This window comes from Podarcis muralis, chromosome 5 (genome assembly GCF_964188315.1).
Source record: "Podarcis muralis chromosome 5, rPodMur119.hap1.1, whole genome shotgun sequence".
Classification (NCBI taxonomy): domain Eukaryota; kingdom Metazoa; phylum Chordata; class Lepidosauria; order Squamata; family Lacertidae; genus Podarcis; species Podarcis muralis.
Genome location: NC_135659.1, coordinates 86,295,543 through 86,539,955, shown reverse-complemented (window position 1 = coordinate 86,539,955; position 244,413 = coordinate 86,295,543). Strand labels below are relative to the sequence as shown.

At 44.4% G+C, this 244,413-nt stretch overlaps 6 protein-coding genes and 1 long non-coding RNA gene across 21 annotated transcripts; 3 read left to right on the top strand and 4 right to left on the bottom strand.

The window, feature by feature from the left end:
- Nucleotides 1-40,825: 40,825 nt before the first annotated feature.
- RTF2 (replication termination factor 2) lies at nt 40,826-101,528 on the bottom strand. Its single transcript, XM_028735265.2, has 9 exons — nt 101,378-101,528; nt 99,897-99,991; nt 99,699-99,792; nt 98,392-98,531; nt 97,044-97,122; nt 47,917-48,030; nt 45,581-45,635; nt 44,039-44,131; nt 40,826-41,832 (listed from the first exon to the last, which is right to left on the bottom strand). The coding sequence occupies exons 1-9, from the start codon at nt 101,444-101,446 to the stop codon at nt 41,642-41,644; spliced, it is 930 nt and encodes a 309-aa protein (XP_028591098.2). The 5' UTR covers nt 101,447-101,528; the 3' UTR covers nt 40,826-41,641.
- LOC114599665 (putative beta-1,3-galactosyl-O-glycosyl-glycoprotein beta-1,6-N-acetylglucosaminyltransferase 7) lies at nt 52,142-87,029 on the top strand. 6 transcript variants are annotated; one of them, XM_028735261.2, is made up of 6 exons: nt 52,142-52,286; nt 66,311-66,474; nt 66,908-67,041; nt 68,239-69,277; nt 70,667-70,762; nt 71,727-73,144. In XM_028735261.2, exons 4-6 carry the CDS (start codon nt 68,299-68,301, stop codon nt 71,954-71,956), a joined length of 1,305 nt encoding a protein of 434 aa, XP_028591094.2. In that variant the 5' UTR covers nt 52,142-52,286; nt 66,311-66,474; nt 66,908-67,041; nt 68,239-68,298; the 3' UTR covers nt 71,957-73,144. The 6 variants fall into 6 exon arrangements, with proteins under 6 accessions (XP_028591094.2, XP_028591093.2, XP_028591096.2 ...); XM_028735260.2 differs by lacking the exon at nt 52,142-52,286 and adding an exon at nt 60,922-61,242; XM_028735264.2 differs by lacking the exons at nt 52,142-52,286; nt 71,727-73,144 and adding an exon at nt 86,645-87,029 and having other exon boundaries at nt 65,269-66,474.
- A 2,109-nt stretch (nt 101,529-103,637) lies between the features above and the next one.
- CASS4 (Cas scaffold protein family member 4) lies at nt 103,638-148,007 on the bottom strand. 2 transcript variants are annotated; one of them, XM_028735257.2, is made up of 7 exons: nt 147,594-148,007; nt 123,695-124,120; nt 112,088-112,186; nt 109,624-109,773; nt 107,395-108,654; nt 106,592-106,672; nt 103,638-105,120 (listed from the first exon to the last, which is right to left on the bottom strand). In XM_028735257.2, exons 1-7 carry the CDS (start codon nt 147,603-147,605, stop codon nt 104,707-104,709), a joined length of 2,442 nt encoding a protein of 813 aa, XP_028591090.2. In that variant the 5' UTR covers nt 147,606-148,007; the 3' UTR covers nt 103,638-104,706. The 2 variants fall into 2 exon arrangements, with proteins under 2 accessions (XP_028591090.2, XP_028591089.2); XM_028735256.2 differs by having other exon boundaries at nt 107,287-108,654; nt 147,594-148,006.
- A 9,499-nt stretch (nt 148,008-157,506) lies between these two features.
- On the bottom strand, nt 157,507-176,179 carry CSTF1 (cleavage stimulation factor subunit 1). Of its 3 annotated transcripts, XM_028735245.2 has the most exons (7): nt 175,880-176,179; nt 174,299-174,490; nt 173,653-173,848; nt 172,448-172,725; nt 171,144-171,341; nt 169,717-170,107; nt 157,507-158,181 (listed from the first exon to the last, which is right to left on the bottom strand). In XM_028735245.2, exons 1-7 carry the CDS (start codon nt 175,997-175,999, stop codon nt 157,922-157,924), a joined length of 1,635 nt encoding a protein of 544 aa, XP_028591078.2. In that variant the 5' UTR covers nt 176,000-176,179; the 3' UTR covers nt 157,507-157,921. The 3 variants fall into 3 exon arrangements, with proteins under 3 accessions (XP_028591078.2, XP_028591082.1, XP_028591079.1); XM_028735249.2 differs by lacking the exons at nt 174,299-174,490; nt 175,880-176,179 and adding an exon at nt 174,216-174,239; XM_028735246.2 differs by lacking the exons at nt 174,299-174,490; nt 175,880-176,179 and adding an exon at nt 174,065-174,146.
- Nucleotides 176,180-177,552: 1,373 nt separating this feature from the next.
- AURKA (aurora kinase A) lies at nt 177,553-189,493 on the top strand. 7 transcript variants are annotated; one of them, XM_028735254.2, is made up of 9 exons: nt 177,553-177,646; nt 180,018-180,077; nt 180,597-180,861; nt 182,950-183,028; nt 184,893-185,084; nt 185,991-186,129; nt 187,437-187,585; nt 188,129-188,303; nt 188,867-189,493. In XM_028735254.2, exons 2-9 carry the CDS (start codon nt 180,024-180,026, stop codon nt 189,056-189,058), a joined length of 1,245 nt encoding a protein of 414 aa, XP_028591087.1. In that variant the 5' UTR covers nt 177,553-177,646; nt 180,018-180,023; the 3' UTR covers nt 189,059-189,493. The 7 variants fall into 7 exon arrangements, with proteins under 7 accessions (XP_028591087.1, XP_077785429.1, XP_028591086.1 ...); XM_077929303.1 differs by lacking the exon at nt 188,867-189,493 and adding an exon at nt 188,530-188,765 and having other exon boundaries at nt 177,554-177,719; XM_028735253.2 differs by having other exon boundaries at nt 177,557-177,719; nt 180,022-180,077.
- Nucleotides 189,494-192,027: 2,534 nt separating this feature from the next.
- FAM210B (family with sequence similarity 210 member B) lies at nt 192,028-206,744 on the bottom strand. The gene is made up of 3 exons (XM_028735244.2): nt 206,325-206,744; nt 193,218-193,393; nt 192,028-192,423 (listed from the first exon to the last, which is right to left on the bottom strand). Exons 1-3 carry the CDS (start codon nt 206,742-206,744, stop codon nt 192,207-192,209), a joined length of 813 nt encoding a protein of 270 aa, XP_028591077.2. The 3' UTR covers nt 192,028-192,206.
- Nucleotides 206,745-206,928: 184 nt separating this feature from the next.
- LOC114599661 (uncharacterized) lies at nt 206,929-232,161 on the top strand. The gene is made up of 5 exons (XR_003707348.2): nt 206,929-207,117; nt 221,402-221,508; nt 227,090-227,177; nt 228,843-229,018; nt 230,416-232,161. It is a non-coding gene; the product is annotated as an uncharacterized LOC114599661 (long non-coding RNA).
- The last annotated feature ends 12,252 nt before the right edge of the window (nt 232,162-244,413 follow it).

The following is a 244,413-nucleotide window of genomic DNA, read 5'->3' as shown; positions in this document are numbered from 1 at the left end:
TTCTCCAATTGGAGCGCTCGCAGGCCAGTGTTTCCCAGTTGTCGGTGTTTATACTACATTTCTTTAGATATGCCTTGAGAGAGTCTTTAAACCCCTTATTGACCACCAGCATTACGGTTTCCATGTTTAGGTTTGGAATAGAGTAGTTGCTTTGGAAGACGATGAATCAGGCATCTGCACAACATGACCAGTCCAACGAAGTTGATGTTGAAGAATCATTGCTTTGACACTGGTGATTTTTTACTTCTTCCAGTACACTGGCATTAGTTCACCTGTTTTCCCAAGTGACGTGTAAAAATTTTCAGAGACACCATCCCCAAAAGCAATTCCCCCCCCCCACAGGAATACAGATGTGAGAAACCATCATTTGATCAAATGGATGAGGGTTCCCCCCCTTATTTTGTGGGGGGGGGTTGTTTAAGAAAGACTGCCTTCTGTAACACCTGACCCATATTGTACAAATGTCTTGTGTGTCCCTCCCCCCCCAATCTAGAGCTGCCACCTTTAAAAACAAACAAACAAACAAACAAACAAACAAAAACAGTGCATTTAGAGACATCCAGATACACTGGATGATAATCAACCAAGGCATACTCAAACATGCCAAAATTTAGACATTGATTCTGAGTCTACTCTGAATACTGTATATACATTGATATCACCTACAGCAACCTTCATCACCCTCGTGACCTCCCATTAGCCTTGCCAGCACTGCTGATGAGAATTATAGTGCAAAACATCTGAAGGGTGTCATGTTGGCCGAAGCTGACATACAAGTGCCAAGCAGGTAGTGCTACATACCAGGAAAAGTCTTGGCTGCAAAATATCTGTGTGCAAAGAGGTCATTATATGTATGTGTATATATATAAAGTGGAAAGTCTGACTCCAGTTTCAGCCTGTCCCTTGGAACAGCTCTTATCACTCCTTAAAGGGAAAATAGTCCTCAGGTTCCTTGCTTTTGTAGTCATGCCATAATTAAAGCCAGCAGATTCAAAGGATGTGATGCTACTTAGTCATCATCACAGCAGTTTCTGTATTTCCAGAGAGTACTTAATAATAAACTACAACCCGTCACCCATTCTTTCCAGTGGGACTAAAATCCTAGGCATATCTACTCAGAAATAAGCCTCATTGAGTTCCATGGGACCTATTCCCAGGTGTGTTAGGATGGTAGCCTTTTTTTTATGCATACCACGGATTGCGGCCATTCTCAAAGCAGTTTTCATATTAAAACAATTAAAAGCAGCAGGAACCAACTTTCCTCTTAATGCCCCCCCCCCCACTATTCACAAATTGACTTTTTTAAAAAAAGGTATTGCTTAATATGTTGTGTTTGAATTGCTAAAGCATTTGTAAAGCTGTTTTTCATCCCCACATCCTGAAAAAACCATTTGGATACAACATCTTAAGAAATGTTTTCAGTAATCAAAGAACACCAGAACCTAACAAAAAACCCCAATAATTGATCCCCCCCCCAATGTTAAACTACTAGAAAAATCAAATCGTTTTTGATCTGGTAATTAATTGTCAAAAACTCCCAATTTTCTTTATATATTTTATTTTTTTTAAAAAAGGCACGGTGGATATTAGTTTTAATATATACAACACAAAACTACAACCAACAAATTTTCCCCTCCTCCTACACAACTGGTCTCTGGTATTAAGGTGAGAATTTTATTATTCTCTCCCCCCCCCCCCCCTTACAGTAGCTCAGTGTCACATATAAGTAAAAAAACTCATTTTAGCTGGATTTAGCTGGTAAATGTTTCAATTTAACCTATGTTGATGAACATGGGCTTGTAAGCTTAGTAACAGAAAGGCAGAGTCCAAATAATTTAAATAAAATAAACACTACAGTTTTGTGTATGCATAATGGGAATTTCTTGTATTCGATTTTCTAAAAAGAAAGTCCAAAAGTGTGATCCTAACCATGCCTATTAAGAAGGAAGTCATATTGAATTCCATGGGTCTTACTCCTAGGTAAAAGGGATTAGGGTTGCGGTCTCACCTTGACAATTTGCATCACAAAAAAAGATACATTTCAGCTTTCGCCCACACCCTTTCCCCTCTCAAAGGACTAATTAGCATACACTGGGAAAGTATCTCCAGTCCCCATTAAAAATCCAGTGATAAAAACTGGTTGCATCCTCCATATCACTCAATTGACTCACCAGAGACCTATAGATTAGATTGCCCATCAATGCAGCTGAAGGTGGCTATCACATTCAACACTTCCACCCTTTTGAGATGGATGAAACTGGCGGCATTCCAGCAGGCATGAGAACTAAATGCAGTGGTGCTCGATAAATTCACAGATAGCGGCACCTGAAAATTCCCTTCCTGAAAATTCCCTTCCATGGGAATTCTGTAGGAATTCAATGTAGGGAGTCAATCCTATATCAGAATTGAGTAGGTTTACGCAGAAGAAGAGGAGGAAGAAAAAGGATCCTTCCAGGAACAGACTCAAAAGGATGTTTTCGCCACCTAAAATGGAGCATCTTTGGGCGGATCTTAAGAATGCACAAAAATCTTTGGGGCAACAATAGGGGAAGTTCTGGAACCCTAAGACATAGCTGCCAACTTTTCCCTTTTCTTGTGAGGAATCCTATTCGGAATAAGGGAATTTCCCTTAAAAAAAAGGGAAACGTTGACAGCTATGTCCTAAGAGCTTCCAGAAGTTACCTTGAATAAATAAGGACTGAGTTGCCTTGAATGAATAAATAAATACAGAGCAAGGAAAAATGCATAATTGTTATAAAAATCCCTTTCAAGTTGCTCCAAGTGACCTGAAACAGGTAATTTTTAAACCTAGTTTTAGGTCTCCTGTTGTGTTTTAAGCATTGTGTAGAAGATAAGATTATGGCAAGAAAAGCTGCCAACTTTTTTTTTTAGTGGTCCTTCTTTGCTTTAATAGCAGGTAGAAATTAAGCCGCTGACACCCCCCCACACACACTTATCTCAATCTCAGAAAAAAATTCCTGGACTCAATTTCTGCCTGATAGGGCTGCCATTAGTAGCTCAGGAGCAGAGCCAGCAAGTATGCTTCTGGCAGGTGCAACTTTTTCTCTTCAGTGCTGCAGACATGATAAAGACTGGCACCTGCCAAAATTCCCTCTCCTGCTAAACAGCAATTAAAATATAAATCCTGCCCCCCCCACTTTGCATCTGGTCATTTGGGTGATAAGATCTCAGGAGTTGTGGAAATTGAAGCACCAGACCTTTCTCACACTCATTCATGAAGTTCTGCAACATCACCAAGACAATAAAGCAAGAGTCTTATCTGAGCCAGGCCTTTAAGCCTTAGACCTGTCTTGCAGCCAGTGGTGAAACCTGCTGCCAAATTCCTCTGCTGCAGGTTCCATGGACATCTTTCAATCAGACCTCCCTGAGTTATAACCCACCAAACTGAATGCTATCAATTGTAGCCTGCCAGGTACGTGACAAGTCACTCCTAGGAACATGTCAAAATACCTATTTCACAGAGGAGGAGGAGGAGGAGGAGGAGGAGGAGGAGGAGGAGGAGGAGGAGGAGAAGAAGAAGAAGAAGAAGAAGAAGAAGAAGAAGAAGAAGAAGAAGAAGAAGAAGAAGAAACTAAAGATGCTCAGATACCCACTACTGGGGGGGGGGAACCCTACAAAAAGAACACCCCTCACATACACCCAGGAAATTTCTTCAAAATGACAACCACCTCCTTGAAAAAGACAGGCAACCCCCCATGCAAAAGAAGGCAGATAGTACAAACTGTACAACCTGTAAAATATAATGGACTGCGGTGAGATGTATGGATCCTCCAAACCAATACAGTGGTACCTTGGGTTACATATGCTTCAGGTTACATACGCTTCAGGTTACAGACTCCGCTAACCCAGAAATAGTACCTCGGGTTAAGAACTTTGCTTCAGGATGAGAACAGAAATCGTGCTCCGGCGGCGCGGCGGCAGCAGGAGGCCCCATTAGCTAAAGTGGTGCTTCAGGTTAAGAACAGTTTCAGGTTAAGAACGGACCTCCGGAACGAATTAAGTACTTAACCCAAGGTACCACTGTACAACCTGACCCCTATGCAGATAGAATACTCTGCAAACAAAAAGGGATACAGAACACGCCACCATCCAAACATACAAACAGAAATACTCACAAAAATGTACCCAGGAACAAAGATGTACAGGGAATGTACATGAACAGGGAAAATACCTTGTGAGAGTCACTCCTCATCCCCTAATATTTATCAGGCTCCAGCAGGATCCCTTTCCTCAAGAGTTTTAGGCAGAGGCTGCCTCGCTGCCCCTGCCACCAGCTGCTCCATGTCCTTCTTTTGCATTCCCAGGCTCACATGGGGCCCAGAATCATTCTGAGACGGAAAATGGAAAATGGTAGACAGCTGCCTATAGTGCTCTTCTCAGCCAGCCCAACTACCAACCAAATATTAAAAATCTGGAGGTGCTGGGTCTTAGCAACCACTTTGGGATAAGTCTGGGGTGCCTTGGTCCCCTGGGCACTGTGTTGAGGACCCAACAGCAGCAAGACATGGGATTTATTGGGCACCAAGTTTACAAGTGTGTGCGCTAGAATAAAAATGCACCTTGTTCCTGATTTTACTTCTGAAGTGAGGGCAAATCTTTGACCCTCCAGATTTGGTCATTCCTGATCATGCTGGCTAGAACTGATAGGAGTTGTAGTCTAACAATATCTGCAGTGCCACAGTTTCCCTAGCTCCTGAAAAGGTCAAACAGGAACACTATCAACACAGTGTTTTACCAAAGGTATGGTAGGTACCAGAAAATAGGGTCCATCCTTAGCAAATAGGGACAGCTGGGTCATATGAGTCTATATAATCAAATACAGTATTTGAAGGAAGCATGTGATAAATCAAATCCAAAATAACACTCCTTTTCATTACTGTACATGAAAATAATTTGGTGATGATAATATGATACAGAAAATCTCCAAATTGCCAAGGGACCTTCCTTATCTTTATTTATTTGATTCCATTAACATATCACCATAAAAAAAAAATCTCAAAGTCACAATAAAAGCAATTTCATAGATAAAAACAATGCCTAAAAAGAATTAAAATCCAGAACAGATACAGACTGGGGTAAAGTAATTGCAAGATGTAACACTGTCTATTTTGTTTTTGTAATTTTAAAAAATAACACACACACACACACACACACACACACACACACACACACAATGAAGCAGTGAGTGTTGCAACGATTACAAACTTAGCTCAAGCTGCAACCAGTATGATTTATTTGTTTTATTTTTGACACAGCTGCTGCAGCATTGCTAAGATAATGGGCCCATTGTGTCACCTAACAGTACTTGCTGAACAATGGAATTCTGTCACAGAAAAGATTGGGCGAGGTCTCTGCGAGTAATGAATTTGCGTAACCCACTCACAGCCCCACCAACCCATTGATCAATCTCCAACTGTTAAAAGCACTCTGAATTCAATCACCCCATTGAGAAAGTATTTGATGCTTAAGTCTCTGGCTGTTAATAAAAAATAAATAAATCCAGCCAGTAGCTTCTAGGCTCCAGAGAAAGTACTGGCAGAACTGTTGAATAAGAGGGTGCAAATAGTTCGATTCCACAAACTGAAACTCACCAACCAAGAGAGGTGAGATCAAAGTAGTGTGAAAATTAGAGATGGGGAAATGTGTGACTATCTGTCAAGATTCTAGGGCTTTATTCATGGAGGGAGGTGTTAACTTGAGCTGAATGGAGAATGTGCATAATTCACCTGGTTATTATGGACATAATTCACCAGACGGTTATTGTAGAGAATGCTTATGCAGTTGGAAGGCGAACAGGGAATATGCATGACCTTCGAGTGATCTTCCAATTTTTACACCATTCATTAATGGATGCATTTCACACATTTGACTGGTGAACATGCATTGATGTCCAAGTGAAGAATACGCAATGTTTGCAATGCCCTGTTTAATGCTGTCAAGTTGTAGACATTCTTCAATGTCATTTGGAGACTATGCACAGTAACCGGGCAATCTGCGGTTCATATCTGCACATTCCCCACATGGCTGGTGTCTTTTTACATGTTCTTAATGAGAGGGGCAGATTTCAGGCTTGTCAGATCTAGGTTTTCTTTTGTTTTGTTTACTAGAACCCTCAAATCCCTGAAGCGGAGTGATTCAGCACAGACAAAAGGAACTGCATAGGTAAACTTAAAAGTATTTGCTACCAAAAGATATAGTGAGAGTGGCCAACTTGGCTTTAAAAGGTGAGTGGCTTTAAAAGGTGGGTTAAGGCTATCAGTACCTACTAGTCAAGCTTGCTATGTGCTGCCTCCAATGTCAGATGCAGTATGCCCTTGAACTCCAGCTGCCAGGCAGCATAAGCGGGAGATAGCTATGGTGCTCATGTCCTCCTTACAGACTTCCCAATGGCGTCTGCATAGCTGCTGTGAGAATTGAGTAGTGAACTAGGTGGGCTTTCAGTCATAAGAACATAAGAATAGGCCGCTGGATCAGGCCAATGGCCCATCTAGTCCAGCATCCTGTTCTCACAATCGCCAACCAGATACTTGTGGGAAACCTGCAACCAGGATTATTAATAACAACAACAACAACAACAACAACAACAATAATGTTGCCCATTTGATTGGATTGCACCAGCCCCTCTGGGCAACTTCTGGGAGCCAATGTAGATCTTTTAGGACCAGTGTTATATGGTCCTGGCGGCTACTCCCAGTCACCAGTCCAACAGCCGCAGTTTCCAAGACACCTTCAAAGGTAGCCCCACGTAGAGCACATTGCAGTAGTCCAAGCAGGAGATAACCAGAGCATGTACCACCTTGGTGAGACAATGTGCAGGCAGGTAGGGTCTCAGCTGACATACCAGATGGAGCTGGTAGACAGCTGCCTTGGACACAGAATTGACCTGTGCCTCCATGGACAGCTGTGAGTCCAAAATATCTCCCAGGCTTTGCATCTGGTCCTTTCAGTTACCCCAACCAGACCACAGGATTTAAGCAGCAGAGCCCTCTTCCCTCTTGCAATTTCCAGCAACTGGCATTCAGAAGCATCACTGTCTCTGACTGTGGAGGCAGCACATATCCGTCATGCCTGGTAGCCATCCATAGACTTCTCCTTCATTAATTTGTCTAATCCTCTTGCTGAATTTGTCTAAATCCAGCCGGGCTCTTCTTAGAATCATAGGAGGGAGGGACCCCAAGGATCATCTATTCCAACCTATAGTTAGATTTTTTTAAGGGTGCTTTGTAGAACATTCTGAACCTAGGAATTTGTTTTCAATGCTGGGACTGAACTCATAGTCCTTTCCACATAGAGGTCCTTTCTTCATTTCAGCATTCAGGTGGGGAAAGTTGTTTTGTTGTGGCATTTTTGTTGCCACAACAAAATTGCTTCCCATGAAAAATCTGAAGCAATTAACAATAAAAACATCACCAGTACAAACATACAGAAATCATTTCAGATCAAGTATCAGTGCAGCCTGTATCCCACCTGCAAAACACCAAGCATCAAGAACTGCCATTGAAACTGTTAGCTCCTTAATGGCCTTGATTCATTCACAAAGATCCATTCATCACTAATCACAACTGCCCTGTGATAAACCAAAAGTTTTAAAAGACTATGGGGCAATTCAGTTGTACCAGGGGTGGGGGCTCTCAGGTGTCTCTGGCCCTCAGGATTCTTCCTCTGCTTTGTGCCCTCTTATGAGTCCTTTTATCTGGCTGAAATGTGTCCTTGAACTGTTAAGATGGCTCCCCTTTTCAGCAATGGCAGGCGGAGATCTGGGACCTCGCAGTGACCCAGTACTGGGTGGAGGGAGTCATTAGGACTCCCAGTCGTGTCACACCCCCTGCTGACCAATCGGGTTAGCCAGGGGGCATGGCCACATGTCCTTTAAACTGCAACGCAGCTGGGAGGGGGCAGCCTCCATTCATCTCCTCCATCGGATTTCCCAGCCCATCCCCCCTCTTTTCTTGAGTGGTTTGACCATGGCCTTGCTATGACTAATGTTGGTTGCCTGGTTGTTGGGGCTGGGTAGGAATTTTTCCACTTGGCAAACTGGCACCATCCATTTGGTTTTTGCCTACCTAGTAGCAATCATGACAACTTTGTAAGGTTAGGCACTGGGTAAGCCTTGTTATAGGGACGCGGGTGGCGCTGTGGGTAAAACCTCAGCGCCTAGGACTTGCCGATCACATGGTCGGTGGTTCGAATCCCCGCGGCGGGGTGCGCTCCTGTCGTTCGGTCCCAGCGCCTGCCAACCTAGCAGTTCGAAAGCACCTCTGGGTGCAAGTAGATAAATAGGGACCGCTTACCAGCGGGAAGGTAAACGGCGTTCCGTGTGCTGTGCTGGCTCGCCAGATGCAGCTTGTCATGCTAGCCACGTGACCCGGAAGTGTCTGCGGACAGCGCTGGCTCCCGGCCTATAGAGTGAGATGAGCGCACAACCCTAGAGTCTGGCAAGACTGGCCCGTACGGGCGGGGGTACCTTTACCTTTAAGCCTTGTTATGGGAGGGGAGGTTGTTGCCTCTGCCTGCCCCTCCACTCTAAGAGTATCCCCTTAAAGGGATCCGGGGGTGTGGTTCCTGTCCAAAGCCTATGTATATCATAGGACTCCCCTATTGGTGGTTGACCCTTTCAAGACTTCCTGTAGACGTGCAGGAGACAGGATATAGTCTTGCTTCATCCACTTACCTAAGCCAAACGCTCACATCTGTAACCAATAATGTTGTGGCCTAATTTATTCCATTAACCCAACATATTCGTGTCTGTGTGTTTATTTCTGTGGGAACTGCGGGGCCAGGGGCCTCACCACGCAATGCTTCTTGCTTGCCTGGACAGAGGATATAGAGCTGTGAGGCTACTGATAAAAACCTCTGTCCTTTAAGGTACTTAGGTGAGAATTTGCCTGTTGCTCCACTCACTTCTTTCTCTGCCCCCACCCACTGCTGGCAAGCGGCCTCCTGAAGGCTGCCAATGAGGGGAATGTGGCCCTCAGACTGCAAAATGTTCCCCACCCCCTGAGCGATACTTCCTTGTTGAGCAAAGTCCAATGGAGGTGTTCTTCTATCCCTTCCAAGGACTTACGGTCATGACTGATGACACAAAGTGGTCATCACGGCAAGTAGGCCTTTTGGTTTCTGGAGGTGTACTAAACTATTGCGTTTTTAATCAGGTAAATGCACTCCATCAGAGAGGCCTTTGGGATGAAGGAAATTTGTCTGTGTGGTGTTTCTGTTTTAGATATAAACCAGAGAAGATGAAGTTAGACGAAGGTAATAGTAAAACTCCCAAGCAAGAGGAATTTTTTTAATGGTTTCTGAAATATGCTTACATGCAGTCTTTCCACTAACAGGCCACTGTTTGAAATTGCAGTTTATATTTCAATAAGACACAATGCAAAAGGGAGAATGGTTGGAAATGGAACCTTCAGGTTCTGTGGCCTCTGAAGGAGATAATTCTGAGAGGGGAGGAGCCAAATGCCAGGTAGTCTAAGCCAGGCAGATGCTTTAATTTGTTGGAAGCTGCCCAGACTGGGGCAACCAAGTCGGATGGGCAGCATATAAATTACAAATTGTTGTTCTTGTTGTTGGGTGTTGCTGTCTCACCTCTCCTAGCTTGGTGGTGTGGGACCTTAACAGTTCTGGGAGAGGAGGAGCCATGAGTTGGTTAGACCAGGCCAGTGGAGGGCCTCATATCATGGGCTTCCAGATATCCCAAAACATATTGAAAACAGGAGGGACACAGGACACACGGACAAGTCTGACTACCTGTTGATGCCCCACCCTGGCCACCTGGTTGGCCAACATGTGAAGGAGCTCCAGACATATCAAGATGTATATATGTCCGTCTTGCAACAGGAGACCATGATCTGACCAGGGAATTCCATAGTTCAACTTTCCTCGGGTTAAATACAGACTAGTTATGGAGGTATCATGACTCAGCTTCCCCATCTGGGGCAGAATTTGCTGAGTTAGAGGTTGCTTGCATTTACCCAGACAGGGCTCAGGTGGAGCAGGGCAGCACTGAGATGGAGGCTGCAAGGATGCAATGGCAGAAATGGTGGATTGGCTCTGCAGATGCATCCAATCAGGTGCCCTGCCCAAGTGTCATCGAGGTAAGGTGCAGCAACACCAGTTTAGGAAGGCACCTGCGGAAAACAATATTTTCCTACGAGCGTCTCAACAATCATTTTCATGGTGAAGATCTCAACTGGCGGCGCCATCAGGTTACATGGCCCAGGCTTGTTCAACCAGCTTGAAGACCCTGATATTAATTCCATGCCCATTCCACGTAAGACAGGTGTGCTTGCTTTAATTTTTATTGCAGCAGAACTTAACATTTTGAAAATCCACACCTTGACATCATAGATCAAATATTTAAATATACATACCAGAGATCTTAGTATGCCAGAATGTGTGAGACTGTGCTGTAGATAATAAGTGAAGAGTCTTGCAATTGTGGAAATTTCCTTCCCCTACAAAGGGTGGGTGGGGGGCAATGGTCACCAAATCTTCTTGAGAGCTAGACAGGAGAGATAACTTGCCCCAGCAGAAGCCATCAGGTGGACTCCTCCAGAGCTCCTGGTGGCCCTTTCAAATGCAAATGCGGCTGTTTCTTTGTAAAAAAAGCAACGCAAACCACCCATTCAGTGTCATTGAAATTTATTGCGAAATATTTTATGCTGTTAATTAGGTACTAATGATGGATGGGGGAAGAACATTTCCCCGGCTATTAAGTCAAACCTTCTGACCTTTCAGGTCAGTATCGGTCACTGGGAAATTACTGTTTTTAAAAAAGGGGATGAGTTAAAAGGAAAAGAAAGACATTACCTTTTAAGGTTTTTGAACCTTGCCCATGCTTTTAGTTGCAAAATCAGTTGTTCTTTGCAGAAACTGCAGACCTACTGGCTCACCATAAGAAGCCGCCCAGGTTTTTCTTTTTGCATGCCTACTGTTTAGAAAAGCAAGACACAGTGTTCTGCTATGATGACATATAATCCGTTAATCCGTCATTGTTTTCATGGCAGATTCTGTCTGTGGAATAATCAAACTAAGGAATTTTTGCACTGCAGGAGATTGGACTAGATGACCCCTATGGTCCCTTCCAGCTCTACAGTTCTGTGAACCATAGAGAACACCTTTGTTACTTTTTTTGGTTAGACTTAATAAAGGTATTGCCATATTGTGGATTTTGGATTTCTACGATGGATCAATAGAGCTACATCTATCACTGTGTGCAACCTGTCTGAGAAGGCAATTGCACCTCAGTATTTCTCAAGCATGGCATTTGGCTTCCTTTCCTGGGATGGGGTTGGGAGGAGTGGAAAGAACTAGCAAGGGAAGGAGAGAAAAGAATGCAGCTGCCTGGTCTTTCTGCAAATCAGGCTGCAAAGGCAAAATGGGCAGGCCAGTTTAAGATAACTCCCATGGAAGGCAAAGGGAGATCGGGAAATTGTGGCTTAATAGCACTATGATTTCATTCCCTGGACCAGGGTTGAGGTGACTGTCAGGTCACCTCCATACAGTCGTCCTTTTGCAGGAGCGATTTGCCTAAGGTGGTTGTGGTAGCCCAAGCCCAAGTAATAGTGAATAAATAAATGCCATTTGTGAATTTCTTCCCACTGAGCATCCCAAAATGATTTACATAAACATATATAAAATAGATTCCTGCATTGCAGGGGGTGGGACTAGATGACACCCCCCATGGACGTGGGTGGCGCTGTGGTCTAAACCACAGAGCCTAGAGCTTGCCGATCAGAAGGTCGGTGGTTTGAATCCCCGCGACGGAGTGAGCTCCTGTTGTTCGGTCCCCGCTTCTGCCGACCTAACAGTTCAAAAGCACGTCAAAGTGCAAGTAGATAAATAGGTACTGCTCCGGCGGGAAGATAAACGGCATTTCCGTGTGCTGCTCTGGTTTGCCAGAAGTGGCTTAGTCATGCTGGCCACATGACCTGGAAGCTGTCTGTGGACAAACGCCAGCTCCCTTGGCCTATACAGCGAGATGAGCACACAGCCCCAGAGTCAACCGCGACTGGACCTAATGGTCAGGGGTACCTTTACTTTTACCTTTTATGGTCCCTTCCAACTCTCCAATTTCATGATTCTATGAATTTAAGAAAATAATTGTTAATATTGAAAATATTTTTTAAACAATAACACATAAAATCAATTTGAATTCATGACGGATACCCACTGGGATAAAGATTTTAGAAGGCTTGTTGAAAAAGGAATGTTTTTAGCTAGGGAAGGCACTGGTCTGATATGCTTTTGCCAAGGTGATGGCAAAGCAGTTGGCTCCTGGTTGGAGTGAGAGTAGCTCAGTTGGTAGAACATGAGACTCTTAATCTCAGTGTCCTGGGTTCAAGATTCCTGCATTGCCGGGGGCTGGACTAGATGCCCCTTGTGGTCCCTTCCAACTCTACAATTCTATGATTCTCTGATCACTGTGGGAACAGGATGCTGGCCTAAATGGACCACTGGCCTGATCCAGAAGAGTTTTTCCTGTGATGCGGTGACCAATCACTCTTGATTCTTATTCTGCTTTAAGGTGTACATATGAAATTCCTAATGATCTATCAGTGTTGAAAGCTAGTTGAAGCCTCCATGCTCAGGAAGAGTTTACCTGCACCAGTTTCTGAGGACAATCAATAGATGAAGGCAATCGCCTGCATGTGATCTTCCCAGAGGCACTTGGCTGGCCATTGTTGGAAACCATCCTGGATCTGGTGGACCTTTTGCCTAATCCAGCCAAGAAAATGTGCATTAAATCACTTTTGTATTGCCACAGAATAACCAAGCTGTCAACTTGCCGAAAAAAAGAGGTCAGAGGTCCAACCTGTTGACTTACTTGTTTGAAAAAGAACCTTCCCCCACAAATTCTTTGCACATATCTTCAGATTATTTTTTTTACTGTCACTGTAGCAAGCGCCGTCTCCCCAGCTGCAAGTTTTATGATGCGGCTGTTTGGAAGGAAATATTGCAAGAATGAGATCTCTGCGAGATCTGGAGTTGCCGTAAACATTGCTTACAAGTTTTGGATATTGTTTTGTTCTTCTTCTGCTTAGGTAACAATCTGGGGAAAGGTAAGGGAGGTGAGCTGATACCATTTCCAGTTGCCGCAATTTCTGCCGATGACAGTAGATAGAAGTATGCAGGGTTCCACGTCACGCAAAAATCTGGGTTGGAATGGAAAGCAAGGGATCCGCTCACATTTCAGAGTAGGATGCAATTTTTGCTTGTTTCTGAAAAATATATTTTCACTGTTTCTACAATTTTTTCCGTGTGCCTCCCTGGGAGAGGCAAATTAAGTATGAACCCCATAATTTGAATTCCCCTCAAAACCTGTGCCAAAGTTTTGCAGTTGTTTTGCAGCAAAAAAAACCCCACACAGCACCCCACAAACTGAGTCCTTGATACATGAAACACGGGGTCCGCACTTAACATGAACTACGAACCCCAACATTTGGAATCCCCTCCGAACCTGTGCCAAACCTGTGTTTTGCAGCCTTTCACTGAAGGGTGGAATAGACATTTGGGGGCTTCGCATTTATCCTGCAGCATATTTGCTATGGGAAAAGCCATGCGCAAATGGTGACTGAAAGGCACACATCCCAGATATAGGCATGCATGCACACCCAGCCATTCACAGGAACCGCTGATAGGACAGTATCTACCTGAGGAGTGTACATGGGCATTTAAGCATGCCTTATCTTACTATCATATCTTACATGTTTGCTGTGAGGAACTCCTCTCTCTCTTAACCTACCATCTTCATAAAGTTCTTGTCGCTGGGAAGATAAAGTGGCATGAACCAATACACATGGTGACCTTTCCCGTTATAGGATGTGCTAAGAAGCGGATGTAGAAAATTACATATTTTGCTTTAACATATATCTGGACTGCATTGTGGTTTTGTTTTGGTGGTTCCCTCACTGCGAGAAGCCAAGTTACAGGGAACCAGGCAGAGGGCCTTTTCGGTAGTGGCACCCGCCCTGTGGAACGCCCTCCCACCAGATGTCAAGAGAAGAACAACTACCAGACTTTTAGAAGACATCTGAAGGCAGCCCTATTTGGGGAAGCTTTTAATGTTTGATGCATTACTGTATTTTAATATTTTGTTTAAAGCCACCCAGAGTGGCCGGGGAAGCCCAGCCAGATGGGCAGGGTATAAATTTATTATTATTATTATTATTATTATTATTATTATTATTATTATTATTATTAAAAATCTCAAGTTGATTCACAACAGTAAAATAAAAACACAATAAAGCAATAAATATGGCCACCAGGGCAAAGCACAAGAAGCTGCTATGAATGGCTAGCTGATCGGCTTTTTGCAATGTGCAGATATGAGTCTCCAGCCTCTGCCCCTTTGTGGGCTTCTCAGAGGCAGTTGACTTGCCCCTGAGAGAAACAGGAAGCTGGGCTAGATGGGTTTGTGGTCTGATCAAGCATAAGAACATAAGAACAGCTGCTGGATCAAGCCAATGGCCCATCTAATCCAGCCTCCTGTTCTAACAGGGACCAACCAGAGAGCCAGTGTGGTGTAGTGGTTAAGAGCGGTAGACTCGTAATCTGGGGAACCGGGTTCGCATCTCCGCTCCTCCACATGCAGCTGCTGGGTGACCTTGGGCTAGTCACACTTCTCTGAAGTCTCTCAGCCCCACTCACCTCACAGAGTGTTTGTTGTGGGGGAGGAAGGGAAAGGAGAATGTTAGCCACTTTGAGACTCCTTCGGGTAGTGATAAAGCGGGATATCAAATCCAAACTATATACCAGCCAGATGCCTTGTGGGAAACTCGCAAACAGGACCTGAGCAGGAGAGCAACTCTCCCCTCCTATGGTTTCCAGCAACTGATATTCTTGGCTCTTCTTGTGCCCTTATCAGCTCCAATCAATAATGCTTAGCATTTATGCAACACATTTCAAGCATTTCAAGGTGGTTCGCCTATATGATCGCAGCAATTCTCACAACAGACCAGTACGCCATTGTTATGTCTTAACCAAGACTCCAGACAGAGACCTTTAGGAGACAACAGCACCCTTAAATGCCCTCCCTTCCAATCACTCCTACTCTTGTCGTCCATCCATCTCAACTTGCCTGTTGTTGCAAGCAAATATCAAGGTGTGCCATACCATAGGGAGATTGGTGTGTGTGTGTGTGTGTGTGTGTGTGCGCGCGCGCAAACAGGATGAGTATGAGGAGGGACCCTGGCTGCCTCACCTCCCATTACCTCAGAATATTTAAAGGTATCAGAGGTGGCAGCTGCATTTGTGAGTGGCCTTGGACCAGTCGCTCTCAGGCTAGCCCACTTCATAGGGTTGTTGTGCTGATAAAATGGGGAGGACGAACCCTGTGCACTGCCATGAATTCTATGGAGGAATGGCAGAACATGGATTTCATTAAATAGATGCATATATTTTATCCTCATACTACAGGTGTGTTTGGGGGGGGGTGTTATTGGGTTGTTTTTGCTTTGTGTTTTGTGGTATTATATTCTAATTATAAAGAAGGCTGATCGCCGAAGAACTGATGCTTTTGAATTATGGTGTTGGAGGAGACTCTTGAGAGTCCCATGGACTGCAAGAAGATCAAACCTATCCATTCTTTAGGAAATCAGCCCTGAGTGCTCTGGAAGGACAGATCCTGAAGCTGAGGCTCCAATACTTTGGCCACCTCATGAGAAGACTCCCTGGAAAAGACCCTGATGTTGGGAAAGATGGAGGGCACAAGGAGAAGGGGATGACTGAGGACGAGATGGTTGGACAGTGTTCTCAAAGCTACCAGCATGAGTTTGACCAAATTGTGGGAGGCAGTGGAGGCGTGCTCTGGTCCATGGGGTCACAAAGAGCTGGACACGACTAAACAACAACAATTCTAATTTTATCCTATGAACCGCCCTGAGACTTGCAGGTATAGGGTGGTGTCAGGGGTTCAGGAGCAGAGGCGAGGGCAAGGGAGGAAACAGAGAGCGAGGGGGAGGAGTCCAAAGAAAGGATGAGTGATGACGACGACCCGAGATCTCCGAGTCTTTCCAGTGAATCGGAAGATTCACAGAAAGGAGCGCCAGTGGCCAGAGCAAAGGGGGGGCCTAGGGGGACACCCCAGGAGGAAGGGACCAGCGGGGGTTCAGAGGGCAGCAGTTGGAAATCGGGGCCAGCGTCCCCACCAGAGCGCAGTGGAGAGGAAGGACGTCAGGGATCGAGCCCTGGCAGCTCGCAGCAGGGAGGAGGGCATGAGTCAGGAGTGACCACACCCCCATCGGGGAGCGAAGAAACGGTCAAGCGGAAAGTGGAAGGCTGGGCGCGCGCGCCAAGTTCAAATGCACGGGAAGGCGGCGCAGTAAGCAGCCCGGAAAGGGAGCCAGGTCCTAAAGCCCGACGCAAGGAGACAGGAGGGTCCGGGGGGTCAGCGTCAGAGGAGTCCCGGAGGGAGGAGACCACGGGGGGCAGAGGGACCCAGAGAAGGACGGTCAGGCGGAAAAGGTGGAGTAAGGCGAGGATATTAAGTTGGTGTACGAGGGGTGGAGATTCAGACGGAGCTTCGCCGGTCTAGCCATAAGACGTAGAGTTGCACGCAGCAGCTTGGAAATGGAAACTGTAACTCAATAAAGACTTTTATAAAGCGAACGCTGGCTAGCGTGATCCTCTGTGAGCTGGGATCGGGGAGCAGCTCTGACAGTAAGCTCCGTCTCTCATTCCTGTGGGCATCGAAAGCCTAGCGGAGAGGAGAGAAGGCTGGTGCCTACTCGAGAGCTCACGAACGGCAGACAAGATGACGGCCGAACAACAGATAGCGGATCTCAGAGAAGCAGTGACACAACTGAATGCCGAGGTACTTGCATCCAGGAAGAGAGAGGAGGACGCAGCTGCCGCCTACAGAGATCTCCAGGTCAGATTGGAAATGCTTACGAAGCAAGGGCAACTGACACCCAGACCGGAGGGGATTGGGTTGGGGAGACGAGCAGGCGGTCTAGTCTCTCACTTCAATGGGAATTTGCAACAGTACCCCAACTTTAGAGCAGATGTAAAGTGTGCACTGCAACTGCTGGAAAAGGACTTTAGAGATGAGCAAGAGAAGGTGGGGTTTATCATGTCCCATTTGCATGGAGATGCTAAAGCATGGCTGCGCAATTTGTGGAGAGATAAGGATCCGGCGCTCCAAAATGCGGATGCCTTCATTAAAGCGATGGTTGGGTGCTTCTTATCAAGCATAGACGTGGATCTTGCCCGGAAGGAGGTGCATGGACTTAAGCAGGGGAGGGCCAGTGTACGGCAGTATCATGCCCGCTTTTTTGCATTGGTCAGTGCCCTGGAATGGGACAGAGATTCGGCGCCAGTCAGAGACCTGTTTTGGGAAGGCTTGAGCGGCCCGGTTAAGGACGAAATTGCGAGGGGGGAGAGACCCCGGAGCATGCAGGAGATCGTTCAGAGGGCGCTCGCAGTTGGGGTCCGTCTGGAGGAACGTCCTTGGGGCAAGGACGAAGGGCGCGGAGGGCGCGAACCAGCCAGAGGCTACTCCTTCGTTCCCAGAGAAGCAGCGTGTGCGCAATCCACGCCTCCGCCAGGAGGAGGAGCGGAACCTATGGAGGTTGGCGGTGCAAGGGTTCAGTCAGCAACCAGAGCCCTAGCACCGGGAGCAGTGAAAGCAAAGCCTCCTAGAGGGAACCGGAAGTGCTACATCTGCGACAATCCCCAGCACATGGCGAAAGAGTGTCCCCAGAGGCTCCACAAGCACACTGCAGCCTCAGCAATGGTAACTGCAGCGACTCAGCAAGGAGAACCACAGCAGGGAAACGAAGGAGTCTGGCTGGAGACAGAGGCACTGGGCCCCAGCCAGACGTGTCAGTGAAGCAGTCCCCAGAGATGTTGCAACCCACGGACCCCCTCCCACCCAAACCAGTAGTGCGGCTCACCGCATCGCTCCAACTACCCAATGGACTCACCATGGACGTGCCAATCACTATTGACTCAGGAAGCAATGCGGACTTTATAGGGCAAGACTTTGTCGAACAGCACGATATACAGTTGCTGCCTGCCACACTGCCCCTGCAGGTAGTCACGGTGGATGGCAGGGAGCTGCTCGGGGGGCAAGTCGTGAAGCAAACGCCACCAATGGTGATGCGACTTGGGAACCACAGGGAAGTCATCAGCTTCAATGTCACTCAATTATCGGACACGCCCATTGTACTGGGCATGAGTTGGCTGGACAAGCACAGCCCGGCGATGGCGTGGAATCAGAGGCAGCTGACTTTCGGCTCTTCCTATTGTGCTGAACACTGCATCCTGCCCCAGCAGGAGGGAGAGGAAGAGGAGTCACAGCTGCAGCTTGGGACGCTGCAAGCTGTTCCCCACAAGTACGCAGACTTTTTGGAGGTTTTCTGCGAGAAGGAGGCGGACAAGCTACCCCCCCCACAGACCATACGTCTGCAAGATCGAGCTCCTACCAGGGGCGGCGTTGCCAAAGGGGAAACTGTACTCCATGTCTGAGGACGAACTACAGGACCTCAAAGAGTTCATAGATCACAATCTGGAGCGCGGTTTCATCCGAGAGTCCAAGGCAGTGGGGGGCAGTCCGGTATTCTTTGTCAAGAAGAAAAACACGCCCCAAAAAAGGCTCGTGGTGGACTATCGGATTTTGAACGCTGTGACCAAGCCATCGGACTTCCCCATGCCCAGGATCGACGACCTCCTCGCGACGGTGCGCAAAGGACGCGTCTTCACCAAGTTGGACCTCCGAGGGGCGTACAACCTCATTCGTATGCGGGAGGGCGACGAGTGGAAGACGGCCATGTTCACGCCCCTGGGCACCTACGAATACAGAGTTATGCCTTTTGGATTACAAAATGGCTCCCACTGCTTTCAAGCTTTTATGCATCACGTCTTGGCAGGGCTGCTCTACAAGAAGTGTGTCTGTTTCCTGGATGACATACTCATCTTTTCTGAATCGCAGTACGATCACGACAGAGACGTCAAAGAAGTGCTGAGCAGACTACAGCAGCATAGGCTCTACGCCAAGCTGGAAAAATGCCAGTTCGACGTGTCGGAGGTGGACTTCCTGGGCTACAGGTTGTCAGACAAAGGGCTCGCAATGGACAGCGCCAAGGTTCGCGCAGTTTTGGATTGGAAAAGTCCGCGCAACCGGAAGGAGGTCCAGCGGTTTGTGGGCTTTGCGAACTTCTATCGCAAGTTCATCAAGGGGTTCGCGATGCAGACGGCGGCCATCACGGACACGCTCAGCTCCAAGAAGAAGAAATTCATCTGGACGGTGCAAGCAGAGCAGTCCTTTCAGGCACTCAAGCGTCTCTTCGCGTCGGAGGAGCAGCTACTACACGTCAACCCCAGCAGACCAATGAGGGTGGAGACGGACGCTTCAGACAGAGCCGTAGGAGCAGTTCTGTTGCAGCAAGACCCGCAGGGGGCTTGGAGGCCGGGAGCGTTCTACTCCAGGAAGCTCACCAAGTCAGAACAGAACTACACCATCTGGGACAGAGAGTTGTTAGCCATTCATGCAGCCTTCAAGGCGTGGAGGCAGTTCCTGATCGGAGCCAAGCACACAGTGCAGGTCCGCACGGACCACAAGAATCTGGAGCACTGGCGCACGGCGAGGTTCCTGAACCAGAGGCAAATACGTTGGGCAGAGTTCTTTGCGGACTTCGACTTCCGTATAGAGTATGTCCCGGGGGACACCAACATCATGGCGGACGCCCTCTCCCGTAAACCGCAGTACCTCGAAGAGGCGACGCCAGCGGCGGCCATGCATATCTTCGCACCGACAGCGTGGGCGTGCGCTTCGGCGACTGTTGACCTGGAGGCGGTACGACGTGCATTGCGGGACGACTCTTTCGCGCGAGCAAAGATGGCAGAGGCGCACAGGGGCACGGCGGCGACCGACGAGTTCCAGGTTCGCGATGGATTACTCCTCCGTAAAGGGGCCATCTACGTGCCAGGGGACGATCTTCGCGCCAAGGTACTGCAGCAGTTGCACGACGCGCCCACTGCCGGGCACTTTGGCACAGAGAAGACGATAGAATTAGTCGCCAGAGACTTCTGGTGGCCCAGAATGAGAGGGGAAGTCGCGGACTACGTGACGAGGTGCGACACCTGCCAGAGGGCCAAACCAGTACACAGACCGCCGGCGGGACTGCTGGAACCTCTGCAAACCCCGTTCGAACCATGGGAGAGAGTGGCCCTGGACTTTGTCACGGATCTGCCCAGCTTGAGGGGCAAAACGGCAGTGCTAGTGGTGGTGGACTTGTTCTCCAAGATGGCACATTTCATTCCGTGTGCGAAGGTGGCCACGGCGGAACAAACCGCCAAACTGTTCATAGATCACGTGTTCAAGGTTCACGGTCTGCCGCGGTCTATACTGTCTGACAGGGGGCGGCAGTTCATCTCGAACTTCTGGCAGAAACTGATGGGCTTCCTGAACGTCAAGATCAACCTGGCTTCGGCTAGACACCCGCAGACCAACGGGCAAGCGGAGCAGGTCAATGCCATCATGCAGCAGTACCTGAGATGCTACGCAAATCAACAGCCTGCGACGTGGGTGGACTACCTGCCGCTCGCCGAGTTTGCCTACAACAACACGAAACACGTGTCCACAGGGGTGACGCCGTTCTTCGCCAACAACGGAAGGCACCCCAGAACCTTCCCGGGACTGGAAAGAATGGGGGAGGGGGAGCCGCAGACAGCAGACGCGTTCGCGTCAGAGTTGCAAGAGGTCCACGACCAACTTCGGCGGCACCTGGAGCTGGCTAAACACTCATACAAGGTGCAAGCGGACAAACACAGGAGAGTCGGCGAAGAGATCCAGGTGGGAGACTGGGTCTGGTTGGCAGCCCAAGCAGTGCCGGCCAGGTCATTAGCGAAGAAGAAACTAGGGCATAAACAACTAGGGCCCTACCAAGTCGAAGAACAGGTCAACCCGGTGGCTTTCAGGCTGATGCTTCCAGAGGGTTCCAGAATGCATCCGGTGTTCCACAGGTCGGTACTCACTCCCTACAAGACACCTCACAGGTTTCAGGAACCAGGAACGGATCCGAGTCCGCTACGAGAGGGAACCGAACAAGGGGGAGTGACACAAGAGGAGTCCATCAACGAGGTCACAGAGATTTTGGACTCTAGATGGGGAGAAGAGGGAGTAGAATACCTCCTCGCCAAGGAGGGCTTCCTGGCCAGTGCCAACAGCTGGGTGCCAGGCTACGCCTTGGAGGAACCTCTGCTCAAGGACGAGTTTCACGCCCTTTTCCCACACAGGCCCATGCCAGCAGACTTTTTCGACGATTGGCTTTTCACACCGACGCTTTCAGCCAGCACTTTCCACGGGTTCGACTCGGACGAGGAACCGACAATGGACACGCGTTCCCCGGAGGGGTCGCCCTCGGGATCTGCCTCAGAGCCCTCGTATTGGTGGGACGATAGACCAGAGGAGCAGTGGCGCAGGAAGTGGCTGGAGGTTCCAGGTCGAGCGACGGACCCGGGAACGACTGAGGCGGAGACGGACGTGGACATGTTCGGGGAGGACCTGGGCTTCGAGCACGGCGGCACAGAGATGGAAGCGGAGGTGACCGCTGTCAACGAGCGCAGGGAGGAAGAATCGGAAGTCTTCAGTTGGAGGCCCGCCAAGGGAAGCGAACTGTATCCGGCATTCGTCCCCATGACTCGGCAGCACCCAGCTCCCGCACCGGAAGGAGGGGAGGGGGGAAAGGGGGGCTTCGAGGGGGGGATGGATGTCAGGGGTTCAGGAGCAGAGGCGAGGGCAAGGGAGGAAACAGAGAGCGAGGGGGAGGAGTCCGAAGAAAGGATGAGTGATGACGACGACCCGAGATCTCCGAGTCTTTCCAGTGAATCGGAAGATTCACAGAAAGGAGCGCCAGTGGCCAGAGCAAAGGGGGGGGGCCTAGGGGGACACCCCAGGAGGAAGGGACCAGCGGGGGTTCAGAGGGCAGCAGTTGGAAATCGGGGCCAGCGTCCCCACCAGAGCGCAGTGGAGAGGAAGGACGTCAGGGATCGAGCCCTGGCAGCTCGCAGCAGGGAGGAGGGCATGAGTCAGGAGTGACCACACCCCCATCGGGGAGCGAAGAAACGGTCAAGCGGAAAGTGGAAGGCTGGGCGCGCGCGCCAAGTTCAAATGCACGGGAAGGCGGCGCAGTAAGCAGCCCGGAAAGGGAGCCAGGTCCTAAAGCCCGACGCAAGGAGACAGGAAGCTCCGGGGGGTCAGCGTCAGAGGAGTCCCGGAGGGAGGAGACCACGAGGGGCAGAGGGACCCAGAGAAGGACGGTCAGGCGGAAAAGGTGGAGTAAGGCGAGGATATTAAGTTGGTGTACGAGGGGCGGAGATTCAGACGGAGCTTCGCCGGTCTAGCCATAAGACGTAGAGTTGCATGCAGCAGCTTGGAAATGGAAACTGTAACTCAATAAAGACTTTTATAAAGCGAACGCTGGCTAGCGTGATCCTCTGTGAGCTGGGATCGGGGAGCAGCTCTGACAGGTGGTATACAAATTTAATAACTAATAATAATAATAATTACAGGTGAAGGCAGAGGAGATTGAGGTCAGAAGAACAGGGCCTTGTCTAAGGTCACTGCAGAAGCTCAAGTCTGATCAATTCTTACTACACTACAGGAAGGTGTGAAAATTGCTCCTTTATTTTGGGGAAGGGTCATAGTTCCCTGGCAGAGTACATGATTTGCATACAGAAGGTATCAAGTTGAGTCTAAGTAGGACTCGAAAAGATCCTGCCATAAATCCTGAAGAGCTGCTTTCTAGTCAGCAGACATATTGCTGAGCTAGATCACCACAGGCTCACTTGGAATAAAGCAATTTCCTATGCTTTGTACTCCAGAGGAGCAAAAAAACCACACACAAAATGTCACTCAAACGCCTTCTTTTCAGGGCTTCCCGTAATGTTCAAAGCCACCATTAGAACAGGACATGAGTGAGCTTTCTGGTACTAGGAGAAATTTATGTTTCTCAACATGTTGCTGGGAAATTGCCAGAGATGTGCATCTCCATGATGTCCAGATAGTCAGACGCAATACATATGACCAACACACTGGACAGGGAAGGATGACCCCAAGAGTGTATATAATAAACCAACAAAACATTATTTATTTATTGCCAGCATTACGGGAGAATGGGACTCCCAGGTGTTGCCCCATCCAAGCACTGCTCAGGTCCAGACCTCCTTAACATTCATCATGGTTAGTGCATCATGTTCTTTCATATAATGGCCCAGTCCCATGATACATTTATTTACAGGCAACTCCCATGTTCAAAGTGCTAGGATAGCTGTTTTTAACATTTAACGTGTGTGTGTGTGTGTGTGGTTTGATGATTAAGCAATATATAAGTCTTGTAAAATATAATATAATATAATAAAAAAATAAGATAAAATAATAAAAATCTAGTCACAACATTCAGATAGCAGGTGGTGATAAAGACCTGCACCTGTATTCCCAAATGGGTGGGGTATAAATAATAAAATTATTATTATTATTATTACCTGGGGCCCTGAAGAACTCATGCCAGAGTAGAAAATGGTTGCATTCACACTATACAGTGGTACCTCCGGTTACAAACTTAATTCCTTCCGGAGGTCCGTTCTTAACCCAAAACCATTCTTAACATGAGGCACGCTTTCGCTAATGGGGCCTCCTGCTGCCGCCGCACCACCAGCGCGCAACTTCTACTCTCATCCCAGGGCAAAGTTCGCAACCAGGAGCTACCACTTCCGGGTTAGCGGAGCTCATTACCCAAAGCGTTCGTAAGGAGGACGGTATGCAACCCAAGGTTCCACTGCACATTTAAAGCAAGGAATCCTGGGAAAAGTGGCGTGCTAAGGATGCTGGGAATTTTAGCTCTCAGGAGGGTGATCCAGAAACTTTTTACAGCCTGCCCATCATAAGGGCTGATGCTGCATAAGTCTTCTATTCACTTATGTGCCTGGAAAGGTCTTTAAGTTTGGGCCAGTACATATCTGCCTGGTCGTCCATTCCCAACTATCCTTGTTTTTCCTGACCACATTGCGCAATTATCTCACATCACACATTGTCAGACCATTTTTATTTGGCCCTGCTTGAAGCAAAAGCTGCCATTTTCTATTGGGCTTGCCATCAATGCGGTTTCCCATCCCATAAGGCTTCTGCTCCTGACGACGTGTCACAAAACCCTGACGAGATGTGCAAGAAGTGACCCCTGGCAAGAGGTCAAGGCGTTGCATAACCTCCAGAGCTAATTTGGAGCCAGTCGCTGTCACAAGGGGAGCATCCAGCCTAATTCAGATGGGAACAGAAGCCCTTGAGAAGGAGCTGCTCCAAGGGAAGGCTCTAAAAATATGCTGTGATGCCTGCTCACAAAAGAGGAGGATGAAAAATGTACAAATGCTCTAATCCCCTCCAATCCCTCCCATTGTAGAGCTGCGGTGACACAGGTTGTTTTGCAATTATGTGCTTCTAAGTGCTGGTTTAGCTACTTGGGGAAAGATGCCAACTGAATTTTGGTGCATTAAAGAAAACAAAAACAAGAAAGGAAGAGGATGGGAGGGAGGGAGGAATGGGCTGATGCCTACAGGATCTGTTCTGTCTGCTGAAGGAGAGAAGAGAGCTTCATTCAAGGAGCAGATTCACATGCTTAAAGGGCTACAAACACGAGCATGCCCTGCACCCAGGTCCGGCCCTGCAAGGAGGCAAAGTGAGGCAGCAGCCTCAGGTGCCAAATGCAGACAGAACTACATACCATGCACCCTCGAAGGAAGCTTCCTGCCCTCAAGTAGGGTGAAGGATTCTGTCCCATTGCCAGTGTTGACTTCAGATTTAAATGCCAGTCTAGGTCATGAATCCATAGCAGAGGAGAAATGACTACTGGGACTACAGAGAGAAGAAAAGCCATGGTGCATCTGCAGCAGCACAAATGGACACCTTCATCTGCCCCAGCTGCAACAAAACATGTCTCCCCTGCATCAGTCTCTACAACCACAGCAGGCGCAGGAACTCTCCAACCATTTGACTTCACCTCTAAAGACTCACTCCTGAGATGGACGGATGTCAACACTGATGAATCCATGGGGCTTCTCCATCATTTCTAGTTTGGCCCTGAGTGATGCGGCAGTAGTTCTGCCCTATTTGCTTCCTGACAGCACAATAATGAGATATCATTGTGCCTGGGCGCATCCGGACGACTGGCTTATTCATCCAGAGAATAGATGACATTGGTTATTTATTGAGCATTCATTCTGGTTTGTTGACAGGGAGGTTAGACGAGTTGCATGAAAGTCAGCATTATTCCACACTTTCCAGTGCATTTTCCTATCACTTCCATTATCACACACACACACACACACACACACACACACACACACAAACAAACAAACGCTGATGTAGGGTATGGGTTTGTCATCCAAGACCTTACAATAATTGCACAACCTGAAAGTGCAGGTTTGTGGTTTTATTGCAGCAGGTTCTAGCTGAAGCTATACAGATCTGGGTCTGGTCAGCTCCTGGATCAGAGACTACCCCAAATCCTATGGGCTAAAAATATAAATAAAAAAATAATAAACATCTTATGTACGTCTTAATTTTTTAGTATTATTAAGGTTTATAGAGAAAAATACAAAACTTAATATCCTCCCCTTTTTAAAAGCAAACCAAGTCTTTCATCTAGATACAATAAAAACACAAAAAGCTTGGGGGGGGCAGCAGAGAAAGAAATAGAGAAAGAAACAGATATTTTAAAATTAAAAAAAATCAGTAGAAAAGAGGTTAAAAGAGAAAGATAGAAAAGTAAGATTCAGACAGTAAAGAACTTCTGATTCTTCATCAGTCCACTATAAAAAAACAATCTTATGTACAACATTTTGAGTTGCATTGTGGAAGAAATATAGGGTTCATCATTATCATCAATAATTAACCTTGGAAGGTTTTAGCAAGACGGAGACATAGATCAGGGCTAGATCTGTAGTCCTCCAGATGTGTTCCATCAGCCTCTTCCCACCTGTCCAATGGTCAGGGTTGATGGGAGTTGGGGTGCACCAACATCTGGAGGGCCACAACTTTGCCATCCCTGTCCTCGAAGGCGGGTCACTCATGTCTTCTTCCCGGCAATTCAGCCCCAGGACAAATTGGTTTCTCACTGCTCCTTAGTTCTCCCTCTGCTTCTGTGTCTCGAAAAGGAGAAGGATAATAACTTGGGGAGAAAAGAAAACTCCTTAATGATCTCCGAGTGGAAAACCCAACACCGGCGCGAAGTGTTATTATCCCATTTTTTCCTTGATTTGGTGGCGCCCTTAATGAACATTTAATGAAGGTTGTGACATTTCAAATTGTCTGGAGCATTCTGGGATGAGCAAGATAACAGGGGCAGAGCCAAAACTCCTTGCCTGACTCGCTGTGGTCTTTAATTAGAGCTGGCTTTTTTAATTCTTTTAATTTGTACTCTCCTTTTAAATAACCTCTTCCTGGCAAGGGTTGAAAAGGAGTATCCTCCTCCCCCCCCTTTTTTTAATTTGGAGATTTAGGCAGAACCTGGTTAACAGTTGACTTCATCAGAAGAGTCATCCTGGCACAATTTTCCAAGGCACCAAAAGTCCAGACTGGAAAAGTGCAAGGGAAGGGCTGGGTTATTTGGGTCAGAAGAAAACCCCTAGGATATTGACTATGCTGCTACATTGACTAAGTCATTTGCAATGCTGCTATTGGTGAGGGTTGAGCCAGGCCTTGTAGCTCCTTCTGTGGTTCCTTATCCCTGGAGGAGGATCACCTTAACTCGGGGTGAACAAACTTTCTATCCCCAGGGGACTACTCGAGAGGGGTTGAGAATCCCTGAGGCCCACCAGTCACAAAATAGCGGCGGGCAGAGGCAGAGTTTGACATAGGTCAGCTCACAATTTCTGACTTCATTCATTTCCATTGATATGCAATTGGACTTTGGAAGCTGCAAAATGATTTGCTGCAATGATGTATTTGGGCCAGGGAGTTCCTTGGCTTGGCTTTTCTCAAGCTCAGCACTGATATTGGCTCTGATATAGGTAAAGGTAAAGGGACCCCTGACCATTAGGTCCAGTCACGGATGACTTTGGGGTTGTGGCGCTCATCTCGCTTTATTGGCCGAGGGAGCCGGCGTACAGCTTCCAGGTCATGTGGCCAGCATGACTAAGTTGCTTCTGACGAACCAGAGCAGCTCATGGAAACGCCGCTTACCTTCCCGCCAGAGTGGTACCTATTTATCTACTTGCACTTTGACGTGCTTTCGAACTGCTAGGTTGGCAGGAGCAGAGACTGAGCAACGGGAGCTCACCCCATTGCGGGGATTCAAACCGCCAGCCTTCTGATTGGCAAGTCCTAGGCTCTGTGGTTTAACCTACAGCGCCACCCGCATCCCTGCATGCAAATGTAAAAGTGTCTTATTTCTACTTGCATTGTCCTTTCTATCATATTTTGCGGGTGATGCTATGGGGCAGCCTATCCTTGACCCACCTTAAAGGTAAAGGTACCCCTGACTGTAAGGTCCAGTCGCGGGCGACTCTGGGGTTGCAGCGCTCATCTCGCTTTATTGGCCGAGAGAGCCGGCATACAGCTTCCGGGTCATGTGGCCAGCATGACTAAGCCGCTTCTGGCGAACCAGAACAGTGCACGAAAACACCGTTTACTTTCCTGCCGGAGCGGTACCTATTTATCTACTTGCACTTTGACGTGCTTTTGAACTACTAGGTTGGCAGGAGCAGGGACCGAGCAACGGGAGTTCACCCTGTCGCAGGGATTCGAACTGCCAACCTTCTGATTGGCAAGCCCTAGGCTCTGTGGTTTAGACCACAGTGCCACCCGCGTCCACAGCGCTGCCCACTGGATTCCTCCAAGTCAGGGGTGCAGGGAAACATTTGGCCCAGTGGGCCAGATCTTTATCTTCCTCTGCCCTGCAGACCAGTTTTGACTAGTCGGTGGGACCGTCTCCCTGTCAAGCATATGGCATCATAGTCACATCAGGTGATTGACAGGTGGGTAGTCCCACCGACCTGTCAAAGTTGGCCCATGGGGATGTGGGGAAATAGTAACCAAGCAGATTTGAACTTCCTGTGCATCTGGTCATGGGTGAGGAGTTCAATCCTACTTTCTGCACCAATGGTATCTCCACCTGCATCTCTACCCACATATGACATCAGTTGTGGGGCAGGTGAGTGTGGTTTTTGGAAAACAGCCTCGTGGGCCAAATGGAGAAGCCTGCTGGACCAGGTTTGGCCTGGGGACTGGAGGTTCCCTACCCCTGAGTGGAGAAGGTTTTTGATTTCCTGCTTCCCTCCCTCTCACAGTCCTTTCAAAGGTTTTGGTTCTTTGTTACTCATCTCTGCTTCTCCTTCAACGCTTATTATGTTATCCTGTTCAGCTGCTGAGACTCCCAGTTCCTTCCATCCTCCTTCCTGGCTCCTTGTACATTTACTTCTTCCTCCTATAGTAGCTTCCTTCTCTCCCCGCCCCCCCCCCCTTTCCTCTCTATTCCCAGTTTATTCATTTAACAAAATGTATATATTGCTTGATTGCAAAAAAACTTCAAAGCGGTTTGCAAAAAAAAGTTATAAAAGTGTTGGAATAAACTAAAAACAAAGTAAAACCTTTGAGTTGTATCCAGTGCAAGTCCTACACAGAGTAGAAACATTGAATTAATGGATATGACTAACAGCGTTTTATTAATTTCACTGAGTCTATTCGGAGTATGACTTAGGCCATATTCACACATATAAAGCACTGTGATGCCACTTTAAACAGTCATGGCTTCCCCAAAAGAATCCTGGGACCTATAGTTTGTTAGGGGCGGTGAGAGGTGCTAGGAAACCACCATTCCCTTCCCAGAGCTATGATTCCCAGAGTGGTTTAACAGTCAATCCCTCTCCACAACTTGCCCAGGGAGGGGAATAGAGACTGCCTGACCATTCTCTGCCTTTAACAAAACTACAGTTCCCAGAATTCTTAGAGGGAAACCATGACTGTTTATAGAAGTGCTTTAAATGTATGGTGTGAGTATGAACTTAGTTGGCTACATCCCTTTATCTCTACCTTCTTTCAGGGCTCTCTCTGGCCTTTTCCCCTCAGAGGAGGGAGAAGAGACTTTGTAGCTTGGCAGGAGACCAGGTGGGGGTACATGAAGGATGGTGTGTGAAGTTGGCCCTGCCACAAGGCAGAGCAAGGCAGCTGCCTCAGGTGGCAAGATGCTGATGGGCAGGAGGTGACGGCAAGGTGTTGGAGAGCAGGGCTGCCCATTTTGTACTGACTACTGCCCTCAGGTACGGTGAAGGATATTGTCCCATTGCTGGTGCTGAATTGACAGGGATCATGGCATCTGTAGTCCAACGACAATTGGAGAGTTGCAAGTCTCCCCCTCACCAAACCTATCCTTTTCGCATTGGGTTAATGCAGCTCATGGTCACCAACTACCAGCCTTTGGTTCCATGGTCTTAGGCTGTGTCTAAAGGACATTCGAGGGACATTCCTAGGACTTGCCAATCAGAAGGTCGGCGGTTCGAATCCTCTTGACGGGGTGAGCTCCAGTTGCTCAGTCCCTGCTCCTGCCAACCTAGCAGTTCAAAAGCACATCAAAGTGCAAGTAGATAAACAGGTACCGCTCAGGTGGGAAGGTAAACGGCGTTTCCGTGCACTGCTCTGGTTCGCCAGAAGCGGCTTAGTCATGCTGGCCACATGACCCGGATGCTGTACGCCGGCTCCCTTGGCCAGTAAAGCGAGATGAACGCTGCAACCCCAGAGTCGGCCACGACTGGACCTAATGGTCAGCGGTCCCTTTACCTTTTTAAAGGACATTTGAGGGACATTCTTTCCCTCACAGAATTCTGGGTGCTGCAGTTTGTATAGGCTTGTCAGGGATTGTAACTCTGAAGCGTAAATTACAGTGCTTGGAAAAGTTTGAGGGAAAGAATTTCCTTCGAATGCGCTTCAGAAGTCTCGTGCGTACACAGCCACAACCCCTAATGCAGAGCCAGTGTGGGGTTCTGAGGGACCTGTGGTCCTTTAGATGCTGCTGGATTGCATCTCCCCTCTCCCATGGTGATTGGGGCTGATGTGAGGTGGCGTGGGCAACAGAGTCTCATGGTGTCTATAGGGATGCAGGTATCCCACCATTTGGGTTAGGCTTAGGCAAGTGAGATCAGTCTCCGGGTTCATGTTCATTTGCAAATGTTCAGGAGGTGATCTTGGGTCGGCTATTCTCAGCTGAGGCTACTTCGCAGGGTTGTTGTGAGAAGAAAAGGGCTAGAAATCACATCATGTGCTCCTATTTTGAGTTTTTTGGAGTCAGGGTGTATTTGTATTACGAAGGTCACAAATAATAATAGTATCCCAGGAGTGGGCAGCCTTTGCAGGGATGAAGGTGACATTCCCTTGGCAGAGGGGCAGGGGAAGTGGTCAGGGACCCCATACCAGTGGTGAGTGGGGCCTAATCGAATGGGGGTGGAATAAAGCGTTTCTTCTTCTCTCCCTTCGATTATCTCTTTCTTCTCTTCAATTTTCTCTCTCTCTTTATTTCTCTTTCTCTCTCTCCCACCCTATGAACATGCAGAGTCACTACAATATTGTAATTAAGCTTTATTTGGGCTACATTATCTGCCTACTGTGATTTTGAGCCTACATCTTATTTATTTTTTTTACATTTTTATTTCTGGAATAGCGATTTCTGGAATTCCACCATTCACCTCCATGGCCTATCCCACCAGCTGTAGCATGTGCTGCTGGCGCCACCAAATGGGCAAAGCTGACAACTGCAGCTTATCCTCAGTTTGCTGAATATACCTGAATGATTACTGTCATTATAACCTTATTGGGTTTGCGGGCACATTTGCAAACTTGCCATGGGCACTGCACACACCCCTCAACCATGCAACATCACCTATTGGCACTTGGCAACCCCTCCTGTATGCAGACGCTGCTGAATTTACACTTCACATCCATAGTGAGCAGGTGATATGACAACACAGCTTCACCTTGTCCAAACTCTAGTGATGAAATTAATCTGGGCAATAATTCTTCACTTGAATTTCCAGTTTGCATGGGGGAATGTTAAATCATAGTCAGAAATTAGCATTTAGAAGAGACCTTTAGAGAAACATGTGGGAAATGACCAAAGCTTTTTATTTTATTTTAAAAAAATATCTATTTAGATATACTCACTTCACTACATTGGCTGCTCCTTGAGTATTCATTCCAATTAGTTTGTGAGGGTGTTAGACAATGTGGCGTCAAGAAATTCCGCTGTATTTTCCTGTCCCTTTCCTTATCTCAAAAAGTTATTTATTGCCTTTCTCTCCTACCTTCTTCTCCAAGGTACCAACTCCCTGGGGCCCTGGATGCCCGATCACCCACAAAATTCCCCATGAAGTGGCAGGGCACCCACAAATTTCAATGCCAGGGCCATGCATGCTGCATGGCGCCCACAGCCCCAGGCACCCAAGCTGGCACTCCTGCCAAAGAATTCAAGGTGGTGTACAAGATTCTCTCCCTCCTTATTTAATCCCTGCAACAACCCTAGTTCCCAAAGTCCCAGTCCAACTATACCACACTGCTTTTGGGGGAAGTGGGTTTGTTGCACAAATCAGCTGTAATTGCATAAACTGTTTTTGCTGGTGTGGGATTTAATATCACCGAAATTAGTGATAATCTGGAAGCATATAAGGTAGAACTGAGGACCACACTGTCTTCCTGCTACTGCCCCCATGCATTCCCTTGAATGGGAGTCAAGGGAGCAGAGGCAAGATATGACTGCCACCTTGAAGTGTTTGAAGACTAAAAGGGGAACTCAACTGCAGAGACTATCACAAGGTGTTTGCACAGGTACTAGGGGCTGTGAGCTCAGCACATGCACTTCCTGAATGGATGGTTGGGTCAGCAACCAGAGCATGCCATGACCCCAGTGTCCTGTGCTGAGCACTGCTAGTAATGCCTGCAGAATGAATGATCCAGCATCTTCCATGGCTGTCCACACCTGATGGCCGCCTCCTGTATGATTGTTGGAATTCCTCATACCTCAACCACTAGTCAACAGCAGATGCCCATATTGGTAGGAACAAGATTTACCAACTACTGAAGAATGGCAGGTGAAGATGATGGACTATATGGAACTTGCCGAACTGACTGGGAGACTCCAAGACCAGAGAGAAGAGATGGTGGAAGAAGTTTAAGGAATATTTGAAAAATTATGTTAACATTTATATCTTAGAATAGCTTTGGAAGCGGCTATAGGCCGTAGGGTTATAAGTAGAAGTTAGTGTATTTTAAAATAGTATTATTTGTAAGTAATAAAATGCAAAGATTTTTATGGTTAAAGTAAGCGTGCTAAAAAAAATGGTTAGAAATTATGATATATGTAAACGGCTAAAGATGAGGTAGAATGAATATCATACATGGGGGAATTGGGAAAGCCCACCTAATAATGTTTAGGGGAAAAAACAAGGAGAAGACAAGAATTTGTTTGCATTGTTTGTTTTTCTGTTTGTGTTGTTTATTTGTGTTATAAAATGAATAAAAAATTTCCGTAAAAAAACAGAAAAACAAACAAAAAGCAGATGTCCATGAGCTGAACTACACCTTTCTGACAATGCCAAGGCCAGTTCAGATGTCCAGTATTTTCCTGGCATGTTGACGGCTGCAGTTGTTATGTGGTGGAGATCAAGGCTGCCCCAACAATGCAGTGTTGGGCACCTATAGCCAGAAACACTGATTATTGCTCATGTTCATTAGTTAGCCAGTGCTTGGCTAGCAGACGACAGCTCTAATACTGAGGGGACATCATGGCTTCAGCCACAGCTGAGTTCCACCTTTGCAAAAGACCAATGAAAACTGAGGAGAAATGCTTGGCTGTCCAAATCTTCATCTCTTCCTCCTCTGTGGACCTTTGCAGACTGTTGCAGTTTTGTGGGAGGAATTAAAACGCATTCAAAAGCTTTAGATTTGCAACGTTGAAGCAGTGATAGAAACTGGGATGGAAAAGCTAGGAGCCAAATGGCTCCTGGGACCTGGGTTGTGGGTGCCAAAAGAGAGTGTCTAGTTGCCTTTTTATTGGGGGGGGTGTATCGGCAACACTTTTTATTTATTATTTTGATAAGCATGAACTAATATGCAATTCACATAAGAGACACATTGTTAATATCACATTGTTATCAGAAATTGCTAATACATGCTTAATCTGGTGTTTACAATAAAAATATTGGTATAGTCAGTGGCGTAGCGTGGGGGGTGCAAGGGGGGGCCGGCCGCACCGGGCGCAACATCTGGGGTTAGGGCAAATCCACAGGTTAGGGGGCGCAAATCCACGGGTTAGGGGGCGCAAATCCACGGGTTAGGGGGTGCAAATTACTTGCCTTGCCCCAGGTGCTGACAACCCACGCTACGCCACTGGGTATAGTACTTCAGTTTTCAAAACACTCTACTCTTTATTGTTAAACTCCTTAACATATTGCATATCCTTAACATATACTCCAAGGCTTCAAAGCACATTGTTGTTGTTGTTTAGTCGTTTAGTCGTGTCCGACTCTTCGTGACCCCATGGACCAGAGCACGCCAGGCACTCCTATCTTCCACTGCCTCCCGCAGTTTGGTCAAACTCATGCTGGTAGCTTCGAGAACACTGTCCAACCATCTTGTCCTCTGTTGTCCCCTTCTCCTTGTGCCCTCCATATTTACCAACATCAGGGTCTTTTCCAGGGAGTCTTCACTTCTCATGAGGTGGCCAAAGTATTGGAGCCTCAGCTTCAGGATCTGTCCTTCCAGTGAGCACTCAGGGCTGATTTCCTTAAGAATGGATGGGTTTGATCTTCTTGCAGTCCATAGCACATACATTTCAGTAGTCCTTCAGTGTCAGCCAGGCACAAAAAATGTCACCCAGACTTCTTGATGTGCTCACAAATGGAGAATCCTTAGGTGCAAAATGCACCTGGCACCATGCTAATTTCAAACCCTGAAGTGGATTAAAGTGCTCTGCTGCCCTAGTGCAACAAATCTACTTAAATACACACACAAAGGCAGTTTTTTGGTTTGAGGTGAACCAATAACTAATGGGAAGATGTGTCAATGCCCCGCAAGCAAATGAGGATGAATGATGTGTGAGCATTTTCATATAACCACCCTGAGAACAGTAAGAGCAGCACCTGCAGCTGGAACTTTATTGCCTGTTAACTTTCTTTTTGCTCAGTGCTTATGTTTTAAAGTCTAGATTATAGCTTTTTGTAATATTTAATTTATTCTATATTGGCTAATTTGGAAATTTTGCCCTGTCTGAATTTACTGATACGTTTTGTATCTCTTAATAAGCAGATCCCGATTATGCATGGTTCACTGTGGAAAAGCGTTATGTAAATAAACTAAGGGCTCATCCAGACTTCCTGCCCTTTTCTCCTGGGAAAACCTGGTCTTTGCTGCTGAATCGGAGCAAGCGTTGATTGGGTTTTCCATGGATTGACATTTGTTCCGATTCAGCAGTAAAGATCAGATTTTCGAGAGCAAAGCAGTGAGGCAAATGGAAATCTTGGACCCCTGCCTAGAAAGCATGAGACAAAGGGAAGCGTGGATGAACCCCAAATCAAATCAAATCAGAACAAATGATCGAAATGATTGATAAATGATCAACTAGGCAAGAGAACAAAAGAATAATACTCTCTCTACCCCCAACCACATGATGTCTAAGTGTTCTCTCGCTAAATGCAAACGAACTGTGAGAAAGACTATGAATTGGAAGTGGAGATGGTAGATGTACCTTTCCCTGTTTATCTGTTTCAAAAAACACCCCTTAATAAAAACTATTTAAAAAAAAGAAGATAAAGAATGCATGTGGTCTGTATAAGTTTCATGTGAGCAAATCGGGCAGCATGCTGATTGAACAGGTCAAATGGAGGGATGCTGTGGGCACCTTTCAAGTAGGGAAAGGCACTGCCAACTTTAGAAGAATGTGGAAGTCAGCAGAAAGGAGTCTTAAGTGACTTGGCTTCCCCCTCCAGATCTGTGAGCGAGCTGAAAAGATCGCTTACACCCACATCTTTCCGTGCAGCGCTGCGAGAACTCATAACTGCGAGAAGCACTTATCAGATTTAAACCTGCGAAGGGATATTAAAATATAATTATCCCCTTTCTTCCAATTAAGCTTGAGCACTGCTGAGCCTCCTGCTCTGAAAATGTGACACTTGTAATGGAAGTTAAGCTCCAACAGGTGCCTGCTCTGTTTCAAGCTTTATTTAAAAGCACATGAATGTTCACTCCTGAGGCAGTCCAGACACACAGCCTTTGCTCAAGGCAAAACAATATTCCTGGTCGAGATCTTTCCATCCAAGATAATTGCGACCAGGGAGCTGTGCATTTAGTGCATAGTAGCGATCGCACGGCAGTCGGTTTGGTTCCCAGCACAATCTATGCTACATCCATTCCTGGCATTTATTCCTTTTTGGTGTTTCAACTCAAATGGGTTGAGAATAAAGAGTTTTGGAAAGGGAAGGCAGTCTCTTCTAAAGACACGGGACTTTACAGATGTAGTAGGCTGGAAATACATCCCACATTTAAAGTACTCCTTGCAATGAATCTTGAAAATGGTATAGACTGCAATTCCTGGCACCCATAAAAACTACACTTCCCATGGTTCTTTGGAGGGGAACATGTGCTTTTAGCATGCTTTAAATGTAGGAATTCCAAGACCCACCAACTAGGTGGGAAATAGCAGACACAGGCTAAGGAACAGCGTGCTTTTGAGTTTATGCTCAGCTCATAAATTTGTCAACATACCAGGACCAAGCACCTTCGGGTCCCAGAACAAGTCCTCACACCCAAAAATCAACTCCTGGTTTCCCTCCCTCCCTCCTTGCATATTCTTTTCCAGCATCCTAAGAGGATGCGCTTAGCTGTCCTTGAACTACTAGAAGTGACAGAAACCCCTGGAGAGCCAGTGTGGTGTAGTGGTTAAGAGCGGTAGACTCATAATCTGGTGAACTGGGTTTGCTTCCCCGCTCCTCCACATGCAGCTGCTGGGTGACCTTGGGCCAGTCACACTTCTCTGAAGTCTCTCAGCCCCACTCACCTCACAGAGTGTTTGTTGTGGGGGAGGAAGGGAAAGGAGAATGTTAGCCGCTTTGAGACTCCTTCGGGTAGTGATAAAGCAGGATATCAAATCCAAACTCTTCTTCTTCATGATCTGAGACCAACCAGCAGATCCCAATCTACCTTCTGCCTTCCCTGTTGTAAGGAATCTAAACCTGTGCTTTGGAGCAGCATCTCTGGGTGAAGAAAAGCTGGACCTTTTGAACATCTGCCTGTCATGGGACGATTAGAGGTGGCAACCGAATTTGGCCCAGTAGGCAGGTGATGGGAAAGTGTTTTTTTAATGAACTACTCCGTCAGCTCAGTTCCCAGAAAGAGGAAGGCAGAAATGAAAAAACACCCACCCTAATTTTGTTCACTGTAGCACAGGTGAAGTAAAAATCTATGTGTGGTGCAGGGTGGGGAGACGAACAGAAAGCCAGGAAAGATGGGCAGGTAAGACTGTTAAACTGTTACACAGCAAATGTGCCAGAGCAATCTGTTGGTTTCTCTCGGATAATCCACATGTTCCATATTAATTAAGGGTTGCAACTGTCTTGGAGGCACTGTGTCCTCCCACAAGATGCCATCAGGAGTTGCAACATAGGCATTGTTTAATCCCCTTTTGGCAACAGGTCACTAAAGCTGTGTGTGTTTCATGAATCTATGCTCTGGTGACCTCAAGGTTAGATTACCACAATGCGTTATACACAGGGCTGCTTCTGAAGATGGTTCGGAAACTTCACTTAGCGCAGAATTCAGCGGCCAGGTTGCTCACCGGAGCAAGACCGTTTGAGCATATTACACCGATCCTAGTCCGACTGCACAGGCTACTAGTTAGTTTCCGGGCCCAATTCAAAGTGCTGGTTTTGACCTATAAAGCCTTAAACAGCACAAGACCACAATACCTCAAGGTATGTGGTTCACACAATCTGTTTTCTGTGGAGGCTGCAGATCCTGGACTTACAGAGTAGAAGCAGTCCCCTTTTCAAGCAAAGACTGCAACTTAGCTGACCACTTGGGCATGTATATTACAGATCTTCATCAGAAATTAAATTACACCGACAGCAACTGGCGCCTCAATTACAGAGGGACAAAGCCAAGTCGCGTATAAAAGGAACAATGTTGAGCCTATAATCTAGTGAAGAAGATGACAATAACAGAGAAGAAAACACCTGTCTTGCTGCAGTGGGGAATGCAGTTGTGGGAGTCTGCATCATGCTTAGCAAGCAAAAGGCATCTCAATATGACAGGTGGCATTTTCTTCTTCTCCTGTAAAATTGTCCTGACTCACCTGCTAGAGTTCAAACAAATACACACTGCTATTTGAAAGGTGGTGAATTTTCCATTTACACTGGCCGATTAGTTTTTTTCCTCCAGTGGCAGAGGTGGGTCAATTCACAGGTGTCACCTGCAACAGAATGTTGCAGCATGAAGTGCTCCTGCGCTTCATTTGAGTCAGGCTATTGATCCACCTAGTTCAGTAATGCCCGCACTGACGGGCAGCAGCTCTCTGGGGTTTTGGAGAGAGTTCTCCCTTGACCCTAACCTGAAATGAAAAACAGAGCAGGAGAGAGAAATGAACTGGAAAAAATGGTTTGTGAACATCACCCTCACTCTCTAGAAAGAGTCTAGAGGCTTCCCCCTTTCTGATGAGATAATGTATTTGTGTTTGAAAGCATTCTTGGTCTTTTGGATTGCCACTGACTGCAACTCTTGTTGTGTTTGCTTGGTTTATTTGGCAGACTCCTTGCCATTGACGGGGCTTGCTTGGCTGCTGCCTACCAACCTCCAGCTACCGCCTTGCATGTCCAAAGAAGTTCACAGACAGCATCTTAAAAAGCAGAGACATCACCTTGCCAACAAAGGTCCGTATAGTTAAAGCTATGGTTTTCCCAGTAGTGATGTATGGAAGTGAGAGCTGGACCATAAAGAAGGCTGATCGCCAAAGAATTGATGCTTTTGAATTGTGGTGCTGGAGGAGACTATCAAGTGTCCCATGGACTGCAAGAAGATCAAACCTCTCCATTCTTAAGTAAATCAGCCCTGAGTGCTCACTGGAAGGATAGAGCCTGAAGCTGAGGCTCCAATACTTTGGCCACCTCATGAGAAGAGAAGACTTCCTGGAAAAGACCCTGATGTTGGGAAAGATGGAGGGCACAAGGAGAAGGGGAAGACAGAGGATGAGATGGTTGGACAGTGTTCTCAAAGCTACCAGCATGTGTTTGACCAAACTGCAGGAGTCAGTGGAAGATAGGAGTGCCTGGCGTGCTCTGGTCCATGGGGTCACGAAGAGTCGGACACGACTAAACGACTAAACTGGCCCATTCTCTGGGCAAACTATTGCCCAATCTTGAGCACAGAAATAGAAGAGCGAGAAGGAACACGTTCACAATTCTCTGGCCAGCCTCTATCTATATAGAAAGCTGGTGCCACCATGCTTATGAAGTGGAATTTGCTCTCCTTTTAGATTGTGAGCCAAATATATAATAATTAAGCTTCAAATAAGCATTTTTAGCAGTTATTTCCCCAAGGCAAGCCTGCTCCCTTGGAGAAAATTAAAAGTGATGTCAAAACACAGTGACACTATGCTTAGACTTTCGTAGTGTGTGTGCCTCGAACAAGAAGAAGCTTATTGCCTCTGTGCTTAACAAACGAAAGGAGGAAAGAGGAAGAAACATGGGAGAAAATGTCAGGCACAAATTTATAAATAGAAAACATGGCAAAACGCTTCCTTCGGTGCACAGCCAAACTTCACAATGTTTTGATCTGGGGTAGGGGGCGGGGACGAAAGGAGATGGCAAAAAGCTTCCTACTGGTTAACAAGTTGGGGGAAGAGAAGTATTATGCAAATTACATGACAGAACCTTGTGTGGAAAACATGGCTAATTATGCTTGCAAAAGGGCAAACAATTGCAGCCATTACAGTCAGCACTCGCCTATCAGAAATCCTAGCAGAGTATAAATAGAGTCATCTGAATTCCTAATCAACCTTTCCCGATTGCATTTCGGGACATGTTTCAAAATGAGTTAACCGGACTAATTTACCTCTCACTCACTGTGCATAGGAAGAGGTGGTGATGTGACATTGCATGGAAAACCGTTTAAGGATCTCCACTCAAAACAAGTCTAGGTCCTAACGAAGCCTCTAAAAACATGGTGTTGATGTTTCATTTAAATTAGGGATCTGTGACCAATAGGTCTGTAGGTCCAGTGGGTTGTCAACATTTTTCATTAATTGCTCAACATGTGCTAATTGGGGGTTTACACACACACATAAGACAAAAGGTTCCTAATAAGAACCTAAGATGATCCTTCTGGGATCAGGCCGGTGGCCCCTCCAGTCCATCATTCTGTTCTCGCAGTGGCAAACCAGATACCTGTGAGAAACCTGTAAGTAGGACCTGAGCACAGGAGCATTCTCTCCTCCAAAGGTTTCCAGCAACTGATATTCAGAAGCATTACTGTATCCTACCATGGAGGCCTCCTTCATGGATCACTGCCTTGTCGTGGCGAAGGGGCTTGAATAACTCAGAGAAGCTATGAGCTATGCCAGGCAGGGCCACCCAAGATGGACAGGTCATAGTGGAGTTTTGACTAAACGTAATCCATCTGGAGACGCGGGTGGCGCTGTGGGTAAAAGCCTCAGCGCCTAGGGCTTGCCGATCGAAAGGTCGGCGGTTCGAATCCCCGCGGCGGGGTGCGCTCCCGTTGTTCAGTCCCAGTGCCTGCCAACCTAGCAGTTCGAAAGCTAGGTTGCAAGTAGATAAATAGGGACAGCTTCTACTAGCGGGAAGGTAAATGGCGTTTCCGTGTGCGGCTCTGGCTCGCCAGAGCAGCGATGTCACGCTGGCCACGTGACCCGGAAGTGTCTCCGGACAGCGCTGGCCCCCGGCCTCTTGAGTGAGATGGGCGCACAACCCTAGAGTCTGTCAAGACTGGCCCGTATGGGCAGGGGTACCTTTACCTTTAATCCACCTGGAGCAGGAACCAGCAAGCCACTCTAGTATCCCTGCCAAGAAAACTCCATGGAGAAAACCTCCAATACTCTGGCCACCTCATGAGAAGAGAAGACTCCCTGGAAAAGACCCTGATGTTGGGAAACTGCGGGAAGCAGTGGAAGACAGGAGTGCCTGGCATGCGCTGGTTCATGGGGTCACGAAGAGTTGGACACGACTAAACAACAACAACAACCAACACCGTGGAGGCAGAGCATAGCCAGCATAGCTAGTGGTCACCGACAGCCTTCTCCTCCATGAATTTGTCTAATGCCCTCTTAAAGACACCCAACTTGGTGGCCATCAGTGGCTCCTGTGGGAGTGAGTTCCACAGTTTAATTACGTGTTGTGTGAAGAAATGCTTTCTTTTATCTATCCCGAACTGTCCAACATTCAGCGCCATTGGGTAGCCATGAATTCAAGTGTTAGGAGGGAGACCTCCCCCCCCCCCAAATCTACTTTCCCCATGCCATTATTTTATTTATGTCAATCACCTCCTACTTGCCTTTTCTCTAAATTACAAAGTCTCAAATACTACAACCTTCCTTCACGGTTTCAGAGTGGGACGACCAGACTTGGGTTTGCTGTGCATGAGGTCCTGTGCCTGTTTTACGGCAACACCATCTCTGATGAACCGTAGTCTCTTACACGTCTCAGAAGAGTACTAACGCATTTTCTCCTCCCATTCACGTTTCTTCTAATGCAAGATCTCCAAAACCTTTTATGATGAAAGTGGGATGGGCTGGACAGCTTTAAACCATGCAGTCGAGGGACAATATTAGAATACTGTGCTTTTATTTGTAAGTACAAGGTGCACAAGGAAAGTCATAAAGGGCTCTGCTTTATTGCTCTGACAAGTGACAGGAATGGAAACCAAAATTAAATATTCAACAATATCACTTCTATAAAGCTGGCAAGAGCTACATGGGTAAAGATGGACACTCTGGGCTGGCCCCCCCCCCCCCGAAATTGTTTTTTGTGGCTCATCACTCCACAGCCCTCTTGAACATAGGATGCTGACTTCTGCTGTAGCCTCCTTACACTTGGGAAAGATGATGGTGGAACACCTTCCGTTTGCTGAAGCCTGACCCACCTAGACAAAGCTTTAGAAAACCAAGGAGAAGAACAGGACAGGAAGTGGCCATGCTAGTCTCCTATCTAATTACTCTAGCCCCACAATCTACATTTCCATGCCAAAGAAGGTCTGAAAGTTAGGATGCCTGAAAGACAGCAGAAGGTACCCATGAAAGGTAGATGATGTGGGCAGGTCACCTGTTTCTGTTCTACATGCATCCAAATTATTCAAAGCAACCAGGACCTGTTGGGGCGGGGGCAGAAGGTGGAATCAAGAGCACATCATTTGTGATCCTAACAATTAGTACTTGTTCAAATCACACATCCCTTAAAAAACCCACAACTGATTTCTGCTGCTTTTATATTCTACTTTACATAGTTATATATGGATGGTCCTTCTAAATTGACAGCAAATTGCACTCGGTGACTCGGTGCCAAATAACTAAGTCCTCCCTTGTAAGAGGAACTGCAGCAGGGTGGGAAAGGGCAGAGCCTGCTACAAAGTGGAAACTTTTCTGTTTTAGAAATAGTATGCTGTATGTGTGATCCAATTGGAAGACTCTTCCTTGGAGCGTTTGGCAGAGCTGTGTGATGTAAAAATAGACTTGTATGCTTCCGATTTCTCTCCTCTGCTTGCGAAGGATCGCTTGGGGCCCTCGGATGAACTTTTGCTGCTTTTTCCAGATGAAGACGATGGACTTTCGCTGACTGCTACAGAATGAAGCAAACAGAACACGCGTCAACTTCACCCACAAAACTTGCATGTAGACACGCACAAACACCATACTAAAGAAATCTTTGCCAATCTGGTGCCCTTCAGTTGTTTGAGATTGCAACTCCCATAAGCCGCAGTGCACACGGTCAATGGTCAGGGATGATCAATGCCCATATTTCTTTAAGGCTTGTTCAAGCTAAAGCCAAGATTAAGTTGCTTAAACTTCTATTTTACACAGCTGGCACTTGGCACCCTTTGGCAGTTGCCAGGATCCAAGCGCTCCCACAGGTCCACTGCCAGTATCTACGCTGGTTCTCCCTTAAAACAATTTCAAATCAGCACCTGGTGGCTAGGTCTGGAAGCCACCAATTTTCTTCTCAAAAAGTCCAGGGTGATGCTGCACCGTAGGAAATGACAGTGATAGTTCTCGAACGCAGTTGCCTGTCGCAGATCAGAGTCCTGCTACTCCTGCCACCAAATAAGCTTACCAAAGCCCACCAACACAGGAGGGCCAAACAAGAGGGCACTTTGTTTAGGGTCCCCTCAAACTGGAGCCAACCTTGTTGAAATCATGCAACAACTGGAACAGTTGGTTTTGTTAAAAACACGGACACAAAAGGACGGCTCACAAACAGTAGGAAGTCCTGAAATCGGGAGGGGGGGTGTTGTTTTTTTAAGTAGTCAGCACAACTAGACAGGACATGGCTCATGGAAGCTCTTAAAAAGGTAAAGGTAAAGGTACCCCTGCCCGTACAGGCCAGTCGTGTCCGACTCTGGGGTTGCGCGCTCATCTCGCTCAAGAGGCCGGGGGCCAGCGCTGTCCGAGGACACTTCCGGGTCACGTGGCCAGCGTGACGAAGCTGCTCTGGCGAGCCTGCACCAGCACAGCACACGGAAACGCCATTTACCTTCCTACTATAAAGCGGTACCTATTTATCTACTTGCACTTAAGGGTGCTTTGGAACTGCTGGGTGGGCAGGAGCTGGGGCCGAACGACGGGAGCTCATCCCGCCGCGGGGATTCGAACTGCTGACCATACGATCGGCAAGTCCTAGGCGCTGAGGTTTTACCCACAGCGCCACCCGCGTCCCAAAGCTCTTAGGCCTTGCAAGTAAGAGAGCTATGTTGCACCCACAGCTAGTCCACAAAGACCAAGCTTAGGGAAGCACCTCAAGCCAGCTTACCAATTTAGTGGGGTAGGAGAGCTGGGGGGGGGGGGGAATCACATCTAGCAACCAATGCACCCCTTTGGTTTCAGGACAGTTCCCGGGTAGATGAGTCTAAAATGCCTGGAACACACATTTTCACAGCCCTCTAGTGGCTATGGTGGCTCATTTATCAAAGCAATGTATTTAGCATTAACTCTGGAAGTTTATATCCTGCCAACCTAGCAGTTCGAAAGCACGTCAAGTGCAAGTAGATAAATAGGTACCGCTCCGGCGGGAAGGTAAACGGCGTTTCCATGCACTGCTCTGGTTCGCCAGAAGCGGCTTAGTCATGCTGGCCACATGACCTGGAAGCTGTACGCCAGCTCCCTCGGCCAATAAAGTGAGATGAGAGCTGCAACCCCAGATTTGTTCACGACTGGACCTAACGGTCAGGGGTCCCTTTACCTTTACCTGGAAATTTATACTCGATTCTGACTAAACTAAGCCTCCTAGAACAAAAGATGTGAACTGTATTGGCATTATTTTCAGCTCCCTTCCCCCGCTAATTTCAACAACTAAGCTCAGTGTTTGAGCATCTTGCTTTGCATGCAAAAGGTCCCAGGTTTAAGACTCTGCATCTCCAGGAAGGATTGAGACGAGACCCCCGTGTGGAACCCTGGAGAGCCACTGACAGTCAGCGTGGACAATATTGAGCTAGATGCACCAACAGGCTGACTCAGTACAAGGCAGAGTCTAATGTTCCTAGTGTTAACGTTGGTTATGGCTGGCATAGAAACAATTGACCATGGTTAAAGGCAGCAGTGGAAATGCGAGGGAGGGGTAAATTTATTCAACAGGCAAATGACGGAGAGCCTGACATTCCACGGCTCATACGCAGCCCTCATCTTTCCATGAACAGATGGTCCCAGTTATAGCTGCACCAGCTCAAAGTAGAGTTTTAGGTGAACATCTGGCTGAAAATGGCTAATAAAGGATTATCCACAATATTACTGGATGCAATGTCATGAAACTGCATGGAAAATTTTATACTAACCTGTACTCTTGCAGAAGGCAATGCTTCTATTTTCTCCGGATTTCATGTTTGCTGTATCCTTTTCAGTATTTACTTGAGATGATGTAGGCAAATCTTAAAAAGACCAAAATAATAATAAAAACCCCACATAAACAGGAAGAGAGAGAAAGAAATTAAAAAGAAAAGAGGTGGAATATGCATCCTATTAAAATCAATAGCAAAAGATTTGTTCAGCAAGAGAGCAGTGCAACCAAAAGTAATTAAACAATAAAACTTCACTCAAGAGTTGGACCAATTAATGATCAACACAGAGAGAGTTGCCACTGAAAAGGACAGTTGTGTATTTAGTTCCCTTCAGTCTCTTTCTGCATTGCCTTATATGTGTTGTAACACCATGATATCCAATGTTCTCCACCATAAGCCAAGGACATGGAGTAGAACCATAACGATATCAAGGCATAAGTTATACTAAATGTTACACAGATGGGGGAGAGCGTAAAATAAATGGCTCACTGCATCAGCACCTGTGTACTTAATTAACTGCCAGGTTAGCAGAATCTTTGTGGCAGGGAATGGCTAAGTTTTAAGTGCAAACTCTGCCTAGCAGCTTAACAAGCTTGTTTACTGCCAAGAGATGACGCTTTGAAGGCATGGGTTGTTGATGGCTCGTGAACCCTAGTTTGTTTTAACTATGACTTGGCGTTACATGTGAACTCAGCACACTTCCTTAACCATGGTTAGGTCTGGACTCTGTACCTCAGGCGCTTCACAAATTCCAAAGGCATGAGGCAACAGTAGCTGGAAAACAAATCCAACGTTGGAGGAACAAGCCATTGTTTGTTTGATCCTTTGTGGGACAACGTGGTTAACTCATGATTTGTTTCAAAAAACAAAATTGCCCGAACAAACCATGGCTTCATGTTATGTGTGAATCTGGCCAATATCTTCTAAGCACAAGGTCCTGTGAAGTCCATTCCAACTATATTTGCCCCTTTGTGCGATCTACCTACAGGCTCCTTGTTTTATTTTTTTTCCCCTTTAAAAATGGGGGGGGGGGGGCAGAGGGAGAGAATCCCTTAAGTGAGAAAAGCATTACTGCAGGTTAGTTATGTTTATCACTTTTGTTTTTCCTTAAGGGGATATTTAGTTCATAATGTGCGCCCACCTTTCTATTTACTGTTACTCCTTTTTTTTACAGTTTCTAACTTATTTATGTCAAAACAACATGCAAAATGGCCTTTTAAAAGAACACAGTGGCATAGGGATAGGGAAAGGTCATCCATCACTGGAACTAGCCAATAGAGGTGTATCATATTTGCATGGCTACTGCAGATTTCATGAATCAAATTAGAGGTGCTAGCTGCAGGGGTGGGGTGATCCTAGCAACATAATACCGTTGTTTGTGTGCTGGGAAAAGTTGGTTTCTCTGCAAAAGCAGTGCTAACTTGAAGGAAAATGTGTGGGTTCTGGCCAAGAAAGGTAACAGCTGCACAGTTACTGCACTGAAAATAATAGTAATCTGGAATAGCACTTTGTTGCATCAGCACATGGACACAACCTTACCTTCAGCAGCTTCGGGTTTCACAATGGTCTCTGCTGCCTTAGATTTCTTGGATTTCTGGAAGCAATGGAGACAAACATGAGTGACAACAGCCCAAACTGTGTTTGGTAACAAATCCACCAGTTCCATCAGCACAACTTTGCCATAAGGTTACTCAGTGCTTTTTTCATATTACATCGCTAAACAATCCAATCCACTCACACAATTCAGTACCCACTTTGTGCTCCCTTAAAAGTGGGCATATACGGCTTATAAGGTGCAAAGGGAGCAAACTGTATGAGAGACAGAATAATCCCTGAAGAGAAAGGCCATGCTTATCTGCCTGCAGGATCAAGATGTTTTGAAAAATAGCCTGACTCTGATCCTTGAAACTAATCATCCTTGAGAGATGGAGAGATATGTTCTTTCTTCCATTATCCACAGAATTAAAATTAACCCAACACTAGAGCACGGCTTTCTCCATAGGGGCTGCCTGTCTCCTTTGGAAATCTCAGCTGGCTAGCTGTTTGAAGTCCCCTTTTAATATTGTTTAAAATAATCTTATTTGAGATACAGTTAATAGTCTGGGAGCATCTGAGGCTGCAGCATTGCCAAAGCTAAGCAGGTGTGGACCTAAGCAGCCCCTTGAATGGGAAAAGCACAGCGAGTCCTACATAAGAACATGAGAGGGAGAGAGAGAGAGAGAGACATTAATTATACCCACCATTAATTATGGTTAGACAATGAGCCCTTTCACTTGATGAATTGGGTTGTTGACAATAAAAAAAATTGCCACAATAAAAATTAGCGCTGGATGGCCCAGCAATATTACAGGGGATTGAAGTGAAGACACCCCAAACAATGTTAGAATGCATCAGGCCTGCTCAATTTCGGACTCACCAAGCTGGATGCAGACCACTAGCCATGTTGTGGCTTAGGAGGTGGCAGATAACTGCCTTCTTTGTGCAGCCTGAGGCAGGCAGAAAAAGCAGGACACTATGAAGCACTTAGTGGGTTCCATATGCAGCTGATGGTCACCAGTTTGCACAGATCTGCTGCATACATTATTAGCTGCAAGAAAGGCACTGAATCCACTGAGCTATTCCCTTTTCTGCAGATTACCCATGTCTTCCTGGAGGTGGCAGCAATGTATCAGACCTTCCTGCGCAGCAGTTATAGAGGCAACTAAAGTCTTGCAACTAAAGTACACGTGGTAGGAAGATGCTACTAGGGAAGGAGAACGATATATTTTCAAATAATTTTTATCCTCAAAGGCGGCTCTCAGGTAGCTTTAAGATTGCTACAAGTCCCTGCCAAATGTTGCTGGTCTCTCAGCTGTACCTATAAAGGAACCCTGCTTTGCTTTGCTTCTCTTTCCTAATCCCAACACAGATATGCCTAGCAGTGTTATATGCTTATTTGGCATCAAGCCTTCAGCATGAAAAAAAGCTCTGCCCTAATTTTAGTTTGAAACATGAACGCTGCTTGCAGAATGGCATGTTTGATTTACTACAGTATCATGTTGAATAGGAAGCCAGATTCAAAACGGAAAGGAGGCCCTTGCAAGAGGAAGTTCTCGTTGCAAGCTATTTTAGCACACCAGCAACACCCTCAGAAGGTAAAGATAGAACTGTGGTTGTTATATTGATGAGTACAATGAGGAACATTAAGGCCATGAGGGGAGGGATCTAAGTAAATGAAGGGATACTCTGTACATTGCAGAATGTGTGTACGTACTGGTGCATCTACATGCTTGCGAAGTTTAGAATTAGGGGGTTAAATGAACTTCACCCCGGATCAATGGATGCAGTGCAAATGTGTGAGTAGTTATCATGTAGCTTGGACCATGTTGATTGGTTTTACACTTTCCTATCCCTAACAGTGAGAAGTGGATGGGGTAAAATGTAAAACGTAAACTACGTCAAGGAAGAGTGACAGTTCTACTTAAGAGCAGCTGGATAATGGAACAACTGGGTACTGATTTGAAAAGGAAAACCAATGGGTTTATTTATTTTGATGACGGCATTTGTGGAAGGAAGGAAGAACTATTTCCATGTGAAAGAAGAGCTGGATTAAATTAGTGGCAAGGCCAAAGAAATTACTTATCTCTGATCTAATTAAAAATTACTAACGAGGGCTGAAATTGAAAAACAACAAGCTGTACTTGATAAAAATATTTGCTGGGATTCAATGAGCTGCACCTACAGTTTTATGCTGGGGGCTTTGGGCACTTTAACAGGAGACTGACCCCCTGCCACCATGGAGAAGGTTTTGAAAAAGCTGTTTGTAATAAACTCTGTTCCTGAAGTATCCCATAAATGCACATGCAAATACATCAGAAAATGCACAAAGTTCTTACCTTCCCCAATTTACTCTTAAGCCTTCTCTCCTCCATTCTTTTCTTCAGCACTTCTACATCCTCTTTTGTACCGTTAAGTACAATCACGTCATCGTCTTGAAAAGAGGCTCCACACTTTCATGAGGAAAGAGAAAAAAGGTTTAACAAGGCTTTATATTTTTTATGACCACATACGGGCAATGTAATGTGTTGAATGTACATAAAAAAGGGAGGGCACAAGCTACATCATCCACATTAGGAGTGTTTTGTTTCGCTACAAAATTAAATTACAATTCAAACATGCATATTCTGCTTCCTTCCCCCTAGTCAGATTTTTATCCTCTCTGCCATTTTTGCAATAAGCCTGTGTCTTGACTGAGAGGATTGCTTAATTCTTTATTTCATAGAATCATAGAATTGTAGAGTTTGAGGGTACCCCGTGGGCCATCTAGTCCAACCCCCTGAAATGCAGGAATCTCAACTAAAGCATCCATGACAGACGGCCATCCAATCTCTATTTAAAAACCTCCAATGAAGGAGAGCCCATCACCTCCTGAGGGAGTCCATTCCACTGTCTAAGTGATCAGTTTGTAAACAATCAAGGTACTTGCCAAAGTACATACAGGATTGGATCCAGACAGGATTAACCACATTCTGGGCCACAACAAAATCAATCTGAAAAATTAGTCACAATAAACTGAAGCACCATTGATTTCTAGGGCAACTAGCTTAATCTGGACTCAATCCACAGGCCCCACTCCAAAAGCAAGTTAGTAGTTTAGCCAACTGCTGTCACTTTGAAATTAATGAGAAATAAATAAGTTGCAACCAAATTGTGCTACTGATTGCAAAAGGATGCAAATGTGACTGATTTGCTCCCTCTGGATTGGGGCCGTGCGTTCCATGAACTCAGCATGGATTTTATCCTCCCACCCACCCCCACCCCCACCCCCGTGATTTTATACGGCATAAAGCAGGGTGGGCTAACCTCCTGCTCAGGGGCCTGATCTGATCCACTGAGCAATTTTTCTGAGCTCCAAAATCACAGCGCTTTGATGGCAGTAGCAAAAAGGAAATAGAGGAGACACGGGCTAGGGTGGAAAGAGGCTTATATCCCCTCCGTTCAGCTGAGGGTGGTGATGCCTCTGTGTCTGCGAGATACTGCATGGTGACCACACTCCCTGCTGGCATGCAGCCCCTGGAAGGTTGGGCTAAGGGCGATTGTTGCCCTTGGGCAAAAAAGATTAGCTACTCTTGGCTCAAAACTATTTAGTTCATTACATTCTGTCCTACCCTTCCTTTACTGAATTCAGAGTAGTCAAAAGAGGACACCGCGTTCTATCCTGAGAAAACATGGCTGGGGAGGTTAGGAAATAGCCATTTTACTGGTGTATTTAATGATGTCATTATATTTGTTAATATCTCTTTATCTTTACTAGAACCTTAAGAAAAGAAAACATGACTTGGCTGAGACCATCTAGCTGGCCAACCCAGGATTTGAACCCAGGTCTTCCCAGGCCTGATTCTGTCCATGATGCGGTACAGCTTCTCAACTGGAATTCTACACCGTAAGGTCTAGCAATTTTTACAAGGTGAATATTGAAAAGCGGAAAATGGTACTTTGTTCAAGGAGAAGCAAAATGCAATTGCAAAAACACAACAACACAATAATTTAATAGTTCACCTTTCTCCGTAAATTCAGAGCAAAGAAAGAGAAGTATCTAGGTGTAGCGACATTGTGCCGCAAAGGTGGGGAGAATATCAGAATTTTATTGTTTGCATTTTGTTCTAAACATCCACGATAAAAAATGTGTAATTAATATATTTCTAAGGGGGAAAGCCCCCAACAGTCTTGCCTTGTCAGAATCAGAATAAGATCTGTCCAGCCATGAGACATACACATTTGAATACAAGAACTATGCGTATCTAAAAAGAACCAATAAAACAACATACAAGTCAACGGACTGTTATGCTAGTGAAATTGGAATAAAATCGCAGAGAAGCCAGGTGTCCATCCCATAATTAACAGCATCCTCACCCATGAATTTTTCATGGCATTTCATAGCAGCCAGAGCTTAAGGAGCCACAATACCGGATAGAATTATTGTTTGCCAACAGCTAATCTGACTTGTCTGGCAGCTATTTATAGCAAAGTCTACAAGATTACAGATCTATACCAATATATTTTGATCTTGTACACAACAATTCCCCGAGCAGCAGGGAAAGAAAGCAGAGTCTTACTTACAGCAGCAGCAGCATTAAAAAAAGGAAAAGCCTTAGCCCTATGAAAAGTTGCCCCAAACAGCACTGACTCAGGGCTTTAAAACCAAGGAGACATACACTGCTAATAAACAGATATGCATAGGAACCACATCCTGCCCCCCTCTGACCAAAGATGCATTTAGTTCAGCCTTCATCACTCTGGTACTCTTCAGGTGTCTTGAATTACAAGTCCAGTAATTCCTGACCAACAGCTATTCTGCCTGGGGCTGAGAGGCTGAAGGCAGCTGGAACACAACAATAACTTCAAGGTACCAGGTAGGGACAGGCTGATGTTGCTTTGTGTTATAATAATGCATATTTATTTGAAACACACTAGGTAGTTATACAGAATCGACACATTGCAGGCAGCTCAGGTTTTCAATCTTTTCTAATCCTTATGGCTCCGGAATTGAACTGAGAGTCTCCAAGCACTAACGCCTTGCAAAAATCTCAGCAGCTGGGGATGTGGGGCCACTTCCTAGGACTGCTGGTGACTTGAGGACAACGCTTCAGTACAGCTACTTGGAATGCTGCAAAAAAAAGTAGCTTGAATTTTGCAAATTCGCAAAAAAAGGGTTGGGGTTGGTTTTTTTTGGGAAGAATCTATCTTTTGTTATTACATAATTTAAATATTTGGAGGGTGGGAATAGGTGGAGGTAAAGGCTCACGCCTCCTAGGTTTGGAGCTTCATGGGGAAAAGGCGCAGGAACAATGGAAACTGCCTTATTGTCATCCAGACAATTATGACCAGCTAGCGGCTTTAGCCAGTGCTGCCCTATTGGCTGGAAGGGGTTCTACAAAGTCTCTGGCAGAGGCCTTGCCCATTACCCGTTACTTGATCCTTTCCCCTTTACTTTTCTTCTTTCTTAAAAACTGGAGGTGCCAGGGATCAAACCTGGGATCTCCTGCATGCAAGCCGAAGGTCATCTGAGACAAGCACAGGCGCATGATTCATCAGGATGAACTGAGAGTTACAAATGATGGCAACATATTCAATGAACTGAGATGTAAATTAACAGCACACTCTTATGCATATCACCTGAGAAGAAAGTGCAACTGAGTTCAATGGGGGGGGTTCCCCCCTCCTGAAGGTTGCAACTTAAATCACTACTAATTGAAGCTTTTGCATACTCCTGTGTCCCAGCACTAAGGGAAGAGTTACATTTCCAAAACACATGCATCCAGAGCTCTTTTTCCTCCGACTGCCAGTTCTGCTGAATCATTAATAGGATCTCAATTTGTTGTAGCCTTTAGCTCTCCGTTTTGTTGCCCTTTCTCAGTTTCACTAACCTTGGCATACAATTAGTAAGGCAAAACCACACGAATACTGGTCCATACACTACAAACTGGGACAGAGGATGTTGTTGTTGTTGTTAAGCATAAAACATACACAATACGGGACAACTGTTGACAGGCGGAATTGGAAAAATGTTCCAGGCACAAAAACCAGTAGGGAGAAAGCATGGAAGAGACTGTGGGAAGAGTGGAGAACTGGGTAGATAGGAGATGCACAACTGGTGATGCCACTGAGAGGTGAAAGCAGCCCACCTGAAGTCTGGATTTGGATTATATTATAAAATAAAATAACAAAACGCTGGGCTTTCCCTCCAGGAAAGGGAATTTCAAAAGTTGCTGACCTTCTCAGAACTGAAAGGGGATCAACAGCACAGGTTTGCTGCAGGCTTCTTTGCTATTTGCACCTGTCTCTTGCTATCTACTATCTCATTTAGACACAAAATCCTCATAGCATCTGCAAGCATACCCACAAAGAACAGCAATGTTTTTCTCATAATGACAGGAAGCCAGCACACATCCGTGGATAGGTGATGCCAACGGATGAAAAAATGAGAGAGGGAGAGAGGAGAGAGGGAGATCAAGTATCTTTTAATGGTGGGTGCATTCAGCTTTATAGTTTGGTTTTCCAGTTGTTGTTTTCTAGCTTTCCTAGCAATTACGAAACAGGAAGCCATTGAAATACAGTCCTGAAGCTCGAAGGCACTGAAAGCACATTTAAGTCATTTGCATGTTTCCAGAGAGGCAGCAGTTTCAAAGTTAGATTTTAAGTGAGAAGGTCTTGGTGTGGTTGCAGAACAAGCCTGTCTCTGTGCTTTCACTCTACATTTTGCGGGGTAAGTGTACTTGCTTTACTTGATCGGCTGTTACTCTGCTGTCATAATGCATTTTCTGACCCTTCGGAGGTGATGTTCAATGTACAGGGCAGTTACAGGGTCTTCAGATAAATCCTGTGTTACTTGCTTAGAGCGAATAGAGCCTAGGGACACGTTGAGCATGAGATTGTATCTCTTTTAGTAGTCTGGGTGTATACTGCACCAAAATAAATCCACACTCTGCTGTCGGAACAATGTGTTCCAATTTGGTACACTTGTGTATGTATTTTCTTTGTATTATTTGTTCTGCAAATGTTGTGAGTGCACAGGTCAAGAAGGGAAATGTGACCGGGGGGAACAGGGCAAGTAGACTGGACACACACTGGCAGCAGAGGCTGGGAACTGGGGAGGGTCCCCAAGTCTCATGGTCACTGGAAGTTGAGACCAACAGCCACACTTACGCTACGAGCCTTCATCAGAGAGTGCTTTGGTCATGATTTCCTTTAAGATTTCCTTTTTAAAAATTGAGAGCCAAGATGGTTGAAATTCTATGCTTGTGTTGTAAACTCATTGCCAGAATACAAAGATCTGTTAACAGTCACAGAGATCCTATCATACATTTAATTATCTGGAGCAATTTTGTAGCCGCTTCGGCAATATCACTCACCCAGGACCAATGCCTAATAATATGATTTATACAGCACCTTGCACAGACACATCGGCAAAAATAGATAGGTCCCTGCACCTGTCCACTGCATGAGTTTGCTATGTAAAAGAAATATAACAACTAGAGCTGTTAAAAAGTGTGATGTAATTGGACTCTGAACAGAGTGTTCTAGAGTGCCATAATGTCTACTTTTCTATCACTTACTATCAAAAGTATGATCCGTGACTGAACACAGATGAAGTCTTGTCTTTGAGAATGCTCCCAGAAATGTAGAACACCATAAAGATAAAATGAGCAAGATACTCATGGCACCAATGCCAGAAATAATAGTAGTAATAATAGCAGTAGTAGTAGCAGCAGTAGTGATGGTGGTGATGATGATGATGATGTATTGTATTCAATGTAGCACTAAGGCTTACGTTCCATTAGCACATGGGTCTCTCCTTGTGGAACGGGACTTCTCTGTGCTTCTCCCTGCTTGCAACCCTCCTAAAACTATTCTGGGACTTCCTCTGGAACAGATCTGAGGTGATTCAGGGGATGCATGGGGGGAGGAGAGTGAGGAAGACTAATTGTGTGCCAGTACAGCGGTACCTCGGGTTAAGTACTTAATTTGTTCCGGGGGTCCGTCCTTAACCTGAAACTGTTCTTAACCTGAAGCACCACTTTAGCTAATGGGGCCTCCTGCTGCCGCCGCACCGCCGGAGCACGATTTCTGTTCTCATCCTGAAGCAAAGTTCTTAACCCGAGGTACTATTTCTGGGTGAGTGGAGTCTGTAACCTGAAGCGTATGTAACTCGAGGCACCACTGTAACTATTTCACTGAATACCACCCAATGATGCCATGCTTAAAAAGACCCCAAAGGCAGGGGTACCCATGTGCTTCCAGATGTTGTTGGGCTCCAATGCAACAATGCTCTCATCCATCACGGTCAACAGTCAAAGGATGACAGAATCTTGAGGGTGCCTCCTTAGGGACCTATACACCTCAGGATCTTGTATGTAATGCAGGAATATACAGATATGTATGACTAGTAATATACAACAGTGCATCACAGAATGAAACCTGCGATGTGTAAGATTCTGATTTGCTTCTAAGATACGCTTCTAGGACAACTGGCAACAGGAAATGCAATCTGAAAGCACATGGGCAGTTTCAAGAAAAGGCTAGATCGTTGGGCGGGAATTTCCCACACCATTTCCCCAACTCTGCCCCACTGCCCCAATCTATGAGTTTCAGTTCCTGAATTTCAGCCTCTCCCCCAGATTAAGTTAAGAGCTTTGAAACTTTTACTGATTACCATATTTTCATCCTCGTTTCCAAACAGTTCTCATCTCAAAAATCACCACACATAAATTAAAAAAGGAAAAGCTATAAGGCACTGTCACCAAGCTTACAAATACAAACAAGGGAAGGGAAGTGGAGAGGAAGGCTGGAGGAGAAAAATCAGTTATTTAAGTCTAGGGCAGTGGTTCCCAATTAGCTAATTACTGAGGACCCCCTATTTTTCAAAATCCAAGTCACGGAACTCCTACTTTTGAAAATTTTGATTACTCTATGGTAGTTACGTCAAAATTGTTATCACTGTGTGATTTCAAAACCAATTTTGGCCAATATATTGAAAAACCACACAGTGCTAAAACAGACCATAAAATTTGTGGCATTACCATGCAAAAATGACAAAAAATTGGGGGGGGGGGAGGCAAGGGATGGGGCCACAGACCTCCTGAGTGTTTTGCGGACCCCCAGGGGTCCCCAGACCCCTAACTGGGAACCACTGCTCTAGGGGAACAGCTATAAGATAAGTGGGAACTGAAATCCAGTTGGCCCCAAGATGGATCTTCCCTTGCTAATGTTCTTTTTTCCTGAATAGTAGCTGCGGACGCCTGTTCCCTTGGCTGATGGATGGGACTAGAGGGTCCTTCCCCTTGCTTCTTCAGCCTCACAGCAACAGGTTGTTAGATTGGAGCATTCTTTCAGACTGAAAGTGGGGAAGTGAGCCCCCTGCCGTGGCTCCTATTCTAGGTGATAGACAAGCCCAGGTTGGACTCCTCTTGCCTTGATGCTGTTATTCCTAGGAGACGCCTCCCAGGTGCCCTGGTCCCTTGGCCACTGAAAGGGACTCCTGCAGTTCTTGGGATTTTCTGGCTACCGTTTTTGGCATTCTACCCTATGCAGAAACAGGACCCACGTATAGGTACTGTCAGGAGTTTTCTGAGTGTGACGCTAACTACCGTATTTTTCACTCTATAAGACGCACCAGACCACAAGACGCACCTAGCTTTTGGAGGAGGAAAACAAGAAGAAAAAAATTCTGAATCCCAGAAGCCAGAACAGCTGTTTCTGGCTTCTGGTATAGCTCTTGCTGTTCTGGCTTCTGGGATAGCTGCGCAGCCTGCATTCGCTTCATAAGACGCACACACATTTCCCCTTACTTTTTAGGAGTGAAAAGGTGAGTCTTATAGAGCAAAAAATACGGTAAACTGCAGAGTGTCGCAGGAGAGAGGCAATAAAAGCGTTCCAAGGCTGCTGCACTATACATTGCAACAGGTTTTAAGTCACTCTCAGGGCTGACTCACACATCTGCTTATTCCATGATTTCTCAACAGACAACTGCTGCCACTGAAAGAGGTAGTTTGAGGTCACATGTTAACTCCTTTGACGTTTTACACATACAAGAACGCCGTTAATGTTGCAGTCGTCAAGTCAAATTGCACGTGTGATTTCATCCTGTTTTGGCTTCTCTGAGAGAACCTGTGAAGCAGTTCAGTTCTCTTGGAATTACACAGAAGCCTGAGAATCCTGTTTTAAATGATGTAGGTTTCAAATATTGGTGTAACAAAAGACAGGGACAAAGGAAGCTGTAAGGAAAAGCCTGTGAGAAGGAAGGGGGTTGCAGGACAATAATCTGCCTGATCTTGGGGGAACGTTCATTCCTAAATACTATTGTGGAGGTCAGCTACACAAGTGATAACCAATTTGATTTTAGAGACAGCCCAGATGCTCTTATGAAAATTCTGAGAAGTGCAATTTTATTTTATTTTTAAAGTGTATCATTAGTGTTTGTAAAGAGAAAGGTCAATATATAATTGTGGATATTTCTATGTGGCCTGGTACCAGTACACTGTTCAGACTTGAATTAGACCACAGGCATTTAAGCATTTAAAGTTAGAACTTTCTGTATTTGTCGTACTACCCTACAGGAAACCCCACTACATTTCTCATTCTCTTATTTAGGATCCAGCAGGCGGTTCGGGGCAACAGCACCCACGAAACAGGAACAATATTTATTTAACCTTTATTTAGTGAAATAAATAGAGTGAGAAGCATCTGAACAACCAACATCCATTCTTGTTCTGCACCATGCCCAATCATATATATGTTGCAGAGCATCTGGGGTGGGGTCAAGCAAACAATGGTTAAGGAAGGGTATTGGGTTTACACATGACACCAAGCCACAGTTAAAACAAACCAAGGTTCATAAACCAACAACAAACTATGGATTCAGATCATGGTTTGCTGGCAAGAAACAAACCAAACAGTTATGCTGCTGGGCCATGTACACACGCAACACTGAGCAATGATTTAATAAATCACAGTGTCATAAACCATGGTTTAGCATTAGTTTGCATACAGGAATAGTGGTTCATGCTTGGATTGGAAGCACTGGATTATTTCCCCTCCTCCTCACTGTGCATGCCCTAACAGATTTTTCCTAAACATTAAGCCTTTTTCAAGCATTAATGTAGTTAACTGGGACAGGTTGGAGTAATGTAACCATAACTATAAAGAAGGCTTTAAATAATTATTTTTAAGAGCAATAAAGTCTATAGGTTATTACTCCACTATTGAAGACTAATCCTTGGAATAGGCAGCGAAAACCATTGTTGTGCCAACATAAACAAGGATGTTGCAAAAGAATGTTCAGGAAACAAGAGGCTTTTCAACAATTCATGGTTTTTGTGTAGTTGTGCTGTTTCTCCTTCCTGGAGTTGAAGGGAGTTCAGGGCAACTTTCACAGGGAAAGTTTTCTTTGGAAGAAAGAGGACTGGAGAGTTACTGTGTTTTTCTAATTTTTGTTTTCATTTATAAATAAAGAGGCTGACACACTGTGAGTAGCAGACTCACAGAACATGAGTCTAAATTATTTACTTCTTCAAAACAGCTATACCCCGGTCTTTAGCCAGAAAAGCTCTCAGAGTGGCTTACAAACCAATAAAAACAACATAGCCCCTGCCCCCACTCAAAATCTAAAACCTAAGAAGGCATAAAACAAAGGAAAAAAGGGACAGAAAGAGGAAAACAAACTCACTCTGACAACATTTTAGTACCTCTCCTACTTATCCTGTAAGAAATAATATAATCCCTGTATTCTGGAATAAGAAGGTTAATCAACCATATAAATGCGGCTGTTGTTCTATTATGCAATGTAGAAAGGCTGTCCTCCTTCTATTCTTTGGAATGGGCTTGTATTTGATGAATAGTTGGGCTGCACTGTGTGTAAAGCCATTCTAACATATCTGCCTGTAAAGTGGGAAGGGATGAAACTGGTCTGCCCAGTCTGAGGGAGTTGAAAGAAGTGGGATTGTCATTGGTTGTTGTGTGTGTGTGTGTGTGTGTGTGTGTGTGTGTGTGTGTGTGTGTCTGTGTGTCTGTGTGTCTGTGTCTGTGTGTCTGTGTCTGTGTGTGATATTTCATGTGCTAAAAGGTGAGGTTCTTTTGCAGGGGGTGAGGGTAGGTTCCATCTAACCTTGGGGAAGATGCAGCAGACACCATCACTTCCTAGTGCTCTCACCCATCTTCCCTACTCACAGAGGCAATCAGTTTCCACTCTCCTGTGAAGAAGAGTAGAAGTACAGAGTAGCTCTGGAGCGTAATGGTATCAACTGGGCCCCCATGAGCCTTCCTGCTCCAACAGGAATAGCTGTATAAGACAACAGTTTCTAGCTAGTCTCTAGAAGGTCAGTAGTTCACCCTGTAAGGTCAACAACCTCTGGCTGCATTACAGCCAATTTCAGGAAGGTTAGGTCATCACCTGTTTCTGGAATCCTCAGTATCAGGCTGTGATAGAATGATCTTCCATGAATTTGTCCAGATCCCTTTTAAAGCCATCTAAACTGGTGGCTATCACCACATCCTGAGGATGTCAGGATAGATAGACCATGCTGTGCTAGATGGGCAAATTGACTGGCCTTAAATAATGCAACTTCCTATGTGGCAGAAAACGTGCCATACTGTATGTACTTACAGTCCGCCATTCACCAAATGGCTCCAGGATGAGTGATAAAAATATAACCACTAAAACAACTATAAAATAAAAACCAGAAAGCGAACCGAAAACAAAAAGCAGCAGCACAGAACAACGCAGAAAGGAAAGTGCCTGCTCAACCCAAGACCTAGGCAAGAATTGTTTCTTTGACCAGTGGTTCAAAAAACATGCAAAGATGGTGCAAGGTGCATCTCAGAGGGAAGCTCATTCCACCAGTTGAAAAAAGGCTGCCCCACCTGCCCCCTTACCACAGAAGGGAGCCCACTAGCAGACTCAGATATTTGCTATTGCAGCTTTGTTGCAGCTAGGGGATTTTCCTGCTGTTTGAGAGGCACAATGTTATCTAATTCGGTTCTGCAGATGGTGTTGCTATATTCTTTTATTATTTATTAAACCTGTTGGTTGTTTTATGTTGCCCAGGGCAACCCATAGTGACTTGCAGTCAGCCAACCAACCAACCAACCAACCAACTGTTGCAGTTATGGCTCAAATCTCTTCTCTTTAATTGTGCTGCCCTAAAAGTTAATGTCTTGCGTAGCAGGGCCATAAATACAGAATACAATCTATGCAGGCCAGCAACTCTTCAAAGATAGAACAACACATTTAGAACGTAGAACTGTCCAGTTCCAGTCATGATGAAGAAATATCTTTAAAATTAATGGGGAAGGAAAATGGATAACGTCTCATCACACATTCCAGTACTCATCAAAAGAAATGCATCTTAAGACTCAGGAGATGGTATCCAATTCATTCGTTCCATTAGGACAAGGATTTACACTCACAAAACAAAACATCCTCCTCCCTCCCCCTGCACATTTCCTGTGCCCTCCCCAAATCTACTCCAGAGGGTTGGGGAAAACTCTAGAACAGATTTAAGGCGTGCACAGAGGGGGGAGCAAAGTGCTGTGCTAGCAAGAAAGCCTTCCACTGATGGAACATTCACATAGCACTACTTTGGATACAACCCAAATATTTTTCTGAAGTGTTTACAGGTGGGCATAACAAGGGATGTACAGCAAGGAGACAAAAGAAAGCAAATACTTATATATGAATAAGATCACATATTAAGAGCAGGATTTTTTTTAAACACACACACACACACACACACACACACACACTGCAGTTGATAGGGCTTAGGAAAAGCTGGGCAGAAAGTGGCAGTTTCCTGTTTTATTGCCTTAAGCATTTTGACATACGGCATGTCTGCTTGGGCTAAGCCCACAACAGAGAACTTTTTTGTGCACCATCAGGAACGTACACATTTTATTGTACTTATATGGCTATTTAAGCTTCATTTTAAAAAACCAACAACAACAACAACTACTGCAAACAGTCGCCGGTCGTCACCACCCAAAACATTGCCACCTTCTTTGACGGCACTTCCTGGAACTCCTATGGCTCTACAAGCAGCCATATTTGTTTTTAAAGGGGATGGAGGCATAGCTCTGTTCCGTAGATAGTCTGTCACTATGGGTGGAATTGTCATAAAAAATCTTTGCTGGATGCTGCTCTGCCAGCTATGTAATTGTCACACCGGCATTTTGCCAGCCTGCTGACCTCCAGTCATTTTGGCCTACAACTCCCATCAGTCTCGTGTGCTGCATGGGGATGATGGAAGTTGCAGTCTAAAACATCTGGAGGGCAACAGGTTGGTGAAGGCTAGATTATGCACTAAAATGGCTGGTGATGGTTGATGGTGATTTAACTGGTTTATTGTAGCAAAAGCTTCTGTAGGCAAGAGCCTAAACCATACTTTATATCTTTGGAATTCATGATAAATAACTACTTTAGAATGTTAGTTGTTTTTAGCTTTTGTGGAAATAATTCTGCAGTCTCCTTTTTTAAAAAAAAAATATTAATCAAAATTTCAGTGTTACACGTGCACAATAGCACTGCTCTAAAATAACCGAGTATTCCTGAAAGGCTCAATCTCACTGTGTGAATGAAGCACTCTTCCAAAAAATCACAATGATCAAGTGTTTAATGAAGCAGGAATGGTAGGGTATTAAATTGAAACCTTGCTGCCCCCCAGACACTTTATAGGAACAATTTCTGATTTTAGAACAGGGCTCAGTGCATGGCCCTAACAGCTGAACTGGGGAGAATGGGCACCCCTCTCCCACCTAATTGCATATGTGCTTTTCTAGGCAGCTAGGAATATGCACATAGAAACCCATTTCCGTATGTGCATGGCTCCTCCTGGTTGCATCCAAATGTCTACCCATATTAATTATTATTATTATTATTATTATTAGAACAGCTTTAGTTAAAACTGAGAATTAGAACAAAGCTACAGAATTCTGCACAGAGACCATTTAAAATTTCTTTTCCCCCACTCCACGTGTCCCGCAGCTCTCAATTCATTATTTAAGCTTCCAAACCAACCACTTAAATGAAACACAAAAGCCTTCACACATTAAGATGACGAAAGAAGTGAAATTATTTAGATTGGGAGGAAGGCACAAAGCCAGATTCCTCAGCCTGATTCATTATTTCTTCACTCCTCCCTGGTAGGCAAAAAATCCTTACACTCCTCTCACATGCCTGTCATCAAGTGGAAAGTTTCAGCAACCAGAGAGTTAAAAAAAGAAAAGCACAAGATTTTTTCACATTGTTCACTGTACTCTGCTAGCAGCCTAGAGGTTAAAGCCATACCAAGACTATTTATAATCAACAGCAATGCTTTATCTACAGATCTCATTTAAAAAGACTGGTTTCACTGCCTTAAAAGGCTGTCTGAACAACAACAACAACAAAATCCAGAAAAACACAAGCTATTTTTAATTATGTCATCCAGAACATTATTGCTGCTGAATCCAAAAACACGGGACTTAAGTGGTTAAGGAAAACTAACCCTAAAATACAAACATTTCACGTTAATTATTAACTACTTTCATGTGATGGAAGGTCTCCACATGAGAAAGGGAAGGACCGCATGAGAAAGGGAAGTCTGAATCTGCCTGAAGGGCAATGGATCCTGAGAATTTTCTCTCTCATTTCTCAAATTTGGCTCCAAACAGTCTGCCTTTTCCAGCAGAGGGTGAGTTTATTATTTCTAAACTTTATGGTGTTTTTTTTAAAAAAATTAAATTACAACCTGCTTCAAAATCAGGGCCACTTACAGTGCAATCCAATATCTGCTTACTCTTGAACTTAACAGGACTTACTTCTGAGTAGACATATATAGAATTGTACTGGGGGGGAGGGGGAGATTCACACCTGTCTATTACTCATTTATTCCCTGCCAAAGCATTTTCTTGAATAAATGTGCCAATCTCTTTCTTAGTAGGTATTGAGCTAAAACCAAACAACTAAAACTGGAGAACGGGCTCTTTTGGTTCACTTAAAAATCGAAATCCTTGTGAGTCAGCCAATTTCCACCCCTACCATAAACAATCCCATGTCAGTCACCTCCTCTAACTCCTGAGATTAGCATTTTTGGAACACAATTTTAAACAGTTAATTCTTGTTTGCGAATAAACACGTTGAACAAGGCAAAACAGAATAACTATCTAGTGTTACATATATAGCATTACAGCTGTTGGTTTCTAGTTGGCAGTAATATTTCACTGCAGTTCCTGATTTTAAAAAGAGAAAAGATTTCATCTGAAAAACGAAAGGAAGGGACAATAAAAGTGGCCATCACTTGTACTGGTTAAGTGTGTTCAGGTTCTGTTGAATTCCGAGAGCTCACACACTGCTCCTATTCTTAAACATCTTTTAGGCAAGGAGAAGTTGGTGGTCTGTTTTGCTTACACTGCAGGAAGGAGCAATCGAACGATATGCCCCAGGGTTAGGCCATTCAGACCACCACATTACTGTTGCTTTTAACTCCCCCCACCCAACAAACTCCAACCTGAATCTGGCAGCAAGTCTTCCTCTGTGGTGTGCGGCTCTCTCAAGCATGTGGTTTAATTTGTGGAGGAAACTGATGTGTGGAAGATATTGTCTTGGGACAGACAGCTAGACCCGATGCCCTTCTGGTCTATCCAAGCTTTATGATTTATGTTTTGTGGACAAGGCAGTTTATCTTATTCATGAGGCTATACTATGTGTTCTACAAAATATGCAAAGCTAGGATTTTTGAGCACTGGACATTAAAAAGTTGCTCACCCTGAGCTATTCCAGAATCATGGTGCAGTGTTAGTGCCACTTCACATGGAGCAAACAGTATGAAATCTTCAACACATGCCTTTTATTGTGTACACGGATGCTGGGAACTTGCCATAAACCATGGTTTCTCAATGCACCTAACATGGGCTCAGATGAAATGATGAACTATGGTTTGGCAACTTAGGACCACATCTGCGGGCCTGTGATATGGGGGTGGGAAATTTCCTGGGGGGAAATTCATGCTTCATTTTTCTGTGGAAAAATAATCAGTTTTGTATGTTCACTTGTAACAATGAATAGGTACTTAACTGCAAATAAAATAGGAGGGAAGTGCGGCAGTTTCCAAGTTGTAATTAATGCTTTTCAGGTGATTATTTCTAGCAAGTATGTGAGTCTGCACATCAACCACAATTCTTTGGGTTCCTAATTTTGTGTCAACAGTTTTCAATACCTTTACTTTTTTCTTGTTAAATGCAAACTGCACAAGTAAGTAAATGCTGCTATCTTTAAAAGTTTACAAGTATTCCAGTAAAAATTTCTACATACTAGAACATTTGAACCACATTAAGTGCTCCCAAACTATGATTTGCAAACGCAAACTTAAAATTTTATTTTATTTTATTGAAAACTGTGATTTGGAGGTGAGGCACTATCAACGATTTGACATAACACTGGCCAAAGATGTTTTTTTTAAAAAAACAACCTCTGTGAGAGACTGTGCACCAAACCATGGTTTGGCATTATGTCTGAACTGAGCCACTGTGTACATACTGTGAACTATATGCAACATAAGGCAAGTGACAATCTACACATGAAATTTCACACAATGTATTTAGGGAAAACGCAATGTGAGAACTAATCGCGAGACTCATAATGCATACTTTAAGAAGCGGAAAAGGAATCTGGATATGGTGAAGATCTATCATTGACAGAGCTACAGATTGTATGAGTCTCACAACAGCTTCCATCTAGCACAGTAGTGTTTACTTTGAATGACAGTAGCTCTTCAAAAACAGTTGAGGTAGTTATCTGAAACCCTGAAGTGAAGGCGCTGATGAATGAACCAGTGACCGATGGCATACAATGCACAGGCATGACCACTGAGCTTTGGCCCCCTCCTCATTAAACATTAATACACGCATCACCATTACAAAATAACTTTTCTCAAGCTTGCAGCAGTTAGTAAGAAAGGAATGGCTGTACTTTACTCAGAGTCTGTAAAGGTTTACTTCCAAGTACCTCTATCTGCTCCAATTCCGTCAGCAGCTCTGTTGTGTCTTTGCGGTACAAACTGAACACAGGCATCATTCTATTATCCTATGAGATTCGCCCCACGAATCCCTCTAAATAGCTAATAAGGAAACGGAAGTCTCAAAATATGCTTCAATTGTATACTCAAATGTTATTAAAAAAAAGAAAAGGAAAACACTCTTTGATAGCAGTGAAGTTTCTACAGCATGATAATCAGAGATTGAAAAACAGAGTAAAGATGGTGGATATTGCAAAACTCTAGGTTGTGGGTGTCTAACGGGTCAATTACGATCTACCGGTCAATCACGGGGTGTCTCTGGTTGATTCTGGACATTCTTGGGACCCCGATGGCCCCCCAAAAGAAAAGCTCAACAACTTTGGCTCATCCTCCCCCCAAATAGCTCAACAACTTTGATGGGTCACTGCCAGTTTTTTTTTATAGTGAGAGTAGATCTCAGTTTCTTGGAAGTTGGACGTGCCTGCTCTAGGTGAAATCTGATAGATAATCCCTCCACCACCTTACATCTATTGTTGGTGAAATGTTGTCTCTATTTTTCAAGGGGTAGGTATGATTTCAGGGATACCTTTAATTTTGTATGCATTGTTTCATTAAGTTTCTAGAAGTTAAATAACTAGCCAGAACCATCCTGTTTCTGTTGCCCCTCCTCTTTGGATCCAACACAGGAATCATCCTCTTTATCAATTAGACGGTTTAAAATTCTGTGTTATCTGTGTTAAGAGCATTACAGCAAAAACAAGAGCTTCAGGACGACGACGACTGAGGAGGAGGCGGAGCTGCAGCCGCAGCATTAAGCTGCTAAACACGCCCCCCGGAGACACCTGGTTGGCTGCCTCTGGTGGGCGTGGGCGCCAGCCAGGTGAGGAGGGGCGGGGGCTAAGGCCCCCGGCCAGGGGCGGAGCTCGGGCTCCCGCCCACAACCACTCCCCTCTCTTCCAGGGAGGAGAGTCTTTGTAATAAATTTGGTGCACTTTAAGGTGCACTGAAATCACTTGTAAAGAAAAACTAAATGGCATTATTAATTGCCTTTATATCCTCCCTAAAGAGTCCAGGGTGGCAAACACACAAGTGACAAAACAACTAAAATATCTGAAAACAATTCAATACTAGAAAAGGTCTCTACTAAAAAGACTGGTTGAAAGAGGAGGGTCTTCTGTAGGTACTGAAAAGATAACAGTGAGGGCACCTAATATTTAACCGGAGGGAATTCCAAAGGGTTGGTACCACCATACTAAAGGCCTGATTCCTATATTGTGTGGAGACCACCTGATAAGATGGTACTTGCAGGAAGCCTTCACCTGCAATGATCAACGACTGGATATATAATGGGTGTGAGACAATTAGGAAAAGCCACTCAAAGGGGAACATAAAAAGAAGGAGGAGCTTATGAGGAGGGCCAGGAAAACTACATTTAAAGTCACACCATGGCAGGATACACAACATGCAGCCTCAGAAAAAATTCTAGTGCAAATGCACATCAACCCAAATGTACTGACACTAAAGCATCAGTGCTGCTAGGGCCGTTTTCTCTTTCGCTTCTTTCTGAATTGCAGACGACATATTATTAGGACAATGTTGTTTTCCTAGCATCTCTACTCAAAAGAACAAAACCTTTACTTTGAAATATCTGCAGAACAGAGACACCGGCAGGTGGAGAAGAGTCTTTAGCAATCTGTTTTTGATGCTGTTGCTTGGGCAGTAATACTTTGTGTTCGAAACAGTGGCATGGCAAGCAGGGAAGAACAATACGATACGATATCTTTATTGTCATTGTCCCATACAGAACAATGAAATTGAAAAATCTATATAAGACATTCAAAACCCCCTAAAAACTCTGAAACCCTGTTTTAAAATACAATATACTCCTATAGAGACTCCTTATACTGCGTTTAACATCCCTATTTCCATCTGTGAAATGCTGCAGCGTGATGTCCTGGTGACACTTCCTGTCAAACGTGTCTGGAGTCACATTTTGTGTGTCCTGCCACAGCCTGACCTTGAATACAGCCGGTGCTGGCTCTCCTCCTACCTAGCCTCTTATAGCAGGGAAATGTCAGTTCCAAATGCAAGTGGCTTCAGTCTGTCTCGGTAGGCAGGGTGGATTTTACGGATGCAAACTGCTTTTCAGTAATGTTTACATGTGCAGAGGCTTTTAAAGCCTTTAGTGAACTGTAGGGACTTGCTGACCCCCAATGCTCTGCTCACGCACTTCCCGGTGGCAGTGTTGTTACAACATCAGCCGTAGGTCTGCCTAATCCAGAGCGATTTTCAACTCCCTTTTTTAAAAAATCGCTCATCCACCGTAGCACAGCCTTTCTGGCTTTGTGACACAGCCAGAGCTTCCCTACTGTAACACCCCTTAAACACACTCATAACCCTCACAACAGGGTACATAATGTCCATTATGCTAATCTATTCTTGGCTCTGTTAGTCACTTGGCAGCAGACTGCAACCTCAGAGCAAGCGTGATTCTGTTTTGCTGAGAAAACTTTGCGCCCACCTTTCAAAGACTCCCTCCTCCTCCCCCTTCTTCCCCCTCCTTCCTCACATCATCCAAAACCTGATGCGAGAACTGAACCTTTGCAGATTCAGTGGACGCATGAGGCTTGCATTAAGAATACGCCGGACTGCTTCCATGTGTATGTTTACACAGTAAGCCAATCCCCTCTGAGCCTCCAAGCAAACGCTATTCTGCTGGGACTACTATTCCTGATGTTTTTCTTAGGCCCGCACAGGCAGCACCGCAGAAGAGCAGTGTGACTAAGGCAGAGACAGGAGTAAGCAGCAAAATGGATGCATCTTCCATCTAGCACTACACAGAAAGGATTTCATCAGCACAATGAATCGGGGGAAAGGACACTCTTCTGACTTGAAGACCAGGATAGACGGGTAAGGGAAATGAGCTGCATTTCTTCTGCGAGTGCCTTCAGAATGTGTTTCGTTTTTGTTTTGCATGTTGTCCCTTGAAAGCTTGCAGTCAGAATATGTATGCAGGTTGAATAAGTGTAACTGATTAAAACTAAAGCTTAGATATTACAAAAAACAACAACAACAACACAACACCAGCTAAATAAAAAAATATAATCTAAAGATTTTGCTGTGCTGGCTGTTGATCAGATAGGAGGAATTCAAATTATCATCAGTGCTGGACAAAATAGCAATCACATGATATTTTTGATTCCACATATTGGCATTATTTCTACTGAATAAAGTTTTCAAACCTGGAAAAACATGGTGAAATCCATAATGCCTGACCGCCTATTTAGGGTCACAAAGCATTTCAATGGACTGCTCCTTCTGCTAAATATTTTTTCCCCTCTAGTACTGCATATATCCAGCATCTAAGAGTTCAAGGACAGAGACTTGACTTCTGAGCTGCAAGAAAACATACCACTGTGCTGAGAGGCATAGGATGTGACAACGAAGTCAAGTTTGTGTAAGACCACATTCAGAAAGGTAAACATGTGAAATAGTAAACAATTTTGCCAAAATAGGTCTGGAAGCATCAAATTTACATAGTACAGCAAGGCAAAACAATGTTGCTACGGTTAGAATGTTTTACCTAGGAGAACATTGAAGTATGTTAAACACACTGATTTTCATTTTATAAACTGCATTCAAAAGCACGGTTAGTGCTAATAAAATGTAAATAATAAAAGTGTTTTAATTTAAACTTTGTTACAACAGTGGCAACAGTGTGGCCTTTTCTGCAGTGACAAATTGCTGTAAAAGTGGTAATGTATTGGTTGTATTACTAGAACAGAAGATCCCTACTCTTCTTGGAGAAAAACCCATTTAAGTAAAGGGATAGTGAATCATACATATCAGGCACGTCCAACTTTCAAGAGACTGCGATCTACTCCCAGTATAAAAAAACCTGGCAGTGATATACCCATTGTTATTGCCAAGGGTTTTCGAGCTCTTTTGGGGTACTAACCAAAGTTGTTGAGCTTTTTTGGGGGGGGGGGTTAATTAGTCCCGCGATCGACCAGGAACACCCCTGCGATCGAAGGGTTGGACATGCCTGATATATATGATAGCATGCATGCTAAAAAAATTTATAAATCACTGCCAGGATCCAGACAATTGTTCATCTAGACCCACATAAGCAACAGGACTTTGCATTGTGTCTCTCAAGCCAGCAACTATGCTCCCACCCCTCAAAATACTGAACGGTAAACCCAGGGAAGTTGCAAAAGCAATTGCACAAAGGGCAGGCGGGGAGGGGGTGTGGATACAAAAAAATAATAATTAACAAATTAAAAGAGCTAGATGCAACTAAATAGCTCTTTGGATCCTGGTTTTAAAAGATTAGACATTGCATTTTTTCTCAGACTTAAACCCTGTCTCCACCCTTCCAGGAACAAGGTATATTCAGCCTAAAGAAACTGCAGAATTGCTGAACTGATATCAATAGAACGGATTTGGTAAAAACCACACCTGCCACCATCATGTCTGGTTTTACCAGGAACAAAAACTGAAAATTGCTTCAACAAAAACCTACAGCCAACTGCAGAAGCTTAAGCCACAATTAAGCCTGTCTTTCAGGAAACAAAATTTTTCAAAAGTTCAATCCTGGTTGCCTCTAACAGAATGAACACGTCATCAGGGTGAAGGTAACGAAACACTAATTTTCCTTTCTCCCCCTCACAGGTACAACTGAACGCTGTTTCACTGAACAATGGTAAGAACAAAACAACTGGAGTGCAAAAGATGAACCTACTTGAGACAGCAAAATCAGGCTTTTTTATATGCATCGTGGGTTGCATTATCATCTGTGCTTTCGTCTACGTAAGGAATACAATCCCCAAGGAAGGCGATGAGCAAAAATTCCTCCCAGAATTAGCAGAGTGTGGCGATTACCCCGATGAGCTTTGCTCGGCCCTCTTTGATGGGAAAGATGCTGCTCCTCAAATTGGCCACTTGTGCCAGCAGGTTATCCGCAGGCAAGAAATGTCTACCTGCATACAGACGCCTTGCAACTGCTCGACACTTCAGAAGAGACTTCACTTCATTACAAGTCCTCTGTCAGAAGAAGAAGGCAACTTCTCCTTTGCGTACATCATCACCATTCACAAGGAGCTGGACATGTTTATAAAATTACTCAGAGCCATTTATGTGCCTCAGAATGTTTACTGTATACACATTGACAAAAAATCATCAAAGGATTACAAGTCGGCTGTGCAAACCCTGGTTAACTGCTTTGAAAATATTTTTATCGCTTCGAGGACAGAGAATGTTGTCTATGCAGGATTTTCCAGATTACAAGCCGATATCAACTGTATGAAGGACTTGATTCATTCAAAAAATCAATGGAATTATGTTATTAATCTTTGTGGCCAGGATTATCCCATCAAAACTAATAAGGAACTTATGCAGTACATCAAAAGCAAATGGAATGGTAAAAATATGACCCCAGGAATTGTTCAACCGCCTCATATGAAATACCGGACACATGTGAGTTACAAAGAATATGTGCATTCAGAAAAATCTTATGTGTATCCAACGAAGAATGTGAAAAGTGAACCTCCCCATAATTTGACTATTTATTTTGGGGGTGCCTACTATGTACTCACAAGAGAATTTGTAGAGTTTATACTGACTGATACACGTGCAAGAGATTTGCTTGAATGGTCAAGGGATACCTATAGTCCGGATGAGCACTACTGGGTCACCCTCAACCGCCTACCAGGTAAGCAGCTATTTATACTGAACACTGTTTCCAAGTCTTGAATATTCAAGTACGAAATGCCAGGTGCGAAATGAAAAAAATAATCCTGATTTTTAAGGGGCTTTTCCTGACTCCGCACAACCCATTGGTTGTTGTTCTTGTGTTTTTTGTTTTTATAAAAAACTATAGGCAGGAAAAGCAGATTTTTTTTTCAATCCTTAGGACCTATCTGAATGTATATTTTAAGAATAGAAATCAGGCCTCTTCTACCTTTAAAGAGAAAAACAACACCGTAAAACCACTCGGTATTGATATAGGGTCTACCAATTCCACAAACTGTTACGATACTAGGTGTTCTAGGCAATGTTTATAACAGGAATAAGGAGGAACTAGATCCAGATGATAGGCCAAGTTTCAGCACAATGGTGGCAGGCAACCAATTTTTTGCCCATGTGGTTTGAAAATAAATTCTGTCTCCAAAGGCTTATCAACTGAGTGTTGAGGCTTGCAAAGCACCACACCCAGCACTATGCAAGTACTGGGTGTCAGCTGACTGGTGGTGTCCATAAACCCTCTGTCAATCTAGTTGCATTATTTACCTGCTACACATCTGGTGTCACATAGGCCAACGGGTGTAGAACGTATGGGCATGGCCTTTGACAAAACTGCTCACAGGCTAAATGGGGAGGCCCAAACCTTGGTTAAGTGGGACACCCCCTTTCTAGGTTGGTGGAATTGTCCCATATGAGGGTCCGCAGTCGTAGATTTAGAAGTATGAGCATGAGACTGGAGACTGGAATTAAAGGTCTCACTCATGCAAGCTCTCTCAACAGCATCTCCTATCTGCCTGCCAGGAATAGCAGAGTCAGTAGAATTCATTCTAGTAGTATCTACAGCCTTCTAAGCTCTCTTTCCTTCTTTTCCTTAGAGAGCTCCTGGCAGGCTGCTCCTTGCAAGCAATGGGGAATTATAAAGGGTGTTATGCCACAGTCCTATGCTGAAGCAGTTTCCCTACATCAGGCACGATCACATCTTTCTGGAACGTGTGGTGCTCTAATGGAGAATAATTGGCACCCCTGAACCATGCAAGTTCATATTGGGCAGAATTTTTCAGAGGCCTCTCCAGATGTTGGGACTTGCATCACTGAATTTTGACATAGCGATGAAGGACTCCTGCACTACCACCACCTTTCAGAACAAAACGCAGTGCTTTTCTAAAGAGAGCTATGATTGCTGAATATTTAGTGTATCTCATGGGATGAGGAAATATTGGAACTGCAAATAGAAGAGGAACCCCCAGTCCAGAAAAGCTCGGGATTGCTAGCCACCCCTTGGGAGTAACAATACTGAGAGGTGGCCTATGAATTCAAACAAAATAACAGCTAATGTTGCTTTCAATTTGGTTGTTAGATGCTCCAGGTGCAACACCAGATGCACAGTGGGAAGGAAACATACGTGCTATCAAGTGGAGAGATCAAGAAGGAAAAAGCCACAACGGTTGCAAAGGTAAATATAATAAACTGCACACAGCACACATCCCCGGGGACAGCCATCTGCCAAACACAAAGAAAGCACAACTTCCATGCATTTGGAAACCTGCAAGTTGTACAGCAACAGAGCTGATAAAACTACAGCCGGTGAAGGGATGAGTTGCTTCTACTGGATAACTGTAACTCCTTTCCTGTAATTGGTTTCCAATACGTACCTCAATATTCATTCACAAAGCATTTTTTAAAAAGCAACATGCACTGACATATGTAGGAACAGATATAATGGGCTGAGAATCCAGTAGCAATTTTACAGCAATGTGTTTATTTATACCCCCCAGCTTTCAGTGATGGCGCTCAGGGTAGCATACACGATCATCACCCCCTCAGTTTATCATCACAACTCACCTCAAGTGAGCTTCATGGCTGGGTGGGGATTTTAACCTGGGTCCCATTCCTAATCTGACAAACTAACCTTAATACAGTACCAAACTTATTTAGCTTGCACCTAAGAAACACATGGTTTGTGAATAAGAAAAAGGGTTCATTTATTCCTTAAAGATCTGCATTAATTTTGAAACAGATCTGGATGCATTTATGATGGATACTGCACGTCTAAGAAGTCCCATCCTTTGTTGAACATGTTCAGAGAGATAGTATTTGTGCAGGATCAAAAGCAAATGTGGTTAAAAAAAAAAGGAATCCTAGGGTTTAGTGCAGGCATAAGGCAAACTCGGCCCTCCAGAGGTTTTGGCATTACAACTCCCATCATCCATAGCTAACAGGACCAGTGGTCAGGGATGATGGGAATTGTAGTCCCAAAACATCTGGAGGGCCGAGTTTGCCTATGCCTGGTTTAGTGGGACCTTGCTTAAACAACAGAACTGCCTTTCCCCACCTCTAATGTAAAATGTCCACCACATATTTCCCTTTCTGTGTTGCATGCAATCTGGGGTTGTCAATTTGCTATTTCGCTTTTGCAGGCCATTATGTCAGAGACATTTGTGTGTATGGTCTTGGGGACTTAAAGTGGATCCATGAATCTCCCTACTTGTTCGCCAACAAATTTGAGCCGGCAACCTATCCACTTGTGATGGAATGCATGGAGAGGCATTATAGGCGTAAGGTACTCCAGCAAGCTGAAGTCCCACTGGAAGCACACTGGTATTTGCAAGAAGATACATTTCAACGTGAAGCAGAACAACTGAAATAACCATTGCAAATATTTGGAGGACAAAGAAGAACAAAAGGGAAAAAAAGAGGAAAAAGTATACATTCCAAAGCACATATCAGTTATGGAATCTGTGCAATACAGTAGCGTGTTCTATCTCTGAGGGCGTAAAAACGGAAAACATCTTTTAACAGAAAGAAGAGACAATGTGTTCTGAATCCAGTGACTTTACCAATACTGATTTCTCCAGACTACTATCACCATCCCGAAATAGGGCAGCAATGTTAATCAACACTGTGTTCAGTTAAATATTCCTTTGATGAAAATCAAGGAACAAAAATTTTAAATGTTCAGCAGTATTTCAATACAAGCACCACCACCAGCGGTAGCTTCTGGAAGGCACACAGCAGGGACCTCCACAGCAGCAGAGGCTCTCCCTGACAAATTTGCACCCCATCCAGCAGTGCTGCTCAAGGGATTAGGACTGCCCTGAATCTGCCCCCACTCCTCAAAAAATCAAGTTGCACATTAACTAGAGAAGCAACCAGTCTATATACAGTCTACCACCATCCTGCAACTAAGTGAAGAATCTGTGGTAAAAGCTGGAATTCAGTGCACCATATGCCTTGATTCAGGCGGAAGGAAGAATTAAGCCCGTTTACTGAAAAGAAAGCGGCAGTGAAGGAACAGATGGCACTGAACAAAGACATTCAATTATTTCAATTGAATGCCAGACATTATATATGTTTTGAACTGAAAGTTTACAAGAAGGCTTACAGGGAGAAGGTAATTTTATAAACTATTAAATTAATTATTGCCTAAGATTTTGAAACCAAATTTAATTATAACTGTGTGGTGGCTGCAAGTTTTCTAATGTCAGGTAAAAAAAACCCCCTGTACTAAATGCATGGATCTGTTTTTGTTTGCGTGTGTGCTTGTGGTTTTCAGGACAGAGATTTGTATCTGAATGCTTGTTGTTGTTGTTTTAATTTAAGATGAACATGTTAGAACAGGGATGGTCAACAGAAGGCCCAAAGGTCAGATACAAGGCCCAAAGGTCACAAAACGTTTTTGTTTTTTTACTGTTAATAAAAGTGTGTGAAAAGTGACCTATTGTTTCACTTGTAAGAGAAAGGGAGATTATTTTTGAAGCACTGAAAAACAGTTTATTTCCACACTTTAATGTTTTACCTCTCTGAATTTTATATAATAAAATGCTCTAGCAATGCAGCTGGTGCATGTGCTCCATAACTGACTGCTCACAAGCCACTGAGTAAAGCCTTACCAGCTATGAACGAATCCCATCAAGTCACAATATATTGTTGCAAAGGTTGTGTGCCATCCCCAGAATCTGCTGAGCAGCAGCGAGATTCTAGGGGGTTGTGGCTGCTTACCCAGGGTCATGTTTCCGCTGGGAATCAACACACAGCAGAGACTGTCATGTCTTTAATAAATATGGTTTATCAACGCATATTTACACCTGGCTCTACTTTGGAGAGAGGTCAGAGCGATACATCTCAAGAAGGAACTCCTCCCCACAGCAGTGCCGCATCTGATTCCAAGACATCTCTATGCCTCTGTGCCAGCCTGCCAAAGCACCCACATTGAGTTCTCCCTACTTCCTCCTCCTTGTTCCCCGAACACCTTTTGCCAAGCAATTCCTCCCCTTCTGCCTGTTTGTCAAGCCTAGTTTTAAAAGGTGACATTTTCCCTGTAACCCACACCCTTGCTCAGCGTAACCTTGGGAACCTTTGGATTTCTCGGTGATGAGCCATCAACACCTTTTGTCATGCTTATGGCCTCTATTCTGTGAACTGCCCTGAGATTTTTTAATGGAGGCGGTGTATAAATTTAACAGATAAAAATAAATAAATATCCGAGGTGAGGCCCTGGCCTGGAAAGGAAGCTCAGCCTATATTTTCCCCCGCTGGCCCGGCATCTTCCCTTCAATACTCCAAATATTATCTAAATTCTACCACTTTACTAATTTTTAACATTCCCTAATTCTAAATCTGTAACAATGTATTTCTAACCACCACCACCCGGCTTTTCCCCCTTCGGCCCACTGTTTAAGCATGCTTAACTCTGTGCTGGATATAGGCCTGTGTTCAAAAATTGTTAAACCCTCTGTCACCTGCAATCTCAAATGTTGCAAGTCTATTCTACCATCTCATTCCGCTGAAGCTAGCTGACTGCTAGTTTTATTGTCCTTATATTTTAAGCAGAAGATGAAAAGTTTGGAAATGAGCCTAAAAAGACATTATTTAACAAAGAAGGCTCAGAAAAAGATTACTCAAAAATTTTAACCCCATTATAGCTATAAGTGTTTCACAAAAACTTGCTTATAAGTGAAAAAAAATCCTATGATGAGGCCTGCTTTCACAGAGACAGGCTTCATTTTAGGTATGAACCAAGTCTTGTGTCAATGGAAGCAAACACTTGTCCCTTTTAGATCTACCTTCCTATCCACCTCAGCCCTAATTCAGACTTACAAGCTGAACATGCAAATTATATTTATTGGGAACTGCTGAAAGCTGAACTGCAAAGCCGTTTTATGCACAAGGTGTAGGATGAGAGAAAGGAATCTGGATGTGACTCAGAAGCCAGATAATTTCTACTAACGCTGCACATGATCACTGCCGTAATGACGGGCAAAAAGGAATATATGCCAGACAAACATTTTGCTTTCAGCCACTTAACAGAGTGCTCATAAACAGGATCTAGAAAAATAAAAAGCAGCCACAGGAAGGATGCGCCTCACCCAACATCTCTATGCAATCATAAAACACTGACTTTGGGAATAGAGCTTTTTGTTTGCAGGACTCCACTGCTAGTCCTAGTTTGCAGTGAAAACCCTTGTTCCCTGAAAGCTACAGAGCAAAGCCAACAGAGCCCAATTCCTACCTCTGCTCAACAAGCTGATAAGGTTGTTGGGTAGTTTTTCTCAGACATGCTCCCTTTCCCCTCACCATCCCAGAAACAACTGCTACATTCACCATAGGGATCCAGGTCAACGGCCTAGATTAGCTGTTAGTTACAACAGAACATATATATTCAGCAGCCAAAATAGCATAAAAGGGAAAGTGTCTTATGCTCTACCTCCACAAGGAAACCAGAGACCGAGAAATCCCATTGCAGTGAATTCCGAGGTTTCTTAGAAGCATGCCATCATTTTGCGCTTTGACAAATGCTCCTTTCCAGTTGAACACGGAAGGCTTTAGGAGTTATGAATGCCTTCAGCTATGTATACAATAGCGAGGCTTGTTCCTCATTTATAGGTAGAGAATCTAAGCCACAGAAAAGCAGACCGTAGAAACATACTGTTCTACTGGGTTTCTTTCATGGCTTCAAAAAGATCTCACTGTTACCAGCCAGCTAGTGGAGGTGACACCAAGTCTACTGTGCCAAATGAAGGTCCCACCACCACAGTGAAAAAGTAGCCAGGCCTCCTACTGCTTTGACCAGCAGCTTAAGCAGAAAGTCATCAGAACAAGCCATTAAACATTTTCCCACAACCACGAGAATTTTCTTTGGCACTGGAGTTTATTTTAAATAACCTCTAACCTCAGGACAAGTCATCTGCTCCGCTATTTATTTGGGAAACTAACCCCCATGTCCCTTGCTCTCTCAAGTATTTTTTTTTTTAAGATAACATTAAAAAACCCCCACACACATCAGGATATGAATCTTATATGCTTCATACCTTGTAGAGAATCACTGACGTACCACACTTACTTCAAGGTGGGGGGTGGAATTGATATTTTGACTAGATTTAAGCTATAGAAACTGGCAGAAAGCTGTGACTGCTGGTGGGGATTTTTCTCACGCACATCAGTAATTTGAAATTAGCTTTTTAAAAAAACCACCGTAATGCTTCAGTTATGTTTCTCTTTTCAAAAGGGTGTTCAAGCAAGGGACCATAATGCTGGCTTTCTTGTGGGAGCCAGCACGGGATCATAGATCATAGAATTGTAGAGTTGAAAGGGACCCCATGAGTCATCTAGCCCAACCCCCTGCAATGCAGGAATCTCAACATGACAGATGACCACCCAACCTGCTTAAAAAGCTCCAAGGAAGGAGAGTCCAACACCTCTTGTGGGAGTCTGTTCCACTGTCAAACAGCTCCACAATGCTAAGTTTTAGAATCAAGGTCGAGAACAGAGAAAAATCAAAGGAAAGCCACTGAAACACTAGTTAGGACACTAGCAAAGTGTCCATCATTGTGATGGGCTGTATTTATTTTCTGGATTTAGTGACTGGATGTGCTGTAAATAATAACAGTAGTAACAGTAGTAGTAGTAGTAATAATAATAATAATAATAATAATAATAATAATAATAATAATAATATATTTATACCCTGCCCATCTGGATGGGTTTCCCCAGCCACTCTTCCAACCAAGTATTAAAATACAGTGGTCTGTTAAACATTAAAAGCTTCCCTAAACAGGGCTGCCTTCAGATGTCTTCTAAAAGTCTGGTAGTTGTTCTTCTCTTTTACATCTGGTGGGAGGGCGTTCCACAGGGCAGGTGCCACTACCGAGAAGGCCCTCTGCCTGGTTCCCTGTAGCTTAGCTTCTCGCAGTGAGGGAACCGCCAGAAGGCCCTCAGCGCTGGACCTCAGTGTCCGGGCAGAACGATGGGGGTGGAGACGCTCCTTCAGGTATACTGGACCGAGGCCGTTTACTGGTAATCTGGGGCAGGATCCCAGCTTTTCATGATTCCACCCCCTTATAAAAATGAATGCCTCTTCTGTAGGAAAGAACAAAGGAGCTGCAACTGAGAAGTAGTGAGTGAAATTACCAAGTAGTGAGTGGAGAGAGGTTACAGGCATAGGTGGAAAATTGAGTGGGACCTGTCCAATGTCAGGGGAAAGGGAGCACATTTTACCTTTATGTTTTCCCCAACAGTAGCCCCCAAAACTTTATCAGTGGGAGCCACTAACTTATGTGGAAGAAGGCAACAGAGTGCTATGAAGGATCCCCCCTACCAAGAGCTTTTTAATGGTGGAAACCCATGTATGGATGCATCCCTTCCAAAGGAACCAAGCACCAGAAACCCAGTGCAACTAAGACACACATCAGTGAACCAGATATTGTACTGTACATACATATGATATTCAACACCATTGGCAAGAATGTGGTGAGCAGTAGGCCAGCAATTCCAATTACCTTTTGCCACTTTTTGCTGGTGCTGTCGCGACTGTGAAACCCAGTTACAGAATAAAATAAGAAATGCAGCAAGGAATAAACGCTTTCACCTTCAATTACTGAGCCTTTTGAGCATATTGCCTTCATGAAGGCAACTGAGAAAGCTAAAGAAGCATAACATGAAAGCAAAGATTCTCACCACAGCCACAAGAAACAGCAGCACTCACAACAGCTTCTAAGGAGATCGTGTGACCCATGCCTATTACGGCCCTCTTGTTAAAATTCAAAAATTCTGTAAATTGTTATCTAAATCAAGAGAAACAAATGTGGATCCCAGTGGCACGCAAGTGTATGAATAAAAATCTCCCATTCACAAAAGTTTGATTTAAGAACTGATTTAAAAAATCAGAACAGACCACATTTAGCTTGGGCCAATTGCTCTGTTAAGAAGAGAATATACTTGAACTAAACACTGAACTTAATTACTTCAAAGTAGACATGTATTGGATAGCACTGCTAGTGTTGTGAATATTTTTTTTAAAGAACAAATCTTTAATGAGATTTAAAATAGTTGATGTCATAAATGTGTGATCAGCTTTACTGTATACACCTTATCGATTCCAGACGGACTACTATACAGAATGCAAGCAACTTATCATATCCATTGCTGTTTACTAGGGTTGTGCTGGTCACTTAATTATCCTAGCTGCCTGTTACAGCTATATGATTATGTGGAAGGAAACAGCATGCTGCACGGCAGCCAACAAATTCCATGTATAACAAAAGACTTTGCACAATTTCTTTTTAAAGTCATAGCACGTATGTAATAGCTGTTATCACCAAGTTCAGTATATCTGTATAGAGATTCAAATATTGCACCATCTCAAATGAGGAAAAATTTCTTGTCTGAACATCTTGTATTTGTTTTTTTTTTAACCTAGGCATTTTTGGTTAAATGTGACATTTTAATTTTTGCTGTTGTTTTGCTGCTTGTCTACTTTGTGACAGAACTGTTAACTTGTTTACTGGACTTTTTAATATGATTTTGTGATTTTTTTGTGTATTATTTTTATTATTCTGTTCCCTACTCCTAGATTCAAAACATTCAATGAAGAGCAGGCTATAAATACTGTAAATAAATAATAAAGAGACAGAAACCTGCGCAAAAGTGTGCATTGTGATAAGATGAAATGAATCTTCCTTTCAAAACAAAATGCTTAAGATTACATTCAAACCTGCTGCATCAGTCTTTGTGATTTCATTTCATTAGATGTACCTGCAACTAATTAATTAAGTACATTTATTAATTGTATTTCTATTCCACCTTTTTCACCAAGGAGCTCAAGGTGGCAAACATGGTTGTCCCAACTCTTCATTTGATCCCCACACCACCACTCTAGGCGTAGGTTAGGCTGAAAGGCAGTGACTGGCTCAATGCTACCCAGTGCTCTCTCAGGTACAACAATCTAACCACTACATCAGCAACGATAAATCTAAAGATGCTCACAGGTGAACTCTGCTCTGCAGAAGCCTTAACTGGATCTTCATTTGTTTCCAATGTACATATCATTTTGTAACACATTGATCTTTAGGCTGAAACTAAGGGAGACACTGGAAATAGTACAGAAGCACACTACATATGGTTCCATCAGACGTGTTTTGTTTTGCTCCCTCGAAATAGTTAAGTGTGTTGTGCTTCCTCAATACACTAGCATTTTACTCAGGTTCATAAACAAGTTACTTGGCTGGTGACCACTGGCAAGAAATGGCTTGTTTTGACTTTATATTCACAACGGCCTGGTGCACACATCCCATTAAACCATCACATTAAATCATAGTTTATTTTAACTATGGTTCATTGTGACATGCAGACCAGGCCAATATGGGAATTGCTACGAAGTGGTTCCATCCCACATCACAAAGAAAGTGTTTGCAAGTTGAAAAAACAGTTGGTTCTTCTCTCTCTTTCAAAATACTAATGGAGGGAGATGTTTCAACCATAGCCTAGTTACAGTGAGATAAAGGCTGTGTTTGTGTGTGCGCGCGTGTGTGTGTTCAGCAAACTGGGGGGAGGGGGAAATGGAAAATTGTTAAGAGGGTGAGTCACTACATCCCTTCAGAGAGCCTAGCAACTGGTACAGCTTCTGAGCAAAGTACAATAATTAGATTAGATAGGACAAGCACTGTCCTCATCCAGAGCTTCCTTCCTTCCACTGATATGCATCAATGCTACTCATGCTTCAGTTGTTTTTCTGAACGTGCATTTACAAAATGAATCCAAAGTCTGCCCCAGCCCTTGCCCTCAGCTTGCAGCCTAGCAACAACATTCATGTTTGGTAAATCACAGTGAGGTAGTGGCGCAAATAAGCAACAGAATATGTAGTTACAACGAACCAATTTAATAAACTTCTGCTTCTCAAATTATTTTGATATATCAATAGGAACACATTGATCTGGGTTTTGGACAGGCACTGCCAATGAGTTGTAGTGGCTTGGTGGGAGAGCACCTACTTTACATGGAGAAAGTTCCAGGTTCAATCATCAACAAGGTTCACTATAAGGCTGAGTGTATGGGGTGTTAGGGGAGGGGTACTACCTCTGCTGGGGGACATGCTGTGCTCTTTCTGGGGTAGCTTGTCCACCTTTGGTCCCCACCCTGCACTCAGCTCTCACCTGTGGCTCCTAGAAGCTGTCAGCATGTGACAGTGGCCACACCCTGGAAACGGCTTTAACCGGCTGGCTAAACCAGGTGAGGGTAGCTGATGAGCCTCAAACCCTCAGTGGTGAGTTAGAGGCTTGCCCTGTGTGCAGAGACAGGCTCTGGCAAATTGAGCAGATAAGACTAGTAGTGGATTCAACTATCAAGAAGGCGGTTTTTGCACGTGCTGTAGATGGAAGTAGATGATAGATGGGGCTCATCAACCTGGGATGGTAGCCCATCTAGGAGAAGGAGAACTCTGATCCTAAACACCTGCTGCCTTGTGGGACATCTTTGGGAGAAGAAAAGGCTAAGGGTTGTATGGGGGGGGGGTTCACTCTGTTACTGTGTTCTGTTGCATACCATATCGAGGACCAATCCATCAGAAGGTGGGTGCAAACCTTCAAAAATATAAATAATTACAATGTACAAGAACTGGAGCAGTCATTGAGGCTGAAGTGGTACTTGCGAAGATCTCATACGTGATAAAATGTTGTTCAACCACATCAAGAACGCGACCCAGCTGCCTGAAGGTGATGGAGGAAAAAAGCATTCCGACAGGCAGTTCTGGTAAAGCAGGCTTAATACAGGTGATGGCTGCAGGCAATTTTTAGGGGCTGGAAAATAGGCCTTGCAGCTCCAGTAAGAATGCAAGAACACCCAGCATCCAATGTGACGTGGACTCCAGAGCATAGGGAGTCCATAGCATGGGCTCCTAACATAGGGAATGATTGGGTTCAAGAGGCACATCAACAGCTAGCTGGGGAATCTTAATCTTATGAGGTTGTAGTGATGAACACCAGCATGCCATAAGGATGATGGATGGAACCCAGGGACTGCAGAATAGCAGAGCAGGGTGTTCCTCATGCAGTAGGGGAGAGAGAGAGAGAGAGAGAGAGAGAGAGAGAGAGAGAGAGAGAGAGAATATAAAGAAAGAATGTTGATACTAACATTTAGCTGCTGAAACTATTCATCCTTTGTGGGAAAGGTAATCTTTTCCACAATATTTCTGAAAGCTACTTTATACCAACAGACTAGTCATCCATGTAACCCAGTATTATCTATGCTGACTATTAGTGGCTCTTTGTTTTTTTCAGTCTTGCTGCCAGATATCCCATTAAGCTAGACATGTTGAGGATAGAGCACAAGACCTTCTGCATACAAAACATCTGCTTCAACCATTAAGCTATCGCTCTTCCCCATCATACCATTCACAACTATCTCATACACAAGCATTTTTAAAATACAATTCTACCATACAAACAGGAGACTAGAAAGGAGAATAAGGCTTCTGAAAACCATGGCAGCAAGGAAGAATCTGTTTGAAATGGTTTATCCCACCACTGTCTTATTCATCCCTGCTTAATACCGCAATCTCCCCTTTGTTCTTCAACACTGTCCTTGCAATTTCAACCTTCTTTTGTAAAAAAAATTCTCCAAATTAAATTACCTTGGTTCTTTGAAATCTGCATTTACAGTTGTCTAAAACAAATGAGCAACAGATCAGGAAAAAGAGAGAAGGGAGGAAGGAAAAGATATAGTATCTGATATAGTATCTTTTGGGCACACTACACATCTTCACACAAAATTCCCATAGCTATTCATCTCAGAGGTAGTCAACTAGGTTGTCCTCCAGATCTGTTATACTACAACGCTCGTCATTCCTGACCACTGGTCCAGCTAGCTAGGGCTAATTGAAGTCCACAACATCTGGAGCCCAAAACATTGGCCACCCCTCATCTATACCTACACATATTTCTAAAATAATGCAACTTCCTGGTTGCCACAGCTCCAGGCTTCTGCACACTTCTGTGAGAGTTCTAAAGAACCCAGAACTTACCTCCAAATAAGTATGTATATGATCAGATTGCTGCCTGGACAAGAATTTTGTGGCAATGCTCTTTATTATTTATATTTTAACATCATGGAACCCAATGTAGTGTACACATGGTTCTCAGGCAGCTGGCTAGACAGGCACTGGCTAGACCCAGAGCTGCTTGCTCCAGTGAAGTGGTATTCTCATGTGTCTTCAGACTGTTCCCCATCTTTGTACACCCAGATGGAGAGCTGTATTTTGGAACTCACTACAGCCAGAGACTATGTAGGGATTCTGTTTGTGGTTAAAAAGAAAGCCATCAAATTCAATCCATTATCCTGCTCCTGAAATAATGCTTAAAATCTTTCAGTTTATTTCTCAGCAAGAGGACAACGGGTGCAGAACAGCTATCTGAACAAATAAAAGTTAAGTAACATGGACCTTCCTTCTCTTATTCAAGACAGGACACATTTTTGCCTTCACAGAAATCTTTATGTCATCTACCACTTCTCACAGCACTGTAGACTTAGTGACATTTTGAAAAATGCTTATTACTCTGCACAACAAGCAGCTATAGGTACAGAATCCCTTCAGGCTATCCTGGGAACATTCACCTCAAGGGACTTTTTTCTGCATTATGCACTTTCCATGACTTTATAATTTCCATGAGACTGCACACTCACTGCTCCCATAAGCTGGATCTGCCATTGTACATTATAAAGCTGATACGTCATACACCATGCCTGAAATTTTTCACATGTCAACAGTCCCAGCTGTAATGCTGTTAAGATTGCTTGTTTATTAGCCTGGGCCTTACTACATTTTGTTACAGTGCTTAATAAGAAGCTCAGAATAAACAGAATTTCTAAGGAAGAAGCTTGTTTCACTATGGGCAGATAATAATATATACTAACCACTTCTTGGATAGCGAAGTTAAGGTTGCTTGAGAATGTAATAGCCAACCAAGACAAAAGCTCATGATTGAGTGAACTGGCTGCCTAGCAAAAGACTTATCTTCCAAGGCAGTTATTAAGCATGCATAGGATTGTTGGCAAGAATGGCACCCAATTAAAATTAATTGATCATGCCAGTCGTAATAAATTAATCTATCCATTAAATCCACAAAATTCTGTAGATATATAAACATTATTTTTAAGCGAAAAAACATATGTTGTGGTAGATTGTTCCCATCCCAAAAAATAAACGCCAATTTCTTTTTGATCTGTTTTTTTGCTTAAGCTAGTCAAGAAAAGGTCATGATCTTAACTATAGCAGATTCTCACAACCCACACACTATCCCAATCATTTGAAATCATCTGCTCTACCTCTGACAGCTGAAGTTTCACCCCCCCACCCACTTTTGAAGTTAGTCTTCTTAGCCATAAAGATAGAAATTTACTTTAAAAAAGAAAAAGTGGAGATTCTCAGGATGCCAATTTTCACATCATGCCCTGCTCAGATTCTACACTTGGATAGAATCATGGAATGCAGACAGCACTACATTCAGATTTAGGATTTCAAATTATAATTGGAATTGGATGGGATCAAAAAGCCATCCAATAATACACCTACACAAAACCCACTGAGTCAGGACCATTTATCGTTCAGGGCTCTGCCACAGACTACTTTGTTTACACAATCCAGTCTACATGGGGAGCATAGCTCAGTCGGTAAAGCATGAGTCTTAATCTCAATGTCATGCGTTCAAGCCCTACATTGGGCAATGGATTCCTGCATTGCAGAGGGTTGGACTAAATGACCCTTGTGGTCCCTTCCAGCTTTATGATTCTATGATTATTTCTATGAAGAGAACAGGCACTCCAGAGAAAAACCATTGCAAAACAAAAGCTCTGCAGGGTGAAGGTGAATATTAGATCCCTTCTCAGATTTCTTCTGATTTCTAAATTTTCAGAGAACTTTAAAAAAAAAATATAATTTGTCTCTTCATAGTATGAATGACTTAAAGGTAAAGGTAAAGGTACCCCTGCCCGTACGGGCCAGTCTTGACCGACTCTGGGGTTGTGTGCCCATCTCACTCAAGAGGCCGTGGGCAAGCGCTGTCCGCAGACACTTCCAGGTCACGTGGCCAACGTGACAAGCTGCATCTGGCGAGCCAGCGCAGCACACGGAACGCTGTTTACCTTCCCGCTGGTAAGCGGTCCCTATTTATCTACTTGCACCCGGGGGTGCTTTCGAACTGCTAGGTTGGCAGGCGCTGGAACCGAGCAGCGGGAGCGCACCCCGCCGCGGGGATTCGAACCGCCGACCTTTCAATCAGCAAGCCCTAGGCGCTGAGGCTTTTACCCACAGCGCCACCCGCGTCCCTTACATGTCTCTAAATGTTGAAATATGCTATATGTTGCTTATGCAGCGCTCTTTGGGCTGTCCACCACTCCTATATTTACACTGCATCCATAAAAAGAGCCCTGGGTCTGCAGAGCTGACGACAGCATACTTTAACCCCTGTCATCAACCAGGAAATTCAGGACCACTGGGAGGTTGTGCCCCTTGCCTCCTAGAAATAGCATCTTGGCAAACGGGCGGACAACATGGTCCCCATTCACAAATCAAAGGAGCTGTCGTCCCCCACCCCCACCCCCGTTCCTTGTCTGAAATAACATTTGGCATGAACTGCCAGTTGCCTAGGAATGAAGAAACAAAATGGGAAGGACATTCTGGCACCTTTCTATCAACTAATGAAAAAAGAAACATCAATTTGTTTTTCAAGGGGAAGGTCACCCTGGCCCAAACTGGATAAAAATGCTCACCACTTTGTTCTGGCCCCGAAGAACTGTTCTGCCTCCTCTACCTTTTATCTCCACTCACTTTCCCTAGCATGCTTTGCCTTTTTAGTTTATACATCTAGTGGCAGGACCTTGTTTCTCTCTCTCAATATGAGCTGCTTTGGGAGACAATACCTGTTTTTAAAAATGGATAAAACTACAACTTGAATAAGAAAGTGAAGGGGTTCTGGGAGATGATATATAATGAGTTAAAGAAGACGTTGAAATATACTTTTGTAAAGAAACCAGAAACCTTCCTTCTAGGAATAACAAGAAATGAAATAAATAAAAAGGACTGTAAACTTTTTCAGTATGCAATAACAGCAGTGAGAATATTAATGGCCCAAAAATGGAAGCAGGAAGAACTACCGACTCTGGAGGAATGGAGAATGAAGTTAACGGACTATGCAGAACTGGACAAGTTAAGCGGGAAAATTAGATATCAACGAGATCACAAGTTCATTGAGGACTGGGAAAATTTTTCAGAGTATTTGAAGAGTGTATGTGATGAGCAAACAATGCTAGTGGGTTTTAAAGAAGCTTTGTGAAAAAATAAGGAATATTGCAAGAATGCAAATATGTTTATAAAGGTACCCTAAAAGGCGATACTAAATTTGAGGAATGTGTAGATAAAAATTTAAACACGGATGATTGTCAGAGAAGCTGAGGGAAGTCCAAAAGATGAAAATATGTTATTTGGGAAATTGTTTGATTGGAGATATTTGTGTAAAACTTAATAAAAATTTATTTTAAAAAAAACAACAACTACAACTTGAATGAAGATTGTTCATTAAGATCTACATTGTGGGGCTATGATTGCCTATTACAGTGTTGTTAAGAGTTTCCTGCCAAAGAAGCCTTGTGTGTGGCAGAACATTCTGGGAAGTGTTCAGTGATACACACTCCATTCACAGGGCAGTAGCAAGACTTGTTGGATCGCATCGTCACTTCACATAAACAGGGCATGCCCTAAGGCTGCACATTTTAAGGTATGACTGATAGCAGCGAGCAAGCTGTCATGTGGAAAAACCTCTTTCCACTCTTAATTCTTGTTAAGATTCTGAGAAACCCCAGGATTTCTTGGGAAATGGTGTGAAACTCCCTGGGTTATAGACCTAATATTCCGACTAACCTTTAGAATACAGGTTTAGACAGCTTCAAAAATACTACCAACTTTTTAAGCCAATGCTGTAGATCAGGCGTGGGAAGACTTTCGTCCTCCAGGTATTACTAAACTACAACTCCCATCCATACTTGCTAATGCTGTTGGGAGTTGTAGCAACTTTTGGATAGTCCCTACCATCTAGGTGATGGAGATTCTATAAAGGAAAAGTCACAGGAAATGAAGTACTGAAACGGCACAAGCTGGGTCAAGTGACTTAATCTAAGTGAGGAATGGAGTGCTGAGTGATCACAACAATGAACTTTAATCTAAATCCTGGTGTGTGCAAAGGAGGCAATGAATAAAACAAGAACACTCAATTATCCTCTGTTGTATTAAGTAATGAAGTCTGTGGTGGAGCTTATGATCCGCAGTCACAACACCCACACTTAGCTGTCAAAAAAAGCCCATTTGTAGCTAGAATGTTGAGGGCAATGCAAAAGGTTGCTGCACATAAATTACATATGCCATATCAAAGAAATGTAGAATAATATATGTATTATTATTATTTCTTGCTTTGAACAAGTCTGTATTGGGTCTAAGTCACCACTCAGTATATACTTAAAGGAGGAGGAACACCTGGGGAATAAAGCTAATTGTTGCTTTAAATAAAAAACAAAACATTAACTACCAGAACTTAGCAACCAACTCCCTCTGGCCTCATTTGTTATACCTCATCTTGCTTCTGTGGGTAATCTGTGGTCTGTTTTCAGTTTTAACAATAGAGCAGAAGAAACCGAGAAGGAATTTCAGATACTTTGGTGTATTGATGTCTGAATATGATACTGCTGTCCACATTCTTTCGGACCAAATGTGCAGGTTGTTCTTTAAGGCCAATCAGGGGTGCGGGAACTACAAATATTAAAGCCTTGAAAACAAAGGTACTGTATTTATTTGAAAATAAGAACTGGTTTTCAGTTGTTTCAAACAGGTATCACTGGGATATAGAATTTAAGTACAAATATGTTTATTTGGACTCTATGTTTTGATTCATGGTGCAGCCCTAAACACAATTGACAGGCAATTATTATCTCTGCTGTAGATGTGACTACTGAAGGTTAAGCAGTTTGTGGATTAGCAATTAACTTTCTACAACATTCCTTAATTGTTCTTTTATTTCAGTGTTTTCAGAGAAGATTGGCAGATGAAATTGAGGAGACTCGTTCATCCAACTATTACATGACTAGGCTTCTTGGATTGCTTTCAAAATTTCAGCCTCTACATTTAAGCAAAAATTCATTCTAATCATGTCTATTTACAAGGAGCAAACACGTGCACAACACCTCCTTGATTATACACTTATGAGAAACCAAAACTATCATTGCAATGAAATGTCAGAAACAAAGTGAAGGATGCTATTATATACAAAACTTGGCTGCACAGGGCAGGGTAGATTATTAGCTAACACTGGATTAAAAATGTACTGGTTTTAAAGGCCATAACTGTTGGACAGTAATACAAACCGACAAACCCACCATTGCATTAAACCTTATCATTTGAACCTAAATATGGGACAATTACTCTTAAGCCTGATTGACAACACTCCTGTATCCCTCAGGACTACGTTGATGCCCTCCCATTGCAATTCCCATTTCCCAGTAGGTCTGGACCACGAAATCCAGTTGTGTGCAGGCAACAGCAATACCTACTAGTCCCAATGCTCAATAGGGATCTGTAAGTCTGTCACAGCCTATCCTGTGGCCGGAGCTGTAGGAACTATTCTAATCAGTTTTGGTGGTGGTAGGGAATCCTACAGAGCAACCACTCTATGTAACCTCCTGACCTCCAGTTTGTCTAGAATGTTTGTCTAGAGAATACCCATCTGCCGACACAAGGGGAGAGAGAGGCGGCTATGCCAGTCCACCTGGGACAGCGGTGGTTCAGATACTTCATTTTGGCCAGTTTCAGCAAGCTTTTCGACAGGTAGGATTAAGCACAGCATCACAAAAAGGCTCCAGTGGGCAGGACGGCTGCCTCAACCTGCCTCACTGGCCTGCCTGGAAAAAGTTTAGAGGCACTGAGCAAAGCAGGAAGATATGAAGCATGCCAAAGTATTAGATTACACTGGAATTCCCTACTTTACATCATGATTCACTGCTTACTGTAAGCTGCTGTAAGTCGGAAAGAAAAGCTGAGTTTTTAAGAGTTTCTTAAAATAAAAAACAAACCAACCTAAAGCCAATTATATGCTGCTGCTAACTTCCGTGAGGTTATACTGGCTTCAATTCAACCTTCTCAACTCAGCAAGGTCATAGACGGGCCTGGAAGTATACACTTGGAAACTTTTTGGCACAGAAGTCTATGAGAGCTTGACTGCATGAGGGCTTCTTTCTTCTTTGGCGATCACTCGTAGCCGAGTAAGATTGTTTTCCATAAACAGTTTTAACAATGAGTACATAAGTGACTGTGGAGGCCAATTCTGGAACCACACGTCCTTCCTCAGTGGGGACATTGGTTTCTGGGCTGGAGTTGATCAAAGGGGGAATTTGCGAAGCGTGCCTTCCTCTTAGCACGTTTCCCCCTTGAATCCTGAGTTTGAGTGTCTTCAAAGCCCATGACACCTTTGGTAAAGGCTGTTCTCCACTGATCAGAAAGAAAATGGCCTGAACTAGACCTTCAGAAATCTAGATCCCTGAGGTTGAGTTGATACTACCATGCTATTACTCAGCACAAAAGGGCTTATCATTCCCATATCATTTGAAGGTTATATTGTGACCTCCTTAATGCTATTTGTTCTTTTGCCTTATCTCCTCCTGGCTTTATGGAGGTACAGTAAGTTACAAAAGGAACTAGGAGATAATCATTATCTAGCAGCAGACCTCAGTCTATCAGGCGGCCTTGAGGAAATTCTATTTTCTCAGCCTCCTTGCTATACTCTTTCCATCCCCAGCCCACATTCATCTGCAAAGTGGGAATAATGCCACTCTCCTTTACCAAGCTGTAGGAAAGACTGCTGCAACAACAGTCCCCTCATGAGCGGTAACAAGCCTCAGTTAACACCTCAATTTTAAAAGCCTTCACTTGCCAGTGCTGGGAGAGGAACGTAGTCAATTGCCAATGAATCAGCCCAAGTCTACATAAAATTCAAGTTCCACAGAGCACCCTCAGTGACCAACCAACTGCTCAACCTTGGGTGGTTTGCACCATGGTTGAAAGGTGAATATGCAGCATGCTGGTGTATGGGTGGGGCTAAAATTGTAGCTGCTTTGCTCCTCCTCCAGCTGTGCTGCTGGGAACTAAGCAACCATTTGGCCTAGCACAGGAGTGATGCACCAGCACACTGCTTGGTCATAGTTAAGCTTAAACTTAACTGGTTTAAAGTGAGGTGCAAACCAGACAGTTCTAAAAAAAACTTGTCAATTTTAAGAATTCTTGAACACCGGTGCGTTAATATAACCTATGTAGGTACATAACCTATGTAGCTCTGAAAATCCCAATTCAGAGAGAACTTACATATATCTAGTCCATTTTATATCCCACATTTCTTACAAGTAGCTCAAGATGTTTAGGTTTTCCCTCCTCCTCCTCATGTTATGCTTGTAATAACTTTGGGGAAGTAGGCAAGAGGTGGACCATTTTGACTGGTGAGATACTAATCTTGCAAATTTAATAAATAAAATTTAAGATTGTGCTCTATTGTAACTGATGGCCACCTGTCATGTTTGATCTAGTTGAGATCCCTGCATTGCAGGCGGTTGGACTAGATGACTCTTGGGGTCCCTTCCAACTCTACAATTCTATGATCCTGAGATATTGTTTTTATGATTTTTGTGATCCACCATAGGAGGCCCTGTAAACATTGTCAGCAGGAAAATGTTTTCAAACTCACACTGGGACTTTGTGTCATGTGCATTAAGGAATTTTGGGAGGAACCTTCCCACACACAAAAATTTAGCAGAAAATCCAAGAACCATTTTGATTGTGCTACATTTGATAAGATCTTGAAGAGGAGATGAATCAACACATCTGGCCCTTGGGTGTAGGGCACCAGATCTTGACTTTCCAGGAAAAGGCGTAGTCTTCAGATGAACTGACATGAAGATAAGAATGGCTAGAAGCACACACATGTAAATGCACACTGGTGTCCGATAAGAGAGACTGATTCCATCACAGACTGAGACTGAGAAGCTTTGGCAGACCTTCCCTTACTAATTAGCGCAACTACTCTCTCCCATACGCAAAACCTAAGATAAAAGGATGTACTAATGTTTCCAGGACCAAATTGCAAACATGCGCTGGATTATGGAGAAAGCTAGAGAGTTCCAGAAAGACATCTACTTCTGCTTCATTGACTATGCAAAAGCCTTTGACTGTGTCGACCACAGCAAACTATGGCAAGTTCTTAAAGAAATGGGAGTGCCTGATCACCTCATCTGTCTCCTGAGAAATCCCTATGTGGGACAAGAAGCTACAGTTAGAACTGGATATGGAACAACTGATTGGTTCAAAATTGGGAAAGGAGTACGACAAGGCTGTATTTTGTCTCCCTGCTTATTTAATTTATATGCAGAATACATCATGCGAAAGGCTGGGCTGGATGAATCCCAAACTGGAATTAAGATTGCCGGAAGAAATATCAACAACCTCAGATATGCAGATGACATAACCTTGATGGCAGAAAGTGAGGAGGAATTAAAGAACCTTTTAATGAGGGTGAAAGAGGAGAGCGCAAAATATGGTCTGAAGCTCAACATCAAAAAAACGAAGATCATGGCCACTGGTCCCATCACCTCCTGGCAAATAGAAGGGGAAGAAATGGAGGCAGTGAGAGATTTTACTTTCTTGGGCTCCATGATCACTGCAGATGGTGACAGCAGCCACGAAATTAAAAGACGCCTGCTTCTTGGGAGAAGGGCAATGACAGGCCTAGACAGCATCTTGAGAAGTAGAGACGTCACCTTGCCAACAAAGGTCCGTATAGTTAAAGCCATGGTTTTCCCAATAGTGATGTATGGAAGTGAGAGCTGGACCATAAAGAAGGCTGATCGCCGAAGAATTGATGCTTTTGAATTATGGTGCTGGAGAAGACTCTTGAGAGTCCCATGGACTGCAAGAAGATCAAACGCATCCATTCTTAAGGAAATCAGCCCTGAGTGCTCACTGGAAGGACAGATCGTGAAGCTGAGGCTCCAGTACTTTGGCCACCTCATGAGAAGAGAAAACTCCCTGGAGAAAACACTGATGCTGGGAAAGATGGAGGGCACAAGGAGAAGGGGGCGACAGAGGACGAGATGGTTGGATAGTGTTTTCGAGGTTACCAGCATGAGTTTGACCAAACTGCGGGAGGTAGTGGAGGACAGAGGTGCCTGGCGTGCTCTGGTCCATGGGGTCACGAAGAGTCGGACACGACTAAACGACTAAACAACAAAAATGTTTCCAGAGGGTTTTGTTGTTGCCGCTGGTCACACTGGAAGAGAGTCAATTAAAAAACTCTTTGTATGGGTCACAGCTCATGTGCAGGAGTCATTGGGCAGAGCTAACTTTGTTGACCCCACAGTCCTTGCTCATTTGAAAATATGCCTATCAGGGTTTAATGCGCAGGGGAAAGGTGAGAAGAAATCTTTGGCATCTTTAACCCCACATATGTGCACGCCTAGCTTCTATCCTGCAAACAAAACAATAAAATACACAAGTGGGATCTGCATTAAAACAGTGTAGTGTAAGGGTAGTCAACCTTCTTATACCTACCGCCCACTAATGCATCTTTCTTGATGGTAAAATTTCCTCACCGCCCACCAGTGCTCGATGGAAGGAGGATTCAGATTGTGCCGTAGAACCCCCTACCGCCCTCCTAGAATCCTGAAACGCCCACTAGTGGGCGGTAGGGGCCAGGTTGACAACCCCTGGTGTAGTGCACCAGCCAGCCATTCCCCCAATAATAAGTCAGTATTCCATGACTACTGAGTATGCTCAGTTCTAACAGGGATGTGTTTCCTCAGCTTAGGGGTCTTTCTACACCAACACGATTTTGTACTTCTGCAAACCTTGAGATCCTCCTGAACCCGCTGAACCTCTTGGACATAAATGGTGCCATTTGGGTTACATAAAGATCAGCACTTTAAGAAAGAGTTACCGTATTTTTCACCCTATAGGACGCATTTCCCCCCTCCAAAAATGAAGGGGAAATGTGTGTGCGTCCTATGGGGCGAATGCAGGCTTTCGCTGAAGCCTGGAGAGCGAGAGGGGTCGGTGCGCACCCACCCCTCTCGCTCTCAGGCTTCAGGAAGCTCTCCGCAAGCCGTGGGAGAGCTGCGCGACTTCGCACAGCTCTCCCACGGCTTGTGGAGAACTGCCTGTTCTGGGGGCTGGGGTCAGGGGAAGCTCAGGCTTCCCCCGCCCCAGCCCCGCGCCTGGGGGGGGGATAATTTTTTTCCCTTTATTTCCCCCCCAAAAAAACTAGGTGCGCCCTATGGGCCGAATCAGCATGTTTTTACATGAGTGGAATGTGCCCTTTTATTTAAAATGCATCTCTGGGTTATTTGTGGGGCATAGGAATTTGCTCATTTCCCCCTCCCCCCAAAAAATATAGTCCGGCCCCCCAGAAGGTCTGAGGGACAGTGGACTAGCCCCCTGCTGAAAAGGTTTGCTGACCCCTGGTATATAGGATGTGAATAAATCTAGTTAATCTGAATTTCCCCTGAATTCCAAAATGGGTAAGGACTTGTAGACACTGGACTTATCTGCAGAGGACGAAGAATGAAACGCTTGTTTTCAGAATTTATATCGCATCTTATCAGTGGCTATGAACAATAATATGGCACAATAAAACCATTATCCATGAAACAATAAAAATGCAGCAGAAAACAGCAGAAAAAGGAGGCCAACAGTAAAACAAGTGATAAAAAACTATGCTCAAGAGGGAGAACAAAGTAATTAAGTGCCATTAAAAGCTCAAAGGGAAAAGATAGCATTTGCCTGGCAACTACAAGGTACTAACCATGACACCAAGCGAACACGTTTTGGAAGAAAGCCTCACATTTTGCCCACAAAGGCTGTTAGTTGTCCACCTAGCCCAGGGGTCTGCAACCTTTAAGACAAAAAGAGTCACTTGGACCCGTTTCCGAAGAAAAAAAAACTGGGAGCCGCAAAACTCGTCATTATAAAAATAACTTTTTTGTCACTTTTTTATTATTTCTTTGTTTGACCCCTCAGAATTACTCCTCCTCCTAGAAATAAACGTTAAATTAACAAGTTACCTTTGTGTGTGTGTGTGTGTTCTTCACTCCCCTTCAAAACAGTGACCAGCGTACATGCCCCCTTTCAATGCAGTGACCAGCGTACATGCCCCTTACAATGTAGTGGGCAGGCGGGCGGGAAGGTGACGTCGGGACAGTGCGTGACTAACGCACGCACCGCCCCCATGCGACGTCACAGCCAGTACAGCGCCCACCACAGTGGGGAGTGTCGGGGCGCACAATGCACCTCCTCCCCTCGCTAGTATCCGCCCCGGAGCCGCGGCAAAGGTGTAAAAGAGCCACATGCGGCTCCGGGGCCGCAGGCTGCAGACCCCTGACCTAGCCTGAGGAGGGTGGGCTCCAGAGAAAAGCCACCGAGAGATCTTTATCTAGTGCTGTGTAGCAGTGGGCAGGTAGGTTTGAAAGGCTGGACTTGAAAGATTTGCAGGGTGAAGACATTAAACACACACATTTGCCATTTTTGGAAACTTTTTCAGGCACAATTTACATTCTTTTATCCTCAGTCATGGGGCTCATATATATAACTGTGTTAAATATGACTCTTGCAAATCCAGTTTTCATTTAAAACAAACACTTATCAGGATTCGCAGTAGAAAGCTGAACTTCTACGAGTTATAAGATAATCACTGCACAAAGATTTATTGTTATGGGCAATATGCCCATTGTTATATAATACAACTATTGATGTTCCAACAGTCTTTGCAGCTCATATTTCCTTTTCGATATCACTTAATAGTCAAGTGGGCTCCAACAGAAAGTAGCATAGCAAACTTGTTTACGCCCGTTTTAATGTTATTTGGCTGCCATGAACAAGGAAGGGAACCAGCACAACTGGAACAGCCAGCTCTAAAAAGAATCAATACATCAATAGATCCGTTTCTATTGACTTTTCAACGTAGCAAGCCAAGAAAGCATCATTATACCAAAGTCCACAGTATTCTCTGTGGTAGGACTGAATCGGTCACTGCTGCCTTCATTTCGACATGCATAACAATGACTTTTTCACATTACTTTACAAAATCACAAAGTTGCAAGGAACAAAAGGTCATTAAATTGAACCTATGACTGCCATAAAACAAACACAACAGACCTCACCCTAGACCCACCTTCTCACTGACTGATCAAATAAGCTAGGGAAGTGGTGCTCAGTTAGGGGTCCGGGGACACCAGGGGATTTGCCAGGGACTCACTTAACTTGTTAATTGCACAGTGAAAGCCACAATGATGATCCACAGATCACCCAGCCTCTGCTCATGACCAGGGCCTGCTTGCTAGCAGCGGGGAAAACTTGTGAAAGAGTTGCTGGATTGCAAGTGAATTAGGACTGGGCAAAAACCTCTGTCACATTTTATTAGGGCTCTTGCAATTGGAGTGGCAGGGGCAGTGAGAGGGGTGGAGAGAGAAAGCAAATGGCTTGCTCCACGGGTAGGGTTCACATGTTTATCATTTAAAAAAGGTAAGGGATCCCTTCCACCTGCTCTCTACTTTTTAACTGAAAAGAACTTCTAATTGCTTTCAATGACTACCAAGTTTAGAGGACTCTCCCACTGCTTGTAGTAGGGCTTTCAGTGAATCTTGCTTTTGAGTTTGAGATTCATGTCTCATCCTGGAAGTCCAACAGCGGAAATAGCTAAGCAAATTGCCACTATGATTAGCACAACAGCTCACCCTTTGATGATTTAGTTTAGTGCTAGGGCACTGTCTGGAAATAGGCAATTTGTGATAGTATCACAAATTTTATAGTCTGCTTTTAAGTATACCTAAAATCCTTTGCTTATTAGGGGCCACCCCACATTTTCTTCAAAAAATTGCTTTGCACAGGTAACTACCATAGAGTTATCAAAATTTTCAAAAGCAGGGGGTACATGGCTTGGCTTTTGAAAAATAGTGGATACTCAGTAATAAGCTAATTGGGAACCACTGAGCTAGGGACACCCTAGCACAGCAGTACCCAAGTGCAGCCACCAGGGGCTAAATACCGTATTTTTCTGTGTATAAGACTAAGTTTTTCCCCTAAAAAATAATGTCAAAAATTAGGGGGCGTCTTATACACGGATACATCTCCACCCATTTTCTTAAATCTGAGTCCCCCAAAATAGGAGGCATCTTATAGACGGAAAAATACGGTAGCTTATACAGGCATTTAAGCTATGAAAGCACCTGCACACTGTTTACTGTTGTCATCATAAAAAGAGTCAACTTACAAAATGGTGCCCATCCCACATGTTATGTAGCTGGCCAGCACTTGGTACATTTCTCCACTGGAGAAACTCAAAATGTGTCCACAGAGTACATAGCTCTACAAGCCTTGGGAAAGTGAGCCGTGCCACAAACCACATGCATGGGCAAACTCTCTAAGTACCACTAGCCAATCTTCTGCCCTGGGGAAAATTCATTCCAACTTGAAACATACTTATCTCATTTCGACTTTAGTCATGATTAAGTCAGAGACCGCTGCTTTATACAAAGTGAAATCACTGGTGCATCTAGCACCATACTGGTCTCTCTGATTTTTTCTTTACTTAATGGCCTGCAGCTGAATTCCTATTTTAAAATACATAATCAATCATAGATGCATTTATGAAGAATATCTTACCTGAAACTAGTGATTTGTGCATTTTTGTTACCACAATCTCTGCTGAAAGACTACTCTTAATCTCACTACAGCTTCTTCAACTTTCAGTTTACTTTGAATCGTTAACTCACATTATCACAAGTATTACCACTGCAGTACATCTGTTTATAAAACTAAATTCTGACTTAAACCACAGTAGATGGCATAGTGGAGAATGCATAGTGGAGAATGCACACACAAGAAAAGGAGAAAGTGGAGAAAGGAAACACATGGAAAGCCTGCAGAAAATAAAAGACAAAAGTGTTCCACAGCAACCAACTAAATCAGTGTTCCTCAAGCTGTGGGTAGTGAGGGCGCAGTTCCTTAGGAGAGCATGGAAGATTTGTAAAGAACTGCACATGTCTTATTAGTAATCTGTCCACGAACAATAAGAATTTAGGGTTGCCAGTGTTGTTGGCCCTGGAATAACTGAGAGGAAGGAGTGGGGGCCACATGTTATCTTAAGCTAGAGAAAAGATGCACTGCAAGAAGATGCAACGTGTGTATAGGAGATGGACAAGATGGGCTCCAAGGGCCACAGGATTCAACTGGCAACAGCAGTCTATGTTAAGTAGTATGGAAACCACATAGGAAACAGCCAACAAAACAACTAGCTTTAGGGAAATTCAAGGACCGTTGGAATGAAGGAGGAAGCAAGTTCACAAATAGTCTTTCTTAAAGAATGGCCTATTTAGATTCCTGCATTGGAGGGAGTTGGACCAAATGAAGAAGAAGAAGAAGAAGAAGAAGAAGAAGAAGAAGAAGAAGAAGAGGAGGAGGAGGAGGAGGAGGAGTTTGGATTTGATATCCTGCTTTATCCCTACCCGAAAGTGTCTCAAAGCGGCTAACATTCTCCTTTCCCTCCCACCCCCACAACAAACACTCTGTCAGGTGAGTATGACTAGCCCAAGGTCACCCAGCAGCTGCATGTGGAGGAGCGGAGACGCGAACCCGGTTCACCAGATTACGAGTCTACTGCTCTTAACCACTACACCACACTGGCTCAGGGTCCCTTCTAACCCCACAATTCTTATGATAAACATAATCCTAAGAGACAAAAAGAAAAGACCAATTCTTAGCTCTGAGGAGACGGAGAAAATGAGATGTCAGTCTGGTGCACAGTAAAAGGATACACACTTGAATGACTTTCACCAGTGTACTGTAAACAGGACCCCAAAGTCTCCCTGGGTTAAACAAATTGTGTCCTCTCTTTGAATGCACATGTGCATGGAAGAGAAAACCAAGAGCTGCAAAGTAGACTCTAGTTATGTATGTTTATAACACTGCTTAAGTCAGCACTGGGAAGTATCAGGTTGTGGGGCTGATTAAGCCCACCAGGCCTTCTCAATTCACCCACCAGGTTATTTAGGCAAAATCATACCCATCTGTCAGCTGCCTGATGTCATATGACATCAGGTAAAGCACAGGTATAGCTATGGTTTCAAACAGTGCTAAATTCAATGTTTCTTTGCAGCTGCAGGTTGTATTCTGCACTGTTTGAATGTAACACATACCCTGTTGCATTGCTTTCAGCAGGGATCAGATACACTCCCTACCCACCTGCCAAACTGGCACCCGGAGAGCAGGGCACTTCTAGATCTGGCCTTCTGGACACAACCCTGGCTCAATTCAAAGTAATTTTGGGCTGGGATGCAGCACAAACATATACTAGAAAGGTGCGGAGGGGAGGAGAGAAAGGGACAAAGCTTACCTTGTGGCAAACTTCAGTTTTAATTTCTTTGAGAGCGCGTTCAGAGAAGACACATCCACAGTTGCGTAGAAAGCAAAATCTTTGGCGAAGCAGAGAGAAAATGATGTTCAGAGGTTAAATACACAGGCAACAATGAAGCTACAGACAGCTCTAACTAAGACTGCAATCCTATGTACACTTAACTGGGAGTAATTTCTGAGTAAGCATGTATAGATTTGCTGTAAGCAATGGGGTGTAAGATAATTGTGGCTAACTTGTATTGTTTTAATGGGACCCAGGCTGCAGTCATATGCACACTTAGTCTTATCACACTCAGTGGAACGTAACATTTCGAGCGTATATAGAATGAGCTGCACATCCGAACTAAATTTAGCTGGATCAAGGCCAGAATTTATAAGCAAAAATTTTCAAGTCATACAAGAATGCAAAAGAAAGGTGATAAGAATAAGAATAATCCATTTGTTACTGCCATTTGTCCCCAGCACACAATTTAGCCTGTGTATCCCAAAACACCCCCATGTGGTTAACACAGGAAGTGCATATTAAGAAAAGGCCTCTGCAAAATCCTCATTCATTAATATAGTAACAACTATCCCATTTCAGTAAGCATGCAATAAAAGCCAAGCATGTGCTATCACAGTACACTGGTACCTCCGGTTAAGGACTTAATTCGTTCTGGAGGTCCGTTCTTAACCTGAAACTGTTCTTAACCTGAAGCACCACTTTAGCTAATGGGGCCTCCTGCTGCTGCCGTGCCGCCGGAGCACGATTTCTGTTCTCATCCTGAAGCAAAGTTCTTAACCCGAGGTACTATTTCTGGGTTAGCGGAGTCTGTATCCGGAACCGTATGTAACCCGAGGTACCACTGTACATATTTAGTTTTACAGATACTAAAATTTCATAGACTTTTCCATATTCTTCAATGATATTAACGCTGATAAAACTTACAATATGCAGGCCTTTAGACGCTTCCCAACTTGACCTGAATAGGTTGTCCCTTGATCCTCAAATAAGATTTGATTTTTTCTCATAGCAAACTATTTAATGTGTCTAGATTTTGGTCATTAATCCTGAAGGCTTATGTATATGCACTAGGAAGTAATTCCTAATGAGCACAGGGAGAGAGATACCTCAGAGTAAGCATGCACAATACTGGGGTGCATGTGACATATCTGCACATCATGCTCCTGTTCAGAGCCCCACAGGACAGCAGCAGACTGTGATTCCACTCCCACCTTCCTAAGTAGCATGCCCCACTGAAATCAGTGGCATTTAGTTTCTTTGAAAACTTGCTTAACCATCTAAGAACAGTAATTTTTCTCCACCACACAGGCTATTAAATACTTACCGATGCCTTCCGTTCATTTCCAACCCAACTATAGGGCAAATGAAACGTGCACTCTGGATGTCATCATATTTATCCCCTTTTGTATTCCCCTTGTCACCAGTCCAAGCAGGATTGTCTGAGAGATTTAATTCTATGACGTTCTGAAAGGAAATAAAAGTCTCTTACACAAGTTTTTAAATGGAAGCAAGTTTAAATGGAAGTGACCTCCTGAAATAATGCAGTTCTTCCCTTTATCATTCTATATTAATAAAACCATTTGCAAAACATTCAAGGTTAAATTCCCACTCCTGACTAAAGGTTTCTTAAAAAAAAAAAAAAGCAATGGAAATGAATTGCTTTTCTAGCCACAGATCTACTCAACTATTACAAGCCTGGTTAATTTCTAAAATAGCAACTCACCTGATAGAGACAACAAGACATAGCAAGCAATTTTAAACTGTTGGTGCTTAGGCACTGCATACTGAGCTTTAATTGCCATTAATCCGTTATTACTTTTTAACAATTTAATAGAACTATGTTAAGCATCAGAGACGCCACAAAAGTGGGGCTCTCTCGCTCTCGCTCTGCCCAAATACATTTTAATGTAAGAGGGGAGGAAAGCAAAGAAGGGACTACAGGAGAAAACAAGGTCAAGTCTTGGGGTAATGCAGAAAGAATGAGGCTGAGAGTTGTTCTTAAACGACAGTAAAAACTAGGAATCTACAATTCCATTTGTCACAGCAAGTTCCCAATCCCCTTATGGTGAATATCATGAGCCTTAGGTCTTCCTTCTCTCCCAGGAGCAGTACTATGCTTCTGAGCTGCTTGGAGGGGCTCTGAAGCACAGTACAACTTGCAATGAACTCCAAGAAAGATGCAGGGGGCACTTCAGAAGCATAATGCAAGGTTCGGACAAGCACCATAACATGGGAAGGGGCATGGTTCTGTGACCAGTATTTATCAAGGCCAAGCAAAATTTGTGGATACTTGACAATAATCAAAAGGTTTTGAATATAATTTTAAGAAAGAAGAGGGAATTGGCTTGATAGACAAGGTCATTTTGAGTGCAAGGAATACTATGACAGAAGCAAGAGCAGACCAATAGCCAGCATGCAAAAAAGGCATCAGAAGATGCAGCATATAAAGATTGCACCATGGTTTTTTAAAATAGAAGCCTGCTAGAGAAAGTAGGAGCTCCAATGTTTCATTAAAATAAATAGGATTTGTGTTAAGGAATTATACAAAATAAACTTTCTCTGAATTATGCCTAATAGTTGTAGGCTCTGGTATCTAGAAGGTTCAGGCAGATTACAAACATGTGAATTTACCTTAATACTCTTGATGTGGGATGCTGCTTCGACAAGGACTTTATCAGAAGATTTATCCAGCAAAAATTCAATGATTGCATCTTTGTTATATAGTCTGTAATAGAAAATATACTGTAAAACTCTTTAAACTTCATGATTGCAATTTATTCAGAAATTAATATTGTTTCACTGAAAAGGAGTTTAAAAATCTAATCCTACCTGCCAAGTTCACAAGCGACTATAGGCCTGCTCAACTTTTCTTGACTCAGAGTGCAGTAGTACCACTGGGCCACCAATTCTGCATTTTTGTCAACCTGAGGAATACATAAAATTATTAACATTTTGTGAAAGAAATTCTTAAAGAAAAAAACTTTACAGACATCTTCGTTTATGCTTTCCCCTTCTATGTGAAACCTACTTTCCCCCAAACACCAGTTTGAAATGAGTTGAAAGGGAGTTGGCAACGACAAAAATGATCAGAACTTTCTAGGGGGTTTTGACCCAACATAAGCAACTGGAGAAATGCTTTGGGGCAATTTCATTTAAGAAAGAAAAGAAAAAGAAAACCCACTGGGAATGGAAGAAAATAACCCCAAATTATTTTCTTTGTTTAGTCAAAGGTTGCTACTCAGACAAAACAATTTCTGAATCTTCATTGTCTTTTAAGATTTTGTGTCAAACATTTGCTCACCAGCATTCTGCAGAGCAGTCAGAAAGCTCTCATGACACACAGCCCAGCCTCAAGGAAGGAAACAACCCCGAGAGAACACAACGCCCAGACAAAGGGGTAGAGAAGAAAAAAATGTCGTCGTCCCCAATTTCTTAAATGCTGACAAGGCCCTTTTCACTCAGTTCTGCCCCCATTTTACCTTCTATGATAATGTTCTATGATTCATGTTCATGAGCATGTTAACATCACACAACCCAAATACGATCCTTCATGATGACAGCTGCATGAAGATCAGCAACAACATACTTAACATGTAGTTGCAGTGAAGTAATATGTAAAGTCAGGGATGTCCCAAGAACTGTGATCTACTCCCACTATAAAAACACTGGCAGTGATCTACCCATTGGATTGACCAAAATTGTTAATCTTTTTGGGGGGTGTAAGACCCAAAGTTGTTGAACTTTTTTGGGGGGGAGGAGAATAATCTAAGTTGTCGAATTTTTTGGGAGGGAGGAAGACCCACAGTTGTTGAGCTTCTTCTGGGGAGGCTTCAGCATAATTGTTTAGCTTCGAGACCGACCTGTTGGACATCCCTGCATTAAGTCATGTTGAATGTGTCAGCTTCTTTTTCTGTGTTTTTTAAAGATAGAACGGAGGGCTGCTGGAAGTGCGGACCCTCCAGAACAGACCACATCTGTTACTGAGATGCGCAATAGAAGAGTCACAGGGACAGGGAAAGCGGAAAGGTAAAACAAGGAGGGGTCTGGCGGGAAGCACCAATCCTTATCAGCCGTTCAGAAAGAGGAGTCACTCCTGCCAAAAGCATTATGCTTTGTCCACCCACTCTTTTCCTTTGTGGCAAAGGTTTCCCAAAAGCTTAGCTACCTCACGGCAGCTTCTGAGGCTGGGACTACCCCGCCGTCTCCGAAAACCATCTTTCCCTTGCCCCCCCCCAAGGCCTAAGTGCGCCCTCCGGCCCACCCTTCCTCGCTGCTTCCTCTACCCCAGAGGACCAGAGCTAAGGCCTCACCTTCTCGATCTTGCGGGGCCCTTTCACCAGCTCGTGCCTCTTGGGGATCGTCCCCCCGTCGCAACCCATCTCTCTCCCTCAGCCACTCCGCTGCCGCACTTCCGGGTTCCTCCAAAACAAAGGAGCTTCCGGCCGACGGAGGCCGTCTATTTCCGGCGCCGCAGAAAGGGAAATAGGGAGGGCGAGGGGAGATGACGTAGGCGGCCGGCGTTGCTAAGGGCAACCTGGCAACCAGCAATACACTTCCCGGAATGCTTTCGGTGATTCGGTGCGGCTGTTGTTTTATTTGGTGCAGCCGAAGCCATTGCGAAAAAGATAAAATACGCGAAGCAGAATACAATAAAATGCATTACACGTTTAAAATAGTCGTTGCGAAAACCAGACATTCTGTCAAAGAGTTTTTGCTCCCTTGGAGGATTTGTCTTGCCATTCCCACAAACATTTATCCAGGCCACTGCAAATTGAAAGTAAGAGCCTGGCCCCAAAGCGTGTTTACATCGCAGTAAAGCTGCAGCCTAGGCAAACTTCCTTGAGAAATTGTACCAAACTAACTGGGATTCTGTTATGTACTGAGTTGAATAGGATCCAAACTGCAGCAGTCTGATTGGTCCTAGAACAATAGGATCCAAAAGGCAGCAGTCTGATTGGCCCTAGAACAATGCAGCAGTATGATTGGTTGGCAGGAACTACCCAATCATGCTCCAGATAGAAGTGAATCCACAACCTGATTGGCTTACAGTAGAATTCCGGAATTAGCCAATCATGTGCAGCCCATTGTGTAAATAATGTATATAAAGCAGATACTTTGAGGGGACATTCATTCACTCCTCCTCACCACTATGAGCTGAATAAAGAGCATGAAATCACTTTGCGACTCTGAGTATATTTCAGATTCACTTTGGAGTAAGCAGCGCATAGGGTCTGGATGTAGTGCTGCTGCTGTTGTGTGCAAAGCATCGCTAAGATCAACGGGACTCCGTTCTGAGTAAACAAGACTGGACTGAAAGGCTGAAGTTTTTATGCTTGCTCACATCCCCCAACCCTTACATCACTCAATTAAAAAAGAAATAAATTACCAGTAAATATTTCCATACTGTTTTGCAATCATGTTTCCAAGGCAGTGTGGTAGTGGCGGCAGCAACCAAAGAAAATACAACTGTTGGTCAGCAGTTCTGCAAGGAAAATGTGTAAAAGGCTCTTGCTGAATCTCCCCTTCTGTCACAGATGCATGGGAAACCCCCGGTTTCTGAGGTCAAACAGACTTTTGGGAAATCACCAAATAAAAATGACGTTTTTGAGCTGCTTTTAAGGAAAATTGGAGAATCAGAGAATCGGCAATGTCCGGGAAATTCCTGACGTATGGCAACCCCGCCTAAACAAAGCCCTGCTGCGCTTCTGGTCACTTTGGGGCTTTCTCTCCTTTCACTGAAGTCCTCTTCAGGCTACGAGGATAGTATCCTTATGAGCCACAATGACTCTCCAGCTCCCTCCCTCCCTTCTTGGTTTGAATCTATTTAGTTATTAATTTCCCAGCACCCTATGTGTATGCAGCCAATCCTGCGAAGTGCCTGTCTTTCTTGTTCCTCTCTTTCTTCCTTTGACCAGCCATGGAGGCAGGCGTGCCTCTGCTTGCTCCAGCTTTAAATACATAGATGTCTGAAGCTGGCTATACAGTGGTACCTGCGGTTACATACGCTTCAGGTTACAGACGCTTCAGGTTACAGACTCGGCTAACCCAGAAATAGTACCTCGGGTTAAGAACTTTGCTTCAGGATGAGAACAGAAATCGGGCTCCGGCGGCGCGGCAGCAGCAGGAGGCCCCATTAGCTAAAGTGGTGCTTCAGGTTAAGAACAGTTTCAGGTTAAGAACGGACCTCTGGAACGAATTAAGTACTTAACCCGAGGTACCACTGTACTGAAAATCTAAGTATTTTGCCTTCTTAGGTTTTACTGCTGCCCTTGCTGGAAACCAATGCAGGGCCATAAGTAAGAAAATTATATTTTAAGCTTACTTTCCAGTGTGTTGCCTGATTCTTTCTTAAGCTGTTCAAGGGCCTTCTCAGCAGCCCGAGGCAGCACATTATCACACACACACGCACACTGGTATATATTTGTTGTTGCAACATTCCTGTGAGGTAGGGAGCTACAGTGCTATTGTGCTCCTTGCACAAGGAGAAAATGGACACACATTCTGTTTGTTTCTCGAAGAGTCTTTCCGTTACTTCTAGAAACAGAACTCAGTTTTTGCAATCACTTATTGATTTAAATTTATTTATTAAAAGACTTTTCACTTAAAATGTATCAAAGCAGTGTACAATGATAAAATTACAGTAGAATTACATCAAACTGCATAAATACACAATAAAACAAGGAGCAGAGGACAATTAAGCCAGCATTAATGGCTGGTAGATATTTGCATCAATAAAAAAATGTTTTAAACTGTCGGTGGAAACGTAACGCTGAATGTGCCTGCTGTATTTCTGAGGAGAGACTACTCCATAGCACTGGTACAACTGTAGAGAATGGCCTCTTCTTGGTTGTCACCAGATGGGCCAATGCAGGTCATGGCACCACTAGGAGGCGTTCCCCTGAAGATCTTAATGAACAGACAGGATCATATGGAAGGAGGCGCTCTGTCAGATAACTGGGTCCCAAGTTGTTTAGGGTCATATAAGTCCATAACAAAACCTTGAACTGGGCTCAGTAGTCCATTGCCATCCCTTGCAGCATCTTCAAGAGAGGTGTAACATATGTGGTTAGAAGCATAGCTGCCACATTCGGCATCAGTTACAACTTCCACATCAAGCCTAAGAACAGACCCACAAAGAGCACATAACATTAATCCAAACTTGTGGTTACCAGTGCATGGGTCACTGCAACCAACTTATTTCAGTCTAGTTGTAGTTACGGTGTACCATTGGAAGCAGAAAAGGTGGCCTCCAGTGACATTGATGTTTCCAGGAGCACCTTCAAGCTTCACACACGTTCTTTCAGGGAGAATGCAATGCATTCAGAATAGGCAGCCCATCTAATTCCTGGAACTACTCACCCACAGGGTCTGCCTTGTTGGAATTCAGCTTCTGTTCGGCCTTATTGTTACCTTGCACTGTGAAGGGACTGCAGATGGCAGCCCCCCACTTCCTCCACTCCAAACCTTCCTGTGTCAAATGGGAAGTTCTGAAGGGGGATTGTTAAAAGTGTTTCACTGAGTGCAGCTAGAATCCTCCCCACATTCAAGAATCTTGATAGCACAGGATTTCTGAACGAATGCCTGAATTTAAAGACCTGTCAGTATGGGGTATCCTCAGAACACCAGAAGAATGATGGCTTCATTCCATCATTGCTCGGAATTGCTCTGTATACTTCGACAGCCCATCAGCTTGATTCTGAAGTTCCTTCATTGCCTCGGGGCTTGGATATTGCATTGCAGCATTTTTCGTTGCAACTGCCAAGTTCTTTAGCAAACCACAAAAGTTGCTGCTGCCATGCAATATCTCATTTCGATCGGCCTTCTGAAGGGCTTCCTGACATAAGGCGTCCACCAACTTTTGGCCCACCATAATTATCATTTTGCTGTTGGCTATGAAAACTTCAGGAGCCAGATCGTTGCTAAGACTTTTGTGGAAGACACCAATGGCCTTCTGGACAGCACCAAAATACAGTCTGCAGAGATCAGAGAGGACCATCTTCTTGGTTGAATCCTCCTTGCCCACAACATTATGCCTCATCATAGGTGGAGAATCCTAGAGAGGGGAAAACGAAAACAAGAACTATTACTGAGAGCTATCAACATTCATCTTCTTGGTTGAATCCTCCTTGCCCATAACATTATGCCTCATCATAGGTGAAGGAGACTGACAGGAGATATGATAAACCATCTTCCAATATCTTAAGGGCTGTCACATGGAGGAGGGAGCACGCTTGTTTTCTCCTGCTCTGGAGGGTAGGACTCGAACCAATGGCTTCAAGTTGCAAGAAAGGAGATTCCAACTAAACATTTGGGAAAACTATCTGACAGAAAGACCTGTTCAGCAGTGGAACAGACTCCCATGAGAAGTGGTGGTCTCCTTCCTTGGAGGTTTTTAAATGGAGGTTGGGTGAACATCTGTCATGGATGCTTTAGCTGAGATTCCTGCATTGCAGAGGGCTGGACTAGATGACCCTTGGGGTCAGTCCCAACTCTAAGATTCTATGATTCCCCAACCTGGTACCTTCCAGATGTTGTTGGCCTCCAACTCCCATCAGTCCCAATGGAGCATGGCAAATGGTATGGGAAGATGGGAGTTGTAGTCAAAGACAAATTGGAGCGCATCAACCTGGGGAAGCCTGAGTGTAGTTTTTTTGTAAGGCATTCCATCACATCAGAAGTAAAGGTTATTTACTAATACCAGTATACAGTGGTACCTCGGGTAACATACGCTTCAGGTTACATATGCTTCAGGTTACATACGCTTCAGGTTACAAACTCTGCTAACCCAGAAATAGTGCTTCAGGTTAAGAACTTTGCTTCAGGATGAGAACAGAAATCGTGCTCCGGCGGCGCGGCAGCAGCAGGAGGCCCCATTAGCTAAAGTGGTGCTTCAGGTTAAGAACAGTTTCAGGTTAAGAACGGACCTCCAGAACGAATTAATACTACAGTTAGGGACACAGAAACCTGCCTTATGCTTTATCAGACATTTAGCCCAGCTAGGTCTACTATGACTGGCAAAAGCTCTCCAAGGAATCAGGCGGAAGTCACCTGTTACCAAATTCTTTCCTCTAGCAAAGTCGGGGATTGAACTAGGGCGGTAACTCAATTTATGGAATGTTATTCAATTAATTGCATATGTTACCTGTGAATTAATTAATTAGAGAATAAAATCTGCATAAATCTGCAATGATAAAACGGTGTTTTAAGATTATATGTGCATGTGTCAGGGTTTTAATAACAATACATTTGGGAGCAGGGAATATGCTGCCCGGTTAACTGTGGAAAACTGTTTTAGTTGGTCAAAATGTTTTTTACTAAATTAATCTGTTAACAGATCTATCAACTAAATGTTTCAGTCATAATTTCAGTGGAACAAAGATGTGATTTGAAGGATTATATACCACAGTGGGGAACCTCCAGTGAAAAGGAGACATTTTTAAAAGCCTAATTGTGGCGTGGGAGTGCTGAAAAAAATCTGAACCAGATTAATAATTTTAGATCTTTACTGCAAATAATAATTTTACCTTTATTTTTAACTTGACATTCTTCCTCTCCACCTTGCTAGATGAAAGAAATGGTTGTGTCTGTCCCGGTCCTGGTGATTTCTGCAAAGGGTGGGGGTGAGGGGAGAAAGTATTATATTTAACATAGATGGACATAATCCTTAAATGGGGAAAAGACTACGCGCTGTATGATCATGCATCATTGGAAATCCTGTCCAAATGCCCTCTGAGCTCTAAGCTTTATTAAAAAAATTGTTTAAAAATTATCAGAAGCTGACTTATAATGAGACAGAACATTGTTCCATCTTGTTCAGTATTGTCTACACTGATTGGCAGCAGCTCTCCAGGGTTTTAGGCAGGAGTCCCTCCTCGCCCTACCAGGAGATGCTAGGGATCAGACTTGGTACCTTCTGCATGCAGGTAAGATGATCAACCTCTTAGCTACGGGTAAAGAGACATAGACATTTATTATTCCACCTAGCTTCCATTGTCACTACATTTCTTCTAGTATTTTACCCTTTCTGTTTATTCTATTTTTGTGATTTTCAATATGGTCTTTTGTTGTATGTTAGCTGCCTCAATAATCTTGGACTGAAAGGCATATTAATTTTTTAATTAAAGTTCGTACGTTCAAAATTGGAGTGGTAGGTATTCTAGTTTAATTAATCTAGAATGAAAGGCATGATATTGTGCATGTATATCAAAACCCTACTGACCTGTTGCTGAATATAATCACAAACTTCAGTGATGGCAACTTTTGCTTTCTCCAGACATGGGCTATTTTCTTTTGGCTTATCTAAAATATGTCTTAAAAGAGAATCTACCCGCTGTTCAGTTCCGGGCTTAATTACTTCATGCTCTGCACCAACTCTCCATTCCTTGCCTTCTTTCTCTTTGCAATTCTTTCTGAAAAGTAGCTTCCCGTTAGCTATGATGATAGATGCAAATCTCTTGATGTCATCTGGAATGGTGCGAGCAATCATAACAAACCGATCCAGATCGTCAGGGTTGTTCTGAGGCTTCTCAATGACTAGAGCATCGAGCGACCATTTGCAGTTATTCAAGGCCTCTCTCGTTTCCACCAGCATCTGAAATGAGTCTGTGAGGATATTCAGCTGCTTTTTAATTCTCGCATGAAGTTTACTGTCCGAGGACCGAGCAGAGTTTCCTTCAATGGCTCTAGCAAAGTCCAAGAATTCTCCCAACGAGACCCTTATGTGGTCAACCGCTCGGCGGATTTCCTCAAGGTTTCCCTCCAGGTGTTCTTGGTACCTCCATCTGCTGCTCACAAAGATCATGAGACTTGCAATTGAACTGGACACGCTATGCTGGAGTTTAGTCAGTGTTTCTATGGCAAACTCAAGTTCCATTGTTGCTTCTTTAGGGGGTTCTTCTGATGATGAAGAAGGAGCAGATGAGGATGCTGCAGATGAACAGGACTCAGTAGAAGAGCTTGACCATGTTGATATGGTGCTGGTTCTGCTGTCCACACTGGAAACAGACAATCGGTCTTGGTCTCGTTTGCTATCTGTGTAATGTGGTAGAGGGAAAACATACGTGTGGTCTCCAGAATTAGGACTCTGTGTGTTTTCTTTCTTTTGAGACGAAACGACAGGCTTTCGTCTTGGTATATCATAGACAGTCTGTTGATGGCTCTCCTTTTCAATCATGGAGGACAGAGCACCCAAAGGAACATCGTAGTTACCATTCTGACGCTGCACTAAGGCTTCATGTGTGGATGGTATGTCATACAGAGGAATTTCTGGAAGAGTTAGTTTCCTTTGTACAGGTGGAACATCATATACTTCCGAAGTTACCAGTTTGACTTCATTATTTGTTGGCAGGATTTTCTGCGTACCAGAATCGAGCCTCGTTGGTGGTATATCATAAAACGCATGTATATTTGGCGAACGATTCTGAAGAGCTGAGTTTATCCCTGCTTTTTCGGGTGACACAGGTATATCATAGATCCATTCTGATTTCCGAAGGTTTGGCAAAGTATTGTAAGGACCCGGATGCTTTCCTTGAGGCCCTCTTTCTATAACGTCACGTTCTCTTGAAAGTGGTGTGGGAATGACATACACCTGGAAAACAGCAAAATGCATGCTATTACAATTGCAATTCTATTCCACTTCTGCAAACTCAAAGCGGTGTACAAAAGAGAAAAAACAGAATCCCATGCTAGCAATTTTTAAACCAAATGAAACAATACAAACATAGCAAAAACTCAAAAAATGCACTAGGCTCAGACCCCCCCGATGCTGCTTGTAGCATTGTTCAGCCAAGTGTCAGGGATTGGGCAGGGGAGGAATGATGGAGACCACCTCCCCAGCTTGACCCTTCCGGGGAGGAGCAAGAGGAAGACAGTTTAGATTTACAACAGAGGTCACAGCTCAGAGGCAGATGAGGGGGAAAGTTGGGAAATAGTGGGAGAGGAGGAAGAAGGACCAGTGGGGCGGCAGCTGACAGACACAATGTCTTTAGAAAGCGTTGCAGACATCCCTCTCCCAGAACCCGGCGAGCCTTGAAAGGAGGAGAGCAAAGAGCTCAAAGACATAGGGCACATAGCAGCACCAGTAGGAGAGATGATGAGATTGACAAATGAGGAAGTGGAGGAGCGGAGGGTGGAGATTCACTCGGGACAACGCCATGATCCAAGAGACTGGGTTATATAGCCTGTCTCTGTAAATACCGAATAAAAAGCAGATGGTAAGATACGTTCCTTGTCTTTGTACATTCCTAGGCAACCGGCTGGGAGTCGCTGGCAGCAGCTTGACACCAAGGAAGCCCAAGATGGCCACCAACAGGGGAGAGGCTCCATCCACTGCCTCCTCATATCTGCAGCTGCCTGTACCTGCAAGCCGACATTGGAGGTAGTAGCCAACCTCTTGTTCTCCCTTCAACCTCCAGCAAGTGACCTGAAGGACCCGGGTTTTGTAGAAGTCACACGCCAGTTCAGCCCATCCACAACCAGTTCCCCATGATAAGAGCAGCATGACTGACAGAGAACGACAAAGCTTCATGATCCACACAACAAAGTATGCTGCACTTACATTTTCTAAGGAAGATTCTTTCAGTGTGTGAGTTCGTGGCTTTTCTGGGCTCAGCGGGATATCGTAAAGCTGCTGTGCTGTTCCCAGGTAGCATTCTTTGGAGGGGGATAGTTTGGAGCCCTTTCTGGAAGAGGGTGGTGTGGCAAGACCCTAGTAAAATTGTTAAAAAGAAATTAATCTGTATGCTTTACCAACAGCGCTGGAGAAATCATTGTATACATTTCTTTCAATGCATGCACAGAAGTTCTTTGGATTTGGTCGTTATGAGTCTCCCTAAGTCTCCCCAAATTAAAAGAGGTAGAGAGAAAAAGAACAGGAGTAGTCCATATGCCATTTTCTGTAACTCTGTGAATGCAACCGTGTAATATTTGGAAGAGGTTTTAATGTCAGGGATCAGGCCTGGCATTACCATACTGAAGCATCAGTCTTCTGCGCAGGGCTCAGAACTGATGCCTGCCCTGGCATCACTTTAACATTTCCATACATTGCACTGGAACATTGTGGGATGTTAAAATGGTACCTAGGGACGCGGGTGGCGCTGTGGGTTAAACCACAGAGCCTAGGACTTGCTGATCAGAAGGTCGGCGGTTCGAATCCCAGCGACGGGGTGAGCTCTCGTTGCTCAGTCCCTGCTCCTGCCAACCTAGCAGTTCGAAAGCACAGCAAAGTGCAAGTAGATAAATAGGTACCGCTCTGGCGGGAAGGTAAACAGAGTTTCTGTGCACTGCTCTGGTTCATCAGAAGTGGCTTAGTCATGCTGGCCACATGACTTGGAAGCTGTATGCCGGCTCCCTCAGTTAATAAAGCGAGATGAGCACCGCGGTCACGACTGGACCTAATGGTCAGGGGTCCCTTTACCTTTTACCTTTAAAATGGTACCTACCTCATGAGGAGTGCTGCTGTTGGGTAAGACAGTGGGACAAGGGCATGGCGTAGAAAAAGGCACAGCAGGGAAAACCATGCTAAGCATGCTGTCAGTCCTGGTGCCAACCTATCAGGGACTCCCGGGAAGTTGGGGCTGGGATCTAGCCAAGTGTTTTGTTTATGTCTCACAGACAGAAAAGAATAGGCCCCCGCTATTGGAAAGTAGTAGCGAGACTCTCAACTGGCCAAGCCTGGTATGAACAGCAGGAGTTTGGCCTTCTGTTTGGTATACCTTAGGTGACATTGGCTGTTCCTGCTTCCCAGTCACTGACCTGCACAATCAATTGTGCATAGCCCAGACTAGCACTAACATTTCAGTGTTTAATTTTTTAAAATTAGTGTCTGCAAATGTGACATGAAGGCTGTCAACATCAACCTTTCCATGTGGGAATCCCTTGCAGACAACTTCAGTACCTGGAGACAGGCAGTCAGGTCACGTATCCATAGCAGTGACAGGAGGAGGAATGACTACTGGGAGTTGCGCAGAGTGAAGAAACGCCATGGTGCATCTGCAGCAGCACAAATGGACACCTTCATCTGCCCCAGCTGCAACAAAACATGCCTGTCCCATATCGGTTTCTACAGCCACAGCAGGCGCCACAACCTTCCAACAGTTTGACTTCACCCGCAAAGCCTTACTCCTCCATTGTCTCCCAAAACAGAAGGTTGCCAACAACAGCACTAGCACTTTTGACTGCAAAGACAAATATGCAAACATTTAAAACCCCAGTGAGCGGCTAGGCAGGAATTTCACTGTTGGAGTTAGAGGGATCTGCATGGCTCCTGGTCATTTCTGTACTGTCAAAAAACATCTGATTGCATTATAATGGCACAATGAAAAAGAATGAGCACTAGATGGCAGAGTAGCTTAATAAACGTATTTCCGGAGATCTGAATTAAAATATGGATCTACTCAATGCGGTGGCATAGCAAGGAATGCTCAGCCTCTACAAAGAGAAGTCGACTTTAAAAGAAAAGCTTGTCTGAAAATAGGGCAGGGAAAGGAGAGCATGTTATCTGACACCTGTGTTGTCACAGGCACTAACTAGCTGTGCGGGTGGTGCTGTGGGTTAAACCACAGAGCCTAGGACTTGTCTATCAGAAGGTCGGCGGTTTGAATCCCTGTGACGGGGTGAGCTCCCGTTGCTCGGTCCCAGCTCCTGCCCACCTAGCAATTCGAAAGCACGTCAAAAGTGCAAGTAGATAAATAGGGACCGTTCCGGTGGGAAGGTAAATGGCGTTTCCGTGCGCTGCTCTGGTTCACCAGAAGTGGCTTAGCCATGCTGGCCACATGACCCGGAAGCTGTACGCCAGCTCCCTCGGCCAATAAAGCGAGATGAGCACCGCAACCCCAGTCGGTCACGACTGGACCTAATGGTCAGGGGTCCCTTTACCTTTAGCTGGTAGGTCTCCACATACTACTGGGCCGTGAAACATTTTCCCCCAGTTGTGTTTTTTTTAGAAGGATAGCTGGCAATGATGTTTAACTGACTGCCTGTTGTTACCTGATAGCCATATCAATCAAGGCAGAAGGCCTCACCTGTGTGAATACATGATGCTGCGGCGATGGGACGTCATATATATCACTTTTCCTCTCCATTGATGATGCCCAGGTTGCTCTGGGAAGAGTGTAGAGGTGCTGGGAAGAAAACGATGAAGAAATTGAAAAGAGGTTACAGGATCTGTGAACATTTTATAAAGATCGGTAGCTACTGTCAGTCTATTTTTGAGCTGGCCCAGGAGCATGTGAGCAGCCAGTGCATGTGTTTTAGCAGAAGTGTCGCATGCTGCCAGCCACCTGGCCCACCAGCAGTCTAGCCGCTGCATTCTGCACTTGCTGGAGGTTCCAGACCACGTCCAAGGCCAGCCCTGACTAAAGCTCAATGCAGTACTCTAGTCCTGAGATTACTAATGCATGGACTATGAAGCTGGTAAAAAGGCACTCGTGTCTGCGGAATGAGATTGTTCTTTGAACAATGATTTCCCATTTTGGCCATTTTTGTCTGGCGGGTTTCTATAATACAATACAATACTATGAATGAGGCATCAGGCATAAGCCTGCATTTTATTAATGTTTGATCAAGGCTTGTATATTAAAGAGGGCTTAGATTTTTAAAAGTTTCACGCCAGGCAAGAAGGCTAGCTGCTTAAGAAAACACTGACAGTGTTTTCTTCCTAGACAAGGGGCCCCTTGATTGATAGCAGAAAACAATTCTCAAAGTCGTAAAAGCTGAAATTACAGACTGAGAGCAGGACATTGACCTACATGTTACAGAAGATAACAAAGGCAGAGATAAACATAATTAGGAATGAGTAAAAATGATACCATGAGCCTCTCTTAAACCTTGAGCTGTATTTTCTAAGGCCAAGAGCAATGGAGAAGCATCTAGCTGGCAGAAAAAGAGCATTTCTGGGAAGTCTTTTTTTAAAGGCAGTTTCTTTCTTAAACTGAGAGAGTTAAGAGAGCAATAAATATTGGGAACAGCTAAAGAGGAGAGCAGATGGCTGAAGGGGGGGTAAACTGAAGGGGTTCCTTTTAAAAGCTGTTTTTTTACTGAGTTCCCTTTTCTACTTCTACTTTGAGAAGCTTTATTCTTTTAAAAGGTTACCTATGATAATGTATGAAATATATTAGCTTAAATATATTGGCTTAAATGTAACTATGCAAAGGATTTAGAAAGTAACAAATTTAGATGTTAGATTCTTATTTCATAGAGTCCTAGAGTTGGAATAGACCACAGGGGCCATTGAGCCCAGCCCCCTGTCAGACAAGAAGACGCCATCCAAGCAGCCATCCAAGCAGTCCTGATATATGGCTGTCAGACATTTGTTTAGAAACCTTCATATGAAGTAGATCTTTCAATGTTGATGTGAAACTCAAGATCCTTGACATATGTTTAAGATAAAAATTTAAGATTAACCATTTGTTTTAGAAGGCAATAGGGCAAGGAGGGCAAAGAGGTGAGCTGGTAATTAAGATTCCTTGTTGAGACACATGTAAAGATATATTAATACTTGTTTGCCAATTATAAATGGAAGGAAATATAGCTCTTTGTCTCCCATAAAAGGCAATAGGAAATGAGTGTATTTTTGTGATTGGTCATACCAATCAGCCAATAGGAATTCCAACCAGGCTGGTTGGACAGATGCAGCCAGAGGAGAAGCAAAGGGGGCTGGATTAAGGAAATATAAGTGCTGGCCATAATGGCAGGAGGCCAGGCCAGAGCTTGGTAATCATATACCACTGTGCCTCACATTTATTTGTCTGACAAATAAATTATTATTTTAATTTCTCTGTTGCTGCGTTGAATATTTCATTCCAGCTAAGCGTTAACCACAAGCAGGGTGCTACATTTTATGGTGCCCTGTGACTCGGATAAGTGGTCTGCTGGAACGCAGCCCCTTCGCTCTACTGAGCAGGGTACAAGAGAGAGGATCTCTAAACTGCCTACCCAGCGCGCATGGAAAAATTTTTTCCAGGGGAACGCAGCAGTCTCGTCTGTCTGATACCCTGCTCACTGGCAGCGACGGACCGGGGGGAAACGGAACCAACCAAGGGGTAAGTGCACAAAGGGATTTTTGGCCCTCCAATTAATTGGGAGGAAGAGAAGTCCTGATCAAACTTCTGCGTCTCAGTAAAGGGGAACTGAGTACGCTAGGTGGCTGGGTACATCAGATGGTGATCTGGTGTAGGGCAAAAGGGAAGATTGGGAGGTAGAGTGTGGGTGAAGTATCTTGCGCATTGCATGTGTGAGAAAGTACAATGTGTAGCTGACCTAAGTGTGGAGTGAGTGCTACTTCGTTTCCCAGTAAGGTGTGTGTGTGAGTGACTGAGTGGATACTTCACAGGGCCATACAATGGGAGTTGGGGGTTCAAAGGGGGGAAATACACCTCTTGAATGTATGTGAAATAATTTTAAGAAAGCCTTCTCAGGGGCATATGGAGTCAAAAGGACGCCAGAGCGCTTGAGAACGTTATGTGAACTAGAATGGCCAAAACAAAATACTGAATGGCCATTTCAAGGAACCTTTGATATAAATTTAGTAAGCAAACTTTGGTCTAACATCACCAAAGAAACTGGAGGGTGCCCAGAACAATTTTCATATATAGATTCCTGGCTGAGCACATTAAATAAAAATCCTCCATGGATAAGGGAATGCAAAGTCCAACGATGCAAATTATTGGCTGTAAAAGCCGAAGCTAGGAAAGGAATCTTGCCAAATAAACTCAAACCCATTTTTGAGGGACCAGAGGAAGAGGTGCTTCCACCTCCACCCTATGCTCCACATCGAAGGGAGCATAATCCAAACCCTCCACCAGTTGTAACCCCAAGGCAAGAAAGTGGAATGAATAATGGGGGTGGAGTCATAGAACTTGATTCCTTGATAGATTATGATAAATATCTTCAGGAGGCATTGGAGTCCTATAATGAAGCCCAAGCAGAAGTGGTTATTCCATCTGTGAGTCCCAGTAGAACTCCATCTACAGTCTCCTTTAGTGGAACAACTGATTGCCTACCCCAAACCCCTGTACATCCAAGTCCTAGAGAATTATTACAGAAGTTACAGGGAGACCTTAATCGGTCAGCAAGCAATACAGCTAGGCGTATAGAGCTGCCAAAAGAACGCCTTGGGACAAATACCATCCCCTATGATTTGAGGCCCCTAGAGCAAAGTGAAGAAAAAGGTCACGTAGTAGCCCCTCTCAGAAGAGTATTTGATGCACTTGAGGAGCCTGTGCTGGTTAATGGGCAACCTGGACCACGGCCACCTCGAACTTCGACCCTGCAATGTATTCCATTCACAACTACAGTCTGATGAATTGGAAAACGCCCCATCTTTCGCAGAAAAACCTCAGGCTATGATGGACTTGGTGACTTCAATAGTAATACTCTCTTCACCACTGAGGAAAGGAGAGACATAATTGAAAAGGCACAGATATATTTGCGTGAGCAGGCCAGAGTGGGAAATATTTATAATATTGACCGTCATCTCCAAGACAACTTTCCCTTGGAAGATCCTAATTGGGATCCAAACAATGCAATTCACCTGGCCAGACTTACCACCTACCGCCAGACGCTTGTGCAAGGTATTTGCAGGGCATGCCAGAAGCCCACTAATGTGTCTAAAGTTTCAGGAGGGTAGATGTGTTACCCATAACACTGTTTCGTGTTCGGTGCGCACCCACAAAAAGACTTAAGTTGTCACCTTTTGAGCTCCTGTATGGGAGGCCGCCCTCCTTTGTTCAGGATATTCCAACTGACCTCAAACAAATAGGAGACCATGTGACACAGGGATAAGTGCAATCTCTCTCCCGTGTTTTTGTCTCTCTCCCGTGTTTGTTTGTTTGTTGTTGTTTTTTTCTTAACAGGTGGGCCCTCGAGCGCACGCCGTGCAGCATTGCCGAGCCGATTCATCAGTTCCAGGCTGGCGATAGCGTATGGGTGAAAGAGTGGAAACGTGATCCACTCGCACCTAAGTGGCGTGGACCTTACACCGTCTTGCTCTCTACTCCAACAGCGGTGAAGGTAGCTGAGGTGACCCCCTGGATTCATCACTCTCGTTTGAAGAAGTCCGAAGGCAGTTGGACGTGCAAAGGTGACCCCTCTAATCCTTTAAAACTGACTCTCTCCAAAAACCCCTGTATCTAGCCCTACCGGGAACGGGCTAGGTCACGGGCAACATTAGACGACCGGCCTGCTGCAGCCACAACCTGGAAGCTGGCTGACCTGCGCACGCCTGAAGCTTGAGGAGCGTCTGAACCAGCGACTGTGAACGGGAAGATTCTCTTATACAATTAATTGACTGGCCCCCCCTTGTGGAACAATTATCAGAGATATTACTCATTGGGGATCCTCGGGATATATGTTTTGGTCTTGGTGGTTCCCCATTCCTGTCACTGGGGGAATTATATTGGGACTAATATTTATTTGCTATCACAATAAGGTACTCTTCTGTGGAAGGAATGCATATGCTAGACATCAACATGATTCTATTATTAATCCTGATCCCTTGGGAAGGGGAAGGGTCCTTGAATCTGACCAAATTGACTAAATATGGATTCCGCCATGACCACAATATGTGGGTAGGTTTAGCTGAAATGGTAGCCAATGTTGCAAATAGGACCAATTGCCTTGTTTGCTCTCTTGGGCCAGATGATTCAGAGGGAGGTATGCCCTTATTACCGATACCATTAGATGCCATTGGTATGGTAAGCGAAATGCCACACCAAACAGAATTACAGAATTTCCACGGATGGAACTCAACTAAACCATTACGAGTTATACCTGTACAAGGGGAATTCTGTGTACATAAATCATCAGATGCAGCTGATTCTATCATGATAGGCTCTTCTCATTGTCACTATACTTGGGATTATTTTAAGAATAGTCATACCTGGGCACACGGTACTACCTATCGAACTCGGAATACCTTGCCCTGTGCACCTCCTTTTATTCATGCATGGAAAGTGGTATGGAACATAACTGTGACAGAAAAAGGCAATCTAACATACTGCACTGTGAACTCTATACCCCTTTTGATATTTCGCCTTATACACTCCACATACCAAAAAAACCTCAGACCCGATGGTTGTGGTGGATATGTGGAGAATGGGCATACAAGAAACTCCCTTCCAAATGGAGTGGGACTTGTTTCCTGGGATGGGTATTACCACCAATGTGGATTTGCCCACTAGTTCAGCTAAGCGAACACGAAGGAATGCTGATATTTCTCGTATAGCAGGAGGAAGTACCCAAAGTTGGAGCGGTACTAATGATTGGCCACCAGAGCGCATTATAGCCTATTATGATCCTGCCTCCTGGAATCCTGGTGAGCTCATACAAGGGGCACGGGATCCTATATATAATCTAAACAGAATAATTCGATTGCAAGCAGTAGTGGAATTGGTAACCAATGCAATGGCCCAGAGTTTGAGACTTATTGCATAACAGCTGGATGAAAGTAGAGCCGCTATTTTGCAGCTGAAAATGGGAATGGATTATGTACTTGCCAAGCAGGGAGGCCTATGTGGAGTCTTGAACTTGACAGGGAATGCCTGTTGCTTTAACATTTCTGATAATGGTGAGGCAATCCGTGTGTTGGCTACAAAGATGGAGAATATAGCACATGTCCCAGTATAAACATGGGAAGGATGGGATATGGGATGGCTCACCAATTGGTTACTTAATGTCACAGGACTCAAAGGGATACTATTGTCTTGCTTGTTTTTCTTGACGGTAGTAATAATGGTTTTATGTATGATGCCATGTATCATCTCATGTTTTAGACGTACAATTAGCAAGATGATTTCGAATGAAACTCTACCTCATATCATGGCCCTATACAGAGCTTTACCTCAGGAATATGATGAAGGTCAAGCTATCAAGGACACTTGGGACGAAGGTCCTTGAGCTTGAAAGGGGGGGAATGAGGCATCAGGCATAAGCCTGCATTTTATTAATGTTTGATCAAGGCTTGTATATTAAAGAGGGCTTAGATTTTTAAAAGTTTCACGCCAGGCAAGAAGGCTAGCTGCTTAAGAAAACACTGACAGTGTTTTCTTCCTAGACAAGGGGCCCCTTGATTGATAGCAGAAAACAATTCTCAAAGTCGTAAAAGCTGAAATTACAGACTGAGAGCAGGACATTGACCTACATGTTACAGAAGATAACAAAGGCAGAGATAAACATAATTAGGAATGAGTAAAAATGATACCATGAGCCTCTCTTAAACCTTGAGCTGTATTTTCTAAGGCCAAGAGCAATGGAGAAGCATCTAGCTGGCAGAAAAAGAGCATTTCTGGGAAGTCTTTTTTTAAAGGCAGTTTCTTTCTTAAACTGAGAGAGTTAAGAGAGCAATAAATATTGGGAACAGCTAAAGAGGAGAGCAGATGGCTGAAGGGGGGGTAAACTGAAGGGGTTCCTTTTAAAAGCTGTTTTTTTACTGAGTTCCCTTTTCTACTTCTACTTTGAGAAGCTTTATTCTTTTAAAAGGTTACCTATGATAATGTATGAAATATATTAGCTTAAATATATTGGCTTAAATGTAACTATGCAAAGGATTTAGAAAGTAACAAATTTAGATGTTAGATTCTTATTTCATAGAGTCCTAGAGTTGGAATAGACCACAGGGGCCATTGAGCCCAGCCCCCTGTCAGACAAGAAGACGCCATCCAAGCAGCCATCCAAGCAGTCCTGATATATGGCTGTCAGACATTTGTTTAGAAACCTTCATATGAAGTAGATCTTTCAATGTTGATGTGAAACTCAAGATCCTTGACATATGTTTAAGATAAAAATTTAAGATTAACCATTTGTTTTAGAAGGCAATAGGGCAAGGAGGGCAAAGAGGTGAGCTGGTAATTAAGATTCCTTGTTGAGACACATGTAAAGATATATTAATACTTGTTTGCCAATTATAAATGGAAGGAAATATAGCTCTTTGTCTCCCATAAAAGGCAATAGGAAATGAGTGTATTTTTGTGATTGGTCATACCAATCAGCCAATAGGAATTCCAACCAGGCTGGTTGGACAGATGCAGCCAGAGGAGAAGCAAAGGGGGCTGGATTAAGGAAATATAAGTGCTGGCCATAATGGCAGGAGGCCAGGCCAGAGCTTGGTAATCATATACCACTGTGCCTCACATTTATTTGTCTGACAAATAAATTATTATTTTAATTTCTCTGTTGCTGCGTTGAATATTTCATTCCAGCTAAGCGTTAACCACAAGCAGGGTGCTACATAATCACTGATTAGTAAACAATGATCTGTGCCACCAAAGTGCTTATTGGAGGGGGAAGTACATCAGGCATCCAAGATTACAATCTAGTGAAGAGAAGTCAGGAGAGGTCCTGCCATTTTCTCCAAACAGATGGCTGTAAAGACAGGAGAAACTTAGTGCTATAAACCCTAGAGGGGAGGACAGGCGAGGTAAGCCCAGTCCCTCTAAAATCCCCACTCAGCCGCCACGTTTACTCCTATAAAAAAATCTGATCAGTTGGAATAGAATGGTAATACAGTGGAACCTTGGGTTAAGAACTTAATTCGTTCTGGAGGTCCGTTCTTAACCTGAAGCTGTTCTTAACCTGAAGCAACACTTTAGCTAATGGGCCCCCCCACTGCCATTGCGCAATTTCTGTTCTCATCCTGAAGCAAAGTTCTTAACCCGAGGTACTATTTCTGGGTCTGTAACCTGAAGCATCTGTAGCCTGAAGCGTCTGTAACCCGAGGTACCACTGTAATGTACTGTGTGTCTTTTGGGAAAGCTATTCTTTCACCAGAGTTTTACATCAGAAACCTATCAATGTTAGCGGCCACACTGCCGAGATGTTGCGACCGTGAAGCCCTATAATTCTATTACAACACTTCACACTAAAGTGCTATTAAAATGAGAACTAAATAAAAGAGACTGCCCCGTTTCCATTATGCTCTAGTTTAAAAGAGTCTGATCAGAGCACTGCTGCATCTGCTGCCACCAGGTAAGCTCACCAGGTGAGCCCACCAATGCAGGTGAAGGCCCAGAGAGCACTTCGCCCTCTCAAACCTGGAGCCAGCTCTGACAAGAATAGACACAGACAGGAACATAGGAAGCTGCCTTAAACTGAGTCAGATCATGAATCCATCTAGCTCAGTATTGATGGAGTCTGGCAGCAGCTTTCCAGGGTTTCAGAAAGCAGATATTTCTAGCCTTACCTGGAGATGCCAGGGATTGAATCTGGAACCTTCTGCATGGAAAGCAGATGTTGCGCCACTCCCTTGAAGGTGCTTACAAGCAAGACCCTGGCATGTGTTTCGTCAGAGAGATGTTGGAAAGTACGACCATTCCAGAGAAAAACCACTCAAACTTCTGAGTTGCTAGCGGCAAGGAAATCTGCCTTGTAAACGCAGTGTGTCTACCTATTCTGAAGCAGTTCATACCCTCCCCACACCACCCAATTTTGTCAACAGATTGCAACACTGGAACACCAAGCGTTTCACCCCAGGAAGTTTCCAGGCGAGGTTAGAAGTATTACAACACGAAAAAGATCAGAAAGGCTGTGAAACGGAAGGGAGGTCCCTTCCCAGGGCCACTGGCAACACTCCATGGGCAGGTCGCCTCTAAAAGGCAGGTTTTCAGCTGCCCAGAAGGCTACCAAAAACTTCCTAGGAAAGTATTGATTCAGGGGCAAAGCAAGCTCCATCCCCTGAGATGGAAATGTTGTGATAGACAGCCAAAGGGTGCAAGAGGTTGACGGAGGAGAACCATAAGTTACAGTGAACCAGCGAAAAACTAAATGTGAGCAATCAACCACATTTCAAACCGCATTTTTAAAAGGAAAGGCCAGCACCCACCTATCAGGAGCCAGTTTACAATATCCTGAGCAACTGGTTAGAATAGTGGGCTGTATCCAATGGTGCCGGGCACTGGATTTTCACTAATTCTTCCCACCATGTGCAGCCCCCAATCTCCTCCAAGGATTATGGCACAGAGAGCTGCAATTGTCAGGGAGGACTGGTGAGAATGGGGTGCCTTGCCCTGTACTGATGGAAGCATTTCCACTAGTTCAGAGCTACCACTGGGTACAACCCACAGTCAGTATATTTTCCTCTATAGCTGCATCCGGGGGTGCGGGGAGAGAATCCAATGGTTAGAGTCATGATTCAAAAACCAACCCAATAACTTTGAATCTTCTGGACCTGAAGAATGATCAGCAATCCTGCCTAATCTAGCAATCTTGGACATGGATATCAAGGGGGTTGTGGCAGTATGTGTGCTTCTACGTACAAACTTAAGAATGTGGAAGGGGTGGGACTGCACCCCACTGGCTCTGCCCCATTGCACCAGCCCCACTTCTTGATGTCCTTTGAATGGGACATGTGGGAAAGGAGCATCTGTTCAACTGGGGGGGGTCATGATCACACCGAGTGCCTACCTACATGCTCCTTTCATGTTATGTAGTGAAGTTCTCACCCTGGGCCAGCAGGGGGATACTGTGGATAGTTTTCACTCAGGTCCACATTTGCAAATAAGGGATTGAAAGTGACATTCAGTGATTGGATAGTTACAGAAAGTGGTTACTGTTGCGTTGTAGTGGAGCGCTATACAGTGGTGCCTCGCAAGACGGAATTAATTCATTCTGCGAGTTTTGTCGTCTTGCGATTTTTTTCGTCTTGTGAAGCACGGTGTCGGGAAAGTTTTGGAAAAGCTTCAAAAATCACCAAAGTCTTTAAAAACCTCAAAAAAGGCTACCACACCGCGTTCTATGAGTTGCTCCTCGAAGTCCAGTCGCAATTGTATTAACGGTGTTAAGAAAAAGGAAACAAAGTTGCAAGACGTTTCCGTCTTGCGAAGCAAGCCCATAGGGAAAATCGTCTTGCAAAGCAGCTCAAAAAACAAAAAACCCTTTCGTCTAGCGAGTTTTTTGTCTTGCGAGGCATTCGTCTTGCGAGGTACCACTGTATAAGCAGGCTGGCTGAACCCTTCAGTTCAGTTCTGTTCTGGCCTGTGAATAACCAAGAACTGTTTGAAGAATTGTTGTGTCGTCTGATATGTTCACCCACAACTTAACACAACCTATGGATGGCAGCAGCACTGTGATTATAGTGAATGTTGAGGTTCAGTCATTTAGTACACTCATGCAGAAGGCTATACCCTCACTGTCGTGTGTGAATTGACTCCTGTTTTTAGGGAAAGTGTTGCTGGAATAGTGGAGATTTCCACTATAGAAGCTTAAAGATTGGGGAGTACACAAGTGAGTCTTCCTCAGACAGATTCCGTATTAAGAGTCTCAAGCAGAATGACAAAGGTTTTGGCCGGCTGCTCGGGGAACAGCTGATCCCCCGCCAGCTGTCTCCCTGCAATTTGGACTACCCTGTTTCTATTCCTGCACCCAGCTGGGGCCATTCACCCTCCACGTTCTTTAAGTGTGTGTGTACACACGTGTGCTGGTGTGTGTTGTGTTGAATTGCTGCGGCACATTTGTCCTTTGTAGCGACAACTGTGATGCAGGGTACGACGTAATCCCAGAGAACTTCCAGTGCTCAAGATTGTGGGTTTTTTTAGCTACCTGTTTCAAAGAACTCATAAAGGGTTGGGTGAGACAGTTTCAGTTACTTGCTCTTTTTCAGCATTTAAAGACATTTAGGAAGATGAAGCATGGAATGCGGGTGGCGCTGTGGGTTAATCCACAGAGCCTAGGTCTTGCCAATCAGAAGGTCGTGGTTTGAATCCTCGAGACGGGGTGAGCTCCCGTTGCTTGGTCCCTGCTCCTGCCAACCTAGCAGTTTGAAAGCACATCAAAGTGCAAGTAGATAAATAGGTACCGCTCCGGCGGGAAGGTAAACGGCGTTTCCGTGCACTGCTCTGGTTCGCCAGAAGCGGCTTAGTCATGCTGGCCACATGACCCGGAAGCTGTACGCCGGCTCCCTCGGCCAATGAAGCGAGATGAGCACCGCAACCCCAGAGTCGACTGGACCTAATAGTCCAGATGAGCACTGCAACCTCAGAGTCGACTGGACCTAATAGTCAGGGGTCCCTTTACCTTTAATCCAAGCTTCAATCCCTGGCGTCTCCAGGTGGAGCTGGGAGAGAACCCTCCCCAAAATCCCAAAGAGCTGCTGCCGGTCAGTGCAGTTAATAGCAATCTAGATGGACCAATGTTCTGACTCAGTATAAGGCAACTTCCTGGGTTCACTCTTTGCAAGAACACCTCTACCAGCAGCAAGCAGGAGATGGTCTACTGAAAATCAGCAAATCTACAGTGGACTACACAACCTACATGAAAGAAAAAGAAATATGTGTGTGATATTATTATACGATGAACACGTGGGCAGGGTTTGAACTATGAGCAACAGGGAAGATAAAAGATTACAGTAGTTTTGCCAAGCTTTAAGAGATAGAAGACAGGATGCAACAGAGGGAGAGAAACAGAAACACTATGGAAAAGGGGGTGGGAAGTCAGAAAAAAAAGCTTTTATCATGTATTGAAATGTATGTGTGGAATTTTGGAAAACTTAATAAAAAACTTCAGAATGTGTGTGTTTAAGGGGAGGGGGAGGCAGAGAGAAGGTGGGTGAGACAAAACAAAACACCACATTATATTGTGGGTGACCATCAGTGCCTGTTTGCCCCCCACTTTCCTCTTTTAGGGTTTGCTTGCCTTTTTACCTGGTCCGATGAACTTTGGGTCTTTTCACTGAGCAGTATAGCCGCCATCGCTGGCACTTGGTAAACTTCTGGTGTCAGCGGGTAAGGAGCAGAGGAAGGAGGAGGAGGCATAATCCAGCCGTCCATTTTTTCATAGATGGGTAGTGGCACAGGAGGCCTACGCCCAGAAGGAACCTGGTAGACAGTCCGTGGCATGGTTGGCGGTCCTGGGGAGCCAGGCTGGATGGAGGGAGGAGCCTGTAGAGTGGTCAGGAGCTGGAGGCGATTTGCAGGCGCCATGCCTTGCTTTCCATGAAGCGAACATTTCCACCAACCCTCGCTTCCGAGGAGATTCTGATCAAGAACCGTCAGGATGTCTCCCCGGCGGAAGGCGAGCTCGTCTGGACACTCTGCTTTGTTGTCGTACAACGCTTTTGCCAAGGTGTTCTGGAAATAATAATAATATAATAATAATTTATTATTTATACCCTGCCCATCTGGCTGGGCTTCCCCAGCCACTCCGGGCGGCTTCCAACAAAATATTAAAATAACATAATACATCAAACATTAAAAGCTTCCCCAAACAGGGCTGCCTTCAGATGTCTTCTAAAAGTCTAATAGTTGTTGTTCTCTTTGACATCTGGTGGGAGGGCGTTCCACAGGGAGGGCGCCACTACCAAGAAGGCCCTCTGCCTGGTTCCCTGTAACTTGGCTTCTCGCATTGAGGGAACCGCCAGAAGGCCCTCAGCGCTGGACCTCAGTGTCTGGGTAGAACGATGGGGGTGGAGACGCTCCTTCAGGTATACTGGACCAAGGCTGTTTAGGGCTTTAAAGGTCAACACCAACACTTTGAATTGTGCTCGGAAACGAACACACTGGGAGCCAATCTTTCAAGACCAGTGTTATGTGGTCTCGGCGGCCGCTCCCAGTCACCAGTCTAGCTGCCGCATTCTGGATTAGTTGTAGTTTCCGGGTCACCTTCAAAGGTAGCCCCACGTAGAGCGCATTGCAGTAGTCCAAGCGGGAGATAACCAGAGCATGCACCACCCTCATGAGGCAGTCTGCGGGCAGGTAGGATCTCAGCCAGCCTACCAGATGGAGCTGGTAAACAGCTGCCCTGGACACAGAATTGACCTCCATGGACAGCTGTGAGTCCAAAATTACTCCCAGGCTAGCCACCTGGTCCTTCAGGGGCACAGTTACCCCATTCAGGACCAGGGAGTCCTCCACACCCGCCTGCCTCCTGTCCCCCAAAAACAGTACTTCTGTCTTGTCAGGATTCACCCTCAATCTGTTAGCTGCCATCCATCCTCCAACTGCCTCCAGACACTCACACAGGATCTTCACCGCCTTCACTGGTTCTGATTGAAAGAGAGGTAGAGCTGGGTATCATCCGCATATTGATGAACACCCAGCCCCAGAAAGAGGCTAGGCATAAGGCAATGATCAAGACTACGGGCAAGGGCTCAGATGATGAAATAACTATCCATATGAAAGCGTATGTTATTTTATTTATCTTATTTGCAGTCCGCCCTTCACTGTATGGTCCAAATGTGGGAAGACATGGCATGGAAACATTATACAGGCAACAACCGTTTTACACTTGTCCAAAATGTGTGCCACCATGCATCGATGCCACCCTGAAATTGGCAGGATGGGGGTGTAACAGGATGGGGCAAGGTGGGTTTATGCATGCTCTGCCGATGTGCATGGGGGTCAGGAATACAACCCCACACAAAACAGCCGTTGCCTATACAACAAAAATAACAGTGCTATAAAATATCACGTTAATAAAATACATTGAATCAGCAACATATAGAAGCAGGCGATAAATAAGCATCTAAGAATGGCTTAAAAATCGCAGCCCCCACCCTCAAGGTCTGGTTAAAGAAGAGCATCTCCAGTTGCTTAGGAGAGGTTAATAATGTTTGTGCTCAGCATTCCTTGGTAGGGGCTCCTGACTAGGCATTTAGCTATACAAAATTGAATGTTATCTGTTCTGTTCTGTTTCCCCTTTGTTTTTGTTTAAACCAATTCATGAACCAGGAACTTACACATCAACCACTAATAACAGGCCACATGTTGTAGATATTACTGCAAATTTCTTGCTCTATTTTTGACATCAGAAGACTTCGTCTATTTATTTGTACCATTTATAATTCCTATGATCCTTATTTATGAAAACCCAAGAAAAGGTTACTTTAAAAAACAACAAGACCATGCCTTAGTGGGGATGTCATTCCAGAGGCAGGGAGCCACCACAAAGAAGACCCACCTACATATTCCCTGCACACAGAAAATTAGATGTCAGGGATATGAACTCCCTAAATGTTTTATCTTTCATGCCAGTTTTATCTGTCATGCCATTTGTAGTTCTCAGCCATGTGAAAATGTGCAGGCCAAATCTGGAAAGACCCTCCAATTCCCTATTCTGGACCTAACGTTTCAATCTAGCTTTGCAACAACAAGTGCTCTTAAAGCATATCACATTTTCACAATTGAACCTATAATATGCCCAAGAAGAGGGCGAGCAACTGGGACTTCCTGAATCTCGCCACACCTACTATCTGCAAACAAGACTGTAGTAAGAGCTCTTTTGCCGCAGAACCCTTTGGCCGCTTGTGCAAGCGATAAACCATGGGACGCAGTGTGATGCGATGCCTCAGTCGGTTCCTCCACCTCTGTGTTTCTTCATTCTCCCTCACCCCTGGGAACCTCTGCGTGGACAGTATCAACTCAAAACCACTGATGGCATGACAGCAGGAGAAGCACTGGATATTGGTAGGATGCTTTTCCTAGCTACTGCCAACTACAGCACTGATATTATAGGGTTTTTTGTGTGGGTCAGGCTCCCAGGAAAGAGAAACAAGCTGTTGGAAACAAGATAAAGTGAATGCACCACATGCAGGATGCAAGAGTTGAGTAACACCATGCATAGTTGGGCAACTGCTATCAAGGAGTGCTAACTTCCAGGTGTAGCCTTCTGTGCAATGCAGAAAGTGCTGAAATAAGCCAAAGTACAAACTGTTCCACACTATCTGAACAAAACAGGTATGTCTTACCAGGAGACAGGAATTCTCACTCCATTGGGCATGGGATGGAAGACCCTTCTCAGCCTGAAGGCCCTTGTATGGGGCTTCCATACATTCCCTTTTATGGAACTTTCTGGGAGCTACATGTCAGCTGTTGGTTGGGCCAGACGCTGGAGCAATGGACACAACTCTTACCTTTGGACAGTAGGCTACATCAAACCCTTCAAATGTCACTATTTCCCCTATTTTCCAGGGACATCCCTGATTCCGGGACAGCTCTTGCTGTCCCGGTTTCTAATTTGATCCCGGAACATCCCACTTTTCCTTAGGACATCCCTGCTGTATTGTTTTTAACACAGTGGTGCCTCGCAAGACGAAAAGAATCCGTTCCGCGATTCTCTTCGTCTAGCGGTTTTTTTGTCTTGCGAAGCAACCCCATTAGCGGCTAAGCGGATTAGCGCTATTAGCGATTTAGCGCTATTAGCGGCTTAGCGGGCTTAGCGGCTAAGCTGTTAAAAGGCTATTAGCGGCTTTGAATAAGGGGGGGAAGCGGGGGGAAATGGCGAGACTCGCAAGACGTTTTCATCTTGCGAAGCAAGCCCATAGGGAACTTCGTCTTGCGAAGCGCCTCCATGACGGAAAACCCTTTCGTCTTGCGGGTTTTTCGTCTTGTGAGGCATTCGTCTTGCGGGGCACCACTGCACTTGATTGGGAGCGTACCAGAGTGACTGGGGAAACTCAGCCAGATGGGCGGGGTATAAATAGTGAAATTATCATTATGGAATGGGACGTCCCTATTTTCATCAGAGAAATGTTGGAGGGTATGCTATTTCAAGCCATGCAAAAGCCAGAGGTTTAATCACACACTCTCATCCTTCCTCCGCCCAGGCAAACAAGAGGCACACTCACATTCCAGCCAGGCAAAAGCCCTTATGGGGAGGGTGTGGAGCAGGGATGGTGGCGAATATAGCCTGCAGAGAGGGGGTTGGGGAGAGGGCCGAGGGCCGGACAGAAGACCTGGAGGGGTCATGTGAGGTTCTCTCCCACTGACATAGTGCTACAGACACTTATTTGGGATGGAAGGCAGTGTAAGGCAGTGAGTGCTAACAATTTCCTGCCCGGTCTGTTTCTAAGCAAAATGTTTGCCCCACAATGTCATTTCTCTACTCCTCCTGTGTTTCAAAGAGGAAGGATGCACCTGCCAAGCCCCAGCTGCAGTTGAAAGCTAGCATTTCACAAGATCACAATGTCCTTCATGTTTGACAGATAAATCTTCTGCAAAAGCATTCACCCCTTAGCCATTATCTCGCTCCTCTTATTCACCTATCAGCTTTAAAGGTAAAGGGACCCCTGACCATTAGGTCCAGTCATGACCGACTCTGGGGTTGCAGCGCTCATCTTGCTTTACTGGCCGAGGGAGCCGGCATACAGCTTCCGAGTCATGTGGTCAGCATGACTAAGCAGCTTCTGGTGAACCAGAGCAGCGCATGGAAACACCGTTTACCTTCCCACCGGAGCGGTACCTATTTATCTACTTGCACTTTGACGTCCTTTCGAACTGCTAGGTTAGCAGAAGCTATCAGCTTTATTCCCCCTCTAAACTGATCTGGTTGTGCATATGGCAGGCCATATAGTGGTACCTCGGGTTAAGTACTTAATTCGTTCCGGAGGTCCGTTCTTAAGCTGAAACTGTTCTTAACCTGAAGCACCCCTTTAGCTAATGGGGCCTCCTGCTGCCACCGCGCCGCTGGAGCACGATTTCTGTTCTCATCCTGAAGCAAAGTTCTTAACCTAAGGTATTATTTCTGGGTTAGCGGAGTCTGTAACCTGAAGCATATGTAACCTGAAGCATATGTAGCCCGAGGTACCACCAAATGTGTTTGCCCCGCTGTAAATCCTGCTTCACTCTGACCTAGGAATGATGAAGTTGCCAGGGTCAGATTTTCTTACCTTCTCTTTTACCCCTGGTCTTAAATTCATGAACATTTACCAGCATTTTACTGCAAGTTTATCCTAATTAATGTGTTTGCCATTTTCCTTAATATAATGAATTCCACTAACACATGCATAATGTGCACATTTTAAAAAAATAGGTTTTATTAAAATGCTCCTCTTGGGTAGCAATAGAACATGCAGAGTCTCTGTTTTCAAGTCATTCGAACAAATTGTTGTTTTCGGTTGGAAAACTTCAAAATTTCAAAGGAAAGCTGTGTTTCAGACTCAATTGTTTTGGGAAGTGGGAATTAGGTAGGTTTGCAGGAATGGAGGCAGAACCAAATTTCTCCCCTATCCCTACTGTGATCCAGACACCCTAGTCATGCCTGCTCTAATCCATAGAGTAAACAGCATGACCGCAGTGAAACCAGAACGGAACCTAAGAGCAGGAATAAGACATCCATGTGCAAAAAGTAAGAATCCCACTGTGGGAAGAGGGAAACGAAAAGGTGAAGAGGACAGCCCAAGGTGAAGCAGTTACAGGCCTGAACATCTTCCCTGTGTCCACCACCAAAACAAAGAATGTTTAGTGGCCCAAAATCTCAGCTGAGCCAGGTGATCTGAGGAACCAATAGCGGCCTGGCTGGCTCTAGGTAGCTGTTGTTCTAGACTTGGCTCTTTGCTCAGAACAATTTGTCGGATTGAGTAGCCACACACACTAGGTTCCCCTGCGTTGATCTGGACCCACCAGCCATCTTGTGTCTTGGCTCCATTCAGTCCCAACCTGCCTCTTCCAGAACCTCGTCCACACCCCATCCTCAAGCAATATCCGTCAAGAACTTCCAGAGTTGGGAGCCCTGCTCTGCCTGGGCTAGAACTAGATCCCAGCAATGAAACGTCTCTGTTTTTGGCCAAGGTCTGACACTTATTTACCAGAGTAGACATTACAGAGTAGTCATTCACACCCACAGTACCTTGACAAGCTCTGCTGCTTTCAGCCTGTCTCATGATGCTACGATAGAGTAGGGCTGGGAGGAAATTGCTTAATGCAACAGGGGACAGCAAAGTCCTGGGGGAGGCAGGTTTCACTTCACTCCCCCATATGATCCTATTCATGTAAACAGCAGAACTGGCCACCCCTGTTGTATGTGCTTACAGGACAGGTGCATGTATAAAATACATGTGACTGCGCCATCACGCCTAGTTTATTCCTGAGGTCTTCGGAGAACCTGATGTTTTCCTCTCAGATTACGAAGTTACCTGTGAGTCATACAACGTGGGGAGAATCACTGAAGACCTCGTCCCTTTTGTTCACACCCTGTGACTGCTGTGTTGAGCATCAGTAGTTAATGTGATGCCGTCTGAATGTTCTAGGACTACAGCTCCCATGTTATGTACTGAGTTGAATAGGATCCAAAATGCAGCAGTGTGATTGGTCCTAGAACAATAGGATTCAGAATGCAGCAGTCTGATTGGTCCACAGGAGCCACCCAATCCAGCCCCAAGTGGAAGTGAATCTGCAACCTGATTAGCCTACAGGAGAATCCCGGAATTAGCCAATCATGTGGGGCCCAGTGTGTAAATAATGTATATAAAGCAGAAATTCTGGGGAAACTTCCATTCCTCCTCACCACTATGAGCTGAATAAAGAGTATGAAATCCACTCTTGACTCTGAGTATATTTCATCCCATCATCCATGGCCACTCGTCACGCTGGCTGGGTTGATGGGTCCAGCAACATATGGAAGTACAACTTTGGCTATCCCTGGTGTAGAAGATACTGGAGGTGCATAGGTGCCAGCTCCCTGGGGCCTTGGGTGCCCAAGCACCCACCAAATTCTGCAACAAAGAGGCCCCAGGCACCCATAAATTTTGGTGGCAGGGCCATGCACGCTGCATGGCACCCATGGCCCCAGGCACCTACAGTCACAGGGCCAAGCTGGCACTCCTGAGGAGGTGCATGAGTACTACTGGCATCTATTAGACATTGCTTGTGGTGCAATTGGTGTCAAGCAACACAAATCCTTTCACCAGATTAGATTCACCTAAGAAGCCCCATCAGCATGAGCCCTGTGCAAGGACTTCCACTTCTGCAAAGGGGCTTCCGCCCGCCACCTTCTCCATGCCCCCTGAAACTGGTTTGGTGGGTGATCAGGAGAACCCCCAAAACAGTATGCAGCAGGAGGAGAGGGGGATTGTTCCACATGGAAAACTGCAATACTTGCACAGACAGAACATTCTTCGCCATCATCATCACCTGTTAAATTTGTTAGTTGCTTTATCTAGCCCAGGCAACCCAAAGCAATTTACAACCAACCATAGTGCGATGCTGAATACCACCTGCCATTTCTCTTTGTACTCAGTAGGATAGCAGGATTAGCAACCTGGACAGGAATGCAATATATTGTGCCTGTTAAACTAATGTTAAACTGGGCAATATTTTCTTTTTGGCATGGAACAAATTAATCAGGTTCCCAAGGCTCAGAGAAGTCAACAGGCCAGGCAAGGTGGGACACTGTTGTAGCTCCTCAGTGTTCCTGTGGCAGTAAAGCACATCAAGCAATCAATGCTACTGGGGAAGGCAAACACTGGACACATGTAAACACAAGGCAGCAGCGAAGTGCAGCTTTATTGCACAGCAACTGCTGGGCAAGAGCAGTCTATCTGAGCAATCATGACTTACAGTTGTCCACAACTACTCTTAACTGTTTCCTGGAGAGGTGGGAACTGGGAACACACTCTGGATGTCAAAAAGATCAGATGTAGCCCTGTTTTGAGGGCCAGCGTTGATCCTGGAGCCAGGGCATGGTACAGCTGGGGTGGGAGCGTGGTGAATTCCAGAGCTTCCACAGCAAAACAGGAGGTAAACCGCAGGCACTCCTCACTGTGCCAATTTCACCCAGGGCTGCGAAGAATTTCTCACCCAAATTGCAAGTCCCAGGCACAGTGCACGAGGAACACAAGGCTCATATTTTTATCCACAACATTTGCTGAAAAGAAACAGCTGCTCTGGGGCATCAGGGGGAAGGCATGCGCTTGCCAGCTCAGAGGATGAAAGCAACCTGTTGTTGATAACATCGGTTTCTTTCGCAGTGATGGCCTGGGAACAATGGATGTCTTTTAATGCCTGGCTTGGCAGCACTGTGCTTTGCCGACTGCCCAGACAGCTGTCATAGACAGGCGGGAGCAGTCCTGCTTACCTTGCGTAGCAAAGGGCTTCAAACCAACCCGTTTCTTCTTTCAGTTATTACACCCCAACATTCTGTTCTATTTTGGCAATTAAAAAGGAATTCTTGATCTAGCCAAGTCCCGCATCGAGCATCCCTCCAGACAAAGCCTATGTACGTTCGTATCCCACCCATGGGGATTTAACTTTAACGCAGCGTCAAAAAAATGTGTGATGCAACAGGGGAAGTTGTGCAATAATGGACACTAGGCTGGATGGCTTCATAAAATGATTAGACAAGTCCATGGAGAGCATAAACTCCCCACTCTCATCATACTAGAACCCAGGGCGATTCAGTGAATCTGCACCATGCTAGACCAGCGGCTGGCAGATGAGGAGAAGCACCAGCGAGAAGGAAGGAAGAAAGGAAGGGAGGGAGGGAGGGACGGAGGGAGGGACAAGGTTAGGGAGAGGAGGTCACTCCTTCCCCCTTCTCCCTGTTGTCGCTCGCGCTCCTCATCATCTGCACCAACAGCGACTCAGCCTCCATTTTGGGCTGGCCATCCACCTCCCTCTCATGCCCAATGGTGTCAAGGAAGGGAGGAGATACTCCTGCACTTGGGAAGGATAATACAGCAGTGGCAAGGACAGTGACAGTGCCAACCAACCTAATGAACTGGACCCATCCTCTGCCCTGCCCATGCAAACTCACTCTCTCACTTTCCACTGCACCCGCCCTCTGCCTGTGCAGTTTTGAGGATGAGCTCTAATATGGGGGGAAAGGAGTCCAAATGGGACACTTTAGTCCAAAAAACGGGACAATCCTATTTTTCTAGGGATGGGTGGCAACCCTACCTTTCCCTGCAGCCTGCTTCTAGCTTCTAGCTGTCTCACACAAAACTCTCGCCTTTGTCCTTCTAACTACCAAGAGTCAGGGAGCTTTCTCTGGCACAGAGCCGCTTCCTTTGCTTCCATAACAACAACATACTTAGGAGGCCATTACCAAGAAGCTGGTCTGGGACTTCCAACAATTGAATCCTTACTGGGTCTAGGAATTAGGAGGCACTCAGGTATTACCCCCCCCCCCAACACACAACTCACAACTATTGGGATTGGGATAGGGCAAAGCCTGGTGTTTTGCTATTTTCTCTTCACCTGTACAGTGGTACTTCTAGTTACGAACTTAATTCGTTCCGGAGGTCTGTTCTTAACCTGAAACTATTCTTAACTAGAGGCGTGCTTTTGCTAATGGGGCCTCTTGCTGCTGCGCCACCGGCACACGATTTCCATTCTCATCCTGGGGCAAAGTTCTCAACTCGAGGTAACCCTTCCAGGCTAGCAGAATTTGTAACCTGAAGCATTTGTAACCCGAGGTGTTTGCAACTCAAGGTTCCACTGTATTACTATAGAACAGGGGTGGGCAGCCAGTGACTCTCCATATGGTCCACACATCCAGGGACGCGGACTTATAAAAAATATTGGGGGGGGGCCGGGAAAGCTCATGAATAATAAATAAGCTCATGAATATGCAAATAAAGTGGCGCCGCCTCCTCGTGAGCGAATAGGGGAGAGCGTGCTGCGCCTATTAATCAGCTCCAAAGGAAATTGGGTGGAGCTTTTGCTCGGGAGGGAGGGCAGGAGGCATGCAGCCCGCCCCTCCCTGTGCATTTTGGGCTGGGGGAGGGGCGGCGATGGCGCTCTGCTGGAGGGGTGCCGGAGATTATTGGGGGGGCGGAGCCCCCCCAAACGAATTTTTGAGGGGGCTCGGGCCCCCTCAAGCCCCATGGAGTCGGCGCCTATGCACACATCCCCATTTTGGCCATGTTGGCTGGGCCTGAGGATAGGCAAAGAGGCAGCAGAACATCAGCTGCAGTGTCATTTCAAGGATTGGAGGGCTGCAGAAGCTTTTCTTGCAGCTCCTGAGCGCATTTAGAAGAAGCAAGCAAAAATAAGGCTAGCAAAAGCAGTTTTCTTCTGCTCAACAATGCATTGAGTCACAGCTTAAAGTGACCCATCCAATTCCAAAGAGGAAGTCTGATGAAATTATTTAAAAACAAATAAATTGCTCTAAATCAGCATAGTTCCAAGGCAGCCTGCAGATAGCTCAAGAAAGAGAAAGAATAAAGAACAGAATTTAGACCGCTATTCAGACTCAAAGCCTGCAATGAAAGATTTTTAAATTATTTCAAATCAATAAAGCATAGGCTGACCACTTAGCCATCACCCCAAAAAGAGGAAATGCATCACCAAAAGAGTAAAGAGGGGAAATAGTTTGCTTTAATTCTGGGTACCAAGTTCAGCATCAATGAATCTTGTTCCTCTCCTTTTTTATAATATTTTTATTCATTTTCAAATACAAGTTTATATAACCAATATCAAAATTTATCACATAACCTTCTTTTTTTACTTCCCCCAGCTTCTCTGCCAATCTTCCGTTTTGTTTATTTATTCACACATTTGCTAATTTTAATATTGCCTTTAAAATATAACCTCCCCAATCTTATTCCCTTTTTTACAATATTCCTCATATTTTCACAGAACATCTTGAAAACCTACAAGTGTTGTCTGTTCATCACATATTCTTTTCAGATAATCTGTAAATTTTCCCCAGTCCTCGGTGAACTTCTGGTCTTGCAAATATCGAATCCTCCCCGTTAGTTTATCCAGTTCTGCAAAGTCAATTTCAATCTCAATGAATCTTAGTGAGAAACCACATTTTGAATACCTCTAAGAGGCTCATCCTAAGAGAACACAAATGACCCAAAGGTCTTAAAACGAGGGTTTTGAGAGTGAGAAATTCAAATCTTCTATTATTTTTGTGATTGGATAACATTTAGCCTGGTAAGTCTATGTGTGATGAAGAAGCACGCATACTGCTTTTGGAAAACCAAAGAATTTTAATTTTACCTTCTGAAAATGTCAGGTGATGATGATAATAATAATAATAATAATAATAATAATAATAATAATAATAATAGATGTTTTAATGTGCTGTAAACTGCGGGTGGCGCTGTGGGTTAAACCACAGAGCCTAGGACTTGCCGATCAGAAGGTTGGCGGTTCGAACCGTGACGGGGTGAGCTCCCGTTGCTCGGTCCCTGCTCCTGCCAGGGCACGTCAAAGTGCAAGTAGATAAATAGGTGCCACTCTGGCGGGAAGGTAAACGGCTTTTCCGTGCGCTGCTCTGGTTCACCAGAAGTGGCATAGTCATGCTGGCCACATGACCCGGAAGCTGTACGCCGGCTCCCTTGGCCAATAAAGTGAGATGAGTGCCGCAACCCCAGAGTCGGCCACGACTGGACCAAATGGTCAGGGGTCCCTTTACCTTTACTAAACTGAACTGAGATAGTTTTCTTAAAAATATAAAGCGGTATAGAAATGAAATGAACAATCAATCAATAAAGGGTCCAGAAGCCCATCATAAAAGCTAGAAGGAGGATCATGGTACGCTTAGCAAATGCCTTAATATGAGACAAGCTGAAAGTCAAACATATACAATCAATAGGCATTAACTTTCTGCTTCAGGGATACTCCCTCCAAGAAATGCTGCCGCAAGATAAGTGGACAAGATAACATCACCCAAACCCCCTGCATTTCCAAATACAGAAGCCAAACAGAATGGCAGTTGAATCTTACATTGACCCTGATGATGGAAAAACATTCTCCCCATATCTAAGGGCAGCAAGATAGCTTAAGAAGATACAGGGCAGCCTATGTGGAACACAAGCTCTGTCCCTCAACCTGATGCCATGCCTTCCCATCCTGCAGCACCTGACTCTTGAAGCAACAGCCTCACTCTACCCAATGGCAGGACCAGGCCTGCATAATAAACTACTGATGCAATAACTATATAACGTTCATTCAACACTTGCATGGGATCAGTCTTTCTGTGAGGCAGCACCTATGCGCTGGAACTCGCTGCACATTGATAATAGGCAGGCACCTTTGCTATATTGTTTTTGGGACATCCTAAATAAATTTAAAATGCTAACAAAAGCCTACCCAGAAATGTAATTTACACATGTAATATTATCTGCTGATTATACTTTAAAAATCAACTTATTTTTTATTGTTTAGATTCATCAGTATTTTTAGTGACTATTTTATAAAGTTCTATGCAAACTGCTTACGGGACGCGGGTGGCGCTGTGGGTAAAACCTCAGCGCCTAGGACTTGCCGATCGCATGGTCGGCGGTTCGAATCCCGGTGGCGGGGTGCGCTCTCGTCGTTCGGTCCCAGCGCCTGCCAACCTAGCAGTTCGAAATCACCCCCGGGTGCAAGTAGATAAATAGGGACTGCTTACCAGCGGGAAGGTAAACGGCGTTCCGTGTGCTGCGCTGGCTCGCCAGATGCAGCTTGTCACGCTGGCCACGTGACCCAGAAGTGTCTGCGGACAGCCCTGGCTCCCAGCCTATAGAGTGAGATGAGCGCACAACCCTAGAGTCTTAAGGAAATCAGCCCTGAGTGCTCACTGGAAGGACAGATCCTGAAGCTGAGGCTCCAAGACTTTGGCCACCTCATGAGAAGAGAAGACTCCCTGGAAAAGACCCTGATGTTGGGAAAGATGGAGGGCACAAGGAGAAGGGGACGACATAGGACGAGATGGTTGGACAGTGTTCTCGAAGCTACTAAGGTGAGTTTGACCAAACTGCGGGAGGCAGTGGAAGACAGGAGTGCCTGGCGTGCTCTAGTCCATGGGGTCATGAAGAGTCAGACACGACTAAACACAAATCCTGTTGAATTAAGAAAATGGTAGTGTATAGACACTCTTGAAAAAGACTTACTTCAGTGTCCCTTCCAAGTCTATTTGAGTCTATCTGAGCATTCTGCATTTCCCCTTAGAGTCACACTTCCCATCTGCTTTGAGAAGGTACTATCTTGTGAAAACACAACTTCCTTCTCGTTGCTTGAGGGTTCTGTATATTTTTAGTACCCGCTACTAGCAAGGCAAAATTTTTACCCATCTTGTCAAATCGTCAACTTTGCTTGCAGGGCAAAGGAGAAGAGGATTTGGAAACCAAATGCAATGCAGCATTGAAGGCCCATTTCTGGGGTCTCTTTCAGGGCCCAGGAGCACATTTGGAAATCATTAAGAAACTGTTGTAGGCACCACAGAATGACCCTTTCACAGAAGGAAAACTGGCAGCACTCAGGACCTTGAAAAACAGGCAGAGCGCCTTAACATGTGCTTAAAGCAGTACCATACCACTTCAAACAGAATCCTGGGAACTGTAGTTTGTTAAGGGTGCTGAGAGCTGTTAGGAGATCCCTTACAGAGCTACGATTCCCAGCTTGGGCCCATATCTCCTGTTTGTCTTAATTCAGCTTCATCTAAGGACATTAGGCTTGCTAGAGAGGTTAAAAGCAACAAAAAAGGCTTTTATGGGTATGTTCATAGCAAAAGGAAGAACAAAGAAACCGTGGGGTCACTCAGAGGAGAAGATGGTGAAATGCAAACAGGGGACACAGAAAGGGCTGAACTCCTCAATGCCTTCTTTGCCTCAGTCTTCTCCGATAAAGAAAACAATGCCCGACCTGAAGAATTTGGAGCAAATGATTCAGCAGAGGAAACACAGCCCAGAATAACTAAGGAGATAGTACAAGAATACTTGGCTAGTCTAGATGTATTCAAGTCTCCAGGGCCAGATGAACTGCATCCAAGAGTATTAAAAGAACTGGCAGATGTGATTTCAGAACCACTGGCAGTCATCTTTGAGAATTCCTGGAGAACAGGCGAAGTCCCGGCAGACTGGAGGAGGGCAAATGTTGTCCCTATTTTCAAAAAGGGAAAAAGAGAGGACCCAAATAATTACCGCCCAGTCAGTCTGACATCAATACCAGGGAAGATTCTGGAGCAGATCATTAAGCAAACAGTCTGTGAGCACCTAGAAAGGAATGCTGTGATCACCAATAGTCAGCATGGATTTCTGAAAAATAAGTCATGTCAGACTAACCTGATCTCGTTTTTTGACAGAATTACAAGCCTGGTAGATGAAGGGAACGCAGTGGATGTAGTCTACCTTGATTTCAGCAAGGCATTTGACAAGGTGCCCCATGATATTCTTGTAAAGAAGCTGGTAAAATGCGGTCTTGACTATGCTACCACTCAGTGGATTTGTAACTGGCTGACTGACCGAACCCAAAGGGTGCTCATCAATGGTTCCTCTTCATCCTGGAGAAGAGTGACTAGTGGGGTGCCACAGGGTTCTGTCTTGGGCCCGGTCTTATTCAACATCTTTATCAACGACTTGGATGATGGACTCAAGGGCATCCTGATCAAATTTGCAGATGACACCAAACTGGGAGGGGTGGCTAACACCCCAGAGGACAGGATCACACTTCAAAACGACCTTGACAGATTAGAGAACTGGGCCAAAACAAACAAGATGAATTTTAACAGGGAGAAATGTAAAGTATTGCACTTGGGCAAAAAAAATGAGAGGCACAAATACAAGATGGGTGACACCTGGCTTGAGAGCAGTACATGTGAAAAGGATCTAGGTGTCTTGGTTGACCACAAACTTGACATGAGCCAACAGTGTGACGCGGCAGCTAAAAAAGCCAATGCAATTCTGGGCCTCATCAATAGGAGTATAGCATCTAGATCAAGGGAAGTAATAGTGCCACTATATTCTGCTCTGGTCAGACCTCACCTGGAGTACTGTGTCCAGTTCTGGGCACCACAGTTCAAGAAGGACACTGACAAACTGGAACGTGTCCAGAGGAGGGCAACCAAAATGGTCAAAGGCCTGGAAATGATGCCTTATGAGGAACGGCTAAGGGAGCTGGGCATGTTTAGCCTGGAGAAGAGGAGGTTAAGGGGTGATATGATAGCCATGTTCAAATATATAAAAGGATGTCACATAGAGGAGGGAGAAAGGTTGTTTTCTGCTGCTCCAGAGAAGTGGACACGGAGCAATGGATCCAAACTACAAGAAAGAAGATTCCACCTAAACATTAGGAAGAACTTCCTGACAGTAAGAGCTGTTCGACAGTGGAATTTGCTGCCAAGGAGTGTGGTGGAGTCTCCTTCTTTGGAGGTCTTTAAGCAGAGGCTTGACAACCATATGTCAGGAGTGCTCTGATGGTGTTTCCTGCTTGGCAGGGGGTTGGACTCGATGGCCCTTGTGGTCTCTTCCAACTCTATGATTCTATGATTCTATGATTCTACTCAGTGAGTCAAATACTGCTTTTTAAGTTCTCTTTAATGTTTGTCTTCTCTTTCTCTTAGTTTAGAACTCTGTGCCATTATTCTTTAAAAGTATTCTTTCATTTTTCTTTCTTTTTTCGGTACCTGCACATTTAACCTCATATCAAAAAATTTTAACAGGTAAGAGTCTTCCCCTCCCCTTTCTTTAGAGCTCTTGCCTGCAAGGGCATCTTTACAGGATCATTTTCCTGTGAGTAAGAAGTTGCTGAAGTCCTGTGGCGTGTTTTTTGTAATGCTCATTTATTACCAAATATACAGGTCGAGCGGGTGAAAAGCAAGCAGGCAAAACACAGGTAAACCTGGTGGTCACTTAAAGGTAAAAGGTACCCCTGCCCGTATGGGCCAGTCGTGACCGACTCTGGGGTTGCGTGCTCATCTCGCTTAAGAGGCCGGGAGCCAGCGCTGTCCGAGGACACTTCCGGGTCACGTGGCCAGCGTGACGAAGCTGCTCTGGCGAGCCAGCACCAGCGCAGCGCACGGAAACGCCGTTTACCTTCCCGCTATAAAGCAGTACCTATTTATCTACATGCACTTAGGGGTGCTTTCGAACTGCTAGGTGGGCAGGAGCTGGGACCGAATGACGGGAGCTCACCCCGCCTTGGGGATTCGAACCGCCGACCATACGATCGGCAAGTCCTAGGCACTGAGGTTTTACCCACAGCGCCACCCGCGTCTCAACTTACTCATTGCCAAATAAGAGAAGATGAGAGGACACATCCTTGCATATTTGCTCCCTGTCCCCCGCAGGCGGACTTTGATAATCTTTCATAATATAGTGCCCTGTGTGAGCCCAAAATTTGGCACCCCCAAATTTTCTACTCAACTATGGATCTTCTCGGTTTCACACCTGTGTGGCTTGGTGTCCTGAGTAGGGGAACCGCCCACACTGCCCTAAATCCGGCACTGTCCCCCCTCTTCAGATCAAACCTGAATTTCAGCTCTAGACACAGAGGTCTGACCCCCTGAGCTAGCCTTTCCACCTCAAAGGCTGCTGGAAAGATGGCCCCAGAGCCAAGCCAGAAACAGCACCAGCGCTCCTTGGCCGCGGTTATCCACGGGACTTCTTTGAGGTCTTGTTGTGCCGACCATGGCAACCGCACTTGCAGGAAAAGGAAATGAATGCATTTCACACCCAGCCAGAGGAAGGCCTGCCCTTTCAGCTCTGCCTCTGCTTCGGAGCATCTTCCACTTTGTCATGTTATTTCCCCCCGCCTCTCATTTCCCTTTTCGACCTGGTTCAGCGGCAGTGACTCATGCAGCATGATGACAGCTCAGGAGGACTGAAAGAATGAGAAATTGGGCTCTTGTTGTGCAAACCCAGCCACATCAACATTTAAAGCATGTTCACAGTCATGGGATCCTGGGAACTGCAGTTTGTTAAAGGTGCCAAAAGCTGTTCAGAGACCCTTCAGATTAAAGCTGCAGCACCCAGATTCTTTTGGGGGAAGCCACGGCTCTTCAAGTGATATAGGTAAAGGTAAAGGTACCTCTGACCATTAGGTCCAGTCATGGCCGACTCTGGGGTTGTGGCGCTCATCTCGCTTTATTGGTCGAGAGAGCCGGCATACAGCTTCCGGGTCATGTGGCCAGCATGACTAAGCCTCTTCTGGCGAACCAGAGGAGTGCACGGAAACGCCATTTACCTTCCCACCAGAGCGGTACCTATTTATCTACTTGCACTTTAATGTGCTTTCGAACTGCTAGGTTGGCAGGAGCAGGGACCAAGCAACAGGAGCTCACCCCGTCGCGGGGATTCGAACCGCCGACCTTCTGATGGGCAAGTCCTAGGCTTTGTGGTTTAACCCACAGCACCACCCGCATCCCTCAAGTGTTATAAGGGTGCTTTAAATGCTTGATGTGGATGTGACCTATATTACCGTTTTGGCTGCAGTATGGCAAGTGCTGTTAAAATACCTGCTTGGTTTTAAAAACCTTAGACCAGGGGTGGGGAAGCCATACCTCTTTGGATGTTCTTAGACTCCAACTCCCATCAGCCACAGCCAGCATGGTCAGTGGTGAGGGATGATGGGAGTTGAAGTCCTACAGCACCTAGAAGGCCATGAGTCCCCCTAAGCCTGCCATGGACAATAATAATAATAATAAATAATAAATTTTATTTATATCCCGCCCTCCCCAGCCGAAGCCGGGCTCAGGGCGCCTAACAACAATAAATGCTATCTGCTGCTCTGGAGTCAGGACTGTAGTATAGTGGTCCTTTACATATCCACAGAAAGACAGTGCTGGAGAGTAATTGGTGGGTGTTGAACTTTTTTCAGCCTTTTAAAAGCTTTAGCAGTTCCTGTGCCAACTAGCAAAATGAGCCTCAAATATATTCCTACTACAGGGGTGGATATCATAACCACATACAGTGGTACCTCAGGTTAAGTACTTAATTCGTTCCGGAGGTCCGTACTTAACCTGAAACTGTTCTTAACCTGAAGCACCACTTTAGCTAATGGGGCCTCCTGCTGCTGCCGCACCGCCGGAGCCCGATTTCTGTTCTCATCCTGAAGCAAAGTTCTTAACCTGAAGCACTATTTCTGGGTTAGAGGAGTCTGTAACCTGAAGCGTATGTAACCTGAAGCGTATGTAACCCAAGGTACCACTGTATTCAAAATCTGGCCCCTCCTGTCCTCTGAACCTCCTAACAGATTTTGTTTTTCATGTAAGAGTCCAACCATCCCTATGGCCACTGAGATATATCCCTGGGACAGTGGGAGAAGTGACAGTTCCATGTTGAAATCAGCAAGAACTTTGTTCCGAACCGGAAATTGACTTTGAAAGGAGGTTATCTGCTAGAATATCAACTTGGCCAGTGGTGTGTTTTTAAAGAGTTATTTAAATTTCTAATGTGCCTTAACAAGAACTATTTTGTTGTTGTTGTAATCCATCTGCCTCAAGAGACAATGGAATGCACCTCCTGGGGTGAAGTCAAATTGCTGGAGTATCACAAAGCCTGTTGTGGCTGCAGAGGCTGGTAACTCATAACTAATATAGGCTCAATATTCAAGCAGGCAGGTGTGATTCAATGATGGAAAAAGATCTCGGGTGCCACTGTTGTCTGTAGTTGCTGATGAACACTGGTGACAGCTTCAGGAGTGGAGCTGCACCAAAATTCCACATGTATTTTGCCATTTGGCGGATTTATTACATTTAAAACCACCGTTTTTAAATGCAAGAATTTGCCTTGTACCATATCAGACCATTGCCCCATCTAATCTTCGAGGCTTCAGGTACTTCCCTGTGTCATTTCCTAATCCAAACCTACCTGGAGCTTCCCACATTTCAAACATATACATAGATCATCTGTATGACCAGTTAAATTTATCAGAGCAAGCCTGGAGCCATGGAGAGAGGCTGCCAATCAAAATAGACACTATTGGACTGGATGGATCAATGATTCAGAAAAATTCAGCACCATACAGATGGGGAAGGCAAGCTGAGAAAGGCAGTATAGGGCTGATTTACACATGCATGTACATATATGCATGTGCATCAATTGACATCTTATCATTAAATGAGTTATCACTTGATGTTGCACATGAGCTCTCTATGGGAAAGCATTGTACTTGAAGCAGTTGGCAAAGGGCTGTAGCTCAGTGGTAGAACATCTCCCCAACCCATGACATCTCCAGGTAAGGCTGGGAGAGAGCCCTGTCTCAAATTCTGGAGTCTCAATGCCAATCAGCGTAGATGGACCAATCAGTGAGCTAGATGGACCAATAGCTTGACTCAGTATATTGTCCCATGTTCCAGTCTCACACCTTCAGAGCATCACTTGAGCTCTATTCAGGCATTCCACTTAAGGGTTAAATCAACACATGATGGGGTAGAGCATGGGTAGGCAAACTAAGGCCTGGGGGGTTGGATCTGGCCCAATCGCCTTCTAAATCCAGCCCATGGATGGTCCGGGAATCAGCATGATTTTACATGAGTAGAATGTGTCCTTATATTTAAAATGCATCTCTGGGTTATTTGTGGGGCCTGCCTGCTGTTTTTACATGAGTAGAATGTGTGCCTTTATTTAAAATGCATCTCTGGGTTATTTGTGGGGCATAGGAATTTGTTCATCCCCCCCCCCAAGGTCTGAGGGACAGTGGACTGGCCCCCTGCTGAAAAAGTTTGCTGACCCCTGGGGTAGAGGGACTGTTCCCAGCAGACCCAGACCCATGTTCCACCCCAGAGTCACCCCTCCCTCTGGCCCAAAAGCTTTATATACCAACAACTCCCATAAAAATGGTCTCCAAGCAACCAGGTTTGTCATCCACCAAGTCCTGCCAATTTGTGCCCAACCATAATCATCTCTGCTCCTATCCTCAGAACAATGGCACTGTGATGATAACCCACACACCTGTACAGCTACGGTGGCAAATATTTCCATCCTTGGTGGGCCAGATCCAGCACCCCCAATGAGGCACTCTGATGGGTAGATGGGTTCGGCCACCTGTCAACATTGGTTGACCCATATTTCCTTTGTAGTGTGACCTGAATTCAAGCAAGATCCCTGCCAATTAATTCTCCAATACAACTCCAATCAGCTACACTCCATAGTGTGACAACATACAACTGACTTGGAGCAGTTAGCTCCTGCTCCCAAATCCCTTTCCTGTACCAAGGATAACATGAATTGCACTGCCACCCAGAATCCTTGGGAAGAAGCATTTGGGGATTCCACCAGGACTGTGACAAGAAGATTGTCTCGCCTCTTATGTATCCCATTGATCACTTGTGCTCTAGAGATGAGGGCCTCCTGCAGACACCATGTTATCAGGAGTTTCATTCTGCACAGTGTAGGAATTGTCCTTTAGTGTTATGGCATCTGCCCTTTGGAATTCCTTCCTGTTAAATATTAGACATTTCTGTTGCCTTTTCTGCACCTACTAAAAACCTTTCCACTTTCAACAAGCCTTTTAAACTGAGATCTTTCCCACTCTGCATCTGTATTGGAATTGTATTGGAGTATTGATGTTTTCACTGTTGTTGTTTGCCACCCTGGGCTTCACCCTGGGAGGGTGGGCAGGATATAAATTTTACCATCTTCAGAGGCCCTTCCCTGAGTTGTTGTTGTTTAGTTGTTTAGTCCTGTCTGACTCTTCGTGACCCCATGGAGCAGAGAACGCCAGGGACTCCTGTCTTCCACTGCCTCCCACAGCTTGGTCAAACTCATGCTGGTAGCTTCAAGAACACTGTCCAACCATCTTGTCCTCTGCAGTCCCCTTCTCCTTGTGCCCTCCATCTTTCCCAACATCAGGGTTTTTTCCAGGGAGTCTTCCCTTCTCACGAGGTGGCCAAAGTATTGGAGGCTCAGCTTCCTTCCAGTGAGCACTCAGGGCTGATTTCCCTAAGAATTGATAGATTTGATCTTCTTGCAGTCCATGGGACTCTCAAGAGTCTCCTCCAGCACCATAATTCAAAAGCATCAATTCTTCGGCGATCAGCCTTCTTTATGGTCCAGCTCTCACTTCCATACATCACTACTGGGAAAACCATAGCTTTAACGGAGTACCTCTGCCTTATAAGTGATCAAAGAGAGGGTCTTTTTATTCATCCCCCATCTTTTGGAAGAATCATCCCTGAGAAGCTTGCCTTGAACCAGGTGAAGACATTGCATTCTAACATGCCTTTTAATGTGTTATTTAAATTTATTTTGCTACTCATATGTTTTCCTCAGAGCTATGTTTTATCTATTATTTGAATACTACATGCTTGTTTGCTGTTAAAAATATGTACTGATATCTCTCAGGTGTCCTGGAAGTAGAATTGCTGAAGGACATGGTATAATCTTTTAAAACAACTGCATAATTTCTACTCCACTATCAACCTGAATTAGACAAATCTATGTAGCAGGTTCACTTTCTGGACACCCCATTAGAATTATGCAGTGGCTGTAGAACCGCTACCTTATGCCTGATTTGAAAATGCTGCTCACCAGCAATAGACCACAACAGAAACCCAGAAGTCAGTGAGAGAACATTTCAGTCCCCTAGGCTAGTCTCCCCTCAAATTCACCACACTATTTGTTTGTTTGCTTTTGGTCATTTATGTCCCATCTAATCGCTGAAGTTTCTAACTACTAATGCAACAAAAGACTTTGAAGGAAAGCTCAGTATTAAACTGCCATGTCGATTAAGGTCAATTCGGCCTTAATCTAGATTGTGGGCCTCTTTCCCACAACATGTCCTTATTAAGTTACCACAGCATAGCTAGAAAGATGGCATTATGTTGAGCGATTATCACATCACCCACGTCATATTGCATTATTGTATTATCGACATGCCTGCTGTGGTGAATGGGTCGACCCATTCTTGTCTTGTATATATTTGGGCATTTCATAAAAATGACACAAATCTAATGCTTCCCTTTGTAATTCATGACTCTAGTATTTACAACCCCCTGACACCATTTTTCTGCGTCAAAGCATGGATATTAGTTTAGCAAGGCTAACCCTTCAGCATCTGACACACTGGGTTTTGTAGTCCACAAAAGCTTATTCCACAATAAATATGTTAGGTTCACATCCACACCATAACCCATGGTTTTCTCCAAAGAATCCTGGGAACTGTAATTCACTCCTCACAGAACTACAATTTCCAGCACCCTTCAGTTCCCAGGATTCCTTGGGGGAAGCTATGCATGTTAAACTTGATTTAAATGATGGTATTGATGTGACCTGAGACTTTTAGGTGCCACAAGATTATTTATTGTTTCGCTGCAACATAGCTACTCCTCTGGAGTGGACAGAAGTTGCTGTTTAAGCTGCTCAGCTATGAGCAAATAAACACAAAGTCCTTGCTGAGATTCCCAGACAGGTCAAACTGAAACAGCACTCTGAACTGCCATCACTTTATGTTTGACAAGACCCATTTAAAGGCAGACTGGCACGTAACAGTTTTAAAAGTTTGCAATTAAAAGGCTGTGTTGGAATACTGTAGACTTGTAAATGTTTGCTATTTTCTTTTTTTCTTTTCACTTTATGGCACCAAACTTGTGCATTCTTCCTTGCCAGTAAATCCCGCAGAATAAAATTATAAAGGAGACTTGCAGCATCTTAAATTTATTATGGTGTATGTTTTCATGGACTAAAGTCCACTTCATCAAATATATGAAGCACTGCCCTAAGTTGGCAAGTACAGTGGTACCTCGGGTTACAGATGCTTCAGGTTACAGACTCCGCTAACCCAGAAATAGTACCTCGGGTTAAGAACTTTGCTTCAGGATGAGAACAGAAATCGCGCAGCGGCGCAGCGGCAGCGGGAGGCCCCATTAGCTAAAGTGGTGCTTCAGGTTAAGAACAGTTTCAGGTTAAAAATGGACCTCCAGAACGAATGAAGTTCTTAACCCGAGGTACCACTGTACATATACAGATGGGTGCCAAGAGAGAAAATATGTAGACCATGAAGTCAGAGGGAAATGAAATGCAAAAAAGAAAAAGAAAAAAGACAATAGATTGTCATTCTAATAAATTCACTATCTAAAGCAGTGGTTCCTAAACTTTTCTGGGGTCACAGTCCCCTTTGAGAATCTGATGCAAGCCTGGATCCCCTCTCCAGAATAATGGACTTAAACACATGCACGCAACATTTTGCATACAATTTATCTTGTTGCATGGAGGTGGGGTGGGGTCAGAAAGTTTTTGTGCATCAGTGAAGACAATACTAAGCTAGGGGGACCAGTGGTCTGGCTCAATACAAGGCAGCTTCCTGTACTCATTCTTTGCAACAACTAATCAGTAAGCTGCAAGCAGTAGCCGGTCCACCCAGCAAATGGTCTATGTGAAAGAAAGACCATATTGGGGCCACTTGGGACAGATTCAGGACCACAGTTCACTGGTAGAGCACCTGCCTTGAATTCAGAAGTTCTAGCCTTAGTGTCTCCAGGTAAAGTTGGGAAAAGCTGTTCCCAGAAATCGTGGAGAGCTGCTAGAAGTCAGAGGAGACGGTGGTGAGCTAGATGGACCAGTATTCTGATGATGCTGTACAAAGCAGTTTCCTATCTTCCTCCCAAGCAGTTACAAGTAGTCTTTCTCAAAATAAAGGGTGGGTGGGTTAGGCATTTCTGATGTTCAGAAATACATTTCAACTCATCTAAAAGATTATCAAAGTAAAATGGAGAAACTGAACACCCACAATCAGTACATCGTATCTTTTGTACAAGAGGGCAAGGGCATTCAAAGAGCGGTTGTCTCCCCAAAACCATCACACGCAAACCTCCTCTCCGTTCTCGCATATATCAGCTTCTCCTCTTTTCAGAAATCAAAGCTGCAACCCTAAGAACTCTTACTAGAGAGGAAGCCCCACTGAGCCCTGTGGAATTTACACCAGAGTAAGCATGTTCGTTTATGGACTGAATCGTAGGGGAAGGGTGAGGGCAGAGATGCGTGATTTTAAAGTACCGGCATTCACATGAAAAACAATGACAGCACCTACAGAGGAGATGCCCCCAAAGTGTAGATACACCATATAAAACAATTTCATTTTAAAAATAAACCCAATCTTCAAATAAATGCCGCTTAGACACAACCATGCCCCATCCCCATGAAAAGAGAACAGAGCTCAAGGAAACGTCCGCTACACTCACGTTGACTTTCATTTTGCTGTTTTCAGCTGGGAGCCTCTACTCGTCCATCATCCAAATCGCACCCTCCAGATAGACTCTCTTATTCCTGTCTCTCTTTTTTTTCTGTTGTCAAAAGGGGGCAAACAATCAAGCTGGTCTGCAGCACGGCAAGGTTTCCTTGCAGACCTTTTGTGCAGCCTCCTTGCATGGGGAAGTAGCTTTCGAGTGAAGCGAGCAGCCCTCGGGGATGAAAGGCGAGGAGCTAATCGCGCAGCAAATTCCCTTCCAGCGCAGCAATTGGCTTGTAGTTATCTCCATGCAAATGAGGACATCCCATGATCTCCGCCACCCCTGAGGATTTTGGTGCCTCTAGTGTCAAGGGGGCTAAAGGAAGGGGGTGAAACAAAAGCCCAAACAGAGAGTGTTCTTGTTCTTAGATCTCCAACACTTTAGAAACAGCACATCGCTGACTATAATGCAAAACATAAAAAATAAAAAAATGTCTGAGCAGGGCAGATTTTGAGGATGTTTTTTCCAGCAGGCTTGCAAGAACCCAGCTGATGTTTCAAGGTTCGGTCTTGGGCTATGGTGGCGGCTTTGAATTATCCCTGCTCACTCCACCGAGACTGCCCTGCCTCAGTGAACCCTCTTCAAACTACAAAAACAAAGGCTTCGTAATGGCATCGCTTTAGAGGCACACACAGAGAAGGAGAATCGCAAAGAACAAAGCACATTAGCCCTACGAAAATGAAATACTTTCACTGGGGCCCGGCTATTCAAATTGACCATCTGGTCTCCTTGGCTAGAATCTGCTGCTTAATCACTTTTTAACATGCACCGGTTCTGTGCAGCGATCCCCCCGCCCACCGCCCCCGGTTCCTTTTACTCATCATCACCCTTTCCCTTTGTCTTTTGAATTAGACCTTCCTCTTTTCAGAGAAACAATATTTCTGAGAATAAAATGCACACACACACTAGCAAATATTCGATTTACGGTGTCAATATGGCACTACCTTTAACTCAAGACAGGCTTAGGGGAACCTCCAGGTTTACAGAAGTACAGTGGTACCTCGGGTTACAGACGCTTCAGGTTACAGACTCCGCTAACCCAGAAATAGTACCTTGGGTTAAGAACTTTGCTTCAGGATGAGAACAGAAATCGGGCAGTGGCGGCGCAGCGGCAGCAGCGGGAGGCCCCATTAGCCAAAGTGATACCTCAGGTCAAAAACAGTTTCAGGTTAAGAACAGACCTCCAGAGCGAATTAAGTTCTTAACCCGAGGTACCACTGTATGCAAAATCTTTCGGGGAGGGGGGCAGAACCCTCAAAGAGGGAAATTCCCTGAAACAGTCCAATGGGGACTCAGCGGCCACAGAAGACTGACCGATCTTGAGATCCCTGCCCCACAGAAAACCCATGTTAGAAGAGAGCATAGTTCACTGGCTGGAACTGTGACCATGAGCACTCCAAACTACAACCACTACAAAGAGAATTTCTTCAACAGTTTTTCTTAGGCCAGTGTACAAGGACAAATGCAGTTGTGTTTATTTCTGCCCTGTTCGTTTCTGAACATATTGACAATAAAATAATAATATAGATTTCCTCATTGCATCCTACCAGACTTACAGTGCAATCCTATATATGTCTACTCAGAGGTAAGCCACTTTCATATGTGTGGGTATTGGAAGGATACAAATTAATTTTATACATGCTTACTCAAAAGTTCCACTGAGTCCAATATAGTTTATTCCCAGGAAAGTGTGCATTGGGTTTCAACCTCACACTTACATGGGAGTAAGTTGCAGTGTAGAACTTACTTCTGAGTAGTTATTAATAGGCTTGACCTTTTACTCTCTTAAATTCCATCACATTGTTCTCTGCTGACCTACCTTTGCAAATCTGCTACGTCCAATATTTCTATCCATAGTTGTTACCAATAACTGTTGCCCCTTCCTATATCATCATCAGCCATCAAAGCTTTCGTTTTGCAAACTTCTGTGTATGTCACAAAATATATATTTCAAGAAAAAGGATCCAAAATAATATTCTTCAGAAGGCACTGGTGGGGAAAAATGAGCAAATGTTCCTGGAAAAAGGGAATTTCTAAGGCCACAGACAATCAGTACAAAGCATGACAGAAGGGACTCAAGTTACAAAGTGAAGTTCGTTCTCATGACAGTCTTTCTGCAAATAACCCACACACAGGAAAAAGACACACAATATTTTCGCTTTGCTTCATCTTCCTGTGGTTCCTATTTTAGACAGATGATAGGAGGAACAGCCTGACTTGTTAGCTGCAGGCGTCTTTTAAAAAACTTTGCCCATCAGGTGCTTGACTTCCAGAATAGGACAACACAACAGTCACATCTTTTAAAAGAGCATTTTTCTTGATAGACGACACTGGAAATGCCACCAGGAGCTGGGGGACATACTGGTTCCACCCCAAAAAATTTATATACAGCACAGTTGCAATCTACACAAGTCTCTTGGTGGAGGTTAGGGGATGGGCAGGAGAAAAATTATACCAACAAAATTACAAGTTTGTCTGCTCTGAGGGAAGTCCCAGAGAGTTCCAATAAAGCAAGGATCACTTAGCGGGTAACTAGAGGGATCAATGGAACGCAGGTGGCGCTGTGGGTTAAAACACAGAGCCTAGGACTTGCCGATCAGAAGGTTGGCGGTTCCAATCCCCGCGACGGGGTGAGCTGCCGTTGCTCGGTCTCTGCTCTTGCCAACCTAGCAGTTCGAAAGCACGTCAAAGTGCAAGTAGATAAATAGGTACCGCTCCGGCGGGAAGGTAAACGGCTTTTCCGTGCGCTGCTCTGGTTCGCCAGAAGCGGCTTAGTCATGCTGGCCTCATGACCCAGAAGCTGTACGCTGGCTCCCTCGGCCAATAAAGCGAGATGAGCACCGCAACCCCAGAGTCCGCCACGACTGGACCTAATGGTCAGGGGTCCCTTTACCTTTTAGAGGGATCAATGTCTCTCCACAACTATTCCACTGGGCCCAAATGAGGACTTGGTAAGACCTCTCTGACTCCAGCTGTGTCAGGAAATTTCTAGGCAACCTCCAATATTCCATTCTCGGCCAAAATGCTTGAGCATGTGACAGCATCTCCACTCTAGGTCTTTCTGTGTGGTTCATCTAGAGCCATTTCAACAGGGCCAGCCAGTGGCGTAGCGTGGGGGGTGCAGGGGGGGCCGGCCGCACCGGGCGCAACATCTGGGGTTAGGGCAAATCCACGGGTTAGGGGGCGCAAATCCACAGGTTAGGGGGCGCAAATCCACGGGTTAGGGGGCACAAATTACTTGCCTTGCCCCGGGTGCTGACAACCCACGCTACGCCGCTGGGGCCAGCCCACCCTTGAGGCAGTCACCTCAGGCAGCAGATTGGGGAACAGTTGGGAGAGGTGGCAGATATGGGTCCATGCTACTCACCACGCCCTTGGCTTGTCACCCACCTCCTTCTTTGCCTGCTGCAGGTGGTGGTGCCTTCAGTGTGGCAGCTTTGATGGGCTTTGGGAAAGGTAGCTTCAGGGGGCAGTGCCATTTTCTGTTTCGCCTCAAGTAGCAAAACATCCTAGGCCAGCTGTGCATTTCAATTTGGTTTCAGGCCCACTTATATGACTGAGACAGCTTTGGTCCCCTTAGTAGGTAGTTTATGCTGGGAGCAAGATGGGGGGGGGGGGGTGTTGCCATGTTGGTCCTCTTACCAGTTTTTAATACCATCAGCCATGGTATACTTCTGGTTCTCATGGCTGGGATGGGACTAAGTGGCACTGGTTTGTGGTAGTTCCAGTCCTTCCTGGAAGAATGGTTTCAGAAGGTCATGCTGGGAGACTCATGTTTGGTGCTTCAGCTATTTGCCCACGGTGTGGGTGGCCAATCGCATACTCTCAGTTGCTGATTTTACAGTTACCACATATCAAATGCAGGAATGAACAGGGATGCTAAAAATTTTTGCTGGAAGTCAATAACAAGGGTAGTAGAAGCACCTCAATGACCTAGCTCCTTTATTCATGGGTTGTAAAAATTACTGAAATAACAAATTACAAGGATTTTGAATACTGTACCAAAAAGCCCTATTTAAGTGCTTAACAACCCAATTCAAATACTCACAAGTAATTCCCATTAAATTCCCTGGGTCTCACTCTGATGTATGAGTGCAAAAGACAGTACCCAATTATTATTTTCTCGCAGCAGGCCTCAGACTACTGCAAAGCAACCTCATTCATATCTGTAGACAAGACAAAGAATGGGTGATCAATCAAGAAAGGCACCCAGCCAATTCCCACATGCGCAATAAAATCCCCACCCCTTCTGGCCAATTCACCTCCAATAGGTTGATGTTTCAAGGTCTGAATCCCATTCAAGATTTCTCTCTTAGTGCATAAGCCACAGCACCAAAATTAGTAAATTGGTACTGAAGTGTGCTGAATTTTTTAATTTTTTTTTTGCAAGATCTATACCTCAAGCAATTGGAAAACAAGTGGTGACCTTGGAATTCTCACTGTCTTATGTGGGATTTATTTTACATTATTGGTTTCCTGGTCCTAGTTCATTTTTTGACAAAGAGCTGTGGGAATACCCTAAATAGTTTATAAAATATGACTTATAATACCCCATATCATATATTCTCCCCCACTGGAAAGCTCTCCCCTTCAAGATTCTTTGGGACAAAATGTATTCCCCCCCAACGAAGCACTTTAATGAGCAATGACCTCAGTCCTTAGGCAGCCCAAAATAAACATTGGGTCACCTCAAATGACACCACCAGGGGAAGCCCCCCCCCATGACATGTCATCAGAGTTGAGTCTGGCCCACTGGTTTCTGCTTGTGCAAGTCACTGTCAACTAGAGCAACTTCGCAAGAAACGTCACTATTTCACAGGTCAAATGAAATGTTTCGTTTACCTTGGACATATATGGTCTAGCTTGTTTGTTTTCAAATGAGTCATCATAATGATCATCCTCAAATAGATGTTCACCATCCTCTGAACTGAAGTCTTGGCTTACCACAGTTGAGGCCTTGTTTCATACACCCACATCATGGTCCTTCACACTTCTTTGTAGGCTAGTAGACTGAGACTGGCCTCAGGTGCTGGCAGATTCTCTTCCCCATAGAGAACCAACTGCTCACTTCCATCTCTGCCTTCCAACTTCCAGCTCCTGCAAGTGGACTTGCTGTTCTTGGGTCCTGCTCTGAACACCTTCTCCATATCACGGCCGAATACTTTGCACGTTGAGCAGGTTTCACAAAAGTATTTTCTTCTTCTTTGGCAATCACTTGTAGCTGAGTAAGATTGTCTTCCATAAACATGGTTTTAGCAATGAGTCCGTGACTGTGGAGGCCAATTCTGGATCCACACGTTCCACAGTAGGGACACAGGTTTTTGGGCAGGAGTTGATCACAGTGAGGGTTTGCCAAGCGTGCCTTCCTCTTAGCTCGCTACGCCCTTTCATCCTGAGTTCGAGCATCTTCAAAGTCCATGACGCATTTGGTAGAGGCTGTTCTCCAAATGGAGCACTTGCAGGCCAGTGTTTCCCAGTTGTTGGTGTTTATACTACATTTTAAAAGATTTGCCTTGAGAGCGTCTTTGAACTTCTTTTGTTGACCACCAGCATTATGCTTACCATTTTTAAGTTCGGAATAGAGTAGTTCCTTTGGAAGACGATCATCAGACATCCGAACATGACCAGACCAACGAAGTTGATGTTGAAGAATCATTGCTTTGACACTGGTGATCTTTGCTTCTTCCAGTACAAAACAGTATCCGTATGGCGGCAGTTGGTACCTCTCCTTACCTGCTCCAGGCACAGAGCAGAGCACCCATGCCTGCTGGCACCTCCCACTAGTGCATGGATGGTATCATTGGACTTACATATGAAACACCACTCATGCCTGAACGTTTTTATTATTTTTACCCTATTCCATTTATATTCCACCTTCTTCTCCAAGCTCAAGGCAGCATACATGGTTCTTGCCTCCTTATTTAATTTGCACAAGCCTGTGCGGGTAGGTTAGGCTGAGAGACAGTGAGTGGCCCAAGGTCACCCAGTGAGCTTCATGGCTGAGTGGGATTTGAACCCTGGTCTCCCAGGGCCTAGCCCAACCCTAATCACTACACCACACTGGCTCTATGTTGGAAATAAAGGGAATGACAGCATAAGGAAGCCAAGGTGTTCCGTCTTGAACGGGTGGGTTTTATTTTAAAGCTTCCAACTCCCCCTTAATCTCATTCTTGGATTTACTTCTCCCCAGGACTCATCCTTGCTTTGTCCCCTTGCTACTGGGCACATCTGGTTAAGCCAGGCTGATAGGAGAGCAAGCAGGAGGAGAGAAAGAGGGACCAGCTGCTGACTTTTCTAATTTATATGCAGGAGATACAGCAAGGATCACACTGGGAGCTGTCACCTGGGGCAGCCTCCTTTCCGCATAAAATACCTAGAATTTAGCAACCATTTCAGACCCCTGTATACTCCTTTTCTCTTCACTCACTTTCTTACCACCATCTATTGTGTACTGTAGGCTATGCCAGTTTGTCCAAGCTTCTCAATACATTGGGTCCTGCTGACACTTGAGAAAAGCTTTTAACATAATTAAGATTTCAACGGATGCCATCTGCTTATTTGAATGGCAGGCACCATCATATCCCAGTAAGAAATACATTGTGTATCTGAGGAAACAGCTGTATAGGAGACTTAGTTCATTATTTATTGTGCTTCCCTTTATATGCCTATCCTAGAAAGAAATTATCTTATTTTGTGTCGCAATGTAGTGGGTGGACAATTCAGGACATAATGATCTGTCTGCTGTCTGATGAACACAAGTATATATCCTATTAAGTTGCATTATTTGCAATTGCAACAAAGAAAATCCAAGTGAGAATTCTGAACCCAATGTCAGTGGCCTACAAAGGTGACTTGTTATTTGGAGAAAGCTAAAATGAACAGCAACCCTAAGAAGTCTTGAGGTTGATTTTGCCAAGTCGAGGCAATGCAACTGAAAGTTATCAAAAATGAATCTCCGGATGAAAACAATATTACAATAAAAAACCCTTTTATACACTGCTAGGCGTATAATCAGTAGCTTAATGAAAATGCTGCTCTCCTTTTAAACTGGACATGCTGGCTGGCATTTTCCTAGAGAAAATGAATCTTAGTAATCTAAAAGTTGGGATCCAAGACTGCTTTGAAATTGAGAACTATCAAGGAAGACATCTAAAACAGAGCACAAGCTAAATGAGATGTGTAAAAAGCAACATGGGTTTTGGTTTTTTGTATTGTTTATGCAGTGCAACAAAGGTTTCACTTCTTCTTAGGAGTAAAACTATTTTGGTGCTTTAAAGAAGTTAGCCAAAAGAGCCTAAAAAGCAAAACTTGAGAAGGCTAAGAAGCTGAACGCTAGAGTAGCATATGCAGCACTTCACTGTCTATTTAAACGGTTATAATGTAACACACAGCATTATAAATGAGAAAATGAGCCAATGTCACTTACCATGTGTTCCTTAGACATGTATTACAAAAGATATATATTTAATTCAATCTGTGGTTAAGCAGGAATGTCTCTGGCCAATCTCTGATAGGCATTAATAACAACTAAGTAACATCTCATCTCCCATGCTATTCTCATAAAGGTTTCATGTGGAAATTAGCTCTAAACTTCACAAGTGTGTATGGAGAAGAGATTGTCATAACGAAGGAACTAATAATGGGGAAAATATTACCATCAGGGACTTCTTAGGGATCACTCCCAGACTGTTTGATATGTCCTTTAGAGACCCAACAAAAACTGGACTATGACACTACAAAACTTTACCTAACAAATGTATCTGGATCCAAGAACATCATACGAACCTGCTGGACAGACCAATGGTCCCAGGAAACCCAGATCTCGAACAAGAATAGGCTTAAATAGGCTCATAGGTGAATTCTCAGCATACTGTAGGAGAGAGCAACTTGCAATAAACTATCAGAAAACCAAAATTATGGTTTTTGCAAGGAAACACAGACAGTACAGCTGGAGGATGGATAACCAGACAATTGAACAAGTCAAAGCCTTCAAATATCTGGGTATCGTTTTCCAGTCGACCGGGTCCTGGGATGTCCATCAAAAATGTGCCAAAGAAAAAGCAGCTCAAAGTATCAAGATGCTGTCCCGCTTCTTCTACACGAAGGGGGGCAGATACATCCCAGCAGCCCTTGAAGTTTTTCAAGCAAAACCTCTGGCGCAGTTACTGTACGGGGCGCAAATCTGGACGGGGAACCACTGCTCCAGTCTTGAAACTGTCCAGTCTAAATTTCTAAGGCAGATATTCGGCGTCCCCTCCTGTGTTCCAAACGCAGCATTACGACTCGAGGCCTGCCTTCCATCTGTGGAAACTCGGACCTGGCAGAGAACATTCAACTATTGGCTTCGTCTTAATCTGAATCCACCTGGTCTACTGCCTCTAGTAAAGCAAGACCCTCACAAAAGCAAGTGGTTCAAAACTGTGCATCAAAAACTCCTTACATGCGGTCTGCATTCACAGTCCCTACTATCAATGGGCCTCATTAAAGCAAAGAGTCTAATAGGCCAGCGCCTGAAAGACATTGAACGACAAAACAACCTGACTATCTTAAAGAAACTGTGCCCATGGTATACCTACTTTCCCCCTTCTCATTTTGACTCTCCAGCTTCATATTTGTCTAAACCAACCATCCCAAAATACAGACGTGCCTTTACATTGGCTAGATGGGATGTTCTTCCCTCTGCTGTACTCGAAGGTCGTTACCAAAAGACTCCATTTGAAAAACGACTCTGCCCATGTGGAGATGGTAACACGGAAACAGTGTCCCACGTCCTTCTTTCTTGCCCCCTTTACAAAGACCTAAGGAATGAGATTATTACTCCACTCATTCTCTCCAACCCCGGCCGTTCACCAGACATTACACTGTATTTTCTATTATCTGATACGGATAGTCAGATAACAGAGAAGGTCGCGAGGTACATCGAGAGAGCTGCGAAATTGAGGGCCACCATCTGAGTGACAGACTTGTTCATCCGACGGACCTCTTTTTGCCTGTTCTTTTCTTCCTTTTATCCCTATTTTCACTTTTAACTCCTGTACAGCTGTGGCCTGTTGGCTTTGCTAATAAAGTTTTGATTTGATTTGATTTGATTTGAAACCCAGATCCTTTTCTCACAGTGGCCAACCAGATGCCACACTTCCCTCTCCTGCAGTCTTCCACAACTAGTACTCAGATGAATATTGTGCCCAAAACCATGGAGGCAAAGCACAGCCATCATTGTCACTGATAGCCTTTACCCCCATGAGTTTGTCTAATCCTCTTTTAAAGCCAGTACACTAGTACACACGAATTCCATATTCTGACTATGCACTGTGTGAAAGTTCTGATGTAACTTTAAACAGATTGGCTAAATGAATGTTCCAGTGATTTCTAGGTACATAGAGCTCTATGCTTTAGAAGAACTGATCACAGAGGTGACCAAAAGAGGGATTACAATTCTACAGTAAATAGCTCTCAGGACATAGTGGCTTTATAGTAATATATGGTGTGACCATACTTGGAAGACAAGTGTCTAGTTCTGGGTGTCGCACCTCAAAAATGACCCTTCCAAGGGGCTGGAGCATCATATCTATGAGGAAATGTTAGTTTGAAGCTTTTCAGTTAGAAAAATGTTAAAGGCACATAATAGAGGTCTGTTCAAATTATGCATGGTGTGGACAAAGTTAATATAGAGGTTTCCTCCCTCTTATTTGAAGCTAAGGCTATCTAATTAAGCTTAATGGTGAGAAATTGAGGACAACAAAATAAATATTTGTTTTCACAGTACATAGTTAAAACACAGAATTCATTACAAGATTCAGTGATTTCCACCAAACTAGGTGGCTTCAAAAGTAGGGTAATAGCTAATTATGAGAAAAATTAGATACACCTTTATAAGAATGAGTTTAATAAGAGAAGTTTTAAGTATCTACATCATCTACAAATAAGAAAAAAAGGCCACAAGAGAACTGGAAAAAAGCACACACAACATACAGCAATACATGTACATCAAATGAAATAGAGCGAAGAGAGTTAAGGGGTTTAAAAAAACAGGAGGCCAAGTTTTGCTACCGAACATGGGCAAACCTGTCCTGCCAAACATGTACAATTAGGTGAAGAAAAATATTTTCAGCTGTTTTCAACTATGGACCCAACTTTAAAAACTGTCCTTTCAGTAGGGATTGATGTTATTTCTAGAGCAGAGAACTCAATCCAAATACATAAATTCAGAAATGGTAAAAGCAAAATTTTTAAAAAGAAAACAGGCATAAAATTCAGACAACTTTTTCGCAGTTGCAGCTTCAGTCCGTGGTTGACCTTCGGTACCAAAATCGAGCTCTATAGTCATCACTGCAAGTCATGAAGCCAGGGTTGGTAGGAGAGTGGACAATGCAACGAACTATACTGTTATGCCCCAAGGAAAGAAGATTCCTTCGTTCAGCTGTTCGTGAATCCCAGCAGCAGAGGCTAATGGTCCTTTCATCAGGAAGCAGCACATAGTCTTCTGTGTGGTTGAAGACAGCTTGTGTCCTATGAACTTGGCGTCCACTCAAACCAGCTCCTGCAGGTATTGCAACATAAATATTCAGTATCAAAATAAATATTAAAGGAAGACGGCAGATCCTGCTATCCAAATGCTCATCATACCAAAATTCACTTATTCAAACACGAGAAACTAGCATCCAAACCTCGCTATGTACACCACAGATTCAGATGTTTGTGTAATACTGTAAACATATAGCAGCCTTAAACAAGCCTTACTCTTGTTTTGCTGGTCTGTGGCAGCCATTTCGCTAGAAACCATAGGAGGAAAAGGCGAAAGGCGGCCATATCGGACAAATAATGGAGCAATTTATCCTTCCTTGTTTGCCTTTTGCAGAGGGTTTTCCTTTTTTTTTCATAATTTGGAGGTTAAAATTCCTTGATTGGGCATGCATTAGAAACTTTCCCATAGGAAATCAATAGAAAGTGTTGACTTGCTATGCAAACACTTGCCTAACAAATTATTTCCTGAGAATGCATTGTGTTCGGATAGCAGGACCTGTGTATAATGTATATTTGACTGGCAATGGGTGAAATGAACATCAGCAAATATCAGAAAAAAGACAATAAAATAATCAAATATTCCTCTAAGAATCAACAGAATATTTATTAGTAAATTCAGCAAGAGGCTTCATAAAATAAACATCCTTTGCTTGCCTTTAGAAAAGCCTGCACAAAGTGACACAGATCTTTTGAGTCTTCCACAGCTCTAGTTCCACATAGAAAAGTACTCTATTCCCAATTAATGGGAGTAGGATAATTAGGGCTGACTCAAAAGTAGGGGAATACACCTAAAAGGATTAGGCCATTTAGGAGTTCAAAACTTTGAATTGTAGCTGGAAGCTATAAGGCAGCACAGTTGATTAGTGCCCATGTTTCCCCTATTCTATTTGTAACAGAAAACAATTTGCAACATTTTGCACAACTGAAGCTTCTGAATGCTCTTAAAAGAGCTACCCATGTAGAGCGCATTGCAGTAATCAAACATGGAGGCTGAAGAAAAAAGATTGATGGTTGCTAAGGAAACAGTTGACAGAGCAGATGATGCCAAGTGGCAGCATACTCTCTGGGCCTCAACTGATACCTGATTATCTCTTTCCAGAAGGGTTACTGAGTTAATCTGTTGTAGCAGAAGTGAAGTCTTGTGGCATATTAAAGACGAACAAATCAATATGGCATATTCTTATTATTATTTTGCCTACGAAAGCTTATGCCACAAGATTCGTTTGTTTTATGTATAACTCTTCTCAGACTTTCCATTGATTATTAAAGAGGGATAGATCACATCCATCAATAGACACTTCCCTCCTTCCCAAAACTCAGGGAATATTAGCCACTAGCCCTCAAGCTTGTCTGGATTCAGTTTTCAGAGTATGTGTTCTCTTCCAATTAACCAAAGACACAATAACCATTACTGAGGCCACTCAATTAAGTGAGTAAGAAAAAATAGAAGGGTCCCACCATCCTCATTCCAAGAGTTATGTATGATCTTGTTAATGGCCTCTTTTGTTGGCATTTGTCTGTCTTGGAAGACAATGGAGTGCACATCGGGGATGAAGTCAAACTGCTGTGTTAGCAGCACTCAAATGACCTCCCTGGGGCAAAAGCCTGGGCATTGTGTATGGAGGTTTTGAGCTGGCCAGATGACAATACCCCTCTCTTGGTCTTGCTGATAGGCCAAAGGTAAACAGAGCAATACATTTGGCATCAACTTGGCTGCAGAAGTTGCCGGGAGGCATACAAGGCACCATCCAACCATCTTAGAGACTCCACTCTGATTTGTGTAGGGTTTACACATTAGACTTATTTTATCCCAATGATATTCCACAAGGGTGAAGAGGGTCAGGATCACAGTTTTCTTTCTCCTATAGGAGCTATCTTCCTAGGTTGATGAGTCCCAACAGCCTCTTACAAGTACAGTATTAAACAATTGCAGAGATAGAATGGAATGGTGGCACTCTACAAGCCAGCTTCTACAGTGTTATCACAAACTTGCCTATCCGCAATCTCAAAATTTACAACCACAAACAAATCGAACCAGGCCGAACCACTACATTTACAAAGCCCCAAAGGGAACAAGATTTTATTATCTGTAATCTCAAAGGTAAATGAGATATCTAATAGGAACAACTCTGGTGTTACTTCCTTGCCCATGTTAAGAAATGATTGGCTACCAGGGCTATTATGGGAGTCTTTGTCCTGAGCCCATGCTGAAAGCCAGACAGAACAGAGTTTAAGAAAACTGTTTCTTATTCATCCCAGAAAGTAGACAGTAATGGTGCAATTGTCAATTCAATCACCTTCCCAGTTTAAAGGCAAAAATGTAGGAATAGCCAGTACCTGTCAGGATTGGCACATCAAGAAAGATTTTTTAAGCGAACCTATGGTCATCTCGTTGAAAGAAGCTGTAATTTTCCTCAAGTGCAATGAGGTTTAAAATAACTTTTTTAAAAAAATCTGATCCAGCTCAACCACCTTTAACAGAAGCTTCACATCAGCCTATTCCATGCAGTTTTCAGCAAGTATGCTGAGCAAGGGCTTAGATTATATGAAGTTCACAGAATATCATGAAAGAGGAATAAACTGGCCGAAAGTAATCCGAGCATTTGCGGCAAGAGGTTGCCAATGATGATTCCAGTTGAGCTTCTGCTCTGTGGCACCATTACAGGTTCAATTTTATATTTAGCATGCCACAGCAGTCTGTACATGTTTCCTTCTCTGGGTGGGATAATCCATGTCAGGACCTCTCACACCAACTTGAACAACTCTGTGAGAAGTTGCAGTACAGCAATAGCAGAGGAAAGTATTCTTTGGCACCACTACTGCATAAAACTTCTCTCTGATTATGGCTGCACATCTTTTGCCAACTGTGCTTATCGGTGCCTTATACCAGAGAGGTCAATAGGTCAACCCGTCATTCCAGAAAGCAATAAGGTAACTAACTGCAGCTATAGATGACCACCAATAAATCCTCCTAGAAAGAATTCTAAAAACCAACAGGATGCATCAGTATCTGATAGGCACATCTTAATGGTTTTTCACCTGTGTCATTACTAGGTAATGATTTATCCACAACCAAACCCAATAAATCTGAGAAGTTTAGACTAGAACAGCAGCTACTGCATTGACTTCACTATGATCACTGAAAGGATATGAGGCGAAATTAGGGCTAAATTACTGGTTAAATTACTTTATAAGGAAGTTTTAGCCTTCTTTATTACTTTATTAGGAACCAATTCTTGCCCAATTAAACATTTGAATAGTTTACATTAAACAATACTTTCATGGTGTAATCCTACGGCCCCTGTAATACCGACCTCTCTTGTCATGTGGCTAGAGGTAATCTCTGGACAGAGCTGGAGTTTCCAAGCATCATGGCTGCTCCACTGGCTGACTAGGAGCATGCTGGGGCAGTTGAGGGCACACAGGATCCCAAGGCTCCCTCATTTCCCCAAAATATCTCAAAAAAGAGCCAGAAACTACACCAGCCTGAGACCTTGCATAATTTCTTCCCATTGGAGGAAATGGAAGGGAATCAAGAACAGTCACAATTTCCTCCCACTGCAAGCAGTCACAGCTTGGAAATTGCATTAAGTATGGTGCAGATTTCTCCTTCACCTTTTCTAGTAAAATTTCTCTGTTAGTATAATGACACATTATATATACTGTAACTTTCTTAAAAATAATAATAATAGAAGTATACTAGTCTCCCCATCTAAAAAAAGTAAAGAACTTTGTTAGTCAAATCTCAGCTATAGAATGTAGGGCAAGGTTTGAGAACAAGATTACACTAGCAATTCTCAAAATTCAATGTGAAACTGAAAAATTAAAAGAAAGCTGGAGGGATAATTGTTACACACTTGGAAAGAAAGCTTAAAACCAACACTAGCGGCATATACACACACATCTAAGGAAAATATATATTTTACTTTCGGGGGTGCAGGCTGAGTCCAGCTTCTCTCACCTCCGTCTTTCCACTACAAAGATATACTTTGCTTTCAAGCTGATTGCTAATTAAGCTTCACTTTTGGTCCTCATCCTGCACTTTCGGATAAATTTGTCTTTTTTAACTATTGAAAACACTGCTTGAAGGTTTATACATACATAAGTTACTTTGGCATCTTATCAAACCTCCCCCCCCCCCCAAAGTTGAAAAACTGCTCTCGAGAGAAGAGGTGGATTTGCAAAGTCACAGGTTCTAGCCAATCAGCACTGTATAAACCACCTTTTCCTACAAATTGACAGACCTGGATTTCCCTGAACTCAATACTGGAAAGATTGTATATCTGACCAAAATGTGCCAAGTGACATTTCATAGCAGCCCAACCACAGTGAAGAGACCAAGGAGCAGGTATGTAAGAGTAAATGTTAGAAGGAGGAGATTTCAGCAGGGAACAGAAAAAATGCCAAAAGATTGATCCCTTAGCTAGTTAAATGCTCCAAAAGGTTCTGTTAGCAAAAGAAAATATGGTGCTTGAATGTTCAAAGCACAAGAGAAGTTTAATTACAATAAAAATATTTTGTTTTTACAAAGGCTTTTCCATCGAAGAAAATTGCATTAATGTAGATTAGGGATGTCGAACAGGTCTATCGCGATCTACTGGTAGATCCCCATGAGGTTTTGGTAGATTGCGGTCGATCTCTGGCTCCCTTTCCTTAACGTTGCTAAAACTGACTCCTGCCACGCCCCATGCCCCATTGTTGTATGATCTCTGGAAGGGAAGACGAAGCTTTCTCTGTGCTGCTGTTTTGATCCACAGCAATCTTTTTGTGAGTGACTTTATCCCTTTGTCCCTTGCCTTCAAGACCCCCCAAATGGAACTCCCCCCCAATCTTTCCTTCTCCCTAAAAAAAGTTCAACAACTTTGAGCTGAACCCCCCCCAAAACAGTGTTCCCTTCCCCAGAAAAGCTCAACAACTTTGAGCTGAACCCCACAAAAACGGAGGTAGATCACTGCCAGTTTTTAATTCTGAAAGTATATTGCAGTCTCTTGAGAGTTGGCCACCCCTGATGTAGATGATATTTGAGTGTCTTATGCCTCCTATGACAATTGCATTTTGCAATGGTCACCATCAAAATTGGGCAAGAAAAAAGGTACCAGTTTGGTAATCCCTGCTCTAGGTAAATGTACCACATTTGGGTTGGATCCAATCAAGTCAACCTCAGGGCAGATTCAATGAAGTCAATAGACATGATTACCTGATGTCCACCAATTTCAATGGGTCTACCTCTGAACATGACTTGAAACAGACACATCAGACATCAGTTACAATGATTTCACTGGGTGTGCTTTGAGTTCAAGTTAGTTGGCCACTACCCTCTGGATCCCATCTAAGGAATATTCCACATTTTTCTTTACAACTTTTCAAAGAGGGTTAGACTAAGAAAGCAATTCTCCCAGAAATCTTCATTGTTGAGTGGCAATTTGAACTCAAGTCCTGCCAACTGAGTACCATTTATATCACACTATTCTGGAATTTAGATTAAGGAACATTTTATAGCTCAAGGACGACATTCCCTTGAGGGCAAAAGGCTGGGAGCCACAAGTTAGTGGTAGATGGAACCAGATGGAACCAGAGGCAAAAGTGGGCAGGTTGAAGGATGTGACACTTATCTTTGTATAGTAAAATATATCCCAGACACACAGCTGTCAGAGGTTTCTACACACCCACCCACCCCTACCTCTCCATACAGATTATGAAGATGCAATATCACAGTTCAAAGACTCTTTCCAGTCAGACAAAAGCCAAGAAGGGTGCAGTTGAAGGTTATGGCCTAAGAAGAGTTCCCTAGAGTGGCCAGGAGGACAACATTCAGCCCCCAGGTCTGAGGTTCCACACTCCTGTTTAAATTAAGCCTTCAGGCATTTCAATAATATTTTATTGTTTAAAGTTTAACATTATGTAAGAAATAAGATTTTCAGGTGAATACAAACATGTTGCGCTTTCTACTGTTTATAAAGAGGTCGCTCCCAGCACTATCCAATCACTTACTATACCGCTATAAGCTACATACGTAATTGCGACAGACTTCCACACTATCAGAAGTACTGCACTTTCTCTACATGTAAATCCTGCTGTGTTCTGCCAACACATATCTATGGTGGCACAGCATTCATTCATTATTACTTGTCCATTCATTTTTTTATTAAAAAAACCTCATAAAAAAAACCTTACCATTACGGTGTCATGCTTTTTTCATTTAAAAGAACTAGCTGGAAAGGAGTTTTGTACTAATTAACAAGATAAAATAACCACCCCCTCAAGAAAAACAAATGAGATCATAAAATGGTACCCATCATTAAAGCCAATGTGTGCTGAATTGCAACTGGGTCACAGCCCACATAAACCCCTAGCTTTTAAATAAAAAGATGGAAGAATGGCATGAAAGGAAACCTCTTTGCAGAGATTGTCTTTGTGGTCTGAGAAAAGATGCAAAAACCGCAGGGAAAATAACTGGTTTGGATGACTGAGTGAATGCCCACTACAGGAAAGTAAAATGAAGCATGTAAACTTCACACTCAATGCCTAGTGTAGAGGCATCCTAGAGGTTAAGGGAAGCACTACTTTCACAGCAACAATCCAAGCTAGATAGGAATTTGAAGGCTGGCATCAGCAGAAAACTGTGGTTTTGAATATTCATTTCTAAAGACCATAACGTGAAAATTAGTTAGAATGGGTATGTTTCTCAAGGCAACTCTAAGCAAAATTGCTAACGGAGCAATGAGCCAGTCTGGGCTGGCTCTGTAGTTTCAGAGTTGACTGGATTCCAGAATACTCTGCTCTGTTGATGACCTTGCTAACTAATGGAACAGGAGGTGGATGTCAGCCTCTAAAACAGTTGCTTCCAAGGGTCATCTTTACTACTTCGTTGGCACAAGTCACAACTTTACAAAGGGCTCAAAGGAGATGAAGTGAAGTGCAAGATGATTAAGAGTGTTAGATGGTATTTTACTTGCAACAAAGCTGACAGATCTTGCTACAGAAGATCTGCTAAAGCCTGTGGCAAGTAATCCCCCCCCCCCGCTTGCCATAATACCTACAGAGTATCATCCAAAGCTATTTCTGGTGATGAGGGAACATGGGCTGCCTCTACTTCAAGAAAGATATATCTAGTGTCTGTTTTGAAGACTGAGTATCTAATACACAAATATAAGAGTCTTCAGGGATGTAAAGGCCTTATGACTTGTCCAACAAAACTGGGAGAAGCTGGGTTTCCTTGCTGTGCAGTATTTTTCTTCCATTTAGATAGGGCAGTGTCTGCCATTGTTTTGTTCCTATTTAAACGGTGGGCGGGAGTACGTTGGACCTAGCTTTGATACACTTCTAACCTTTCCTTTTGGAAAAGTTACTGAGAGTATTTGCTCTACAGCTTCAGGCATACCTGGATATCAAGTGTTTTGAGGCTGGCCTTGTGAGCCTGAAGATTTTTACCTGAAAACTGGGAAAGGTAGGTTGAGTTTTGAGGTGTTTCTGTTTTTAATCAGATCAAGACCTAGCAACTGTCACGTATTCATAACCTTGAGGCTAGACTACTGTGATGCGCTCTATGTGGGACTGCCCTTAATGTATGCCTGGAAGAGTCAAATATTTCACAGTAAATTTGTTTAGATGAGCTCTCATTGCCAGGGTTAAGCATGAGCAGGGCACTTTTTATTATTTTTAGTTTCAAATTTATTTTGTTGTACTGGGGCAGGGTAGAAATGGAAATTAATCTAATTATGGCAGGACTGGTTAAATACTATTCATAGTTACACAGGTCTGACTCACCCCAAGAAAGAGAGTTCTTTCTTTCTAACGTCCAGATTCCTAAAATTTCAGATGAGGAAAAGAATAGGTTGAACCAACTAGTTGCAGTAAAGAAAGCAAGAGAGACCATTAGTCAACTTATGAGTAGCAAGACTGGTATCAGGATATTACAAAAGATTTGCTGGGATCTTAGCAGACACTGAAGTATCTTTAATCCAAACAGCTGTCTCTGTCTTGAAAAGTGCCACTAAAGAAACTTTACCTCCAAGAGGGTAAGGACTTGTTTACGATCTATTATCACATATATTAAAGAGATCTCAATTCTCCAAGTGATGGTATTTATGTAGCCAAAATGGTATCACATACACAAGCAGGAGATTATCAGCAGGCTCAAAAAACTTCAAAGTTTGAAGAGTACAAAAACTTTAAATCCTAGGCGGGGACCTCCCCCTCAAAAACACCCAGTCCAATGCTAAAATATTTTATTGCAGATCCCACCTGTACCACATTTTCTCTGTCTTCTAAATCTCAGCTATCCACCTTTATTTCCACGTTGGCAGAAAAGGAATCTGTTCAAACCTAAAATACATTATTTATGATTTTTTAAAAAAATTATTCCCAGTTGGAAATGGGAAAAAAAAGTTATATCTGAAAGATTATTCATCTTGTCTTTTAGGGCAGTGTTTCCCAACCTTGGGCCTCCAGCTGTTTTTGGACTACAACTCCCATCATCCCTAGCTAGCAAGATCAGTGGTCAGGGATGATGGGAATTGTAGTTCAAAAACAGCTGGAGGCCCAAGGTTGGGAAACACTGTTTTAGGGATGGAGTAAAAGTTTTCAAATGAAATGAGTAGAACCCCCCCCCCTTCCTTGGGATTTAGGTTGAGCTCTATCTTTGACATCACCACAAATATTTAATGATAAATCTGTCTCTACAATTTTGGTGGATGGAAGTTAATGGAAGCCATATATTAGATAGTTCTACGTGAAAAGGATACTTCAGTTTTATTGTCACAGATGTTTTTGTAGGGATATCGTGGAGTGGGGAGTGTGCTCCCTCCGGACCCCACTCCCCACTCCACGATATCCCTACAGTTTTAACTGTATTTATGGAAACACGAGGATTGCAGGAACAGACCAGAATTTGCAATGTCAGAGATGTCATATCAGAGATGACTTGCAGTTTCAAAATACTGCATTTTTATAAAATGAACCCTCTATTTTATCGAGTCCTTCATGATCATACTGTTATCGACGTAGTACCCATTTCCAAAAATGATCAGAGGCCTCCAAGAAGCTTTCCAACATGGCGCAGAAGCATTTCCCTATCTCTTTTCCATGACTGGTATTCTAATGTTTACTAGTTCTGGACTTCCAAGTTTCTATTTAGCTATTGCAGCAAATAATAATTGATAAACCTAAGCTTCATGCATTTGTCCTTTTGAAACTATCTTAGTACCACCATGTCTTGTGGTAGCCGATTCCTGAAGCTAATACCACTTTGGTGATACTGCCAGCATGAATTAGGTGTGGTAATCCACACACTTTTGTTGCTGGTGCTGGTGGTGTTCATGAAAGGTGGATGTGATATCCCTTTAAAATAATTATCACAGGCAACGAGAAGAATATAATAAACTAAACATCGGAGATACAATTTACAAGTCTCCTTTTAAGTTGACAGTCCTCCTTTTTGTGGAGTACTCTTTAAAATATAATATAATTGGGAGCAGAATTAAACTACGTCTGTTGTAGTACATGGGCTATTGCTAACATATAGTTAAAAAACCCCCCCCACCAAAAATGGTTATCACCTACTACTGGGCAGGGCAAAACAAATTGGGGTAGTTTAAAAGGTTAGAAACTGGACATGAGTCACTGTTATTAAGAAAGAAAAATACTGAAGAAAAACCGTTTTCTCCTAGAAGTATAGGAGGCCGTGAAGTATATTAATATTTATCATAAAACATGTTGGGTAGGAGAAGAGATTTCATGCCCGAACTTAATGGCAGAACTGAGAGAATAACAGACCAGCAACCCAGCTCTAGACAATGACTTAAACTTTAACATAGCAGTGAAACAGTCAACTAAATTGGTTGCAATCTCCAAAACAGAAAACAGAGAATTAGTATTACAAGGCTTTGGTACATCTGTCTTTTTCTTTCTCTCTCTTACAAAAACTACACTGACACACAACACACTTGATGCAATCTTAAAGAAGGGGTGGCTAACGTATGGCCTTCCAGATGGTGCTGGACTGCAACTCTAGGTCATGCTGCCTGAGGCTGATGGGAGTTGGAGTCCAACATTGGGAAGCCACAAGTTAGTACCCTTGTCTTAAATGCCAAACTCTTACTCCAGTATAACGTAGCAAGCCTTTAGTTCTCAGTATCTATACAAACTATTTATGTTCATTAGCTGGTAAACCAATTTTGAGACAAGTATTCTCAAGAGCCTTTAAATTACTGACACTTATCTACTTCCTGGATTGCCTATAAGCAAATTAATTTCAATGCTTTTAATAGGGATAGAAATGTGAAAATATACCACCCAGAATTTAATGTGAAATTATCCATGGTAAAAGTTATTGCAAAGCCTGACATTTTGATATATAGAAACATATTTGAAGTCCCATGCATTAGATTCTAATAAATGATGCCTATGTAGAAAAAATATTTATTCCAAAAATCTCAAAGACACCAATAACATAAAATGACTGAAAGCATTATTAAAACATGTGCCATTCCCATGAACCAAAACAGCTGTTGCTCACAGCATACAAGAGCAACAGAAAATCATCTCTCAGAAAGAAACCCAGTAGTGCACTAGTTGGATTGGTAGAGTCCATCTAGTGAGAAAATAACCAACCACAAACGTTAAATCAAGGTAATGCACTGCTTTCCAACTACGGCTGAGGATGCATACTATGCCCCCCCCCCCCAGTGCCCTTGTTTCTTTGTAAAGGAAGAAAGTACATACATTATTTAAGACTGGAGAAAGAGCCCTGCTAGATCAGGCCATCTAGTACAGTGTTCTGTTCTCACTGTGGCCAACCAGACGCCCATGGGAAGCCTGCAAACAAGACCCTAGTGCAACAGCTCTCTCCTCACTTGCGATTCCAGCAATTGACATTCAGAGGCAGAGTGTCTCTGACAGTGGAGGTATGCCAAGACTTGACTGCACCCTGCTGGTTTAGCATGTTAGAAACTTGGAAATTTGTATAACAAAATATGCCTCTACAGAAAAGGAGCACTTCCAGAGAAGTTAATTCATACAATTTCCTGATTTCTGAGGGAGCTGTTACTGCAGTAGCATCTCACACTGGAAGTATTAGAGAAAGCATTGAGCAGAAAATTGCAAGCTTACATGTTGATGTAGTTTGTTTCCAGCTCAGCAAGATAGAAAAAAGAAGCAACATCATTTGTATATCAAGCAGTATTAGTAGGAAACGAATCAATGTGTGAACCCCAAGGATTTCTCCTAAATAAACCCCTGTGATTTAAAGTAAGAGTTGTGCAAACACACAAGTATGATTTTGGACATGACTGCAGAGCTTATCTGATTTTTCTCCTAGGTCATTATGACCAATATTCCTTATGACCAATATTTTTTAAAATTTCAAGGGAAATGTCTGGATTTAAATGCCACTGTTGCAGACTTTGTACAGAACTTTCAATTTACATTTTTCCTCATGATACACCCAGGAAGGCCATTACATTTAACTAGATGTAATGGAGAATGGGATCATGGCTAAGAGTACGTGAGAGAAATATATACATATCTATTATATTGGTCAACATCTACTCACCTGTATATTTGACTAGTGTTCTCCCTGTAGAGATCTCCCACAGTTTAGCTACAGAGTCTTTTCCACTAGACAGAATATACTTTGAATTCTTGGAGAAAATGGCAGAACAGACTTCAGCCCCATCGTGCGCTTTTTCAAAAGTAGTGATACAACGATTTGAAACGCCATCCCACAATTTGATGCATCCGTCTTTGCTGCCCGTTACATACATGTTAGCACTTGCATTGTAATTAACTGAGCATATGGCATCAGTGTGCTGATCTTGAGGATTGCAAGATACAAAGCACTGGAAAGTATTGACATCATACAGTCGCAGGGTAGGATGCTGGGTACCGACAAGAATGAAGTCTCCAGAAGGATGGAAAGAGATAGAACGCAGCATTTCTGCTTCCTGTTTAGTTGGAAAATAGGAAGTTAACATTAAAAGGCATCTTCCCAGTGCACTGATCCACCTAAACACCAAACTTGTGTTGGCTACTGTATAAAATATACAACAACATTGCTATTTAAAGAAGCCAGGCAGGACTCATGGCACAGCAGAACAGATTTTTCTAAACAAAGTGTGGGAAAGCAGGTCCTCATAAAAGAGGTGAGATTATTATTTATCAGGAAAAAGGTTCTGAAGGGAGTTGTGTCCGAGTCACACCATTTCAAGATCAGTATCACCTACTTTGTAGATTCCCAGAGACCACTCTCATTTTCCTTTAAGTTGGATTCATGCTCTGAATCAATTGGTAAAACTAAGCTACTGTTAGGGAAGAGAAGTATTTAGTTATGCTTAAAGAAGTCACAAACTACTTCAGATCTACTGTAATCTACCCTATGCATTTCGCCCCTTCTCTAGCAGATTGGATGATCATGGTGTTCCATGTTAATTTCTTCTTGAGAGATTGGACAGAGGAGCCACTTAAACCTTCCCCTAGGAATTTTCTAGCTATATTGCCCTTCCCAAGGGGGGAAATATAGGGGAAATAACCCTAAAAACAACTTGTGGTGTTGGTGGCAATTTTATTTATTTGCTACAATTATTTACATCGTACCTTGCAGAATACAAATCCTTCTCAGGCATTTGACATTTAAAATCACACATTATCCCCATATAAAATGTTTTTGAAAGGGGGGGGGGAATTAAGCAGTCCTGTATTCTACTTCTCTGTTCTTCCACTCAACTGCAGCAGCTGATACTGATTTTCAGTTTTTAAAAAGCCAGGGGAAGAATGAAAGAAAACCATTTCATAGCTAGTTTGGCCCCTCAATTAAAGTTAGGAGGAGTCTGAATGGCAATGTCCAAAGTATGTTTTACCAGGATGGTCTTAATCCTAAGAACACTTGTACACACCATTTAATAACATCAACAAGGCTTCAAAAGTCATGCTTTTCTAGTTATTTTTGTTATTCCTTATAAAGTTTTGATTTAAGTGTCTAACCTGGATATATTTGAAGGCTCTTTTGGCAGATGGTTTTGAGTAGTCAAACAATTTAAGTGTGTAATCCCTTGAACCAGAGGCAAGGATTTGTTCTGTTGGATGGAAAGCTAAACATGTCACCTCATCCACGTGATCATAGAGAGTTCTAATAACAGGGTGGTTCTCCATGTTCTGCTGAGCTGTTTCATTCATCATGACCTGAAGAATACATTGCAAAACACAGCACAGTAAGCACAGAATTTTCGCTGCAGGCATAAAGACACAAATGCTGTCTATTGCACATCTGATGGTGTTCCCTTCATAGCGGACACAGTGGATCTGCATCTTCCCACAACTGTTTATGCAGGATGTTTAAAGTGTGAAACAATCTCTCGTATATGTCCAAATAACTCTCTTTAGTGGGTCATTAACAGCCCATCTTACAAATGAAAAAGGAACTCGAGAAATCAGGACTAGTCCAAACTTTGCAAGTCCATGGCTATGCTAGCACTAAATTCAGTCACCAATACCTGCAGCTTCCTGTACCCCACAAAACTCTACAAAATGTGTGTGTGTGTGTGTGTGAGAGAGAGAGAGAGAGAGAGAGAGAGAGAGAGGGAGAGAGAGGGAGAGAGAGATGTGGGTGACTGTAGGGAGAGGGGGGAAATAAAAAAAATTGCCTCATTTTCTTCTGATGCAGTTCTTTAAACACAGGTATAATACGTGCAAAGCTAGGTACTCTGCTCAGAATCCTAGCTGCTGCATTCTGCGCTAGCTGAAGCTTCTGAACAAAGTCCAAAGGCAGACCCATATAAACCACATTAATCTAATTATGAGGTTAACAATGTGTGGATCATGGTGGCCAGGCTATCATTGTCTCGGAAAAGGTGAAGTTGACATACCAACTGAAGTTGGTAGTAGGCTCTCTATGCCTACCTAGGCCTCTAATGCCAGTATCTGTATACCTGTGCCTTAAAGTGAATTCAAGCAACCCAAGTTCCTGGACTCAGGAACCATCCACCCACAGGCTTTTTGTGTTATCAGAGGAGGCTCAGTTTATTGATCCTCATCCAGCCCATGACGGCGTCCAGGCTTCTCCCAACTGAGACTGCTCCCAACAGCTTCATATGACTAGTAAATAGCACTGGCACCCCACAGCTTAACTGGCAGAGTGATGAGATGTTGTCATTCAAAGCTACTCTCTGAAAACAGCCCCACAAATAGAAGCATGACCAGTTTCTTTTGGCAGATAATTCCCAGAGGACCCTAAAGCTGCAAAAGGAAAATGCAAACATTTATTGATTCATTACTATTTGAGCATTTACCTCAATTGGCATAGCACTCTTTGCTAACATTCTCTCTGTATCAAGTATTTTGATTGAAGCATCAGCTGATCCTGTAGCTATTAACTGTCCATCTCTGCTGTATGTAGCTACACGACATGGTCCTTTGTGCGATGTGACATAACAGGTCTCATATTCAGAAGCTTCTGGGGACATGGTCTGCACATCTGCATCAAATTCCAAGTCAATCCCTGTGCCAGGAGCTACTGTATCAGAGCGCCCAATTGCATACTGAACTGCACTATCATCATTTTCCATTCCTGGAAGAAAAGAAATTACAAAAGCTCATTTTCCAAAAGTAAGAAGCCCCAAACTTTATAAACAGGAAAAAACCTGTTATGACAATAGTTCTTAAACCTAATCCATTGGTATTTTGAATGCTTATCAATCTGTGAGTCCTAGAAGACCTGTTCCCTGCCTTATAGGCCTTTCCCACCTGGTCTAGAAGGGTGGGGGCCTGTCTGACCCCAGCTACAAAAGCTGAGGCTGCTAAATACGATTCTTGGACTGGGGTGTTGTTTAAGGTTTTTATAACTTAACTGGAAGCATAAGATAACATCAGAAAATTTGTGGAAAGTAAACTAGCAGAATAATTCATACCGCTAACAACCATTTTTACTCTATATGAGATGTTCACCTGTTTAAAAGAAAGTCTTCCTAAAAAACCCACAAGGTGAAATGCAATTATTCACAACTGTGCCTCTCTAGTTTAGTGTACCTGGCACCCACACAAGTAGATGAGCAGCAACTGATCTTCGCTCCAAAGCGTAAAATGGAGAGATAGCAGATTGGTGGCAAGCTAAGGTGTAGCATGGTTGCAAATTCACTGGACAGATAGGGAAGCTGACCTAGTTTATACACAAACAGCTGCAACAGAGCCATCATGTACATGTCTTTGCTGCTTTACATCCTATTCCAAGCAGAATCACAGAATATAATGGCTCATTTTACATATTTCTCTAGTAAGTACTGATCTGGGACAACTATCAGTGCTATTTGCTAACTATGGTTTTAGAAGACTTAAGTGACTGCAGATAACTTTAATGGCTTAAATATCCAGAGACAAAAGAAGTATTTTGATTACTGATGTTCTGACATTCCATCTAAAATAACAGTCTTAACAGAACTAATAGTGCATACCTGACCTTAAACACAGCATATTAAATTTGTTTCACATCACAACTTACCCACTTTAATAAGATGCAATAGTTGTTCGGAGGGTGCACATACAGACTGTGGTTTTACCTCATTTATCAGACCGTTAGCAATGTTGATATATCCATCATAAAGCAACTGACTAATAATGAGTCTGTAAAGTTGTTGCCTGTCTTTCAGGCTTACTTTTGGTCTATACATTGTGAGTAAGGGCTGTCTTCCAGAAGTCTGAAACGAAGAAGGAAAAAATAACTACATACATGTACAGGAAGAAGGCATTTATGTTTAATTTTATTTTTGAAAGCATTTGTAACCTTCTTTCTTCTTTTTTTAGTAAAATGCCCAAGGTTGCTTTCACAGCAGAAATAAATAAAGCAACCAAGGACAAAAATATATTAAGTAATATAACCTAATAGTTCCCACAAATTTTCTCCCACGGGCCACCTGAAAATTGCCGAGGGTTTTGGTAGATCCCTCCTGCAGCCTTTTCCCCGCGCCGAAATCCGTATTTCCCACCTCCTACAACACCGAGCCTATCGTGACAAAGGCTGCGGGGCTGGGCGGCTCTTCCATTAAAGGGAAAGCGGCGGGTAACCTGGCGTTCTCCACGTGCAGGAAACGGCCACGGCGAAGAGCTGGCCAAACCGCCGGGCCCGGAAAGCGAGACTTGATTCTTACCAGCCCGTCTTTCGGCCTGGGTCGATCTGCGTTCAAAATGGCTGCCGGGGGCCCGACGACGTCGGCGGGCGGCTGCGGCGGCAAAGGCAGCGGGAGCGGAGCCTGCGGAGGGGCCGGCAGCAACCTGGACCGAGGGCCGCTGCGTCGAACAGGCTGCTGCATCGAACCTCCGCACATCGATTGAAGCCGCAGCTGGGAGGAGAAAAGGAGCGCAAGCAAGGGTCACGTGTGCGCATGCGCCACCAGTAAAGCCACGTCTTTTCGAAATACGACGTGAAGATGGATAATGGGAAGGAGTTTGGCGTGCCAGGTTTTTTCTATCACTGTAGCTCCCTCTTGGGGGCAAATGTTTTACAGTACAGTACAGTATTTTTAAATTTTTGGCTACTATAAAACGGTCGAGGCACAGGAGCCTTGCCACACACAAAAAAGGATACTTAGTTGAAAATCCAATTTACATGGATCAGTATCATGGGTGTAGCCTAGAGAGGGGCAGCTCTCCCCATCAATAAACATCAATACAAACTTGAGGTTCTGCCCCTCCTAACAAAAGCCTGTCCCCCTAACAAAATTCCTGGCTATGCCCATAATCACTATACAGTATTTAAAAATGTGCAGTGTGGTAGATATTTCATTCACAAACAAGGAGCTAGGATTTAATTCTAGGGACAGTAAATTCTGCTAAGCCTGATTCATAATTCTGTTGTCACTTCCAGTAAACTGCTGTGCATTTACTCAGATCTAAGCCCTACCCACAATGCGGCTTACTCCTAGGTAAGCACGTACAGAATTGCAGCTTTAAGCACCGATATCCTGAAAATGTGTGTACACAACTTCTTATTAATATTAGGTCTTTAGGAATTTCCAAAAGTTTTAACAAAAATGTTGAGAATGGGCCTGATTATTTGACCTCTTGGGTTCTTTTTTTCTGGCTAAAAGTGGGATAATATACAGTATACTGACTTTAAAAGTCCCAAACACTTCCCTGACCAGTTCTTCATATTTAGAGGTGTGCAACCATTCTAAAAGGCAGGAATCAGATGGTTGAGCTTCCTATTGAATGCCATGCAGCTCAGATGGTGAAATATGGGGTCTCCTCTTAAATCAGGCACCCCCAAACGTGGCCTCCAGATGTTTTGGGACTACAACTCCCATAATCCCTAGCAGAACCAGTGGTTAGGGTTGATGGGAATTGTAGTCCCAAAACATCTGGAGGGCCGAGTTTGGGGATGCCTGTCTTAAATAAAGCATTTACCTGGTAATCTCACAATCGGTTTACTCAGAGGTAAACCCCACTTGAGTTTAATAGGACTTATTTTAAAACTGAATAGAGTTGCAATTGTGCAGCCTGATGCGTTGCATGTTTCCTCAGGGTGTCCCACTGAATTCAAGGGAGTTTACTCCCAAGTAAGTGTACTGTACAGTGGATTGCAACCTTAGACAAGCGGTGCATAAGTAAATGGGCACTGTTCAGTGACAAAAGATAGGAAGAATGACCTTGGGCATGCTTGCTTTGACAGTCTACATTGCAACAGGCCCAAATACCTCATGCCCCCAATCTTATCGAACAATTCTACTCACATCAGCTTCAAGAAATGACAGTCGCATTGGTCGTGGTTCATTGGTAGGCAAGCCCATGTTACTCATGCCCCATGGAAACTGCCGCCTATCACATGGTGGCGTGATACGACGACTTGTCATTTTTTCTCACAACTGTATATCCTTCACACTACCTTTTCAATCCTCTCACTTGTCCTCAAGAATTAAGTTATATGCAGATGACCTTCAACCTGAGAAGCACACATTAATCTGATGTCTGCCCTGGTCCTCAAAGGTCAGTCTCATAATCCAGTCATGGTAGCTTTTCAAAAGACATGGACAGAGGAGTGGGCTTCTCTTCAAATCCACCCTCACATCTGTCAACAGCTGCCTGCTTGAGAGGCATTACAATGTCCATCATACAGAACTGAGCATTATGGGAAATCTAGTCTGGTGCAATGCTGTTTCACATTTGTCAACAGAAAGTCCATCCCGTGGCAAGTTGCTTTTTTTTGACTTAGTAGCCTGATACCTGAACTGATAGACCACCACAGCTCTGATAAAATGTGGTCAAAGTTGTCTTCAGACAAACACTTTTTTGATGCTACAGACTGAAAAACTAAGAATACCAGAATCATTGGTCTTCACCCACCCAGTGCCACCTATTCCTGTTGGGCCCATAGGTTTAAAAAACAATCTGATGCCCTCCACCTGAAAGAAAACAACCGCTCAGCATCTCTTCAAAAACAAAACAAAACATTGGTGTGAATCTGACCTATGCATTCTTTGTGGGCAAACACTACCACTTACTGGAGGTCACCAATGGACCAGAGGGCTGTGGCCCTCTTTGGCTGGGCAGCCCCGCTGCTCCTGACAGTTTGCAGCAAACTAGCTCATTTCAGAATGGCCATTCACACGGTCTTTCAAACTCAGCGTGGTGAACTCTTGGCTTTAGGGAGAGTCACCCCTCATGCAAAATGGCATGCCCCGCTGTCTGTTTTCCCCCTTTGCAGCCAAGGTGCAGAGCCGCACTTCTGCTGGCCTGTCACGTTTCCCCCTTAAAATATGTCACAGTTTCTCTGTGGACACTCAAGCGAGTTTCATTGTCACAAAAAACCAGCCCTGCAGTGTTGGCAGCTGCCCTCACAGGAGCCGCCTCACTCAAGTCTTTCAAAGTGGGGGGTTCGGCCCCAAAGTGTAGAGGCTGGGGGCAGGAATAGACCCAACTCTCAGTCTTAGTCTGAGTCCGTCACACTACAATGAGGCGGTGGATACGAGATTTTTTGCCGTCGACAGCGTAGGGGCTGCGCCACTTGCGCAAGGGAAAAGAGCAATGGGCCCTGTGCGACGGGTTTACGCAACCAGCGTATCGCGAGCCTACTAAAAGAGTGCTCGCGCGCTACGCTGAGAGCGTATCCTGCTTAGCCAAGCGCTCTCTCTCTCTCTCTTGTTCACGGTTCACAACAGACACCAGCAGGAGAAGAGCAGCCTTGCGAAACCCCGCCCCGCTCAGTGTCCCTCCCTCTGCACATGGGCAAATGATCGCAAGCCGCGAGGGCAGCGGCTCTCCCTCAAAGGCGACAGTTAGAAGCCCGCGAATGGGCGGAGCGGTGGTTGCGGAGACCAACGAATCAGCGAGCGGTAGCCTCGTCGACAACAGGGTGAGCTCCGCCAATAGGAGCGCGGCGGCGGTTTAAAGAGCGTTGCTGAGTGGGCGGGCGAAGGTTTGAATTCAAATAGCTCCGGAGGCTGTTGGAGGAACGCGGAGGGTAGGCGGCCGAGGCCTCTGGAGTGCCTAGGAATCGTGAGGTATTCGGCCTGCCTGCGTCTGGTTTCGGGGTGTCGTTAAGGAAAGTGGTTACGACCTTGAGCTGTGGCACTCGTGAGTAAAGGGGGAAGGCGCATCCCAGAGAGCCGTAGCGCTTCTGGTAAAAATTGTGAGCTCATAAATGGCTTGAGTGGCTCTGGGGTGGGATAGGTGCCCAGCACGAAGGAAACTTCTAGAAAGCCCCGTTTTTTCTGCGTAGAATGAGAGGGAGTGTCGTATAGTGGTTAGGCTGTCTGATCCCAATTGAGGAGGCCTCAGTGCTTGGTTGCATGCACCGTATACACTGAAAGCACATCTTTTCCCCTTCCCCAAGATTCCTGGGAACTGGTTTGTTAAGGGCGCTGGGAATTGTAGCTCTGGGAGATGTAAACTGCAGCTCCCAGGTTTTTTGGGGGGTGGGGTGTGTTGTAAATAAAAATATATGCCCTTTTCCCTTATGGGGTATCCAAGAGCCCATATAGAGTCCTTACATAGGTTCCCTATTGGTAGGAGAAAATAACAGAGGCCAACCAGAGAATATTGAGAAGCAAAGCAGCTAGTAAGCTTGATCTTTATTGATCTGTTGCAACAGGGTACTCCCTCACACGCAGGAGAGGAGGAGGACCCAGAAAGATGGTGTGCAAGACCTTATAAAGACTTTTGAAATTCCCATTCTCTAGATCAAGACCACCCCCAGAAAAATTATGCATACATCACAGAAGGGGTGTAACCTAAGACCACCCCTCAGATACATCCCACCTACATCACAGAAATTTAAATGTTGTTTTTCTCTTGTCACAGTTTATCTCCTGTCTGGCAAGTTACTTGATTGGATTTCCCGGGGAGCCTGGCCATTCTTTTGTAGTGGTAAAATACTTATTTCCTGGGCCAGGTCACAGGCTCACACCTTATTCAAACAGGCATATCCTTGAGACAGGATTTGTGAGGAAAGAGACAATGGGGAGGCTTTTCCAGTTTAACCTTGCAGAGAAAGGATTTGGTCAGTTTAGGAATCAAAATGGTTCCAGGTTGGCTTTCCTGTGCTGATCTATGTACGTGTGGTTATGAATGTTGCCATATATCTAAGACCATAAAATTCCTATCACAGGTGCAATGTACTTAAAAACCATAGTTTGAAGCAGTGCTTTATTCCCTAGAAAAAGAGGTACCGGTACTGCATACCCATGAGTACCTTCTGGAAAAAAACACTGGTTTGGAAGGTACCCCAAGCATCAACTGTAATCTTCAATTTTTATTTGTTACATGTTACAAGGTTGAGTTTCATTAGAACAAAGAAACAAGGTTGTGTGGCATGGGTTGTGAGGTAGTTTTGAAGAGTTAAAGAATAAAGGGGCTTATAAGATGTATAGGGATAACACTATGGAAAGAGGCCCAAGGACTGCCATGAAGCTGTAGGTTTTCCAAATGTTTGAGCACATTTTTCAACTTGCCCTACTCCTAGGAAAAAGCAAAGCTGCACTTCACTCTCAAGATACAGGCATATATAGTCCTAGTAGGCAGAGATCCTTCCAGTTGTGGGGATAACCCAGTTTTATTTACTATTTATAGGTTATTAGTGTTTGCATTACAGTCATACCTCATGTTACGTTTGCTTCATGTTACGTTTCTTCAGGTTGTGTTGTGCGGCAACCTGGAAGTACCAGAAAGGGTTACTTCCGGGTTTCGCCGCATGCGCAGACATGCAAAATGACATGCGCAGAAGCGGCGAATCACAACTCGCGCATGCGCAGAGGCGCCACGGTGGGTTGTGTTCTTTTCATGTTGCGAACGGGCCTCCGAAACTGATCCCGTTCGCAACCAGAGGTATTTCAGTAAAAAAGTTATTTTCTTCCTTTCTCACATCCATAAAACACAACCCCATCATTTCTGCTGGATAAGCAGAAACAAACCAGCTACACTTTGACTCATTTACCTACTTGGGCTTCACCCTCTGGGACAACCTGCATATTGTAATAGCCAATAATCCACCTCTGTGGAAAGCATTAAGAATTTCTTCCAAATCAAGTTTATCAGTATACCATAGCTTGTTCCTTCAGATCTTAAAACGGAAAAGCCTTCTGGGCAGTGATAAAATCTTCAGGCATTTCCAAATATCGGGTAGTATGAGCTGCATCAGGGAATTCTAGTGTGTCATTATTTGCTTCTATTAAGCTGCCTAAATATTATCAAGAAGTGGGATTAATGTTTTGGGAGCCTCACTGCTTTGACAGGCATAGAATTGTATATTTTATCAAATATGTCAAGCTAACTGGTTTTAGAATCATTGGCGCCTAGGTTATAGAAGTGAGAGCTTTAAATAACTTGGATTTCATGTTTTACACAAGTTGAATAACTGAATTTCATTTTCTCCAGGCAGTAATGGACAAAGTTTGTAAAGAAAATTTGAATGCTAATTCAGCTCATAATGGCAAGGTAAAGTGCTCTTCAGATACTGAGCATTGTAAATCTTGGCTTTGTTAATCAGAACTACAGTTCTTACTGGATTATTTCTGTATGTGACCAAAACTGATATTTGATAGTGCTGGAGTGAATAATTAACATGTGGAGTAATGTTCCCCATCTATTTAAGGCCAAGTCTAGATGAATGCTTGCATAAATGCAATTTTCTTTTATGTCCGGACTTGGGACTCGGCTATGTAGCTGCAAATGAAATGTTTTAAATGTGTTGTAAAGTGCAGTATACAAATGTGACACTAGATGGCGAGAGTGAGCTATGCCAGATTCAATGTATTTTTCAAAACTTTTTTTTTTTTTTAAAGCATTTTCACAGCGTTTTTATGTGTTTAGATTCCACCTTGGGAAGCTATGGTTTTTTCTCATTGGTCAGTTCAGACAAACCAAACAGTTCTCATTGGTCAGTTCAGACAAAGGATGCAAGATCTCTTAGCTTGCTATGCGTGATATTTACTGTTGTTGTTTTTTAAAAATCAGGCAGCTATTGTGGATGGTGCAAGACGGGTTCCTGTGACCCAGAACCCGACACCTGGAATTGAAGTCCAACAGCAGCGTGTTCTGACTCCTTTAAATGTTGCTCAGCGGGTGCCTATTCAGCCTCAGGCACAGAAACCTACTGTTGCCAGTGCAAAACGTCCCAAACAGTTAACTCAGCATCAACCAACACTTCTTGTTCAACCAACATCTAGGAGTGTAGGTCCAAGTAAAGCCACTGAAACGTCTCGACAGCCCTCTGTTTCTGGTAAATATTGCTGTTCAAATGTGTCCATCTCTGTAACAAATGTGTTGGTTGTATTCTGTATAAAGGCCGTACTAAAATGGTTATAAAGTCAAGAAAGCCAGAAAAAACCAAATTATTGAGTAGCAACCAAAAAACCAAATTATTGAGTAGCAACTTAGGCTTGGGTGCTAACAAGGTATCTGAACAGAAGGGTTCCTTCTCTTCATGGATGACACTGAGATGCTGATTAATATTTGTTACCTGCCTTTCACTTTAAGGTCCCAAGGTGGGTTACATTTAAAAATAATATCATGCAACAAAACAGTCCCACCCCAAAATGATATGCCATATATACATAACAAACCAGATATATACTGTCAAAGGTCAAAAAGGGGTATGCCTTCAGTGTGCACCCCCTATAGACAATCGGCTCCCTGCATTTCCAAAGGCAGTGACACCATATAAGATGAGCTTCTTTTGCAAATTGTCATGTCCTAATTGGCACATAAATGCTCTTGAAGGTATTTGGGACCCAAATCATGTAAAGCATTAATATCAAGGCAAGTACCTTGAATTAGGCCCAGAAAATTAGGTCTCTTTGATAGGAAACAAGAATTCAATTGTAATATATACAGGCAACTCCTGTTTTGTGTACATGCAGGCCATTTTCAAATCTAGAAATGGGGGTGGGGTATGCTTATGTGCCCTCTGCCAACATGCACTATGACCCGGAACATAACCGCTGTCCAAAACGAGGGTTGCCTGTATTACATTTTGCACTGGGGCCTTATTCTCAGTTCCTAGAATGCCCAGCTGGCAGCTAATATGTGGATGTCTCATACAAAACAACCCTTTCACTTGTATAATTGATCCAGGGAAGGCCAATTCTCAGTTCCTAGAATGCCTAAATGGCTCCAGAGAGAAGCAAGAAATTGTTGAATGTCTCCTTGTGTTCAATAGCTGGAGTGTAATACGAATAGGAACCTGCTCTTGGGGCAGGGCTGTCTTTAGCATATGTGCCGCCGGGGTACAAAGATCTGCCCAGTGCCCCCAAATTTAGCTTAGCCCCCAAACTGACCCATCTCTTAGGGGAAAGAAGGGAGAGACGTTTGCATCGCAGCCACAGGAGGCGCCTCCAGATGGCTCCTTCCTTCCATGCCTTGGCTCTGCCTCTGGTGAAGACTCTTCTTCCTTCGTCCCAGAAGAACCACTATATTTAACGTGCTGGAAATAAACTAACCTCTCTCCCCCACACACCCCACCTTAAATCCCGGGAAGCCGGACGGCGTTGCCTCGCCACCCACCTTTGCTGCTGGCACCCTCATCGCTCTGGTTAAACTCAGAGGAAATTGAAATCGAACTTGGTCTCTTCCTTGTCCAGGCTGATCATGGCTTGGGAGGGAGACGCAGATCAAGCAAGCAGAGTTTCCCCACAGGAAACGGGAGATGGTGCGCACTCTTGACTCCTTCCCTTGGAAGTTCTTAAGCAGAGCAAACCTGGATGGCTTGAGCTAAGATTCCTCGTGGTCAGCGGCCCCTTTGACATGACTAATCTCACGCTGCCTGCCTACCCCTAGCACAAGATCAGTAGTGTCAAAGGTGCCACTGACTTTGCTGCCGCATAGCAGCACCCCTTACACCCCTAAGTAAAGATGGCCTTGCCTTGGGGTACTTCCCAATAGAAGCTTAGGCTCCAATTCATTGAGATGGTGGCATGGAGTGTTACGTAGTCAGTGGTGTAAATGACCTAGATACACTCTGCAGAAAGCATCTGCAGTCATTTGTATTTCAGGTGGGAGGACTTGGAAACAGATTGTGAGCTTGCCAAAGGCCCCTTATTGGTCTTGAGCTAGGAGCTTTTGTGTGAGCTTCACCAGCTTCTGGGGGGCAAGTAAGGAAGGAAGTAAGATTGTTACCCAAGCTGCTTATATTCAGAATATTGATTGGTCTGCATGGTTTTCAGGTGAAGATAAATAGTTTTTTATTTTGTGTGCTGGATATAAAGCACAAAGTTTACCTTCTGAGAGGGACATTTTAAAACAAATTGCTAGAGAGCATTGTCGCTTCATAAAGTCTGAGCTTAAGAGTATCAAACTTTTCTACATGCAGGAAAAAAAGCTGAACCAGGTGTATCAAATCAGAAGAAAGAGGCAAAAGGGGCGTCAAATTCAAACAGTGAGACCAAAAAGTAAGTTGTATACTTCATTTACTTCCATACATTATTTTTTTGTAGGAAGATGAAATACAAATCCGTTGTTATTCATGATTACTTCTTTTTGCAGCTTTTGGCAAATCTCTTATAATTACATAGTAAAAGATTAATTTTTTTTACTCTAAATTGATTTCTAAGCTTGCTTCCTTTTCCCAGTCTTACTGATGGTCTCTCAGATAATTAAAATGGGATGCTTTGAGCAAATGTACAACATTTTAGTAAAATATCCTTTAAAAAGAATTAAAAGCTGGATATATTTTCATATAACCTCTAATCGCTTCAGCTTATTGGTCTTCATCAATGTTTATGTTGTGTTTGAAGTGCATTCTGAAATGCACAGTTGTACTCAAGTCTGGATTGCATCCAGTGCCAGCATGAGCACAAGATTTCATTGGCAAGTAAAATCCCTCCTCTCTGCTGTGGCTTTTTACCCCCCTGCCTTAAAGCCTCTTCTGGGGGTTGGGGGGATGCTTGTGAAAGGTCAGGAACATGAGGAGTGAGGAATTGGGCATGGGAGGAGCTTCACACACAAGCTGCCCTATCTGATGCCCCAGGACTTTCTTGAGGATCCCCTAATCCCCATATTCCTTTCAGGGTGCAGAGTATTTCCCTTGTGCAAGCATCTTTTCTATGGCTTTGGATACAGCTCTATGGAGTTGAATGTAGGAATACTGGGATTTATAGGCCTATTAGACTAACCTAACCTCTGTTCGTTAAACTGGTAAGAAAGTATAGGCAGAGTGCAGATAAATCATTGAAGACGGAGGTGTGATTAATCCACACTTCAGTTGTTGAGAAAAGTCCTGTCTCAGAAACCTTGGAATTCTGAAACAACATTAACCAATATGCTAATTTGAACTAGCAGTAATTCCAGACTGAAGGGGAAATGCATGCTGACTAACCCTGCATTCTTGCAAAACACAGATGGTGATTTCAAACAGCCTCAACTATAAGATGTCAAAGATGAAAACTGCAGGAAGACGGAAATGTGATTTGTGAATTGCATTACCACCATTTGACTTTAAATCTTAACCAGTGCACTTAAATTGCAGTTTTGTCTTTCATGCACAGGCAGAGAAGCAAGAGTGATTTATATTGCATATTTTAAATCTTGGAACTGAGTGTTTGAAATGGTGTTTGGCACAATAATGGCCTAGATGCTCTTGTCCCATTTTGCTTACTGCACTGGAGAAATGTACAGTAAAATGACTAAATTACATATAATAAGGAAGCATTAAGTACTGTACCTTATGCCCTGAAGGACAGAAAATAAACCTACCTACGCTGAATAATCATAGAATTGTGGGGTTGGAAGGGATCCTGAGGATCATCTAGTCTAATCCCCTGCAATGCAGAAATTGCAGCTGTCCCATATGGGTATCTAACCTGAAATCTTGACGTCAGCACCACACTCAGAACCTGGTAAGATTTGAGGAACTTGGTCATGGAGCCTAGCTTGGTGAAAATGTCAGCTGGGTATAGTGGCACAGTAAAGCCACACTGATGTGAATGAAGTCGTTGGTTTTCAAAAAAAAAAAAAAGGGACTTGAGTTGGGGATACATGGACAAAGACTCATACAACTTTGAATGCTGTAAAAAGTGGGTAGATAAACACTAGGTATATATATATACTTCCTCAAACAAAGTGCTTGCACAATACAGAGGTAAGCAAAAATACTGGAAACAAAACAAACTTTTGCATGTTATGTTACTGAATGCCTTGTAATTGCCAGCAAGTTTACTATTTTGGGACAGGATCATATGCATGAAAGTAACTTCTCACTTCAGAGAGGCAGCTGTATTATCTTGCAACAACCTAAATAATAGCTTTGTTTTCTAGAAAACAGTGGTCTCTTGATGACTTTGAAATTGGTCGTCCTCTGGGAAAAGGAAAATTTGGAAATGTATATCTGGCTCGTGAAAAGGAGAGCAAATTCATCTTGGCGCTGAAGGTCTTATTTAAAACACAGCTGGAAAAAGCAGGTGTTGAACATCAACTGCGGCGAGAAGTAGAAATACAGTCTCATCTTCGGTAAGATTGATTTTAAATGGCCGTTTTGAATGGGTTTCTATATTTGCTATCTTAAGCAGGTTTCTATTTTTAGAAGCATTCCACATTTGTGTTTGTTTGTGTGTACACACACACACACACACACACACAATGCTATATCATAAAAATCAATCCAGCTTACAAGAATATATAATAAAAGCAAGTAGAAATTTAGAGGCAATCAACTTATGAAAAGATGTTTTCTTAATTGTATGCATATGCCTGGCAGCACAGAAAAGTTTTAAGCAGGTGTTAAAAGTTTGAAACAGGTGCCTGCTGAATCTCTATTGGCAGAATTTTCCATAGGACTAGGCTGATGACACTAAAGGGTCTATTTCATGCTGATGTCAAATGAACTTTATCCTACTCGGGGAATGACCAATGACACTCCTGTCGTTGCTCCCAGTGATCAAACTCTGATTTAGGCAGCCCCTAAGGTATCCTGAATATAAGTTCTTCAGGTTTGTGTAAATAAAAGGACATTGAGCCTGGCTCAGCAGATAGGCACCCAGTGTAGATGTTTTATAAAATGGTGTCACATTTTATTTGCGGCGTGCCCCTATTAGCAATCTGGTTGCCACATTCTATGTGCAGCCCCACATAGAGTACACTGCAGTAATCCAGCATCAAAGTCACTAACACTTGGGCGACGCTGGTCAGACTATCCTCATCCAAGAATGGCCATAGCTGGCAAACCAGACAAAGCTGGTAAAGCACACTCGTAGCCACAGCTGCTCTAACTAACTTGGTGGTGGTTACAGAATTTCTCAAATGATACTTTTATTTATTTAGCAAATTGTAGGCAGATTGAGGGAGGCATGGAGAATTATGTGCATGTCATTTACAAATGAAGCCATCATTATTAAAGATGCATATACTTACTTGTAGGCATCCAAATATTCTCCGACTCTATGGCTACTTCCATGATGCAACAAGAGTCTACCTAATCCTGGAACATGCACCACGTGGAGAAGTATATAAAGAACTCCAAAGGCTTACTAAATTTGATGAGGAACGGACTGCTAATGTATGTTGACCTTGTGAGGATATTTTTTTCAGAACTCTGTATGTGACCACTTGAAGCTAAAACTGCACTTTTAGGACCAAACTCTTCCTTACAGAAGGGCATGAAAGAGTAGATTCTTCTTTCACTGACTTGAGCCAGGGTTATACTAAACAGCTTTGTTTCACTCGTCCAAAAGTGGGAAACAATATCAGTATAAATGGTAGAGTAAGGTATGTTTCCTCAGTTTTGTGGAGTTGAGAAGTTCATAGTTTTTCCAGTAAAAAAGGTAAAGGACCCCTGACAGTTAAGTCCAGTCGCAGACGACTCTGGGGTTGCGGCGCTCATTTGTTTTACAGGCCGAGGGAGCCAGTGTTTGTCCGCAGACAGTTTTTCTGGGTCATGTGGTCAGCATGACTAAGCCGCTTCTGGCACAACGGAACACCTAAACCAGAGCAGCGCACGGAAACATCATTTACCTTCCTGCCGGAGCGGTACCTATTTATCTACTTGCACTTTTGGGCGTGCTTTCGAACTGCTAGGTTGGCTTTTCCAGTAATGAATATCCCAAAATAGGACGGGAGGAATTTCACTGGAATAAATAGGACATTTATATGTGTCAGTCTTTGGCAAGGCTACATGGCGGGTTGCTTGATACAGGACAATGCTTGGCGTGCATGCAGATGAAGCCTATGGAGTTGTTGGAGCAAGATTGGGTGGGGCAGGAGTGTCTATTATTTTATTGGCCTGAATATAAGCGTCACTTTTCCCCCAAATGCCGACTGTGAAAAGTTAGTGCTGCTTATATTCACAACCTTACACTATGCAGCCAGGAGTGCAGGGCAAAAAGCACCAGGAGTGTGGCAAAGTGGCACCCGCCCTGTGCGTAGTCCCCCCCTCTCCCCCAAGACTCGGGAAGGGAGAGAGCAAGGAAGGGGAAAGGCCGTCGGCAACGCAGCCTACCCCCCCCCCCCCCCAGTATTCAGCCAGGAGCAGTGAGGAATAGAGCGGCTTATAGTCGGGTATTTTTTCCTCTCTCTCCCCCCTCTAATTTTAAGGGTGTGGCTTATATTTTGGCCAATACGGTATTAAAAGTAGCTTCTTATGAGGAAGAAGCTACGTTGAGGGCTATACTAATCCAGCTTGGCATCTAATGTTTTGAGTTCTTCGTACTTGGCTGTGGGAAAGAGAGTCTTGAATTAGGTGTGTCTAAAGTTTTTTGTCCCGTATTAAGGACTTGTTTGCATCAGTGATGCAGCATGTTATTGATACACTGAGAAACATTTTCTAGATTGAACTCCTTATATTTGTAATCTTCATTTGTTCTACAGTATATCACTGAACTGGCAGATGCGTTATCATATTGCCACTCGAAAAGAGTAATTCATAGAGACATAAAACCTGAAAACCTGCTGCTGGGATCGAATGGAGAGCTAAAGATTGCTGACTTTGGATGGTCTGTGCATGCTCCATCCTCTAGGTAAGGGAATCATAGAAGTGTAGAGCTGGAAGGGACCAGAGGATAATCTAGACCTACCCACTACAATGCAGGAATCTTTCGCCCAATGTGGGGCTCAAATCCACAATCCTGAGATTAATCTGAGTCTCATGCTTTACTGACCTGCGTTTCTGAGAGCTGAAGAAGCTTGGTACTATGGAGACAGACAACAGAATCAGAACTTGGCTAAGAGGAAATTGTTTTGTTTCTGTAGGCAGTAAGCTTTGTGAAAATAAGTTAGCATTAGTCTCAGATTATAAGAATTGAGTTTAGGGAAACTACTGTTAGTTGAGAATGTTACTTAGATTACAAGGGTATCAAGCATCCTTAGAAGGGATGCTCTTGTTCAGGTTGACCATCAGCCATGTCTTCCTCCAGTATACTGTATACTACTATTCATGGACAAAGTGCTTTAGAAAGTGTTAAATCATGAATGGAGATCTAGATGAGTGCATGGGGAAATATCTTTATAGTTGTGTGTGGCAACCTTCAGTTGTTAATCTGTGCATCATTTTTGTTTCCTAGGAGGTCAACTCTGTGCGGTACCCTTGACTACTTACCACCTGAAATGATTGAAGGGAGAACACATGATGAAAAAGTTGATCTATGGAGTCTTGGTGTCTTGTGTTACGAATTCCTAGTAGGAAAGCCTCCTTTTGAGGCAGACACATACCAGGAAACATACAGAGCCATTTCAAAGGTAAGTTGAATTATAATGCTGCTTGATTTAGAATCTGAGCATTTCGTGGTATAGGAATTAACTCTCAACTAGCTGTTATGGAACTTGTACTTTCCAGGTTTGGGGCCTAACATCATGGACTTTAGTTCAGGAGTTTTCAATTAAAGAACTATAATTTCTGATTTTTAAATGTGTTGTCTTAGTATCTTTTTGTATTCTGGTAAATCCAGGTTGTCCTTCCCAACAGATTCAGTTGCAAGATTTGAGGTGCAATCCTCTGGCACTTACCTGCTCAATTTGCGTTTCCCATTTGCAGTCCACTGTGGAAAAGCAGCCTAGGACAGACAGGCTTGAACAATTTATCTGAGCTAGTTCAAAAATAGAAGTATGGGATAACACTAGTTAAACAGAACCCACAGTGACGCAGAAAGAGACTGCTAAGCAAAAAGGCAAGAGAAAAACCATGATTCCTAATGTATAGTGAGGGGGGGGGGAGTCTAATGGTTATACTTAATGGTTCATGCACCTTGAATGAATGCTTTCATAGAAACATATCTAATGATTACTATTTCTTTGGTTTAAAGGTAGAGTACAAATTTCCTCCATTTGTAACAGAGGGTGCTCAGAATCTGATTTCAAAGCTGCTGAAGCATAATCCATTCCACAGGCTGCCACTGGAGGAGGTGCTCAAACATCCATGGATTATTGCAAGCTCTACAAAAACTCCCAAGTATAAAGTTGCTGAAACTACCACTGCTAAGAATATCCAGTCATAGCATGTAGTTCCCAGGAACAAAGTAGTTCCGATGAGATCTGTGGTAATCCAGCCAATATAGGCTGGTTGGACTCAAAAGGCAGAGCTTATCACATTGTAAGCTCTGATCATGAACCTTGCAAATCAGGTCATAAAGCAGTTTGTCAATATCTAACTTACTTGAAGTCCTCTTTGCACATGCCACTCTGAGGCATAGCTGGTTGAGGATCGTCTCATGTTCATGGCTGGCATTTCCCTTTTGGCCCCTTTTTGATAGCATCATGAAACTGAGCCATGGATTATTGTGCAATATGAAGCAGTTTATGACGCAGCATGTCCTCACAAGATAACATTTGAAACACATGTGCAATGAATGGAATCCACCTTTGAGCGTAACTGTATTGTTTAGTTGTTCTTTTCCTTTAAGTTTTAAATAAAGATTTTTTTAACAAGACAACTTTATGCTACCAAAATGGTCGGTTTAGTGGTCATTCTAAGCACCCACACATTCTGATTGGTGTACCAAATCTGCCAATAATACAACTATGCTTACTGGCTAGCAAAATTACATTACAGAATGCAATCTGACACTGATTTTGCATACCTTACTTGAAGTTGCCTTTGATACTTAAATCTGTTCTGGATTTTTTACATCTGCCTATGCCAGGGCAGGGAACCTTTCTGGCCTAACAGGCCAGATCCTTATTAGTTCCCAGCCCCATGGGCTGATCCACCTGTCAATCACCTGGCATTTTCCACTAGGAACTCACTTGTAAGTCAACCCAGTTGTATCTCTACATATTCCACATCTGACATCACATGAGGTGTGGGGCAGGTGGGCATTTGGGGAAACTGGCCCATGCCAAATTGGGAATAGTGTTGGGCCTGCAAGGTGGATTTTCCCCATTCCTGACTTAACAGTAACTTGAAGAATGTACTGCTTAAATGTCCAGGTGGAATAAATATACTAGTTGAACTAGTCTTGGAAATCAAGACAGAACTAGTGTTCTTGATTATTAAAACCATATTAGAGGGGGAAGGGAAAGACTTCTGTAAAGCTACAGGGTTAAGCATCTTTACTTAAGTGGTGCAAATAATAAAACTTACTGTTGGGATTATTTGAATATGGTTTCATAACTTAAATTTACAGTGGTACCTCGGGTTACAAACGCTTTGGGTTACAAACTCTGCTACCAGGAAGTGGTTGCTCCAGGTTAAGAACTTTGCACCAGGATAAAAACAAATTGTGCGCCAGCAGGAGGCCCCATTAGCAAAAGCACACCTCAGGTTAAGAATGGACCTCTGGAACGAATTAAGTTCTTAACCCAAAGTACCACTGTAATTGGAAGTGATTTGGATTTATTTCTGCAAGGACTTAAATTTGGGGATGAACATGTTAACTGATTTTTAGCCTAAATTTTAAAATATTAAAGAGGCATTGCAGAAATTTTAAAATATTAAAGAGGCATTGCAGAAATGAAGGCATTTGATTTTTTTTTTGTCATTAGCAACAAGTTTCATATCTCACTGAGGAATTCCTACAATGCCGTGTGCAAGGATGTGAGGCTATTATAAAAGGTATGAGTTGAAACATTTGTGGGTCCTGTGTCTGGTTTGTTTTATATGGGCCTGGAAAACAAATGATTATGGCAATTCTTGGTCAGTTTCTGTAGTGTTTGGGTCCACTAGAATGGCCTTCCAACAAATCTGACTTCTCAGTGCCTCAACTGCTGTAGATTAGCAGTATATCCAGGACAGACAAAAGCAGTTCCTCATGCAGCAGAAAACTAATCATGGATTTTGCTACCATAAAATGTGATGGCTGTTAAAAGGGTGACAAATGGATGGAGGATAAATTTACCATTGACTATTACCTAGTGATGGCAATATAGAATATTAGACTTGGTCAAGTGGGAGAACACCTGAGAAAGAGAAGTTAAGTACCCAATACAAATACAAACAAACCCATCTCATCGAAGGCAGTACAATTATTGGTAACAGTCACCTCACCTGAAGTGTATACCAGTTCAGCATTCCTTCCAGTCCTTCCCTTTAAATAGGGTGATCCACTGCCCCTTACCCTGGTCTTTTTCAGTTGACAGGCAACATTATGTGGCTACTGCCTAGGCCCAGTTTTATTGACCTCCTGCTTCAGATTTTTAAAAAGTGTTCTTGTCTTTCTAAAAACCCTGGGATTCCTCCAGGTGTGACGATACCTCATTACCTAGCAGCCCATTCTAGCCTACATGTTTGCTATTAGAATTATAGTCCTCAGACATCTTAAATCAGGGGTCTCCAAGCTTTCCTTGCCTCGAGCTGGTGTCTCCAGCGACGACTGTGCAGAGGGCGGGGGAGCGTGCACCCATACGTGTGCACAAACGCTATTTCCGGTGCTGCTCTGACCCGGTAGTGTGTCCCTGCGGGCTGCATAAACGAGTCCCTCAGGCCTTATCTGGCCCCCAGACCGTGGGTTGGTGACCCCTGTCTTAAATTTTCCATCTTTGCATGTGTGTGCGTGCACACACATGTGCATATATACACACATTTGTGGATTAAAACCCACTTTGTTAGATGTATACCATCTCCCATTTGCATTTATGTGTGAATGCATATGTGTTTATATGCATATGTATACATGCACCCACGAATGGATATGTCATGCATTTAATGAGATGAGGTTTTAGTCCACAAAGCTTATACAGATATCTGTATATGGAGAGGAACCAAAGTTCAACTGTATCAGCATATGTTTTTCTTGCAGAAGGTTTCAAGATCAACCCCTGGCAACTCCAGTTAAAAGCAGCCAGAAAGTGAGGTAAAAGACTACTTACTGTCTTAAAGGCACTGCTGGTCCAAACAGACAATACTGGGCAATGGTCTAAGTTACTATAATAAGGCAGTTTCCTATCTTCCTAGAAGTACCCATATAATTGTTATTAGAACATCTGCCCCTCTGGGCTGGCAAAGGACTTGAGGAAGAAACATAGGTAATCAGTATTTGTGAAGTAGTTTATCAAGAAAAAACACTTGCCCTCCCTCCACCATGAATATACAATGCAAAGGTGGTATTACAGGAATCTGCACAGGCACCACCAGGGTGCAGCAATTTAAAAACATTTTATATTTTATATTAACTGAGGTGGCAGCCTTGTTTTCCTCCAGTGATTTAATCATGGATTTGGAGTCGGAGGTTTGAAGAAACCTATCTTCCGAAAATATCGCACAAGTAATGGCACAGAGACTAAGGTGATGCTGATGCGGACTGGAGCAAACAGTTTGTGGATAGCGTAGGCCAAAACAAAAGTACTCGTCCCAGCGGCCAACTTGGATTGCACAAGAGCGTCATCAAATCCCAACTTGGAGAGGATGGCAGTCATGTCTACTCCACTAAAAGGGGGTAAAAACAAACCACAACTTAGCTTAGTAACATTACAAAAACAAGCATGGATTTTCCAAAGTGTTATATTTTTCACTACTGCAAGATTTCATGATGGGCATCACTTTAGATCAGGGATGGGCAGACTTCAGATGTGTCATATCAACTCCAAGGTCCATCAGTTGGACTCACTACAAAGTGGTGGCTTAGGAGCTGGACCCAATTTGCATGCTTCTCTTCACATACAAGTTGGCCAGTACAACTATTACAAAGACCTGATCAAAGTAATACTTTACAGGTGAGGAACATGTAAAGGGGCTGATCAACAAATCTACCTCTTAAGGAGGCTTAGATGGCTTTAAAAATGACAATTATATGGAGACAAACTGCATGGGGGAGGGGAATCGATGGGTATGAATAATATCCAAAAAGCAGTGGGTTATAGTCAATGCAGGTCTTACTTAGAGTAGACCCACTGAAAATGAGCATAACTAACTTAGGTTCATTAATTTAAGTGGTTCCACTCTGGGTAAAGGTTAGCTGGACACAGCCTAGTGTCTCTTGAATGCCAAACGCTGGGGACAAACTACAAGAAATGGGCATCTTAATTCCATGCTAAAAAACTTCTACAGGGATCTTGCTGGCTGTTGTTGGAAACCAAATGCTGGACTGGATGGATCTCTCTTTGATCCAGCAAATCAATTTTTATATCCAACAGCCATAAATATTTATCCCATGTTATATGTAACATTGTATCAAGTCCTCGCCACACCAAACCCAATTACAAATAGTATGGAAAACATACCTTGACACGGCTAGATAGAACATTCCTAGAGACATCAAAGAAATCCCAACATGGAATACAACTCCTACAGCTCCATATTCCTTAAAAACTTTCTTCAGCTGCTGGGATTTGTTAGGTTTCTTTCCATTCTCCTGGCTAGGATCTGCATGGTCGTTTCCTGCAGTTTCACTAGTCTCCTATGTATAGTGGGGGGAATGGGTGCTCATTAAAATATGTTTCTAGAGTGATTGAGCATTTCACTAAAAATAAAAGTGCAAAGGTTAGTTCATAGATTGCTCTGTTCAAATGCTACAATATAGTCTGTGTGCACCAGTTTCCCTATTTCTTACCTGCATCATTCATATGTATTATATTGTATTTATATGCTGTGAACCGCCCTGGGATCTGTGGATGAAGGGCGTTATACAAATTTTAAAAATTACAATGGTGATGTTCATCATGCCTATTCAGTGCTTGGAATGAACTACTTCAGCTGAACAAAATTCATTGCACTACACCTGAAAGTACCGTAATTCCCATAATTACCAGGTGAATTAATCTGGGAGGTAGAACATGGAATGATTTCTAGTTCATCTTCACAGCCAATTCCCCCCTCCACAAAAAAAGGAGGGCCAGACTCTCTTTTTTAAATTGAGAAAAAGAAAGCTAAGTCACTTGGACAAAGTTAGAAAGCAAAGTGTGGAGACAATGTTCTAAAGCTTATCAGGCAGATATGGAGCTGTTGCTGCTTCTAAGGATGCTTAGTCAATCAATATGGCTAAGCAATTAGAAGGAAGGAAAAAGAGGCTTTTCCTGTATCTTCCTCGCTGAAAATATTTGCTCTCTTCCAAAAGGAGTATCTTGTAGGAAGAACTACAACAACAAAGAAAATGTTGCCTTGTGCCTTTAATAGCTGTGTGGCTGCCACAAATTAAATACAGTGGTACCTCAGGTTAAATACTTAATTCGTTCCGGAGGTCCGTACTTAACCTGAAACTGTTCTTAACCAGAAGCACCAGTTTAGCTAATGGGGCCTCCTGCTGCTGCCGTGCCGCCGAAGCATGATTCTTTTCTCATCCTGAAGCAAAGTTCTTAACCTGAAGCACTATTTCTGGGTTAGCAGAGTCTGTAACCTGAAGTGTATGTAACCTGAAGCATATGTAACCACTGTTAGGTAAACCTAGTATGGAAATACATTTATGAGGAAAACTTCACCTGTTGACATTCTGTCTGTCAGACACTTTACTACTTATGTGTGCCCCCTGGCTTCCATTTGGACCCTTTATTTCAGCTTGTAACATTCTGAACACTCTTTTTGTTTTGCCAAGGATAAACTTTTTATGAACTTGAGCTAAATTATTTTGTAAAAGGACAAACGAACTAGTACCTTTTTGGACGGGATAAAGTTGAACTAGTTTCTTTTTTTCAATGGAACTTTTCAAGCAATGTTTATACTACATCTGATTTCAAAAAATGTGTATAATAAGATGCTATAAGTTACTGATAGCTTGCTGCTTCAGAACAACCACCCTCTTATCCCAGTGAAGGGTACCTACTGCAGAGTACTACACATATTTGTTGATGCTCAAAAGATACTATAATGCCATTTGAAAAACAGTTATAACTAGGTACTACACTGTATTCTGATGTGAACATGCAATGAGTAAAAGGCTGTGAAAGATGGTCAGTTGTCCAAGGAGGACACACTGAATGTGTAGCTGTACAGTCTTCTTAGTGCTGCAAAACATGGTCATTCCCATACTGCAACTGGGAACATGAAGCTGAGAGATGGTGACACGCTTCTAATGAGAGGAATAAATGATTATGGATAAAGTACATAGAGAATTGGCCCAGACTCACTGTGTGTTCTTCAACAATTCACCCTCTTTCAGTTCCAATAACTGGTCTATGAAATGCATAACCTTTTTACAAGGGTGTTGTAAAACACCCACAAGAATATGGCGGCAGACCATCATTTGGAAGAAAAGAGCACATTCTTCACATACATTTCTGAACTATCCAACCCAGCAAGATGAACCAATGGCCTGACATTTTTGCCTATGCTCCAAGGCCATAGAATGTGTGCTTTGCAAAAAGAAGATCCAATCTTCAATTAAAAGGATCTTAAGTAGCAACACTGGGAAAGACCTCTGTCCAAACTTTGGAAGGCCTCTGTGCATGAACAGAGAGTTTAAAGACCCTTGTTCTATGTACCTGACTCTGTGTAAGGCAACTCGATCACAAACTGAAAACCGCAGTATTTCTAAGTCTTCAACCCTACTTTTACAAGTGAGAAGCACATGGGTCAGATGTCAGAGAGACTCCAGTGGCACAATGCGTCAGTCAGTGCATCTGGCTGTTAATCAGAAGGTTGGTGGTTTGAGCCCCCCCACCCCCACTCCAGGGACAACTGTGGGCAGGATTCCTGCATTTGCAGGGGTTGGACTTGATGACCACTGGGGTCCCTTCCAACGCTGAAATTCGATGATTCTAAGCTATAGAATCTGAATCTTATCTTGATTATGGCATAGTAACTTTCAGTTCAAGCTTCAGCCGGCTTTGCTGACATGTGCAAATCCTAGGAGTACTGTACTGCTGCAGGCAAGCAGAAAGCTATTTAGAGACTTGAAATAATTCATCCCGGTATAAAGACCAGCATTTTCAGCTCCCGTGATGTTGTGCAATATGCACGTTTGCAACAAAATGCTGAAAACTCAGGAAAGGGACCACTGGGGAATTGCTGGCAATCGCTTGCTGACAATATGCTTTGCTAGGCTGGTGAAACGACTGCAACTAATAAAAGCAGATCTGGGAGAACAAATTCCAGAGGGGAAGCTCTGTTAGTACTGCAGTGAAAACAACAAAGGCTGTGGCACCTTGGAGGCTTAACATTTACCGTAAACCAGTTACAAATCTGTGAGCCTTAAAATGGTGCTACAGGTTCAGGGTGTTTGTTTGTTTTGCTGGAAGAACAGGTTTAGAACTCCCAGATTCCAGGGGGAGGACATGAGCAAATTCCCAAGGCGACCCTGCCTCTCCATTGCATAAGCAATTTGCGGGGAGGAGAAGTGGAGCCGAGAGAACAAATCCTGCCCTTTTCTTAATGGGAGAGAAGGTGGTGGAAATATGGGAAGAAACAATTCACTGGGAGCCAGGAAAAAAAGGAAATGTAGTAGACCTTGAGCGCCCAGAGTGGATCGCTCCCACACCCTCCCAAACGGTGCAGGGAAAGAGATTATTTTGAGTAGATGGAAGAGGGCTCCTTTTAAAAGGCTGACAAGGAGATTGTTTTTGCGACCCAGCTGGGACTCCAGGGACCACACCACCTCTGGGTTAGAATCATAGAATCAGAATCATAGAGTTGGAAGAGACCACAAGGGCCATCGAGTCCAACCCCCTGCCAAGCAGGAAACACCATCAGAGCACTCATGACATATGGTTGTCAAGCCTCTGCTTAAAGACCTCCAAAGAAGGAGACTCCACCACACTCCTTGGCAGCAAATTCCACTGTCGAACAGCTCTTACTGTCAGGAAGTTCTTCCTAATGCTTAGGTGGAATCTTCTTTCTTGTAGTTTGGATCCATTGCTCCGTGTCCGCTTCTCTGGAGCAGCAGAAACAACCTTTCTCCCTCTATGTGACATCCTTTTATATATTTGAACATGGCTATCATATCACCCCTTAACCTCCTCTTCTCCAGGCTAAACATGCCCAGCTCCCTTAGCCGTTCCTCATAAGTCATCGTTTCCAGGCCTTTGACCATTTTGGTTGCCCTCCTCTGGACACGTTCCAGTTTGTCAGTGTCCTTCTTGAACTGTGGTGCCCAGAACTGGACACAGTACTCCAGGTGAGGTCTGACCAGAGCAGAATACAGTGGCACTATTACTTCCCTTGATCTAGATGCTATACTCCTATTGATGCAGCCCAGAATTGCATTGGCTTTTTTAGCTGCCGCGTCACACTGTTGGCTCATGTCAAGTTTGTGGTCAACCAAGACTCCTAGAATGTTATGTACAGCATTCTAGGTGCTTCTGACAGCTCACCCTACAGGTCCACTGCACACTAATCAGAGGGTCCTGGATCACAGTGGCCTGGTCCTCATGTCTCAGGCTGTTAAATACACGAAGAGCAAAATAAAATTGAAACACTTCTGCCTTAAAACAGCAAGACATAAACGATCCCATACAAACCAAATTTTCCTGAAACGAACTGGTGACATCTGCCAGGAAGGCCTGTAGGCCAGAGTGCAGAGGCATAGCTTTGGCACTTGATGAAACTGAAGAGAGCTGATAGACCTCCAGTGGCAGAGAGTTCCACAGGGAGGGTGCCACAACTGAGAAGGCTCTCTAAGGTTCCCCTCTGACGATCTCAATGGTCAGGCTGGAACATATTGGAGAGGCACTTTTTGAAGCATTTGGGCCGTGATATATTTTGGGATAGATGAGGGGTGGGAAAATCTTTTTTTTCCAGACAGAGGCCACATTTCAAACTGGTCCAAATGTCAGTGGTTGTGAGACCAGAGGCAAAAGTGGTACAGTAACCAGCTTCTACACACACACCTATGTCTTCCACCCAGGCAATCAAGAAGCATTATCAGAATTCAAGGACACTTTCCAGCCAGGAAAAAAAAACCCTCTGGAAGGGTATGAAATAGGGCTGATGGGGTGTCTGGTTGAGGAGGGGATGCAGCCTGGGGAGCCAAGGGCCAGATAGAGGGTTGCATTTCATCCCACCACAGCCCAGCCCTGAGGTTCCCTATCCCACTACTAGGTTGACCAATGGCCTGACTCATAGGTCCCTGAGGATCATCTGGTCCAACCCCTTGCAATGCAGGTGTCAGGAGTGCATGCAGGAAGCCAGGCCTTGTGACCCATAGGACTTTGCAAGACTGGGGCTTTCCTAAGTTTGTTCTGAAGAGGCAAGGCACAGCCTCACAGGTGAGGCCGGTTGGTAACTCACAGCACCTGGTGGCAAGAGCTGGGAAGGGATATAAGGTCAGCATTTACCTTCGACTCTTTGCCACAGCAACACGTTTCCTGCCTTGCTGCGTTTGGCTTCTTGCTTCCTGATCCTTGAACCTCAGCTTCTTGACTCCCTGCTTCTTGATCCTCGGACCCTTGACTTTGTGACTCCCGGCTCTCTGACCCTCTGACTCTTGGCTTCCTGACTCCTGGCTCCCTCTTCCTGCTCCCACCCCGCCATCTTGCCCCTGGTCCTGACGTCCCCTGCCGGGACTTCGATTGCCCATGAACCGGACCGTGACAGCAGGAATATGCAGCTGTCCCTTACGGGGATCAAACCTGCAACCTTGGCGTTATCGGCACCACGCTCTAGCTGAATTTAAGGCAGCTTCCTATCTTCTGAGGCACTTGGTGAATGTCTTTGGTGAGCTCCTGGGCTACATTCAGCTTGGTGGATAACTTGCAGGGCGACAACAGCGTTGTGTGGGCAGGCCGTTCTCCCTCCTCCCTTTCACTTCTGAGCACCCAAGCTTTTTATGCATTTGGTTAGCAGCAAAACCCTAGCCAAGAGAACTGGAGAAAGGCTAACTTGTTTTGATTTGGAATAGTAATTTAAAAAACAAATACCAAAGGAAGCAGCACACACAAACAAAGGAGACTGGGATAGTTTGCAGACGCTTAAAACAGTCACGAGGAGAGGCATGAAGCGAGAGAAAATGCTTTTCCATTTGACAATGAGACTGGCTGTGGCTGCGCCCGACTGGGACACAATTTGGCTTTTGCTCAACAGGGAGCGAAGCTTGAAGAAAATCAATACAATGTTGTGCATTTTCTTTTGGGGCCTTTGTCCTGTGTGTGCTCGTTGGCTGCTGTTTGGATGACTGGCAGCCAGGCCAGAGGGAGGAGGAAGCCAGAAGAAAGAGGTCTTACTTCACCCTCTCCTCGTATTATCTCCCCAAACCATGCCTTGTTCTTTTGGTAGGCGTTTTGCAACTCCCTGGGCGTGTACAGATTACATTTCTCTTGCTGTTGAGGTCACCTTTGAATGAAGGATAGCAGAGGCAACACTAGCTCAATGGCTACTCGTTATGATAGCTGCGCTGCATCTCCATTGTTGGAGGCAGTAGAATCATAGAGTTGGAAGGGACCCAAGGGTCATCTAGTCCAACCCCCTGCCATGCAGGAATCTCAACTACAGCATCCATGACACATGGCCATCCAATCTCTGCTTAAAAACCTCCAAGGAAGGAGAGTCCACAACCTTCCGAGGGAGTCCATTCCACTGTCGAACAGCTATTATTGTCGGGAGGTTCTTCGTGATGTTTAGTCGGAATCTCCTTTGTTGCAACTTGAAGCCATGGGTTCGAGTCCTGCCATCCAAAGCAAAAGGAAACAAGCTTGCTCCATCTTTGAATATGCCTCTGACTACCAGTCGCTGGGAAGTGGGGAAAGTCCTGTGGCCCTCAAGTCCTGTTTGTGGGCATCCCATAGACACCTGTGGTTGGCCTGGCCACTGTGAGAACAAGAACACAGGAAGTTGCCTTACACCAAGACAGGCCATTGGTCCATGTAGCTTAGTACTGTCTTCAGTGACCGGCAGAAAGTCTCCAGAACTATTCCCAGCCTTTGAGTTTGAACTTTTTTTTGTATTGGATCAGACTGTTATTATTAATGTTTGATGTTTTATTATGTTTATTATTAATGTTTGATGTTTTATTAAGTTTTTATATGTGTCGGAAACTGCCCAGAGTGGCTTGGGCAACCCAGCCATATGGGCAGGGCATAAATAAATTAATAAAATTAATAAATTATTATAAATAAATAAATAAATAAATAAAATAATAATAATAATAATAATAATAATAATAATAATAATAGATGGATGCGGGTGGCGCTGTGGGTTAAACTCACCCGCGACGGGGTGAGCTCCCATTGCTCGACCCCTGCTCCTGCCAACCTAGCAGTTCGAAAGCACCTCAAAGTGCAAGTAGATAAATAGGTACCGCTCCGGCGGGAAGGTAAACGGCATTTCTGTGCGCTGCTCTGGTTCGCCAGAAACGGCTTAGTCATGCTGGCCACATGACCCGGAAGCTGTACGCCAGCTCCCTCGGCCAATAAAGCGAGATGAGCGCACAAACCCAGAGTCAGCCATGACTGGACCTAATGGTCAGGGGTCCCTTTACCTTTACTACTACTACTACTACTACTACTACTACTACTACTACTACTACTACTAATAATAATGTGAGAGCTTCTGCATGAAAAGCAGATGCTTCCAGGGAGCTACAACCCTGTCCCAGGATCCTAGACTGGACGGACCTTAGGTCTGATCCAGGAGGACTCTCCTTATGGTTGCGCGTGTGGATTTCTGGCAAACTGGATCCTAGAGCCTCTTTTTCAAAATGAGCCGTTGCTCTCCCTTTCACTACCTTCAGTCCTTTGTTAGCCCTATGCCATTCTGTTCACCCCTGCTGTGTCCACCTAACCCAAAATGCAAACCCGCCATGCCCACATCTATTTTTCGTATATCGTTTTGGCACATTGAACTTGCTCCACGATACCTAGAAGATACGCCCTCCTGAAAGTGCCGTGACCTCTGCTGCCTAACCTGCAAGCTAATCTTGCTTACAGGGCTGCGGCCCTTAATAGGTCGATCAACTGAAGCTTTTGATTTAATTGGTAGAAGCCAGTTTTACATAGCGGAGATGAGGATGAAAAACTGGCTGATTTAATAGGAGGGTATTTTGGTGTGTTGCCGTAACATGTAATGAAAAAAAGGGAAATATCAAGTTCACCCAAACAATGTTTGGCAACATTTGTGTATTATATTGAAAAAATTGTAATATGTATATTCCTTTAAAAGAAAGAAAATTAATCAGTGAACAGCAGAATCCCATATACATCCTCTCACAGATAAGTCCCATTCGGTTTAATGGGCTTACTTGGTATAGGGTAGCAGCCTAGACTGATCTTCCTTCGTTGGCACCTCTAAGTGTTATATTTTGTTTTGGGGCAAGCAGCTTGCTTAAAACTGTGATGTTGAGCAAAAGGCCTATCATGATACCCCCCAAAATTAAATGTGAATTTGAACGGGAGAATTTTTCTTCCTCTGCAAAAATCCCCCCTGCTCACCCCCAAAAAATATGCCATTTGAAACTTTGCTAATCTCATGTTGCCCCCTAAAAACACTTCCATGGTAATATTAGAAAATGTTAAGAGAGGCAAAGGCCATACAATGGGTGCAAATGAAGTGTTTCAACCCAACCAAGAAAAGGGCATATGGATAAAAGCCTGGAAGCCTGTAGGTGGTCTAAAAAAATAGGGAGAGAAAGGAACTTTTGTCAAGGACCTGAAGTGATGGGAACTGGCAGCGATTCAGCTCCCCATCACTATGCGACTCTTCTTCCAACACTTCTGCTCAAAACGGCATCAAGTGCCTCCAGCTGAAAAAAGCAGGCCAGCAATTTAAGAGGGACAATGAGCCTTACAGCTCCTTTTGATTTCTGTCAATAATGAACACAAGGGGCGGCTCAGGGCTAGGGTCATCAGCTCTAGAAAAATACATATATCATGCCAGGCAAGTTTCCAAGGATCGTTCAGAGCAGCTCTAGAAGAGGAAGTTCGATTGCAACAATTAAACTGCACAAATATAAACAAATGCATCAGAAAATGAATTAAGAAATATCCTCAAAAAGGATACTGCAGGGTAGGAAAAGGTTCCGAGAAGGGCAACCAAAATGAAAAAAGGGGATGGAACGACTCCCCAATGAAGAAAGGGTTAGTTTAGAGCAGGGTTTCCCAAACGTGGGTCTCCCGCTGTTTTTGGACTACAACTCCCATCATTCCTAGCTGTCAGGAATGATGGGAATTGTAGTCTAGAAGCAGCTGGAGACCGAAGTTTGGGAAACCCTGGTTTAGAGAAAAGGTGACATGGTAGAAGTTTATGAAATTATACATGGCATGGAGAAAATGGATAGATATTTTTCCCCCTTTCCCCAAAATGCTAGAACTGAACGGGCATCCAATGAAGCCGAATTTTGGAAGATTCATGCCACATAAAAGAAAACACTTAATTCCTGCAGCTCACAGTAAAGCTACGGAACTTGCTCCCACCAACTTGGATATTTTTAACAGAGGACTGAACATGGAGGACAAGCTACTAGCCCTGTTAGCAGTGTTCTGCCTCTATTGTTGGAGGCACTATGTTTCTGTTGCTGAATATCACAGGTGGGCAGAGTGCTGTTGCATCCAAGTCCAGCATCCAGGCTTCCCACAGGTATCTGGTCAGCCCCTGTGAGAAAAGGATGCTGTGCTAGGTGAGATTATTTTTGCTGGTAGGAAAAATAAGGCCACCGCCATCAGGTGGCAGCTTCTCTCTGCCACTCAAATGCAAAACAGTGCTACCCAGATTCTGCCTAGTCGGCTTAGAATCATAGAATCATAGAGTTGGAATAGACCACAAGGGCCATCGAGTCCAACCCCCTGCCAAGCAGGAAACAATGCGCAGGCTTCATGCGCATATAGTGGCATCAGGGAGAGAAAATGTTCACATACTGCCACACATACACATGCGCTTCACACACAACTAATCTGAGAAATTTCGTATGAAGTAAAAATAAGATCACTCTCTTTTGCACAACTGACCTAATGTCAACACGTGCGATAACTGCAGCAGATGTCTCTACAACTCTCTGTCCCCAGGTTTAATTCAGTGCTGAATACTTTTTAAGTATTTAAACAAGGCTGAGAGTTGGTGACTGACCCAAGATCACTCAGTGAACTTATAGCTGAGTGTAGATTTGAACCCTGGCCTCCCAGGCCGTTCAGCTCTCACTGTGCCATGCTAAAATTTTGGAAGGTGTCATAGATTGGTAGGTGTGATATGATTAACATTGCAAATCTAGAAAAACCCCAAGTCACGTCAAAATCAGTGGCAGCTACAACACAGTCGATACCATATAACACTGGTCCTGAAATATCTTCATTGGCTCCCAGTACGTTTCTGAGCATAATTCAGAGTGTTGGTGCTGACCTTTAAAGCCCTAAATGGCCTTGGTCCAGTATACCTGAAGGAGCATCTCCACCCCCATCGTTCAGCCAGGACACTGAGGTCCAGCACCGAGGGCCTTCTGGTGGTTCCCTCACTGCGAGAAGTGAGGTTACAGGGAACCAGGCAGAGGGCCTTCTCGGTAGTGGCACTCGCCCTGTGGAATACCCTCCCATCAGATGTCAAGGAAATAAACAACTATCTGACTTTTAGAAGACATCTGAAAGCAGCTCTGTTTAGGGAAGTATTTAATGTTTGATGTTTCATTGTGTTTTTAATATTCTGTTGGGAGCCGCCCAGAGTGGCTGGGGAGACCCAGCCAGACGGGTGGGGTATAAGTATTATTATTATTATTATTATTATTATTATTATTATTATTATTTATTATATTATTATTATTATGTCATATCCTACCATATACGCATAATGCTGGTGCTGAGGGACTCAGCACTTGGTAGCTACCAATTCACTACCAAATCAAAGTACCAGTACCAGTGAGAGCCAGTGTGGTGTAGTGGTTAAGAGCGGTAGTCTGCTAATCTGGGGAACCGGGTTCGCGTCTCCGCTCCTCCACAGGCAGCTGCTGGGTGACCTTGGGCCAGTCACGCTTCCTTGAAGTCTCTCAGCCCCACTCACCTCACAGAGTGTTTGTTGTGGGGGAGGAAGGGAAAGGAGAATGTTAGCCGCTTTGAGACTCCTTAAAGGGAGTGAAAGGCGGGATATCAAATCCAAACTCTTCTTCTTCTTCTTCTTCTACCAATAAAAGGTAATGATTCTTGGGTGACCAAATAGGGTGAAGGGTGAGTGATGACCAGCCAGGCAATTGCTCCTCCTCCCTAGATGAACCACAATCCCCAAATCCCCCCCCCACTTTTTTAAAGTAAGTGTCTAACATTGCAAAACCTCTCTTAAAAAAAAATCCTGTAGACGTCCATGTAATGATTCAGGATTAATGAAGCCAGTGCTCAGTGACATAATTTTACATGGCACCTGGCCATTGTTATTTAACATTTAGCACCAATGGTTTCCAGATGCTGTACAGAAGCAGAGCAACAGAGTGAAAGGAAGCAGCTGAACAGACTGATACAACAGGACAGGCATACAGTGGTGCCCCGCAAGACGAATGCCTCGCAAGACGAAAAACTCGCTAGATGAAAGGGTTGTCCATTTTTTGAGTCGTTCCGCAAGACGAATTTCCCTATGGGCTTGCTTCGCAAGACGAAATGTCTTGCGAGTTCTTGCGAGTTTGTTTCTTTTTTCTTAAAGCCGCTAAGCCGCTAATAGCCGCTAATAGCCGTGCTTCGCAAGACGAAAAAACCGCAAGACAAAGAGATTCGCGGAATGGATTAATTTCGTCTTGCGAGGCACCACTGTATAGCAACACAGAGGCAAAGACACAGAAGCCTTAACTATTTAGGACTGAGATATCTTCCCCTTCCTCTCATACAACTGGAGAAGTCTCTTCTCTGCTCCCATGACCTTCAGAAGTTCAATGGTTAGTAGTGGCACTCAGGCTTTGGGCCTCCCCATCCCATAATATCTACTTTGCCTCATCAATGGCATTTTGTCACCATGCAAAAACAATTTTGTTCCACAAGCTCTTCAGCTGGATCTTGTTTTCAGATATCACCACTATCAAATTTGTATTTTGATGCTGCTTGATCCATTTTTTTAAAAAAAGTGCATCATATGCCGTTTTTAACATGTTAGTTGAAAGCCGCCTCAGGCTTTGCTCTGCAATGGGAAGGCAGGAGATAAACAAGTAATAACATTAATATGCAAGTAATACAGATAACAAAAATAAGAGAGGCAAGTGCTGGTTCTGATGGATATGAAGAAATAACAGAGCTAGTACAGCAGAGAGCAGTCACCAGGGTGAACTGTCAGTGCAAGTCAAAGTTTTGCTATTAAGCACCTGGCCTGCTGCAAGCCTCAGCCTCTCTCATGCCTTAAGGAATGTTGTGCAAGAGGCCTGTGCAATGCCTGGACTTCCTGATGTTGCTAGACTCCAACTCCCATCAGCCCCAACCAGAAGGGGCAATGGCCGGGGACCATGGGAGTAGAAGTCTGAATGTCCACAGACCGCCCACCCACAGACTAGGTTAACAATATATGCAGTACTTCTATGTAGATTCTTAGTGCCTTTATGAATCAGAGGGCAGGCCTACATACCCAGTGTCATTTCCCAGCCATCAAATCCGGCAACAGTACTGCAAATACTAGTATTGTCATCATTATTAATTAAATGCATACAGGGCCGGATTTAGGTTTGATGAGGCCCTAAGCTACTGAAGGTAATGGGGCCCTTGATATGTCCAACTGGCCTTTGTCAACAACAAACTGTTGCTGTTTTTTGTGTTGAATGTGCTATATGGTAATTTATGGATCTAATAGGTATCTACAGCCATGTGCACATAACAAAATATGTATTTTATCAAAGTAATTGTTGAAAAGTCCATGCAGAATGCAAAGTCCATGCAGAATGTAGGTGCCCTATATATAGAAATGAGCAACCCAGTGATATTTTAGGGAGCAGGCTAGCAGGCGGGGCCCATTACTTACATCATAGGAGCCCACACAACACAAAACACTGTTGCTGTATGTAGGTTTTATTTTATCTTGTATTTTGGAAACGTACATCCAGTTTTTTCCTTCAATTTTTGGGCCCCCTAAGAGTGGGGCCCTAAGCTATAGCTTGTTTATCTTATACGTAAATCTGGCACTGAACGCATATATCGCCCTTCATCCAAAGATCACAAGGCGGTTTTACAGCATAAAAAGACAAAATGAAAAGGCAGAATACCCGCTCTCACAAGCACATTTAAAAGGCCGGAGGGCCTGGTTATAGAGGCACCTAAATATATGCAGTGAAGGCTCCGGGTGAGAGCATTCACTGGGGAGACCATTCCACAAATGGGGAGCCACCGCAGAAAAGGCCCTGCAGAGGGAGAAAGAGAGGTGCCTAGGCCTTAAACCAGGCCTCTGCTGGTCCTGGATCCTAGGAAAGGACACTCTGCCCGTGCTCAGTGGAACTCTTGCCTACGTTTGAGGGGGATCCTAAATGCGATTTCTCCCGCATTTTAACCACCCACAGCGCGCGGGGTGGCTGCTGACTCACCCACCTTCCTGGACCCGAGGCCGCCGCTGCCTCTTCCGCCGCCCCCGACCGCATGCAGGGTGATCTCGGAGAGCAGCTGGCGGGGGCCGCCCGCCTCCCCTTCTGCCTGTGGCAGAGGATATGTCAGCAGCAGCAGCAGCAACGGGTCGCCCTCTCTTCCGCGGCGCAGATCAGCCCCGGCGGCCGGGATCCCGAAGCGCCCGGGGCTTGGCGGCTGCAGCAGCAGAAGCAGCAGCGCTTCCCGCAGGAGCCTCCGGTGCGTCCTGCGCGGCGCCCGCTTCTCGACTCCCGGGCTGGGCTGCACCTGGCCGATCGGGAGGCTGCTGGTTCCCGCTTCCCCGGAGGCGGCGCTCCTGCTGCAGACCTGCAGCAGCCCGCCGGGGCAGAGCGCGTGCAGAGCGCACGGCCGGCCTAGCCGGAGCATGGCCGCGGAGGGGCTGCGCCGGCTTCCCACGGCTGGCAGCCCAAGCGGCCGACGGATCCCGGCGAAGGGAGGCGGCTGATCAGGCCCGGAGAGAGCGCGCAAAACAGCCACCCACCGCCTTGCCAGGCACCCTCCTCCTTAAAGGGACAGCGCCCCGCCTGTCCTGGGCAGGGCAAGGGAGCCTGATTACATACAGCAGATGTACCGCTCAGGCTTGCGCCTTCTTCTTCCAAAAAACTTTCGCCTCTCCGCAGGGAGCGCTTGCAAATCGCCGGGGGTCTCTGTCGGGGGACAGTCAACGAATCTCTCCCCACCACCACCTTTTGGTAGCAATTGCGATGCGCCGCCCTAATTCGCCGCACGATTTCCCCATGTATTTCCAAACGCTTCTTTCGGTTCTTATTTATACTGCATTTTATCCTGTTTACCATAAAACTCTGCGCGGTGAATTGAAAGAAGCGATTAAAAATGTAATTAAAAATCAATATTTAATGCAGTCTTCGACCATAAATCCGCAGAGCAGCTGCTCTAGTCAAACTATCTCTGGCAGGGAATGGCTAGTTAATTAATTAATTAATTAATTAATTAATGCCCTGCCTTTTTCCTTGATGGGACTCATCATATAAAATCTGTCTAAAACATACAAATAATTACAATAAAACAGCTGTACAATAGTATCAAAAGTATCCAAAGCTGGCAAGAAGCACTCATAGTCACCAAGGCTGCTTGTCTGGTGTTTCAGAGGGAGTGCAGTAGAATAGAATAATTCACTTATCCTGTAGCCTTCCCTTCAATCCTTCAAAATGAATGTCATACATCAGGGTGGCCAAGGTTGATTTAGCCCCCAAGCTAGGCTGGAATGGGCCTAGATAATCCATATCCCCCCCCCAAAGGCTTGCAGTTGTGCCCCCATGACCCTCTCAACTCCCTTGCTCAAAAAGGGGGTGTTGTTGCTGGGCTAAAACCTGCTCCTGTCTGGATTTTTTCAAGTGTGTTTTCAGGAGGTACCTAAAACAGATTGCCTTGTGGGTCACGGAGGGAAGGAGAAAAGGGTATTCCAAACTACAGGAGCAACCAGAAAATACTTACAAGCGACTCGACTCCCCTACAGTAATCTGGACATGGAGGTCTATAAATGGCACAGGTGCAAAGCTTATTCACTTATTCCCGTTACAGATAGGTAGCCGTGTTGGTCTGCCATAGTCAAAACAAAAAAAATCCTTCCAGTAGCACCTTAAAGACCAACTAAGTTAGTTCTTGGTATGAGCTTTCGTGTGCATGCACACTTCTTCAGATACCAATCTGTTTTCACTTATTCCCATTTGTCTTGTGTTGGATGCCATGAGTGGATCAGTGGGAATGAGATCAGTTTACAACAAAACTATTGCTCTTTTCTTTTTTGTTGTTTGAAAAGATTCCCATTAACTAAATAAGCAAAATTGTTTGGTGCATTCTTAAAAAATGCAGATCTAGGAATTACACATAAGAGAGGGCAGAGGGGGCCTTTGTAAACTTTGACTTGAAAGGGATTTCTGTTTCAGTATGCATAGGTCCCAAGCCAGCAGGGCTGATGTTTGGCATTCTCTCATCAAAAAGGGTCCTTTTGATCTCTAATTCTCCACCCTTCCTTAGGCACATTGTTTTGTTGTGTCTATAGTGCTGTAGACTTCCAGGCCATAACCTAAACAAGAGCTTTCCTGTCTGGGAAGCCATGCAAATTTGGAGCGAAAGAGAATTCCAGGGATCGGCCCAAGATGATACAGTGCCGAAGCAGCGTTGTAGGAGCATGGGCTGGATGTGTGCGGACTGGAGATGGAATATTCCAGATAAAATTGCACGGCAGAATAGATGGGTCTTGAGAAGAGCATCTTCAAGGGGGCTTTGCATTCCTTCGCTTAGAGCCGGTTCTCAGAAATTTTATGAGCTGGTCCTTTGAATCAAGGCTTTATGCATTGTGTAGAAAGAGATGTATAGGGCTGACGGACCTGGAAGGCTGTGTGACATTTCTAAGGCATGCTGGAACCTTGTCCCCTCAACAGCACTCACCATCATTTCAATCCCCAGCATACCTGGACATTTGCTGGGGCCCACAAGCCAACCAAGTCCCATGGGGCTGACGCCTTGCCTTGCTCTCCCGGGACACCCCACAACTTACGCCCCATGATGGCACTGCTGCTGCTGCTGCATCCACAAGCCTCACCTGGCTAGGAATTGAGCTGAACTCCAGTCCCATAATAGCAAAGCCACACCAAATCCTGGAGATCCAATCATATCTCTCTGCCAACATATCTAGTTTTGTCCCACACTTTCATATTTTATCCTGATCATCGGGTACCAGAGGTGAAGGACATGGGAATGTCACTTACAGTGTGACAATGAAAGAAGACATGGTAGGATGTCTTCAGTTTGCAATAAATGAGTCAACTTTATATTAGGATCCCTATCATTTCCATGATAATAGTCATATGATATATTTGGTTCTTAAATGTGTCTATTTTCATAAATGAAATAAGTACAAAATAACTCAATTTGCAATTTTGTACAAAGTTTAAAGGTAAAGGGACCCCTGACCATTAGGTCCAGTCGTGACCGACTCTGGGGTTGCAGCGCTCATCTCGCATTATTGGCCAAGGGAGCCGGCATACAGCTTCCGGTCATGTGGCCAGCATGACTAAGCCTGGCGAACCAAAGCAGCACACGGAAACGCCGTTTACCTTCCCGCCGGAGCGGTACCTATTTATCTACTTGCACTTTGACATGCTTTCGAACTACTAGGTTGGCAGGAGCAGGGACCGAGCAAGGGGAGCTCACCCCGTCGTGGGGATTCGAACCACCGACCTTCTGATCGGCAAGTCCTAGGCTCTGTGGTTTAACCCACGGCGCCACCTGCGTACAAAGTATGCAGCACCCCACTTGCCCAAATGGATCAACCTCCACTGGCTCCACGAGCAGGAATCACAGAATCATAGAACTGCAGTATTGGAAGGGACACTGGGGGTCATCTAGTCCAACCCCTTGCCATGCAGCAATATTTTGCCCAATGTGGGGTTCAAACCCACAACCCTGAGATTAAGAATCTCATGCTCTACCAACTGAGTTATCCCAGGAGATTTGATTCATCTGAACTCCTCCTCACTCATATCACCTATAATATTCATGTGCACTTTATTTTCTTGCATTTATATCCCAAGGAGCAAAAGGTGGCATGCATGGCTATTTTCATTTTATAACTACCCTGTGAGGTAGACTCTTGAGAGTCCCATGGACTGCAAGAAGATCCAACCTATCCATTCTTAAGGAACTGAGTGTTCACTGGAAGGACAGATCATGAAGCTGAGTTTCCAATACTTTGGCCACCTCATGAGAAGAGAAGACTCCCTGGAAAAGACCCTGATGCTGGGAAAGATGGAGGGCACAAGGAGAAGGGGACGACAGAGGACGAGATGGTTGGACAGTGTTCTCGAAGCTACCAGCATGAGTTTGACCAAACTGCGGGAGGCAGTGGAAGACAGGAGTGCCTGGCGTGCTCTGGTCCATGGGGTCACGAAGAGTCGGACACAACTAAATGACTAAACAACAACAACAACGAGGTAGGTTAGGATAAGGAGCAGTAACTGGCCCAAGGTCAGCTTGTCTCCTCGGTCCTGGTCCGACACTGTAAGCACTTTGCCACAGCAGCTCTCCATTGTGTGTTACATATTCTGATATAACACTGTTTCCCGGTATTCTTTCACAGAGGGAAAAAAATAGAAGTACTGTTTTTGGGGGACAGGAGGCGGGCAGGTGTGGAGGATTCCCTGGTCCTGAATGGCGTAACTGTGCCCCTGAAGGACCAGGTGCGCAGCCTGGGAGTTATTTTGGACTCACAGCTGTCCATGGAGGCACAGGTCAAATCTGTGTCCAGGGCAGCTGTTTACCAGCTCCATCTGGTACGTAGGCTGAGACCCTATCTGCCTGCGGACTGTCTCACCAGAGTGGTGCATGCTCTGGTTATCTCCCGCTTGGACTACTGCAATGCACTCTACGTGGGGCTACCTTTGAAGGTGACTCGGAAACTACAACTAATCCAGAATGCGGCAGCTAGACTGGTGACTGGGGGCGGCCGCCGAGACCATATAACACCGGTCTTGAAAGACCTACATTGGTTCCCAGTACGTTTCCAAGCACAATTCAAAGTGTTGGTGCTGACCTTTAAAGCCCTAAACGGCCTCGGTCCAGTATACCTGAAGGAGCGTCTCCACCCCCATCATTCTGCCCGGACGCTGAGGTCCAGCGCCGAGGGCCTTCTGGCGGTTCCCTCATTGCGAGAAGCAAAGCTACAGGGAACCAGGCAGAGGGCCTTCTCGGTAGTGGCACCCGCCCTGTGGAACGCCCTTCCAGCAGATGTCAAAGTGATAAACAACTACCTGACATTCAGAAGACATCTTAAGGCAGCCCTGTTCAGGGAAGTTTTTAACGTGTGATATTTTACTGTATTTTTGGTTTTTATGGAAGCCGCCCAGAGTGGCTGGGGAGGCCCAGCCAGATGGGCGGGGTATAAATAAATTATTATTATTATTATTATTATTATTATTATTATTATTATTATTATTATTATTATTGTTATTATTAAAATATGCTGTGGTGACACTGGCCTTCTGTGTGCAGGGACAATTTCTGCTGATGACAACATCTGTTGGGTTTGCCTAAGAAGTGCTATCTAAACCCACCACATTGGAGCCGGTGTGCCTGTTGCTCAGATAATGAGCATGTATGTTGTACAGTTCCCTTTTGTGGTTGGCGAGAGGAGGGCAAGACTCTGCTAAGCCTGCTTTGAAACAAAAAATGAGAGCAGGAAAAAACACCTGCATCACCCTACATGTTCATTTTATTGTATTTATAAATGACCCTTCCTTGAACAGAGCAAAGGGCTGTGTGCGACAAAGGATTAAGGAACAAAACAAATACAAAACGAAAGCATTCATTATGTAACCGTAATTTAAAAACACAACCCACACATTGCTGTTCAGGGAAACTATTACCACCTAGGAATGAAAGGGTTAGGAAAATAGAAACCGTTCTAGGTGGCATCTAAACCCCAACCACAAAGGAGACATGCAACTCTGGGGGGAGATCATTCCAGAGTCCAGGTCCCCCAACACAGAAAAGGCCTTTTTATGAGTCCCCTCACCACAGATTCTTGTGCGGACTATGAACAGAGTCCAGTCTTAAGGATGGAGTCGGCTGGTGTTGGATGAGGCTGTATTGCAGATATAGCTGAGCGGAACGAAGCATTGCTCCTTTGGGCAGAAGGATGGGAGCCACTGTGGTGTAGTGGTTAAATTGTTGGACTAAGACCTGGGAGAGTTGGGTTCAAATCCCCACTCAGACATGAAACTCACTGGGTGTCCTTGGACCAGTCACTGTCTCTCAGTTGAACCTCCCTCACAGGGTTGTTGTGAGGACAGAATGGGGAAGGGGAGAACCACGTGTACCACCTTGAACTACTTGGGGATATAAATGTAATAAATAAATGAAGAAATAAATAAATCACTTAAACAAATAAATACTTCAGGCAATTGTGCTAATTCCTCCAATGTCACAATTTCTGCTTCTGCTTCTTTGCGTATTTTAAGGGCCCAGTGTTTCATGGTGGTATGAGGGAGACACTTTAAAAGAAGGGATCCTTCCAAACCCTGTAGGTATTATTATACCCAAACTACATATGTTGGAATTCAAATAAGTAAAAGCCTAACAGTGGTTGTAAAACTCTACCTATTTGAAACGTTTTTGCCACAAAAAAGCCAGTACTGTACAGTGGTAAAGTAAAAGTAAAGGGACCCCTGACCATTAGGTCCAGTCGTGACCGACTCTGGGGCTGCTGCGCTCATCTCGCTTTATTGACCGAGGGAGCCGGCGTACAGCTTCCAGGTCATGTGGCCAGCATGACTAAGCTGCTTCTGGCAAACCAGAGCAACACACGGAAACGCCGCTTACCTTCCCGCCGGAGCGGTACCTATTTATCTACTTGCACTTTGAGGTGCTTTCGAACTGCTAGGTTGGCAGGAGCAGGGACCGAAGAATGGGAGCTCACCCTGTCGCGGGGATTAGAATTGCCGACCTTCTGATCGGCAAGTCCTAGGCTCTGTGGTTTAACCCACAGCGCCACCCGTGTCCCGTGGTACCTAGGGTTAAACACTTAATTTGTTCCGGAGGTCCATTCTTAACCTGAAACTGTTCTTAACCTGAAGCACCACTTTAGCTAATGGGGCCTCCTGCTGCTGCTGCGCCGCCGGAGCACGATTTCTGTTCTCATCCTGAAGCAAAGTTCTTAACCTGAAGCACTATTTCTGGGTTAGCGGAGTCTGTAACCTGAAGCGTTTGTAACCTGAAGCATATGTAACCCGAGGTACAACTGTATTATGAGGTCCTTACAAACCTTCGTAAAGGTATCTAGTTTAAGTTTGGCAAGAAGTCTTCTGCATGCTTGGAAAAGTGAAATAGCAAGCTGCACTGGTTCTTGTGTAACATCTATAGACGCCTTAACTTGGAATCATTATCCCAGGACACCAGCGAGAAAGCCATACCGCTACGAAGCACAGCATGCGGCTTTTAACTACTAAATGCTGCAGCTCGGCCCATTCATATTTAATCTCTGTTCAGCTTTTATGCTGCTCCTTCGCGTTCAGAGTCTCTCCATGGACGTTGTAAAGTATTTACCAAGCTTAGCGCTACAGGTCCCAGAGGGAAACATGGAATTCAAATTACAGACCTGAAGGTGAATGTACTAGCTGCTGAATATTCATGAAGGCAAACATGATCCTCTGGTTCCCAGGGTGATTATCTTCAGTGAAAATACTGTACGTTACTCCAGCTCTTCCGAAAGGTTTGGAAACTGAGGACATATTTTCAGGACCCTCTGTATAGCTGCAAGGTATGTACTGGGCTCCTTGAACACAATGCCCACCCTTCAATAGATGGATGATAAACCAGTAGGTGCTGCTGGCCAAGCTTAAATGTTTGCAGCTTAAGGGCTGGTGCACTTTGCCATTAGGTTATTTATTTGAGCGGTGCGGAGAAGTTTGATGCGTGCAGAATTACTCACTGAAACTGGCAACTGCACCAGACAGCAGATGTGGCCTCTTCTTCTCTGTTGCATTTTCAGAAAAGGAACTGTGCTAAAGTATGAATTTCCCAGACATAGCTGGAACACAGCAGTTGGAAACAGTGTCCTGGTCAGAAATCGCAACCGGTTTTCCTGGTGGCAACCATTGTTGGAAGTACAGTGGTACCTCAGATTAAGTACTTACTTCGTTCCGGAGGTCCGTTCTTAACCTGAAACTGTTCTTAACCTGAAGCACCACTTTAGCTAATGGGGCCTCCTGACGCCCCCGCGCCGCCGGAGCACGATTTCTGTTCTCATCCTGAAGCAAAGTTCTTAACCCGAGGTACTATTTCTGGGTTAGCGGAGTCTGTAACCTGAAGCGTATGTAACCTGAAGTGTATGTAATCCGAGGTACCATTGTATAGATTTTGGCAAATTTCCTTAAAAAGAGCTCAAAAACAACTTTTTAAAAAAGATGTTGCAACATTTGTGTCTGGACTTTCCCTTTTTGAAATATGGAAGCCTAGTGAACAGGCACAAATCATTTCAATGGTAGGGTCCCCACCCTCAAAAAAACCAACTCCAAGGAAATGCACCATAGTGTTATTCTTCCTCAAGCTGTATCACCTTCTCTTCCAGATTGAGCTTGGAGGAAATAGGTCTATCTCATTTCAGCACTAGCCATCAATGCACAGTACTGAAATGCCGTAATGGTGATGTCACCAACCCGCCTTCCATATATACAGAGCTACAATGTGTTTTAACCATCCATCCTTCTTCCCTAACAACTCTGGGAACTGTAGTTCCATGAAGGAAATAGGAGTCCCCCATCAATTCTCAGCATCCCACAGTTCTTGGGATTCTTTTGGGGAAGTCACAACTGTTTAAAGTGGTATGATTCTGCTTTAAATATATAGTGCAGATGAGTCTTAACTCTTTTAGGCACATTTAATAGTTGTGAGCCACCTTGTGACAAGTGGTTGCATGAGGTTCCACTAATGCAGGACGGAAGGATCTTAGAATTTTTATTTTATTTCTTCTGTCCATCCATCCATTATTTGTTATCTTAGATTATTTGTTTTCTTGCTACCAGCCGCTGGGAGTAAATGCATTATTTTAATTCAAATCATCTGTTGCCAAATACAAAACATCTCCTGGAGACTCACACCATATTATGATTATTATATTTATATCAGGCTTCCTCAAACTCAGCCCTCCATATGTTTTTGGCCTACAACTCCCATGATCCCTAGGTAGCAGGACCAGTGGTCAGGGATGATGGGAATTGTAGTCTCAAAACATCTGGAGGGCCGAGTCTGAGAAAGCCTCCCCCCCCCGCCCCCCTGGCGGCTTAGAGCTAAATCAGAAACAGCTAAAAACAGAGAAAAAGCAATACTTAAAAAACACACACAATTAAACAGAACATATATCTCAATGGGGGACGCGGGTGGCGCTGTGGGTAAAAGCCTCAGCGCCTAGGGCTTGCCGATTGAAAGGTCAGCGGTTCGAATCCCTGCGGCGGGGTGCGCTCCCGTTGTTCGGTCCCAGCGCCTGCCAACCTAGCAGTTCGAAAGCACCCCGGGGCGCAAGTAGATAAATAGGGACCGCTTACTAGCGGGAAGGTAAACGGCGTTTCCGTGTGCGGCTCTGGCTCGCCAGAGCAGCGATGTCACGCTGGCCACGTGACCTGGAAGTGTCTCTGGACAGCGCTGGCCCCCGGCCTCTTGAGTGAGATGGGCGCACAACCCTAGAGTCTGTCAAGACTGGCCCGTACGGGCAGGGGTACCTTTACCTTTACCTATATCTCAATAGGTACAGCAGGGACTCTTAATCTCAGGGTCGTGGGTTTGAGTTCTACATTGGGTGAAAGATTCTTCCATTGCAGAAGGTTAAAGACCCATGTGGTCGCTTCAAACTTGACAATTCTTATATGTGTGTGTTCTATAATTAAAACATAGAGATCATTACAATAAAAACACAACAACAGCAGCCATTTCCTTAAAAACAATCCGTTCCCCCAAGCCTGTTGGAACAAGAAATATACACAATTAAAAAATGAAGTTTAATAGTACTTGCCCTCCCAATAACATAGAGCTGACTCCAGTTAAGTCAAACCAGCTTCCGATTGTGCAAATAGTGTCTTCTTCCTCTCCTCTCCCTTCGTGTCTCCTTCACTGCCTCCAAATCTGGAGAACCTCCCAACACATATAAATAATATAAATAACATAATAATAATAATAATAATAATAATAATAATAGAATAAGACGTCCCTACTTTCGTCAGGGAAATGTTGGAGGCGTTTGCTGCTGTGGCACTCCATGGATCAGTTGCTTAGCTGGTCCACTAAGCTTTCCCCTTAATATTCCCTCCAAATACAGCTTGTGATCCCACCTAGGTGAATACAACCCACCAGCAATCTAGGGCGGTCTGCCAGGGACCTCATAGACCTCCTCTGTTATGTACTGAAGTTCTCACCCTGGGCCAGCAGGGGGATACTGTAGATAGTTATGCAAATAAGGGATCAAAAGTGACGTTCAGTGATTGGATAGTTACAGAAAATGGTTACTGTTGCGTTCTAGTGGAGCTCTATATAAGCTGGCTGGCTGAACCCTTCAGTTCAGTTCTGTTCTGGCCTGTGAATAAACAAGAGCTGTTTGAAGAATCGCTGTGTTGTCTGATATGTTCACCCACAACTTAACATCCTCTTTTTGCTGCCTGACTATAACTGTAAAAATGGAACAGGCAGGCCACACTCCATAGTTGGCAAGTGGTTTTCTGCTTCACGGGTCACAGGATTTGCAGGCTTGCTCCAGGGCCTGTGGTGACTGGCTTTTGTTTGCCCCATATTAATTCAATCTGGAATGAAAGGGCGACATCTTGCCTTCCATTGCTGCTTTGCTCTGCAGCTGGAGCCTGGCGCTCAGAAGCAAACTCTCCACTTGCTGGCACGGCAGTAAGACATCTGGGGACCGATTACCTCAAAACAAACACTTTCTTATGCTCAGGCCTCTTCCAGTCTCTGTGGTGAGATCTTTGTTGAAACAGCAGTAAACAACCTCTCGCTACAGAGAGAGTTCAGATTAGCTGGTGTAGGCGGCTGATTAGGAATTCTATTTAGCCAATTAATCTACATTTGCAGAAATCTCAAATCATGCTTGCTTATTTTCCCCCTCTAAGTATTTATGTAGGAGATCCAGTGACTTTGTGAGCATCCGACTTAAAGCCATGCCGGAAGAAAAGGGCAGGGCTCATTGGCGCTCTGACAATCCTGTCTCTCCTTTGATTTGCGATGGTGAGCACTTCGGTGGATCAGTGGCTTGCAGCTTAGCCCAATATGTTGTGGGCACAGGGAGGGTTTCTTCCACTGGGTGCCCTCTGCTTCGGAATGATTAGATGGCAGGAATGATCAGCGCAGACTTCTGAGTGGCCAGAAGAGGCCAGCAAGAGCTGCTTCACACATTACAAAATGGCCACTCAAACAAGGGTGTAGGAAGGGGGGGGGGTGCGGGGAGTGCGTCTGCCCCGGGTGTCATCCTTGAGGGGGGTGACAAAATGGCACTCCGCTGGGGATGGCACTTACTCTGCAGCGCGTCTCTCTTGGGAGTGACGCGGTGGCTTGGGGCCCCGCGTTGCCCGAAACGGCAGCTTGATGCTTGCGCCCACCAGGCGGACTCCTTGGGAAGCTTGTGCCACCGTGTGCAGATCCCCATGGAATGCTGTGGTGCCCCCCTGGATGGAGCGCTGCAGCACCCCAGTTTGCAGATTGCCGCCATGGCCCTGTGTGCGGATCGCCCCTCACCCACCGCTACAGGTGCCAAAGCAGCTAGCTATGCCCCTGCACCCGAAAACCATGCGTTGCAACAATCCCATTGTGATGGCCTGGGATTCCGATTCTGAGAGTGAACCGGAGGAATCCCAGCCGGCACAGGAGTCCCCGCCTCCAGGGCCGGCTGAACTGGGGCAAGGCCTGGATTCTGAGGAGCCTGCACCTGTGCCAGATCCTCAGGAGCAGGCACCAGGTGAATCCATTCTGGCCCCAGAGGTGCTTGAGGACTCAGTGTCTACAGGTGAGTCTCCCCCGGGGCCCAGTAACCCTTCAGCCTTTCCTGAACTGCAGAGGCTTAGGGCAGAGAGGCAAAGGGAACTGGTTTCTCCCAGGAGGAGTGCTCGCCTTAAGGCCAGGAGAGGCGGGGCTCCTGGGGGCCGGGACCGCCCCTGGCCTCAGAGAAGATAAAGGCCAGTCAGCCCGGTCCCAGGTTGCAGGAGCAACGTCGTTATTGAAGAGCTGTTTCGGCCAGCATCCAGTCCTGTTCCTCCAGTGTTCCTGTTCCCCGCCCGGCCTCCTGCTTCTGATCTTCAAGTGTTCCTGTCCCCGCCCGGCTTCCTGCTTCGGACCTCGCCTCGCACCTTGTGGACTATTTCCAGGCTAGTGACTCAGGACTGAGCTTTGACTACGATAACAGTAACCTTTCCCCCCCCCCCCCCCCCCGGGACCAGCACAATTGCACTCTTGGGCATGGGAGGCTAGTCCTTTAGGGCGAATGGGGTGCTTGTTTCCCAACCAACCTTAGTCTGCCCTCCACCACCCTCCAATTGCCTGCTTTCTTACGGGGTGTGGGTGTGTGTGTGTGGCACCACCTGTCCCATACTCTCCAACATGCTGCAGAGGGGAAACCTGAGCACATGTCTTTTTTGGAGCTGGGCTCTTGCTGGAACCAGGTGACTCGCGCAAGAGCCCCCCCAAAAAAAACAGATTTCTTTGGGGGCTGCTCTCTCAGGGGAGCCAAAGCAGGACACCCCAGCATCCAATCAGAAGCCAGGATGGCTTCTGTAATTCTGGGATGTCCACAGTTGAGGGGGTACGTGACCAACTCCCTCACTTTAGAGTTGCTTTTGCTGAACTCGTGGGAAGAGGATGGAGAGAAAAGTAGGATTGGTTGACTCTGCTTGCCCTTGGCTCTGCCTCTGTCTACTGTTGGCTTTCTGCCCTATTAGTCTCAAAGAGCCACAGCCACCACTGGCCATGAGTTTTTTTGTGTGTGTTTTCACTTGCTGAAAGACTTAAGGGCTTAGCCACACTGACCTTTTGTCCTGCTCCTTGCATGCACTGCTCACACTTAAAACCTCTGTGTCCCAGCATTTTGTCTTTTGTTTTTGCCCCGGAGCTTTCCCTGTGAAAGCCCTGTTTAGTGCTCAGTTGCAGCAAACATCCATTTGGGTTTTTCGTGGATTGAGCTTTTGAGCTTTTAAGCACGGACCATGTCTGGAAACAGCAGGGGAAAGCTAAGTGCAGATAAGCCCCAACACAAATTCTTACTTCTCAGATTCCATCTGCACTACACAATCAAAACAGAATCTTACCACTTGAAACAGTCATGGCTTCCTCCCCAAGAATCCTGGGAACTGTAGTTTTGACAAGAGTTTCGAGATCCCTATTCTCTTCACAGAGCTCCAGTTCTCAGAATGGCTTAACAGTTGACCCCCCCCTTTCTAGGAACTCTGAGAACATAGCTCTGTGACTTTCTCTGGATACAATCACACACCAAGTTTTAAGAAAGCTAATCTTTATTATTGGAAATCCATGTTGGTAGGAAAGTTCCCCAGATCTATCATGCTATAATGGAGATGCAATGATCTATGCTTGCCCTCATGGCTGATCTCATGGGAGAAACATGAAGAAGGAAGAAGGAAAGGAAATATGGCATGAGGTCAGCAACCCTAGGAGTATCAGCCTAGCGTTGAAGGAAGATCAACAGAGGTCAGGGCAAGATGGGCAGTCTAGGAAGCTTGGAGGATCCTCTCTTATACCCCTTCTCATAAAGATATACAGTGGTACCTCTGGATGTGAACGGGATCCGTTCCAGACCCCCGTTCGCATCTTGAAGTGAACGCAACCCGCGTCCATGCGTCTGTGCATGTGTGGGTCATGATTTGCCGCTTCCACGTTTGTGCGTGATGTCATTTTGAGCACATGCGCAAGTGGCGAAACCCGGAAGTAACGCGCTCCGTAACTTCCGGGTCGCTGCGGAGTGCAACCCGAAAATGCTTAACCTGAAGCTACATCAACCTGAGGTATGACTGTATCACTCCACAGTGCAAGCTGCGCTGCACCTCAGACAATTCCTGCAAAATGCACCAAGCTCAGCAACTATGCACTCACATAGGGCTCATCCAGACTTCCTTTTGTGTTGTGTTTATGGGTTGCCATACATCCAGAATTTCCTGGACATAGCCAGAATATGGCAGTCAGTGACTAGGCAGAAATCGCTGAGGTGTCTCGGAAAATCCATACGTATGGCAGCCTATATGCCTATGCTTTTGCAAATTTCATTTAAAAAAGCTCAAAAACCTCTTTTTTTGAGATCTTGAAAAAAAAAAAAAGCCCAACAACTTTTGTGTCTGGATTTTCACTTTTTGAAATATGGCAACCCTACTTGAATGTGCCATGTACGAGCACTTTTTGTGTGTGTCCTGTCACTTTCGTGGCAGAAACCCACTCTTTGCAGCTAAATTGAAGCAAACAGCAACCCACAGAAAATCCAAATGGCTGTTTGTTCCGATTCAGTGTTAAAGAGTGGGATTTTGCTGGGAAAGCGCTGGGGGGAAAAAGAAAAAGTGCTCTGACACAGCACTTTAAAATGCAGACCTGTGCCTAAAAAGCACGAGGTGAAAGGTAACTGTGCCTGATCCCCCAAGAGAAATAAAGTATTTGCACCTGTCCTTTGTTTACAACAACCGTGAGGGTGGGTATGGGTCCTGCTATTCAATGAAATGTGGGCATGGTCAGGTTGAGCCAGCACAAACAGGAACTGAGCAAGAAGAACAAACAGTCTCACCAGGGCCCTGTGGGGCAGTTGTTGGGAAAGCCCGATGGAGCTAGTCTTAAAATCATAATGATTTCAAGCTGCCACAGAGGGGGCTTGATTTGGGCTGTGATCAGATGCGGGGATGGACAGACCACCCTTCTAGTTTGCCCTTTTGCAATGAAACTATTGAGCTATTTGGCTCTTTGAGGGAACCACTAGAGATACTTGTGTGTTGCAAAGGATACTTAGTGGCTTTAGGGACGTGGGTGGCACTGTGGTCTAAACCACCGAGCCTCTTGGGCTTGCCGATCAGAAGGTCGGCGGTTTGAATCCCCATGATGGGGTGAGCTCCTGTTGCTCTGTCCCACGTCCTGTCAACCTAGCAGTTCGAAAGCACGCCAGTGCAAGTAGATAAATATGTACCACTGTGGCGGGAAGGTAAACAGCGCTTCCATGTGCTCTGGCTTCCATCATGGTGTCCCGTTGTGCCAGAAGCTGTTTAGTTATGCTGGCCACATGACCTGGAAAGCTGTCTGTGGACAAACAGCGGCTCCCTCGGCCTAAAAGTGAGATGAGCGCCACAACGCCACAGTCGCCTTTGACTGGACTTAACCATCCAGGGGTCCATTACCTTTTCTACCTTACTTAGTGGCTTCAAAAGGGTAGGATTTAAATCAGTAAAATGGCATGGGAAGGAAAGTGTCAAGCCCGTTTCCTGAGCAGCAGTACCGTCCTAATTCTTATATCCCCCCCCCTCCCATTGCAGCTGCCGGAAACATGGGAAAATAACCTATTAATGGATTTCTGCAGCAACTTTGGCTCTCACTCAGCCTGAAATACCAATCAGAATCTGATTACAAACAGGTTCCTAAGGTAAGGCTAAAACCCTCCCAAAGTCTTGAAACGACTGAGCCCGCTAATTAACATTCTACGTCTTTGCCTCCTACACAGTAGGAGAAACCTCCCCACCTTTCAATCAAAGAACTAACGCTTCGGAAAAACGAAGGAGACTAATTTAAGGAATAACTTGTATTTACTTCAAACTCCCCAGGCGACATATGATTCAAGAAGCAATTGTGCAAGTAAGAAACGTATGGTGCCATCTTGTATGTCAGAGTAGTATAATTTGGAATAATTCAATAGGAAATATTAAATGACAGGAAGGAGGGGGGAGAAGACAACACTCAATAGGTTTAATTCTTCCTCTTGGTATGGTGACCCAATGAACATAGAAACCTGGGAAGCTGCTTTAGCCGTTGGTCCATCTAATTCAGTATTGTCAACACTGACTGGTAGGAACTCTCTAAGGCAGGGAGTCTCTCCCAGACTTATCAGGAGATGCCAGGGATCCGCACCAGCATTATTATTATTATTATTATTATTATTATTATTATTATTATTTATTTGTATACTGCCCTTCAATCACAAATCTAGAGGCAGTTCACAACAGAAAAATACAATAATAATAATTGCATGACAAGCTGCCCCTGCTGAAATTGCCTCTTCTAAACAACTGTCTTGCCAAATGCAAGGTGGCTCTTTTAAAATGAGATTCAGAATACAAAACACAAGTGAGTGAGCTTAAAGATTTTATTCTAAACAGCAAGCAATATATATATATATATATATATATATATATATATATATATATATATATATATATATGCAGGTTTTGGTGTCCTCGGGTGTCTTCCCGTGTAAAAGATGGGGTGTCTAGGCGACGTTTCGACGAGGTCTCACTCGTCATCTTCAGGCTGGTGCTTTCGGCTTCTTGTTACTGGAACAGAGCAGGATCTCAGTGTTTGAGTTCCTATAAATACTGTAGAGGAGGTTTGGTGTATAGCCTCCATTGTTCTGGGCAGAGAGGAAGTTCCCAGGCTAGTGTGCCTTTTCTTCTTTTGTTCCTTAATTACTTGAGGGATATCTTGAGTGATTTCTTGAGTGATATCCTGAGTACCACTTAGGTGGGTCATTAGGTGTGGATTAGTTGCTAAGGTCTTTGTGTCTTGACCTCTTGACCTTTGTGAAGAGTTTTTCTGAGAAGATGGCTGTACTGAAATTAGTTGTGCTCTGGCTTGGCTTCGTGTATAGGGGCGAGCTGTGGTTTTGTGGCCTGTGCCAGCCAGATCTGTGTAGGGATTGCAGGGGGGTGCAGCATCCGGAGGTGCCACCATGGTTTGGCTACTGGATGGTGTCTGTAATTTATCTGTGGAGAGGGACTGGGTTTGGATCTGGTGTGGTTGATTGGTGATGGCGTTCTGTGTGCCTCTGGCTCTGGTGTCAGTTTTTGTGGGGAGGGCTAATTTCCAGATGTCTGGCAAGTGGGATGTGTCGTCACGCTTGTTCATGTTGTGAGGGTGTTTCTCTATCTCGATGGCTTCCATGATTATTCTCTTGTGGTGATGTTCCATGTTAAAGAGCAATTTGGAATCTGCAAAATTAATTTCGTGTCCTGTTTCTTTCATGTGTTGGAAAAGAGAGGAAGTTTTTTCTTCTTTTTTGACGGCATTCTTGTGTTCTGCAATACGTGCATTTATTCGTCTGTTTGTTTGTCCAATGTACGTGGCTGGGCAGAAACACCAAAAAGAAACACCCCCAAAAAACCAAGACACAGAAGAAAACAATGGCATGGCCCTCCTTCCTTATATCAAGGGCACTACAGATAAAATTAGCAAAATCCTCCATAAACACAATATCAAAACAGCCTTTTGCACCAACCAAAAAATAGCCAATATCCTCAGAAACCCCAAGGATAAAATCCAGTTGGAAAACCAAGGGGTCTATGAAATACCCTGCAAAGTCTGCCCAGCCACGTACATTGGACAAACAAACAGACGAATAAATGCACGTATTGCAGAACACAAGAATGCCGTCAAAAAAGAAGAAAAAACTTCCTCTCTTTTCCAACACATGAAAGAAACAGGACACGAAATTAATTTTGCAGATTCCAAATTGCTCTTTAACATGGAACATCACCACAAGAGAATAATCATGGAAGCCATCGAGATAGAGAAACACCCTCACAACATGAACAAGCGTGACGACACATCCCGCTTGCCAGACATCTGGAAATTAGCCCTCCCCACAAAAACTGACACCAGAGCCAGAGGCACACAGAACGCCATCACCAATCAACCACACCAGATCCAAACCCAGACCCTCTCCACAGATAAATTACAGACACCATCCAGTAGCCAAACCATGGTGGCACCTCCGGATGCTGCACCCCCCTGCAATCCCTACACAGATCTGGCTGGCACAGGCCACAAAACCACAGCTCGCCCCTATACACGAAGCCAAGCCAGAGCACAACTAAGTGCAGTACAGCCATCTTCTCAGAAAAACTCTTCACAAAGTTCAAGAGGTCAAGACACAAAGGCCTTAGCAACTAATCCACACCTAATGACCCACCTAAGTGGTACTCAGGATATCACTCAAGAAATCACTCAAGATATCCCTCAAGTAATTAAGGAACAAAAGAAGAAAAGGCACACTAGCCTGGGAACTTCCTCTCTGCCCAGAACATTGGAGGCTATACACCACACCTCCTCAACAGTATTTATAGGAACTCAAACACTGAGATCCTGCTCTGTTCCAGTAACAAGAAGCCGAAAGCACCAGCCTGAAGATGACGAGTGAGACCTCGTCGAAACGTCGCCTAGACACCCCATCTTTTACACGGGAAGACACCCGAGGACACCAAAACCTGCATTCCTGTACCCGTGAAAATCTACGAAAGCATATATATATATATATATATATATATATATATATATACCAAGTAAGCACTTCAATCTGCCACTTGGAAGCCCTCAATAAGCGGCAAAGTGACTCCCCCAGGTAGCCTCAGTTTGCACGGCCCCGCAGCCGATCAATTCTGTGCACGAGCTTCTCAAAAAACTCTGCCCACAACCATCCAATTTATAGTTAGCTAGCCTGTGTTGCTTGCCGGACTATCTACATGCAGATCATTCATTACTGGCTAAGTGCAGATTATTCATTAGGCACCCCCTCCTAATGCCTGACTTTCTCAAAACAATGTTCAACATCAAAAAGGTACCTAGCACTATCACTTCCTCCCAACTGATTAGGACACAAAAGGCTGTTCTTCATGCCATCAAATAACTTAACAAGAGACAAGAAGGCCGAGGGTGTGGGGGACAGAGGCAGGAAGGGGAACCGTGTCAGACCACTAACTCCTCAAAATACAATTTATCTTCCGGATAGACTGCCCATACAACAACTAACAAAGGTGCAGGAACCCTGACCTCATTTTCACCTGGCTGTTCCACCTCTTGAAGAGTACCACTGACATATTGTGGTGGAGGATAGGAGAGGATTAAAGAGGCCAGAGACTGGCAGAACTGAACTAATAAAGGGCACATCCACACTGTCATTTAATGGCTATATACCCACCTCCTGGCAAATAGAAGGGGAGGAAATGGAGGCAGTGGGAGATTTTACTTTCTTGGGCTCCATGATCACTGCAGATGGTGACAGCTGTCACGAAATTAAAAGACACCTGCTTCTTGGGAGAAAAGTGATGACAAACCTAGACAGCATCTTAAAAAGCAGAGACATCACCTTGCCGACAAAGGTCCGTATCGTTAAAGCTATGGTTTTCCTAGTATGGAAGTGAGAGCTGGACCATAAAGAAGGCTAATCGCTGAAGAATTGATGCTTTTGAATTATGGTGATGGAGGAGACTCTTAAGAGTCCCATGGACTGCAAGAAGATCAAACTGATCCATTCTGAAGGAAATCAGCCCTGAGTGCTCACTGGAAGGACAGATCCTGAAGCTGAGGCTCCAATACTTTGGCCACCTCATGAGAAGAGAAGACTCCCTGGAAAAGACCCTGATGTTGGGAAAGACGGAGGGCACAAGGAGAAGGGGACGACAGAGGACGAGATGGTGGGCCAGTGTTCTCAAAGCTACCAACATGAGTGTGACCAAACTGCGGGAGGCAGTGGAAGACAGGAGTGCCTGGCGTGCTCTGGTCCATGGGGCCACGAAGAGTCGGATGCGACTAAACGACTAAATAACAACAACCCACAGTAATTATCCATTGCCTGTATGACATTGACCTCTAAATTGCTGCCTTCCCACACTTCTCCCTCAGTCGGCCTAGATTTTCTTGGACCAGGGATATGCCAAAAAACAGGAGAGTATGAGCAGGGGTGTTGTGTCCAGTTTCACTGCCTGAGGGGAGAACAGGAAGGTGCCACCCCACCAAAGCCTCCCTTATCTGGGTCGTGCGGCAGCACCCTCAAAGCAGCATTGGCAACAGGAGGGTCCAGTGAGATCTCACGAGATCTCTGCAGGGCCCTTCCTCTTGGCATTCCACCACCTGAGGCAGCTGCCTCAGCCTGCCCCATGAGCTGGCCAGGCCTGGGTAGGAGAGAATCTGGATTGTGGGAGGGGGAAGTGTGGGAAAGCTGTGATTTGGAGGACAATGAAATATGGATCACTGATAATTAACTGTAAGAGATATTTTTTTTTAGCTAATGTGGGGGGGTGGGGGAACAAAGAGAATTTTATTCTTCAAATTTAATCTTCTTGCATCCAGCTGAGCCGACAGAGATTATGGGAAAGGCTAGATGGTCTGTTTAAAATATACACAGGAAAGGGGAAAATAGAAAACCTGTCCCAGCAGTGCTACCCAGCATATGTTCAGCTGGCTTTTTGACTGAGGAAAGCTGATGAAAAATTGATAGGGTACTTCTAGGCCCCTTGGAAGGATGCCTGATGGAAATGCAAATGACCGCGATGTCTATAAATCTGTAGGTGTTGTTGGCTACAGAGCCTGTTTAGAACAGCAAGTTCTAAGCTACCTTGGCTGCATCCAACATCCCTTCCTGATGATGTGACCCCCCCCCCCCCGTTGCACTGAGAGCTGATCGCACAGCATAGATTTGAAAGAGACCCAAGGGCCTGCTTCAAGGGCTCCTGCCAAGCGAAACAAGGCATGTGACTATCAAATGGATGGCCTTGGCTGTGGGACAGCATCCCCAGAGAGGCTCACCTGGCCCCTTCTTCTCCTTACATAAAAAAATAAAATAAAAATCAAGAAATACAAACATTGAAATATGATCAATGCAAAATAAAACATAAAAGCAATATCTAAACAGCAGCAATAGCAAATGAAAGGTACTTTTTCAGGGTTAGGGTTCAGTATGCCTGCAAAACAGTGATAATATTGAGGCATCCTGTGTTTGCACCTTTAGGATTTTGTCCCAGTTTTCTTTGGGGAGGGGGGGGGGAATAAGAAAAAATCCCTATTGTGGAATATTTTCACAAATTTAGTCAAGGCGAGTGAGATGTTTTTGAGAGTGATGTTTCGCAATAATGCTGTTACGGCCATCTGTTGCTGCAGCAGAGATCTTTGATCCATAATTCAAAAGCAGTGATTTATTCATTATTTAATCCATCTCTATCCATGCTTTTCTTCAACAGAGCACAGGGCAGCAGACCCACAGGGTTCCCAGCTAGTGATGTCAGAGACATCTGATGAAAACAAGCAACGGGAGCTGAAATTCTCAAGGTTTGCTTATTCGTCTCGTCTCTGGAATGGAAATCAATGCTATGAACCTGTCAGGTCTGTGCTGCCGCCGCAAATGATGAACTAATTATTACACCCCCCAACCTGCATTTCATTTCATTTCATTTGCTTTGAAATGAATGGGGTAGAATAATGTAATGATATTGTAACATACGTAACAGCAGACAGCAAGGTGAGTAACAGTTTTTGGCAGAAGACAAACTGCAGCAGAACAGAAATAGTGGTACATGTGGTGAATACGGGAAGAAATGGAAAACAGTGCTTTCTGACACCCCTGAGGCTGCAGTCCTACAACCAGAATTTGGGGAGCAAGCCCCACTAGTTTCCCATCCCTGCTGTAATGTTTATGGCAGATCCATTCCCTGTCCCAGTCCAGGATTTTTGAATGCTCTGGGCTAACCAAAGACTAATCCACTCCAGGATTTTGCAGCAAGGGGAATTCTGGAAGGAAGGGGAATTCTGCAAGAAAAGAACTCTTAAAAAAAAAATCTACTACGCAAAGTCTGGGTCCAGATTCTTATTTCTAAGAGTCCCTGGCTTCTGAACGCAACAGTCTCCAGCTCCCATCGGCTCCAGTAAATGGTCAGGGATAATGACAGTGGTAGTTTTAGGGGATTACGGTTTATGCCCAAATGCACCAAAGTGATGAAAGCTTTAACACTTCATTAATGCGCCCTCTCTGAGTTTCATCCTTCAGCTTTGATCAGTAATAACCCAGTGCCAGTGGCCAGTAATTAGCTAGCCCCAACACCTCCCTGGATAAAGGTGTTATTAAGTGCAAGCTTTGGTTCTGCCTAAATGTGAATGAAGCCAGGGTCAGCAGATTTAATTCACACCTATATCTGCAGTTCTTACTGGAGTGAAGGTTAATTGAAATGGGCCTCTTCAAATTATTTAATGCCGACGTGAAGTCTCATCGTCTCTCCCGCTTTCCAAAGGTGAGGCAAGTGTGCTGTTCACTTGGCAGCCAGAGGGTGGCAGTGCAGACTCTTGGATAGTCCCTAGCCAGGTTTGCCAGCTGGAGAATTATCTGGTAGCATCTTTGCACAGTTCTTAACACTGGGATTGGAGAAGGCAATCTATTTTGCGCTGTGTTAATGCACTATGGGATGTCCATGGGGTTCATGCAAACATGGAAGTGATGCCTAAGTAACAGGGAGCCTATTATTCTGGTTACCCTTCCAACTTCTCCAGGGCTGCAATCTTGCTAGGTGGGGTCAGGGGAGGTGTGCCCCATTTCATTGCTTATGGGGAAATGGGAATGTGCACCTCCCCTCCCCTTCACTGCCCCCCCAGCCCCTTGCTGCCACTCTTACTGGTATTGCACAATGGTGCCGGTGTAACAGTGGCAGTGGCGCCGGCTTCCATTGAGTGTCAGGAGCCAGGTCCTGTGACCAGTAGGACTTTGCAGGACTGGGGCCTTCCTAAGTTTGTTCTGAAGAGGCAAGGTGTGGCCACACAGGTGAGGCCATTTGGTAACTCACAGCACCAGGTGGCAAGAGCCGGGAAGGGATATAAGGTCAGCATTTCCCTTCGGCTCTTTGCCGCAGCAACACGTTTCTTGCCTTGCTGCGTTTGGCTCCTTGACCCCTTGCTTCTTGATCCTTGGACCTTTGACTTTGTGACTCCTTGCTTCCTGACCCTCAGACCCTTGGCTTCTTGACTCCCGGTTCTCTGACCCTCGGACTCTTGGCTTCCTGACTCCTGTTCCTGCTCCCATCCCGCCATCTTGCCCCCGGTCCCGACGTCACCAGCCAGAACTTCAATCACCCATGAACCAGACCGTGACAGCGAGATCTTGCCAGAAACCATTGCCTCTGCTGGTGAGGCTTCTCCACTGGAAGTGGGGTGGGGGGTGGAGGTGATGCAGGTGCCTGCTCTTGGACTTCCACTGCCCGAGGCAAGCGCCTCACCTTGCCTCATCAGTGGGCCGGGCCTGGGTAGGAGGTTTCCGTGGGTTGCAGCTGACAATTATACCCTCCAACGTTTCTCCGATGAAAATAAAGGTAAAGGTAAAGTTAAGTCCTGACAGTTAAGTCCAGTCGCAGACGACTCTGGGGTTGCAACGCTCATCTCGTTTTACAGGCTTAGGGAGCCGGTGTTTGTCTGCAGACAGTTTTTCCGGGTCATGTGGCCAGCATGACTAAGCCGCTTCTGGCAAAACCAGAGCAGCTCATGGAAATGCCGTTTACCTTCCCGCCGGAGTGGTACCTACCGTATTTTTCGATCCGCAAGACACACTTTTTCCCTCCTAAAAAGTAAGGGGAAATGTGTTTGTGTCTTATGGAGCGAATGCAGGTGGGAGGCTCTGCTCAGTGCTCCCTTTAAAGAGCCGTGCAGAGCGTGTGTGCAGCTCTTGCTGGCTTTTCCCCGAGGAGGGAGAAGGGACTGATGTGGTATTTATCTACTTGCATTTTTGACGTGCTTTCGAACTGCTAGGTTGGCAGGAGCTGGGACCGAGCAACGGGAGCTCATCCCATCACAGGGATTCGAACTGCTGACCTTCTGATCGGCAAGCCCAAGAGGCTCAGTGGTTTAGACCACAGCAGCACCCGCGTCCCTCCGATGAAAATAAGGATGTACTATTCCACCACCACCATCATTTTACTACTTATACCCCACCCATCTGACTGGGTTTCCCTGGCCACTCTGGGCAGCTTCCAACATATTTAAAAGCATAATAGAACATGAAACATTAAAAAACTTCCCTATCCATGGCTGCCTCTAGATGTCTTCTAAAGGTTGTATCTCCTTATCTTCTTGGCTGGAGGGGGGAGGGTCACCTAACTCCATGCCCTCCAAAATTTCTCTAATTAAAATAGGGACATCCTAAGGGAATGTCCTATTCACAATACAATAAAAGCCATATACAAATAATTTCCTATATGAAATCACCTATAAACAATTGCATACATAAAACTGAAAACCATTACATGTATAAAAGTTGTTAAAGTGATGGCACATCCTAAAACAGTTTCAAATCCTGTACAGAGGGTTTAAATGCTGATGCCCACCTCTTAATAGGAGTTGAAAGGTACATATTCGAACCACATCTGCAGCAGTTATATGGGCTTGCTGGTTTGCTATGGAAACCAATTCAAGGTAATAGCGGCTTAACCTTTAAAGCCTTGGATGGCCTGGGACTTTCATGCCTTAAGAGCTACATATGCTTCCCTGAATGATTCAGCAGGTTGTACTGTCTGTTCCATTTCGGTGGCAGGTTTAGACGTCAGCAATCAAGAGCATTCTGAGTGATTGTCCCCAAATACAGCTTCCTTTCTGAAGAGGTTGGGAGAGATGCAACTTCATTATCTTGCTGGAGGAGAGGTTGCAAGCCCTGCCTTTTCTCTTCTGGATTTGGATGAAGAAATCAGTTTTTTTGTGTGGCTGCTTTCATCTGTAGTGGCATGTTGTTGATGCTGCTTTTTTTGTCCTCCTAAATGTATTTTTCTTTTATTTGACGCAAGTTGCTTTGAACTGCTGGAACAGCAGCCTAGGAGAAGTTAACTCAATAAATGTACAAAACAGGAACATACAAACAACAGGATACAAATCTGATGTTTAATGGAAATGGATTCTATTGAGAGATGCAGAACTGCTCGGGTTGGTCTTGTTGGTTGGCAGCCGTCTGTCTCAGGAGACAATGACAGAATGCACCTTTGGGGGTGAAATCAAACCATTGGAGAGTTACAGATCAATATGGGAGAGACATATTTTGTTGCAGCTGGGGCAGATGAAGGTGTTTGGTTGTGCTGATCCAGGTGTAGCATGGCGTTTCTTCTTTCTTTGCTCCTCCCAGTTGCCCTTCCTCCTCCAGGGTACTGCCCATTCTCATTATGGTGGTGGTATCTCAGTTTCTGTCCATTAGGCAAGAATGAGATTCAAAATGGAGTAAGGGGAAGCCAGCAGAGGGTGGCTGGGTGGCAGAGGGCTAATCCACACTTACCTTTATCCTGCCCTTTCCAGGCACTGCCTGAGACTGAAAGCTCCATGTCTGAGTATCTTTCTTTGTTTTCGTTTTTGCTCCTGAGCTTTCCCAGTGAAAACCTGCTCTTTAAAGCTCAATCGGAACAAACGTCAATCTGCTGGAAATCCGAATTGATGGAAGTCACCTTCTGACACCACCTCCAGCTTTGAAGGAGCTGCTTTTTCATCACTGTATTTTCAGAAGTCATTTTGGGCACCAGAAAAAAACACCCCATGTGGTGCACAGATGAGTTTAAACAAATAACTGTGCAATTAAATGGAAAGGGCTGATCACACAGGTCTTTCGCGTAGGTAATTCTACAGAGAACCCCCTCCCTGACTTGTCCATGTGCTGCATCATTCACACAGCTGGACATCTGCAGGTGCATGATGGACAAATGGATCCTTCGTGGATGAGGACAGCATCTGAAAGGCTTTGCAAACAAGCCACACACTGGGCATAGGAAAAACAGCAGGCATTTGAAAGCTGAAAAAGAGAAGCAGCAGCAAATATGCGAAGTGGTTTCCATGGTACATAATGTACTGTGGATGGGCTAATTGCTCACTTTCACCCAGGAATTGCTGTCTGGGCAATTTATAATTTTCTGGCTAGTTTTAAAATGGCAATAGCTCTCATGTTAAGACTCCACATGCGGCATGCCTCCTGCTTTTAATGGAGATGTTCTGCATAGTCTACCTTTTGTGGAGTGCCAGCCTTGCTAGGGACTAGAGTTGATAAGGACCTGAGGCTTTTGGGATCCAATTTAGGTACACCAGCCTTCCCTGTTTTGCGTTAGACACAGGCAGCTCATAGGTACCACCTCTTTAATCCTCTACCTCAGGCAGGAGATATAGAAGATATAGAAGTATCAGCCATACCAACAGGCTAAAAAATAGCTTCTATCCGTGGGCTGTCAGGCTGTTGAATGGAAAATAACATAGCAAAATTGACTTGCGAGGTGGTGCGTTGTTTGATAAGAGATTGAGTGTTGGGGGGAGAGGGAGGCTCATTTAATTTCATTGTACACAGGTTGTACAATGACAATAAAGGTATTATTATTATTATAATGTTTGGACCACTTGGGAGATCCATGGTGCTTTGGATCCAGCGGATTCTAAGCTCCTAGTGCCCCATCCTGAAATAATAATTTTGAGGCTTTCCTCCGGCTGTCCACAGTGGTACCCTACTGCCTACATGTGTGGAGCGGGAGCCCCTGCCACAGCAAAACTACCGCCTGAATCAGAGGTGCACCTCTCTGGTGACAGAGGTTGGCGGAGAGGCAACTGTGCTCCATCCTGCCCCTGCCCCATGGCCATTTGGGGTGTGTTAGGATTGCTCTGTAAGATGTCATAGCAGGAGAATAAAAACACATCAAAGCAGAAAGTAATTTTAAAGTGTGCAGTCTTCACTGCAGAATCTTACCGCAGTTGCCGATTGAAGTTGTCCTCACTTTGGGTGCACAGTCTTAACATTCATTCTCATGACAAAACACATAAAGGGCCCCTCGAGTCTGGTGTTTCATTGAGGGCATATTCTGCAACGTAATTTTTGAGACAAGAGTAGTGCCTCAGTGGAGCATTTTCTCTGCTTCATTTAGTTATTTTGCAATGCTTTCCCAATGCTATCACATTATTGCTGCCCGGGGGGGCGGGGAAACGGGACTGCAGCGCAACAAAAGCAAGACAGAGATAAACCAGAGGAATCTGTGGTATAGAAAGTTGTGAGTTTTAATAAATAAATATAAACAACAGGACTTGAGCAGAAAGTTATGGGATATTCACATATGGGATATGGGAAAGGAAATAGTGCAATCGTCCCCAAACATTTTCAGGAACAAACAGTATTGGAAGCGGCATCCCCAATAAGGGTTTTGAGCACAAATAATCAGGAATGCACAAGCAAAACAACATCTGGAAGGCCCTGTGGTAAAACTAAAGAGATGCCTTTACAGCATTTGTAATAACACACTGTTCTAAATTTATTTTTACAAACAATTCCTTGCCTAAGGTAGTCTTTGCATTTTATTCTTTCTTCTACATTAGTGTTGCTAAATCAGACATACAATTAACATTTTTCATTCTCATTCCTAAACTATCTTCTTCTTCTAGGAAGGTTGTTGTTACGAATGTTTTTTCCCCCCTGGTTCCATGTTACCTAAAGCAAAGTATTGTTCTTCCATCTGAATCCTTTTGAATCCCACCGAAATACACAGTGGGGCTGACAGATCAACATTCAAAAGGTAAAAACATTGCTAAATCTAGTTACGAGAAGAAGAAAGGCCTGTCAAAGTGAAAAAGAATCAGATCAATATTTTTAGGGTCAATATCTGTGAGTTCAGACCCACCTGTCTTTATTCCAGGACTCTGAGACAAATAACTCCCAAGGGTTGTGTGGGCAGCCAGCAGAGTAAACGTGTGGGAGAAATTGCTGCTGCAAATTACTTGTTGCAAGGTACTTGCTGGAAAGCTGCAAATTCAGAAACTTGCTTTCTTCTTCAGTTTTGGGTCTCCACGGTTGCAAAGCCAAAGCAGAACCACCTATCCTTTGAGGAGTCATCCCATCACGTTTCTGTGAGAGTCTGCGCTCTGGGATTTCCCCCCTTCCAATCAGGAAGGCAGTGGCAGAAACATAGAGTGGGTTCCTTTAGGATGGGTATTTCGTACACTTTCCAGAGTTAAAGTGAAGTGTAGATGGGTTCCCACAAGGCAAGACACAGCGATAAGATACCTTTATTGAGCTACATAACTGGGAAACAGAGGCAAAGCAACTGCTTAAATACATTTCTGAAAGCCTAAGCCACTCCCACTCCCAACGTGATTGGCTGTCTAAACTTACAAACTGCGAATCACGACGCAGAGTTCAAGGGCCAATGGCAGAGGCCCAAATCCTGAAATGTTCTGTGATTGGACAACATGTATCAAATCAGAACACAGGAGCTCAGATTCCTTAGTCTAGACGCAAGCTGAGGCAAACACAGACCACTGAATACATAACATAAAGTACGGCCTATAGATCACGCACCAATAGAAGGGAGAGCAGGGGCATCTGGAGAGGAGACTGAGAATGGTGCACAGGTGTGTTTACATTACCTCTCTAGAGTGAAGTGGGGACTGTGAACACAACTATGCCCTTCCCCACTAGGGTTGGACGAACAAGGTGGGATTGGCTCCATCAGCAGAAGTCCTGCACAAGGACCTCCACTTGCTCAGCAGGGCTTTCAGGCGGTGCCCTGGGCAAGGCCAAAATTCAGTGCCCCCTGCTTTCCGTTCTGCTCAATTTACCATGTCATCGTTGCGGTGGCCTGCAGTGCCCCCTAGTTTTGGCGCTCAGTGCTGCAGAACTGGTTGCGAGGCTCTAATTCCACCTCTGCAGGGCTTATGCTCTCTCTTCTCCCCATAGCCCCCTCCATGCTCCCCAATATTGGCTCAGGGTCAGGTGAGCCTCCAGAACAACAGCTGGGGAGAGGAAAGTGGAGATGGTTCTGTCTGGTAAGCTGCAATGCTTGTGCAGATGGAACGATGGGATGAGCATGACAAAGTTCACCCGCAGCATTATAGTAATTTTTTTGAGATTTGCGCGCGGGCGCACACACACACGTTAACACAAGGAAATTTTATGCAACACAAGGTCCTCTTTTAGTGGCCTAATTGGTGATGAATTTCTTCATTTGGAGCAATGTGAAAGCAGCCACCCCAGAAACCTGATACACTGCCAGGTTCCACGCTGCTTCTGTGCTTGATACAAGCTTATTAATAGCCTTCTCACTGTCTACCACATGAAAACTTATCAAGGCCGCACTGTGTATTGTGTTGGATTGTGAACCAAGCTTCAGCAGCTATTTTTATTAATAACACTTTAAAAAAAAAAAAAAGAAAACATGTTTTTGGTTCCCCCACCACATCACCTAGCTAAGCTTTTTTTTTTTAAAAAAAAAAACAAGCTTGAGTGCTAGCCCTGTATTGTATGCTATTTTCTCAAGTTAAAGCATGTACAGTGGTACCTTGGGTTACATACCCTTCAGGTTACAGACGCTTCAGGTTACATACTCCGGTAACCCAGAAATAGTGCTTCAGGTTAAGAACTTTGCTTCAGGATGAGAACAGAAATCGTGCTCCGGTGGCGCAGTGGCAGCGGGAGGCCCCATTAGCTAAAGTGGTGCTTCAGGTTAAGAACAGTTTCAGGTTAAGAACAGACCTCCGGAACGAATTAAGTACTTAACCCAAGGTACCACTGTATGTTGCTTTTGCTATGCGGCTGTTTCGCTGGACATGAAGGCAAGCAGCCATGTTTTCCTTTGTTCCTGAACTACACTGAATAAAGCTGTAAATATGCTCTCTCTCTGTCTGCCTCTTCCGTTGTGGATGATTTATACACTCTGCTGACAGAGTTGCATGGGTCTTGGAATGTATCTGAGGCTTGTGTCACTAATTGACTGATGCTGTTCCACGGGAGACTGGTGATCGTCCGGAGCCAGCTGGGGGCCTGCCTGATGCCCCCGTCTCCCTGGCAGTATCCCAACATCTGCCACAAGAAGTCCACCTTAAGGGATTGCAGAACAGCTCACATTTCCCATCTCTTCTGTGTCAGTGAGGGTTAGGACTAGTCATTAGGCAGGGTGAAGCTGTTGCCTCAGCTGGCAGAAGACCATCAGGCAGCATGCCCATAGGTGCCCTGCCAGTCTCGTCACCTGTGCCAGTGGCAGAGAAGTAGCAACACCACTGGCACCGATGGGGGCAAGATCCTGTCCCTGTTGGGCGAGATCTCATCCAAAATTGCATGCGATTTTGTGGAGTGCCCAGGATCTCATCGGATTTGGGGGAGAAATTTCACCCAATATAGGCAGGAACTTGCCCCTAAAGCAGCACCAATGGCAGAAGCACTTCACCACCAAAGGATTTTTTACAAAACTGTAAAAATAAAGAAAAAATAAGTTTGCAAAACAATAATTACCATGTGGTTAGGGTAGATCAACCTGTCAGTGTCCACTTATCCCCAGTGCAAATATGACATAATGGCAAAAGTCAGAAATTGAAAAATAACTATAGCATGTACACAAAAATCGATTTCAGATTTTAAATCAGCATTGAAAGAACACATAAGAACAGTTGAAAAATCTCATGCAAAAGAAAATGGGGAAAAAATTGTTCCCCAGTATACTGTGTATCCCAAGGAAATACAGTACATTTTTTTGCATACCTCCAACTGTACATAGATATACACATCATTTTCAATGCTATACATGTCATGTTCAATGCTATATAAGTCACTTACATTTATACTCATATCGTACTACTTTGGCTATGTGTTTAATAAAATATTGAATTCTTGCATTGTGAAAAACAAAGATTATGGAGATAAGTGAAAAACATTAATTGCAAAAAAACCCTAGAGCTTACAGAACAAAACCAACTTTAGATATGAAATCAGCACGTCGAAATTAGGTTAGAACAACTGCAGGTGTCAATGCAACAAAATTTTTGTTCCCCAGTGTAGTTATTATGGTCTTCGTATGCTAGCTGTTTCAGTTTATATTGCTGTTTTAAAAGGATAGATTGCCCGGTTGTTTTGTGCTGCTAAACAATATGGCATTTTTATTGTAACTTTTGTACTCATTTGCGATATTTTTATGATGTTGTAAACCACTCAGAGATTTCAGAGATGTGGAGAAGTATATAAATTACTCAAAGAACACAAATAAACTAGCAAGGAATCTGGAGAACTGTACCTTATTGATTGATTGGATTTATACTCCAAATGTCAAATGCTAGAAAAATCTGTCTACCCCAAGAGAAATTCAACTTGGAAAGAAGCCCTGTAGAATTGCATAAGGACCCCTAACCATTAGGTCCAGTAGTGGCCGACTCTGGGGTTGCAGCACTCATCTCGCTTTATTGGCTGCTGGAGCCGGCGTACAGCTTCCGGGTCATGTGGCCAGCATGACTAAGCCGCTTCTGGCGAACCAGAGCAGCGCACGGAAACGCCGTTTACCTTCCCGCCAGAGCGGTACCTATTTATCTACTTGCACTTTGATGTGCTTTTGAACTGCTAAGTGGGCAGGAGCAGGGACCGAGCAACGGGAGCTCACCCCATTGCGGGGATTCGAACCACGACCTTCTGATCAGCAAGTCCTAGGCTCTGTGGTTTAACCCACAGCGCCACCCGTGTCCCATGTAGAATTGCATACTTAAGGCTTTATTGGGATTTTCTAGTTTTATTTGCAGGGGTCTGTAGGTTCAAACTGGAGGCTTTCCCTGTGCATGGAAGGAAGTGGAGCAGACCCCTCTGAAATGCACTACTGAGAAATGGGCGTAAAGGATAGATAACACTACTGCACATTTTTTAACATTCAAAGAATGGCAGGTTTGGTCCCTAGCCTCTTCAGCGGAAGGTCTCCAGGTAGCAAGTTTGGGAAAGATTTCTCCTTGAGAACATGGATACCCACTTACTACTATTATAGTTATTGATCGAGGCATTTATATTCTGCCCAATGAATGTCTGGTTTACAAATTTTAAAAATCAGCAAAATACAGAAGCAATACGAAAACTGTAACCAGTACAAAACACAGCTTGAAACCAGCATAAAACAATCAAGAAATAGCATAAGGTCAACAACAACAATAATAATCCAGCAAGGGGAGAAACAAAATAGTTCCAAGAGCAAACAATGCATCCAATCTTCCAGCCTAAATGCAAAGACATGCACTCTGGCTTTCACTGGTATTGGCCAACTGAAAAAGTGGGATAGGGCCCATTTTAGTACTTTCTGCTTTCAAGGAGATGTTGGCTCTTTACAATAGTGCAATTCCATCTTGGAGTCAGGAAATACTACATGTTACATATGGCCTCTCTTTGGGCATTGTGGGCTTGTTGGACCTAAAGGTGGAATCTCGCCACATGAAATCTTATATTTGGAAACATCATTTTTCTGTTGATCACACAAAACTGATGGCCAAACAATAGAACCATGTGCCCCCCTGTATGCCAAACTATTCATTCAGACCCCTCACCCTCCTTCTTCTTTGGCGATCACTCGTAGCCGAGTAAGATTGTCTTCCATAAACATGGTTTTAACAATGAGTCCGTAAGGGACTGTGGAGGCCAGTTCTGGATCCACACATCCTTCCACAGTGGGGACATTGGTTTCCAGGCAGGAGTTGATCATGGTGTGGATTTGCCAAGCGTGCCTTCCTCCTAGCACGTTTCTCCCTTGCAACCTGAGTTTGAGTATCTTCAAAGCCCATGACACCTTTGGTAAAGGCTGTTCTCCAACTGGAGTGCTCGCAGGCCAGTGTTTCCCAGTTGTCAGTGTTTATACTACATTTTTTTCGATTTGCCTTGAGACAGTCTTTAAACCTCTCTTGTTGACCACCAGCATTACGCTTTCCATTTTTAAGTTCGGAATAGAGTAGTTGCTCTGGAAGACGATCATCAGGCATCCGCACAACATGACCAGTCCAACGAAGTTGATGTTGAAGAATCATTGCTTCAACACTGGTGACCTTTGCTTCTTCCAGTACACTGGCATTAGTTCACCTGTCTTCCCAAGTCTGTGTAACTAGCATAACCGGTGCTAAGTGGAGAAAAGCCTTAAGACTCTGAGGTTCCAGTCTATGCACTCTGCCATAGTTGACGGATGCTATTGTTGGATTCCTTACAAAGAGAGAGTTTGGCCATGTGGAGGAAATGTGCCTACAGATTTACCCCCAATACTTACTGGTTTGCCCAGTGTATGAAGACTTAAGAGCAGCTTTGTTGAAAGATTTCTGTCTTCCAGTTGGGAGACTGATTTGGCATCTGATTAAGAAGCTTTATGGCTGCAAACAAGAGGTGCAGATCTTTCCTTCCAAAGCCACATTCCATTTCTTCCTGATCAGTGTGGAAGCTGTCCCGATGACTTCTGCGTATATGAAGGGCTTATGGAGCAGAGATTCTGTGCTGACAAATAGTTGAACGGTTCTTAGACTCCCTGCATAGATCAAAGCGCTTGGGGGAGAGGATGTAACATCTCGGCAAACCCTCAGAACACATTGCGTTATGCCAGGTTCCCCCAGAGATCCATTTAATTTACAGCTGCCACGTTTGAATGCTGCAATCTGAAAGCCTCGTTCAGCAGGATGAGGTCCCACCAGATGGCTGTGCCTGCCTGAGAGTTCAAGGGGACCAAGGTTGTTTCATGCATCCTGACCACGGAAGGATGCATAAGCAGGCATCTTAAACAGTTCCCAAGAAACAGCCCACAAGTCTGCTTCAGCAGGAACCAAGAGCGGAGAAGAAGGAAATGATTTCTCAGTCCCAGAGCACAATTATCATGATTATTATTTTTCAACTGCAAATGAGATACGCAACAAAATGTTGTAGTGTGGAGTGCTCCTGTTCAGGGTTCCAGCCAACCAACCATGCCATGTACCCCATTCCGTTCCTCCTTCCCATTGTTTCCCCATTTCCTACCTCAACACGGAGCCAGAATTCTTTGCTTGTGTTTAGTATTGTCAGAATAGACAATACTGGCCTTGACTGAGGTGGGGAATCTCAGGCCTGGGGGCCAAATGTGGCCCTCCAGGTCACTCTATCTGGCCCCAGGACTCTCTCCAGGCCACACGACCTACTCAGTCACACCTCCTAGACTCTTATCATCCTCAAATGTTTCTTCCCGGCTGGCACATGTTCATTAGCTTGGATAATGCCTCTTGGTTGTCTGAATGGGGAATGGAGAGGAATATTTGTGTGAAGAAACTAACCTTCTGTACAAAGGTAAATTTTACATTTGCTGCTCTGCTGGCTTTCACTTCTGACTCTGCCCACCAATAGCATGCAGTCTCTGAATAGCTGCGGGGGGGGGGGGGGGTAATAATAATAATAATAATAATAATAATAATAATAATAATAAATTTATAGCCCACACATCTGGCTGGGTTGCCCAAGCCACTCTTATCAGCTTCCAAGACATAAAAACATAATAAAACATCAAACATTAACAGTAACAATCTGACCCAATATAAAAGTCACAATAACTTTAAAATAAACAACTTATATCAAACAAAGCAACATTCAACAATGCATCAGAATCTAATAATAAACAGTAAAATTAAACACCAGCAAATAATAATTAAACAGTTCAACCACAACAAAGAATTACCAATCTATAATCAATAAGGTAAAGGTAAAGGTAAAGGGACCCCTGACCATTAGGTCCAGTCGTGACCGACTCTGGGGTTGTGGGAATCATCTCGCTTTATTGGCCGAGGGAGCCGGCGTACAGCTTCCAGGTCATGCGGCCAGCATGACTAAGCTGCTTCTGGCGAACCAGAGCAGCGCACGGAAATGCCATTTATCTTCCCACTGGAGCAGTACCTATTTATCTACTTGCACTTTGACGTGCTTTCGAACTGCTAGGTTGGCAGGAGCAGGGACCGAGCAACGGGAACTCACCCCGTCGCGGGGATTTGAACCGCTGACCTTCTGATTGGCAAGTCCTAGGCTCTGTGGTTTAACCCACAGCACCACCCGTGTCCCTAGGCTGTATGCTGAGACCCTTCTAATTCCTGGAATAGTCAATCAAGTTTCCTGGTGAGGTCCATACAAAACCCTGTCAAAGGGTCAAATTGAGAAACAAAGAAGCACAACTTATAAAACTATTTTTTAAAAAAATCTCCCTGTATTCTTCTCTTCCCAGCTGAGAAGTTGCTGTTCTCAAAGTCATAGTCTGGGAAAGGGTAGGTGGGGCAAGACTAGGGTTACCAGACGTCCCCGGTTCCCGGGGACAGTCCATGGATTTGCAAATCTGTCCCTGGAAAATTCTGTCCCTGGAATGTCCCCAGATTTGCAAATCTGTCCCTGGGAAACTTGGCAGCGGCAGCCTCAGCAGCCAGCTTGGTAGCGCAGTTGGCTCTGGCTGGCTTCAGGAGCTGCCCGCTGCTGTGGCACCCACCATTTTTCATTGCCCCCATATGATGTGTCTTGTGTGCATAGGATGTGTCTTGTGTGATCTCCTGCCCCCTTCCCCCTTTGTTTTGACCGATCAGGGGAGGCTCAGGAGTTGTGGGCAGGCAGCCGTTGCCCAATTTTTTAAAAACTCTGTGCATTTATGTTTCACAGGGTGCAAAAGAAGGGCTTTGCACCTTTATACAATATGCATGCATGCTTGGGCCCAGGGTCTTTTGCCTCACCATCCCCACTACTGACTCCCTGTTGCTACTCAGCCTCCCCCACCCAAAAAAAAGTGTCCCTGGATTCATTGAAAAAAATCTGGTAACCATAGGCAAGACAGGTGGAAACACCACTGCCTGATGAATTTGAACCTTGATCATAAAAAAGAGTCCTCACAGTGGTGTGCTGTCAGTGGACTAGGGAGGCTAGGCTAGTCCCCTGAATGTTGCCCTGGCACACCTCCTTCCCAAAGCCCAGGAAGCTTCTGCCTGGTTTAGAGAGGGAGGTGCGATTCTCACACATGCAATGTTGGGACGTCGCAATGTGATGTGCACTATGCCAGGGTCCCCCCCCATCACCCTTGCAAGCTGGAGCCTCTGACACTAACAGTCCCCCTATGAAAAAAATCATCTGATTCCTCATCCCTGAAATGGACAAATTATCTGATGGCATAAAGCACTTTCTTGCCTTTCTAATCAAGCAGCATAATAGCAAACAGCGACCGCCAGCCCTCTCTTTCTCTGAGACCTTGTGCTGGTTCTGTGAGCATCTGTTAAAGGCAGGAGCTGTTCCTTTTGGCCCTTCAGATCAATGCACGGAGTTTCCAAAGAGTCCCAGTTGCCATGCAACACAAGCTGAGTTTGAAAGGAAGGTGGTAGCTTCCAGTTAACACCACCTTTTATATCGATCTGCCCTGGGCCATGCAGCCTGATGTACCAGTAGCAGCAAGATGCATCCATCACATGTGAAAATCTCCACATAGCCACCCAAAAGATGGTTTGGCGGTATGGTGGGGTGGCGTGGAATGGGGGGGGAAGGCAGACGAGATTTAGATGGGATGCCCGAGTTCAAATGAGTGTGATAAATACTACTTCTCACTTTGAGCACATCAAATGCAAGGTGATGTGAAAAGAACAAATGTAATTTTCAGAAAATTGCTTTCCGTTTCCTGGAATTGCTAAATATAAGTTCTCTCTCTCTCTCCCTCTCCACTTTTTCTCGGTTGTATGGATAAGATAGAATGGATGGAACTGGGTACAGTGGGGCCATTTATTTTGCAAAACGCATTTAGAGTAAGTTGCTGTGATGGTTGGGCTTATTCCCCCTTTCTCTTTCAACAACATTTGCATTAGGGGAAAAAAGCCCTAATGCATAATCTTCTGTGCGCTGGCTGCTCTCTCTGAAGTGTCAGGAAAATATCCTCTAGTACAAGTCTACAGGAACATATTTCAGTAGCTGTGTAGCCCATGTTAACGTTTATCTCTTGGGCTGGCTTTCTGGATCCCGCTGAGTTTATTTGGAAGGAGTGTATAATGAGAAGGCTGATCACGCTATGGCAGTCCAGAGAGCCTTAATAAGTTAACCGTGGCTTCTGCTGCCTCCACTTCAGACACCTGCAGATGAAAAGGAAAATCGGAGTAGAAGCAAAAGAACAAGGAGGTTTGGGGAAAAGTTTTAATGGTTTGGGAATTAAGGAAATCCTACCCGACAATGGCGCAGGAAAAAATTGTTAAGAGTGAATCAGCACTTCAGGAAATCTACTGAGTAATAAAGAAAGGAAAGAAAGTCTCAGCACCTCGAGGGGTAAAAGAGACATAGACAAAAGGTAAACAAAATAAATTTAACTGTGGGATATAAGACAATGTTTCAAATGCCCATGGAATTCAGTACATTCAAGAGAAACTTGGAACTGATGCCTGATGATTGTCTTCCAAAGCAACTACTCTATTCCAAACTTAAAAACGGAAAACGTAATGCAAGCCAGGCTGTCATTTCCCCTAATTTTACCTGCACACAAACATTTTACATGTAATAAAGAGAAAATGGAGAACAGTATCAGAATATTAGGAGTGCACATGTCTGCATTTCTGAACATGTAATGAAGTCAACACTATTAGAAGCAGAGAAGGGAAACAGGAATACATGCATGTAAAGTAGATTAGTAGAGATGTTTCAGAGAAGGTTGGGACAAAGCTTAGAATACAGGTAAAATGACAAGTCTGTTTGACAGGCATTTAAATTGGAAAAAATTGCAGTTAACTGTGCCTAACCACGGTAGACTTTGCAAATGAAGTAACAATTTCAGACTGAAGCCTGGAAATTAACACAAAGAGAGAAAATTTTCAAATGAAAATGGAAACATTGTATGTCCAAGAACAAAAGAGAAGAAAATAAGATAAAATTTAAAAGCCTTAGGTAAGATTTGGAAGATAAACTGTGGGAAATGAAACAAGGAAGAATGGAATATATGATGGGAGGGGTGGAATTTAGTAGTTTTGAAATTGGTAGATGAGGAAATGCCATTCCCAAAAAATCTTGCTTGAAATAATGGCAGACAGATACAAAATTGAGACTGAGTGCTATAAAGAAGTAATAATGAACTCAATCTTGAGAATAGACTTCTGAATGCACCAAATCAAAAGTTCCTGAGAAGAAGTTGTAGAGGAAGTAGAGGAAAAAAATATGCCTGAGAATTACTACAAAAATGCTGCAGGAAAGGCATTTTAGAAGACGGCTTTGAAAAAGTTAGTTTGAAAAAGTTGGAACAATTAATATATTTTAAAGGGGGAAATATTAAAAAAAAGATGTTCGTCTGTCCCTCTCCCCACTCTCCTGCTAGCTGCATCTCTTTCATTTAATTCCTCCTGCGGCATTACTCTATCAGAAAAGACTAATAGGCTGAAAGCATAAGCCAAAGACAAAAGGGGCACTTGCTATCCATTTACACAAAGACATGAAACAAACTTTGCAAATGATCTGCACAGTTGCAAAGGCGACTCACCCACGCATTTGCAGATCATTTGAAACTAATGGACCCGAAGACCAAAATCGTCATCTCAAATGGCAGGATGTTATTAATACTCAGGGATGATGATATCTAAACTGGTTCACGCAGAGAGTGTTTTGCTGAGTGGCAGTGGTGTCATCTGAACAAAGCTTGTTTTCAGAAACCAAAAGTTTTGTGGTTTTGTGAAATTGAAAGGACACTGTGGCATTGTGGGGGTGGGGTGGGGAGGGTTACCCTCAAAATCTTCTAGCCCTCGGGCTACACAGGCATTCTGCTTCAGTTAATTCCTCCATCCTCAATTCCTCACCCCCCAGTTC

Excerpts from the sequence above, each read along its gene's own strand:
- CASS4 (XM_028735256.2), bottom strand. Across the intron at positions 112,187-123,694 it reads CCCAAAGTTCATCGGACCAG|CACCTCTACACTCTTCCCAG; the intron begins GTAAAAAGGCAA and ends TTTTCTTCCCAG. Across the intron at positions 106,673-107,286 it reads GTGATTATATTCAGCAACAG|AAATCACCAGGACCGGGACA; the intron begins GTCAGTAGGGTT and ends CACCCTTTGCAG.
- RTF2 (XM_028735265.2), bottom strand. The coding sequence starts at position 101,446 with ATGGGTTGCGACGGGGGGACGATCCCCAAGAGGCACGAGCTGGTGAAA. Across the intron at positions 98,532-99,698 it reads CCCACATCAAGAGTATTAAG|AACGTCATAGAATTAAATCT; the intron begins GTAAATTCACAT and ends ATTTCCTTTCAG. Across the intron at positions 97,123-98,391 it reads GAAATGAACGGAAGGCATCG|ATTTTGCTTTCTACGCAACT; the intron begins GTAAGTATTTAA and ends GCTTCGCCAAAG.
- LOC114599665 (XM_028735261.2), top strand. The coding sequence starts at position 68,299 with ATGAACCTACTTGAGACAGCAAAATCAGGCTTTTTTATATGCATCGTG. Across the intron at positions 69,278-70,666 it reads CACCCTCAACCGCCTACCAG|ATGCTCCAGGTGCAACACCA; the intron begins GTAAGCAGCTAT and ends TTTGGTTGTTAG. Across the intron at positions 70,763-71,726 it reads AAGCCACAACGGTTGCAAAG|GCCATTATGTCAGAGACATT; the intron begins GTAAATATAATA and ends TCGCTTTTGCAG.
- CSTF1 (XM_028735245.2), bottom strand. The coding sequence starts at position 175,999 with ATGACAAGTCGTCGTATCACGCCACCATGTGATAGGCGGCAGTTTCCA. Across the intron at positions 174,491-175,879 it reads TGTCATTTCTTGAAGCTGAT|CTGCGGCTTCAATCGATGTG; the intron begins GTGAGTAGAATT and ends TTCTCCTCCCAG. Across the intron at positions 170,108-171,143 it reads GAGCCTTCAAATATATCCAG|GAAGCAGAAATGCTGCGTTC; the intron begins GTTAGACACTTA and ends CCAACTAAACAG.
- AURKA (XM_028735254.2), top strand. The coding sequence starts at position 180,024 with ATGGACAAAGTTTGTAAAGAAAATTTGAATGCTAATTCAGCTCATAAT. Across the intron at positions 180,078-180,596 it reads ATTCAGCTCATAATGGCAAG|GCAGCTATTGTGGATGGTGC; the intron begins GTAAAGTGCTCT and ends TTTAAAAATCAG. Across the intron at positions 186,130-187,436 it reads ATGAGGAACGGACTGCTAAT|TATATCACTGAACTGGCAGA; the intron begins GTATGTTGACCT and ends TTTGTTCTACAG.
- FAM210B (XM_028735244.2), bottom strand. The coding sequence starts at position 206,744 with ATGCTCCGGCTAGGCCGGCCGTGCGCTCTGCACGCGCTCTGCCCCGGC. Across the intron at positions 193,394-206,324 it reads GCGGCCTCGGGTCCAGGAAG|GAGACTAGTGAAACTGCAGG; the intron begins GTGGGTGAGTCA and ends CACTATACATAG. Across the intron at positions 192,424-193,217 it reads TTCTATCTAGCCGTGTCAAG|TGGAGTAGACATGACTGCCA; the intron begins GTATGTTTTCCA and ends ACCCCCTTTTAG.